A 257,510-nucleotide genomic window follows, 5' to 3' on the forward strand; every position below is an offset into this window, starting at 1 on the left:
TAGTTTGCGAACGCGACTATTGTTGATATTCGAATCACCGTCTGTCGCACGCACTGCTTAATCCTCACAACAAGCCACGTTTCCGTCTGCGCGGTTATTGTCGGTGACTCGTACATATTCAACACCACGCGAGAGATGTCTGAAAGTGCGAATCACGACCACGAGTTCTCATTACGATTCACCGCCGCAGCCTATACCTGAAAGTACGAATCACGACCCCGAGTTTTCAATACGAGTCACCGCCACAGCCTATACCCAAAAGTACGAATCACGACCCCGAGTTTTCAATACGAGTCACCGCCACAGCCTATACCCAAAAGTACGAATCACGACCCCGAGTTTTCAATACGAGTCACCACCACAGCCTATACCCAAAAGTACGAATCACGACCCCGAGTTTTCAATACGAGTCACCGCCACAGCCTATACCCAAAAGTACGAATCACGACCGCATCCATAAGAACCCATTACGAATCGCGGCCCCGCGGGGGGTCTGAAAGTACGAGTCGCCACCCCCGGTTTTCAATACGAATCGCCACCCCGCCATAAGCCACAATGGCCGTTCGCGAGCGATCGACTATACTACTGACAGACCGTTACGGTGACTCATATTTGCAATTTCTGTTCTAATATACGTTTCGCAAAATGTGAAATTGTACGTACGTAACAGCGACCTATATACGACATAATCCGTATATGTGACATCACAGCTAATCTCTTCCACGATATGGTACTGTCCTTGGCACCCGATTCCGACAACTAGAAAATTTTCATCATTTCCAAATTAGATTAGAATTATAGCTGGACAATTTTTGCAACTTTGATTAGAATTGGAATTACTGAATTCGCGAAAATTTGGAAATTGAATCAATTCCAGTTCCTACCAAATCAGTGCTCATTCTCGTGAAGCAAGATAATGGCGAATTTCTGCACAGCAAGCTTGGTTCGTTTCGCACTATATACAGTTCTCCTGTACCATTTTCTGGAAAACCAGAAATTGAATTTCACAAATTAGATTAGAATTCGGTTACCGGCATTTCGCTCTAATTAGTCTATTAGGCAACATGAGTTATGTAATTCTCCAAGTCTGCTCAGTACCGGAATAGATTGGTAGAATTAGGACGGACGGGTACAGCTAATCGCTGTTTCTATATATAATATCCATAAAATATAACTGCATAGAATAGTCGGTCTGCCTACATGTTGATAACTCTCCACGCACAAAACTCATAATTTTAATTATATAATACAGTGATTCAATTGCTAGAAAACATAAAAGGAAAAAAATCGTAAAATGCCATAATCTAATTGGTCATTTTTTCCCCTTTTTCTTCCCCTTGGCAGAGTTTTTGCCCTTCTTGCCTTTACCCTTCTTCTTGGACTTTGAGAGTTCGGCGTACGGACCAAGACCGCGTCGTACCATTGTGCCTTTCCACCAGGCTTGAATCTGCAAGATTACGTGTATCGCGAGTGAATACTTTACCACATAACACGCCTTGATTCGCATACAAGCAATTTCTTCCGAATGAATACTAGTCGGCCCTCAACATTTACCGGACCACGACCTGACATATCGATCTCGCCTTCCGTCATATGCCACCTGATTTTGTCGCTTACACATTTGATATTATCTGCTTTTACTTTCATTCAGTGTGCATGCCTCATATTTACATCGCATACGCCCGCAGGTGGGTGTCTGATCTTAAAGACTATACTCCAATTCGTTTCGGTACCTTCCTATCTTTCATTGCATCGCAGTCTTGTGATTTTTGAAATAATGAAATTTTATGAATAAACTTGAACTTGAATATTTCAATTTATTTTATCTACAAATTTTAGACTGAATCTCGTCAAGAGAGATAGTCAGGAGTTACGTCGATTTAAATTTGAAATGTAAAGGAGAATTTGATATGTTCATTGTTCACTGTACACTGTACAGTGTACAACATACAGTAGACATAAACTGTGGGTCGATCAGCATAATTTAAAACACACTAGGTTGCAGTAAACGCAAATGTTTTTATCATTCACAAGCTCTCTCCTAGTATCGATAAATAAATATGCGATTGGAAGAATAAGCGATGACAGATATGAACCCTATCATTTTCTGTATCGCCTGATAGGTTGGCAAATATCCATCAACGGTAACGTCTTGAAATTACACGAACCTTCGTTGCATAGAACTTGATTTTCTTGTCCGTCTCGATATGTTTCAAAATAGCGTGTAAGCCGGCTTCGCAAACTTGAATTGGTGGTGACTTCCACGGGTTATTGGCGACCTCCAGTTCCGAAAGCTTCGACATTCTGTCGAGGTCGTCCGGTAAGTGGGTCAAGTCGTTATTATCCAAGCACAAAGTTTCCAAATCTGCACATAAGTATAAGTTGACTCGGTTGCTCGTAAGCGCGGCAGGGCAGATGGAGTATATGAGTGGTTCGATTCAGAATCAAGATTTTGTCTTCCAGTCGATTCGAGTATCACGTAGTATGACGTCATAACAGCATGAGTGAATAGGAAAGTTCGAATGTGTACTGTACACAGCGTACATTTTATATGACAAAAAAGCAAATAATGCCGGTTCAAAACAACATCAAGATAATAAATAACCTATTTCATTGCACTTGGTGACAATGGCTTGGGCGACTTCACAGACTTCCCGACACAGACACAGACGACTTTACAGAAATGTCATTTTCCTTGACGTGCATACGTGCTACATGTTTTGGATGCTGTGATATGACCGATTGACGTTTTCAAGCTTACGTTGTGAAAATGCCCGATAATGCTAATATATATACCATAGTTTCAGTACTCGCTAAAATCGCCCCTAACTATACTCGACTCGATTCATTGTTTCCAGCCTATACTCGTAAGGCGACAAATATTAAACTACCGGTATATAGAGCAGAGCAGTGGTTCTCAAACCGGGGGGCGTGAAAGCATCTGAAGGGGGGCTGCGGTCAACTGGAGAGAAAAATTCACGCTCCGCGTGCTTTGTTTCGAATTCATAGTTATTGCTCTGTGTATTGTCCGAATTTCATATTTGGGAATACTCACATCAACTGTCATAACCATCCATGCCATCAAACTATCAGTTGGGATTGCTAGTAATCTGGTGGCATTTCGTGATATGATGATAAGGGGGGCACGATATTGTTCACTGTCTTAAACGGGGCGTGTCTAACAAAGTTTGAAACCAATGATATAGAGCAGTGGTTCTCAACCTTTTTCACCTCGCGGACCGGTAAAAGTTCAAAAAAATGTCTGGCGGACCGGTGAATTTTCAAAATTGAAATGAAGGCAAAATGTAGAGTATGCAACCGTTTTCTGCAATTATATGGTGCTAGAGAGCGACATTTAGAGGGTTTTGATCTTAATTTATTATCTTCATGATGGCATCCAGGTGATTTTATGGTAGTCAGTCTGCTGAGTCAACATAAAATTGCCTTTTCCAGATAAACGTCCTACCGTTGAGAGTCGTTTACAAACGTTCGCGCCGAAGGCCGGGGGTTTAACCGACCACGCCAACTTGAATAATATCCTTCTCTTTGACAATATCGAGAGAATAAGCGTTTCGGAGTCGAACCAAGCACCTTGTCGTTCTATCTTGCTCATTGCCCACTACCACCAGACGCATAGGCTACTCTGGCAACTACGAATACTATGCGTGCCGCACGAAAACACCTTACAGCGACTATACCACCTCCAGGCCCTACACTTGGGTGGATGTTTTCACCTGTACTTGTGAGCACACTCATTCTACTCAGTGTCAGCAGAGAGTTCATGTTGCATCATCGCGCCAATAGCGAAAATTTTCGATCATTCATGACTTGATCGGGTTTCTCGCTGCCGAATTTTGCCACACGAGTCCCATGTTAGCCTTAACTTCATTATGTGTTGGTACGTCGTGGTGCGGTAATGGCTGACGCCGAAATGCCTATTTTTATAAATCATGCGTGTTTCTCGGAGAAGGGCTCCTAGACATTTAGTGACACTAAATCGCGAAAAGCGCAAAAAGAAATTGAAAAATGTTTGGGAAAAAGTTTCAAACAAATACACTATGATTTATGTTCATTTTCAAAATAATTTTGGACTCTTTTGAAGCTCGGCCCCTCTCCAATTGGGTGGTTTGAGGGAACCCGTTACGGTCCTGCACAAAATTAATGAATCAAAAACGAATGATCGCGCAAACTGCGCTGTTTAGCGACGAGTCAGCTCGTATCTGTTATGTACTTGTCGCTCGCATGTCGTCTAATGACACGTCTTGAACTTGAAGTCAAATCAAACATGTTTCCATAGCCCTAATGTTACCTCACGAAGTTCTGAATTATTTTAAAATTTGATGTTTTATTTATTTTATTATTGGACACGCCTTTAACATTGCATCTTGAACTTATGGTATAAAATTGTAATATACCTGGCGGGCCGGCAGGAATGTCGTCGCGGACCGGCGGTTGAGAACCACTGATATAGAGGGTGTTGTGCAACTGTATAGTATAATATTTTACTTTTTAGTGCCGACATTGCTTTTGGTAAGGCCGACAGTCTATTGTTGCTCACAACTAAAGTTGTAAGTTCCGTAAGCTCTTTTATCGCGTCCGGGAGTACATTGAGGTCGTTGTTGTCGAGGTACAGCTTCTTCAATTTCGTCAGGTATTTGATCTGTTAATAGGATTAGAAGTGAGAAGTAAGTCAGCATTGACGATCGGAAATTAATAGTTGACCGACAATCCTTGTTGAGCCGATACCGAGGTCACGATTCAAAATTACGAAATGTCGGCGACACAAAAGAATCGAGATTCGGACAAGTTTACGGGTTAGGCCAACAAATATAGCCCAATCCGTGACGCAACATATGTCACGCATTATTAACATGTATATTACACATTAGGAAGCCCTAAGGTAATGTTGAAATCGATATGAAATTCGACTACCGGTTGATGATTAGTGGGAAGCGAATGATTGTACCTGGTTTGGAATTTTCTTGAATGGCTTGCCACGATCCTGTCCCAAGTAAAGATGCTCCAGTGATTCCAATGTGCAAACACTGATCGGAAACTTGTCAAACTGAGACAAACGAACCGTATTATAACAGAGTTTTCGAAGAACAAAACCATGGAAAGATAATTTTCATACAAAATGAATTCATTGCAATGTATGAGTGTTGTCTGCGTCTTGACATCTACGGAGCCCCTAGTGTTCCGTGGAACACTGATGTAGAGAAAGCGTGGGCCGTTTCGTTGATGCTGGTGTGATCAGACAAGTTGACCGCAAAGGTCAAATCTACTATTCCTGTCCGATACCGAATTGTTTGCGTTCAGTTTTCCGTATCATAATTATTTCTGTTTGTTATGTATTTCGGTCCGATGAAAAATAAATATCTCTATCTGTATATCTATACGAGGTTAGTAATTCTCACTTGATTTCCCGTAACGCTCAGCAAAACTAAATTGCGAAGGTGGCCAATGTACGACGGGATGTCACGGAGACAATTGTCGTCGAGCATCAGCATGCGCAGTTGCGACAACGCGCAGATGTTGTCGGGAAGATGCTGGAGTCTACAAATGACACAAAATTTCATTTTAATCGCGCATATGGTGACGATCAATCAAGTCAAGATATAAACTTCGGGTATCGTATACCATAGCATTGCACAATGCACACAAATGCACCGCGAGTCTGGCCTACGCGGATTTGTGTTCGTAATCATGAGGGTTAAAAGTAGTCAAATGTAGTTATTTATTTACTTGGACATTGTGGCCTGTGGCGTCATACGTGCAATCTACTTCAAAATTGATCCACGATGTCGCATCTATCCTGGCTACGCCTATGGTTAAATGCGATTGCACCTAGTCTCTATATTGTGTACTCTGAACAATTCCGCGTGAGCGTGACTTGTGTCACGTCTCGTCATCACTTGAGAATGTACAGTAGGGGTCTTCAAAAATGACTTTTTTTCTCAAATCGTACTGGCTACTTAATATAATTGTTAGGTTACCTAATTTAAGCCTACACACCAAATCTGGTTCAATTCCAACCAGTAGCCGCATTGCTACAGGGGAAGAAAGTTACTGTTTATTATATAAAAATAAATAACGAAAAATTTGAAAATTTTCTGTTCACCCCATTAAAGTGTTAGGTGCTGGTCTATACAAACGATGCTCACCAAATTTGGTTCAATTCCAGCCAGTGGAAGCGGTGTTATTGCCGTCGGAGAATTTGGATTATGAATAAAATAATATTTAGGCTGACCAATTCTTCAACAGCAAATTTTAGAATTTTTTGTTATTTATTTTCATCTAATAAAGAGAAACTTTCTTCCCCTGTAGCAATGCGGCTACTGGTTGGAATTGAACCAAATTTGGTGCGTGGGTTTAAATTAGGTAACCTAACAATTTTATCAAGTAGCCAGTACGATTTGAGAGAAAAAAATCATTTTTGAAGACTCCTAATGCACAGTAAATTGCTACTACGAGAATCACACTGACCTGTTGCCTCCAGCATCTAATCGAGACAAAAGTTTCATCCTCGATATTCTTTTGGGCAAATTCCTTATTCCGTTGTTACGCATTTTCAACACCTCCAGGCTGACAAGCCTGTGCAGCTTCGTTGGCAGGGTCTGAATTCGGTTATCGTCGATGTTCAGCTCCCTTAAACTCGAGATTTCGTGTATGTTTTCAGGTAGATCCACGAGCTTATTGGCTTTCACTTCCAGCACCTCGAGTTGGCGCAAACTGCAAATGTCGCCGACTAGCGTTGAGAGTTCGTTTCTCGATACGTAAAGGTTTTTCAGGCTTGTCAGAGCGCGAATTTCTTTCGGTAGCATCTCAATGCTGTTGCCTTCGAGATCCAAAATTGTGATACATTGCAATTCGCATAAGCCGGTTGGAAACTCTGTGAGTTTGTTGTCGCGAAGATAAAGCTCGCGTAGACGCTGCATGCATATAACATCTTTCGGAATCTCCGAAATGGAATTGCTGGACAATCCCAGGACCTCCATGAATTTCAACACCCTGCATATTTCCACGGGAAAGGCAGTCAGTCCTGCATCGTACAGGCGCAGATTTTTCAAATATATCAACTTGGAAATGATATCCAGTGGAAATTCGCTGAGCGGGTTTGAGCTCAAATCGAGCGAGGTCAGCTGCTGTAGATCCCCGATTTCGGGACACAGTCCAGTAATTTTGTTTCCGTGAAGGTACAATATTCTGCAGAAAATGAAAATAATGGCTCCTGTTTGGATAAGTGTCCTTACTATCCTTTCAGGAATGGTGCATAAATGCTTCCTAACAGGTAGGTGCAGATATATCGTAAACATTGCATCGCGAATACACATCAATTACAAAATATATAGGCTGACAATGGAGATACTATGAGAAATTATCAAGCAAAACTGAGTCCGTTATGACTGTATAGCCTTACTGAAGAAGGGGTAAGTATAGGGTTACCATATTTTGGGGGGACAAATTCCGGACACTCTTTAGCGCCCACTAGCGGATTTTAAAATGAGGTATAACAAATTGTCTGTCAATGTGACGTCACACTAGCAAAGCTTCGCCTATCGACCAGAGGTGGACACGATCCGCATCAGGAACCGCTAAAATACTACGTCGGTTCATTTATGTGGTTTTGTGTTGTAGCCAGGACCGAAAAATCATTTTTCAGCCCACTCCCATCCAAATAAACACTGTCCTGGAGCCCACCATAAGGTAATCGATGCCACTTGTGGGGGGCTTACTTATATGTATGTGGTTTCTATATGCATCTGGTCGTTAAATTTTGTGAATTAAATCTGCCTATTCTATAATATGGATCCTTCCATATATTACTATAAACTTTTATCCTCTCTCCGCGCACATGAATATAGTTACCGGTAGAGCTGGTGGAGGATTACGACTTCGAAAATGCAGGGAACGTAATTATACATCGTAAAGTCATGTCGTGTCACGCGGATAAGACTATCTATGAGCCTAAATGTCGGGACGCACCAGTAGGTTGCACATCCGGTGGTTTTCAACCTTTTATAGTCGCGACTCCATTTCTAATTTGAATATGTTCTGTGCCCCAGCTCAAAATTTGATAAGCTGATTACTGAAAAACGGTCAACACCATTACCGAGCCTTACTCACGACCTATTTTGGAAGCTGATTACGTTCAACATCTTCGCGAACCCTAGAATAAAGGCAAACGACCCCAAGGTTATAGCCACTATCTTTAACTATAGCATCTAAATGGCCTTCTGACTCTAGGAATATACCGTTCTCCTTTAATTGCGATTACAATGATACCTATTTCGGTAAATGGGGGTTATTTTTATTAATTTTTTATTGCATGTTTTGCGAGGATGGTACACATATTAAAATCAACCAATGTGACCCTAAATCGCGCGCAGCGCGAAGAAAACTCAATGTGGCGTAATTCTGCCCAAAAAATATTATCGTTTATGTTGATTTACGAACAAAAAAAAATAATCCTATTTCAAGCCTTCAAAATTCCGGACATTTTGGCATATTTCAGAATTCCTCCCTGACGCCAGTTTGAACAGTGAAATTCCGGACATGTCCGGGAAATTCCGGACGTATGGCAACCCTAGGTAAGTACAGTAACGATGTTGGTCAGTAACGATGTACTTTTACTTTTTCGGGGTAGGATTTGCCTATACTTGTACCACTGATTCAACTGGTTATGTTTTTAGACTACTTCCACTGCTACTCGGCAGTTTTTAAGGCAAAACTAATAATTTTTTACACTTTGTCTTTTGTAAAGTGGAAAGTACTACTAGAATACGTATGCAGCACTGAATATGTATATTTTCGGAAATTGCGGCTATATTTGCAGTGTCAATAAATAGCATTAGTCGCGAAGATGTATCTTGCAATTCCTAGAACGAATCCAAACTTTTCGAAATGACTCACTGAAGTACCTTCCAGACCTTCATTTTCTACTTACACTTGAAGCAGTTTTGAGATAGCTTTGAAATCGTTACTTCTACTTGAGTAGAAATTTACAGCGCTACTGCTACTTCTACTTGAATACTTGACTACTTTGGCCACATAAATATACTCCGGTACATAGCCTATACAGTACATGCGAGTTTGTCTCAATAAGAAAATATAGGGATAATCGAACCTCAGGTTTTTGAGAGAGCAGAAAGAAGACGGAATGGTATCTATATTGTTGTCCTCCAAATGAAGTTCCTTCACCTCGTCAAAGTCGAAAAGCTCTTCTGGGATATCCGAGATGGTTTTATCTCCGAGATTGATGAATCTGTTTTCATAATAATAAGCTACGATTTTCTTATATTGCACATTTATGGATCCCTCACGGTTTCTTTGCGCGAACTATCTTCTCAGCCGTTATGAGACCCTTTATCACGTTTGGGAGTTCAAGAATCTGCTTTAGCAGCAGGAGTTTGGTTGCATCATCCAAAGTAAAATTGACGGATTGTGAGGAAACTACTTCTTCCGGAACCGGTTCATCTGCTTTAACTTCACAATCCTGTCACGTAGCAAATATATTAGCACCATGTGGAACTAGTTAGGTGAAGGAAAATGCATCATACAATCTGAAACAGCACCGAAACGGCCGACGCCGATATGGTGGCGGCGAATAGTCCAGCACTCAGATACAGGTGTCATTAAAATAGAATATTAAGGTGCAAAGGTATGTGCCAGATTTTACATAGTACGCCAAGTATAGCTTAAATATTCTGAGTTCGACATCAATGACATTCAAACACAGTAATGGCTTCAACTTAATCAAACACGTGAGCAATGTTGCCTCTAATTTTTCACGAGTCTGCGCGCACTCACCAACTCAGTGCGCGGTTCCTTGAACAACAGTGCGAAACGACTAAAAAAGGTCACCACTTCGGCTTTTGTGCGCAGAGACCCTGTCAGCATTGCGCAATTGCGCACGCGCGCAGCTTAAAGGGAACATTGCACGTGACCCAATCGTGAGAAGACAAAACAACTGATATGGATATGTTGCTGTGAAGCAAATTCCTTGCCAGTTTTCTGGACTACGGCAATTTTATGAATATTAAGCTGATACGATGCAATACAAAATATTACATGCGGTAAATCTTTCCTCACCTTTTCCAGTTCAATATTCGCCGTCTGTTCGGGTGTTTCTGGGATTGGTGCCGTGACGCACTCCTGCTTCGCGGATTGCGAATCGTCAGCATGGTTGGTGTGAGAATCAACGGTGGTGCTAAATGGATTAGGCCTTGAGAATAGCATTAGAAAATCAAGCTACGAACGGGTAACGAAAACGATACACGATGCGATTTATGTCAAAATGTAACGCCAGTAAAAATGTAGTGGGATCCAATAATGCGAAGATATTGAGACCGCAAACATACCTAACGGGGCTATGGCGCGCTATGGCACGCTACCTGAGTATGGACTATACGCCGCGTTCCCTCTAGGGTCCGCAACAGAGAGTCTGCGGATATACGTTGGCCAGCACTTTATTGTACAACATAAACTCGAACAGACTAAGGATAAAACATTGGATAAAATAACAGCGTTGGTCGTGCAGCGTCGGTAGATCGTCAGATAAAAAGCCGGCAGTCGTCAGGTAGAAAGGCCGCCTTTAAATAGTCGGAATGCAGACACCGTCGCGCACAATGATCAGCAATGATTGTAATTGTTCATCCGACGTCGAGAGGGTATGTGCGGTACACCTATCCGCCATAAGGGTCCCCCCGCTTGGAAAAGCTTTAGGTACAGGACGAGAGCGATTCAGATCGAGAATAAAAAAATCATTAGAACGGAGTGAAATAGCATAGCAATCAGGCATGTAATACACACATCGAATAAACAATACATGATCAGTACGTACCGAAGGGTGATAACAGTGAGACACCACAAAGCGATAAAAAAAAAATTCAAATCTGCATTTCAAACACTGGTGCGAGTACGAAATTTTGCAAGTGACTGGGTGTTCTGACAACACGACCACTATTCGTAATCGTTGCAGTTTGAGATTCGGGAAGGGTTGCGTTTTGAGCGGTATCATTAGATTGGCAGTTTTCAAAACATTGCAAGGGCAACCGACCCGGAATCAAACGATCAGTTGAGGCGTCATAAGGACCTTTACTAGTCTCGATAGTAAAACACTTCGGAGTGCGCTTCAACACTTTGTGCGGACCAGTATAAACGGGGTCAAGTGATCGGCGTGAGCCGTCGATCCTTAGAAAAACGTGGGTGCAAGTGGTTAAATTATTGGGAACCTGTGACTTTGGGTTACAGTGAAAATTAGTGGAGGTTTGACCAATGGTCGAAAAGAATCGTCTCATATTGCTCACGAAGGTGGGATTGTCGGTGCTATTCCTACACGGAACGGGATCAACTAATTGACCAGGCAAGCGTAATGAAGTACCATAAGTCAATTCGGAAGACGAGTACCCTAAATCCTCTTTTATTGCACAACGCAACCCCAAGAGTACTAAGCCTAAATTATGATACCAATCGGACGGGCTCTCCTTTGTACGCAACGCGTCTTTCAACGTGCGATTAAATCTTTCGACCATTGAATTTTGCTCAGGTTTACGGGCTAGGGTAGTAATATGATGAATTCCAAGCAATTGCATAAGTTGGGACCATTCGCTAGACGTAAATTGGCTACCTCGATCAGTTATAAGTTTCCTGGGTGCGCCGAATCTAGATATATAGCCGAGGTTAAAAGCGTCAATGACTGTCTGGGTGCGCATATCACACATAGGGATACACTCCGGCCAACGAGAAAATCTATCAATGCACATCAATAAATATGAAAAACCGCAACTGTTAGGCAAAGAAAGGATATCAACATTTACGGTATGAAAACGTTCAGAGGGCACTGGAAGGTTGGTTAGTGGCGTTCGAGTATGTCGGGTTATCTTCGAGCGTTGACACGGGAGACACTGTCGAACAAACTCGGTTATGTGCCGCTTCATATGAGGCCATACGTACCGGTCCGTTATCAGCTTCGTAGTCGCTCTAATGCTAGGATGAGAAATGTTGTGAAGTCCGTTGAGCACTGCGTCGCGCAAAGAATGCGATACGAATGGGCGATATTTGCCAGGCAGCGACCTGTCAAAAATAACGGGGCCATGCAACCCTTCAACTGTTACCTCCACAAGATCCAAAGAATGTTCGTTCGAGTTAGACAGTAGATCTCGCAATTCGTCGTCGTCTTTCTGGGCGTCAAACAGCATCTGTGGAGAAATCGGTACGGTATCCGGGAAAACCACATTGACTTCTAATCTTGAAAGAGTGTCGGCGGCAGTGTTCAGCGACCCCTTGATGTGGCGGACGTCGCTCGTAAACTCCGTGATGAACCTTAATTGTCTTGATTGGCGCGCGACCAGTCTTTCAGTAGGATTCTGCAACGCTTTAACAAGACCGTCATTATCGGTGACTAGTTGAAATTTCCTGCCCTTCAATTGTACGTGAAAATGTTTAATAGCAGAATACGCTCCTAAGAGCTCGCGATCGAATGCTGAATACGTTCGTTGGGTACGATTAAGGGTCTTTGAATAAAACCCAAGAGGTGACCATATACCTTTGTGTTGCTGTTGCAGAACTGCACCCATTCCTACTTCACTTGCATCCACGACTAGAGAGAGGTCCGAGTCATGAATAGGATGGACAAGTAATGCATTACCCGATAGATCAGATTTGATGCGGTCGAATGCTGACAATGCGGAGTCCGACCATACAATACGTCTGCGTTTGTTGGATGATTGATTTGCTATATCGTAGAGCGGCTTCAATATAGTTGCGCAGTCTTTCACAAATCGATGATAGTAACACACAAGTCCAAGAAAGGATCGTAGTTGCTTTACGTTATCTGGGCGAGGGTAATTTGTTATCACATCAACCTTTGCAGGCAGGGGACGGATTCCTTCGAGACCAACTAAATGTCCAAGGAATTCTATCACCTTTTCACCAAATTCGCACTTATCAACGTTAATAACCAGACCGAACTCACGTAGCTTCGACAACAGTGTTCTGAGCGTCGTCAAATGTTCCTGTTCAGTGCGGGTGGCGATTAAAATGTCATCTAAAAACACGAAAATATGTTCGATTCCGGATGTAACCTCGGAGATGAAACGGCTGAAAGTGCTGCATGCATTCGTCAAGCCGAACGGCATGGTAGTTGGTTGAAACAGTCCTTCAGGGCAAATAAACGCGGCCTTCTCTTGGTCCTGTGGATGGAGAGGAATCTGACGGTACGCTTTCTGTAAATCAATCTTGCTGAATATGCTGCAACCGTGCAATTCGTTAGTGAAGTCTCGTAAAAAGGGGACTGGCCATCGATCTTTGATTGTTTGATTGTTTAACTTACGGTAATCGACGCAAATCCTAATATCGTCTTCACCTTTAGGAACAACGGTAATAGGTGACGCATACGGCGATTTTGAACGGACAATGTCTCCGGACGCTAAAAGCTCGTCCAATCGATCCCTTACCTTGCGTCTCAAATACGGCTGTAATGGGCGACAACGCGAACGAACAGGACCGCCAGTAGTCAATATCTGATGTACAGTGCCATGCTTGCCACGTAGGGACGCAATCTTCGGTGTGGTCAAATCTTTGAATTCCTTCAAGATATCGGCATATGGTTGCTTATGGTGGGGTGAGACTAAGTTAAGGCCGAAAACAGACGCACGTTTCTTCCGACCCCTCACGAGAGTGTTCGAATTCGGGTCCAACATTACGTTATTCCTAATGTCGACTACAAGAGAGAATTCCTCCAGGAAATCAGCTCCTAATATCGCAATTTTTGTATCAGCTACGTAGAATACAAAATCATACGTGTGCCCGTTTGAGAGTCGGATCTTGCGAGATTTCATTCCACGAGTCGGAATAGCGGTGCCGTTCGTTGCATACAGGTTTGGTCCACGGTCTTTGTTACGACGATCGTGCCATGTGCTGGGCATGAGTGAAACGGATGCGCCTGTATCTACTAAGAAATGAGTTCCAGAAATTTCGTCCTGTACATGTAATAGAGACACATTATGAGAGTTGTGCGAAACAACCAATGGATCTGTACGACGTGGACGAAATCCTACGCCGTACCTCTGTCTAAAAAAGGACGAGCAGATTCGTAGTGTACACAACCAGGGCGACAATTTCGTGCACGATCACCAAACCGTTCGTGATAATAGCAGAGACCGCATTCCCGGCTTCGTGGAGGGACGTCGGTACGCCAGTCATTACGAGAAACGGGATTTCGATGCCAAGAGTCGGTATGCACGTCTTCAAATCGAGGGTGGTGACGTGTCGACGCGCCAGCGGCAGAGGTCGGTCGTGGAGGCACACGGACGGGAAGTGAATTCCGTATAGGCGGTCTGGATTGGAGCTGTCTAACTTCATGGGTCAGGCTTGAAATTTCTCTTCGCATCTGATACAAGTCAACGTCAACGGGCGCTTGGTGATTAGTTTGACGAGACCCACGGGCGTAGATATTGTCAGCTCGTACTGCCAATTCATCCGCGGTATCAGTTACGTGTGACGATAAAATATTGGCCAAGGAATCAGGCAAGTGGTGCAGGAAGGCCTCCCGGAGGTAGCAATCGACACCAGGCCCTCCATGGGACATTCCCGTCGCACTCCTCAGCTTCTTGAGTATCTCGGACGGTTTCAACCCACGACAGCGTCCACTATATAGCTCTTGAACACGATCTCGTAGCGGGACAGTATATTCATCTAGCAGGATTTGACGTAAAATTTCAAAGCAATCGGGGTTTTCGATGCCAGGAAGTCTCATTCGGATAGATTCAAGTTGGTTTCCGTCAAGGCAGCGCAAAACGTAGTTGTACCGGGCAACATCATCGTCGACACCATAAGACTGGAATCCAGCTTCTGCAGACACAAACCAGGACTCCGGTGCATGCGACCAAAATTGCACTACAGGCATAGCTCCCCGCATATGGGCGTTGAAAGGCTGGGCAGCAAGCTCCTGTCGTTCATCTTGCACGGCTCGTCGTCGGCGACTTCTTGTAGACATCACGTCGGGGTCACCAAAAGTATGGCGCGCTATGGCACGCTACCTGAGTATGGACTATACGCCGCGTTCCCTCTAGGGTCCGCAACAGAGAGTCTGCGGATATACGTTGGCCAGCACTTTATTGTACAACATAAACTCGAACAGACTAAGGATAAAACATTGGATAAAATAACAGCGTTGGTCGTGCAGCGTCGGTAGATCGTCAGATAAAAAGCCGGCAGTCGTCAGGTAGAAAGGCCGCCTTTAAATAGTCGGAATGCAGACACCGTCGCGCACAATGATCAGCAATGATTGTAATTGTTCATCCGACGTCGAGAGGGTATGTGCGGTACACCTATCCGCCATAGGGCCTTGCTTCTTTTTCTTGGATTTTTCAGATGGTAATTTTACAGCCTTTTTCTTACGAGACATTATATATAAATAAATGACAGCCTACCTAGAAGATTTCCTAACAAGACACCGAAACGACGCTGCTGACCAGTTTAACCCATTATTCTATGCTACGTTCAGAAAAGAAGTTACCGAAAAACAGCATCGGTGATTTGACAGTTATTACTGCAAGTGTTACGAAACAATGATGTATGTAGAGGACAGGAAATATACCTACATGTACAAAAGGTCGGGTGGTATAAAAACACCATTCCTTTTCAGTTTAGCGAAATGTAAATGAACATCGTTGCTGAATAAGATCGAAATGAATAGTCGAATATATAGTCACCTCAGAAGCCTTGGCAATCCGTCACCGCACTCTCAGCGAAAAGAGTGTGTTTACACACCCAAAGGGACGACAACAGAACCCAACTCAGAATTATATCGCGGTCATAAATCCTACGTGCCTATACGTGCATGCACAATTTGGATTAAAATGCTGTTCTAGAGATATACCGCGGTATAAGTCTGGGTATAGGTTCTGCCTTCGTGTACCATGGGTGTATATTCACACCTGTATGTCGGGGTGGTATACGGGTGGAAATACACACTCATTTCGCTAAAGCGCAAATGACCTGATTAGGCGATAAGCACCAAATTTGTTCTACAAAACAAACGAACACGTTACAACACTATAGTTATATTTCTTTGTTTCCCGAAATGCCAAAAATAACTCGGCCTGCCTGTGTAAAATTAAAGTAACCAACCAACCATAGATGCTACCAACTGACGTACGAGGAAGAGTGAATTATATTGCTATATTGGATAGACCTGCCATTCTTGCAATACCACATAAAACTTACAAAGTGAAGAACCCTACCTACACAAAGGAAACATTGACCTAAACAAACTCTTACCTTAAAGAAACTGTAGTCGCCATATCTTGATCTTCATCGTTTACTGAGCATTTTAGCAATGGAAAAACGTAAGCTAGTACGTCCGATTAAAACATATATCGTATTCCCCTTTTGACCACTCACGTCTCGGGGAGTAGATGCTATTTAAATGGCTTCGTAAACAATACAGGGTCTTGCCTTCGCGCGGCACAATAGATAGCGTGCGTGTAACTTTTCATGAGGCCAATCCCATCGAAAGCGAGCATTCCTTAGTGACTCGGGCCATTATGTGTTTACTTTACTCTCAGCCGCTTGCGCTATTGTTTGTAGTGAGCTACAGACCTGTTCTGTAGTAGCAGTTAGTTTGATAGACCGTACTTGGTCGTTTTGACATCCTCCGAACTGTTCATAACATCGTATTGTGTCTTATGTGTCGCATTCTAAATTTTTTATTTCGGCGGTTGAAAATAATAAAAACCGCATATTAATAAACTATATAGTCGCCAGGATCGAATAACTACGTACGGCAGGGGTGGCCAAACTTTTCGGCCAAGGACCACATGCAATTTACCATTCATTGCGCGAGCCACTTTTAAATATTAATCAACTTTTTTAGTCCTCCGAAAGGAGCGAGCCGGACTTGGTAGCGATGAAAACAAGACTTATTTTAGCGCGCATCAAAATCTTTAAGATTTATGCTATGAAAACCCAGTGCGCACATTTATGAACTAGTCGTGATATACGCGAATAATTTTAAAAGTTAATAGATGAATTCTGTCAATAAGTTACTTGCATATGCATATATCGCGAGTAGCCTTTAAGCCTAAACGGCTATATACCAGAGATGAGCATTGAGCATGGATTAGGATTAGGTTTTGAAAAAACAGGATTTGTGAAATTTTGTCGGATTTGGATTAGACATTTTTTTCAGAACGGATTAGGATTTGGATTGGATTCACCTATTTTCTGGGAGATTGAAATGTCGTGTGGCGAATGGCGACAAACTTTATTCAGATCAGTTATCAATGTATTTATGGTTACCAAGTTATCTTGAATCAAGTGAATCGTTGGTTGTGAAAGAAAATTTTCGAATCCCTCCATTGCATAAATTGGTATTTTTTCTGAATTTCCAGTTGGAATCGGATTAGGATTGGACATGGACTTGAATAAGAAAAAGTTATGGATTAGAGTTTGGATTTGAAGGTTCGGATTTGGATTGGATTAGGACATAGAAATTTCAAATCCGCTCATCTCTGCTATATACCGTTCGACTTAGTTTGCAAGGACCATTCGGCACCTGGACTATTCAGGCATCATGCGTTCATTTCAGTTCTATTAAGATATTTTATCATATCAAAACGCCACAATCAACATGAGTAACTAACGTTGACAATTACCTCGCGGGCCATCCCTGACCGACGGCCAAATATCCGCGTAGCCTACCCTTCTCAAATACGTCAATGTGCCGTCGCCCAGAAACCACAGTTTATTAGCCAGCCGGATCACGTACAAATGGAGTTTCCATCTCCGACCCTCCTGCATTACCTTCGTACGTCCAAGCCTAACCATAACCCTCAAATTCAAGCGCATAAGCCTATCTCACTGCTTATAGGCCTATCCTTTTCCCAGAGGCGACATGTCAATTTTCTGGAAGGTTACTTGGAATATCTAACCTAGATATGTGGGTATCTGTTGACTAAAAATGACATCACTTCCGACCAATCCTAATGGCCACATAATGCCACTTGACAAAGTTGCACCTAACATGTTATCTGTTGACTTAAAACGGTCATCACTTTCGCTTGTGACCTATGGTCAGAGAAAATAAACATAGGTAAGTTTATAATAGGGACAGGTGATGTAGTTTTACGGTTGTAGTTTCAACAGTGCCTTAAATTAGGCCCTTAAAACTATTCCGTGGACGCAAGCGTCTGCCATCTTACGAGAGCATGATCACATATTTATTAGATAAAACGAAATTAACGCATTCCGACATGGTTTCATCGCCAAGTGCAGCCTCATCAATTTGATTCAGCCCGCGCACTGCTCACAGTGAGCAGCAAGACACCGGCGGGACGACCGAGATCACAAACGCCGCCGCGACCGCCTCAAGACTTCTCGTCGGATTTCGGCGCGTGCTCGGCGGCGAAATAAGACTCTTTTTTGGTCAAATGGCCGGCTTCATCGTCTCCCTTCTGCTCGGGAGAAGCGTGCGCGATCCATTCCATTTTCAGCTGGTGCTGTTTCACGGCGTCGTTCACGCGCTCGTCGATCATCTGCTCCGTCAGAGTGCCGTCGCTGGAAGCGTAACCCGTGGCCTAAACGAGATCGGCAGTGTTGTTGAGTTGTGATACTCTCTTTATCAGCATTCACGCGGACGTGGTCACTGGTCATTGGTCAAAGTAGTCTGCGTTGCCACTCGAGTATAGAAGTAACGCCGTACATTTTTACTCCATTAAAAGTAAAAGTAACAATTCCCGAGGGATGTCAATTGAAAGGTCTGTACGGTATTTAATGGAGTGGTTTTAGAAAGAAGATTTGGTTGAGGGTTCGCGTACTTAGCGAGACGTATCTTCGCGACTGACGCTACAAATAGGTAGAATCTTCGAAAATGAACACAGTATCCATTGCATGGGCTATTTCACGCGGTTCTCATACAAATTTCACTCCTAAGAGTGATGAAAAGTCATCCTCAAACTACTATACAACACGAAATTGTAAAAGTGAGTAGTTCTGACTAGAAAATGTTCAAATATGAGTGGAAGACGTTTTCAAGTAGTTTAGTACAAGAACGCGAAACATTCTAGGGCAGTGGTTCTCACTATCTGCCGGTCCGCCAGATCCACTTGAATTTGATGTCTCAATTCCAGAATGCAACAAGCAGGACGCTTGCCATTAAGTAAAGAAATAAAACATCACCTTTCAAACGTATTTAGAAATTTGGAACGTATATATTAGTACGGTGTCGCAAATTAGAGCTCATGGTCTATTTCGTTAAACTTCGGTAAATTCCGACAGTGAAATTATACGACACTTGGCAGTATAATAGAGGCGACAGTGAATAGCAAACTCGCAATTCTTTCAAGCACGCCGAACAATCGCTATCAGCCAGCTTCGCCTTGCAGAAACTTCAAGAGAACCACATACAAATCTTTAACCACACATAAATCTAGTAACAAAAAGACGCCATTAAATGAACTTTCCAACATTACATTCAGTTACAGGTCAATTATCGTAATTAAATCTCGAGACAATTTTGGTTTTTGAAAGCACACCGGTCCGCAACGCTGGTTTTCAAGTTTTAGCGGTCCGCGAGGTAAAAAAGATTGAGAACCACTGTTCTACGGCACTCCGAAAGGTAGTAGTACTTCGTTACTGATCACTGGAGGGTATTCAACTGATACAGCGACGCAATTCCAAAATAAAACCATGACCACAATTGTCATCAACGCGGCAAGCCTACGAGCTACATCGGAACGCTTAAAACAGTTCCTTAACACCGACCTGCCACGCGACAGCCAGCTTCGAAATTTCTCTGCCCGACAGGCCCTTCGTCGTCTCCGCTATCTCCGTGCACTTCGACCCGAAGTCGAAATCGCCGAGTTTCAAACGCCTGCAACACAAACACCGCGCGATTTCAACGTACCGTCAATCCCAGCAACCTGCGGTTCGTCACACTCACTGTTTCTTCTCCATGGCCGGTTCCAAAACGTATTTGTCGAAGTACATTCGCACGAGGCGTTCTCGTTCGTCGCGTCCGGGCAAGTCGAATTCGACTATTTCGTCGACGCGGTCGTTAATGGCCCAGTCGAGCTGTTCGGGTTGATTGCTCGCCAAAACCAGCATGAACCTAACGACAAGATAGGGTTACGGGCGGAGGTAATAAAGTTAGCTGATCCGGGAGAATACTAATAACGTGATTAAAAACTGCTAATCGGGACGCATTTTAGGCGGAGATAATAAGTTAGCTGACCCGGAAGAATGCTAATCGTGTGTTTAAATACTGCTAATCGCGACGCATAAAGTTCGAAAAGGTTACGCGCGATGGTTAGTCGAGGTGTCCCGAGTTTTCAATCAAGTGGCGTTATCTGTTGCATCATAATGCGAAAACGCGTTATAGGTTGTCAGTTGTCGATTTGTTGAATGGAACAGCAGCCTGCTGATGACGATAATGCCACTGTAATAGGTAGAATAATCATCATCGGGAAATGGAAGTCGTGTCCAATTAGTACGTTAGCTCTGCAATGGTGGGTGCATAATTCATTGATTGTTTAATGAAGCCATTACCTAGGAGACAATCGGCACGGTCGTTATTGCAAATATTGCTGCGTAGGAATGGTACGCATTGTACGCAGTTTTTATAAGATAACTAGTTAGTTGTTATAGATAACTAGTTATCTATAGTTTGTTTAATCACGAGATTAACACTAACTTATGCGCTACTTTCAACCGGTTTCCTTAATCCTGGGTTGATAAGTTCTGACGAGCGCGATAATCGACTTTATTGCTAATCCAACTGCATCATCACCGCCCTGCATCTCGCTTCGACAACACCGCAATGGTGGTTAAAGCAGTCGGCGTTGCTACTCAAGTAGAGTTAGTAGTAGATAGGTATATCCAAGATGTGTCAAAACTATTTCGAGCGGAAGCAGAAAATGAAAGTATAGGACAGGACGTTGTATATTTTTGTCCTTGATGTTTTAGCGGCATATACACCGACTAATGATATACATGAGCACAATATGTGCATTTGAATATGCATACCACGGAGTGCATGATGTGGATATGCCGCTACACAAAGAAGGTACAGATATAGCCCTGTAAGGCTTTATAAGTCATGCACCACCCCTCAATTCTATTTCGGTAATGCTGAGCGCCAAGCGGGGAAGTCATGTGTACCAGTGTTACTTATCAAATCAGTACTGTAATCACTAATTAGGTCTTCGCTCTGACCCGGCCGGGGATCGAACCCACGACCAGCCGATCGAGAAGTTTGAACGCTTGTCTCAAAAGTACACAAGCAGTTTCGAAAAAACAGATACGGTCACGGGTGCGCGATACGCATACTTTTGGCAGTTAATAAGCGTCGGCCACTTTCGAAATTGCAACGTTTCGACTGACGCACAATGACAGGCAACGCTACGGATTCAATCTACGAAAAAAACGTAGTTACTGAGGTGGATATTTCATGCGGATCTTACGAAGAATTCTCACATGAAAGCCACGCAAACACATCCGTAAACGAATTTTTACTTTTCAAAACCCAAAGTGAAGCAGTAAGTAGTTTTACCTAAAAAACGGTTCAGGTTGAAGGGAAATAGTCTAAAAACATAAGCGCTTCAGTAAGCATTGCAAACAGGCGAGTACTTCAAAAATGTAGAAATACATCATTACCGGCCACCCCTGCAACACCGTTTACGGAATTGTGTTATAATCCAAGGTAGCGATACGACGGGGTGAAAAAATCGACCTACTTGCTCGATTGGTCGCCGGTTTGGTATAGGAAGGCGTTCAGCGTGGCGCGAAGGTCCTCGCTGATTTTCTCCTAAAAAGTCGAGATACGTGAAAGGCGTCCATCGTCAACGCAAGTTCACTTACCGTGGATCTCTTTCTTAAAAACGCGTCAGCCTCGTCCACAAAGAGCATTAACCTTTAACACATAGTGTATTTCAGCAGATGAAGGCAATCCGAGTTAGCGAGATATCACGAATACCCTGCACAACTATTACCGTTTCAGGTGGACAAACAAGGCGCATATTTTACTCGTCAATCAATAAGTTTGTAATAAATCGGCGCACAAAACGAAGTCACGATAGTCTAATGTTAGGCGCCAAATTATCATCGCCATGTCATTAGGGTCTCGTGGCCTCACAGAATACCGGTACTTCTACCTCCGCATCACAGTATCTGGATACTAGATACCATGCACGACTACGTGATCAGGTAACGGCTTGCAATTCTGCCATCCGACAACGCCCAAAAAGAACCTAAATGTGTCAAATATTGAAGCAGCACGTCAGTTTCCATAGTGATCGTGGTCGCTCTCTTTTTTAAATGTTCTTGATTACAAAGTTGCAACAGCCGATCCTCTGCCGCCAGAAGCAGCATCTCTATACTCTGGGAATATTTCATCAGCATCGTGTTGTTATTCGGCTACCTTCATAGCCTAATTTATGTTTGTTATACCGTAACAGTATAGTGTCCTATATGGTGTCGACACAAGCAAACCTCACGCCTCAGTGAAATTGTATCACGTCACAATTTCCATTTGGCTACAGGCAATTTGACGGTCATTTTTGACCGGCTTGCCGAGCATTAAATTTGGTAAAACTGGTATCAATCGAAAGCTGACTCTGCACTGATTACGAAACTATAAATTTTATTCCGCTCGCGGCCCTGGAACCCCCACAATCAGCCTCGAATTTTTCATTGTTATGGAGATTGGCATTGAGACGCAACAATGCTGTCTGGCGACACGAGAGATTGGCATTGGGACGCAACAATGCTGTCTGTCGTTTCGCCAGACAGCATTATTGCGTCCCGATGCCAATCTCCATAACAATGAAAAATTCGAGGCGGATTGTGGGAGATCCAGGGCCACGAGCGGAATAAAATTTATATTTTCGTAATCAGTGCAGAGTCAGCTTTCGATTGATACCAGTTTTAACAAATTTAATGCTCGGCAAGCTGGTCAAAAATGACCGTCAAATTGCCTGTAGCCGAATGGAAATTGTCACGTGATACAATTTCACTCGAGGCGTGAGATTTGCTTGTGTCGACACCATATAGGACACTATGGTAACAGTGTATGGTCAGTGGTCACATATCGTTCGCGTGTGTGCGTACTCGTCATTATTACGTCACAACTATCAAAGTATCTTATATTTCGAATTAGGTTGAACGCATTTACTGACGTCCGTACTTGATGAGTCAGGCGAAAAGCTCAGAATGGAATAAATTTAGCAATATGAACAAAAATCATGTTGTTTGTTGCGTTATCCCAGATTCATCTCGCTAAGAGGGTTACTAATTACGCTGCGATTGGGATTTGAAATATCGCATTATCCCACAAAATTCGTACAGCACTGCCCATTTTGTTGCGAATTTTCATCAATACCGAGATAAGCCTTTACCCTCGATTACTGCTTTTCGCCCAGTGGAACAACTTATGAACCGCCGTGACCCCGTCTCTGCCCATAGGCGCCACGTCGCCGCCCGTCATTATCGCGAAATCCATTCCGGAATGCATAGCCAGTTTCTGAAATGGAGAGCGAAATCAACGCAGCGTTCGTGATGGCGTGCGCCACGCGTTTACCTTAGAAAACAAAGTCTTTCCGGTACCCGGCGGTCCGTGCAGCAATATATTTCTGTACACGCCCTTGTTTTGTTTCGTGTTGCGCGTGGCGATCGCGATATCGCGTATTCTCTCTTCGAGAGTAGGCTTCAGCACGACTCCGCGCAAGGAATCTTCAGGCTTGCTGAATATCCTTCTAGCCGTCTTGATCGGGTGGCTGACTGCCTCGAACACAGTAAAACGGCTGGTTTCTCGTACCAGCGACGGCTTGCCGATCCTGGCCTCGACGTATCGCGCGGTAGCGCCTATGCCGTATTTAGCGGCGTAGATGCCGCCGGCCGCCAGGGTGATACCCAGAGCCTAATCAGACGAATTTTTTACGAATTAAGTTGGAGCTGCGAGTTAAGTCGCTCGTTACCGACCGCATTAGTGATCTTGTCCCAGTCGGTCAAGAACGCTTTGGCCCCGTCGCCCACGACTGTTCCGATGGCCCTGCGAAATACGATACAGGTAACGCGTGCACAATTTTCATGCGTTACGATTAGGTTGTTTTGTCCATTTGTACCATTCAATGAAGTAGTTAAGATTTTAGACTTCAAGTTTTACGTACTCGGACACCCCGTTAGACATTGCTGCTACAGATATAATAAATTCATAACGTATCTGACGCGCGTCGTCCCAAACTATTTCAGCCGCATATTCACGGTCTTCCCTGACCTCTAAAAAGCGCTACTTCCGTCAATACTCAAGATCAGATAATTAAAAAGATTAAGCTACTATACAAAAACCAACGCGGCCGAGGAAATAAAAACCAACGCAGCCGAGGAAATAAAAACCATCGCTTGCATACGTACTTGATGTTATCTTGCCACGTTTTCCTGCGCTCAGCTGCGTTCAGACGGATCTCCTCAAATCGCAGATCCTGGTTTTCGCGATCGGCCTTGGCTCGGGCCAAAGCCTCCGCCTCTGCTCTTGCTACCTCGTTCTCGCGCCGCAGTTTCATTTCGTGTTCGAGCGTCGCTGAAAATCAATGTGGTCGAACCTTAATTTTTCAATGCTACTGAGAGTGCAACGCGAGGAGCGGCCCTCGTCTCTATGATAAGCGCTGCCACACCTCGTCTCATGGATTCTTGCTTTTCCACGGACTGTTCTTGCTTTCGCAAATTATCTTCGTTCATGAGCGACTGTTGCTTCAATTGGTCGTCGTACCGCCGTCGGGAGAGAAGGTCCTGGTATTCGGCTTGCTGTTGCAAAAAATGGTTGTGTTGTTACGTGGGCAGAGCCGAAAAAAAGCCGAGATCGAACAGTATAGATGGGACTCGGGCTCCTAGAATATCTCTTCAACTCTGCTCGACAAGGTTTGCGGACCATTGCGTATGTTGTGTTGTGTTTACAGAACGATTCTCCAAATAGTGTTGGCGACGCTCAAAACTACGTCAAAATCCTTACATTAGCATTCGGACGAATTTCTTCGAAGTTGATAGACGTAACACCCGGACTAAATCTATCAAGAGCGTGCATTCGGGCATGAATGACGAAATTATGGAAAATCCACGTTTACCGAGCAATCACCATAGCGCCGCATTACATAACGCAACTACATCGTCGCTATATACAAGAAATTCGAAATTGGAACGGCGGCAATACGAATATCAGAAATACGAGCATGGCTTTAGGTCACGGGCGGGCAACTTCTCCAGCAGGCGGGTCTGACATGGGAAAATTAAGTACTTGACGGGTGGGATTCGTGAATCGATACATTAATCGGGTATATGTCTCGTATTTAATGTAAACTCCAAGTTTAAAGCATGGACACCAAAAAAACAGTTATCAATGAATTTATGAACGTAATGTACTTTTAAATTGCTGCTGAAGCAAACGAGACATCTGTGGTCGATCAAAGTTTTCAACAAGTTATTTGAACCCTAACTGCATGTCGGACGTAGAAAGTAGAAACCCTCACGCTGTGTAAAGACTGCACGACACGTGAACAATGAACATCAATCAGATTGAAACACAGCTTTGTCTTTTGATCACGGTCGAAAATGTTTGGTCGCAAATAAATGTAGAGACGCACGACACAGAGTAGTTTCATGGTCACCTTCCTCGAGTTGTCGAACTTGGATTTATCCGGTGACGCACATAGAACTGGAGAATAACCTACAGTCATTATAATCGGACGTGGTAATCTAGTAGTGGAGTGGGAGAGCGCGGCAGACTGTGATGCAATATGCCTTGTAATAGGCTTACCCATACGTCCTCTTGTAGAGGATTTGTCCTCTTTTTTGACTTTTTTGAAAGTGTCCTCGGAGGACGCCCTTTTGTCCTCTTTTTTGAGATTTTGTCCACTTTTTTGAAAATTTAGGTCAGATTTAGAGCAAATTGCGAGTGATATGCTGCAAATTAGCACAGAAGTGACGCTCCGGCGGGTATTTCGGAGTGAAAAACGGTGATTTTAGCTCTGAGCGAAAAGATGACCTTTTTTTTTAGTCATCCACCTGGCAATGTGGAGCACTGGTTTTTGAGAATTCTACTCCGGTTTTGCAAGTTGCAAATTTCTGAAAAAGTGTCCTCTTTTTAGATTTCCAAAATATGGTAAGCCTACTTGTAATGTAATGTTATACGCGTACAAATCATTCGACGAACGCAAGGCGGATGTGACCTGCATTGTCCTTGAGATTGTTGCAGCTAAACCAACTCCAACGATTGCCCTCGCCGGCACTATGACGGAACAATCACGACTCGGAAACGCCAAATACAAATTCCGCCCAATCGCAACAGAGCAGTCACCGCGCGCGGCAATGGCGACAGGCTCCACGATCACCAGCGTAGGCGGCTCCGGCGACTTATGCTCTTCGCGGCACTCCAAGGATGGTACGTCACAGCAGGGTACTAACCATGGCAGCAACAAGCGAGTGTCGTTCGGAACCACGATAAGGAAGGAAGCAGACCCCGAGACGGGATTGCAGAAGATTCCAACCGACCGGTTGAAATTAGTGCACGGGCCGCCGCATCTCGGGCCTGGATGTTACGACAACGACAAGTTCAGCAGCTTCACCTACAACCTACGTCAGTGGAAGTGCAGCACTAGGGGATACACGATCGGCGCGCGTACGGCGCCGCGCTTCCGTAACCACAAGGATATCGTCACGCCAAGCCCAGTTGTGTATCAGCGAAGCTGGGCGTCGCCTAAGCCGGTCGCAACTAGCCGCCGGCCGTTCCACACGTCGGCTGAAAGATTCCAGCAGCTGACACAAGACCCGATGATCACTCCCGGGCCGGGGATTTACGACCACAACGTGCGGCGTAACAGGAAAGTGGAGTGGCCGCAAAAGTTCGGCGCTCCGATACAGCCTATTCAACCGTGCTCGGTGCGTCGGACTTGTAAGATTGAGCTTTTCGGCGACAAGGAATTCAGGAGGTACCGGAATAGAGTTGCTTATTTATCAATGTACTACGATTGATGAAGAAATAAAGCAAATTCTATGATTCTGGCGAGTATATTGGAAAGGGAACTTTTCAAATCTCACCACGGGCCACCTGAATTCAAATCGAGATAAAACGGGCTACAGTCTGACAACCACGCTTTCAACACTTTACTTCAGTACAACGCTGTGCTGTCTAACTTGGACGACGGGCGTAGTTACCACAAAAGAAATAATATTTTATCGAAGAAATACAAATACAACAAAAATATCATGATCGTCACTTTCATTCTATTTCAACTATGAGCTGCGCGCGATACCTGACGACACTGTTCAGCGACTAAAGAATCGATATCGGGGTTAGCTAGACACAGTACTTGCTGGAAAACTATCTCCTCGTAAAGCTTGATCTCGTGGGTAAGCACACGTCGTTTTCTAAGCGTCTCAGTCTTGGCAGTGTTTGGGACATTGCACGTCAAGGTAATACGCCCATTCATAGCAGCTAATTCTTCCTCCATGGAATGCTATTACCATCACCAAACCCATAACAGCTAGAGAGGAATAGTGACGTTGGTCACAGGAGAATATAGTAGAATCCTCAAAAGTCCATGCAAACAGGCGTACTTACCTGAATTTGATCACACCCGAGACAGCTCTCAGAATATAATATATGATATTATGACTTCATTAAAATGTGTGATTATCAGAACTAACATGCAAGTCCTTCATTATAATGTGAATTTTCGTGATATTTTTAACAATATTATCATTGTTCATCTCTCACCTCTTTCTTCAGTTTTGCTTCTTGTTGCAAGGTTTTCTGCCGTTCCTCATTTTGCGCTCGGATTTGTTCAATTTTAAGGTGTTCGACTTGAGTTTCATATTCCTAGATGTATTGAAAATTGAATAGCCACGTCATTGGTAACACACACTCCAAAGCTTCTGAGCTAGACTAGGTACTGTAGTATCATGAGAAATATAAGAATCACACACGGAATACGCCAGGCATTAGTGTAACACTAACATAAATGACATGATTTGAAAAATAAATTTTTGCCAGAATGAATATCCTTTCTTGACACAGGCTACCCAACAATTCAAAAGTTGTTATATCAAACGTATCCTTCCTTTACACTTATCAATTGCAAGGACCACCTACCAATGGTAATTAATATTTTACTGTAATTCCTATATGATGTCAGAAGCCGACCGGATTCAGAATCATAAATTTGGGAGAAACGCATTTTGACATATCCATACGCCACGAGTATCTCCAAATATGAAAAAAATATTTGCAATGGTGATATAATTTCACTAACTTTGAGCTTTGACTGGAACTCGACTTGCTTCGTTTGTTCTTGATGCCGTGCTAACTCTAACGCATCTTTTGCATGAGCTGTAAAAAATATTGACAGAAAATTAACTTGGTAATAAGGGAAGAAATTGCATAACAAATGAATTGGCTGAGATTAATTCAAAACAAACAGTAAACATGTCTTAGGAAAAAAGAGGCATTAAATTCAAAGTATGCCTATACTTCATCTGAAATATCAGCAAAATTCCTGCAACACAAGTCCTGATTGAAATATGTCAGTCAGGGGTATGTTTAGGTGTTGTCTAATGCTCAGGTATTGTGTCTGGAGCGTTTTCACATACCCAAGACACACATGATACCTGCGGGTTACACAGACTTACGGCTGTCCAAATTTCTTTTTCAAATTATACTGCCAAGGCCTACTTGATAAAATTGTTGGGTTGCCTAAAAACACACTGCACACCAATTTTGGCTCAATTCCAGCCTACAGAACCATTTCTATTTTATAAGAGAAAACAGTTATGGATTTATAAATAGCTTCTTGGAGGTAGCCTACAGAACTTCAATATACAATTGAAAGGTATATTCATATTGAAATGAGCCCAGATATTTTCGGCTGACACTCGTCAGAGGTGATCGTCAGCAACTAGTAGAGAAATGGAAAGAACATAGTATATCAATAATCGTATCACAAAGCATGACGACCCCAGCATAAAATTCTTCTTCTTCGAATTTCATCACCCCTGACGAGTGTCAGCCGAAAACAATCGGGTTCATTTCAATATGAATATACTATTCAATTTATTAAATAATTTTTTCAAATTTTGCTGTCCACCCCATGGAATTGTTAGGTTGCCTACAAAAACAATGTAGGTATAATATACAATTTGGCGCAATTCTAACCAGCGGAAGCGAAGTTCTTGCAGTAGAAAATTTTATATTTGAAAAAATAGTATTTATGGTAGGTAGGTAGGTATATAATGGATAATCAAAGAATTTGCCATGATAAATACTTTTATTTTCAAATCCGGAGAGAGCAGTGGGTAAGATTCATGGTTGTACTCGCAATCGGTCGTGAGTCGGGAGTCATTGGACAGTAATTTGGAACCGCTTGTAACTTGTATTGGGAGTAGTAATTCCAAATTACTAGGAATGGTCCCAAGTCGGAGTTGCGATTTGGAATTTGTCCTTATCTTAGAAGAGGCCAGAAGAAAAGTTTCTGCAACTCCCCAGCCCTGGTACTCGGTGATGATTTAGGATGTTGCTTCAGAAATATGAAATTTGTGCACCTACAATTTCCCACAAGACAAATGAATCATTGCCGACATTGAAAATGAGGGTCTAACAGTTGCAATAATTATCTTAATAGTGAAATATAATATCTTGGCAAACTGGTCAACACATGCAGTATAGGCTAACACTGCACACAAGCATGAGTCATGCCATTATACCTGATGCATCAAGCTCCCGGGCAGCTTTTGCAGCTCTTTCAAGGCCAGTTGGATCAAAGTTAGACCATTTATCTCCTGGCTTTGGGGTTTTGTCATTATTTCCTTTGTCTGGGGGTGTTGGCGGAGGTGGTAAACTACTTGAGTCCACCTTTAGATCTGGAATTTCAGTAGATCCCTTGCCTCCGAAAAATCGACTGAGAATAGAATTATCCATTCCTCAATATAATTTCTATAATATTTTATTCTATGAAATTGAGACAGTGCATCAGTATAATCAACATACATTCAGATAACCGCAAAATTGAAATTACTGATTTTTTGTAAAGAATAGGCTATATTATTATTATGGAAACAATGTGTCAATATTGTCATAATTCGAAAATGAATGTTCAACTGAATGGCAGTGTGAATTATGATATATCATATATGGAGGTCTGGGCATGCATCGATCCCGGTCAGACACAGTGGTTATTTTGGCAATGAATTGAGCGTGATGTTACCACTAACTCCACTCTGTGGTCACGGGGACTGAAAGCACATGGACCACCTCTCGACTATCTGTGGTCAGATCGGGTTTGAGGCCACCACCTCGACCTCCAAATAAGCACATAGCTGGTGTCAAACTGATTGCCTAGGTGACAGTACCGAATTCATTCGTAACCTCTCTCCAAAGAACTAGCTTGGCTACTATGAGATTAAATAAGTAATTTTATAACACAATGAGATTGAGTCAGCTATTCAAGTACTAGAGGGCGCTGTGACACCAAGAACAGCATGACTAATGAGCAAAATGTTAAATAATGTATTGGGTTTTGAATATTGATATCATATTGATATGTAGGATTTACTGAATATGGTTGCCTGATACATTGCTGCTGATCTTTGTTGTATCTTGCAGGGGAATCTAAGGTTAAATATTATCGAATATTTGACCATTGACGAAGAAATAGAATACCGGTCTAGCAACAATAAATGCTGAGAACAAGAAAATTAGCGGCGGTTGAGGCCTGAACAGGGGTATTTATCGACAAAAAGTTTCTATTTAGCATCAAAACATCGGTTCTCTCTTTAATTCATATTGCTATTGATCTCGTTCGCGCAATAACATTCGTAACTCGCATACACTTGAGTAAACATGGATTGAGCCGTTACAATCACTCGAAGTATTCTACTGATACTTTTTCATGCCATATAAAGGAAATGTATATTTTTCAACAGAAAATCCAATAACCTTGACAGCTATGATTTCACTTAAATCGTCGATTTAATCAGATAAAACCGCTACAGAATTAACTACTTAAGTACCCTACCATTCTACACTTAGCAACATTGCAGCATCCTTGTGGTACGCATGAGTGCTCAAATGATTGACAAGGTTATACACATATGTGCCCTCTGCTGGCGCATGAATTCTTTGCATGACAAAAATTGAAAATGTTGTATCGCTGATTGCAACAGCAACTACTACAGTTATGGTTTTGAGATTATTAGATAATCATTAATCGTGAACATGCGGTAACCATGACCCCCATGGTTGGTCGTCAGTAGGATCATACAACATGCTTTTTGGAAAGTATTTACACAAATTGAAAAAACGGCCTTTGTTTGAAACAGCGTTTAAAACATGTTTTAAACAAACTGCTTTAAACAACCATTTGTTTTAAATACAAACCTATATATCCCTAGACTTATAGATAACTGACCTACGGATAGATACGCAACATCCGCCGTCACGCTTGCTTGCTTGGACGATTATCATTTTTGCTCTTGGGCGCCGCCATCTTGGCCTATGGTTGGCCAGAGCTGAATCGAGCTTTATAAGCGCAGGTGACTGTTTTGGAGAAAGGTTACGGTATTTAACGCCGGCGTTTTCGCTTTATGGTGGTTCCGCGTTTTGGTGCAAAATAAGTATTGATAAGATAGCCTACTCATCAATACTATACAATATTTTGGAGCGAAAAACCGAGCTGGTTTACAGTCGTTTTACAGAGCTTTCTTTTGCCGGTGTGTGACAACTTTTCACTCACAAAACTCGGGGAACAAGTAAGGCCATGTGGATATGCAGCTGTATCACAGCTGTTTCAGTTGTATCACCTAAGTATCAGCTGTATCACTCGGGTATTGGCTGTATCACAGCCAAGGCGGCAATGATTCTAGTCATGATTCTCTGATGACTCGACTCGACTCGACAGCTGTATATCCACAGGACCAACAAAACAAGTAATACCAGATAGAATTTGAGGCCATAGCATAACCCTATCTGTGAAATAGTTGGTCATAATAACGCATATAAAGTAGTGAATTTATTCGACTAATAATCTTTATGTTTTATCTCTACAGGTTGATTTGCAAAGTACCGTTAAAAAAATCTATTGCCTATTTTATATAGCTTATAGGAAATCGGATATGAATGCAGATAAGGGACCGCGGACTGTGAAAGGAAGATGCCATTTGCACTGTTGCGTTCCAAAATGCAACAATGACTCAAGAATGACGATGGATTTATCTTTTCACATGTTTCCTGTTAAAGAAGAAACAAGGAAAAATGCTCAGCAATCTGAACGCAACGTAATTGCCAGTCCCATGGATGACGACCCGAGCGCTCAAATTTACCAAAGTTGATCTTATTTGAAAGCTACAGTCGCGCTGATTCTGATAATATAGCCTACATCAAACTCTGATCTGGGCAATGTTGGCATTGTTCTGAACAATCGCAACCACGCAAGGACCATTGTCATGGTCATTGTGCTGCGTAGTTGCGATTGTTTAGGTCACTTTGGAACAATGCCGATTTTCAGATTTTGAAGACTATTTCAAGGTGGTTCCATTGCCTTGATGAAAATTAAATGTATATGATCAGAATCAGCGCGACTGTAGCTTTCGAATAAGATCAACTTTATTAAATTTGAGAGCTCGGATCGTCATCTATGGGATTAGCAATTACGTTGCCGTTTCATGCTATGAAGAGACAACAAATCTGCGTATGTAGCATCACTCGACCGTGTATCACGTGATGCGCATCTATCCGTAGGTTAGTTATCTATACTGGACTAGACAACATACACTCTTAGCAAAAAATGTGTGTATTCTTTCATTCCTGTGTACCACCCGTGATATATGAGTGTGAACATAGGCCTACACTAGTGGTACACGAAACCAGAAGCTACCCCAGACTTAAACCACGGTATAAATCAGGGGCGGGCAACGTACGCCCCGCGAAGGAATTTTGAGCGGCCCACAGAGAGTTCCCGGTCTTTTATGACAATGTGGTCCGCGGCCAGAGAAAGGTGTCCATGAAACTACTTGGAGACTTTTGCGAGAAAACATTTTCGACCATGAAAATTAACAATCCAACTCAGGGTTGGGCAGGAAATACGTTGGCGGGCCGAGTCTTAATTTTTAGCTGTATTCTACAGCGTAATAATTCTATTTCTAAATTGAAAGCAGTGAATTGCACTGTTAGTATAATATGCTGCTCAGCAGTGTATATTATGCTGATATTAGGGAATGAGAAAGTGACGGTTAATTACCAGAATATAATATTTGTCGTCATATTTCGAACAATGCGAAACCTGATCGATACATTTTGAATTCTCTTTAAACTCGCCTATCCGATTTTTTTGTATCAAGAAGCAAAGATATATATTTGTGATACTATACAAGCAATAAATCCATTAAATATGTTATTGTGTTAACCTATCTTACAATATTTGTTGAATGTTGAAGCATTGATGTTGCTATTTCATGTCTTCCGGTAAAGATTGTTGCTACCAGGCGAGTAGCCAGGGGGGTTTCGTGGGTCGAAACCCCCTCCTTTAGAAACGCGAAACCCCCTCCTTTAACGCGCAACCTTGCTCTTTTTAAATGACCGCTCTGACGCTAATACTCGTTTGCAATTCAATAAGTCATATCATCATGCAGTATTGCGCGCGGCGAATTAACGAAAGGCGCGGCCAATTAACGAAAGACGTGTTGCTAATTAGCGAGATTCGTCTGTGCGCATTGCACTGCACAGTGTAACGCGACACGATCTCCCGCTGAGAGGATTGGCGAGATCAGGTCATTCATTGTCGCGCGTTCGGCAATCATTACTAGCCTGATTTACCGCGTCTCCAACAAGCCTAATTCCGCTGGCTTGAATAATCACATCTGCAATAGGCCCGCGGCGCACGATATCGTCACTGGCCTTCACAATCACATCTGCATTGGCTTGGTGTTCACGATATCTTCGTAGCCTACACAATCGCATCTGGAATGGGCCTCGTACTAAAGATATCGCTAGCCTACTACCGTGTCTTGGGCCTACCATGCTTTGGCTCCTATTTCTCGATGGCTTGGATAAAATGCCATTAAGTATATGCTGATTAGCGATTGTGATTAAAGAGTTACATCTCGTAACTGAATGACATCGAGTGTCCGCAATCATGTTCGACGTGTGCGTACAAGCCGTACATGCGTAATTAATTTCCACTAGTCTTCAGCTATAGTCCAGTAGGCTTGAGTTATCAGAGGTAAAGATTCTCAAGTGTGCCGCGAACATTTTTGTAATTTATTTAAATCCAGGCACGCAGGCAAGCACATGCGGAAAAGGCACTCTAAAGTCTAACCGCTTCATATCTGATAAACAAGCACATGTGAACTAGAGGTCGACCGATATTGATTTTCACAGGCCGATACCAATACCGATATATCAGCTCACTCACAAGGCCGATACCGATATCATAGGCCGATATTAATATGGAAGGAGCAGAGAACAATTTCACCAAAAATATTATATATTAGGCAAGATGGCACTTGTACATGCCACAGAAAGTTGAACAACAAACGAGAAAACTGAAATTGAAAAGAATTATTGCTTACTTGTGCACAACTGCACATTCTATGAAATTTGGGATAACCCAAAAAGCTAAATTGATACAGAATTGCAGATCAGTCCAGAACAGGTAGGTTGTAAACAGGAAGCATTGTTTCTCTGCATGCTCAGTGCTCGCCCAGCTAAACTTGTCCTGCAAGGCTAAATCTGTCATATATCGCCCTTTGCGTCGTCGATTTCTTGAGATTGAGAACACAGAGCATTGAATTTCACAATTTTTGAATTTTTTTAAAATATAAAATATCGGCCTTAGTAGTATAGGAAATGTGCGGAACTCGCGCATGCACCCTATTTACTTAAACAAACAAGAATTATGAATATAAAAGATAGTGAAAGAATTAGCTCATTCTCAATTCTGCAGCAATACTCGAGGGGATTTCCCTTCTGGCTGTGCGGCAATTAAAAAAGGGGGATTGACTGAGAGAAAACGAACAAAGAATCTCGATTGACCTTTGTACTCAGACTGGAGTCATTCTACTTGTACTTTTCCACTCGCCTCCTGATTATAATACATTGTAATTTTACTGTATTTTTCCACGATCCATAGCTGACCTCGGTCGTAGACGACGGTGATAATAGTTGCCTGCCCTGACCCGTTGTTCCGTGGTCCAATTTCATGACCTGGGAGCAATAGCCCGTCAAACTGGTTGACTTATCGTTCCGCGGTTGATTCAATTTCGTGTATGGGGGGGTCATAGGAATAATTGCCGGTCGTGACGTCAGTATCGTTTTCTTCTGATCCATGAGATCCTGGTGCGTGTTTTAGGTGCCCATACGTTCGGCTGTGTCAGGTGACGCTTGTGGCCTGTCTCATACTGTCGTACTTGAACCAGCTTGCTTTGTTGTCCACCCAGACAGTAACGAGAAATGATATGTTATTATTATAAATATGTGTGTCATTTCGAGTCATACCGAGAATCAGAATGAATGTCCTAGTAGAAATTTGTATTAGGCGACCCGACATAGATTAGCTTAAATAAAGTAACATTATGAATATAATAAGTAATTAAACAAATAGCTGATTCTCAATTTTGCTCACATCAACGTGTTAACCCCCAGTATTACGTACCTAGTATTCGGTGCAAGCAACAAATGTGGCTGTTCCATACCTATACCGCGTTCTAGCGTCTTCATAAGGACAGACAGTCCCAACCAAACAATGTATTTATGATGGGTTCTTTTACTGCTTCACGTCTGGTCAAGCGTAATCGTGACGGTGCTTGTAAATGATATACAATTTACCGCGTCATATTATTTTTGTATGCTGTATAATGTACACGAGGTACAACTTGAATCGATCAGTTGGCGAACTAATGCTTTACCCGTCTGTACGATCGATCGCGAGCTCACCACGCACTTGTCGTTCGAGAGCGACTCATTTCGCTATAGACAATCAGTTGTGTTCGCGTGTACCGTAACATATCCTCAACACTTGTTATGCCAACACCTCCAAGCATATTTACAATATCATGCTAAGGAACTATTGCTTCGGCAGCCACGCACTGTCGTTCGAATTCGACTAATTTCGCTGCAGACAATCAGTTGTACTCGTGTGTGTCGTAACATATCCTCAACACATGTTATGATAACACCGCCGAGCATATTTGCAGCATCATACTACGGATATATTGACTCGACAGAGTGTTACTATAGAAATTAAACATGGAATGGCAACGATCAATTTTGCAGCTTCGCTCCGCTTCGCCGGGGCTGGAATGAAGAATTGTTTTGCGTAAGCGACTGTAGGATTTCTGGCAATCCAAAAGCTATCTTCCCGAGCGCAGAAATTATTGAATCTGGTCTTGATCGAAAGCTACTGTTGCACCGATTCCGAAAATATAAATTAAAATATTGATCGTGTGCTGATCCACCTAGAATATGTCCTCCAAGTCTGAAATATCGGCATTGTTTAGAACAATCGGGTAACCGCAACACAATAGCCATAACAATGACCCGTTGGGATCAGTGGACTGACCTTATTTGGCTGAAACGCGCTCGGTGGGGCAATAATGGCAATGAATTGTGGTAGATCATACGTTATGCGATCTATAGCCTGAGGTGAGGTGTAAAGTAGAGTGGGAGATTTCGAAATCGGAATCCACTGCGACTATAGGATTGCAAAATCAAAGTCCAAAAAATCCGACTGGCACGTAAAGTACTGGTTTCTCCATATATTAGGCTGGGTAAAATGTAACATAAATCCAACTCTCAAAGACACTGCTGTAAGGGGAGTGTCGTTGTACATTAATTTGCGTACAGCGAAACTTTGTATGCGGTGGTGCAATAATGAGGATGAATTGTGCCAGATCACGTGAGGCAATCTAGCCTTCTTTCGGTGAGGTGTAAAGATGAGCGGGGAGATTTCGAAATCTGACTCCACCCCGACTCGGGTTGCTAAATCAAAGTCCAAAAAATCCGGCTGGCTCGTAAAGTCCTGTTATTTCCACATGTTGTGAGGGTAAAATACAGCATAAATCCGACTCTCAAGGCCATTTGGCCGCATCCAGACTGGCTTCGCTGAAAACTGATGAAATCTGCGCCGGGTCCGGAGATGTTTCGTGACCTCCTCCGTCCAGACAAGATTGTTCTGCTGTAATATAGGTGTCGTTGTATAAAAATTTACGTACAAGGAGACTTGGTATCGACCCTTTGGCGGAATTCTGTTTGGTTCGTCTGTACAGGTGTTATTAGTGCGATCAGATTTGGCACCTCAAGGAGTATATTGGTAAAAATCACACAACGATGACAATAACTTTACCGGTCAACATACGGTCAACGGTCAACGATGCGGTGTGATGTACGTAAATCAGCTGTGATCAATCGAGCGTGACACAATCGCTGTCAGTCATCAATTTGCGACTTGACAAAACTCGCGTTTTCGGGTTGACAGCAACACAGTGCGATATATTTGATGTCCCCGTCGACCCTCCTATTTTAATGGGGTTACCATGCGGCCTCATTTAGGGGAGCATATGTCCTCCATTTCCCAGATATGTCACCCAATTCACCTAAATGTACTCTCTTTCTGTCAGTTTGTCCTCCTTGTTAGCTCAACATTTCCAAAAAAAAAACACCACGAGTAACGCAAAATGTGGGCCTAGATTACGAAAAGTCGGGTATTTACGTAGCCAAATCGGAAAAATGACCCTATGATGGTATTGTGCAGGCTATTACGTGGATACGTGGGCGTGTGTAAACATGTGAATAGTAAAAGCGCCCCAAACTACCGTGAAAAAAGATCGAGCGCACTCGACCATGACGGGGCCACCTTAGTACAGCCAAATGATCCCATGTCGTACCGGGAATAGCCGAGGTGGTGGTACATCATTCTCACAAAATGTACTTTGGAACGCGTGTGAAATCGACATCGTCCGCTACTCGACTGACGCAAGTCGCCACTGCAGTCCCTCTCTGTGTATACACAATGTGCTGAGCACTGCAGATCCAGACGAGACTACGCATTCTGGCGAGGTTATCGAGATAGCTGGAGCGATTTACAACACATGCTACATTTACTTCAAACGGAATGACAAAATATGGTTTTGGAGTACTCAAGTAGTTTTAAGGGAATGTCAGTATCGTGATATCGCTTTCTATCCTAATTATAAAAGAGTAGGTCCCCATAAAACTGTCGAGCTCAAGCACGTTGGTAACTGTGATAGTAGACAAAACTGACTCGAGTACCTCAGAAATAGTGACTGTATTTCGTTGCTGACCACGCGTCTGCTTATTCACACCGACTGACTCTCCTATAGTAAGCAACTGCGCCCCCGTCATCTTCTTATTGCTCAAATAATTTTACAATTCACGAAATCCAATCTCATTTGTCGATAGTTTTATCAGCACAAAAGTCACAGTTACACAAGTCTCGTAAAAAGGTGTCGATACACTACAATCGTTTTATCGCCACTATTCAACTCATAGCCCGATCACGCGACTGACGTTTCCGCAGATCAATTTTTGACGTTTGATCAACTCTTGCCTGGTTATGGGGTTTCTAATCACAGGGCGATTGAGATTAGGGTGTGTCTTTTCGATACGTTGCGCAAACTCGATACCTTTCGTTCGGAGTACGTATTCACACTGCGGAAACCATTTTGCATGTTCTGTCCAAACCTCGTCTTCACGGTCCCAACGAAGCCCGCCGTCACAGTAAAAGCATTTGGTTCTGTCCGAATCAACGTAGTAAAACCCCGCTTTTGCTAACTGTTCAACACTAGCTCTAATTTTATTCGGTTCCCAGCCCTTGTCGAACGTTGCGATTCTTTTTGACAACGACGACATGAGAGGGTTCACGGGTTTAAGACAAGGAAATAGTTGCTCAAGACATCGCTTTTCGTCCTCGGAGGGTTCCTCTGGTTCTTGCAGATGTAAAGTGAGACGTCGTATTTTGTCGTCAAGCAACTTATCCAAATTGTCTCGTTCGTACTCGGTTAACGCCACATTCCCCGAATCGTCGCCACGTGCGAAACAACAATCCGAGCGATACGTCAAGTGTATTTCAGATATATCGTCTGTAGGCCTCCAATTGCGTAGAACGCCGGAGCAGTTGAAGCACTGCGTTCTGTCCAGGTCACCGAGGTAGAATAAACCTTGTTTTGCCAACTCGCCGACCGCCCGTGGTATGGGATAGCTGGGCCATTTCTCAAAGGTTTCGCGACGCTCCGACTCCTTTCTCAAGTCGAGATTCCTAACCCGATACTCGTGCTCTCGATCAACGATATTCGCAAAGTTGATGTTGGCGTTTCCAGCGGCTTTAAACTGTCTCAGTAAACTTTTGAAATTCGATTTCACAATAGGTATGTTCAACGCGTCTCGTACACAATTCGCGTCATGACGCCGTGCACTCGACCCGGTCCATCTTTCGAGGTACGCACTGCACCCAAAGCATTTGATTTTGTCTTCAAATCCTAGCCAGTAGTATCCCTCAGACGCTAAATCGGTGCGTGTTGCGTATGATACTTTAGAGAATTTGGCGAACGTGGCGAGTCTGTATAATTCAGTGCGGTGTGAACCGGAAGCGATATACACTCGTTTCTGTCCGGGCGGATCAGAGTATCTCTCCATTGACGTTATGCCAAGCTCTTTCATAAACATGGAGTACTAAGACAGAGCTTTTTGTGTCTAAACGTGCCCCATAGGTCAACCGAGTCGGCTCACACATATATTCCTAGTTTATCCTTGAGAGCTGTATAGATTACCGGTAGCTGTACTTTTATGGCTGATTGACAACCGTTAGCTGTCGCTATTGCACCATTTATATATGTGTTTACCAGGAGCGGGCAACTTCTGCAATCCGCGGGGTGTGTATAGCAGAGTACCTTGGCGGTGCGTATTGCTGAATAGATGCATTTTTCGACCACCGATCAACATATACAAGGAATAAATCGTATTCAATCAATGTATTTTAGCAACAGCAATGTCACTACAAAGTCATATCTCGCCGATAATAACGAGGACAATATGGATTTGAGAACCGTATTTTTATACAGGCACCGCCATGTCTGCTTATCCCTAATCAATTAACACACGGTGCAATACTTAAATAAGATTTCATAGTGGTCTATAAGCCTGATACCCTAAATTGACAGAGATATCAATTCATTACAGTTGTTTTCTAACGACGCTACAGACAAGTATCAGTAAACACAAAACGAATTGTCACACTGTTGCGTCAATTCACCGACGACTCAGTATGAGACACGCTCGACCAACGAATGTGCATGGGACAACCGAAACAGGTGACCTTGCGTGGTGGGTATTTTCGATAACACCGATACGGCAACTTTATTCTCTCTACTGGCAATGTGATGGAGAGCGGCTTAATTCACCAGACAAAGGCTGGAAGCAACAACTAGCAAAGACAAATCTAATGGCCACACCGACATTCACAGGTATTCGATAGACCCGATCATACCGAGGTCATCCCACTTCTGTAATGGCACGGGTACGAAGCATTTTGAACGGTGTTGCTCGGTCGTGGTTTTTGGCCTTCCAAGACCTCTGTTAGCATCAGTCTATCTCACTGTTGGAGTGCCAATGTCAAACGTCGTAATAGTGATCACTCGCTCATGTGTAGAATATAGAAATTGACGCCTGTCCTATTTGCACGACCCCATGTCTTTTGGTAAACCCGCTAAAGCGGAAAGTCACTGCCAAGCTGGACAGTGGACATTGATTGATCGTTCTCTTGTTTGCGTCGATATTCGCTCGTGCGTGCTTTCATGTCTTTGAATGTATGTTATCATCGAGTGGGGTCATAAATAGACAGGGGGACAAATTTGGTGCGTTTCAACACAATATGCGTTTACCACATCTCATTCCGGCCCGTAACCGATCGTTTACCGCACTTTCTATACGATAAACGTCGCTTTTTACACATAGGTAAGCCGATGATCTGTGAAAACACAGGCGCTAACGTGTCATTTCATTATTCCTTCAACGTCACATGACCACCTATGTAGGCTTTTTGGGTGCCCACCAATACAGTGTTGAAACGTGATCCATAGGGCCCCCACTGCGTGCTATACGCCTAAATAAATATGTTTTGTCGAGTTTACACCTGGTGTGGAGCAGTGAAGTGGGGGCAAGAAGTAAATTAGACAACACAAACCAGTTGATTACATCGATTAATATACCGGGGGTTGATAAATTTTGTCAAGTGACTTTTGAATGGATGTTATTTTTGCCACATAAACCCCCACTCTGTATGTAGTTTCAAATAGTAACGTAATTATTGGTGTTTCGTTGGGTTAAAGGCACTTTGAACGCTGCTACTTGGTCGGTGGTATGTAGAGTGTATACTTTGTACAGCGTACATCAAGTTGAAATTTTACACTCGTCGGACAAAACACGGCAAACGTCATCGATTGCGACAGTCGATCACAGCTTCTTCTGGTGGAATTTTCCAACTGTAAATCCAAGGCTAGGTCGACGGGGTCAAATAGCATTTCTCTTACGGTAGCACTCCGCCTAGTCAATACGTCCATAGTATGATATTTGTCGCAACTATGTTTTGTTGGGTGGTGTTGAGGATATTTTGCGGTACACGTTTTTCTCAGGTTGCAAGTTACGAGAGGGGAAGACGTATTTTTATATTTATACCGCTAATTTCATTAGATTGACTAGAAAACAATGTCATTTCTTCTGACTCGACTACCGAAATACCTGTTAATTACTTGTGTTGTGTGAGTTAGCTAAATGAAAGGTCACTCACCGAAATCGACCAGACCTACATTTCGCGTTATTCGTGGTGTTTTTTGTTATTATAGGCTGAAAATAAGGACAAATTTACAAAAAATGAAGACATTTTGGCGAAGGTTGTATATATCTGGGAAAAGGAGGAGGACTTTAGTAACCCTATAAATATAGGGATGTGGACATCAAATGTATCGCATTGCTGTCAGCCCACTCGAATATGCGTGTTTAGTCAAACAGGAGATTGACGACTGACACCGTTTGTGTCACACTCGATTGATCACAGCTTGTTTGTGTACATCACACCGCATCAAAATTACAAGCATTCGAACGATGAGTGATGTCCGTTGGGTTTGCTGACAGGTAAAGTTGTTATCGTTGTGAGATGGATAAGATTTTGTCAATATACTTCTTGTGGTGCTGAACCCTATGGCAATAACAACACATGTACAGACAAACCAAACAGAATTCCGCCAAAGGTTCGATACAAAGTTTCGCTGTTTGCTAATGAATATGCAACGAAACCCCGCATATCGCGTAAAGACAGCAGAAACATTTTGCCTGGACGGGGGTGGTCACGAATCGTTTCCGGACCCCGAATTTCATCGGTTTTGAGCGAAGTCGGACTGGACTGCATGCGGCTACGTGTCTTTGAGAGTCAGATTTATTCTAGATTTTACCCTCACAATATGTCGGAATAACGGGACTTGGCGTACTAGCCGAATTTACAGTACACCCGATAATGCACGTCAGCCCCTCCAAACACATAGTTACGGGTATGACGGGGACCCGGAAACTCGGGTCATAGGTTATTAGTAATTTCACCGGATGAATTATTTTAGCACCGGTTGATTTTAATGCTTGACGTTTGCCGTGTTTTGTCCGACGAGTGTAAAATTTCAACTTGATGTACGCTGTACAAAGTATACACTCTACATACCACCGACCAAGCAGCAGCGTTCAAAGTGCCTTTAACCCAACGAAACACCAATAATTACGTTACTATTTGAAACTACATGCAGAGTGGGGGTTTATGTGGCAAAAATAACATCCATTCAAAAGTCACTTGACAAAATTTATCAGCCCCCCGTATATTAATCGATGTAATCAACTGGTTTGTGTTGTCTAATTTACTTCTTGCCCCCACTTCACTGCTCCACACCAGGTGTAAACTCGACAAAACATATTTATTTAGGCGTATAGCACGCAGTGGGGGCCCTATGGATCACGTTTCAACACTGTATTGGTGGGCACCCAAAAAGCCTACATAGGTGGTCATGTGACGTTGAAGGAATAATGAAATGACACGTTAGCGCCTGTGTTTTCACAGATCATCGGCTTACCTATGTGTAAAAAGCGACGTTTATCGTATAGAAAGTGCGGTAAACGATCGGTTACGGGCCGGAATGAGATGTGGTAAACGCATATTGTGTTGAAACGCACCAAATTTGTCCCCCTGTCTATTTATGACCCCACTCGATGATAACATACATTCAAAGACATGAAAGCACGCACGAGCGAATATCGACGCAAACAAGAGAACGATCAATCAATGTCCACTGTCCAGCTTGGCAGTGACTTTCCGCTTTAGCGGGTTTACCAAAAGACATGGGGTCGTGCAAATAGGACAGGCGTCAATTTCTATATTCTACACATGAGCGAGTGATCACTATTACGACGTTTGACATTGGCACTCCAACAGTGAGATAGACTGATGCTAACAGAGGTCTTGGAAGGCCAAAAACCACGACCGAGCAACACCGTTCAAAATGCTTCGTACCCGTGCCATTACAGAAGTGGGATGACCTCGGTATGATCGGGTCTATCGAATACCTGTGAATGTCGGTGTGGCCATTAGATTTGTCTTTGCTAGTTGTTGCTTCCAGCCTTTGTCTGGTGAATTAAGCCGCTCTCCATCACATTGCCAGTAGAGAGAATAAAGTTGCCGTATCGGTGTTATCGAAAATACCCACCACGCAAGGTCACCTGTTTCGGTTGTCCCATGCACATTCGTTGGTCGAGCGTGTCTCATACTGAGTCGTCGGTGAATTGACGCAACAGTGTGACAATTCGTTTTGTGTTTACTGATACTTGTCTGTAGCGTCGTTAGAAAACAACTGTAATGAATTGATATCTCTGTCAATTTAGGGTATCAGGCTTATAGACCACTATGAAATCTTATTTAAGTATTGCACCGTGTGTTAATTGATTAGGGATAAGCAGACATGGCGGTGCCTGTATAAAAATACGGTTCTCAAATCCATATTGTCCTCGTTATTATCGGCGAGATATGACTTTGTAGTGACATTGCTGTTGCTAAAATACATTGATTGAATACGATTTATTCCTTGTATATGTTGATCGGTGGTCGAAAAATGCATCTATTCAGCAATACGCACCGCCAAGGTACTCTGCTATACACACCCCGCGGATTGCAGAAGTTGCCCGCTCCTGGTAAACACATATATAAATGGTGCAATAGCGACAGCTAACGGTTGTCAATCAGCCATAAAAGTACAGCTACCGGTAATCTATACAGCTCTCAAGGATAAACTAGGAATATATGTGTGAGCCGACTCGGTTGACCTATGGGGCACGTTTAGACACAAAAAGCTCTGTCTTAGTACTCCATGTTTATGAAAGAGCTTGGCATAACGTCAATGGAGAGATACTCTGATCCGCCCGGACAGAAACGAGTGTATATCGCTTCCGGTTCACACCGCACTGAATTATACAGACTCGCCACGTTCGCCAAATTCTCTAAAGTATCATACGCAACACGCACCGATTTAGCGTCTGAGGGATACTACTGGCTAGGATTTGAAGACAAAATCAAATGCTTTGGGTGCAGTGCGTACCTCGAAAGATGGACCGGGTCGAGTGCACGGCGTCATGACGCGAATTGTGTACGAGACGCGTTGAACATACCTATTGTGAAATCGAATTTCAAAAGTTTACTGAGACAGTTTAAAGCCGCTGGAAACGCCAACATCAACTTTGCGAATATCGTTGATCGAGAGCACGAGTATCGGGTTAGGAATCTCGACTTGAGAAAGGAGTCGGAGCGTCGCGAAACCTTTGAGAAATGGCCCAGCTATCCCATACCACGGGCGGTCGGCGAGTTGGCAAAACAAGGTTTATTCTACCTCGGTGACCTGGACAGAACGCAGTGCTTCAACTGCTCCGGCGTTCTACGCAATTGGAGGCCTACAGACGATATATCTGAAATACACTTGACGTATCGCTCGGATTGTTGTTTCGCACGTGGCGACGATTCGGGGAATGTGGCGTTAACCGAGTACGAACGAGACAATTTGGATAAGTTGCTTGACGACAAAATACGACGTCTCACTTTACATCTGCAAGAACCAGAGGAACCCTCCGAGGACGAAAAGCGATGTCTTGAGCAACTATTTCCTTGTCTTAAACCCGTGAACCCTCTCATGTCGTCGTTGTCAAAAAGAATCGCAACGTTCGACAAGGGCTGGGAACCGAATAAAATTAGAGCTAGTGTTGAACAGTTAGCAAAAGCGGGGTTTTACTACGTTGATTCGGACAGAACCAAATGCTTTTACTGTGACGGCGGGCTTCGTTGGGACCGTGAAGACGAGGTTTGGACAGAACATGCAAAATGGTTTCCGCAGTGTGAATACGTACTCCGAACGAAAGGTATCGAGTTTGCGCAACGTATCGAAAAGACACACCCTAATCTCAATCGCCCTGTGATTAGAAACCCCATAACCAGGCAAGAGTTGATCAAACGTCAAAAATTGATCTGCGGAAACGTCAGTCGCGTGATCGGGCTATGAGTTGAATAGTGGCGATAAAACGATTGTAGTGTATCGACACCTTTTTACGAGACTTGTGTAACTGTGACTTTTGTGCTGATAAAACTATCGACAAATGAGATTGGATTTCGTGAATTGTAAAATTATTTGAGCAATAAGAAGATGACGGGGGCGCAGTTGCTTACTATAGGAGAGTCAGTCGGTGTGAATAAGCAGACGCGTGGTCAGCAACGAAATACAGTCACTATTTCTGAGGTACTCGAGTCAGTTTTGTCTACTATCACAGTTACCAACGTGCTTGAGCTCGACAGTTTTATGGGGACCTACTCTTTTATAATTAGGATAGAAAGCGATATCACGATACTGACATTCCCTTAAAACTACTTGAGTACTCCAAAACCATATTTTGTCATTCCGTTTGAAGTAAATGTAGCATGTGTTGTAAATCGCTCCAGCTATCTCGATAACCTCGCCAGAATGCGTAGTCTCGTCTGGATCTGCAGTGCTCAGCACATTGTGTATACACAGAGAGGGACTGCAGTGGCGACTTGCGTCAGTCGAGTAGCGGACGATGTCGATTTCACACGCGTTCCAAAGTACATTTTGTGAGAATGATGTACCACCACCTCGGCTATTCCCGGTACGACATGGGATCATTTGGCTGTACTAAGGTGGCCCCGTCATGGTCGAGTGCGCTCGATCTTTTTTCACGGTAGTTTGGGGCGCTTTTACTATTCACATGTTTACACACGCCCACGTATCCACGTAATAGCCTGCACAATACCATCATAGGGTCATTTTTCCGATTTGGCTACGTAAATACCCGACTTTTCGTAATCTAGGCCCACATTTTGCGTTACTCGTGGTGTTTTTTTTTTGGAAATGTTGAGCTAACAAGGAGGACAAACTGACAGAAAGAGAGTACATTTAGGTGAATTGGGTGACATATCTGGGAAATGGAGGACATATGCTCCCCTAAATGAGGCCGCATGGTAACCCCATTAAAATAGGAGGGTCGACGGGGACATCAAATATATCGCACTGTGTTGCTGTCAACCCGAAAACGCGAGTTTTGTCAAGTCGCAAATTGATGACTGACAGCGATTGTGTCACGCTCGATTGATCACAGCTGATTTACGTACATCACACCGCATCGTTGACCGTTGACCGTATGTTGACCGGTAAAGTTATTGTCATCGTTGTGTGATTTTTACCAATATACTCCTTGAGGTGCCAAATCTGATCGCACTAATAACACCTGTACAGACGAACCAAACAGAATTCCGCCAAAGGGTCGATACCAAGTCTCCTTGTACGTAAATTTTTATACAACGACACCTATATTACAGCAGAACAATCTTGTCTGGACGGAGGAGGTCACGAAACATCTCCGGACCCGGCGCAGATTTCATCAGTTTTCAGCGAAGCCAGTCTGGATGCGGCCAAATGGCCTTGAGAGTCGGATTTATGCTGTATTTTACCCTCACAACATGTGGAAATAACAGGACTTTACGAGCCAGCCGGATTTTTTGGACTTTGATTTAGCAACCCGAGTCGGGGTGGAGTCAGATTTCGAAATCTCCCCGCTCATCTTTACACCTCACCGAAAGAAGGCTAGATTGCCTCACGTGATCTGGCACAATTCATCCTCATTATTGCACCACCGCATACAAAGTTTCGCTGTACGCAAATTAATGTACAACGACACTCCCCTTACAGCAGTGTCTTTGAGAGTTGGATTTATGTTACATTTTACCCAGCCTAATATATGGAGAAACCAGTACTTTACGTGCCAGTCGGATTTTTTGGACTTTGATTTTGCAATCCTATAGTCGCAGTGGATTCCGATTTCGAAATCTCCCACTCTACTTTACACCTCACCTCAGGCTATAGATCACATAACGTATGATCTACCACAATTCATTGCCATTATTGCCCCACCGAGCGCGTTTCAGCCAAATAAGGTCAGTCCACTGATCCCAACGGGTCATTGTTATGGCTATTGTGTTGCGGTTACCCGATTGTTCTAAACAATGCCGATATTTCAGACTTGGAGGACATATTCTAGGTGGATCAGCACACGATCAATATTTTAATTTATATTTTCGGAATCGGTGCAACAGTAGCTTTCGATCAAGACCAGATTCAATAATTTCTGCGCTCGGGAAGATAGCTTTTGGATTGCCAGAAATCCTACAGTCGCTTACGCAAAACAATTCTTCATTCCAGCCCCGGCGAAGCGGAGCGAAGCTGCAAAATTGATCGTTGCCATTCCATGTTTAATTTCTATAGTAACACTCTGTCGAGTCAATATATCCGTAGTATGATGCTGCAAATATGCTCGGCGGTGTTATCATAACATGTGTTGAGGATATGTTACGACACACACGAGTACAACTGATTGTCTGCAGCGAAATTAGTCGAATTCGAACGACAGTGCGTGGCTGCCGAAGCAATAGTTCCTTAGCATGATATTGTAAATATGCTTGGAGGTGTTGGCATAACAAGTGTTGAGGATATGTTACGGTACACGCGAACACAACTGATTGTCTATAGCGAAATGAGTCGCTCTCGAACGACAAGTGCGTGGTGAGCTCGCGATCGATCGTACAGACGGGTAAAGCATTAGTTCGCCAACTGATCGATTCAAGTTGTACCTCGTGTACATTATACAGCATACAAAAATAATATGACGCGGTAAATTGTATATCATTTACAAGCACCGTCACGATTACGCTTGACCAGACGTGAAGCAGTAAAAGAACCCATCATAAATACATTGTTTGGTTGGGACTGTCTGTCCTTATGAAGACGCTAGAACGCGGTATAGGTATGGAACAGCCACATTTGTTGCTTGCACCGAATACTAGGTACGTAATACTGGGGGTTAACACGTTGATGTGAGCAAAATTGAGAATCAGCTATTTGTTTAATTACTTATTATATTCATAATGTTACTTTATTTAAGCTAATCTATGTCGGGTCGCCTAATACAAATTTCTACTAGGACATTCATTCTGATTCTCGGTATGACTCGAAATGACACACATATTTATAATAATAACATATCATTTCTCGTTACTGTCTGGGTGGACAACAAAGCAAGCTGGTTCAAGTACGACAGTATGAGACAGGCCACAAGCGTCACCTGACACAGCCGAACGTATGGGCACCTAAAACACGCACCAGGATCTCATGGATCAGAAGAAAACTATACTGACGTCACGACCGGCAATTATTCCTATGACCCCCCCCCCCCATACACGAAATTGAATCAACCGCGGAACGATAAGTCAACCAGTTTGACGGGCTATTGCTCCCAGGTCATGAAATTGGACCACGGAACAACGGGTCAGGGCAGGCAACTATTATCACCGTCGTCTACGACCGAGGTCAGCTATGGATCGTGGAAAAATACAGTAAAATTACAATGTATTATAATCAGGAGGCGAGTGGAAAAGTACAAGTAGAATGACTCCAGTCTGAGTACAAAGGTCAATCGAGATTCTTTGTTCGTTTTCTCTCAGTCAATCCCCCTTTTTTAATTGCCGCACAGCCAGAAGGGAAATCCCCTCGAGTATTGCTGCAGAATTGAGAATGAGCTAATTCTTTCACTATCTTTTATATTCATAATTCTTGTTTGTTTAAGTAAATAGGGTGCATGCGCGAGTTCCGCACATTTCCTATACTACTGGCCTTCATAGGCCGATATCGATAATCGGGAAAGCTCTAAATATCGGCCTCGATAATCGGCCATGTCGATAAATAATCGGTCGACCTCTAATGTGAACATGTGGGCTGCTATGTGTCGAAGATTCGTTTCACGCTACTTGTGAAGCATCTCCTCGACATAAAATAGGCCGGGCTACCATGTTTTGGTAATCTGAAAAGAGGACACTTTTTCAAAATTTTCAGACTTGCAACACTGGAGGAAAATTCTGAAAATGGTAATTTCTCCCACATCGTAGTCGGTTGACTAAAAAAAGCTCAGCTTTCCGGCCCAGCTTCCGAAATACCCGGCGGAGCATTATATACTACTTCGGTGTCGATTTTAGCATATATTTAACAAAAATTCTCAAAAAGAGGACAAAATCTCAAAAAAGTGGACATTCAGGGGTCCTCCGAGTACACTTTCAAAAATGAGGACAAATCCTCTTAAAAGAGGACGTACGGTAAGTTGGTAACCCTACGTAAAATTACTCCACAAAACCTGAGCACACTGTCTGGACTTCAACTTGCATTGCAATATTTCGTCTCACGATTTGTTTTTCACAAGTTTTGATGGGTAGTAAGCAGGGCTGTGGAGTCGGTAAAATTTACCACCGACTCCGACTCCACATATTTTCAATATACCGACTCCGACTCCGACTCCTGAGTTTTTAAACGTACCGACTCCGACTCCGACTCCGACTCCTGGGTCTTTAAAATAACCACTCCGACTCCAGCATTATTACCAATTTACTTCGAAAATTATATGCCACATTGTCGGTTGAATGACTATCATACAACCATTAAACATATGCAAACATATGATTAACTGTGGCATGCTAAATTGTTTCATTGTGGCACAGCTCGAATTATCCACTATGCAATTAACATGAAATAAAGATTTGCAAAATATCCTTCCTTATTCAAGTTTTTATTACATGGACTCTTTAATATCCTGAAATGTATGAATCATTCAAATATGGCAGATATCCAATCCTGTATAGTAAAAATGTAGATAAAAAATCTAAGTTTAGCTCTTGTGTATGATTCAGCAACTAATACAGAAATTGAACTTACTAATTTTGTGATTTCACACTATCCTGATTACAAGCACAAACACTCTTACTATACTAATAATAGACATTGGTCATAAATGGAATTTAGTTAAGTAGTCAAAGACCATAGCCTATGTCTAGTCTACATGTACTTAATCAAGTATTCAAGGATTGGAACTTGCAGTCTTTCTTGATCATTTATTCGACCCAAACAGCTATAAGCTACACTACAGACATTTTTAATTTTGTCAAGTGGGAAGTATCGTTTGGTCATATTTACATCATTTTTACAATTTTACAAAACCATAGCCGATGCATTTTCTCTGTCACAGTATCATGGTATAATTCCAAAAATTGCATCAATTTGACTGCATCGCGAAAACGCATCTTGCGATTTTATTTCCCTCTGCAACTGAGTTGTAACTTGCAAGTAATGTTTTATTTTATCTAGCCTATATCAGGGGTGGGCAACTTTTTCGGCGAAAGGGACACCTGAGATTTAAGAGCCATTGCGCGGGCAACTGGAATGTTGATAACCTTTTTTTAGTCGTCGATAGGAGCGAGCCGAATTAGGTAACATTGCAAACAAGACTTATATTAATACGCTCTAAAATTGATAACAATATGTCATGCAACTGTGCAGTGCGCAATCAGCCCATGGTCGCGCGAAGCGCGAAATTTTTTTGCAAGATAACGACTGAATTAGGCTATAGCTATATCAATAAATATGTCGCTAACATACATTGGGGGTCGCATCTGTATACCACTGGGCTCATTTGGCAAGGACAGGATTATTCGACGTTTAGACATAGCAAAATCGACGGTATCAGTGAACATGCCTCTATCATTTTGTGCAAATGTTTTGTCGACGATCTCGCTGCAAGTGCACAAGCGAAGCCGTATGTCCTAATTGCGAATATAGTTAGACTCAATTCTGTGAATAAAATGTATTTATAATTTTCAGAAGGGGGCTCAAATACTGAATGCAAGAAATCTAGTGGCAATGAATCATGCGAAGTACCGAGAAAAATTTCAAGTCAAATAAATCTGCTATGAAATATTCTACTTCATGGTCATATACGAAGATCTGGAATAAATGTGGCTGACCCCTGGATACGTCAATGCGTCAGAACTGTTGTTTTAGTCATCATCAAATTTCGCGGTCGTGCTAATCAAATTTTAGTTGGCCTTGCAATTGTACCTGATGTCATAAATAATTTCGAGAATTACCTCGCAGGCCACACCTAACCTTCTCGTGTGCCAAATTTGGCCTGCGTGCCACGGGCTGGCCGCACCTGATCTGTATGGTTAATAATAACAGTGATTGATGGTACATAAAAATTCTATTGAAAATTCTTTGAAAGCAAATGTTTTCATGATAGAGAAGTTGGAGTCGGAGTCGAAGTCATAGTCATTCTCACAAACTCCGACTCCGACTCCAGTCAGTATTTTCCCACCGACTCCGACTCCGACTCCAGCTACTATAGTTTTCACGAGTCCGACTCCATCAATCGAAAATTACCCCGACTCCGACTCCACAGCCCTGGTAGTAAGTCCATTTGGAAGCAATGAGACAAGCGATCACATCAAACAACGTACAGCTCATTGATATAAACGAAACATCCCATTTTTAAAAATGCTGCTTATACAAAAATGGTTGTCTCATTTCAACTCCTGACCTATATCAGGATAAGCACAAAAGCGATCCAAGTTGCATTGACATTTGTATCTTCATGACTATGTGAACATAGCTTCTTTGTTTTGAATGATATTAAAAGCTGCGCTCGTGTGAGACTGCTTGAAATTGATGACGAAATATGGGTATATCGTCAACAAGCCAATATAACTTCGTTCCAGTCGCATATATGTTCGTATAAATGAGCATAGTCATCGTATCACCACTTAAGTTTTTCTCAAATGGCACATTTTTGTAAGTGTGCTGCGAGCGTTATATAATTTTTCTGTGTCACAAAATTTGGGAACCACTTTTGACCTCGGAAAATGGTCTTTTTTTTAGTAAATTCACCATTGATCAGAGTTACGTGAATAAATCTTCCGTTTATGTGTCCTTTTTTACCTCCTTAATTTTTTCGGGGCGGCTTCTCATTAGCCATTATAAAATCGTTAAGAAACTCAAGTTTAATAAACCTGCCAACAGAATACTTTACTTTTTAATAATTTACGTATTTCCAGGAACACCAACAACCACCGCGCGGGACACTCATAAACCTCTCACTAGCATCGGCTTGGTCACTACTGGTCAATCATGATCCAATTTCCTGCACACCATTGACCAATAGCTCAAGCTTCGACTGCTCTGATCAACCCTTCTAACACAGGGTTACCATATTTTTGTGAAGCTAATTCCGGACACTCTTTAGCGTCCACTAGCGGATTTAAAAATGCTGTGTAACACCTTGTCTGTCAACATGACGCCACACTAGCAAAGAATTGCCCATCGATTATATACAGGAATGGAGTGGAACATACCTAATTAATTGGGCCATCTGTAATGTGAGCTCTGGCTAGGGCCCGCAATAGATTTCTTCACGGGCCGGATGAAATCTTCTGGCGGGCCGTGTCTGGCCTGTCGGGATTGTGTTTGATAGCCCCGCGATACTGTTGGATCGGTGCAGCTATCTGGTTGTGTATTTTAATCAGGTCAGAAACAATATTTCGTCTGCCCCCTTCCGCCCAAAAAAGCACTGATCTTGGGCACACCATAGGGTGATCGATGTAACCTCTTTGTCACTTACTCATATGCATATGGTTGCTAAATTTTATGAATGAGTTCTGTCAATAATATTGATTCGTCCATATATTTGGCAAGAACAGGATTATTCGACGTTTAGACATAGCAAAATCGACGGTATCAGTGAACATGCCTCTATCATTTTGGGCAAATGTTTTGTCGACGATCTCGCTGCAAGTGCACAAGCGAAGCCGTATCTCCTAATTGCGAATATAGTTAGACTCAACACTCAATTCTGTGAATAATATGTATTTATGATTTTCAGAAGGGGGCTCAAATACTGAATGCAAGAAATGAATCACAATGACAATGAATCATGCGAAGTACCGAGAAAAATTTCAAGTCAAATAAATCTGCTATGAAATATTCTACTTCATGGCCATATACGAAGATCTGGAATAAATGTGGCTGACCCCTGGATACGTCAATGTGTCAGAACTGTTGTTTTAGTCATCATCAAATTTCGCGGTCGTGCTAATCAAATTTTAGTTGGCCTTGCAATTGTACCTGATGTCATAAATAATTTCGAGAATTACCTCGAAGGCCACACCTAACCTTCTCGAGCGCAATAGATTTCTTCACTGGCCGGATGAAATCTTCTGGCGGGCCGTGTCTGGCCTGTCGGGATTGTGTTTGATAGCCCCGCGAGCTGTTGGATCGGTGCAGCTATCCGGTTGTGTATTTTAATCAGGTCAGAAACAATATTTCGTCTGCCCCCTTCCGCCCAAAAAAGCACTGATCTTGGGCACACCATAGGGTGATCGATGTAACCTCTATTGTCACTTACTTATATGCATATGGTTGCTAAATTTTATGAATGAGTTCTGTCAATAATATTGATTCGTCCATATATTAGTCTACTATAAAAAAAAAATGCACCAGCTGGTTGCACATCCAGTGATTTCAAACCTTTTATGGTAGCGACTTCAGTTCCAACTTGAAAATGTTCCTTGGCCCAACTCAAAACTTGGTAAGCTGATTACTAAAATATTTCAGCGTGCCCAAACTTATACTCACGGCCTAGGAAGCTGACTACGTCCAACCAGTGTTGGGATGACTCGAGTCATGACTTTTCCGTATGACTTGACTTGAGTCACTTTGGAAAAATGACTTGACTTTCTCGGGGCTTCAAAAATGGGAATTGACTCGTGACTCGGAGCAAAATTTACGAGTCAATTTCAAGTCATCAAGTAAACGGTGTCGAATAATCACTGTACCTTGTGTATGTTCGGATTGTTCGAGATACGCCAGTGTCACTTGTGAGAGCAACCAGTCATTCACTAATTGTACGATACACTGATCAACGATTGTTAGATCACAAATAAATTGACCGCAAACTAAACAATCACAGCTTACGTTGTCGTAGTAGTAGTGCAAGATTAATGTAAATAGCAATGTGTCTCTGTTTCTTAGACGGCTCTTCATGCTTACGTTGCGCAGTGCTCACCTAGACCATCCCCCTTGTGTGATTTAAATCGAACAAATATAGTTCCTGTGTTTATGTTCTCACGGTTGTGTAGATGGGTAGTGCAGGCTATTTTGCCATAACAATTTGTTTCAACTTCTCGAATCTTCGTATTAGGTCCTATATTTCGGCTGATGATAACTGACAGCAGCATGTAGCTGCATGTACACTGTACAGTTACGCACGTATTTTATTAGCAATGTCTTTTGCATGTGTAATTAACTAGGTATTCGCTATATTTGATTCAAGATAAATGATCAATTAATCTGTTTTACACACAGCTAGCAAAATCTAATGACTTTAAATCATCACTCATCCTTCCAAAATGACTTGAATTGTGACAGGACTCGAGTCAAAATCTGCAATGACTCGAAGGTAGTGACTTGATCCCAACACTGCGTCCAACATCATCGCTATCCCCACATAAAAGCAAGCGACCCCATGATAAGGACTGAAGCATCCAATCGCCCTTAACCAACTCTAGAAATATACCGTTAGCTTAAACTGCAATTACAATTATACTTTTATCAGTAAATGATGGTTATTCATATTTATTTTTCATTGCTTTTTTTTTGCGAGGGTGGTGCCTGGTGCCCATACTAATACCCATATTACCTCGCGCGCATCACGAAGAAAAATTTCGCATAGCAAAATGCTGCTTGAAAATAATATTGTTTGTTGATTTACGAAAAACTTTTGAGCCTACTTCAAGCCTTCAAAATTCCGGACCTTTAGGCATATCTTAGAATCTCCTCCCTGACGCAGTTTTTTCAGTGAAATTCCGGACGTATAGCAACCCTATTCTAACAGGATACGCAAATATCCTAGTCTCAAAGTCAGCAATATTGCTGGGCAGCAAATAAGCAACAATACTCAATGAGAGTAATTCCTAACACGCTCCGCACAAGGTATCAGCACTCAAACTGGGATATTGAGAAGAACATTTTGAAATTTGAGAGTACATTGTCACGCCATATTTATTTCAGGAACAGAGAAATCATTTTTTCTCAGCGGCCGAGGCAGCAGCAGCGGCAGCTGCGGCTTTCCTTTGAGCTTGGATCGCTCCCTGCATCTCTTCCCGCTTCCTCTTGGCACGAATGTGAGAACCGAGCTGAAAAAAAAGAGTTCTGTAATGATACTCAAGAAATATGATTACATAATATATACACATATTTTCAATGCTTTGGGTACATTCAACCAACTGATAAACAAATTATGACATTACTGGAAAATGTTGAGTCAACGCTTAGATCAACCGACAATCAAATATCAAACAAAACTAAACATGACATAGCATAGCAGGCCGCAGGGGTTAGCTTCTTTTTCTTAGTCTATTATAATGAATGAACACCATTCACACATAATATCAAAGTAGCCTGTAAACCAGTGGTTCCCAACATGGGCGACTTCAAGAAACAAGGGGGCGATAACGTTGGAACGTCCGGTGACATGTATTTAATTTACACGCCCAAAAATGCATGTGAAGACGGCTTGGGACAACTCAACAATGTAGCCACGGAAACTGCTTTTTCAAGCACCAACTCGGAAAAATGACCTTTTTTTTCAGTCAATTTACCAGTTATCGGAGGTAGGTGATAAATTTATCATTTATCTGTCCTCTTTTCTGGATACTTAAATATAAGGGGAGGGGGGAAGAAGATTTGTGTCGAGCTTGATAAGGGGGTGGTGAATCGGAAAAGGTTGGGAACCACTGCCGTAAACCAACATGGGCCAAATAGTCTACAATCATGTACTTATCCACAAAATTTGATGCTGTGTACAATAGGACAAAATATGATCACACGGTCTATAAGGTATCTCAAATCATTTGCAGACAGTGGATACTCACCCTCTTCTTACAGAATCTCAAAGCTCTTTTGTCTTTGCCAATTCTCAGCAATTCAATGCATCTTCTCTCATACGGGGCAAAGCCAGTTACTTCCCGAACAAGATCACGGACGAACTTGGTCTTCTTTGTCAGTTTCTAGGAAAAAAAGACAGTTGTCAGATTACAGCCATGTAAATGTGGGTCCGGTGTGTAGGGTTAGGGTACGAGTTATGCTCACACCAACTATACGGTCACATAAAATATCGCAACAAGTGAATGCAAGAATTAAAATGTATCACAGTCTGACATACAGTACTCCTTATAGCAGAGTAACTGGTATGCCAGAGTGGAATCGCTGGCAACGACACGCGCAACGTCATGCGAGCATTGATATCTGATCACGCCGATTACTGAATTATGCTGACGTCACGAAGCGATACCAGAGTCCACATAGGCCTACTGAATAAGGCGATTGCGCTTTTTTACAATGAACGCAAGCAAGTGTGGCATTTGCGCAACAGCAAATATACGGCGTAACCCTAGTCCAGCGTATACCAGGTTTTTTTTAGCACATTGTGTCGTTTAATAAGTAATTCAGTATCGAATTAGAGTGAGAAGTATTTCCGTTTCGCGGATGAAATTTACCAATCACGCGAGAAATCCGTCTGTCACGCACAACATGTTGTCGAAAACAACCACCGATTCCAGTCTGGCTGGTATGGCAAATTACAAATATCCTCAACGGCATGATGGTCTTCATATTCTTCTACACCACCTCTCGCCTAATATTACGAATCATCAATTTAGGCACAGACTTCGATGCTCATTGTGGTTGTGGGCTTGTGGCTATAGTCAAACTTTTACGATACACTACAACCATAGGCGCTGAACTCAGGTATGCTAGGTATGCCGCGCATACCTAGGAATTTTTTTGGGTATGCGGCATACCCAGAATTCGGTTTGGTCTGTTACTGACTGGCTGGTGAATTGATCGATTTAGAAATAAGCGTTTCGTAGTGCTGCTGAACACGTAAGTAAACCGGCAGCAATACGTTTAGGCGCTTAACAAAACTCCGTCCTTCAGTTACAATTCAGTTGTCCGTATTTTGTCAGTGTTGCGCGCGGCCACGGCCAATTAGCCGGAAGCGCGTTTCCAATTTGCGAGAATCGTTTGTGCACAATGTAACGCAACGAGATCTCTACGCTGAGATGATTGCGGAATTAGGTCATTGATTACCGCGCGCAATCGTCGCAGGCCTGATTTATCGCGTCTCCGTCAGGTCTAGTTCCGCTGGCTTGATGAATCGCATCTGCAATAGGCCAGGTGCGCACTATACCATCACTGGCCTGCGCACGATAACATCGTTGGCCTACACAATTGCGTCTGCGTGGTTCGAAGTATACCATTGCCGGCCTAACTATCGCGTCTCCGGCCTAGCATGCTTTGGCTCCTATCTATCGGTTGTGATTAAAGATTGATATCACGAAACTTACTGACATCGAATGTCCGCAAAAATGTGTGACTTGTGCGTACATGCGTACTTGATTTCCGTTAATACTTAAACATAACCAATAACCATCAGAAGATGCGAGTCAAGGCTTGAGTTTTGAGAAAGGTTTGAACCACCTGAAATCGATGCGGATTCCATTATAGAACATACTCCATAACAACTCGGCTATGCGCCTGAATATTTGATCAAACGCGAGCGGTCAGAAGACGCAACGCGAGGCAACAAGACGGAGAACTCGATACTAAAGATGTCAATTTCTGTATGCGCGAAACGTTGCGATTGTCATCTCCTGCTGTGAAGGAACATGATATCTTATGCGCCGGCCGGAACTATCGCTTCTTCTGTGATTGTGATGTCAGACTGGCTCAGACATTGAACAATGAACATTGAACATGGACGGAATTGATTGAAATACATACTGACCGTGAACAGACAGTGGCGTAATTGATTTTGACTAAAGCTAATACTAAAACAGAACGATCAGAAAATGTCTTGCAGGCTCTTGATATTGAAACTTCTAACTCCTATGAAATCAAAGTCACTAATGAATAGAGTCCAGAACAGACTTTCTATTTGGGAAAATAATTCCTGCAACCTTATTAACCGTCGCCGAAGATGCGTATTCGTTTGTTCTCGAGGCGGATTGATTGAAATCTCCCGATTGTCGGCGCGTGTGTTGGCGAATATGTTGCGGAGATTGCGAGCTCGCTAATTGACTACACAGTCGCACGAGTTGGTAATCTTATGGTAGCGTGATGTGTCGAGTATATTACACAAGGATGCTGGTCCGATCGATGTATTATCGGCATTGGTGCATGTTCTTAACCATAATAAACTGATGCTAGGTTGGTAAATTTGAAATGGATTCAATCAATTCAGCAAGCGGCCGGCTGGCTACGCGACCTGCTTAATCATATCGTAATTTTGTCACCATACAAGTGCCAGGTGATATTGAACGCTTGCGAGTCGGCTAATTTGCCAATTCTGGCGCACTATGACGTCATCCCTTTGTGACGTCATCGATCTCGCATACCTAGGGAAAATTAAAGTTCAGCGCCTATAACTACAACAATCAACGAAATCCTAGGAACTCGTCATGTTCAACAATTATAACCTGCCAAATATTTGTTACAATAAAATAGGAGTGTAGGTAGCCAGATATACCATCACAGATTATGGACAACCAGCATAGAGCATAACAAGATTCATTAAAAATTTTGATCGTCGCAAAAACATCTAGGACAAAAGGATGGTATACTGCGCCCTATTCGTTTCGTCTTTATATGAATTTAAACCAAATGCAGCTCACTCAACTCATAATTGACATCAGTAATCAATGTACTGTACTGCCAGAGTGGAATCGGTGGCAACGGCACGCGCAACGTCACACGAGCATTACTATCAGAGTATCAGATCACGCCGATTAATGAATTATGATGACATCACAAAGTGACACCAGAGTCCAAATACAGAATAAGGCGCTTGCGCTTCACAATGAACGCAAGCAAGCGTGGCATTTGCGCAACAGTGAATATACGGCGTAACCCTAGTCCGGCGTCTATTTCAGCACATTGTGACGTTCAATAAGTAATTCAGTATCGAATCATAACTGAAAATATTTCCGTCACGCGGATGAAATTTTCCAATCACGCGAGAAATCCGTCGGTCACGCACAACATGTTGTCGAAAACAACCACCGATTCCAGTCTGGCTGTACTGTACTGTATGTATAACAGTATATCTCATAAAATTCTGAGGTGATGTCACCTACACTACAAAAAAAAATAAGACATTTTTTATCTTATTATCTTAAAGTGACTTTTTATGAAAAAATGTCTTAAAGACCAATTAGTCTTACCAAGTACTTTATGTCTCAAAAGTAAGCCAGAAATTGATCGAAAATAGTAGCAGTGCCTCGGGGGCATCCTTTTCAGTGTTAGGGGTCTGAGCGGAGGAGGGGAAGGATGAGAGAGACCAGAAATTGCAGTGTTGAGATGATCCTGAACTAAGTTTACAAGGTATTCACTAGATATAGTTATCAAGGTACATGCCACTTACTACTCACATGTACTATTCAGATCAATATATATATGGTTGTCTGAGTCGAAAATAGCATTTATGGTGAGTGGGTGGTAAAATGAGACCAAATCATCCTCATTTCTTAAATTTGAGACCAAATTTGTCTAATTTTGAGACCAATTTGTCTAATTTTTTTTTGTAGTGTATCAAAATATCATAAGCCGTATATTTAAAAAATCCATTTTATAACATACCCCTCGACGTGTTGAGTGCTTGACTCTTTTTTCCAATTTTGTAACTTTGTGGCCTTTGTTGAGGCCAAAGACCATTTCATGTATAACGGCCATGTTGCTTTCCTGAAAATATATAAGGTTAAAATCATGCAACGACCATACAGCACAACCTGTGAACGGCCAAAACCTATACTGTGAAAATATTATGGCCAATTTACGTTGATAAACTAAGATTGATACCTATTTAAAGCAATATTCTACTTGAATATATGCAATTAAAATGAAAAAGCAACCCACCAACGTGACAAGCAAAGCTAAAAGGATCCCACGCTCACGGTCACTAGATGGCAAAACTATACATATGGCTCGCGACATTGTTTTGTAATATTTTTCATGTTTAACTTACCTATTTTTTCGAGATCTCAAAGGGGCTCGAAAATAAATAATGGGTGGAATTGAGAGAATAAGCAATGTCTAAAAATAAATTACCTGGTTCCAGAAACTACCTATAATCAAATGGCACGAATTTCTAGTGTCTACTGCGACTCCTCGTCGTTTTGATTACTTACTATTATTTGCAATCACTCAATATCCCTGATTGTGTGCATTTAACTCGTATTAAGACGTTCAATTGAGTTCTATCTCTAGGCTGTGGTTGACGTTACTAAGTCGTTTCTACTTCAAGTCTTTTCGCAATCTAGTGGTATTTGAACCAATAACGACGATTGACTGCCCGCGACGTGAATATTATAAATTGTTGTACAGTGAAATTGCGTGCCATATTCAGAAAAATTATACATTGAAGAAAACCAGGGGAGAGCGGATGCCCAAAGTATAGGTGCTTACTGCTTATGCTTACACATCACCAATGATATAATATACATTGCACATCACCTATGCTGCACGATTGATAGCCTATTGAAACCAGACCCAAGATTTCATTCCTCCTAGTGAAATGGGATCGACAGCACAATGACAATTGCGATACCCCTATACAGTGGCGAAGGATCATTAGCTGGCGCCTTTCGCTTTCGTTGACGATGTCACCCTAACTAGACTGCAGCAAATTTTGAAATAGTTTCATGTTCAAGAAGTTCTATATTCCTTGAGAAAGAAGCCTCACTTTCTCCGGCGTTAAGGCCAAAAATAAAAGACAAGAAATGGAGAACAAATGTGTTGGGCAAATAATAGAACCGCCTCACCATCTGATCCGCATAGAAATGGGCCGTGCTACAAGTCTGCAGCTACGTAACCAGAATATAGAATATCGTTCTGGTGCAAATGACGATTGCAGTCGAAAAACAGTAAACGGTTGTACAAAAATAACTTTATTTTTTTGATTCCAGTTAATCACTGATTTATTCACTGAGTCAATTTAAATTGTTAATTTATTGAGAAATTGAAAAAATATTAAATTTATATGGCAACCGCATGATAAATTGTTGAGTTGTCTTCAGAAACGATGCAAACAAATTTGACTAAATTCCAACCTGTAGAAGTGAAGTTATTGCAGTTGAATTGCAGGCAAAAATATCATTCACGGTGGGTAATCCCGGAGTTATTAACGAAAAACTCAAATACCACCAACTACAAAAGTCTCATTCTATAAAGAATCGATGGATATATAGCCGATCATCATTCATGGTAGAAGGTAAATACGACTTCGTCATCTTGAGATTCAATGAGAAGCTCCTTTCACGCACGGCTCGCAGTTGAAACTTGAAACACCAATGGTAAGATAAAGTTAACGAAACAAGCATAAATATAGACTAGTGTCGAATCAAGTTCGTGTGATTTAGTCCGATTCCTGTTTGGATCATAAGACTAGCTCGTGATTAGCCATCTCTCCGTGCTGTGTGCAATCCCGACCTTGGCGGAGAGCCAGAACCGTCATGTGACTGCTGCACGCCACTGCTCCTACGTCCTTTGATATTGCATTTTGTGTTCATTCTCTGCAGGCGCCAGCGAGCGTGCAAATCGTCAATTGCTGGTTATATATATGGAATAAAACACCCACGGCTGATAATTACCTACTTTTTAGTAACATGCAACTTAATAGTAATAACTGTCGCCTAGGCCGAATTTCAACAGTGGTACTGACTAGTTTCTGGCTACCAGGGTCAACGACTTTCAGAAATTTCGGTTAACCGTATCCAGCAGCTCAAATCTTACCGATATCACTTCGTTTCCGTAATATAAATGCAAGTTTATACACTGCAGTCAATGACGCCATAACAGTGCCCCACATAAGCGTCAATCATCTACCCGGAGGTGGATTCTCCAGTCAGTAACGGAGTATAACCATGAATCAAAACAAAGTCTCAACATCTGCAAAGCAGCAATCTTTATATATTCAGAAAAAGTGTCAAATTCACACAACGGCACAGTTCAATATTATATGAAATATGAATGCATACACGGAACCTAATAAGTAGACCGGTACATATTGCCCACCAAGCCCGGGTGACACATCTAATCAAAGGTCATAACCTGAGGCGCGTCGTCATCCGCCTGCACATTAGGGCTCGAGGTTTGAAAGTGTTGCGAGTTTTTGAACTCCATATACAGACTAAATAAAAGATGAAGGGATTGAACTCTATTCCCCTGGTACACGGGTATATCAAGTATGCTGCACACTGTGTCGATATATTTCTGTAAATCGCAGTCCATATCCGCAGCGGGAAGATTGATCCTTTTCAGCAGGTCTTCGAACTTTGCGGGCCATTCCTGCATCAGCTGTTCGATATCCGGCATGCTCTTGATGTAATGCACATTTTGAGGAGGTTTCGTTCGTCGCAGGCCTTCTATACTTGAAATCCACGATTCGATCGCTCTCGTGTTTTTCTGCGCGTTCTCCAAACTTCTCACTTGCATCTCCTTCATCCCCGTCATCTTTGATATATTTCTCAGCTGCAAATCCAAGACGGTGGGGTCCGATTGTTTGGCGCAAGGCTCATCCAGCACCGCCAGCCCCAGTAAACTGTTTTCACCGTCTGGCTTGGCTACTTTGATGAACGCATCTATGTCGCCTACTGCCGGAATATACTCCGGAATGAACGGTTTCAATTTGTGTTCCAGCTCTATCGTCTGCGGCGTGTACCTTGTGATGTATTGGAACAATTCTTTGATTTCTTGAGATACATTCAACGCTTCATAATCGGCGGGATCGTACGCTCCTTCCAACGCGGTCCCATTTTCATCGTCGTCATCTGAGGAAGTATCGCCGTCATCTGAAGAATCCCCTTCACTTCCGGTAGAGCCTTCGGATCTCAATTGAGACGGTTGCTGAATTTTCTCTGGTTTAGCCACAGCGGTTTCCTCGTTAGTATCGTCGACAAATTCATTCGACGTCTCCATATCGTCTTCAAACGGGGATTTGTTCATTTTCTTCCGGTCGGAAGTTTGAAGTAGCGGCGTCGGAGTTTTTCTCGGGGTCGAGCTATACAAACTGGCTACTTCCTCTGAGTCGTTAACATCAAGGCTTTCGTCGTAATGTTGATTAACCACAACCTTTGCTTGATCGTCGCTAGCCTCCATGTACCGATTCCGTCACATTGACATTGGGTATCTCGTGCGTGAATTATTTCTGAACAAAAAAGGAAATGTTGGTTATTGATCGTAAAAGAAGCTTTGATGAGCAGAGTTCCAATAAAGAACTAGGCCTGGGCAAAATAGAGTATCATGCTTCTACTCAAGAATTTGAGAATAACTCAGCATGAACATGGAAATGTGCCCAGCCAGCCCGATAAATAACGAAAAGCTATGGCTATGAGAAACATGAATCACAGAAAAATATAGGCATAGACAATGAGCCGATACCTTTGCGCAGTGGAAATAATGTGGTAATTACATTACCAACAAGAAATACAAATATACAAAATTTAATATTATGTAACATTTTCATGGCTCAATGAACTAAAGTTCACGCATCAGTCTGTGTTTCGATATTGAGTAGTTGCACTATATCTTCACAACAGTAAGGAGTTTGTGTGTGAGCAGAGTCGACATTAGCAATGCGAGCGCCATCTGTTTGTGTCTGGCTATCGCTTACGATATAACTCAATATAGGATCGTCAAAATCAGTTTCTGTAGCTTCGCTACAAGATGCCAAATTAGTCTGGGTTGTAACGTGAGATATTGATTCCATGTAACTGGTTTGGGTTTGTATATCGCACAATTGTTCGGGCATCACAGTGCAGTAAGGCAAAGGGCTAGTGGCGGTATCGCTGTGTTGAAACGAAGTAGCTTGATCCATCGCCACAGAATCGTCCTGTAAAAACGCCGAAATCCACTCATCATCCGTTTGCGTTTCGTGCTGGGCAACATTTTTAGAGTGTGGATTTCCCATTGGTTGAGCATGCGTGACATTGTCGGGAGAATTCATGCTATGCAGTGTCTGTGTGCAGATGGTGGCGGTCGAGTTTTCCGACAGACCGTTACATTTGACCGTTTCCGAGTCGAGCCACGAAAGAAGGTCATCGGTTTGACATGAAAAATCTTGGGCAGCCTGTTCCTTGTCTTGACTGCTCCTTTCACCCACGTGTAAACTGTCAATTTCGGTGTATTGAGCAGGTGTACGTGAATTGATACCTGATGTTAGCATTGCAGTAGACAAGGAGTCAACTTTTAGTACTGTGCGCGTTGATTGCGGGGCGCTGGCGTGAGTTTGAACAGTATTTAACGAGTTTTCAGGCGGCCCGTAGACATCAATAACAAACCTGCCTTTATTTCGTAGATTTAGTGGTGCTGGTTTAGGTTTGATGGGGTGTGGATCATTTCTGTGCACAGAGGCAGGTTGTTGATTTGTAGACGATGAATTAGCGATATAGACAATGGGTGTATTTCCTTTCGGCAAAATCGGAATTGGAGTTCTCTTTGACGAATTCGTCTTCAAAGCATTCTTGTTACGCCTGCGTGTGTCAATACTGCGTGTAGGCGACAGTGTTTCTCTCTGCTTTTTCTCGAAGTACTTCTTGGCAGAGTCTGGTAACTTATGATTCGTAAGCTTGATATGAGCGATGATGCCTCTTTTTCCGTAATATTGCACTCCACATGAGCATTGCAGTTTTACTCCACAGTTTAGCTGATGTTGTTTCAGTTTGGAGGGCACCGAATATTTTTGTCCGCACTTTTGACATTCGTATATCTTTCTCGCGTGGGTGTCTATGTAATGCTGTTTTAATGAAGAATAGCTTTTAAACGTTTTGTTTTTTCCGTACTTTGCCAAACATTCCTTTTCCTGGCAGTACAGTTGTTCCGCCTTTTTCGAAGCAGAGGGTTGATTTTGTTGCGCGTCTCTGTCGCTCAGCGTAAATCCATCGCTGTGAAAATACTTTTCATGAAATTGCTGCGATTCAAGTGAGGAAAAGCTGGATCCACAACCTTGGATGGAACATCGTAATTTTCTGGGATTTCGCTGTTGAGTTGACGAACCAAGTGATTCAGAATGCATTGTCCAACGTTGACCCAAGATGAAAGTGAAAGGAAAGCAAGCGGGAGTAGACATGAGAAGGAATTAAGGGGCTAAATATAAATAGATAACGGTATGAATTATTGAAGAACATTCCTTGAGTAGGCTATTTGATTTGATAATATAAAATAACATGCCATCCATATATATGTTTAAACACCGGTATATTTTGGCATTGTAAAGTTTCGTGAAATGAATCAGAATTTGCTAATGGAAAATCTATATAGATTGTAACATCTCCAAACGTGACGCCACATGTAATAAATAAGACTAGTGGGCCAGGCGCTATCAATCGATTAAAATTCCGAACATGAAACGCATTTACGTTGTACAATCTGCATCTACAGGGAGCCAGGGTAGAATCAAGGTACCTTTTCCCCAATTAATTGCGTGTGATGGGGATGTTCCTCATGCGGCAAAACCTATTTTGCGGCATGACGACACGAGCGTATGGAGTCTGTCGCAAGATGTGTGTGATGCTATTTCAATTTACTTCAAAATACAAAGCAATATAAACTAAATGCTAGTGATCATATTATTATAGTGCTTTCTACAAAACGTTTATATATGTATTAAGTACTGGTATTATATGATAAAACAGACTGTCACCTGGATGGAATCTCGGTGCATTTTTTGAAATAAATCCTGCCAAGTGACAACAGATCAGATGCTTATGGTTAGCAACTGGTAAGGTGCACATACTTTACCAACGGATACTATGACCACAGTCAACAGGGCCTGGCCAAAGCATTAGATCAAAACATTATATACAACATACTAACTGCAATATAGCATTTGTGGGGGCTGAGAACATCAACTTCATTTTTTTTTAAATAAACCAACGACCTGTGACCATGTGCAGCTGGCGACCAAGTTGGCGTGATCCTGCGTGCCGTTGACTGACAGGGGCTGTCAAGTGTCAATTAAAAGTCAATTGAGCCTCTTCCATATGATTAGACGACAGACACAACAATGCTGCGTTTATGTCATTACCAGCAATAGAGGAAACGAAATTCGGGGGACCAGTATATATATGTTACAACGACGGCTGGACGAGTTATTGTCATTGCATTGCAGGTCTTGAGGTCTATATAGGTCAGTTATGAAGCACTTCTATACTTTTTTAAAGTAATTAGATGGAACACTCGGTTGTCTATAGGACCTGGTACGCGTGTAGTATAGCAGTGATCGGTTATTCAATAAGCACCGAATACTTATACGGTAAGTCGTAAACAGCTTTGTGATGGCTACGGACCTACGGTGTATCCAGTAAATTCCGGGAAGACTTTTCGTCCGTTTAGATCAGTGGTTCCCAACCTTTTTCCACCCACGTACCATTTTGAGGTTTTATGCAGTGCTCGCGTACCACCTAGAAAGTTACGCGCGTTTCCACCATTTATGACGTCATAATCACGTATTTGACCTATGCGAGGTGTATTAACAAATTCTATTGAACTAGGCCAGGAATGTCAAATATACGGCCCGTGGGCCGGATCCGGCCCGCCAGACGATTTTATCCGGCCCGCATAACAATTCTGAGTACATTGAAAAAAGATTATATTATCCATCATATCCACAGTAATAAACCAAATTACAACGTCCGCGTTGACAGTTAAATATCTTGTATTCGTCGCAACGCATACGCAGGGCTAACGCCAGATTATGACTAAAGCAGCGGTGGCCAACCTTTTTGCCATTCACGGCCGCATTTCGACTACTCGTGTAGCCTACGGCCGCATTCCAGGGCATAGTCGTAATGAACGAGCTGCTGGACGCCAAATAGCCAGGTTAAAGTGTCTATGTCCATTTCTGGTGAACTTCGGATTAATGTATTTAATGATAGACTTACTATGCGTACCAAAATCGCGAGTGGTCACTGGTAATGTTAAGGAAGAAGGTTCTCATAGTCGCGCGAAGCGCGATAAAAATTCAGATTCACCAATGAATTTCGTCATTGATATTAGTAGTTTTACATATTACCCTCAAACATTTATCCTTTCTCATCCCGTGTGATCAGACTCACTGGTATAGAGTTGATGTAGGGGTGTTTTCGAAAATTTAAAGCAAGTTATAAATTATGATGCATCTTCGGGTGGGCCAATTGGTATTAGTCACTTTGTAGCATGCTGTTATTTTTTGACCTCCCATCAGGATTTTTAGTATAGTGAGGAGCAAACGATTCCGAGCTGATATTTCCATGTGAGTCGCATCATTTTCCACTGATGTTCGCATCTGTATTGTGGGGCTCTGATTGCAAAGGGTGCTACTACATTAAAATCGAAAAATGTAATCGCATTGAATCGCGCGCAGCACGAAGAAAATTTCAAGAATAATTAAAATCTTTCAAGAAATCAGGAGTCAATTCGTAACTTCGAATTGCAATTTGACCGCCGCCGACACATACTATTTGAATTGCGTGTCTAGGGCCACGCAAATTTCCTCTTACGGCCGCAGGTTGGCCACGCCTGGACTGAAGCAAAGAGAACACTTAAATATGTATACTTGTATACATTGTTTTAGCGGTTCTTAACTGTATTCAACCGGACAAACATCGTATTTTCGCATTGCTCGCAAATAATGGTGTTGCGACTCGCTAGATTGCTAGAATGAAACCCCTACGTTGCGTGTATTATCTATATATGCTTGATAATAAAGTATTCCAGCGAAAAGCAATGGCACGCGGCAAAATTTTGGATTCCGTTGACTGGTCCGGCCCACAAGCGATTTCATGACTTCGATCCGGCCCGCGATGCAATTTGAGTTTGACACCCCTGAACTAGGCATTATCAGCCAGGGTTGATGGGATGTATGGAATTGTATTTTTTCACCACCAGTCACAGGAAAAACAGCGTAATGAAATAACAATAACACACAACAAAAGTCAATTTATTTAATGCGATGGCTGCATTTGTTTATTTACCACTAGCTTGTCGATGCGTGGCATACGTTTGCTTACAGCGCATCGAAAGTCATGTATGGGCGCAACAAGTCGGTTTCGTTTCTTCGACTTGATAGTCATTAGGGATGAAACTTTTTGCTCGCATTCCCCCGTATAAGGGAAAATTAGCAGCTGGGGAATAGCGTGAGACGACGGCTTCAAAAAACTCAAAATCAACCTCACCTTCACTAATAACTCCCTTCGATCGAAAAAGACAGAATCTACTCGCGTACCACCTGGAAGACTTTCGCGTACCACTAGTGGTACGCGTACCACAGGTTGGGAACCACTGGTTTAGATGTAATCACCCTGCAACTTTTTTCTGATTTAGCACCACATTGATTTATACATTCAAAAGCAGCCATGTCCAGCAAAGCACACTATGCGCTACAGAATTTAAAACGCTAACAACGCCTGGGCCCAACGTACATTTCGACCCAGATCTATCGGATCTATCCAGCCTGTGTTATGTGAGCAAGTCCGAAGCAACGAAGCATAAACGCTCATAAAAGAAGCTGTCGCCAACGGTAACACAAAACACATGGCTCTTGATAACTCAGCGGTTCTATCGTTTACTACAGATGTAAACAATTATGGTTCTATTATGTTCATCCTACCAAGACACAGAACGATTATAAATTTGCCATGTTCCCTTACCCCGACTACTTTGACCAGCCCCGAGTAATTCCTATATCGAGCCCGACTACCTTGACCATCCCCGAGTACAAACGACATCGGTTGATAGCTATAAATTTCAGATAAACATAAATTAGGTTATGTAGGAAGATATGCTCCTGTGACTGAGTGTGGCGGACTCAACGACCGCCAGGTCACTTCCTTGAAGCTCACACATGACATCTTTCCTACTTTCTTGATCCAGATTTTTCTCACCCATTACACTCATAGTGGTTTGTCCAATCCCATATATACGCAATATGCATGTAACTGTAACATACATTTACGAGTCATTGCAGAAAAAAACCCATAGATTTCCTCACGCACACCGTGCCTTCCTACCCTAATATATTTCACTAAGTGATTATGGTATCTCATCTTCTTCTTTCAATGGAAAGTCACCGGTGGTGTATAGAAGGTGAGGAACAGAACGCGCATGTTTTCGGTAAACAGGCTACACGGCGAAATGCCCTGCGACAAGGACACCAGTCTACCTTGAACGACCTACAAAACCACGTATGGCGCAAAAACGGCATGTCGCGCTGTAGAGCACTATAGCGTCTGAAGTCACCAAGCAATAGGCTAATATGATCCCGACTGCATAACCACAACATACTGCCTGCAAGTTGAGATGCGGAGAAATATTTCGGCAATTTCAGTATCTTAATAGTTTTCTCGAACTTAATCAGCATGGTATATGTGAATAGGAATCACAGTCACAGGTAGTACTATATATTATATTATCATTGACATGTTGGGAAAACAAAATATAATACAAACATTTATAACTTAACTATGCATGAAGAGTATAAAAACATTCAATCCAAGTACTATTGTAACAGTCACAAGGAAAAAAGTGAAAGATACATCTTTCATGGCCATTCATGACGACAGGAATAAATAAGGCAAGCGGTGGCTGAACAGCGAAAATGAACTGCTTCAGTCCAACAGCGGAATTCAAGAACTGCTGCCTCTTTCACACCACATTTTGGATTTATATATATTTCAATTCAAATTGAATAGACTCTGCCAATTCAAGATTCTAAAAGTGCTTTTAATTTGGAAGTTAATTCAGCTCACTGAATGTATACTGAATATGTATCGACAGGACAATGTAGAATCAGATAAATTGTCATTTCAGCAGCAGTTAAAGGCACAATTCGTTTTGACAGTACAAATACTGAGAAATGGTTGGCATTGCTTTCCGGAAAGATACATTATCTCTACGACGCGTCATGCTTTTTCTTTTTCTTTCTCGATTTGTTAGTCATGGCTACTGGATCTAATGAGTCCAAACGGTGCGGCCTTCTTGTGAGCATGAAATCATTGTTTGCATTCCCGTTCATAACCATTTGCGGCGGCAGTGCTGTGCTTGAAATATGCCCATGAGTTGGAGAAATTTTATCACCATTAGCTAAACCATTGCCCAGTAAAGGAGAAGCGCCACCATGCTTATTCAGCTTATGCAGTGCTGGAATCAATAAGTTTGTATCAATAATTCAATAACAGCAAACAAGTCAAGCAATCTGAAAAGTCGTAACGTGTAACATAGGTAATGTATCACGTCAATACCATGCAAAACGTGGTCACGGATAAACAAGTCCAGGAAAAGCTTGGAAATAGAAAATAAATTTAGAACAGCAGCGAACAATAACTGAGAACAACTGTTACCTCTGTTCGAGTGGTCAGTATGTGAAGATGACACGATTTGGTGAACTTGACGTTTTGGCAGAAAATAGTTATTGGCAACTTCCTCATTGCTGCTGTTGCTCAGCTTGCTGTAATATTTGTCTTCCTCGCTAGTTTCATTCCGCTAAACATGTAACAATTAACAAGATGAAATGTAACTATCTCCCAAGGACGGGCAGTAGAGTTAACAGAACCAAACATGTATGCACACCAGTAACTACTTACATTTGTATATGCCTCAACTGCGTTGGTTTGCGACAGTCCTCGTCCAACTGTACGTGATCCTATAAAGAGACGGATGTCCAATGTTCATAAAATGATTACGCCCATCACCATATTTTGTGACCTAGACCAGTTCCAGGCCCGAAGAAGTCTGGACTGAAGTCTATAGTCCGAGTAACAAGGATTATTATTCGAGCCAAATCACAAGCATCAAGAACATTCTTATATTAACTACCTCTAAGAATCACTACTTCAAGCATAAAGCTAGAGTGAACACTGTGAACAGTGTGCACGTACAGACATTGCTGTTGAGATTAAGGCCAGTTCGGTGATTCAAAACCTGAATCGTGTGAGAGTCTCATTTTTCAAATTCTAAAGTTTCCGAACCGACTTATATCACATTGCGTGATAAGTCAGCCTCGCAGCGGCGAGGATACACAGTACTAACACCAGATGTGTAAAAGTAGTAAGCGTTTCTACTCAACTTGAGTAGGAGAAGTAACAATGAAAATATCTACTCAATTGCACGCAGAAGTAGCAATTTCAAAGACATATGTCAAAACTATTTCAAGTACAAGTAGAAATGAAAATCTGAAAAGTAACTCGGGAAGTAGTTTTAAAAAGTAGATTTCGTCTAGAGGGCGCAAACTTTTAGCAGCTAATTGGAAGCAGACACGTTCGAAATCGTGTGGTGCATATTACAAGTACAAATAGACAAAATCTACTTGAGCACCTCGAACACTTCATCACTGACCCTCCTCTGACTAACACAGAGCTCAACACCATATCAGTGGCGAGGTAGCGTAGAGGTATAATCCACAGCTGCAACATCAATGGGTTACGTACGGGTTCGAGTCTGAACGCGGTCAACTCCAGAATTCCTACCTAAGTGTTGGAGGTTTATCTAGGCTCCTCCACGCCATCTCAACCGTGTAAGAGGTGTTTTTATAAAAGCCCAGAAGTGGGTCGTGCTACAAGTCGGCAGCTACGGAATAAAACAAAGAAAATTGGCCTGCTGCAAATGACCGTAGTGGTCGACAAACACCATGAATACCTCAAAACAAATAAACCATATCAATTACCTGGAGCAGGCAGTGACGTCTTGATCACGACCAAGTCTGGCAATTCCCACGTCTTCTGGTCGTCGTCATAGCTCGATTCGTTTCGGACGCGGTCGAGATTGTTGTAATTGCAGTCCCGGCGCAAAGTCGGATGGATCTTATTGATCAAGGACTGACAACGGCACGGAAACGGGTCGATAATAATCAAAAGTTGTAACCGACAATTATAAAAACCTGAAGGAAGTTGATTTCTTTCTCCTGCTTCCGTATCATCTCCAGATACTCGGTCCTGTCTCTCTCAAACTCGTAATTAACGTCCACTATCTCCATTTTGGCAGCCTCCAGCTGTTTAAAGGAAACACGCAGAGGCGGTCAGGAACGATTAACTGTTCAAAGTATACTACACTACTTTACTTTTTGAAACTACTTACTTGAGTAGCCTACTCATATCCTCATTTTCTACTTCTATGTGAAGAAAAGAAATATGGTGCTACTTCTAGTTCTACTTCAGTGGCAATGTTGACTACTTTGACCATCTCTGGAAATATGTCACGTGACTGGAAGTGACCGTCCAAGCATTATCTCAAGAGCTCATCAGTAACGGAGTACTTCTACTTGATAGCTTTCCCGGCAAAACTAGGCCTAGAACACTTACGTTTCTCCTTACCCGGTAACAGGATTGTACTGACTCGACTCGAGTCTCGATTTTCTGGTGACTCGACTCATTTTTTCAAATGCGTAAAATGACTCGAACCAAGTCATATGACTGGAGACTAGAATGGCCGACACAGATATTTCATTGTAACTTCGAAGAACGGTAAAGTTACCACATTACTGGTATTTCGTGTGTCAGTCCTGATACTTGGAAAACAGGGCCAGAAACTGTTAAGACAGAGGAAAATTACGATATTATGAATGCGACCCATTTTATACCACTCGAGCAGAGTTGAAAAAGCTGGATTGAACTGAAAAATGAACAGTGAAAATAATGAGTTGCATCCGGACTCGAGTCAAAACACTATGACTTGGACTCGACCCTCTACTAACTGACTCGGACTTGACTGGTGTTAAATTGAAAATGACTCGACTTGACTCAAGTCAAAACTATAAAAGTGAGATTGACTTGTGACTCTGAACCTTGTGCATTGGTTACAACCCAGCATGGAAATCGCCGTTCCTACTTGTACTTGAGCAGGAATTTAAGACTCGAGTACTGTGGCGTTGTATTTATCCATTAGATGTCTACATTGGCTTCATTTCCGTTAGTAATTCTATTTCCAGTCGTCCTTCAGTTAGTGGATCATTCTGGCGTAGGGCATTCTGAGAGTAGCATGGTGTTTTCCTGAAGTACATGTGTTTTAACGTTCGTATTCTTTGTAGCATATAACCCACAAAGCCGTAGGTTTGTTAGTATCACGACCACGCCTAGTACCCTCAATCACTACTTTGACCATCTCCGGTTACCTCGCCCTCCTTTTTCGCGATGACTTTGTCCCTGGCTTTCAACTCGTCTTGAATCGAGTCGTAGACATTCAGCATGATGGCGTCGTCGTCACGTCGGGCAGCCCGCGCCAGCAAGAGTTTTCTTTCGTCGACGTGCTTCTTTCGTTTGCGTCGCTTTTCTTTCGCGTCCTCGTCGTTTGCCTTTTCCCCGCCCACCATGCTTTGCTGCAGCATCTGAAGCCTGAATCGAATCGCCATTGTTACGCGCCTTTAGAAGCTGCCAGGAGGAATAAGACGTTACAAATTTCCGTCCTTGATGTTTTTGCGGCATATACACACCGACTCAAGATATACACACATACGTTCTCTCCTGGTATGCATATGACGGTTGACGAGGAAGGTGCCGAAATAGCATTGCAAGGCTCTCCAAGTCTTGCACCACACCTCCACGCTAACCCGGAAATGCTGAGCACCAAGCGGGAAAGCAAAGGATGGATACCAGTGTTACTAATCAGGTCTTTGGTCTGATCCGTCCAGGGATTGAACTCATCACCTACCGATCAACAAGCCAGACGCTCAACCATTACGCTATCTTGCCGACGACCAGAAGTGCACAAAGATTGCCCCGCTTGCACTATTTTTAGACTAATTCCACTTCACTTGACAGTTTTCAGACAAAACTGGTTACTTTTTATATATTTTGCATTTTGTAAAGGAGAATATAGTTTTGCGATGAGTTTGCAACACTATTATGTGTGAAATTGTCATGACAACTTGGTTAATGAATAAATTAAGAATAACACAATGAACGAACTTGTATTGGAATACTCATTTTCTGCTTGCTTGGAAATCACTGCTTCTACTGATACTTCTACTGTATCTCTTTGACCACTTCTGGTGGTCTATAATCTTTATACGCTTTTGAAAGCTGTCAGTTAAGTGCTTTGACCAGTACTGCCAATGACGATTTTATAGTCATCAAATTTTACTCGAAGGCAAGCTTAAGTGGTACATTCCCATCAGGGCAAACCGCTCGAGTACAAACAAAAATAAGAGTAGCTTGACAAATATGGAAGTAATTGGCTTGATAAACTGCTTATGGTGGCAGCAAAGGTAAGGAAAAATTGGGAACGAAATTGGCAAAATCTGCGTGCCTACAGCATAATCCAGTACCTCTTGAGCGCTTCTTTTTGTTGTTCCACGATCACGTCTTCATCGATCACTTTCTTCTCGGCATTCGGCGCGTTGTTGTCTACAGTTCCTATGTATTTTGCAAGTTGCTCCTTCTCTTGAACGTCATTTTCAGACTCTCGGACATCGGCACCAGCCTGTCGCGTATGAAAGACGAATCAATAAACTATATCCAGCCTTGGAATTCCACGTATTTCTCCAAATTACAGTAAGACTAACATTGACATGCATAGATTTTCTGAAGATAAAGCCTACATTATTCTGTGAGAGAATATAGCAATGTCAATCTTACAACTTTAAAGCTAATCATCTCAATAATTTATGTAGTGACTCAACTCAGTCCACACTACAAAACAGATGGTAGACTTGAATTGAAATTTGCAGCTGCAATGGGAGAAGCTGGAAGTGCTCTTTATTTACAAAATCCTAAATTTATAACCTCGTTAGACTATAGTGAACACTGTTTTTAGTGAAATAGTAAAATCCTTTCATTGTTGGATTTTTTCATGGCTACCCTGGTGGTGTCTTGATGCCAACAAAAACAGGTATGAGGACCTGAATCTAGATAAATCAGCAATCTCGTGAAAGCATGCATCTCATGCAATAATTTGCAATAATAAGACACTCCATAAATGAACCATCTGTACTAACATCGAATGACGATTCATTGAAACCTGTATCAGCCGACGATAGAGTGGGCCTTTGCTGTGCGCCAGCGAGCTAAGAAATATGATAAATCGGAATAAGTGATATTAAACAATTGATAAATGTATTTAGCATGCAGTTATAAATGTGACATGCAAAGATCTCCAGAAGAATACCTCAAGTTATTAAAGTACTACGAATTACTATTCGAATCACGAATATGAATTTGTCAACAGCGTTATACTTATTCACCAATCTCAGTAATCGATTTCAAACAAATGAATATCAAAAGAGAAAGAACAGCAAAGTTACAATGACAACATTCACAATCAATATATATTTACGGCAATTGGGATGGACTGCATAGAGTTCTTTGCAAAATTCTCGACCGAGCGTTTAACGGACAGTTCCAACGCGTGATTGTAGATCATTTCGGATAGTTTCAGCATAAAATTTGCCGACTGACGAAACACCAGTAAATCGGGATCCTGCGTCTCAGGCACCAAAGGCGTGACGGAGGTTGTCTCCGTGGTGTCCGAGTCGGAATATGACTGGACATAGCGAGACACGTCTGATTCAAATTCGGAATACGGCTCCGATTCGGAAGATGCCGATACAAACTCATCCTGCGTCCAGCATAACGAAAACGCAGCGGAAATTCATAAATAACAAAAATTACGTTGCGGGCAGAACTAAAAAGCACACTACAAAAAATAAACATGCTGTGACTAAAGATATCAAATTTGTTAGACACTACTTTTGTCTACGAAGCCAGGTATGTTCACAATACACTGAGTAGTTTCATTACCTGATCTTGATGGCGAGGAGCTGTAAAAGAGAATGTGCAATATATAGATAGCTGTACACAATAACAACATATTTTCATATTGATATTTTCGTATTGCAAGATTCGAGGTTTATGACCGAATTTCATCACATGTTAGTTCACTTGTGATATAATACTGGCAAAAACATACAACGCACACGCAACAGAAGCGTAGGTTGGGCTAATAATAGGGTTACCATACGTCCTCTTCTAAGAGGATCTGTCCTCTTTCTTGACTTTTTTGAAAGTGTCCTCGGAGGACGCTCTTTTGTCCACTTTTTTGAGATTTAGTCCTCATTTTTGAGAATTTTGGTCATATCTATAGCAAATCAGCAAATCAGCACCAGAGTTACGCTCCGGCGGGTATTTCGGGAGCCAAGTGAAAAGTTGAAATTTTTTTTTTAGTCAACCACCCGACAGTGTGAAGGAAAATACTGTATTTTGGGTGCCGAGTGGGAAAGTTGACCTTACCCAATGTGGGAAAAATTTGCTGTTTTTTGAGAATTGTCCTCCGGTTTTGCAAGTTTAGAAATTCTTAAAAAGTGTCCTCTTTTCAGATTTCCAAAATATGGTAACCCTAGCTAATAATCGTGTTGTAACTGTAATTTCAGTACCACTATATATCTTACTTGACATCTTGTTGTATTGGGCCAACTGTTGATCATACTGGCTTTTCAATTTATTCATATCCTCCTGAAGCTTAGCGTTACTCATCTGTTCCGCTTCATACTTTCCCTTCAGCTCGTTGAGTTTTTCTTCAAATTCCTGCGTATAGTAACAGAAATCTCACACTTCAAAAATCCAACAAACATAGATATAAGAGCTATGTGTACCCTTCGTACGCTTCATGCTACAAGTGATATCGAGTCTTAAAACTTGGTCTGAATTATTCAGCGACGCCAACGCAAGATAACTTCTCTCCGTGCGAGCTCACGTCCCGATTTAGAAAGCCGCAGAAGTTTCGTGACTGATAAATTATGCAATGTAAGAGAGAGATCCAATCACCTTCCGGACGTTATCTGCCTCTTCGTTGGAAGCGGAGTCTTGCGCCGGTATGTCAACGTCTTTCGTAATTGATTTGGGACGAGGTGGTGGGGACTGTCCTTCAAGCAATGCTAAAACATTGAATATGGTAATGTTTAATTGATAGCAACGGTGACTCTTAGCGGTTCGTAATGATAACCAGTTGGGTTGGAATAATGGGCAATACTAATTGACAGTACACATCAAGCATCTACACAGCACTGAAAAACATATATTGGAGGTGTACATTATTCAGATTTTGGATGGAAACAAAATATAAAAACCTGTAGTTATCTGATTTGCATCATGACTTTGCTGGAAATGCCATTAAAACATCATTAGGGATCATTATGAACTAATCTTTATATTCAAGTTTGGAAGTATTGAATTGTCATTGCGTATATTTTCTCAAATTTTTCATCAAATTGCTAGTATGCGGAACACCTGCAAGAATGGACCCAACATAGACACGGACACGAAATCTGTACACCTCTAACAACAATGCGATATGATATATCATGTTGCATCTCAACTTTGCATTCACAGGATTTTTCAGAGCAACACTTCTGCCAGAATCGGCAAGCACTTCAATCATAAATAGGATGGAGCAACATGGGCAGGATAATTGTAACGCCAGTCTTTTTAGTTTTTATTCAAATGACCAATGGAATATTTCTGCTTGGCTGATTGCCGTAGTATATTGTTTAACAGTTTCCTTCTACGGATCCTTCACTGTCAATGTATTATTAGGGAAGCGCAACGCAGAAAGCAGTCACACCGGGGTCCAAATGGATAGAGAAGTTACAGCAAGCACCCACTCTCTTATTCAATCTAATAACTTGAAAATATTATTATCACGCTCCTCGGCAAAAGTACCACTCGCTAATTACTAGGGCCATTTTTATATGACCTTAAAAAATCAATTATATGACTTTATTTTTGGGAAAATATGACTTTATATGACTTTATGCGAAAATCGTGTATTTTTGCATGTAACCAGCGTCACTCATGTAACTGACGAGTAAAACATGAACAACATAACAGTAATACACATCCATTTTTATTTTAAACCACTTTTGTAGTACAGTTCCATGTATAGTGAGGAATGTTGGAGTCTTTAAAGTTACTATTTGGACGTAAAAATGACTTTAGTAAGGAAAATGAGCGCTTCACAGACGCAGATGTTTGTTGACACTTCTGCAGTTTTGCATACAGCGCTGGTGAAATGTCTTGTCTTTGTAGCTCCATAATTTGTTTCACATCGTTTTTGTCCAATCACTCCTTAATGTAATTTTTGAGCTCAAGCGAATCTTTTCCGAAATCAAGGCCATTTAGATCAGCATGAGCCTCTTTGATAGTGTACGTACAACTCCATTTTCAGTATCAAGTTTGAAATATTGTTGTAGTGGAGGCATATTTCTGTTAACTGACTCGCCAACTTTGGATCGTTCACTTAATCTTTGACACTCTTTACAATAACTCCTTCAGCTTCCCATGCGTTGACTATTTCTTTCACTTGTGGAAGTATCTGAACTTCAAATTACGTCCCACTTCAGTGCACAGAGGTAAAACAGATTGTGTAGCAACACAATGCAATGTGTGACCTCATAGGTCTGCGACTGTAATGTTATGTAGGCTAACCTTACAGTTTGCCTTTGTTCAATGAGGAATTGACTTACTTTCTTAGTGCGTAATTGCTTCAATTGACACATTTTATTTAAAGTATAAAACAATATGACTTTATAACTCAAATATGACCTAACCAGGAAAATATGACTTTATATGACTTTATAACTTTCTTAATATACCCCATATGGATGCGATTTTTGCGTTAAAATTGGTTTCACGACTTACTGATGCATAGAAAAAAATATGACTTTAATGACTTTAAATGGCCCTACTAATTACGCAACACTCACTGTGCTTTATTTGTGAGGAAATGCGATACAAATTGCGATCTGTTGGCCGAAGGAATTCATTTACAAGCCACAGATTATAGCGATGATGTGATGATTGCATGTTGTATCAATAGTTGAATACGTGATGATACATCTATTGTAGATTAAGAATGCGGTCAAAAGAATTGAACCACACGGACACATTTCGCTTTTACTGTTACAATACACAAAGTAAGCCTGTTGTTGACACATAAAGTCAGATCCAACATCTGATTTTATGTGCCGTACGCATGAAGCTGAAAAATCTCACTCCTTTGCAAAATCAACTGCGCGAGGGGGCCCGGACAATTCTAGCAAACCGTACAAAGCGGGTGCATATAAATTCCTACGCAAATTTATAATCACCAGTAACCAGACAGCATTCTCTCCCTACCTTCGTCGCCAACCAAAGACGTCCCTATAGCTGTATGAAATATAAGCGGGACAGTGTTTTTTATGATTAAACATAGCAACGGAGTAAAGGATAAACAAGTTGATCAACCAAGAGTATAAAATGCCTGTAATGACAAGCTAAATTTCGACAGCATATGTTACCTTTAATGCCTTCAGGTCCCAGTTGTCCGGCTAGAAGCCCCCTCAATTTCTTAATTTCATCCTGATACTCCCTTAGCAGCGCATCCTTTGGATCCTCGTTAATTTTCGGCTTGTTTTTGATATTCTTGGCACGGTTCGCGTATCTACACGGGCCATCTTACAGCGTGATTTATTCGGATAAAACTGCAGAACAGAGATCATTACCTCAATGTGCTCAGGGTCTCCTCAAAATTGTTGTCTGCCGGCGACAGGCAAGCAACCATCAAGGTTTTGGTGTTACCGCCCAACGAATCTTGGAGCAGTCTCGTGAGCTTTGAATCACGGTAAGGAATGTGCTTTGACTTGCCATCCACCAGAGCAGATATTACATTACCTAAAAAATAAGAGGCACCTTGGCATACTGTAGTAAAGTTTATAACATTAATAGTATATAATATATTATAATAAATTATGAAGTGCAAAATACAGCAAGGGAGAGGAGGCCAAGATGAGACACGGGGCAAGATGAGACATGCAATTTTTTCATAGAAAAATTTTCTGATGAACAGATTCCTTCAATTATGTTGTTCCCATAATGTCATTCTATAGTCCTACCAAACAGATTTGCAAACAGATTTGAGGTTGGGCAGAAAAATGACAAAAACTATATTTTCATAGTCTATGTCAGTTATGTGAATTCATGTTGTAAGGGCATACCTATCATAGTACTTCATATTAAAAAACAACATTACTGGAGCTGGTTGAGTGCAATATTAGCAGTGTAATCATGCACTTACCTATGAAAAGTAATAGACAGAATTTTTTTTATTGAAGTTTATACAATAATTGAGGTGTGGGGGTAAGATGAGACAAAACCTTGGGGGTAAGTTGAGACATGGGTATCAGAGGGCTTTTCTATTGAACGCCTCGCAAGATTCAAAATTTACTGTTGAAGGCACACAAAATGTATTATTTATCTAGTAGTTCACCAGAAGTGACATTACAAGACAAAATAATAACGATACTCTTACTGTTGCTGGATCTCATGGATAATTGGTTTTCGATGTCATTTAAATTTGTATATGATGTACAAATTTCTTTTAAAAGTGAATTATTTCATGATTATTATATTTTATTCACGATGTTGCTAGTTGATTCATCATTTGGGATGAATAGGTGGTGTAATGAGCAAGAATTGCTCGGTGTCTCATCTTGAACACAGTGTCTCATCTTACCCTCACCTGGGTGCAAGTTGAGACATTTGAGCAAGGATTTTTGAGGGCCAAGAAATCCACCAGTAAGTTGTTCAATATAACTCAAGTCATAGTCATAAATAGTACAGATCACAGGCTTTCCATTGGTACCAAAATTAATCCTCAGAGGGCATTACTCTTTGAGTGGCGTTGAATTATCAGAAAAGTGTCTCATCTTGGCCTCCTCTCCCCTATATCATCCCTACACTAGGGAGCTGTACACAGTGGCTAGAAAATATAAAAAAGTATAACGATATATATAAAAGACGGCGTGCATAGTTGTCAAGGAAAGAATAAACACTGCAGTAGTTGGAATGCAAATCTAAATAAAGAAAGTTCTCCATTTCAAGACTTTTCACATGAGACTCACCCAGCGCAGAAAGAGACAAGTTTATTTTTGTGGCTTCCCGAAGTCTGTCTCCTGTAGCTCCCGTTTTCGACTGCCGTTCGCTACCGGCGAGATCGACCAAGTTCAACTTTCCGGCTCGGATATGATCTCCGCCGTCGATACCTGAGACCAGAGGCCGTCAGTAACGGAGTTCTAATACTTTTCAACGAGTAGATTTCGCATACTTGCGCTTACTACACGAGTGGATATGCTTCAGACTAGTTGCACTTATACTTGATTTCGGACGACTATTACTTCTACATAATAACCTTCCATTTTGTAAGCAAAACTAGGCTTAAATATTCATTTTACTTACTTGGAAATTGCTACTTCTACTTACACTTGAGTAAAAATGTACGCTGTTACTTCTCCTTCAGTACCAACAATGACTACTTTGACATCCTCTGTATTTTTGTAGCATTAGCGTCCACTATGATCATCCGTTATGCATATGTCAACTGCTGCAGTATTGTTTTGTTGAAATATTCTACTCAGTCTGACATAGAAATATTTTGATACAGAATGAAATTAGTCTCGATTTATGCCAACCATAAGGACTTACCCGTATCGCACGCCTCCAGATAGATAGAGAATATGGAATGGGACCTCGAAGAGTCCGCGTTCATAAGCGTCGCTCCAACGGATCTGTTTTGCCAACCCGACTTCATTATTGTTTCGCATTCCGATACGTTACTCACGGGATGCATGGAAAGTTCCTTTACATATACCCCACGGTCTGGGTGCTCTTTCAACTGCAAGGTCGTACAATTTCCAATTGTGAATATGAATAAGGCCTATGTATAAATGGCTTATCGTTTGGATTAATTTCGGTTACATTCTAGTTGCAGTGCAACATGACGACAGGCAGAATTGTGAATTGGATTCATCGGACGGTAATGTTGATGTTTAGTTGAATATCAATCTGAATTCGGCTTCCCATTTGAAGCAAGAGAGAACAACTTCGACACTACCCTTTTATTCATCACAATATACATTTCATATTCGGAGGAACTTCCCAACTAGCAATCTTTGTAGCACTTCCAATAATGTAGAACGCATGGATGAGCGTGTCCCTAGATTTATTAGAACATGCGCATCACGCTAGGGGGGGAAATCTCACCCCTGACTCATCCGCTCAAGATTGATGCGGAACAGTCAAAGGCCATGAATTCTGCAATTGGCAAACGCTTGTTGGATATTCCCGCCTGTGCGAAAAATTACCGAGACGACATAATTCGCGTCGTCAGAAGGGGTCGTTCACACTTTTATTTGTGTGCCTTGTAGTTGACTTTTATCAAAATACACCAGCCAAGGCCGCGTCAACAAAAAGAGTTCGTGTACCGTCTAAAAATAGTAGGCCTACATTGAACGCTCTTATATCGACATTTCAGCTGGTGACGTCATATTTTGTGATACGATTGTTGATATACGACGTTCTTTTGAATTCTCTACTGGTTACGGACAATTAATCCTGACGAGTGTCAGCCGAAAATATTTGAATATGAATATACTACTGCAGAAAACAATACGTTCATACTGTCATATTTATTCCACTGGAAGCTTTTCGACTGGCTCTCTTCAGCAGTGAACGCCAGTAAATGAGGTTAACCAAGTTCGAAATATAGAAAGAATTCTGTCGCTGTGACGTAATAATGACAAGTACACATGTCGCGAACGTGCCGATGCGACAGTCGGTATGTGGGTCGCACATCTCAACGCTTGCAACAAAGAATTCGTCAACACGTCCCACGTCAAATTAGGAATTCGCAGGGTGATGACATGTCTGCTTCATCATCACAGTCCCTAGTTACCACGCGTGATTATGACCAAGTAACAGCATGTAATTCTGCCATCGGACAGCACCTATTGAAACACCCAGAGTGTGCAAAACATTACAGTAACAATCAGTTTTCCATAGTTGCTCGTGGTCGTTCTCTTTTCCATTTAAAGGTCCTTGAATCAACCATTATAAAGCTGCAAAAGCCTATCCTCTGCCGCCAGAAGGAACATCTCTACACGCTGGGAATCTTCCATTAGTGTTGTTTTGTCATTCGGCTGTTTTACAGCTGATTTTGTGTGTGCTGTACAGTAACTGTGCGCTGTTTACTGCCGTTCGCGACTTGTGTACTTGTCATTATTACGTCACAACGACAGAATTCTTTCCATATTTCGAACTTGGTTAACCTCATTTACTGGCGTTCACTGCTGAAGGGAGCCAGTAGAAAAGCTTCCAGTGGAATAAATATGACAATATGAACGTATTGTTTGCTGCAATATTGAAGTTCTGTACTTCGAAAAGCCTATTTGAATATACTACTCAAGTGAATATTGTATCAGTAATATAGTTCATGTTAATCAACGGTATAACCTGATCAATTGCCCTAGAATACAAATTGTTGATTTTCGACATTGTATTCGACTTGATTTGTGCTGATTGGCTGTCCCGTGATCACCCAAATGTCTTTGCCCCCTTCAAATATTGTTCTCACTCTATGTTACTGTACTACTGCTACTATATCTTCTACGTTTTTACACTTCTGTCAACACAAAATGATAATAACCTTTCTTCAATTTGGCAGATCTTATTCAACTACATCAATAAATCATATCAAAGAGAATGAATAATATACACAAACCTCAAGTTTCTGCTTGATATTGTTGCTCAACAAGTCTCTAATTTCCTCGTTATAAATTTCCAGATATGACGCGTGCACCAAATACTTCGTATTTTCAGCGACTTCAATGCTTTCGAAAATGTGCTGAAAAGCCCGCGGAATGATGCCGCGCTGCGTGATTGGACTTTCGATACCCTGCATGCTGAATGACTTTCCGCATCCAGTTTGGCCGTACGCAAACACAGTTCCATTGTAGCCCTCGACGACTCCCTGGCAATTTATATATTGTCAGAGACGGGCAAATGAGGTTTAAAAAGTAGTTTTTGAACTGAAGGTATACTTCCAAGTTCCTTCAAGACAGGACATGGCTGATATTTTCTAAAATTATCAAATATGATGTGTGAGACTAATACATAGTTTGCGCTATAGCGAGGAATTAGTTATCTGCTATGGAAGTAGCAGAGTCCGAGGAAGGTTATTAGAACTACATGTATGCGGAACGATTTGATGTCCAGCTATAAAATAGTGAAAGAAATGTGTTTGGTAGGAAAGCAATCAAAATAGTATAGTAGAACATGAAAGTGAAACCAAATTTGGGATACGTACATTTGTTGATACGTTGCTATGTTTAACCAATGCCAATAACTACTGTCTGTACAGATAGATTACACATCGAGAAGTAAGGTTTGCACTACTCACGGATAAGCAAACTGGCCTCGAGTTTGAGCAAACAAATTAACAAGTACACAGTATACCTAAAAAGATGACACTAGGATTTGTAATGATGACAGGAAAAGAATTTACAGGCACAATCAAACTACGACATCACTCAAAAACTAAAGGCCGCTACCAAGTTTGATACCCGACTCAGAAGCAACTAAAACAAGCACGTGATGTCTAATCCAATAAATAGTTATGTTTCAGGAGGAGTCCTGGTTGTGTTATAGTCGGTTACAATTTTTACTAGGTGAAAGACTACAAACGAATACAATAGCAGGTATTGATACATAGCCCCTTTGCTACAAGTACGGTAACAATACATGGTCACAAACAATTCAATAGGTTGAGAAATAATACTTGATGATCACATCTCCCACTATGGTCATATCATTTAAAAAATGGGTTCGACAGCAAATTACGTAAATAATCTTGACTACAAAATCACATCAGGTACGATATATTAATTTTACTCTTCCGTTACACTATTTAGATTTGTGATAAACCATGTCTTGTGATAAGTCAGAACATGGAAATGAGAATATTTTGTTTTGACGGTATGAGCAGAGCGAACTCCTTCTCTAGGCACTCGATCGCCATAGCAACACAATAGAATTCATTTTGTATTCCAGAACACGATCTTAAAAGTTTAAATCAATAGGCCATTACATCTTAAGTGCCTTGAACCGATTCTTGCGTAACAATCGGAGCTAGGCAAGCAGTTTGAAAACTTTAAAATGTTCAACGATCACAGATAATTTCACAGTTGAAACTTGCCAATAGGTGAGATGTATATACAGAATCCATCACTTACCTCAACTAGAGGATAGGCAATGTCATTATAAATTTGTTCAGTGGTAGAGTCTGTGAAATAAGCCCCGTCGAATGTAAATTGTTTCGCTGGTTGATCTGGATTGTCCGGTCTGCGAATGCTACATTGTCCTCTCTCTTCGGACATTTCGACAATGCACTTTGAAAAGAATATATAACTGTTCACTCAAGGTAACTAAATATATTCCAGTATTAAACTTAAGTTTACCTATTTCATGATTGAAATATGTTCTGCCAGAATACAAAATTTTCAGGATAACCATACCTATAATGGGAGTTATGGGGATTTTTGGAAATCTGGACTCTGTAACACTTAGACTTTACACTTTCTGAATTTCCAATAAAATTTCCCTGATATCCAGATGGTCGTAAAAAAATGCTAGTCGACAAACATGATGTTACTGATGCTAGTGAAAAATACAATGGCCATAAAATTTGCGTGACTGATACACTATGATGTCACAAACACAGCAGCGTCTCAATATTGTAGTGTCATCTTTGCACCATGACTTGACCAAAAAAATGATGACACAGTGCACGATAAAATTGCCTTTGTGTGGGGGAGGAGGAACTGGAGTACATTCTCTCCTTTGACTACTTAGTGTTGGTAAGTGGCTACACAATGATCTCTTATGCGGACAGAACCATATAAACAAAAGTAGAATACACTAGGACTTTGATGACGGCATAAATTGAAAATATTAATTGGGATGCCATACTGATACAACATCTAATTCATTACTGACTCCATAGGTAAGCCAGACTTAATATCATAACAGCTACTTTGTCTACCACACTGAGTATATTACGTGGCCAATAAGCACACTGCATCGTTACGTTACCTTGCATTTCAGAGACTTTTCCCGTTGGTTTAGAGGTCGGCATCTCACAATGACTTTGACCGACTCCGCCATCTTTCCACTGAAGAATTCTGCCGCTTTCTAAACAGGAAACACACTTGTCATCTCTGATTTGAAACAACGCCATTCTCTGGTGGATATTTTGCGCCTCACCTTGCTCGGATTTATGTTCAGACTCATATTTCTGGATTAAGGGGATAATATTGTCAAAGAAAAACTACAGCCTGAATTAGCACTCTTCCTGGCCGTCCTGACCTCAGTATAATAATCAGTGTTAAATGGTTTGATTTTTATTGAGAGGAGGCTAGGCCTTTTCATTGTTCATCAAACATAAGCACTCTTGTCAAACAATTATGACAAGGTAAGTGGTGGATTTCGACAATAATGGGGTTCTAATATAATTATGATATGACGTTTACTTTGGAGTCACATACCAAACAATCTCAGGCCGAGCCTAACACCTAATAATCCATAAGGAAAATGAGGATGTTTTCGAGCTGAGTGCTGTTAAGAAAGGAGTGGTGCATTAGATATTGCAGAGTTTAAACTAGGATTATTAATAAATGCATGTTATTAAATGTTTTTGCAGATATATAATCTTCAACAGGTGAAACCTACTGTCATAGACTCATTGAAATTTATACTGGCATTATATGGATTGTTCTTTGAGCAGGCATTGAAAGTCGGCATTAATGTGCCACAGATTGAAATAACATTTTGGATTTGCTATAGTAAAACAGCATTAAACACAGGAGGTAGGTTACTGTTGACAACATATGGAGTTTTGACAGGTTGAGTAAACACTTACATACATGGGTGCTACGTATTGCTCATCACAAGAGTGCGTGGAATATGAGATTGGGTCCTATTACCTAAGATAAGCATGCACTGAATTATATCTAAAGAGGTAGTCTACCATTTCAAATACACATGACGAAATTTTGTACTAGCAGCCGGGAGAAATGCAATTTCAAATAGCGTATCATAGATTTAGCAAACATGGAGTCAGCATGGTGTGATGTACAAATTTGAATGTGAACAAAGTGCATGGAGTTAAGAGATCACACAATGGAAATATATGAAAGACACTTGGTGCCTTGACCAGTTGGAAAAGAAAAATCAATGCAATAAGGCATAGTGAATAAACAGCAATAAAATTTATGACCCATTCTCGGAAGTGGTGATATCTTGCAGGGTGGAATTCACCAATCGCGACTATTGACTAAGTTAATATAATATACTGTCCGGTATGCATTTTCTCGTTGAACTTTGAATTTCGATCAATTGCATCAAGCAATACTCCCGCTCCGGTCATCAGAATCATACTAATTCAGATATATTTCAATCTGAAGGTTAGCTACATTTTAGCTACATTTAATTACAACAATAATATCTTAAAACCCACTTATAATTTGCACATAGGCCTAATGATGTCTTTTTTGGCCATAATTTACAGATATATCAATCCTGTGATAGTGAAAGATTATATGTGGTCCAAAGATTAATCCATAGTATTTGAAGCCTATGGCATTCAACACAAGAAGTCAGTTTATGTTTCAGTATATTACATTTTCCAAATTCTTCAGTCCATATATTAATATCAATGATGCTTGAATGATATGAGCCATTGCCATCAAATAATTGCATAACACTCGCTTCATTTTACTTCATAATATTGATGCACAATGCACATAATAACCTTACGCCTGAAACTGAACCCTCTCATTAGCGCTGTAATCTAATTTAGCTGCCTTGTGGGCTACTGCTCTAAATAAAGTGGAACTTACTTTGAAGAAACTTTTGTTGAGGTGTATTATAAACAAAGAACAAAACTATCTTTCAACTTGTACCACATATAGTAATGAAGGTTGAATGAAATAATTTTTTTGAGACTCTCAAAACATTATCAAGCCAAGGATTAGGTATGGTTCTCTTTCAGCTGGTTATTGGATATTTTTACAGATACCTATATCTTGATTAATGTAGTATAGATGCTATAGAAGTTGATAGACATATAATAGTCAATCACTTCACCCGAAACATACAAGTTTTCTTGTAATACACCAACACGGCATTGTCCTACATCAGTGGTTCTCACCGTGCGGATCACACCATTGCTTAGAAATGATCGATGCTTTACAGTCAGGGATAACAGTCAATCAAAATTCCTGGGTTTAAAGACTTAAGCCGGACATAAGAAGTTGCCTATTTGTGAGATACATATGCACTCATATCATAGTTTATTTGAGAATCAAGCAGTCCTAAACTCACTCGAAACTGTAGTTCATTTGGTTCTAGGCCAGACATGTTGGGATTACTGGCAATATATATAGCAAAATTATCTTCATGAAAAATACAGGGACTCTTGGACATTTAACAGGGAAACCATTGGATGCACTGACTTTGTTGTAGCCGCCACGTTGTTCTTATCCCAATCAACGATTCAATATACTTGATTACGATGATGTGGGGTCAACCTGCCGAGACACGATCCGGCCTTGTTCTTGATATATGAACTTTTCAAAGTTGTTGGCAAAGGATTATCATACATTGAAAGATGTTCGCAACACAAATGTCTTCTGCGTACTGTTGTGGTAAGCGGTATGAAATCAAATCGATCAACATGAAGCCATTGGAATGGCAACACTAATTCTGCAAAAAATACTACAACTGACGAATAGAAATTGGGCAATCTCTTAAGCATCGTAAGTTCGATGATCAAGTATTTTCTGATCAACTCAATTTCAGTTAAATTATCATAAGTTTTTTTATTGAGGCCATCACGTAGGTCTGCTTAGCGGCATCCACATTTCTGACAAACGTAGCGTACGTAGCGTACTTTACTTGCTGAATAATCGGAACACATTTGCAGGAATTAGAAATAGGAGTGAATGTTCCCACTGCGCCATGACCTTCGTTGATTGGAGGAGAATAAATGTGACCTTATTATGATTTGGTGCTGGGCACATTATGTGATGGTTATTCCTATGATCCAGACCGAAAACACTGGTTGTTTTCAGCAATAAGTTGTGCGTGACAGGAGGGTTTCTCTTCTTGCATTGAATACTTAGGAATTGAACGAAAAGTTGCGTGTGACGTTGCCACTAATTCAACTCTGGTCTATTATAATATCATACGGCTTCCATCTAGATTGAGGCCATGAATGCGGCTCTGAAAGCAGAAGTTGAAGAATCTCTGTCCTACATCATTGTCATATGATTCAAATATGCTAGTCCACACATCTACAAGAAACATGTATTTGCTATAGCTGGTAAATGTATTCCTAAAAGTTGCAAACAAATATAGGGGAAAGGTGTACAATATATATACCACATGGGACGTTGCAAATATTTCTAAAAGCAAAAATCTTGTAGCTGGTGACAACATCTCAGAATTCTGTAAAAGCTGTCTCTATATGCTGTAAGTGTATGACCCATAATTTACCTTCTTCAAAGAAGTGTGTCCTTAGAGCTCTAGAGAAAGGGATGATTATTCCTTGCCGTCAATCGCGGATTTTGTGTGGTGTTCAAGTACCTGAAAATATATAGACAAGCGATATGGAGGTTGAATTACATCACACAAGCAAATGATAATATGTCAATGATATACCGTATTATTGATACGAAAATTCCGAAGATAACATCAATGTGAGCACACTTGGGTTGAATTTCAGAGTCAACAAATTATATCAATCAAGTGCCTTTTTCGAGACGATTTAAGAAGCGCTAAACGTACACAAAGTCTGAATTACCTTTCGAAGAAGTGTAATTGATTGATTGAAGCTAAGTTAGTTGGTGATTAGCATCAGCGTCACGTCGTGTAGCCAAGCAAGCTATCTGGCATAAATGCAGCGGTTGCTGTCATCATAGCTCTCTGCTGACATCGTTTCTATCGGACTCGGTGTTTCGGAATACATGATACGATTTTTTCGTGAAAATACATCTCAGAGGCTGGAAACGTGAATACTTGAATTTTTAGTTTACTGCACTCAAGATCATACTGGCGTCATCGCTGTACGCTGTAAGATGCCATGGTTATCAATAATCGTCAGATTATATCTTCATCTTCCCAGACACAGAGATGTGGTATGCTTTTTCGCGAGGTCATCTAGTCAGCGTCCTCGTGTTTTTTATTCTCCTCCGTCATTGCTGAGCGCCGAGCAGGATAGCCGATGATACCAGTTTTCGAGTATTTGGTCTGTCCCCGGCCGGGGATCGAGCCCACGACCTACCGATCAAGAAGCCGGACGCATCAGTATTAGACTGTCTCGCTCGGCACATGCGATGTAAACAACAGATGCAGAAAGACCGACCAGTTGGGATCTCAAGTACTGGCATCCACCTCGACCGAGCGAGGTATTGTAATGGTTATGCGTCCGGCTTCGCGATCGGTAGGTGACCTCACGGCCGTATCGCAACTCCGTCGTCAAAGCATCTCGATGGTGCAGGCATCTTTCGTTTATTTGAAATCAAAAAGAGGCGTTTCTTACACGATGTAAGATTTAACATCATCATGAAAACTAAATGATGGAACACATATTTCATCATACTATTGAACGTAAGGAAATATTACATACAGCACAAATTTGAAAGAATGTCTTCATTAAATGCAAGCAGGCCTATTATAATCTCGTCAATGTTGTTTCAATCTTTGGAAAGGCATCTTTCGTATAATTGAAAATAAAGAGACGTTTCTTGAACTTTTTGCGAACTAACATCATCATGAGGCATAGTGTTACAAACGTATTTGATCGCATTATTGACTGTAAATTAAATTTTGATGGTGCAGGCGAAAAAGAATATCATATCTCTCTCTCTAGTGCCCGATGTCACAGTCTTCTTCGATGTTAATCATTCTTCGTCTGTCTTTCTTGCTCCTCGGATCTTTTTTTTGTCGCCGTAAGAACAGCGACGCGGCACCCATATTATCCTCCGACAGCGGTACTTGAACCCCGGCAGCTGACGCTCACCACCACGCTATCTCTTCCGATTGCATTGCGATAGTGTTCATTTGTCATTGGAATCAGACCAAATATCAAAATAGCACTATATATTTCCAATTCAATCCAATTTATTGCTTCAATTTTCATCAGTTCAATACACCACAAGACTGCGATAATATGATAGATAGGAATCCACTGATTGATGACAAGCAAGGCTACTGCAAGTCGTTCCGACACCCTATCAAATAGCACTTGTATCCAATAGATAGTATCCAATAGATAATAATGCTTATCAATGAATGAATTCAAATCCTATGGGTTCTATTATTATGGTCACCGAAATCAATTGCATTTACGCGTTTCCAAAATTACTTCCCCAGTGTATGTCATTATATTTACAGGCATATATAGGTAGGATATTTGAAGATTTCCTCTGGGAAGGTCTTGCAGCCGTCCCTAGCAACTCGTTCATTTCCTATGCACAAATAGATGATCGCTGGATAAGTATGGCGTATATATTTGCAGAACAATAATTCAAAATGTAAAGCCTTGACTAGCATCAACAATCAACATTTCGAAAAAATACATTGTACAGATTGAGAAAATTCACATGCCACATATAACGGAAGTATGAAGTTTGTGTTAGTGATTGACTGACATCCAAGATTTCAAATATAAGGCTTACAGGCCAATATATCCGGTAACAGGATTTGTGAAGCTAGATAGAGGTTATGAATTTATGATAACTGCAAAAAACATTATCAACGCCCCGCTTAAGAAAGCTGGAGTGTGAGTAATGGGAACAGGTGAACCATCGATAAGGTGCAAGCAAAAACAACATTACATACCGCAATCAACTTCAGGCTAATTTGTTAGAAGAAACTACTTTCTAAAATTTCATTAGATTCATCGACATCTCAGTTGTGTAGAGCGGAAATCAGTCGATCACCAGTTTACCAGGATATAGGCAAGAAGGTAACTGGTCACGCAATAGATCAGACTTGTACTTGGGAAGTTCATTCTCAGCATAGGGGTCCCATTATATTGGCGATATATGTATGCTTATAACATCAGGTAGATGGGACTGCAGGTATAAGAACCCAATTATGAAAGTTTTCTGCATGGTCGGAATATATATATATCAGAGATTTCAATGCAAGTGAACTCATTTGCTAGTTGACTGCATACATTCATCGCTTCAACTAAACATTTTGCAACACGAGAATATAGAAACCAACAGTACGGTATTACGAAGGTTTAGCGGAATGAAAAAGAAAACGTAATTAAATTGCAATGAGCCCGATACAACACTTCCTAAAGGAACTGTGAGACAAGAATACTTGATTTCATAAAGTTCTGGTACGTACAGCGTTCACACACACCCTTCAAAGTGACGGGGCTCCCCAGTCCAATACTTGATTAGATTATGGTACTACACATGTACGCAATAAGTAATCATCTCGCTTCACCTGCTATGGCGCATCCATAATTGATATGTACTTGCAAAATTGTAATTAAATCTCACATATGCGTCAGGTATAGTGTGCAAATTACTGAAAGGATAAAACTAATAAAATGAACTGCATTAATCGACCGCTCGTAGAACAAGACGGCCTTCAGGAAGTCCCACATAATCATAACACAATGAAAGTCACAGAATGTAAAGTGCAAAATACATTTGATGATACGCATTGAAGAGTGAGTCTCCTCGGCTATACGAGATATGGCATAACTCACAGTACAATGAAGTTTAGCCGAAATGAAGAAATTGCTACACCGCTGAAGCTGCGAGAATTACAAGTGAATACAACGATACGGCACAAGCGTCCCACACAGTAAAAATTAACGAGGAATATGACCACAGCATAATTTGTTACGAGTCGTAATAGTATACGAGCTTATGAAGAAATATTGAAGTTAAATAAATTCGTAAACGGCACGGAAGCCTTTTGATTCGCAGGGAAGAATTAGTGTTGGATGAATGACAACTGATATGACGTTGATATTTTGCAGGACATTGCTTTTTTCGCTGCATAAAACTACAATAAATCAAATGCTATAGGAAAACTAACACTATAAATGAACAGTAAATGGAAAAAGTCTGGATAAGCAGGACAGAAAGTTAAACATGATCTTGAAGAATATCGTACTTTTACACACTCGCTGGTATTAATTATATTCTATTAGTAGTGATACATAGGGGGTGACTAGCTTCGTAAAATGACACAATAATCTTTAGGTAATTTTATAACTACTGATTAGGTTCAACTTGGATGCTGATTAAACCGGCCACTCCCAAGAAAACATACAATAATGAATGAAAGAGTTTCACTTCACTGAGGGAGTAACCAACATCAAAGTTGTTTCCCGATTTGAGAGTGACAACACATGATGTTAGCTGTAAATAATGCATTTAACAAGTTGACCAGAGATATTAAACCGCCGCTCACAAGCAGAATTGAAGCAGGGATGTGTCAAGGGGAAATAACTTAGAAAGACGTTAGTGTCGGGCAACACTGTTCTCATGTGGTACCTGCATATATTCAAAATTAGGGTTGCATCTAGGCATAGCCTACTATTACTGCAGTAGGTCACTTATTACATACTAACGCTATCAATGGTAATAGTGGAAACTTTGGAGTGTTGTCAATGGCCAATATCAATTTTAGTAAATGGCATGTTTGTTCGCAGAGAAATGTCTATGAATGATGGCAGTTAGATCTGTATACCGGATCACAATGTCAAGGACTATCCCAACAATGTCCCGCTAGTATGCTTTTGTAGAAAGATGAAACAGTTTGATCAAAAATGAAACACTGTTGGACGTGGAACGGATTGTAGCACCTCTGGCAAAGATACGCACACTCAATCTCACAGCATTACACTGCCGCGTTTAGAGTTAGAGCTTGCGAGAATCCTACAAAATACTGCAGCAGGAATACCCCTGCTGATCATCCGCGTTTTCCGACTTTAGATTCTCAACGGTTTCTTCGTCGTCACCAGTGTCGTCGGTATCTGACGAATGAGTTCGTTTTTTCTGTGCCGCCGTCGCCGCGATTACTCCTTCGAACCTTTGCAGCACCAGGCTCGTGACGGAGCCGAACATTTCGGCGACATTTTCGCTCGTGTACGCGCTGACTTCGTGGAAGGGAATACTCAACTCGTCCGCGAGCTGTAGGAAACAAATCGATTGTCGTGACGTAATCAAATTTCACTGGAAGGATACATGGCGAGCGAAATCCGGCCGTGGGATAATGGAAAGCGTCGAGTGAGCGCATGATTGATACGAAATGAAAGTATTGCAGAGACTGTCGTCGCGTGTTATTGCGATGCGTTTGACTTCAAATCGATGTCATTGTGCTGTATAGCACTACAGCACTACTGAATGATTCACGAATATGGCATAATGTCGGTATAATATGATGACATATACAAAATAATGTTATTGATTTTGATATACTAATGCTGGTGATCATCACTCCTGCAGACTTGGACAACTGGAAAACTTTTTACCTTCTCAGAATTACATTAGAATTATAGCTAACGGTATACATGATTTTCCAAATTCAGCTTAGAATTAGAATTATAGATACACAATATTTTTCCAAATTAGATTATAATATGAATTATCCAATTTGAGAAAACTTGGAAATTGAATCAACTTCGGTTCATATCAAACCCGTCTTCATTCTCATAAACATGAAAATGGCGAATGTGTATACTGTCAGAGTGTCTGCAGACCAAGCTTAGCATTTTCAGGAAAACTAGAAATTAGATTACCGACATATCGGTCTAATTAAACTATTATCTAGCTGTCCAAGACTGCTCCCATGCATGTACCTCAAGTTTTTTTAATAATTGATACAGAATATGCTAATAGCCAGTGTATTGGCTCCAATCCGCCTACATCAGAGCAATATGCGGCGTCAGACACGCCAATTTGGTAATTTTGAAAATATCCGAAAATACAGTTTTCATTCAAACACATATACTAAGGTGATAATTGACACTTTCAAGTTTCTTGCAATCACGATTAGGGGAGCACAGAACCGCCAAACGTACTCTGAGCGGCGATTACAAACTTCTCTAAATTATATTGTGGATTTGTGGCATACTCATGAAATGATAGAGAAATCGAGAGGCGACCCAGAGGATCCAACATCACCGCATTTTTAAACAGTAGGATGGGAGAATGAAATAATCATGATAAAGGCGCCGAGTTGGCCTTGGGGTACGGCTTGCTGATCTCGCAAGGCACGAGTAAGTTTCTAAGGCTGGCCGAGGTTTGTTATGACTTTAAATAGTAATACAAAGCATGTAACCTCATTTCCCGATTTGCTTGTGACTTCACGGCCATCCTCCCGGTCATTTTTGTTTGCCACAAGAATAACACTGACATCTTCATCGCCAAACTAAATAAAAACACAATTGTATAATCTCTATTGAAACTTTTCATAGCACAAACAATCACCTCTTTGATGTCAGCGAGCCACGTCCGTACATTAGTGAACGATGTCTCGTCGGTGATGTCATAAGCGAGAATGATGCCCTTGAGAAAAACACAGACAAAATGAGTGTTTGGGATCGAGGCATAAAACATGTAATTGTTCTACCTGGGCCTTTTTGAAATATTGTCTCGTAATGCTTCGGTATCTCTCTTGCCCGGCAGTGTCCCTGAAAATTGAAATATTACTTACGTTGCTGATAAACCTCAGAGAAAAGTAGCAGTAGCCGAAGCGACAGTGGTAATAACAATTAAACTGTATGGCGATTAGTGTCAAAACTTGATATAGTAACACCATGAAAAATGACTGCAAAACGGCCTTGTTTAGGAAAATGCTTACTCTTCAAATCATAGAGAAGCAGCAACAGGTTACTCACCAAATTTGTATACGAACTCTGACACCATTCACTACCATGGTCTTCATCTTGAAATCAATTCCTGTACAACGAAAAAGGTACCAATAAATAAGTGAAATCACAAAAGTATATAACAAGGTTGTATGTGGTACGTGACAGGCTACCATGTCAGTATCTGAATGGTCGAGAGTAAGTAGTAAATATCAGGCCCATATTTACCTATATAAAATTTACGTTTATTGGCCGGTAGAATAATGACATGTTTTCTTCTGTTTGTTATGAACAGGCTTGTGTTTACGATGCTCAAATAGATACCGTCACACAGAAAGGCAGTCATGCCGCTGACATATTTCAACATAAAAATACAATTCAGGAAATGAAGGACAGAAATATAGCATGCAAAAAGGCAGATTGACTCAATCTGTTCCCCATGACATGCATCCGGGAAATCACAGCAGCCCTGTCAATTTTGAGCTAACCCGACAACCAATAATCTCATTTCACCATCAAAAGCAATATGGCATACAATAATCGATACGCAAATATTCATTATTCGTTTGCAGTAATTACACTTGAAGCCATTTAGAAAAGTTCTACAGATTGATATCTATGCCTTGACAGCGACAAATTTTAATTTCACCAATCTTCGCAATGGATATGTAGTGATTTTTAATATGAGTTAGGCCCAGTATAAAACTTTGCGGACCGTTTTCTAACAACGTTCAAGATATTTTAATCCATCTACTTAACACCTGGCGCAGTAGCCTAGCTGTATATATCTGTATGGATATCGGTTTTGGGTGCACTGATCTTCACTGGATCTATAGATTATACCGCACCCTGCCATCCGATAAGTATGACTACATTGACTAAATATCTATCAGTAGAATCGGAAGGTGACACTGCGTTAGCGAAACTACAGAAGCCCACATACTTCATATAATCGATACATACCAATAGTACAGACGTGGCTGTACCGAAATTCATTATCACAGAATCGTTGCAATAAGCACGTCTTCCCAACCCCGGTGTCCCCGAGGATCATAATCCGAAATAGGGCATCATAATCGCGATCCATGGCAATGAACTTTACGACACCAAACTATCTAAGAATATATACATCTGAAGTATAAAGCTGTTGCTGCAAAGCGTAGGGTTAGAAGTTTAGAAGTCGAAATATAAATGCATCCTATCTAGGAATAGTAGACAGCATGAGGACTGTCCTTGGTCATTTGCAGGGTCAATTCTGGGATATTTGCGAAGGAGGGTTGGTGCGACTGATTGGAAGATTAGGACAGTTTGCTCATAAAATACAGATCTGCAGTTCTAATATAATTGCTTTTTCCCACTCCCTTTTCAAAATCCAAATTTTGAATTTTTATTATGATGGAAATAGAAATTTCAGATTTGCTACCCTAGTCATTCCGAAATCTTAATTATATTTTATTTTTTAAGATTCACAGTCAAATTCACGAGCCAATCGTCTTTCACAGGTGGTGAAAGTAGCTATTAATGATACTCAAGTAGAAGCAGAAACCTTAATTTCTAATCAATTACAAGTAGAATTACCAACTTGTAAAATTACTTGGAGTAGAAAATGAATGGTCTTAGAAGTAGCCAGCCAAATAGTTTGAATAAGACCAGGCATCATAGCTATGTTTGTTAGTGTGACGCTAGTAAGAGTATTTCAAATTGCAAGATGGGTCTTTGTGACATGGTATATGCAGAATGACTATAGCTTCAAGTAGACGCAATTTATAATCAGTTATATCGCAATCACAATCAGAAGCTACATTGCCTGGTTTCTATGACAATTTGAGTAATAAACGTGACGCAAACTCTACTTTCTACTTGACAAAATTTCCAATTAGTTTGGCTTTGGAAACTGTTGATGTAGAAGTGGAATAAACTTTCCACGTACAACTACTTTGTACTTTAAGTCAAGGTATTCATTTACTGCTGTCCTTATTCCGCAGATTTCCACTATTATTAGTTGGCATGTGGCGTCAAAACATAGCGATTATCCTTATTGTGTACATGGCTAAAGCTCATATCAAGGAAAAATACCACGATAAGATAAAATGGATTCAGAATTTGTTTTCATTTGGGAATGATGTCGCAACACTTGAAAATTTCAACTCGAAAGATTTGGATTTTGTAAGGGGAGCGTAATTATCGTGGAACCTCTCAAGTAGCGACGTTTGCTCATATTGAAACATCTCAAAATTTGAACATTAATCTATATTCAGATATGGCCCAACGGGATGTAGATCTGAATTTTGACAGTGGGGAGAAAAGTCTAGTCTAGTCTACTTTCTCATCCACAAAGATATCAACGTCACAAATTAGGGTTTCCCATGATCATGTCTATATCTACTTATAATTATTATAGGATTAAGGATTAGTTCGAGTTATTACGAAATTAGGGTCAGATTTGTGTAAAACTATAGGGTTGGGGTTTAGGCTTAGTTAGGGTATTGTAATATTAGGTTGGAGTATCGTACATTTGGATTCTGCAATAATGACGGGACAAAACACTTTAATAAAATTTGTACTGTACACCAGAGAGAGAGAGAGAGAGAGATATGGTATTCTTTTTCGCCTGCACCATTGAGATGCTTTGACGACGGAGATGCGATACGGCCTTTATAGTAAGGTCATCTAGTCTGCACCCCCGGTTTTTTCTCCTCCATGCTATCCTTGATTGCTGAGCGCCTATAGCAGGATAGCCGCGGATACCGGTTTTCGAGTCTTTGGTCTGACCCGGCCGGGGATCGAACCCACGACCTACCGATCGAGAAGCCGGACGCACAACCATTACACTATCTCGCTCGGTGAGCTCGCCAGATGTTCTTAATGTGCGCCTCGCCGCACCAAACCTTGAGGATACTAAATACTTTGGATAATTGGGAGGTGGCGGGCTCGCCTGGTCATAGCTCGAATATAGCAACAACAGGCATGGCTTCAGCTTCGACTGACGCCCCTGGCTAATTGCTATAAGTCAATCCTGCTGGGCTGAATAGAGGGAAATATGAATTTTAAACTAAAGTCGTTCCTGATTCAGGCACTTACAATGGACCTCTTGGAAAGCTATTCGCAACATCCATTGGTCGTTCATGACGGAAAGCACCCAGACCGAACTGCCCAAATCTTAATGTTACATTTTTGTGACTTCACTGAGATTGAGAAGCACTTAACTCACCACTGTTGCCAGTTAATTATTACTAATCTTCGGCGTTGAGTAATCTATACACCAATCTCATCGATATCATATAATTTTCGGATATGCAAATCCGAATGCATCCAGACCCGGTATTTTCATTGTCCAGAACAGATAGACAGTTAGCTCATTTCCTTTTGTGGTTAAAGGTCAACTGCATCTTCATAGACAACTTTGCGGAATCATGTTCAGAATTTTTTTACATACCGAAATTGCCGACTTTCCGTATTTCAAACTAATCGGAAATTGCCGTAATTTGGACCGAAAATCCCAATATTGGTATGTTTACAGAAAAAGCGGAATGTTCATTGTGACGTCATGTAGTTGACATCTCTTCCGGCCGCTGCATATGTATGCTATAGGGTTGGCGGACTTGCAGTAGCAGGGCGCTTATTTTAGTTAGTTATGGCGGAGGTTTCGCTTGTAATGGATTCACCAGGCGAGTCCGAGTATTCAGATGTCGAATGTAAGTATGCTTTTTCCTCTCACTTACGAAGTAATGTTGAAACGAGGACACGTTTCAAGTGTTGATGTGCTCGATCCCATATCAGTGGAACTTCTTGCTGCTCCGAAAACGAGGGGTCGTTTGAGTATGATTATTGATGACTATAACCTAAGGATGTTAGTGATATATAGTATGATCAGCCTAGCTTGTTCAGCTTAAGCCGCTTGTCTAGACCAAATGAAATACACCGGTATGTGTAATGTGGTGGAGAACCTCCTTCAGTTATTAATCTTGGTATTATCAATTACAGTTGAGAGGATGGAGGTTGCCAACTTATGCAAACTATCAGGGGAGAGTTGAAGTGCTGCAAACAGGTCCCTCGAGCAACGAATGAATTATTAGTGCATCACAGCATTATCAGGATTTCAATCAAGAGTATGTATTGGAGATTGTCTCGCTATATTATCAACAGGAATATTGTCATATAATTATAACATCCAGTTTGATGCATGAGCGAATGAGTCTCATTCACATGAAATGTTGAGTCGGGTGCCAAATAATTACCCGTCAGTAACACAACAATTACGCTTTTCAGGAAGCTGAGAAAAACTGTACACGGAAATTTTGTTGGCTGGCCACTGGGATTCTGCAACAAAAGCCAACGAAAAATCCTGTATGCGCATCCGATCAAATCCAGTACTTGTATTTATCTATACCATGTTTATTATCAATGTTCATGGACCGAATAAATTCTCTCTCTCTCTCTCTCAAAGGATTTCAATTTTACAATGCTTCGTGAAGGAATAGTTGTATTGAAAATAATAAATGCAACATAACCAATCCATCAACAGTACTACTGTGTCAGGGAGAGAAATATAGAGTTTTGTGTCCAGCAATAGCTTCTTTCAACTAATTTTGACGATGCCGTTTGTCGAATGAGGATGAATCATCACAATAGACTTGGTCGCTTCGGCCGTTTCTGGTCTTGCTTTAATGAATGCGTCAACTTCATCATTGCATGAATCTAGAGCAGGAGTAAAAATATCACTGAGTTTTATAACAAAGTCGAATCGAAGGCAGTAGACCTATATCAAATGCTGTTCGGAAGTATCATAAAAATGAAGGATTGCCAGCTGCATCCTACCTAACTTTACGACTATTATGATGATAGTGATAAGTTTTCATCTTTTACTGAGCTGTCAATATTGATAGGCTCAGTCACAGATATCTGACACTCCTCATTCAATAACTAAAGTAACTAATATGATTACATGACCGCACATGTACCGTACACAAAAAGAAGTGTATTTTCAAAAGTAATAGCAACTCTTCCATTAATAGGAGGTCAGCGATATATAACCATTATACGTCATGAAGTCAGCAGGTTATGAACTCCCTTTATAGTAACTAATGCATTTATAGATCTTTTTTTCTTAATTGATTTTCAAGTGTTTTTATTTCAGACTATGTACACTTCTACTTACAAGTTTTTCAAGGCATACATATTTCAGTTATTTGCACATGCACGTGAGTGTAAACAATAATAATACTTCGATGACTACCATACCACAATCAATACTACTATAAGCGGTTAGTTACACTCTTACAAAACTATAGCTGACACAGTACATTTTCACTTACCGATTTCGGACACTTTGTATAGCTTTAGAAGTGCGTTCCTCTGACATTACCACAATTTCACTGGTGCGTGGAAATAAAATATGAACGGCACTACTGCAGTACGTCGGCAAGAGTTGCCCGTGTTCAGTAGTCAGTTTTCTTGCGTGTTGCGTATCTCGGATACTTCATTGAAGCAAGATACTTGTTAGTGATTCGCATTTGAAAATGACTCTGCCTTTGGTTGTCTATAAGTCCGCACTTTTGGTCTTAATGGCGTCGGTCGCCTGTCGGTATATGGATGGGTTTTGGCAGCGATTTCAATGCATTGTAGGTACGGCATATTGCGTATTGGACCAACCATACGCGACATAACATCTGACTCTATGAATTATCTCCTTCACAGCTTTCATGATCCCACTCAAAGACCAAAATCCACAGCAAATCTAATCCCACCTAACAGCCAACAGAAATAACAAGGACTTTTGTTGTGTCAACTACTTGACGTCATTTCACGGCTGGGTGATTTCGTTTCCGTTTTCCGGAATTTCGATTTGTAATTCAAATTACTTGAAAACTATCAGGTAATTTCAATTTTCATTATTTTATTCATATTCCTAACCACATAATGTACGAAATAAGGTGAAGTCATTTTGAAGATGCAGTTGACCTTTAAAATCAAACAAACCTTTAATATGCTTTTTTTTTAAGTGGAATAATATATTCTGTTTCAAACAGAATAGCCCTGTTTGGTGATTTATTCTACACATACCGATTTTCGCTGTAGCTAGATCGATTATTTCGACGAGCGTGTATCGCGAACAGCTTTCTTTCCTTTAGCGATTGTTGGAGTTGCGCTTTATACCTCCGTAAAGTGAGTTATCATAGAAATTGTTATTTCACGACAATTGTTAGTTGAAACGTCATAGGTTCTGTTATATACCAGCGTTGATTCTTCGTTATTTTTCGACAGCAAGCATGCAAATCTTCCTCAGAGCCAATCAGCTACATTGTGTGGAGGTTGAGTCTTCCGTCACAGCACTAGCTCTCAAGAATATTGTCGAGCGAAACGAAGGGATCCCCATAAGTGAACAGGTGAGACGGATTGATTTACGATGCGCTGAGATCATATCTTCATTTACGTAATGAGGCATTGAATGCGACCAAGCTTGGTTATTAAATTGTTACCAAGTCTTATCGCATTCATATAGCCTGATAACTCTTTTGAGTTTTGACATCTCTGGCTGGAATGTTGTAATGCAACCAGCAATATACTAAATATATCAATTGAGGTGACAAACCCTTGACAACACCTTCAGTCGATCTCCGAAGTACCCGTATATCGTATATTCATGCTGCAAATAAAATATGTTCATTGAGTCACTGAGTGTACCGTTGCACCCCATAGATCTGTGGTATCTAGGTCAGTCATCAAAACTTTTAAACCTTTTCATATTGTCAATACGATCATGCAGTCGCGTGGAGGTGGAATTTTAAATATGTAGTTGTCACTTGATATTAGGTGGAGGCAATGGGTCCAGAAATGATGCCGTGCAACAGTTTCATGGCATAGATAAGTGGGATGGTAAATTTTGAGAAAGTCTTGGCTCAAGTTTGAACACCGTGACTAAGTGATAATGTTTTTCACCCATACAATCTTGATTTAACCGTTTCGCACCGGCGTGTCTATTTTTCGACATGCCGGTACGAGAGAAGGGTGCCGTAATTAAAACCACGATATATTACATATTAATCGTGCTAGGTCGTTGTTGTTCATTTCTGTGAATAGATATTGTTCGTACAAGTTCATTGATACCTTGTTATTTGATATTTATTATATCGAAGACGTCAAAATCGTATATCAAACACCGTAGATAATATGTTGCAAAATGCACTGTGTCGGCAATTCGCGCGTCATTGACCACTCTCAGATAACGTTCTGTATGTTTCGTTCTAGCCGCCTTCGGGCATAGTTGTTTCATTATGTCAATAGCTAGTGTCCATACAAGTCCACACATATCTTCATATCTGATATTAGTTACATCTAAGCTGATCAAAAGCTATGTGATAGGCCGCGTGACAAAAATATCCGCCGAAGCATCATTTCGCAGACACGCGCGTTCCTCATACCCGCCATATACACTGTCGTTTAGTTGGTTTTATTCGTCATAACCAGCTGTAGTTTGTTGCTATGAATAGCGATTGTCAGTTTCTGTTTATATTGTGCTAAAGCAACTATACTAGTTAGATCTATGCCGCTCAAGGTTTCATTTGAAAACCGGGAAGCGAATTCCGTCAGACTACCGTACCCGCCTCAAGCACATGGCTGAATACCCGTCACATAACGTGAAATATATCGTGTTCTAATAGGCATACATCTTCATAGATTGTGTCTGTGAATTGTTGTTGTCTATATGATTCTAAATAACGGCTAATGGTAAAGTATAATTCGGAATACATACAATATTACTCAGCGATTATACCTACGCAAAAGCGTGCGTCTGTGTATACAAAGAGCTGTCGTACATCGATATATATCTTACGTTGTAGTAATGATAAGCATTTGCAGTAAATCATTATGGTATCATGGTATCATTATGGACTGTAAATATCCGTCTACGAACACTAAAATGACTAATATAGGGTCACAACAGTTAGAGTTATAAGCCTTCGAAGTTACCATACGCGCGCGCGAATCACGCGCCATGACTCACTCTGTCTGCGGTCTGCCGCGAGCTGACTAAAACGGTCGGCATTGTTTTGATTAGAAATTAGCGCCTGCTAGACGTAGACCGTCGACTCAGGGCTCTCTAGAACGATGAATTCTGAGCCTATACAATACACCAGACTGTATGGTCGTCGAATACCTATACTAAGGTTCATAAGGTATGCAATTTAGCATTTCTGTTTCCAACCAACGTTTTCACGGCTTGCTCTTGATATAAGTGGCCAGACACAGAGCTCGAAATGATTTGAGTGGCGCAATCGGATCCGCGTTGAAATTCTGAATCGAACGCTACCTTGTTTACCGGGCTCCAATCCCATTAAGGCACAGTTTTTCGATTTTGAAAATTGAAGTAAAATTTTTCGAAAATTGTAGCCGTTGCCATTCGGTTAAGAACGTATCCATTGCTCTGAAGTAGCATTACATTGACATTCTACTGATTTCTCAACTGCAGGTTTGCAGCTATGGCGGGAAGATCCTCGGTGACGAGCAATCTCTGCACGAACTCAAGCTAGAAGAGCTTTCAACTATCGATGTGACTCTGCGTCTTCTCGGAGGTAATCTGCCTTGAACCTAAAATCTTTACGAACAATATCTTCCATTCCGAATAATTCCTTCCAGGTAAAGTTCACGGATCGCTCGCCCGTGCTGGAAAGGTCAAGGGTCAAACACCGAAGGTTTGTACGACAGTATAAATTCCATCGTTCGACCGTGTGACACAAAGTGTTCATGCGACTTCCGTAGGTGGAAAAACAAGAGAAGAAAAAGCAGAAGACCGGCAGAGCCAAGAGAAGGATGCAATACAACAGACGCTTTGTCAATGTCGTGCAGACGTTCGGCCGTAAGAAGGGACCCAACTCTAACTCTTAAACGTTGAAAAGATGTAGCTTGAATAAATGCCTTCCGGCATGAATCATGGTTGGCAATGGGTTTGATGAGCGCAAGTTAGTTAGTTCAGATTCCGGAAGTGCAGGTGATGTTGTTAGCAAACTGACATAAGCACGAGTTGCACAGCATCCCAAAAGCCCATACATTGACTATATATTATCGATAACTGCAATCAACATAATTTCAGCATCAAAACTGTATGTAGCTAAAATAGATGGAAGGTGCTCAGATTCATAGCCAGACCCGACCCATATTATTGTTAGTTTGTTGCCGCACTCGCAAGTGTCAGTCATCGAGACGGTGGTTCTCAACTGGGGGGAGTGAAAGCAACTGAAGGGGGGCACCAAGAAGCGGTCAACTGAAAATTGTTTTTGCGCGTTTCTCAATATATATATTGAATTTCATATTTTTGAATTCTCATTGTTTGATGGCATGGCGGATGGCCATCAAACAATCTGTTGGGGTTGCTAGCATCCTGGTTGGATTTTGCGACATGACGATAAGGCAGTCGCAAAATTTTTCACAATTTTGAAGCAGGGCGTGTCTACAAAAATGTTGCGACCGCTGCATTGACAGGATTGTTAATTCTTGCGACGTCGCGTCGAAGTAGTAGGTAATAAGGGCACTAATATGTGACTCTAGGCTGGGAATATCTATATATTACTTCAGGTGTACAAATGTACCATTTTTAGTTTATTACATGTTCAATCGTAGCAGACTCCGAAAATCTGTTGAAATGAATGCTTTCAAGTTTTGGAAATGCGCCTTACGCTAGATATCATATATCGGTTTTATTGGTGTCGGCTGAAAACCCAATAATGATCGGGCTCTACTCAGGATGCCGCATCACAGACGTTCGATGTACTGCAAAACATTACTGAAAGTTTGAAACCATACACAAGTTATGGCTGGAGATGAGTGGTAATTCATTAAATGCATTGGAAGACTACATGGCGGGTCGTGTTGAATAAACGTTCAATATTTCAGTCATCTTGGGAAAAAGAGCACCCTTGGATTCTAGCTGCGATTCGGACCAAAGTAACAATTTGATCAATTTAGTAATGCGCGGAACCGATTCCCTGTTTTCGTAGTCCATAATGGCCGCATTCACACGACTCCACACTTTGTGCCTCTGCGCCGGGCACAGCAGATCACAGAACGGTGACTCTTCCGGCTTCTCAAAGGCAAGCAGGGCGAGCGCTCTTTCCATATCGGTGAGGCATTCTGGGCTTTCTTCACTCTGTTCGCATAGGCTGGTCTGAGCAAACTCGAGCGCTTCTTCTGTCTTGTGCAGTCGGATCAATTCGATAAGCTGCTGCAGTTGGAGATAGAACAGTAGTCCTCTGTTATCATCGAGAAGTTCTGGATGAAGTTCGTTGATCAAGGATATCGCTTCTGATATATTACCCTTCAATATCGAATCACGAATGCTGATTCTCTTATCGATCCCTTTCAAGCAATCGGCAGCACTTATTCCGGCCTCTGCTTCAAACTTTTCAGCGGCTTCCTTGTATCCTTCCGTTACAAGGTAGTCCATAATCAGCCTGTTCATTATTGCGGACTCAATGTGCATGTTCTCTATTTGTTCAACCCATTTGTCCCGGTCGCATTGATCAGGCTTGTCGTCATGCATGGTAATGTCCATCTTGACAAACAAACTACGCAGGAAAATCAAATATTAACTGAACATCAATAGCAATATCTGCGCATGAAAGGAAATATCGATATTACTGACATACTGAACATCTCGGTACGAATTCATCGCAGGGTTGTAATAACTCCAGTCATTTTTTTAGATATGGGAAAAGACTCGATTTGTACCGGAATGACTCGAGAAAATTGGGCTACACCTCTCAAAAGCAGAGGTGGCCATACTGGCCAACGTACATTGTTGGTACTCAAGTAAAAGTAGCAATATAAATTGACACTCAAGTACAAGTCAGTAATAAAGTAGAATTCTAGTCCTAGTTTTGCCCGAAACAACTCAAAACTGTGAGATAGAAGCAGTCTAAAATTCAAACTTGAGGAAGTTGTGCTAGAAGTAGAATTACCGTACCGTACTTCTATACTGACCATCTCTGGTTAAGAGTGAGACAAACGAGTATATCATGAACGCGATGATTGGTTTCACCCCAAACAGCGTTGTAAGAAACGACTCAAGACTGAACAGTATGACCTGAACGTGGACTCGAGTTCCAACACTATGGCTCGGAGTTGACCCTTTGCACTCGAACTTGACTCAAGACAAAACTATAGAAGTAACATTGATCGGGTAACCTGGCAGCACACTGGAAAGAGAAGTCTTAAAATTAAACGACGCATGTAGGCCTACACTTCTGCATCTTGATTCTATGTAGAAAAAATCAAAACATTTTTGAACAAAAGAAAAACACATGGAATACAAGTGTCACGAATTCGATTCACAGTTTTTAGCACCATGGTTAAAATAAGATAAAGATTGAATTAATATTTATGTCATGGCCAGTTCATACCAGGATACAATTTCATTTATTCTTTCCTCGACGTTAATCTGGGCCTTCCATTCGAATGCAACTTTCGTCCTGAAAGTTTCATGCGGAATAGTACACGCGTAATTCTCAATTTTGCGCAACAGAGTTTCTCGGTGACACATTACTTGCAGCATTACATCGGCAAGTGACAGTACTGTACTGTGAATGTCAATGGGCGGTGGAGATGTGGATGAACCGATTGAAATAGAAGATGTGTTGGACTCGATAAGCACGCGTTCCATTGACTGACTACATACAACAATTCTGCAGTGGCATATTCGTTGGTTCTCAATGCAGTTCCGAAGAGTAGCTAATGATGGATTCAAGTTTCGATAGAGTTTTAGAATTATCTTCTTTTTTATCCCCGGGGACACGGAATCAAGTTTAGTATTTTCCAAATCCGCCGATACACAGCTATCAAGTAGCTTCAAAGTATTTTGTAGGGTTTCAAAAGCTGGTTTGCTCTCGGTTTCATATTTCTTCCACAACTCCCCATGTTTCTTCACACCTTTAAGATAGTTTTTAATCCCAGTATTTAGATTATCCATCCTTGAAGTCACCACGGTACGGTGGTTAAAATTTAATTAAAATGACGCCATATTAATATTCCTTGAAAAATAATGATTTGAAGTGATGAATAACAGCGGATGAAATCGCATCTTCTCTGGAAGCATGCATATTTTTGTAGCATGGCAAGCTCGTGTTCGTTATTATTACTTGGAAGCTTATATTGCCCAAACTCAATGATTATTGAGACATCAAAGGACATAACGCTATGGCATTATATAATATGAATTGACTCCTACTTTGCTGTCTGCCTGGTTGTGATCAATTCAATGCTAAAGCTTTTGCCGTTAAATGGAACCACTTACAGTTCAATACCAAGAATGAAAGAAACAGTACAGCATGCTACGCTTTGTATCACTACGCAATGCGAGCAGATGTATAAGATACATGCCGATCGGTATCCACATCGACATCGGCCTATATACTGGTATTCATTGTGTACAAATATTTAAATTATGAAGTCAAGCTATGTTTGAATAAACAAGCAACGATATTTAATGCTTCTCACTGGAGTTACATAAATATCGAATCCTTCAGCCCCCTAATCCCAATAGCACCGGAAATTAAACGTCACCCGCCCCAAATGAAATTTATTTTTTGGTGCTGCTTCGTAACTTCACTAACTTGTCAGATGAGAGAAATTGTGTGCGATGTTACTGATACGGAACGTGGGTTAAGCCCATTCGTTAATTGATAATTTTATCAATCCAAATCACCTTCACCACAGACAAGAACGCTTTTCCGTCTTTTAGGGATGCCCGATCGACAACTGCGATTAAGGCACCTTCGTTGGGCCTTGTGGTCATACTCAGGTATCACAGGTGTTACTCGGGTATCATATCTACACTGTGTCTATGGGATATGTTGTGGCATTTACGAGTTTATCGTGTCTGGCGTGTGTATTGGGATCGTACTCCCATGTCACTACAAGTCGATTCGACACCTTCCTATATTTTCAATCTTGTGATGATACTAGCCAGTCTTCAGGATTACCGGACCACGACCTAACATCGACCTCGCCCTCCGCCACATGCCACCCCATTTTGTCGCATGCGTCTTATATTCTCTGCATTTTCATTCAGTGTGCATGCCTCTTATTTACTTCGCCTAGGCTAAGGTGGGTGTCTGATCTTAATGGCTACTCCAAGTTGTTTCGACACCTTCCTATCTTTTCATTGTATCGCAGTCTTGTGATGTTTTGAAACGATGAAAATATTAATAAACCCGATTGATTGGCGATCCTGATCGAACGCTGTTACTGTCACAACGGGCTGGCAAGGCCGGGGCGGATGTTACATCGATAGACGGTACTTCGTCGTTTCGACATCATCTATCTATTCATCACATCGCATTGTCAATCAACAGATCATTTTCTCGTCTGCAGCAGCTACAACGATGCGAAGGAACCGTGTAGTAATCGTGTCAGTACCGCCATTGGTCCACTCTACGTTATCCCATAGAGTTAGGCGTCTATAACAGGGAAGCTGTGGATACCATTGTTAAGATTCAGTCTTTGAATTACCTGGCCCACTTGCTAATGAACTCGAGTTGTACTTCGAAACGCTCAAATGTTCGATAATAGACTGCACTTAGAAAATATGACCTTTTACTATGAAAATCGCAGTTGTTGGATATGATGATGAAATCGTATCAAACTGCAACAAAGCACAATTAGGCACGTTTGATAGTCATTACGAGTATCATTGCGCAAATATACAGTTTGTAAGTCGAGTCAGAATACTACTAAATACGCAATAGAGAATACACAACACAATGAGACATTTCCCATTTCAGTCTAGTTTTACTCCGATCAGGTTTGTGGGCAATGGGCATGCTGGCTTATTCGAGACATGATTCATTGTCGTTTCTCCAGCATCCTGTGAAGTGCATTTTACCATGTATCCACTCTACAATCTCATCGAAGAGGCAGCAACATTTCCACAATCACTTCCGTGTTCATGTAGCTGCTTTTCTATGATATTCCGCAGGTGCTACTTCGTATTCATCGGTGTGAAAAAGTGACGAAGATTTAGCATTGATGTATCTGAATACATGAATTGCATATATTGTCATTGGAATGTAATTTAATTCAAGTAACAACAGATGTAACTTACGCAAGTAATTTATCGAAATGTGCTATCAAAACCTTCATGCTCTGCTCGTTAAGATTAGTGTAAGTTAGCATGGTGCCCATTCGAACTGGAAGAGCAAAAATGGTTACAAACGAGTTGGGCGTCTGTGCAACGCATCACTTACCAAAGAACCGTAAGAAATGCGGTGCGCCATATATCTGTACCATAGGTTTATCGGGATTCTTTTCCATAATCTCCCCGTACTGCGGCCGTTCAAACTTGTATAGTAGCTGCGATCCCAACATAACGTTGAAATATTCTTTGATCCCTTCTACCATCTCCACAATAGTGCTCAAACTAAAATGATGGCAATGCATGATTTAAAACACAGCCTATCAAAATATACACGTAACCTGTACCTCTCATGACCTTCGTCCTCTTCATAATATTTCATGTAATCTACCAAGATTTCTTCCACTGTTTTGCGGGCAGGCAAGTGGTAGAGCTGATAAAAACAGCAATATTAATTAGACCATCAACACATGATAACAGAAAAATATGAGGAAAATATAAATATTGGAGAAATTGTCAATTGTTCCTTGTTCGGGTATTAACAAGAAGCTTTTTGGCAGGCTCCTGTTACACATCAGTAATATACCAAATCAGAATATAATATTTTGTCCAAGTGATACAAGTCCAAGAGCCACTGACATCACGATTTTACAACACGAGTGATAAATAAACGCAAAAAGATGCAGATTAGGCTATCAGACTACCAGGCATGAAAACCAAGAAATATTTACAACCAAATTCCTTGTCAATTTGCCCGTGATAATAATTAGGGCTGGTCAAATTCAGTACGAGTGATTCGTTTCCGAATTATGGCCTCATAGGAGCATGGGTGATTGGAAAGACCAAATATGTACCATTTATGCAGCCATAATTTTGTAATTTTAGAGTCGGAAAAATCTTCTCGAATAATTATAATAAATACTCAATCACGATTTAAATACTCGAATCATTACGCCCAGCTCAAATGCAATGATAAGTGGTAAATGAGTTCAAGGTGCCGTCATTTTAAAGCATAGCCCACCTGTTTTTGTCTTACAATCAAGTCCCAATCATCAACAAGAATTGGTTGCAATGCACGCGGGATATCGATCTTGACTTCAACCTTATTCAAAAACGTCTCCTCCTGAAACATTTTATATGAAACATCTCACATCATCGGTCATCGGGTTTGACCATGTGCGGTTCAAAAACAAGGCACTTACATTTTCAACAGATACCTCCGTTTTCTTTCTTTTTTTCTGTTCGACACTAGGGACGGGAGTTTCGTTTGTAACCTTTCTTTTCTCTGTAGACTCCTTCTCTTTCGGCTTTGAGAGTTTTCCTTTCCTACTTTTGTCTTTACTGCGATCAAAAGTTAAGAGAAGGTATACACGGGCAGCACATGCTTAAAATGGCAATTAGCGTATAAGTAGCAGAAAATGTTCGTGTAAGAGATATTTGGATTTCACTGAAGAGGTAAATGTTACAATACATTATCACAAGGAGCAGATGGGGGTAATTGATCAGCTGTGGAAAAACGAAACATGTTAGGAGACATACCAGTACATGAGTAAATTCACCATCAGACATGGGGTGATTACTTCATGAATGTAATCGATTGCGATTACGATTACTTCTGAATCACGCGATTACGATTACAGCAAAATCAGCGAGTAGTCGATTACGATTACATTGGGAAAGTAATCACGATTACTCACGATTACATTTATTTTGCTTCTTGGAGCTTATCTTTGGGAGACAATATAACGCTTGTGATGAAAAGGCCTCGTGAAAGAGGTGGTTCTTATTAAATGAGACGTCATGATGTCATTTGCTGTCTATGTCACTAAATAGGCTACCCATTGCATGATTTATAGAAATAGGCATTTCGGTGCAGGCCAATACCGCGCCGTGATACACCAAGACATGCTATCAAATAAAGACATTGGCCGAAACTTTGCGAATTTGTCGATTGTCCATAGCCACGCTGGATGGTCGCGACGAATAGTCCTGTCTTCTCAATAGGAGCCCCACAATACAAATGCCACCCGGGGCACCCACTGAATAAAATGTTGCGCCCCGTGCAGAAATGACTATTTCTGGGTGCGTCTCATGAAAGGTTTTCGTTTAGTTTTCTTATAGTCTGCTACTTTTGGGTGACTTTAATATCTTTTGACTACATATCACGAATTAACAACACACAATAAAGTAATTATACCAACGGGATCGCCCGAGGATCTATTAGTTATAAATTACGTGCCCTAAATTTTCGCGCTTGGCGCGACTTGACAGCAAATACACAGCGAATCCACATCGCATCAAAACGTTTCTTACAGTTGTGGCGAAAAGCCCGGTCGTGAAAGGGGGGTCTGGGGGACTTTGGCCGCCATAAGTTTTATTAATCACACTAGGGGGGCCAAGACCACCGTTTTGGGCAGGCGGAATGCTGTTTCGGTCCTGGTTCTAGCTGCAACCCACACTAACATGGTGTATAAGCGGATGGCTATAATAGTGGCAGATCTAAATGCTGGGTGTGGAATTGCGAAATAGCGATTGGTGCCCGATTCCAGTAGGGCCGTATGACAATAAGATAAAATAAACATACATTTCTGCCTACAATTCACTTAATACAGATATTTCGAGCTGCCGTTATACAAGTAACGGCAAATAACGGCTCGGTTATGATTTTTTATCAGCAGCCATTGGTTTTAATGCTTTGATGTAGAAATCTTCGTGTTAAATTTAACGAGTTCAAAATTTCAAATCTTTGTCCGGTGTACGTAAATAGGCCTACATGATCGCCAAGCCGCAACGGTCAAAGTATAACTAAACAACACAATACGTTACTATTTGAAACTAGGCAGAGAGGTGATTATTATCCTGCCAGGCAGAGGCGTCTGGAATCTGGAGTGTATTGATAACCTAGCGGTTGTTCTCACAACCACAGTACCACATGTACAGTACACTGTACATTGTGCAAGTAGGCTACAATTGTACTATGTACATTTAAAGCAGTTTACCACGTGCGGAAAATTTGTTACGCAATAACGACCCAAGGTAATACATGTCACGCAATAATGAGCAGTGGCATTCAAGAATCCGACGTCTCTGCTATCAATAACGTGTCACGAATGTTCAGTCTATGTCCTTGCACAAATGAAAAGTAATCGTTCTTCCGCAAAGAAATCGATTAGATATGTGAAATAGTCGATTACGATTACTTCGGATTTTTTTCGAATGTAATCGATTGCGATTACGATTACTTGAAAATGCTGTAATCGTCGTAATCGATTACGATTACTAATCACGATTACCCCATGTCTGTTCACCATACTGTCCTTCGATTCACGTACGTCTTACGTTGATACATTATATAGAAAGGGCTTCTGGTACAAGGTAACACTGGCTGGTTACATCAAACTAGAGTACGGGTTCTTAACAAGGGGTCTGTGGACCCCTTCGTGGTACAGAGCACCAAATCAGGGAGTAACAGAGGCATTGTGCAATTATCCCTATACACTATCTAACGACCAACATTAGTTCGCAAACTGAGAGGTGGAATATTTTTAGGCAGATTTACTTAACTCAAATATTTCCTTTGCCCTGCGCACGATTTCATGTCACTAGTCTGATTATTTTATTACAGGTGGGCACCATCAGACGTTGCGTTGAAAATAAACAAGGGGTACTAGAATTTTTTTTGAAATTTCAAGGGACACCAGTGCTAATAAGGTTAAAAACACTGAGCTAGAGGGTAATTGAAATATTCAAATGTTGTTAAGTTACTTTAGAAACTGAAGTAGGGTTACGGCAGTGTTGGGATCAAGTCACTACCTTCGAGTCACGAGTCATCTGGAGTCATTGTAGATTTTGACCCGAGTCAAGTCAAGTCAATCGATTTTCAAAGGTGACTCGAGTCAAGTCAAGTCACGAGTCGAGTCACAATTCAAGTCAAATTGTATTTTCTAAGTATGAGGGATGATTCAAAGTCAGTAAATTTCGCGGTTGCCAGTAAATTCGGCCCTCGGTAAATTCGGCCGGTGAATTCGGCCATGACCTCGGTAAATTCGGCCATCCGAGATTATCTTATTAAAATGTATTACCAACCGTTAACATGAATTAATCACATAATTATACTATTATTAAGTGATTTGGATGTCAGGGTATGCGTAGATCGCGTAATTGTGGGAGATAGCGCGGATATTCACCGGGCCGAATTTACTCGGTAAATTCGGCCATCGGAGAAGTTTGTATAAAAATGTATTATCAACTATTAATGTGAATGAATTACATAATTATATTATTATCAAGTGATTTGGAGGTCAGGGTATGCGTATATCACACAGTCACGGGAGATAACGCGGATATTTACGGGGCCGAATTTACCGGTTGAATTCCGTCCTCAGTAAATTCGGCCCTCGCAGAATTTTGTGTAAAATTGTAGTACCAACTATTAATGTGAATAATATTACATAATTATATTATTATCAATTGATTATGAGGTTAGGGAACCCCAACACTAATTCTAACCCTAATTCTAACCTAACCCTAATCCTAACCTAACCTAACCTAACCCTAATCATAACCTAACCCTAATCCTAACCTAACCCTAATCCTAAACCTAATCCTAACCTAACCCTAATCCTAAACCTAACGCTAATCCTAACCCTAAACCTACTAATAACTAATAATGATTATTATATTACATAATTATAATATTATCAAGTGATTTGGAGGTTAGGGGTTAGGTTTAGGGTTAGGATTAGCGTTAGGTTAGGGTTAGGATTAGGGTTAGGATTAGGGTTAGGATTAGGTTAGGGTTATGATTAGGGTTAGGTTAGGATTAGGGTTAGGTTAGGGTTAGGATTAGGTTAGGGTTATGATTAGGGTTAGGATTAGGGTTAGGTTAGGATTAGGTTAGGGTTAGGTTAGGGTTAAGTAATGTTATTGTAACTGTTATTGTTACCCTGGCCCTGGCCGAATTTACCGGGGGCCGAATTTACTGAGGGCCGAATTTACCGAGGGCCGAAGTGACCGAGGGCCGAATTCACCGGCCGAATTTACCGAGGGCCGAATTTACTGGCAACCAATTTCGCTAGCTGTGTGAAAGACAGATAAATTGAACATTTATCTTGAAGCAAATACCGGTTATCTAGTTAAATATACATGCAAAAAGACGTTATATCCCTCACCCACACGTAGAACTGCTAATAAAATGCGTGCGTAACTGTACAGCTGTGCTACAGTCAGTTATTATCAGCCAAAATATAGGACCTAATACGAAGCTTCGAGAAGTTGAATCGAATAGATATGGCAAAATAGCCTACACTACCCATCTACGCATCCGTGAGAATATAAACGCACAAATTATATTTGTTCGAATAAAATCATATAAGAGGGTTGGTAAAGGTGAGCTGAGCACAGCGCAACATAAGCATTGAGAGCCGTCTAAGAAACAGAGACACATTGCTATTTAGATCAATCTTCTACTACTACTACTACTACGATAACGTAAGCTGTGATTGTTTATAGTTTGCAGTCAATCTAGTTGTGATCTAACAATCAAGGATCAGTGTATCGTACAATAAGTGAATGACTGGTTGCTCTTGCAAGTGACACCGGCGTATCTCGAACAATCCGAACATACACAAGATTCACAAGAAGTGATTTATTCGACACTGTTTACTTGATGACTTGAGATTGACTTTTAAATTTTGCTCCGGTCTCGAGTCAATGCACATTTTTGAAGCTCTGAGTCAAGTCAAGTCAAGTCATTTTTCCAAATTGACTCGAGTCAAGTCAAGTCATACGAAAAAGCTAACTCGAGTCCGACTCGAGTAAAGTCATGACTCGAGTCATCCCAACACTGGGTTACGGACTATGTACTATAATTGTGGGAACTGCTGTACAGTGTACAGCGATTATAAATTTACTCTTTGGACTTGCAATATGGAGCAGTTTTATAACAATAAAACACAGTCGATATCAACAAATTACCCGTGCTGCTTTTTTAAGTCCTTCTGTTTTTGCAGATTAGACTCGTTATACTTGAGAACTCGGTCTTCGTCCACCCATTCATCCCAATTTTTATTCCAACCGTTATAATGGATAAAACACTTGGTGGAACCATCCTTGGTCTCTGTCTTGACGCATTTCGCTTCATAGATTAGTGGCCCGTGGAAACAGAGTACACGTTCACCTGTGAGATTGAATTCAACAACTTCACGGAAAAGGCCTACTGATATAGATAAATGGCCTCACCCTCTGCGAACTTTTTCTTTGATGAATCAGACTTGGAAGGCATAATCGGTTACACCGTGCAGACGTACAGGCTACATGCACTAAAGGCAGATAGTAAATTATATAAACAAAATTAATTCTTGACTGTCAATTGCTATAATCATGGGAGCGCCTTGGTGCGGTGCGTGCCCAGCAGAAACAAAGCCTCAAAACACAGAATAAAATATTATCAGACTTGGGTAACGCATTTGCCCGTCGGGTATGCAGACACTATAGAGCGCACCCTGTGCGCGCCAATTCCGCAGCTGCGGTCCACAACACTAAACTATGCTGCCACTAAAAATGTCGGTAGACTCACTAGACTGCCTGTCTACCGATACTCCACTCACATCTCTTGACTTTTGTTGATAATACACATAAACTGATGAATATACACAATTCTTGTGATAAGTACACATTTTATCATCACCATGCACTTACGCTTTACACAGAGATCGACGTCTCGCCGGAAATTATCCCACTGAAGATAAAATGTTTTCGCGCGCCGATAAGTCTTCCTTGAAAGCTGCGATGTCGCGGGTGGATATAAATTGTCGATGTCAGCGATGTCGCCGATATAACCACGTATTTTATTGAGTATCGTTATCGAATGTGATATACAAAAGTGTCAATTTGTTAATAATTTCCGCAAATAGAAACACCAGAATCTTGGCAATGTCCAGTTCAGTTTAATATTAACTTCATCTTTTAAAACGACACAAGATTGTTATTATAAAACCTTATATAAATACTAGTCCATCCTCAAGATTACCGGACCACGACCTGACCTATCGATCTCGCCTTCTATGACATGCACCCCCTTTTTTGTCTCTTGCTTTTTTCTATATACTATCTTCCTTTACTTTTTATTCAGTGTGAATGTGCATGCCTCCTCTTTGCATCGCCTAGGCCAAGGTGGGTGTCTGATTCCATAAACTACTCCAAGTCGCTTCGACACCTTGCTATCCTTTCATTGTATCGCATTTGCATCGTATTGAACTAATAAGAATTGCTACTGCTCTTTTACTTTTCATTCAGTTTGCATGTCTCCTTTTTTTATATCGCCTACGGCAGGTGGGTGTCTGATTTCGAAGACCACTCCAAGTCGTTTCGACACCTTCCTATCTTTCATTGTATCGCAGTCCTGTGGTGTATTGAAATGATAATTTTTTTTGCAATAAATGGAATTGAATGGCCCTTTATAAAGACTATGATAAAACGAAATTACAATTTACTTTGACCATAGTCGTTTACAACAGCGCTGTAAACGATTATGCTTTAGCTATGTCACGATGTAGGCTACTATTATCAGAGTTTGAGCAACAAATGAGTTTAGTTAGGTTACGCCTTTGGATGGGTCATATCGAAGCCACGCGTACTTTGGGTTTGATCAGGGGGTTAACATTTGAGGTTGCGGTATACGAAGTGTTATCACTTGGCCTGCGCTGATCAACCAAGGTTAGTCGTGATAAGAAGAAACGATCTTAAATTGAGAACACTGAATTTGGGAGAAAAATCAACAACAAATTTACACGTTAGTATTACGTCCAGTTCCTTGTGCTTTCATAATGAGAGTACTGCATGGTTTCATGATGGGCTCCGGTTAAATCACCCCGATTCCGCACTTATCGTGATAACTGAACATACCCTGTCAAGTAAAATGCTTAACAGTCAGAAAGTAACCAGACAACTCTGCTCCTCACAACCCAAACAAGTTTAATAAATTGTCGACACAACTACAACTAAGAACTTCACCATGGCAAGGCTCACTTCAGATATAAACTGTCCTCGCCACAACCCTAACAAGATACATTCATCTTCGTTTAAATTAAACAACATAGCCATTGCCACACCCAAATCTTACAAGCAAAATACCAAAACGGAAACGCCATTTTATTGGGTCATTGTAAAATATAGATCTCTTATTCAAATTCGAAAAAAGACAGACTACGACATATAAACATCCACAGTAGTTCATGAATTTATAAATCGACAGACGAGAATAATATGACACAAAATTGCAACGGTGTGCCGAACCTTTCTCCAACCTTGATATGTGTCTCACTGATCAATTAAAGGGAATTGAGTTATCCACATTCATTCCCACAGGATTCTAGTGCTGTTTAGCATTAGCTTGATGTGATTGCATCGATCGATTGTTTGACTCACGTAATCACTGCCTAACCATTGGATTTCACATCTCCCATATTGAAGGACCGAGGGGAAAATTTTAGATTTTTGCCTTTCGTGAACACAACTGGCGAGGGAGCGGAGCCGGTGAGCTGTTCGACTGTCAACTTTTTCTGTTTCTTGAGTCCGGGATCGGAAGCAGCATGGTCGCGAGCGTCCAGAGATGCTAAGCGATACTTGTCCCCACCCGATAATTTTTGACTAGCCAGTGATTTAACGACCTCCTTCATCACTGCCATTTCCTGCCGGTGGCTCAAGAGCCTGTCCAGGTCCATGGTCATCGTCTTCCGCACCTCTAAAAGCTGGAAAGGTAGCAATATTAGCACCGTTGGGATTTTAAAATTTCAAGCTTCAAGTCTAAGTGTGAATCCAAATCATGAATCATAATCGACAGTTCTAACTCGACCAGAGGTGGCCAGAAACGAAGTACTTGTACTTTCTGGGAACAGTCAAGTAGCAAAAACTTGTGAAAAAATTAGGACTGCATAGTGCATACAGCATACTGAAGAAAAACAGCTATGTAGCTAGCACAGTGCACACGGAGATGACGGGGTATTGAGCACAATTCAAGTCATTTTCCCCTTAGTGTAAAGTAGTTCATTTCTATCTTTCTACATCTACACAACCACTTGAAAAGCTTGAGGTGAGGAGTACATATCAACAGTTATTTCATTCTATATCGCGGAGACCGCAAACGGAACAGACAAGGACAGATAGCGATGTAAAAGCCAACGCTCACATGTTTGTTTTCCGCCTCCTTTTCTTCCAACAACTTCTCCAGTTTGGACAGGGATTTCTTGAGTGTGTGGATCTCTTGTTCGCGATTTTGCATGCCCTCAATCAGGTAGCTGTAAGGCTGATTGCAGTGGTCCAGCAGTTCTTTTGTGCTGGCAAGTTGGCCCGAGACCTGGGTCGTCAAAAAAATCGATGACTGATTAATGATGCGGTATACACAAGAGCCAAACATGATATCAACACAGTTTTTCTTCTTCTGAATGAAGATATAAATGAGCAAATATACATAGACTAAAGCATGAATAGACTCAAGCATATACTATAAACGCTATCTCAACAACAGGAAAAATAAATCCAGTGCATAGTAATTTTCATGAACACTTCCGATTTCCCAGTGAGTACTCTTCATATGGCAGCCAAAAACGCTCACAGGTAATATTGAATGCCATGAGATATATAGCCTTTTAAACAAACTTTATAGGCCAGTGGTTCTCAGCCTGGGTTAGCGCGACCTGTAACGGTTCGCAGAGCCAGTTTGAGGGGGTTGCCTGGAGGTCAAGACACCAGGGTTGTAACCAAGTCACAATGCTCCGAGTCACAAGACACCCTCATTTTTATTGTTTTGAGTCAAGTTGAGTCATTTTCAATTCACCACCAAGTCAAGTCCGAGTCCAAGTCAGCGAGCAGAGGGTCGAGTCCAAGTCATTTTGTTGACTGCTCAGTTTCCAGTTGAAGTCTTGTTAGGGGGACTAGCAACTCAAAATCTAACACGCGGATGGCTACCCCAATCACCATGAAAGTTTCACAGTCACTAGATGTCGCTACGCTACATACAAAAAAACAATAAATTTGATTCTACTCTGAATATTGTAACATATTGTGGATTCGAAGGACAGAAAACGCACCGACACGGGAAATGCAAAATCTTGAAATTCTGAAGCCTTTTTTCCCGATCTAATGCCTTCTTTAGGAAGTACTAGGACAGTGCTGTGCTATGCTAAAATTTGAAGGATTATGTGATACCCATCTCGGAGAAGTTTCATTTCAAAATTAAAAATTCAAATTTCTGTCATAAATTTGTACGTTTGCCGTAAGTCTGCTTTGAAGTTCTGTAACTCTTAGCATGGCAGACCTATGTCAACAAACTTTTAGCATGGCACAGGTATGTATGTCAGCTTTCAAAAAAAAACCTTGAGTGAATAATTTAGGACAAATATATTTCATACAAATTTCTGGTTTACCCTGATGCAACGTACCAAAATTTTATAATTGAGAAAAACACTCTGCAAAGTAAAAAGTCAATGAATAAGTGTTACCGATGTAACGATAGGAATGAGTGCCAGAATGCTTGAATGACAACCGACAACAATCTAACAAATTTGTACCCGGAGATAATAGAGATATATATTTTTTTTATTGGTCAAACCATATATTTTCAGAGTTATCGGACGAAACTTGCGATCTTTTGGTTGGAACTTGAAAAAAACACCCCCTCCCATTATCAAAGGAAAAGAAAATTGAATTTTCTCAGTTTTAAGTTATTGTTTTGGTGAAATATGGCCATGAAGTGACAGCAGATACAATATTCATATTTCCAACCGAAAAAAAAAATTGATTTTTTTGCAACTTTTTCAGTTGTTAGTCCCCTTATATCAAATTTTTATAACTCTGTTTGGTAATATCGAATGGTTCGCATTTATTACATACTAATTTTCCTCACTTTTAGCAGTTTCTGGTCGGATTCTCAAGTATGGTACCAATAGACGAAATCCCAATAGTGTGAGCACTTAACCATTCTTCGAAATTACAATGAAATGTCGGTCTTGACCGTCTGAGTCTCGAGTCACATGACTTGGTTTGAGTCATGCCAAAAGACTCGAGTCCAAGTCGAGTCAATACACAGATTGACTCGAGTCGAGTTGAGTCATTTCCATATTTTGAGAAAATGACTCGAGTCAAGTCGAGTCACTAGAAAATCCCGGCTCGAGTCGAGTCATGACTTGAGTCATTACAACCCTGCAAGACACACACCCGACTGATTCGGGGTAACTGTTCATTATAATATTTTTGTTTTGTGCGAAAATAATGTTTTAAATGGTTTTGTTCTTTTAATACTGCTGTGGTAGATACACAGTTCATTGTGTGCATCGGCATTCTATAGTAATGTATTAAATGTGTAATGTGGTAGTTTGTACAAATCTGCTATAGATCACACCATTATTCAAGACGCCAATCATTGCTTTTCGCAAGTTGGCTGTGGCGCTACAACAACTGTCAGTCATAAAATTTTCATTCCGAGACGACGCTAACCTTTTTGAGTTCCTCGTCCTTGCGTTGAATTTCCGCGTGAAGACTCGAGTTCAGTTTCTCCAACTTCAGTATTCTGAAGACAAGTACGCATTGAAGGCACGCTCCCTTTTGACCGACTACAAAAGTTCACCGTCTGGCCAGATGGACGCTCTGCTTCATTCTGAGTTTGGCGTTTGTCGGAATATTTGCCCCGTACCCATAGGAGAACAGGACTTGCTCAGCGGTTTCGTCGTTTTCCGCCACTTCTGCCGCTTGCATCACTACTTCGTCCAGATCCTAAGTCAAATGCAAAATGACAATTGATGAGATGCCTTGTCCCTGAAATGTTACTAAGTCGGCAATACGTTTGTATTTACCTGCACGAAAAAGTGTATATATGAAAAAAGTTTGCCAAGCCATCGTCACTTCACTGGTCAACCAATTAGGTACTACATATACCAATATTTCAACAATACATATTCGATCTTATCGATTTGATTCAGTTTACAATCAGTCCATGTCGTTCGCTGGACCGACAAATAGCAATGCGATATCCGCCTGTAATACCATCCAATGCTGGGGAGAGGGTTTTGAGTTATGAGTCTAATTCCTCTGTTTGACTTTGTTGGACTCACACATTCAAGTCTGCAGACTTCACATTGGATAAATAATGATAATGAAACTGAAGCTCGAATACGTCCTGGAGTCTCCATTTCCTAGGTGATGGTATTTAGAGTAGGCGCCAGCAAGCGCATAGCCAGCTGACAGAAAAGGAGGGAGAGGCAGGGCTGTAATGACTCTAGTCATGACTCGACTCACGATTTTCTAGTGACTTGACTCGACTCGAGTCATTTTCTCGAAATACGGAAATGACTCGACTCGGACTCGAGTCATTGCGCATGACTCGAACCAAGTCATATGACTCGAGACTCAGACGGCCAAGACCGACATTTCATTGTAATTTCGAAGAATCACACTATTGGGGTTTCGTCTATTGGTACTTGTACTGGAAAATGCGACCAGAAACTGAAAAAGTGAGGAAAATCAGTATATTTTAAATGCCAGCCATTCGATATCCACAAACAGAGTTATAAAAAGTAGGTAAAACAAGACTTTCTCTGGAAACTGAGCAGTCAAAACAATGACACGGACTCGGACTCGAGTGACAATACCATGACTCGGACTCGACCCTCTGCCCGCTGACTTGGACTTGACTCTGTGGTAAATTGAAAATGACTCGACTTGACTCGAGTCAAAACTATAAAAGTGAGATTGACTTGTGACTCGACGCCTTGTGGCTTGGTTATAACCCTAGGGAGAGGTAAAACAAAGGGAGAAGAATATGGTTATTTTGAAATCTATGTTCAAAATTCTAATAGTTTAATCGGGTTAAACTATTAACAAATGCATAAACAGATGTAAGTTACTGTATATTAAGATATGGATGGATTTTCTTCAATTCGGTACCAATATGTGAATAATGACTTACTCACAAAGCAGGGCAAGCGAATCACAAACAAATTTCAGTGCTCTATTGATGACTGAATGTGGGAGCATAATGCAGCATGGTTAATCATAAAGATTTAGGTCGCTTATACACTGTACAACAACGGCGTGAAAAAAGAGTATGAACAATATGCGTATGCATTCAGAATGAGCGATAAAGCGGTCTACTCTCTCCGATCCCACCACAGGATACGCCACTGGGCACCAGAGTCGTGATTTGGAATCTATTGGGAGTAGAGCAGCAAAAACATTTCAGGTTTTTCCACTAGGGCTGCATGTCCACTGTCCAGTACCACCGAAATATTTCAAGAAAACCAGTATACGGAACGAATCAAACAAAAAAAAATCACCTTCTCCATTCTCTCGTATGAAATCAATCTCGCCTCCAATTCCCGCACGGTTGATCTTAAATCTGTCTCGGTCATCGACGAACGTTTTTCCAACTCTGTATAATCCAGGGTCGTGACTTCCAGCTTTTTAGCGAGTCTCTCGCAATCCTCCTTCGCCTTGACAAGGTTTTTATGCGTCTCCTCGTACATAATCTGTGAAACACCAAAACGAACGTACTCGGAACGCGAAAACGGCGATTGCATGTTGCCAAGTCCACCTGCAAGCGGTCCAGCTCCATCGATTTGGTGCGGGCGTCATTTCGAAATTCGGATATCCGGCTGTCGATGCCGCTTTCGAGCGTTCGCAGCTCGGCGAGGTAGGTTTCGCATCTTTTCTCGGCGTCTTCCTTGGCTTTTGACATCTGACAGGGAAGAGTTAAGAATAACAGTATTCAGGGCGGCTTCTGTTCGAAATAGCGAGGCATTAAAAAGAGCCAGTAACATGATGAGATGCGATCAGTATGGAAGTGCTTCAGAGGACTCAAGTAGATAGTGCCCACTTGCGCTACTTACCAGTGGTAGTGATTATCGACTACGGCTCATCCTACTCAACGGTTTTCGATCTCTTAGACAGAAAATGCATAACCCAAGAAGCTAACCCTAAATCGTTATTTTGACTGCCTCACTGTAATTAAGAGGTGGTCAGTAACTAAGTACTGCCTATTTGCGCTACTTAGTCAAGTGCTTGCGATTTTAGACTAATGCTTACTTGACAGCTTTCAGTTTTTTAGGCAAAACTAGGCATAGAATAAATACTTTTTTACTTCCTTGGAAATTAATACCCTTATACTCACATCAAAAGTTACGATTTCTACTCAAGTACCAACGCTGACTAGTAAGACCACCTCTGGTCAACACAGAATATCATTCCCTAACATGACCTTACCCCCAATAACATAAGCTAACTCTAACCTGCTATTTTGAATCTCTCACTATTATGACACTGGCTGCATTGACAATAACTATTTTGACAAAGGTGGTGCAGCAGGTTGACGGACTTGCTATGCCTGAATAGGGTGGAGTGAAAAAAAGAAAAATTTGAAATTCAAAAAGGGCCTTTGATATTTGGTCCCAAATCTCAAATGAATTACTTCTATCATAATTTCAGGTTCTTGCGCCCTCTAGTGGCCGTGCAATTTCACCGAACGAGCCAAAAATAGCTAATTTTGCCATATCTGGATAACCGCTTATGCTAGAAAGCTGATATTGGGCTTAAAATCTGCGGAAGCAGCATGTTTCTATCTCACTTCCATAGAACTTTGTCTTGAAAATGTACAGAAAAAAAGTTACAAGCCAATTATTGATTTTTAGACCGCCATTAAAATGATGGTTGATTATACCTAGTTTGCAATGCCAATTTGTATGTTACAATTTGTTACATTGCTGCTTTAACAGCAAAATCTTGTTTGGTGGACCAATGAGTTGATTTTTATACCAACCTAGCATAATTTTGATCAGTTAGAGAGAATGATTAAACTTTCATCATATTACATGATATGATGATTTATGATATGAAGTTGGTGAAAAGGGTATCTTCCTGTTCAACTCTACAACAAACGATAGGCCAAGATTAAAAAAGTGGATCAGTTGCAGTAAATCAGCTATATAATTTATATATTCATGTATGCTTTGTTGAAAATGATGATTTTCATATCACTTGAGACATTGTTAAACTGTTTTATATATTATACATATTGTTCAAGCTGATGTACTCATCTTTGGAGTATTCTGGAACTTTCATAGTCAACCTCAAGTCTCCCAGTAGAAGTGATGATAACTCAGTTTGAAAGTGTTCTGGTTTCTGGTGTATCTTGGAGTTGGTCTTAAGATACTCTGGTATATTGATGTTAAAACTGACTCCTCCATGTGTAGTATCATAGGCCGCTGCCTGTATGAAAAGGTCTCTGTAATATACTTTGCTATGTGTGTGAATTGAACTGATATTGTCTAGTATAAGTACAGATTCAGAATTTCATCATGTTCTACTTATAGCGGATTGTGGTTTATCATATGTACAAGTACTACAAGTAATTGACATATTGTTATCAGGAAAAAGATCCAAGTCTGTTGTTGCTTGCAAGAAGTTGCATTGTGGAGAAACTTTTCAAAGTGTTGATGGTTTTCCTTCTGGAATCTCCCAACTGAAGACAGTTGAAGACAGTTGTTCGATCACAACTAAAGTGATCAAAGTTGAGCATACCCTCATTCACTTGTCCTTTAGTTGGGAGTATTCCAGAAGGAAAACCATCAACACTTCGAAAAGTTTCTCCACAGTGCAACTTCTTGCAAGCAACAGCAGATTTGGATCTTTTTCTTGTTATTACTTGTACATAAACCCCAATCTGCTATAAGTCGAACATGATGAAATTCTGAATCTGTACTTATACTAGACAATATCAGTTCAATTCACACACATAGCAAAGTATATTAAAGAGACCTTTTCATACAGGCAGCGGCCTATGATACTACACATGGAGGAGTCTGTTAAATCAACTCCAAGATACACCAGAAACCAGAACACTTTCAAACTGAGTTATCATCACTTCTACTGGGAGACTTGAGGTTGACTATGAAAGTTCCAGAATACTCCAAAGATGAGTACATCAGCTTGAACAATATGTATAATATATAAAACAGTTTAACAATGTCTTAAGTGATATGAAAATCATCATTTTCAACAAAGCATACATGAATATATAAATTATATAGCTGATTTACTGCAACTGATTCACTTTTTTAATCTTGGCCTATCGTTTGTTGTAGAGTTGAACAGGAAGATACCCTTTTCACCAACTTCATATCATAAATCATCATATCATGTAATATGATGAAAGTTTAATCATTCTCTCTACTGATCAAAATTATGCTAGGTTGGTATAAAAATCAACTCATTGGTCCACCAAACAAGATTTTGCTGTTAAAGCAGCAATGTAACAAATTGTAACATGCAAATTGGCATTGCAAACTAGGTAAAATCAACCAACATTTCAATGGCGGTCTAAAAATCAATAATTGGCTTGTAACATTTTTTCTGTACATTTTCAAGACAAAGTTCTATGGAAGTGAGATAGAAACATGCTGCTTCCGCAGATTTTAAGCCCGATATCAGCTTTCTAGCATAAGCGGTTATCCAGATATGGCAAAATTAGCTATTTTTGGCTCGTTCGGTGAAATTGCACGGCCACTAGAGGGCGCAAGAACCTGAAATTATGATGGAAGTAATTCATTTGAGATTTGGGACCAAATATCAAAGGCACTTTTTCAATTTCAAATTTTTCTTTTTTTCACTCCACCCTAATGCCTGAAGCACAATGGTAGCTAACCAAACATTATGGGTTGCGCTGTACCAGTAACTTGACCTGCGTCCGCTGTTGTCCTGGTAGTGAATTCTCAATCCACAGATACACTCGATACAGTTTATTTAGATACGTCATTGTCGTAGGTAGCGTAAAAGAGTATCATATCTTAAAAGCCTGGAAACCAGTTTATATATACGAGATATGGTGAGTAGTAGGTTTGTCAGGTAGTAAATTGCTACTAAGAAAGTGTTACATTTCCTTCGTATCAGCTACATTGCATTAGGGCAGTGGTTCCGAACCTTTTTCGTCTCGTGGACCCCTTGGCTGATATTTCAGCAAAAATTCTCCCCTATGAATAAGTTGCATGTGACTAAAAAAGGGTGCTTTTTAACGCACAACCATTTGTTGACTGATATATGGCCAAACATATTCAGATGCGTCCGAACTATGTCAAATGCGGACCGCACTACAATTTGGTAAAGTACAGCTAAATTTGACCTGTTTTTTACCGGTCGGGTAGCCGCTGAAGAAAAATAAATCACCAAGTCTGCTTGAGTTGAATCGGTGAATTTGGTATGTTTTTCACATTAGCTCATATGTTGGCTTTAAAAGGTAAAGATTTTAACCAGCGGCACTGTGCTGAATTCGGCTTGCCTTTTTCCTGCCTAGTAGCAATTTGCTCGAGAGGCTGTCACGGGCCCAACTAATCGTTTCGCAAGCCTCACTTTATCAGGTGTAATATTTACGGAAGGCATGTAAACATGCAACAAGCTTATAATTCGCTAAAGAATCATACAATTGCAAAGAAGTAGTTTCATACTTGACAGTTCTACCATGAAATTCTAAAAATCTTGCGAGCCCAGTGTATCTTCCAATACAACCCTAAAGCCAGATTCCCCCCTAAAAATTTCAAAATTCCTCCCTGGTTGAGAACCACTGCGTTAACGGGACCAGGGGTTTGCCACAGTGGTCAGCAATGGAGTACTTCTACTTTTTTCGGAATACTCAAGTAGGTTTTGTCCACTTGCACTGTATGCGTGAAGTCGTCACAAGAAACACATGCAGCAGCCATCACAGTAACTTCCGAAAATATTGGCGAACATTGCACCTATTTGTAGCATGATTCATGTTTTGCGATAGTAGTACTTTCAAAACCATTCATTTTCTACTTCCACTTGAAGTAGTTTTGACACGTATCGGATATCGCCGACAAGATAGCGTAATGGTAATGCGTCCTGCTTCTTCATCGGTAGGTCGTGGGTGCAATCCCCGGACGGGTCCGACGTGAGACCCGATCAGTAAAGCTAGTATCCGTGGCGCTCAGCATTTCCGGGATAGCACGGAGGGGTGGTGCAAAACTTAAAAAGCCTTACAAGGCTATATCTGTACCTTCCTTGTCCAGCGGCATATGCGCAGCACATCATGCACTCATGGTATGCACAATGCACATATTGTGTGTATGTATATCATGAGTCAGTGTGTATGAACGCCGCAAAAACAAGGACAAAAAATAACGTTCTATTTCTATGTTCCTCGCTACTTTTATTACTCATGGCATTATTTCTACTTCTATTCAAGCAGCGGCAACTACTGTAACCGAATCTGTGCATTGTAAGAAATTTGACTTTACCTGGTCTCTCTGTTGCACGGCCAAGTCGCGTGCCTCCCGCAGACCGCGGTTTTCACGTTCGAACGATTCTTTTGTGTCGTTCTGTAGCTTCCCGATTTCGGTATCAGTTTGCATTCTGGCACAACGATCGTGGATAAGAGAGACAACAGGAGTTTCAGACGTCCGGAATACGGCCTACCTGATTCTGTCCAACTCGTATTGCAGCCTTCTTTCGTATTCGAGCCTGTTTTCGTCTCTCGAGTTTGCATACTTCTCGTAGAGCTCTTCCCTCGTCTTTTTCGCGTGCTCCAGCTGATTTTCTGTACGCATCAGCAAATCAGAAGTGGTTTCCAACTTCGACGTGGCGTCGGTCAGCTGCTTTTGCAAATAGTCCTTGTCCTAAAGGCAATATGTCGCGTGTAACGAGTCGCCAATCAAACACAGCGCTGGGATCAAGTAACTTTAAACATTGAGTCCCAGAAACTTTGGTTTCGAGTCAAGTCACATCACATCACTTCAAAATTGTTCAATTCAAGTCATCTCAAATTTCGAAACATAAAACATTTGCAGTTCACATCGATTCATTTTGATTAGCGGATGTATATGCATGATCGCTAACAGGCTAGACCACATCCAACAAGTGTCAGGTGCCGACTCGATGTACTGCCATTTTTAATGCTACTAATGCAATTTGAATCAATACGGTCATTCATGTGAATTGATGAGAATGCTCCCACACGGTGTGACCCTTTTCAAATAGTATGGGAGACGGAGTACAATCCAACGCGAGCGATTCTAATGACTGAAATACTGTGTGAATGTTATAAAGCCGGTGCACAACTCATATTTGTGTAGAGGAAAATAATGTTTGTGATTGCAGGAGAGGTTTGTTACCAAATTTTATTCTTATCCAATTGACTGAATTCGAGTGAAGTGATTAAAGTCAAGTCATTCAGAAAACGTGACTCAGTCACGATCAGAGTCATCCGAACATTGTCGCGCTCCTACTTGCTGCAGGAGTTTCTCGGCTTGTTTCTTATCCTCCAGTCGACCGTCGAGATCTCTCTTTTCTTTTTGCAAATTCAATCTTTCGGCTTTCTCGAGCGAGTGCCGCTTTTGGAGGTCCAGGAGTTCATTTTCCAATCTGCGAATACACGGTACAGCTATGACGCTTGCATATGTGCATATGTGCATATGTGAATTTCTAGTCCTATTCAGAAATGGAAGATAGCAGTGGCCGAGTCATTTGGAATTGACACAAACTGACAGAAATTGGGAAATTTAAACAAAATTTTATACTACCATAAAACTTCCAAAGCATTACACCAAATCCCTGAGATCACAATGAACAAGTCTGTCACAATACAGAATATTGCCCATGCCCAGCTCTATGAGATGGATGGATTAGTCTGTGATGCGAAAGTGGATTTATTTGTAATTTTCATCTTGATACATGCCAATGTGGGCAATTATGATCTTAACGGTTAGGTAACAGTGATACATCGCATGACGTTAGTTACATTACGGATGTTTACCGGTAGTAATGAAGTCAATTGAAAACTAGAACATATCATTGATCAAAAGAAATTGAAAATGTCACACCGGCAAACCCATATCACAACAAAAGAGCATTACGACTGGCAATATTCAATCCAGTCTACATAAAACAAATGCAGCGACACTGATTCCTACATTAAAATGTTATTTGGTTCATTCGATAGCAAAATGCTCACTTGTCTCTTTCCGTTTTAACCGAATCAAACCGCGCTGCCTTCTCAGTGAAGGATTTCAACATTTCTCTAGTCTGTTTCAGATCAGACACCGTCATTTCCAGCTGCGCCTCGGCATGGGTACATTTACGCGATTCCTTCGCAATAAAATTTATCGTCGGTACTCTGGCTACTGCTGTCATGGAGATTTTCTGATTACCTGGAATAAACCCTGTTCCGCACTGTGTAGCTTATGAGAGGTCTGTGCAATTTCGGCAGACAGGCTGTCCCTCTGTTCCCGCAAATTTACGCATTCGATTCGAATCGGACGCATTTCTTCGTAAATACTACACGTGCAAAAAAGTTAGTCTTCAGATTAGCAGACACTCAATAAAAATTCACGGATTGGCGTTACCGGAGTGAAAAAAATTGTTTCCAGGACAGCTTATCGGCGGGAATCGACTTCAGCTCGATGTATTCCTGCTCAGAGATTTGCACGTCCCTCTGAAATTGATATTGAATGTCGGCCGTCTTGGCTTGCAGTCTTTTATTCACTATTTCTAGCTCTTGTTGTCTGTATGTTAAATTAAGAAATAGCATGAAAACCACAATTATTCAAGGAATATGCCTACAAGTGCATCCACAACCAGTTATACTTAAGATTAAAATTTGACAAGCGTCTGACAATATTGGAACGCACAAGTCATATAATCGTTTCAATTTACAGCACCATCAATAATCCATGCAAATCACAGATCAAAGTGTTACTGTTATTAATTACAGTTGCAGGCGTCTTGTTTCATTACTACCTACGTACAGAACAGACAGTGACGATCCAAAGACACTTGATAAACACGGAAACTCCTAATTCACAGTGCGGCCTGATTGACCTAATACCAATTACTGGCATTTGAACTAGGAGTATCTCATTAATCAAAGCGATCAAAGTCGGCACCTCAGTCATGTAAGTATAAATTTTCGTTTTATAACTCAGCTATAACAAGCTATTGCAAAAGTTTGGCCTATACCCATATCTTTCAAGCATACTGGGTCAGACCTTTCTAAAATGATTTTCAGCTCTTTTTGAGTTTGCTGCTGGCGGCTACGGGCGTCGTTCTGCTGTATCGCGAGAGCGCTCTCCAGCCGAGCTTGCAATATCTATGCGTAAACAGAAATTAGGATTATTCACAGAGTATTTAGAAAACTTGTGGCGTAAATCACCTGTCTATTGTGCAGGGCATCATTCAGTCTTTCCTCGAGTTCTTCGACTTTCGAAATATGGTCTGCTTTCATGTTGTCTATTACCAGATTCTTTTGCGAGAGCTCGATTTTGAGTAGTTGAAAGTCATGTAGCAATTGTTTCCTTTCAAATTCGTTCCCAGAGACCCATCCTGTAGAAGTACATCAGGCATGTTCACTACACAATCTTGTTGGAATTACTCAATAAGTGGCAGTTAATTTGATGTGGTCTAAACAAATTTTACCAGAAGAAGACTAGTCAAGAATGTAGAGTCGAAAAGTAGCTCAGACTACGCGCCCTACTAACTGACAAAAGTTTGTCATTCCGTTACTTACTTAATTTATGTATCCATTTCAAAATACAGTTAGACAATTCGACACATCCTGACAATGCAATTTGTAACGGCTTCTTCGAATCAAATGATAAACTGATCGCTATTCAAGTTGATTTCAGTGTTCAAATGTGAGTAAATAATTCAAATCTCACCTCGATTTGTCGACCTGCCATTTTGTGATATATCCCGATAACTCTGATCATCTACGGCACTGATCAGATCATCCGTATCCAACAAGCCGCTCAGAGCGCTTTGCGTAGCTTTCGAGTCTTGGTCTAATATACTGGATTGATGAGAAGTCTCATTGACTGGATTTTCAGCCATCGGAAATACAGATTAACAGGACTATGTCATAACCCGACTAAAATGAGAAAATAATACTAGACATTACACAAGTATCGTGCACATATAGGCTAAATTCAGTACTGCAATACGCTAAGGATAAAAATTCAGCGATTACATACTCTACATTGTGAACTATTGAGCTACTCGCCCCCTTCACTACAGCATAAGGTCAAGGCTCTTTGAGAATATCAAGATTGAAAAGTATTGATCTTAAATTCAAGGAAAGGAAGGTATTGTTCGGGTCACGGCACCGGTAGCACTCCTGCAGGGATCTTCCAATGGCGAAAGCTTCAAAATACTTTTTGTTACTCTTCATCTTCGACAGCTTCTGCAAGATGACACATATTTTCTCCAATATGTCAGGATTGAAGGACGGTTTGTCTATCGACCCCGCGAGCTCTCTGACTGCGGAAGAAAAGGCACGGAACCATTCCTCTTTACTGCACTGCTCGAGGAATGTTGGTAAAAAGACGGATTCCATCGCCATCTGCATGAAAATATCAACAGCATCGCCAAGCAAAGCTTTGTTCGCCTTGTATGTCATGTACGGCATCAGAATGTGAATAGCGTCGTATTCCAGAAATATTTTGCGATTCCCATCGTCTTTTAAATCTTTTTTCAACTGTCCAAAGACGTGCGCCAGTATATCCACTTGGTGTAACGTTTTTAGTATAATAAAGCTCGAAAGCATCCGCACTTCAGGAATCGCGCTGCGGAAGTACAAATTCTGACACGTTTTCGTTGTGATATGTTGAAAACTCTGGGACGCTTCCGCTAACGAGTCGACAATCGAATATGCGGCGGTTGTGGCAAGGATTAGTGACCCTGCTGGTTCCTTTGATTGGGAGTAAACAACGGGTTTATATAGTTCATCGCCGAGGCGTCGTGTTGTTGAAGATAAGATACTATGCTGAGAGTCATCGATACGGCGTAAACAGTGATATATAAAAGAAAGGTACGAGAATTGGTTCTTTTTGAAGGAAGGTTGCGGCGTTGATGCCTTCAATATGTCAACAAACATCGGAAGCACTTTTAGGCATTTATCCATGATAAACTCGTCTGTAAAGCCGATAGTTTTGGAACTGCAATCTGCCTTGAAAGATGAATCTTTAGTTTTAAAAACTGATTCGACTATCCAGTCAAAGAGTACTGGTACCGTTTCCATTACTGTGGAGACTATTTTCGTAGATTTTTCACTCTGTCTTTGGCCCGGATTTGTTTTTTCTACTGCATTTTCCTTGTTCGAAGTTCTGAAGTCTTTTTCCGACTTGGTTGCTTGATAGTCTTGCTTCCTTTGCAAATTCTCCAATCGCTTTTTCAGTTTCACGTTCTGAGACTTGAGTTTCTTGCACTCTTCCGACGACGCGAGCAGTTTACCACGTAGCTCTTCGTTTTGGTCTTTGAGAACCGTGAATGAAGACTTCAAACGCTTCGCTTCCATTGCTTGAGAAGAAAGCATCTCCTCCAGTTTGTCAATCTGAAGTTTATGCTTCCGCTGTATCGATTCAAATTTTTCTTGCACTTCCAATTCAACTCCTTCAAGTTTCGCTTTGATTTCTTTGCAGCTTTCCATGTCCCGCATGGCGTACGATAACACACGCTCTCTCTCCAGCAGTTCTTTCTCTTTCTTGAGAAGGCAAGCCTCCTTCGAGACAAGTTGATTTTCTCGCGCGATAATGTCTGTGCCTAGCTTTTGACCTATCAATTGTTGCTTCAAAATCTTTTTCTTTTCCGATTGAATTTTCTTATAAATTCCAGTCAGTTCTGAGTAGATAGCGCGAACATCCGCGAGTGAGACTGGCTTTGTATTATCAAAGTCCAACAAAATCTTGCTGGAAAGGCCGTTGAATGTGGAAGATTCATCATCCCAATACAATGCAGCGTCCTCCAACGAAGTAGACGTTACAGTGCTTTTACTTTTCAATGTACCAGCAGGAATAGTCGAAGGTAGTGTGGAAGTGCTACCAGTAACGCAAGGGCTCTGCTCCCAATGTGAGAGTTCATGCTGTTTATTGGGTGAGACTTTTGAAGAAGTAATAGGTGGCTCAGCTTGTTGCTCTAATATATTTGATGTGAGGTCTGCAGAAGGAGAGTGTATACTTTTATTCTCATCCGTGTCCGAAGTAACTTTAATGCTATTTTTGAATTGGTCCAAGATCGATTCGTGCTCATCTCTGCTTAGCTTCATTGCCTTTCCTATTTCTCTCATGGCACGATTGTAATGACGCTTTTCGGTAGCTGTGAGTGATGAATTTGCCGGCAAATCCAAATAGGATTCGACATCGGAACTTGCAGTGGTTTTTGGTGATTGTACACTGCCCGTGTCGAGTGTGCTGCTCTTCGTCAAATACTTTCTCTTCAAACGCTCTATATATTCGTCAGAAACGGAGTTTTCCGCACCAGTTGCTGACTCATTGGACATTTTATATACTTCTCGATTATTTCTTCGCCGAAATGCAGCCAGCTACGGTAATCGTTGATGTTGTTATTGCAGATCGAAATTTAAATGGACGTTGGAAATGTCAGTCACGTGATTTCTATACGGTTGAATGGAGATTGATAACGACAGCGGCGGGATCATAAAGGAGGAATCAATGAGCGGATTAAAGGATTTGACATTTTCAACTAAAAGAAAACCTGTTTCTCTATAGATCGAAGCCCAAACCTTGGCTACTCAGGCTACCCCTGACGAGTGTAACCCGAAAATATTCGGGTTCATTTCAATAAGAATACTATGGACCAGTGGTTCTCAACCGCCGGTCCGCGGACCGGTGCCGGTCCGCGACGACCTTCCTGCCGGTCCGCGAGGTATATTACAATTTTATACCTTCATTTCAAGATGCAATGTTGAAGGCGATAAGTACAGAACATATACGAGCTGACTCATCGCTAAACAGCACAGTTTGCGCGATAATTCGTTTTCGATTCATTCATTTCGGGCAGAACCGTAACTGGGCCCCCTAAACCGCCCGGCCGAGCGGCCGAGCTTGAAAAGGGCCCGAGCTTGAAAAGGGCCAAAAATTATTGTGCAAATGAACATAAATCATAGTGTAATTTTTTGAAACATTTTTCAACTTCTTTTCGGGCTTTGCGCGACTTAGTGTCACTAAATGCCATTCTTATAGGTGTCCTTTTCCGAGAAATACGCATGATTTATATAAATAGGCATTTCGGCGTCCGCCATTACCGCGCCGCGACGTACCAACACAAGTTCAGGCTAACATGGGACTCCGAAGGTTGTGCCAAAAATTCGGCAGCGAGAATACCGATTCAGTCATGAATGATCGGAAATTTTTGCTATTGGCGCGATTAAGCTGCATAAACTTTCTGCTTACACTGAGTAGAATGAATGTGCTCTCAAGTACAGGTGAAAACATCCACCCAAATGTAGGGTCTGGGGGCGAAGCCCCCGGAAGTTTGGCTTATCGCCCTGTGTCGGCCCAAGACCAACGTTTTTGGAGTGAGCTGACGAAGTAATTTCTCGGTCGGGTTTGGGCATGGCCAGTACAGCTGTTTTAAGGTGTTGTCTTACGGCACGCATTGTATTCGTATAGTTGTCAGAGTAGCCTGTGTCTGGTGGCAGTGTGCAATGAGCAAGGTAGCACGACAAGGTGCTTGGTTCTACTCCGAAACGCTCCTTCTCTCGATATTGTCAAAGAGAAGTATATTATTCGTGTTGGCGTGGTCGGTTAAACCCACGGCCTTCGGCGCGAAAGACTGTAAACGACTCTCGGCGGTAGCACGTTTATCTGGACAAGGCAATTTTACCTCGACTCAGCAGACTCACTACCGTAAAATCACATGGATGCCATCATGAAGATAATTAATTACGATCAAACCCCTCTAAATGTCGCACTCTAGCACCATATATTGCAAAAAACGGTTGCATACTCTACATTTTGGCTTCATTTCAATTTTGAAGGTTCACCGGTTCGCCAGACATTTTTAGAAATTTTACCGGTCCGTGAGGAGAAAAAGGTTGAGAACCACTGCTATAGAATGTAAACATGGAATGGCAACGACCGATTTTGCAGCTTCGTTCCGCTTCGCTGAGGCTGTGTTCAGAATTGTTTTTGCGTAAGCGACTGTAGGATTTCTGGCAATCCAAAAGTTATCTTTCAGAGCGAAGAATTTACTGAATCTGGTCTTGATCGAAAGCTACTGTTGCACTGATTCCAAAAATATAAATTCATTCCTATTTTTTCATCGTATCGCAGTCTTTTGAGGATTTGAAATGATGAAATTGTTAATAATAAATTGCATTGAGGTGGGCCGCGGAACATAAAACTAAAATAAATGAAGGGCGGCATCCGATAGCAACACCTTCGTCTGTCTGAAAGATTATACAGTATGCATTTACAATACCATACACCTGCAATGTACCGAACGTATTGGATCGATTAGTACCTGTCCAACGCATATTTTGGTGATCGGTAACCACTAACCATGCATTGGTGCCGTCGAGAGCAGGAGTGTAAATTTTGACTCTCGTGGATATACTACCTACATTTCCTTTCTCTAATTTCGCTAAACTCACCTGTATTCAGATATTATCTACTTTTTAAATATGTTATTTATCACTATAATTCTAGGACCAAGGCGCGAGGATTGTGTTGTTCTAGTATATTGTTTTTTCGAGAAACTAATAATAACTTCAACAGATAGAAGCTACATTATTTCAGTAAAGATGAATTGAAAGGCATCCGCAATAATATTCAAAAGCATCGAACAAAAAATCACAATATCACATAGGCCTACTCCGATAAAATTGAGAACACAAATCTCGATAACGTAATTGACGCTAGCTCAGCTCAAAACAAGAAATACATCATTCGAAATACTTGGCAATTAGAGCAAGGACACAAGAAGAAAAAGGCATAACAGACAACACAGATAACAGAAAAGTCGCAGAGTACAAATCACAATTTCCAATGCCATTTTTTCTGTACAAGCGAAGCAATTGGTATAGTAACAAACCAGAAAACGCCAAGTCGCCAACCACATATACACATATGCCGAGTGTCAGAACGTAGCGAAAAAGTAGCAAGCCTCTCGAACCAAAGTTGGTCAAATCGGAGCATTTGTCGTGTCGGTTTTGCTTATGGGCAACTTCTCCAGTCGGCGGGACGGATATAGCAAAATTAAGTACTTGGCGGGCCGGATTGCTGAATCGATACATTATTCGCCCATTTATCCACGTATACAAGGAATAAATAATATTAATGAATGCTGTATTTTAACGACAGCAATGTCACTTCAAAGCCATTTCACGCCGATAATGACGAAGACAATGTGGATTTTAGAATAGCATTGTCACACAGGCGCCGTCATGTCTGCTTCCAGCTGATCAATGAACACACGGTGCAATCCTTAATTAAGATTTCAAGGCGTTCGATAAGCCCAGTACCCCAAATTTACCAAGATATCAATTTATTGGGATTGAGTAGGTGGCGATATAGCGTCGTTGTTCAACTCTGGGGCCTAATTAATCTCGATATTGAATTCATGCGGCCCGCGTCTTCCACGAAATTTGAAAAGTGGCCCGCGACCCGTAAATATACATTAAAATATACATTAAAATCCGATCGTAGCAATGGAACCGCCTCGAAATACACCTCAAAGTCTGAAAATCGGCATTGTTCTGAACAATCGCAGACACGCAAGTTTCATTGTTGTGGTCATTGTGGTGCGTCGATGCGATTGTTTGTAACGATGCCGATTTTCAGACTTTGAACGCTATTTCGGGCTGGTTCTTTTGCCTTGATGAAAGTTTAATGTATATTTTCGGAATCAGTGCGACAGTAGCTTTCAAATAAGATCAAGTTTATTTAATTTGAGCGCTCGGGTCGTCAGCTATGGGATTGGCAATTACGTTGAGTTCAGATTGCTGAGCAGTATTTCCCTCCGAGCAAGCAAGCGTGACGACGGGTGTTGCGTATCTATCCGTAGGTTAGTTATCTATACATTATCTATTGGCGACCCCTGGCATAAGCGGTGTCTTACGAAAGCCTAGAAGTGTGCCGTGCTACAAGTCGGCGGTTACGGATTCGAAAATAAGATATATCAGCCTGGTGTATGATCAATGATCATTGTAGTCGACAAACACCACGATTCCCACAAACGACATTAGGGTTGAGTACATCGTAAATGCCGACAATGCAAGTCTTCTCGCTTCGACGAACTTACGCGTAAGCTCCACTCTCGCACGCTGCGGGATACACGTATATAATAACACAGTCACTAAAATTTGACGTAGTAAGCAAGTAGTGGGGAACCTCGGCAGACTGGGGCTGCGGGTCACATTATCATAAGATGGAAACTGTCCGCGGGCCGGATCCGGCCCGCGGCTCGTATCATAGCCTTTACAAAGGCTATGCTCGTATGTTGCCCGCCCGTGGTGTGAAGGGTGGAGTAGCACTGCGAGACTGAACGGCTCACTGCATTTGGGCTACGTCATACTTTTCATTGACCAAAGTCAAATTTACGGCCATTTTTGATTGGCTTGCCGATCGCTAAATTCGATAAAAAGTGTATTAACAGAAAGCTGCTACTACACTAATTATGAAAATATAAATTTTATTCTGCTCATGGCCCTGGAACTCCTAAAATCAGCCTCAAATTTTGCATTGTGATTGAGTTTGTCGTTGTGACGCAACAAGTCTGGCAGTCTCTATAATGCCACTCTCGTTTTCACAGGCGAGAGAGAATTCGAGGAAAAAAGGTAGTCGACAAAACAAAACTGTCCGCTAGTTTTGCAAATGTGCAGCGAACTGGACAGGATTAGGGGATATTGCGTATGACGGCTAATCGGAACTGTAGTGATGCTCGTTGTAAAATGGGTATTATAGTAAAAGCCATCAGAACACTAAATCGTTACTAATACCATATTCCTTTATATTACATTTGCATAATACCATAAGCAGTTAACAGTCATATTGCTTGATATGATTTGTGAAAAAAGATTCTGCTCGATCTGTTATAGCTTGTTGTTGTTGTTGCAGTTTTTACTTTGATAATAGTTTTCCTATTTAGCTGACTTGAATGTGTTTGAGTGTGAGTTGGTGGGGGAACTGTACTGTCGAATAGACATTAATGTTACCTATAGGGTCCTGTGTTATACATCGTTTGATTACCTACCCATCCTCCAGACTGGAATCAGTGGTTGTTTTCGTCAATAAGTTGCGCGTGACAGAAGGGTTTCTTCAATAGAATAATTAAAGAATTGAATGGAAAGTTGCGCGTGACGTTTACCACCAATTCCACCCAGGCCCATCCTATCCATAACTGTTTTTAGAGGTCGACAAAATCCTCTGCGATCTTATTGAACGCATCACGCATGGTCGACTAATATTTATCTACTTTGTATTTGGTCAGTGTATTCTTGGAATCACTATGGCATCTTCAAAACGTAAAGTTGTATCAAGTGGACAGTCTATTGCTGAAGTTCCACATTTTGAAAATGCCGATGGCCATTACCTTTTCTGCAAATATTGGGAACCCAACACATCACCAGTGGCCCTTGTGCTCTTGGTACATGGATATGGTGCATATTGTGCACGATTTGACCAGTTTGCGAAGCATCTGAATGAAATGGGAGCATATGTATTCAGTCATGATCATATCGGCCACGGAGATAGTGAAGGCGATGGTTGGTATATCGAAGATTATAAAGTGTTGATCCGTGATATCCTGCAACATATTGATATTGTACGCAAGAAGTACCCTGACCTACCTTTGTTCATGTTCGGTCATTCAATGGGTGGTTCATTGGGAGTAATCACTGCAGCACAAAATTCCAGTATATTCCGTGGTGTTATCATTTCTGGGGGCAGTATGGTCTTGGATTCTAACACTGCAACGCCATTCCAATTATTTCTTCTACGAAATGTCACAAAGATTTTGCCACGAATGAAACTCAAGAAATTGACGGCAGATGACCTAACACGGGATAAAGAAGATCTCGAATTTTGTATAAATGATCCCATGCAAGTCCAACATGGTCTCATCTGCCGTACAGCACAATCATTGATCGATTTGAGCTTGGACTCTCAGGGTGTTATGGATAAAGTGTCGTCGCCTCTTCTAATTCTGCACGGAGGGGATGATCGAGTTACTTGCGTTGATGGATCGAAAATGTTGCATGAGAAAGCAAAGACTGAGGATAAAATCCTCAAAATATTTCCCAGTATGTACCACAATCTGCTGTGGGAACTGAAGGAAGATCGGCTGATGGTCATGCAAACAATAAGCGATTGGATTAAAGAACGATGCAGTTGATAATTTTATATGTAGTGAATACCTAGTTTAGTAACATTTGTTTCGTGTACAACTGTTGTTTTAGCATAACATTTTGTTTCCCAGATTACCGTGACTTGGGGTGTTCATTCAGATTCCACCCACGTCATATTCAAGGAGTAAAAATGCGCATAAAGGCTAGTATTGATGTAGAGCTACTTTGAAATATTATGCCATTTTCACTGCTGATGACCTTCACATCGTTTATGAGTATCTGTGCTTTGGTTAACTGTATACCATTTTAACTGGCCATGGTCGTGTGACTTGTTTAATGATGGGCCTAAGTAAATAATGTCAGCCTTTCACACATCGTAAATGTTTGTATTCATGTTGGTGCGGTTGTTGCAAAATTCATTTTCTCTTTGGTATGACTTTGGGCACAGTTGAATAACGAGTTTCATAAATTGTGACGCTAGGCCTACTGCTTGATATCACAAATATATTATAATTCACGCTAGAAATATTTTGTGCGATTTTTAGAACATTCTATTCTTTACACGAAATGTTTTCCTGTCATTGAAATGTATATTTGTTTAAGCATCATGGACATCATCATTTTACCCCCGTATTCCTTGAAGTTCAGAAATCTCAAGCTAATGTTGGTACTAAAAATCCTCGTGGTTGGGCTATCATGCGTGTTGCCAACAACAGCGGTATCTGATAAGCCGAATGTAGTATTCATTTTGGCTGATGATTATGGTTACAACGATATTGGATATCATGCGAGGAAGCACCACTCAGACATGAAGACACCGTTCTTAGACAAACTTGCATCGGAAGGTATAAAACTTGAGAATTATTACGTGCAGCCGATTTGTACTCCAACAAGGAGTCAGCTGATGAGCGGCAGATATCAAATACACACAGGCTTACAGCACAGCTACATTCATCCAGACCAAGCCAGTGCACTGCCTTTGGATAATATTATTCTCCCGCAACAAATGCAGCAGTGCGGCTATGACACCCATATGGTCGGAAAATGGCATCTTGGCGATTTTAAAACCGATTATGCTCCGTGGAAACGGGGATTTGAAACATACTACGGATATTTAACGGGCGGTGAGGATTATTATACAAAGGCCTTCTGCTACGGGAATCTCGGGTGTGGCGTGGATTTTTGGTCAGAACAAGGACCGGACAACTCAACATGGGGTGAATATTCCGCCCACGTTTACGCCAAGCGGGTAAGAGATGTGATTGCTACACGTGACAAATCAAAACCAATGTTTCTGTACACTGCATTTCAATCAGTGCATGCGCCAATGCAAGCCCCCGATTCTTACGTGGAACCATTTTCTTACATCAAGGACAGCCGTAGACGTATATACGGTGGAATGGTTGCGGCATTGGATGAAGCGGTCATGAACATAACCAAGCATCTGGATGATGCCGGCATGCTAAATAACACGATTATCATTTTTTCAACGGATAACGGTGGACAGACCCTCGGCGGTGGCAATAACTGGCCACTTAGAGGCCGGAAACGGACATTGTGGGAAGGAGGAGTCAAAGGTGTAGGATTTGTGTACGGAAAACCCTTGAAAAGACAAGGTGTTGTGCACAATGGTCTGTTGCACGTCTCTGATTGGTTACCGACAATATTATCTGCCACACAATGCCCGGTAGTTGATGGAACGCAGCCACTTGATGGGTTTAATCAATGGCGTGCAATTACACAGGAACAGCCTTCACCCAGAAACGAAATTCTTCACAATATCGATCCGATATTTCGTCGGAGTCAAGGTCTATCGACCTCGCAAGTTTTCAACACCAGTACCCATGCCGCACTCCGAGTCGGTCCGTGGAAGCTTATTACTGGCGATCCCGGCTTCGATGAATGGGTGAAGCCTCCTGAATATGTGCAAAAACATGGGGGAATCGATGCGGAGGGTAACGATCCAACTGACGAAGGTTCGGTCAAACTCTATCATATTGAGACGGATCCATACGAAGAAAATGAAATCTCCAAATTTTTCCCTCACATTGTTGAATCTATGATGGAGCGCTTGGCCGCCTATAACGAAACAGCTGTTCCTGTGAATTTTCCAGACAGTGACCCTAGGTCCAGTCCTACTCATTTAGGTGGATTCTGGGGCCCATGGTTGGATAAATAAAATCCAAATAGCAACCACGTCACTACACATACAGCAAACGAATTGCAATTTCATTTCAATATTTCATTGTAACCCTTTTGCATTGTTCACCAGTCCATTCGCGAACAGACATTTTAATTAAGATAGTGTGCAGTGCAATTTTTGCTAACCCTTTAAAGCTGTGTTTTCATTCAAATAACATGATATATGCAATTGCTGTTTGTTGAAGGAAACAAGTTGAGGATACCTCGAAAAAATTCCTGTATTTGTGAATGTATTTCATATGCTTGATGAGAACTGCTTGTGGAATTCTGTACTGTATCTAACGTGTTTTCTTAAGGTTAACTCCATTTCATTTAAACATCAAGTATAATAGTGGAAGATTTTTTTGCAATATACCGCATTTCGAATGTACTCCTGAAAATTTTATTCTTGAGTACTCAGTTACATTGGAAGAACGTAGGGAGTCTTGTAGTTACTTATGGCTACAACCGATGTAAGTCCAAATATGGAGAATTCAAAATCATATCAAATCCATGGTTATGCTACAATGCAATTCAGTGACCGCTTGTGTCTACGACAGGGTATTTCAAAGAAATTTTTCATTTAGAAATTATGATAATAACGAAGTGTGATTGGATTCAAGCTGTTGTCTGATGAACACTAGGGCTGTTCAAAATGAAAGTTTTCCTTCAGATTTCACTGGCTACTTGATAAAGTTGTTAGGTTGGTTTAAAAAACGCTGCACACCAACTTTGTCTCCATTCCAACCAGTAGAAGCGAGATTCGTACAGTAGAAAGTTTTGAATTTATCATTAAAAAACAAAATAAAATTTTTATTGCAGTAGAAAAATTTCTAATTCCATGTTATAATAAATTATCAAAGAGTTCGTCACCGTAAATACTATTTTATTCAAATCCAAATTTTTCTACTGCAATAATTTCGCTTCTAGTGGTTGGAATTGAGCCAAATTTGGTGAGCATCATCTCTACTGACAGCCTAACAATTTTGTGGGGTCACCAGAAAAATTTTGAAATTTCATTTTTTTGTTTTTTAATGATAAATTCAAAACTTTCTACTGCGCGAATCTCGCTTACTGGTTCGAATGGAGCCAAAGTTGGTGTGCAGCGTTTTTTCAACCAACCTAACAATTTTATCAAGTAGGCCTAGCCAGTGAAATCTGAAGGAAAAGTTTTTTTTGAACAGCCCTAATGAACACACAGTTCCGATATCTGTGGTGTTCATTTTGTAGCAGGCCATCATGCATGCTTATCATGATACCTGAGCTACCAGCATATAGTGCAGCTTGCGAAGCCCACTCTGGTTTTAGGCTTCTGCAAAACATTGCTATTGTGGATTTGACTTGAATACATTTGCACCGGAACGAATATATAAGCAGAACAGAGATACGGTTGGCCGGCCGGTTGTTGCTGACATCTGCATTAACCTGACTGATGTAGAAAAAGTGTGTCAGTGATCACATAGTTAAATCTTATCAAGTCCAGCGAGTTGTTCTGACATGGTCGAAATGCTTGGGCCTAGCTAAAACACAATTTTTACATAAAACCAATTTATTGGTATCACTTTTCCTTGTGGGGAATAGTCCTTCTATTTAAAATGTATTAAATGCATTGAACTGGATTAGCTGTACCGGTGTTGCACATTAGCGTTGTGTGTCACAATAGATATGGCAGACAACGTTGGTTAGTCAGATAGAAAAATAGAAAATGATTATATTGTAATGCCATAAAATTCGGTAGGGAATAATGAATACTCAAACTCAGCTTACGAAGTAATTTTGCACTTGATGTGAGTAAGCATATGATTCAGCAATGAACTATATATTCATTCTTTGCATTCCGCATTCACAGCAAAATTTGGCAGAGTCCACAGGATACCGTGAGCCGCATTCGTGACAGAATCTTGACTTTGCCACTTTCTTGCCTTGCGCATTTGCTGAGAAAACTTTTTTTGTACCATTACGAGCAGCAACATCTGGAATTGTGTGAATACCAATAACAGATGAATTAGAAATAGTAGCCTGTCAAACTAAGCTTCATAATAATCCTAGTCATGGATTTGCCCATGTTATTATAGGATGCTAATGAATTTGACATTCTGGAACAGATTTGAGATTATATCGCGTAGCACAGTTTACCAGAATGGATCCTTTTGTGCAGATGGTTTTGGTAGCTCGCCACATATGACAGAATATTACCAATATCGCATTGAACTCGACCAGTGCATTGTTAACCTCGATTTTCTAGTCGGTCGGCTAGCATATATCTACTGGAGCAAATGTGACAGTCTTTTTAGTCCGAAGAGTAAATTACTAAGTTAAAGGTAGACCACCCGAGCTCGGCCTATATCACGAGAGAATACAATGGTTTTGCGTTACTGGTCAGCCAATACTGGTGAATAGATTTGGGCCTCCACAAACGACCTTCTCAATCCCAACTTCCCTATCAGCAAAGTAATATAAAACGCTGATGATAGCAATACACTCAGTCTATCATTAGTGTATTGCTAGTGATTGATCTAGCGCTGATACAATAATGTTAGTTGCCAGTTGTCAATAAATTCTTAACTGTCAAGACTTATGAGCCAGCCGTCTAGTAAATATTTCCCAGTTAGTCGGTCATTTATAAATATTTGTTTATCCATACAAAATCATCACAAGATATGATAAAATGAAGAGATATGAAGGTCTCTAAATGACTTGGAGTACCGTAATAATTTTCCAAGTATAGTACGTCCCCATGTATAATACGCACCCTTAAAATGGCATGCAAATTCCGGGAAAAAGCCTGTACCCATGTATAGTACGCACCCTGCATTCACAGTACATGAATAGCTGTGTTTTAGTACGCGATGTTGTTCTGTTTTGTTATGTCACTGTCGAACAATCATGACATAACCATCGCTAATCATTAGCCTATGCAATTAACAGCATTGTCTGTAAACGATAGTACAGAGCAGCCAAAGCCTGCGAGGCTGGCGACGCGATAGTTCGGGCCAGCGACACGACGTCTTGCGCACGAGGACTATTACAGATGCGATTGCTAATAATTATACAAGTAACGGTATTGCCTCTATACGATAGTAGATAGCAGCCAAAGCCTGCGAGGCCGGCGACGCGACATCTTGCGCACGAGGCCAGATGCGATTGCTCAGGCCAGCGGTTATGTCGTGCACACCACGCCTGTTGGAGGTGCGACTGATTACGCAAGCGATTATATTTTGCGCACATGGCCTGTCGATGGAATTAGTGGAGACTGCCGCGCGCGCGTTTAGCATTCAATGAATGACCTAATTTCGCTCGCGTGCAAACGGCAAACCAACTCAGCAGGAGATTGCGTGCTGTGCAGACGACTCTCGTTAATTGGCAACACGCTTTTTGCTAATTGGTAGAGCGTTACACTGAAAATACGAATTACTGGGCACGATGGCTGAAAGTGACGCGCGACTGGAAACAAACATGAAGAAACGTGTGATTTCAAGTTTTTATCGAGGGAGATTTTTTTCAAGCGTGTTGTTCCCATGTATAATACGCAGTACGCACCCCCCCCCCCAATTTTAGGGCAAAAAATCGTGAAAATTTTGCGGATTATACATGGAAAATTTCGGTAGTATTCTAATCAGACACCCACATTGCCCTATAACAGGTAAACAAGAGTCATGCACATGAAAGGACAAACAATGAAAATGAATGTGGTGTGTGTTGCTAAGAGAAATCATTTGATTGTGGTTCGGTAATCTCAAGAGCTGACTGCCAATGCCCGAATTGACAAGTTTGAAAATTGCAACAGATTTATTCAGTCCCAACTAACTAACTAGAGGTGCTGCGAAAGCTCACGTAAGTCACGTAATATTTATTACCCGCTGATACTAATCAGGGTATTAATTAGCCTATCAGAAGTAGATTTTATATAATGTATGTGAAAACTATCAAGATCTTGATATTACTATAAATACAAGTGATTTTATTAGACGAACTAATATCCCACTCACCATGGAAATCGTCTCTACGATCCGAGTAATGACTGTCCTCCCTTTCAAAAGTCCTCCGTCCATTTTCAAGCCTGTGGGAATCCCAAGCCGTCAAGATATCGTCAGCATCCCCGTTGTTTCTTCGTGAGCTCTTGCGTTCGTGCAAGTTGGAAGTTTTGCGTGACATGTTCGATCTGTCTGTGTCGTACGTTGAACTCTGATGGGGAGGATTATGGTGGGCCGGTGAAAATTGAGGTACATTACGTCCGTTCCTAAGTCTTGAATTCGTCGACGGCACATAGCCAGACGAAGGATGTAACGGTGCAGTGGTTTTATTACGTCTGTTACTGTACACGTCGGATTCGTCAGATTCCATATCGCTGAAAGTACTTTTCTTAGAGGTCCGCGGTTTTAGTCCGGTTTTTGTCGTGCCAGTGCTATTTGATGTAAATCTCGTGTCAAAAGGTTTATCATCATAATGTCGATCCCGAGCTCCATATGCCAACCTGTCTTGTTTCACTTTCTGTGTATTTTGAGCTGTATGACCGAAAGTTGGTCTTCCAGAATGGGAATCGCTACCCCGCCGTACTCCAGAAGAAGGCAACGGAGGTCGATATGATAGACGTCGATCTTGCTTCTCGGCCGCTTTCACAGCAGCTCCACCTCTGACTTTGTTTTTTGTCTCCAGTCGCTTATGCTGGTCGGCGCAAAACTTTATGTGGCGTTCAGCAGCACCCTCGTTAAACCTTCTCGAACAATGCGGACACTGGACGTAATGTAGATTTTTAGAGGGTGGCGGAGGTGGTGGTAATTCTTTACCCGACCTCAAGGCTTGAGTTACCCCTCTGGCCGCTCTAGAAAAGCATATCCAGAAACTTACTCCATGAAAACGATGGGAATACTTTGTAGACCTAATATACTTGCCGAACTGTCTGTATGAACTCTTCGTGTTTTGCTCTCCAGTCGCTCTTGCGTGCCTGCGGTTGACGTGTAGGTCTTTGCTTTTTTATGCCTGGAACGGTATGTCCTGGGACTCCGGATACTGAGCGCTGAAATTGATTTAAATTATAGTACCATATATATCGTCATCGAGTTCATAACATAACCAGACAGCTCCAATAATTTATATTCACTGCCCTATACTTGCGTTGCTAACCTGCTTACTGGAATCAAATACTTTGCGTTGACTCGAAGTCTTTTTGCACACTTTTTCATGTCTAACAAGCGTTTCGGAAACGAATGTTCTCCCGCAATTCCTACAAGGTATGAGATTTTGGGGTCGTGCAAAATATTCGCTATTTTCGTCCATCGGCTCGTTGTGAAATACTGGGTATTGGCGTGATTTATTGCCTTATATCGATTGTAAATTCTCTGTGTCGAGGTATTTCTCGATATTCCGTAATCGGAACGACGCGCCACTTCACGGAAACGTCCAGTTGTCCGTCGATCTATCGATTCGACTTGTTGTTGTTCGTTATAATCGGTCAAAGGTCAGGCGTTACTATGGCAGTACAAATCATGCATTTCCAGCAAGACCATAATCGTTATTGATGGGGATTTGGTAAACCTCAATCAATCCTAGGTTTATTAATATTTTCATCGTTTCAAAACATCACAAGGCTGCGATACAATGAAAAGATAGGAAGGTGTGGATAGCGATTTACCCGAAAGAAAACGTGATTATGCAGAAGTGACAGAACGGTGTAGCGGGCCGCATGCAGCCCGCGGGCCATAGTTTGCTCACCCCTGTGCTATACCAGTGTATACCAGTGCATGTGCAGTAGCTGCCGCTGTAAATTGCTATGGCTATATTGCTATCGAATGTATATAGTGATGAACTCGAGTATACATTCGATAGCAATATAGCCATAGCAGGGGTGAGCAAACTATGGCCCGCGGGCTGCATGAGGCCCGCTACACCGTTCTGTGCGGCCCGCGAGAATCTAAAGAAAGTTATTTAAAATATTGATAAAATGCGTACTAAAAATCGAATTAATGCAGGAACTTGTTTGAACTTTTTCTTAAATTTCACTATGATAATTCTAAAGCAGTGCTTCTCAAACTTGGGCGCGAGGCTGAGCTCGACTGATAATTTTTTGGATGGATTCATATGTTGAATGCAGCCCGCAAGCTCAAAAGTTTGCCCACTAGGGCTCTTCAAAAATGACTTTTTTTTCAAATCCTACTGGCTACTTGATAAAATTGTTAGATTACCTAATTTAAGCCTACACACAAAATTTGGTTCAATTCCAGCCATTAATGCCTCATAAATTTAAAATACCCCACGACATATAATGGGGTAAAGTGCGGTTGCGTGAATGTGTGATAAACTTTCAAATCTCAGATCATTGAATAGTTAATTGCACGAAGTATGAATAGGTTGAAGTTGAATGCAACTTTATAATATGGTTTTCTTCCAAACTGTTCTATAAATCAGAGTGCTTTCCAACCGGTGGGTCGTAAGTAGGGCTGGGCATAATGATTCGAGTACTCGAATCTGAATCGAGTAATTGTCATGATTCGAGTCGAGTAGTAAAAGACGATTTTATTCGAGTACTGGAATGATACGCTCCTCGTCACTGGAAGTTAATTTATCAACGAGAATTATAGTTTCGACAGTAATTTTCACTGTTGAAGCCTTGAAACCTTGATTGGCCGTATATCGTAGCATACGAAACGTATAGTACAAAGCTACGAAGTTGCCGGAGCTAACAGATTTCCGAAGTCAGGATCGTTCCGCAACATTTGTCACCAAGTGCAATAAAATCGGTATGGTTGAAAAAATACCAAAATCTTTAATGTTATGGATAACAGGCATTATCTTCTTCGTGGTGGCATAAAAGGTACGTATTTCAACTGCCACACATCATGTTTTGTTATGACGTCATAATGAGTAATACTCGATTACTCGACTCGACTCGAAGCATATTACGTGATTCAGAATCGAATCACTCAGGTACTCGATTTTGGCGAGCCCTAGTCGTAAGGCTATTTCAGGTGGGTCGTGAAGAATTTTCAAATGTTTAAGTTTCCTATTATATTTGCCAAATATTTCAAACACCTTATCTTCTCGAAATTTGATGAACAAATACACATTACCCTCTAAATTAAATTGATTAATTAACAAAAAATATATATTGTTTTTGCGTCCATAAGCGCCAAAAGCCACGTTCCCGTTTGCGTGACAGTCATTTTGATTGGAGCGTGAAATATGACAGTGCGCGTTATTGTAATGTATATGCTTGAGAATTTGAATTTGGCATTTCCTCCAAACGCCTTTGCAAACGTTGATCGGGAAATGCAGCAATCCAGTCCAATTTTTCGTTAATCAACAAACAATTACCGTGACGCAAGCTATACTCATAACCAATGTTCCCACTAATTTTTCACGAGTCTGCGCAAACACGTCAATTAACTGCGCAGGTCCTTGGACAACAGTGCGCAACCAGTCCCCCATAGGGTGATAAAACGAACTACTGGGGGCTTCGCCCCCCAGACCTCCCTCAGGCTCTGCGCATTTTCCGGTACTTACCATCTACATTGGGGGCCATTTGTTGTCGTGTCGCCTGAACGCGCGAAGCGCGAAAAAATTATATAATTCATGATTGAATCGGTCAATATGATCGGGAATCGCATATATATTGCTATCAATTTTTATCCTCTCTCTGCTCACATATTCATATTTACCCGTAATAGAGCTGATCGAGTGAGGTGCGTTGGAATAGATAGGCTGTCTAAATAATAATAAAACACCTTCGGGCGAACCCATTGGCATAATGACTTCGTTACATGATGCTATTTCGTGACCTGCTATCTGCTATGCCAAAAATATAGAAATCGCCAAAACGTACTAAACTAAAATACGTAGGCTACACAATTTCAAATTGGTATTTCTTTACCGGCAAATAATGTTCCCTCGATATGACATTTGTCTTGTTGTGGGACTCGTATCGCCAGGACAGGAACATTCGTCGCCAGCCATTTAGGCGCCTATGGACAATTAAACATATCGAAGTTTTCGGTCAGCACAAGGGCAGTCCTTTTCGGCCAAGGTTTGCTCGCTGCTGATCGTTCTGGCACACTTCTCGGAGTCGCATGTTACATAGCCTATAACGTCATGTCTTGGCGCGTCGTAGTGCGGTAATAGCCGACGCCGAAGTGCCCATTTCTATGAATCATGCGTATTTTTTGTTGGGAAAGGGTACCCAATAATCAAGATATCCGACAATATTAAATCGCGCGTTGCGCGAATCTTTTTATTTTCAAATTTAAAAAAATACACCATGATTTATGTTAATTCAATGGTACCTCTGCGACAGCCTATATTTATAGTTTTAAACAATTCTATCATTTTTTTCGTCAAAGAATTTGCCTTGCACAAACGCTCTGTCCGTAGCCGTGCTTTCGTGAAATGCTACCTATATATAAAGGGAGGATTCAATAAGGATTAGGCATCCTTTAGTCGCGTTTATTGTTATACCATATACCTATTAGTAGCTATGTCGATGTTATTCGACTTCGCGTTTAACTAAATAGCACACAAGAAACTGTTTTTGCAGCGTATGACGACTGCATTAAAGTTGCGATAAACTTTAGACGGAATTGTCATTCTAATTCAGCCGAAAATGTAAATTAGTAATTTTACTTGTAAATGAACACATTTGAAGTAATTTAAATTATAAAAACTACTCCAAACTCGCACTGCAGTTCATATTTTGCAGAAAAGTTCAATATTTTACGAAGAAATCATTGAGTAATTATACCTTCCATTCTGCTAAGGGAAACTATAACTCAAACTGGAACTGAGTCATTGTGACACAGCAGCCGGAAAATGCAAGGTTGAGCCTGATGGCATAATACTCATTAATGAAAATATTACAAACGGTTACTATATAGCATATACAATATGCGAATATGTGGATCAAATGTTAGGGATTGAAATTTGCGGATATTCGATAACAGCCTAATTGTGAATATCAGAGAGCAAAGTAAACAGCTATCAAATGAACGTGCTTGTTCTGTAATGGGCAACAAATATCTGGTAAATATTTAACCGAGTGTTACGGTATACGTCAGTTCGCGAGCACCTACATTGACCAGCATCATATATATGTAGTTGAGATCTTAGATAGCGATTTTTCACCTGTATGGAATCGTGAGATGAATTCACCGAACTAGAGGAATAGTTACGCCGAGCGCTATGCCAGAAGATACCAAATAACAAGTGTAGGGTAGGTCGACTATATAGGCTCTAATTTATCGTAGTACTGATGGATATGAGTAAAAAACTAACCTCCACGCAATATTGAACACTTATAAAATATACCTGTTGAGCCGGTCAAGAACAAAAAAGAATCGATCAATATTCAGATATGACAGGGGTTCTTGTATGGACCGATGCTCAAATTTAACAATTTTTAAGCATTTGAATCGACTAATACTGAGAACTACTTTATTGGAAATCGTCAGCTGATGTGTAAAACATGCCTGAGCTGCGGTAATTAAGTCCTTGGTGATAGCCTACATATACATCGTGGTTGTCGAACGAATGCTATACGGATACCTGTCAGCTTCCGCCATTCATGTAGTGGTGATTGTGACCGGCGTCATAGTTGCCTTTGGACGTTATGTAATATATTTATGCCGTAATGACAATGAAATTAGTCGCCCGATTTATTCAAATCTTGACCAATTGCTACAAGTATCAAAAGATTAAGATACCATTCAAGGATGGGAAGGATTTGATACGACTTAATGCAGTCTACAAAGCACTAATCTTGGCGTATGGAAACTGAAAAGAGGCATGCATATTAGGGCTCTACAAAAATGACTTTTTTCTCAAATCGTACTGGCTACTTGATAAAATTGTTAGGTTACCTAATTTAAGCCTACACACAAAATTTGGTTCAATTCCAGCCAGTAACCGCTTTGCTACAGGAGAAGAAAGTTTCTATTTATTATATAAAAATAAATAATAAAAAATTTGAAAATTTTCTGTTCACCCCATGAAAGTGTTAGGCTGTCTATAGAAACGATGCTCACCAAATTTGGTTCAATTCCAACCAATGGAAGCGGAGTTATTGCCGTTGAAAAATTTGGATTTGAATAAAATAGTATTTACGGTGACCGATTCTTTGTTTATTTGTTATAGTTGTGCTCACCGTAAATACTATTTTATTCAAATCCAAATTTTTCGACGGCAATAACTCCGCTTTCACTGGTTGGAATTGCACCAAATTTGGTGAGCATCGTTTGTATGGACAGCCTAGCACTTCCATGGGGTGAACAGAAAATTTTCAAATTTTTCATTATTTATTTTTATATATTAAATAGAAACTTTCTTCTCCTGTAGCAAAGCGGTTACGGGGTGGAATTGAACCAAATTTTGTGTGTAGGCTTAAATTAGGTAACCTAACAATTTTATCAAGTAGCCAGTACGATTTGAGAAAAAAGTCATTTTTGAAGAGCCCTAATGCATATAGGCCTACCTACGTACACTGCAAATGAGAAATACCGAATTCGCACAAACTCGTCAAAATTTATATGTGATCAACATGATCCGGTCATGCTATGCATACACTAGTATTCATTCTCTGTTAGCACCTGCGATGAAAAAGATGGTTTTATTATAATAATTATATTAATTGTTTAAAGAGCTTCTTGGAGGTACAGAACTTCAATATACAATTGAATAGTATATTCATATTGAAATGAACCCGAATATTTTCGGCTGACACTCGTCAGGGTAATCGTCAGCAACTAGTAGAGAATTGGAAAGAACATTGTATATACACAATCGTATTACAAAATATGACGTCACCAGCATGAGATTTCGAATGAGAGAGCGTTCAATGTACTATTTTTGGGTGTGCCTTGGAGTCGACTTTTATCAAAATACACCAACCAAAACTCTGTCAACAAAAGGAGTTCGTGTACCACCTAAAATAGTACATGGAACGCTCTCTCATTCGAAATTTCATGCTGGTGACGTCATATTTTGTGATACGATTGTTGATATACAATGTTCTTTCCAATTCTCTACTAGTTGCTGACGATTACCCCTGACGAGTGTCAGCCGAAAATATTCGGGTTCATTTCAATATGAATATACTATTCAATTGTAATTGTTTAAAATGAAGCAATGCGGTGCATATCACCTCATCGGTCTGGTGCGCCACGGCCAAAGTTTAGTATCACATTCACTGGTCCGCTGACGATAAATTGTCACATTGCTGATGGTGATGGCTAGGACAGGGACAGCAGTGGGACAACAGTTTGGTATATCTACCTATCTATAGCAACTCTTATACTTACTTATAGAATAATTGATTTTCTTATTCTGTGTTTGTATTCCTGATTTCCGTGCCTTTCACGCATCTTTTTTCAAGTTTACAATACTGACCACCGTCAACATGCAGAAGAACAAGGTAGATATTGATCCTGATAGCAATATAGCGTTTGAATTTGAAAGACCAGTGCTTCGAATACGACGATGGAATCGGTGTCTATGGATACTAATAGTAACCCTGGCATGGACTTGTCTCATGCTGGGATTCATGATACCAGGTAAAATATATCGCCGCGCATGGGCGTATAGCCAGCTCTCGAAGCCTTTCTGCCCTTTTTATTTGCGATGTTATGTTGTGGTGTCTAGTGTGATCTTATTTATGACGTCAATCTGGAATCGGGGCGTCATTTCGTTGCTGTCGTAGTGTAATAGGCCTACTTTGTAGCAAGACTAATTGTTCTAGGTACTCGTGCGTTTCCACGTACTTAGGCTTCTCAAACAATGTGATGTATAGCCTACTTTGTCCGTTTTCAGGTGCCGTCGGTATGGCGCAAGGTGAAAACTCGGATGATATTTTGTTGTATGTTGGTTTAATTTCTTTCATTTTCGCCGGCCTCTTCTTTACCTTCTGGTACATATGCCAATATGAAACCAACGACATTACCCACTTCGAAAGGCACGTAACCAAAAGGTGAGAGGTGACAATGAACACGTTTAGTTGCTTAACTTGCAGGGAATACGCCATTGCACCGCAGATAAATATGCTACCGTCAGATACCTATACCCTACATTCATTGCCTTTACCTGTTCTCGATCTTATAATCGATGAGACATCAATCTTACGCTCGGGTAGTGAAGCAAAGCATTTAGGCACGAACTTAGCCAGAATATGTATTTCGAGGGTCAGCAACGCATGCAATGGCGTCTGGAACATTTTTACGTCATAACTCTCTAAATCTGATATTGACGGATGGCATATGGGCAGCTTTTCCTATTATGTAGGGAATTTTGACCCCATTGAATTTAGGTGTGCCAACGAAGGTAAATCATGTGCAATATTTGACAGTTTCTTAATTATACCGCGCCAGGCCGTCCTACGTTTGACCGAAGTGTTGACTTGAATCTTAACCTAATACAGAGTGAAGAGAGTTGACGATGGTCCACGACATTCAAGGCCAAAGTCACTACGATCGCCAGTGACGAGGAGCGACTCTAATAGAAATGACGACGACATGAAGCCTACGTCACAAGGCCCCGAAATTATGTTCTGAGGAGCACAATATTCGTGTTGCACTTTTATTTGCTTTTTATAAAATATTATTATTACTGGTATGCCTCGAGTTCGAACTTGTGATATTATTTATAAGAACTATTGATAGGGTTACCAAATGTCTTCCTTTAGGAGGATTTGTCCTCCTTTTTCGTGTTTTTAAAAATGTCCTCCGAGGACGCCTAATTGTCCTCATTTTTGGCAATTCGTCCTCCTTTACAGCTTTCAGAGCTAAGATAGTGGATAGATTCGAGTGAAAATGGGCATAAATGACGCTAAAGAGGTGACGACCTTTTATTTTTTATTGTTTTTAGTCAACCAACGTAAAGTGTGAAAGAAAAACTGTATTTCTGGAGTTGAGCCGAACAGTCGACCTTTTTCTTAGTCAACCGACCATGAAGTGGGAAAATTTTTTGAAAAAGTGTCCTCCTTTCCCGATTCCCAAATATGGTAACCCTAACTATCGGGGAGACAATGACTTTAATCAGACCGTCTCACACATCGACTACGCTGCAAGCAATCAGACTGATGTCGTGAAATAGAAATTCAGAATTCATTGTCGCGTTAACAATAAGACATCAGAGTTTCCTTTCAACGACACGACAGCTTACAAAACTCGTTCAAACAATCTAACTCTGAACTAGTCTGTTGCGCAGGGCACGACTTTGAGCAACACGTTATTGTCCTTCACTCTCTATTCGCCCAATAAATCGATGAAGTTATGTTACGCAAAGTGTTCGAGGTAATTAGTTTTTATCATGATTATCATTGGTTTATTAGCAATTTTATCAGTTCAATACACCACAAAATGCAATACAATGAAAATATAGGAAGGTGTCGAAGCGACTTGGAGTAGTCTATGGAATCAGACACCCACCTTGGCCTATAGGCGCTGTAAAGAGGAGACATGCACAATAAATGAAAAGTAATGCAGATAATATAAGACGCAAGCGACAAAATGAGGTGGCATTGTCGGAGGGCGAGGTCGATGTTAGGTCGTGGTCCGGTAATCCTGAAGGCTGATGGCTAGTATTCATTTGGAAGAAATTGCTTGTATTTCGACTTGAATATGGACATGGACAATGATCATATCGTGCGTTTGAGCACGGTATGAGCGGGCGATATCAGTTTCATATATTTATAAAGAAGCCTGCTATAAAAGCCTCCGCAACTAAGAGAAGAATATACCCAATATAGGGTCCCCGCACACATCTGACCTAATCAACATTTTCGTCGCGGCCAATGCTTGGTGACTATAAGCTTCAAATCTACTGCCACAACGGAGAGGCTGCTAATTTTAAAAGTATAGCCTGGAAAAGATTGGTTGGTATGCCACATTGAACATTTTACAGCAGACTGGTATTCTTTATCATGATACCTGATGGACCGACTTTTAACAAGGCCCACTTTCGCGGATAGTGATACGTTCAACCGCTGCTACGTCACTGGGTTGCGGGTTCGAGTCCGTCCGATCTGCGTAAGTGCTGGCGTCATACAAAAGCCCAGGACGAAAGTAAGACGTGCTATTAAGTCGACAGGCCAGAAATTATTATAGGCCATGGTGTAAAATGATCAATTGACCATGAACGTCGAAATACCATGAATACTGAACAACAACTTTCGTTCTAGGCTTTTTTAAAACAGCCCCGTGTCAGTTGTCGACTTCCGTCGGACTCAACTCGCAACCCGTTTATTTGCAGCTGTGGAGCGTATACCACACACTATCTCGCCAAGTACATAGCGACACGCATCTCAGCACATCAACCTTCATTCTTTCTGTCTCGCCGAACCTAAACTTGACTATTGAAAAGTCAACAAATGATGTTTGACATCGTGTATCAAGAATTATGTATTGCACATTATGCCACAAAGTAATGAGATATCGATATTAGACGCAAAATTATTGAATATCAGTCGTTAATAAAGCGTAAAAGTACCGCGATATTCGTTATAAATCATCCAAATGATGTCTACAAATTACTAGCAACCGGTCGCTTGAGGAAAGCAGTAGAGCTTTCCATCCAAGTGGACATATCTGGATTCCCGTGATCGCGCACCAACCGCACCAGCATTTCGCTCGGCTGCCAAACCGGCACGCTATCACCAAATCTGTTGTAAATTGCGCGTATACGATCCAGAACCTTTGGCAGACCGATAGTATGAGCGTAAAACATCGGCCCTCCGGCGTGCTTGGGATACGCGTAACCGTGAACCCACACCATATCGATGTCCAACGGCGACGCGGCAATACCGTCGTTGAGAATTCGAAAGCCTTCGTTCACCAGACAAAGCAACATGCGATCCAAAACTTCCTGGGCGTCCACCCGACTACCCGCAGCACCGACGCGTTGCCTATAATCTTCTATGATTTTCATCACTTCAGGCGATGTGTGCGGCGTTCGTCCAGATGGATAATCGTACCAGCCCTTATTAGTTTTCAATCCGTACCTGCCTTTCTCGCACAGGTAATCCCCCAATGGACAGTAACGGAATCCACCGCGGCGGTTTTCGATGGCGCCAGGCGGCTGCTGCTTTGCCGTGATACCCATTGCCATGCGTAGACGATATCCTATGTCGATACCCGAAAGGTCGCCGACTTGAAAGGTTCCCATCGCGAATCCATAATCAATTAGCGCTTTGTCTATCTCAGTAGGTGATGCGCCTTCTTCGAGCAGATACTGCGCTTCGTTGACGTAATTGAAGTACATCCTATTTCCCACGAAGCCGTAGCAATTCCCGACCAGCACCGTGACTTTACGCATGCGTTTTCCTATGTCCATACAAGTGGCGATGGTCTCCGCGGATGTTTTGGTTCCATATACATTTTCCAGCAGCCGCATCAAGTTAGCGGGGGCGAAAAAGTGCATTCCCATGACCTTGTCTGGACGTTGCGTAACTGCCGCTAGGTCGTCAACGTTCTGGGCACTAGTGTTGGTGGCGAGTATAGCGTCTGGCTTGCATGCTTTGTCCAACGCCTTGAAGACCTTGGTTTTCAATCTTATGTCTTCGAAAACGGCTTCGATTACGAGATCTACGTCCTTCAAACGGGAATAGTCCAATGTACCGGAAACCGAACGCTTCATTGTCGCGTTCTGAGATGCTGTAATTTGGCCTCTGCGCTGCATATCGTCAATTATCCCTCGGATGGATTTCAGTCCGGATTCTAAGAATTTTTCGTTCATCTCGGTAACAATTACAGGAATGCCAGCTATTAGGAAATTAATAGCCATGCCTCTGCCCATCGTGCCCAATCCCACAACAGCCCCTAGCTTGATGTTTTTAGCACGGGAATTTTTCCAATCGATGTCGGTGCTCGGGACTTTCCACTTCTTCACAGTTCTTTCAGCAAAGAATGAATAGGTCAGCGCTTTCCGTTGGCCCGAAGCCATAGAGTCCTTCAGTATATGCTGTTCCGTTTTCATGCCAACTTCAAAGCTTCCAAATGCCGCGCTCTTCACAGCCTGAATGCAGTCCACGGGACAGTGCTGGCCGCGGGATTTTTGACGGACTACAGTCAAGTATTTATTCGCTATTTCTTCTGCTCGACTGGCGTCTGGTGGAACTTGATCGCGAGCTCTACGAGTTATTAGAGGCTTGCGCAGAATGGTGTTAACGAATGATTTGGCCTCAGCAAACACATCACTGCCTTCAGGGACAACACGGTCAACAGCACCAAGTTTCGCGGCATCTGATGCCGAGTAATGCTTTCCATAAGTAACCCACTCCATTGCTGCATCTAATCCTACAAGTCGTGGGAATCTCTGAGTCCCACCAGCGCCGGGAATAATACCCAGCTTTACTTCGGGAAATCCCATTACAGCACTTGTACTAGCTACTCTAAAGTGGCATGCAAGGGCCAGTTCGAATCCCCCTCCGAGCGCATACCCATTTATGGCAGCTATGACTGGTATTGTCGTTTTTTCGATGTCATCTAGTAATTCGGCAAGAGGTTCCTCCATGGATTTGTTTCCGAATTCCGTAATGTCAGCTCCTGCTGAAAAGTTGCCGTTGTCGCCACATACCACGATAGCTTGAACTCGATCGGATTTCGCTCTAATGAGACCTTTACGGATGCCAGTTCTAGTAGGCGTACCAAGAACATTCAGAGCACCATAGCTCAGCCGTATTACTCCAATGTCACCGTTCACACTATATTTCGCCATGCTAGCAGCAATTTTCCTTGAAAACTGCGACTACGACATAAACTAAAATGAATTGGCTTTGAATGCGACGAGAAGTTATAGTTCTCACTGCAAACAAGGAGATGTTTACACGATTTGCAGATTGCCGAGCTGGCAAGTGGAAACTCACCGAGCTGTGACAAAAGCGTTCATTTTAAATTTGAACGGCACCGAAGTATATTACGGCAGCAGCGTGACCGACCCATACGGTGCGGACGGAAACAAAGAAAAAACGCAAATGATAGTATTTTGGTGGATCTGTAGAGATTGTACAATCTCTATAGTGGAACACACTTCACAATGTAGAAATCGCAACCACAGTCAATTGCACAATTGAGATAATATACAAATTGAGGAACTGTTGGAGCGGAATGGATTGGTAACCAACAAAATTATGTTAAAGGTCAACTGCATCTTAAAAATGACTTTGCCTTATTTCGTACGTTATGTGGTTAGGAATATGAATAAAATAATAAAAATTGCAATTACATGATAGTTTTCAAGTAATTTGAATTATAAATCGAAAAGCTGAAAAACGGATATGAAATCATTCAGCTATGAAATGACGTCATGTGAGTTACACGACAGAAGTCCTGGTATAGCTCAGTGTGGTAAACAGATAGTTATTCATGTTGGGATTGATTTTGATAGTGGATTTGATTGTGAATATGGAAGGTATGAAGAAGATGAGGCACGGAGGTACATCTTGGGTCGCGTATGGTTGCTCGAATACGCGATATTCGGTACCCAAAGTGTCTTTTCATCGCTGTCCAAACCCTATTGCTGGAGGATTATGAAGACTGTGAAAGTGATATCCAATCCCTGTCAAGTGATGATAGCTTCCACCCAACAGAGTTAGATGGCGAGTCAGAGTGAGTACTTGAACAGTGTAATCATGTTTGTACCAAGTCTTCACCAAGATATTGATTTGCAGGCATTCAGATTCAGAGGACTGTCTGGAGAATAGCAAGACCCAGTTTGTGATTGTGGACAGAAATAAGCTGGTGAGCATTTTTCAACATTGTCCAATGTGTCAATCAGAGTCGGACGTGCAAGAGTCTGGTTTAGGTAGCACACTGAGAATCAAGCAAGACTGCACAAACTGCTCTTACTCGAGATTTTGATTGGCAGGTAGTGTAGATGCCGTTACATCCTTTGAAGATGAAAGCCTACTTGACTGCACCAAAAGGAAACAAACTGCTCCATTCAGCATATATACATGATAGGCTACATATAGATAGGCCTAAATTTAAGTTACAATGGATAGCATCTTTGATTCTGTTGTTTACCATTATGACTAGGGCGTTTTTTTTTTGACATGTCAAAATTTGTCAAAATTGTAGCGTTAAGTCAAAAAAATTTTGACGTCTGCATTTTGTTAGTATCGTAGATTTTGCAATGTCGGTGAATAATAATACCGCTTTTAGCCTACTTTATAGGCCTACCGTTGTAAACGGCTAATCGTCTGCTCATTGTGAATCATAAACGGTCAAATAAAACAAATAATAGGCATAGACATGGTGTTATGGTCAACGTACCGCAATATGAAGAAAGACTTCTTGTGCATTGCATCATTCTTATATTAAGAAGCGCATGATGAAAAATTGTGATGTAGACAACATTGTCAGAATGAAGCAAGACGGTGTGACACCAGCACCAGCAGTGTACGCACAACTTGAGTGATTGTCAGCCAACAACTGCTGCTGTTGGACGTCCTTGGCAAACTTCTTAGTAAGGACGTGAACTTTCCACCCAAGAATGTAGGAAAGTATCTCTCGTTGTACTACAAAATATTTTGATTATTTCTACCATAATACCTATTGTAACCACTGGAATTCTTCATGGTGCCAGTTTTCGTTATATTGTTTTTTTCATGTAAAAAATTGCCTGTTTCTAAGCCAAAAATGTTTTTTCAGGCCAAACTACTTTATTAGGACAGTCAGTTCCAACCAGAAATGAAGATAAGTGGTGCAATTTTAACATCATGTGGGAAAACACCTAATTTGCATACGTTCAGTCAAAATTCAGTTTTTTTAGGTCAAAAAAAGTCAAAATTTTGATTTTTTAGGTCAAAATTTCCTTTTTTTTAGGTAAAAAAAACGCCCTAATTAGGACAATCCATTTTCAGATTCATTGGCATATGAAAGAATTTGCGTTGCTCTCTAATCCACGCGAATGGAAAATGACATGCGCCATCTCTCGCCGAATGGAAACACTGCTGGAAGTGAATCATTCAATGCCCTCCTCAATCATTTCTGCCCAAAGTTATATCACTACAACTATTTTAGTTATATGCGTTTATTATTTGGAATACAACTGTACATTCACAATGTGGCGTTACTGAACTGGAATCTTTTGTAAGTATTTCACGTAAATTTTGTCCGGACAGCAGTAACAACGCATGCAGGCAGGTTTTTCCGCTGGTTTTTGCCAGAGAATCGCCATACCCAGCGAACACAATTTCTGTAGGAGAAATGTTTCAACTTCCTGAAAAGTGAAAACAAGTGTATCAGTGCGAGAGAAGTATTTGGCAACCGAATCAGAGACTCATCCCATTCATGCATCGAACTAGACTCGATGTTATTATTCTGTGGCCATATTCCTGTTGATATCCATAGCAGGACATCTCCAATACGTCAACGTCCATACACACTGAATTGAATCCTGGCAATTCTGTGATGCACTTTAATTCTGTCATTAACTCTCGGAACCTCCTTACATCACAAACTTATCAATATATCAGATATCAAGATACATGAATGAAACGAGCTATTACACTACAGACTATATACAACTGTATTTCATGTAGCCTCGACGAGCGGCTTGCGCTGAGCAAGCTGGGCTGATCATGACCCATCATATCAAGCGGCAAGGAGTTCCACTGACGTGGGATCGAGCGCATCAACACCTGAACCAATCCGGCATTTAAACGGTAGTATTGTAAGTGGTGCAAAAATGATACTTACATTCGACATACGAGTACTCGGACTCAGTCTCAATATCACTTGGAAAATCCGTGACAATGGAAACCTCGGCCATAACTGACCAGAATAAAAACTGCGAGAACACAAACAGCCGCTGTGACCGGTGTTGATAATATGTGTCACTCACTTGACGTCACAATGCACATTTTGCTTTTTCTGTAAACAAAAAGAGAGAGAGAGAGATTTATTTCTTCGTCAACCGGAATAAACAAAATGAGTAAGCATGAAAAATGCTCAAAACAAAACAAAAACACATACACAGTAATAATAGTGTGTAATTGCCTCTATAACGGTATAGACAGGTGCCGGCGATATGATCCTTACGATCTTCATGTCAAGCCGGAACCTAGGAGATTAGAAACAAGTATATAGATACATACACTCATGCTTACTAGATATGGTGGTTTGTAAAAAACGAAAACAGAAAAACAACAACGAACTACACAGTGGATGCCTTGATGCGATAGCAGATGGGGAATACATCCGATGGTGATTAGTACTTACTGAGAAGTAGGTCAAGGAACTCCGCCTTGAATGACGGAAAACTCATACTTTTCAGTCGCGGGGGTAATTTATTCCACACATCAATTCCAGCACGCTTCAAGGGAGGAAAAGCATTGTCGGAATTAGACATAAATAGGTTGGAAGAGCTCTTAGATCGAGTACCGTAGCTGTGTATATGCATGCAGTATTCAAAGTAGTTTACAAGTGAATTTGGAACTTCTTGTTTGTTAAACTTATACATGAACTTTGCTACTTCAAAAATATATATGTCCTCAACTTTAAGAATGCGAAGTTTCTTATAATATGGAGATAAGCGATGATAGATGGACAGTCCAGCAATAGCCCGAATGGCTTTATTCTGCAGTACTTGCAGTGCCTTCAAAATAGTTTGGGTTGCGGATCCCCACATAATAATACCATATTGCAAATGGCAGTGAACGATGGAGAAATAAAGACTTCTGAGCATAGGCCTAGGAACAATTCTATTCAGTCGCCACAGGACACCAGTATTGCGAGAGATCTTCGACGAAACATGACTTGTATGGGTATTCCAACTGAGGTCATTGTCAATAAATATTCCTAGATATTTCATTGATTTGCAAAAGCACATCACTTGACCAGCCATCATTAATTTGTGATTGATATTGGAGAGTTCTGTTCTCCGTTTTTCTTTACCTATGGGTAACACTTGGCTCTTACTAGCATTTATGGACAATTTGTTACATGTGAGCCAGTTGCTGATAAGTTCAAGTTGGCTGTCAGTTGATATCATCAGATTTTGACTATTGGATGAGGATAGCAGTAAGTGTGTGTCATCTGCAAAAAGGGTAGTGGCAAATTGTGAACAGGCAGTTATATCATTAATATACAATAGGAACAAAGTTGGCCCCAAAACTGACCCCTGTGGTATACCGCAGGAGACAGCACGATAGTCAGATTTCTCTTGACCGATGACTGTATATTGTTGTCGGTCAGTAAGATAATTACGAAATATTTCGAGAGCAGTACCGCGTACACCATAACATTCTAGCTTATCAATTAGTAATGAGTGGTCGACAGTATCAAATGCCTTTTTGAGGTCAAGCGAGATAGCCATACCATAACTATTGGTTGATTGTACATCATAGTATCCAGTCATTATTTCAAGAATGGCATGAATAGTAGAATGTTGATCCCGAAAACCATATTGGTGATTGCTGATTATTTTGTATTTTGACAAAAAACTAATGAGCCTACTTTGTAAAAGTTTCTCAAATACAATTGCTAGACTAGGTAGAACTGAAATAGGCCTGTAGTTGTTTGTCGTGGACCTTGAACCTCCTTTGTAGACAGGGGTTATTTTACCTATTTTGAGGGAGTTCGGAAAGCATCCGAGTTCCAGCGATTTGTTGAAGTAATATGATAATGGAACACTCAGTGGACCTGCAATTATCTTAAGGAGGTTATTTGGTACTTGATCATGTCCCGTTGCTTTAGCAGATTTAAGAGTATGTATGGTACGTTTCACTTCATCTGCTGTTGATGGCTCCAGGAACATTGACGACATATTTCTTCTCAAGTAATCTTGCGCTTTTGTTGCGGATGGTGGAACAGCAGAAGCCAACTTTGGACCAATTGATGCGAAGAAGTCGTTGAACTCGTTCGCTACGTTCTTTGGTTCTTTGATGGTACTACCATTTACATCACATTTCAGATATGGGGATGCAGAAGTTTTGCGGTTATTGATTAGCCCTTTTATGATCTTCCAAGTATCTCTTTGATTTCCATTACAGCTTGAGAATAATTTTCGGAAATATGCTTCTTTTGCCTTTCTCTTGATTGAGCACAACTTTTTGGCATACTCTTTGTGACGTAGCATATCTTGCACATTTTTTGTTCTAATAAACTTCTGATACAAAAAATTTCTAGTTTTTATTGCTCGAAGAATGCCAGGTGTGAGCCATGGTTTTGATTTGATTTTTTGCTGTCGTCGAGAAAGTCTTTTGATAGGAGCGTGTGAATCAAACACACTCTTGATTTCCTCAATAAAGTTACTGAATTTCTTGTTCAATTCGTTACATGCCAATATTGGAACTTTCAATCAAAATTGCGGCAATTTCCGATTGAGTTGAAACACGGAAAGTCGGTAATTTCGTTATGAAAAAAATTCTGAACATGATTCCGCAAAGTTGTCATGAAGATGCAGTTGACCTTTAAATTCGTGCAAAACGATGCACACTGCGGTTACTAGGCAGGCGGTCTCCTCAGTTTCCAAGGGCGTCATGCATCAATGGCTCCTCGCCTTTTTGGCCGTATATCGAGCACTTTCATTTCTAAAGGATGTGATTGATCGATATCTTTATCTAATAAAGGTTATTATTGAACGTATGTAGCCTACATTCTGTAACAGTGTGGCTGGGTGTCGTGATGGAGCAGTAAGTAGCTGAACGACTTGCTGTCTTAGGCGTTGGCGACTTCTTAACTCAACAGTTTCACTCGGTACGGATGTATTGCAGTAGAAAGAGACGTACGTCAGGTAGCGTAGTAAAATGAGTCTGAGCGCGTGCGAGAGAGGTCGGCGCATATAGACGAGCGATACGAGAAAAAAGGTATAGACTTGCGCAGTGCGCGGCAAGATAGCGAGACAGGATATTGTGCAATCGTATGTGGGTCACATGGTAATCGCAGTACTACAGCAAAGCATGTAGTTCCCTCGTAACAGATACGTCAAGGACCAGCGGTCCGCTACAATTCGTACATATCTCACTTTTATCACGATTTTCTTTTCATAATTTTCTGTAGGACCAATTATATAAATACAATGATCGGAATGATTGCCACGCCCCTTAACGCTACAAGAAAGGTTTCCGGCGAAATCAGTCTGTCGCGGGATATGCTTGAGCGGAGGTACGGGATTGCGTATTGTCGACTGTGATGGAGTGCTGCAATCGACCTTACTGGCGTAATATTTGACTGATTTTCCCTAGTTAGTTGAGTGTTAGTTGGTTTCGTTAGAATAGTGAGGCAGTGCTGCATACTAGGATGTAATATAACTAGGGCCATTTAAAGTCATTAAAGTCATATTTTTTTCTATGCATCAGTAAGTCGTGAAATCAATTTTAACGCAAAAATCGCATCCATATGGGGTATATTAAGAAAGTTATAAAGTCATATAAAGTCATATTTTCCTGGTTAGATCATATTTGAGTTATAAAGTCATATTGTCGTATACTTTAAATAAAATGTGTCAATTGAGGCAATTACGCACTAAAAAAGTAAGGCAATTTCTGATTGAACAAAGGCAAACTGTAAGGTTAGCCTACATAACAATACAGTCGCAGACCTATGAGGTCACACATTGCATTGTGTTGCTACACAATCTGTTTTACTTCTGTACACTGAAGTGGGACGTAATTTGAAGTTCAGAGACTTCCACAAGTGAAAGAAATAGTCAACGCACGGGGAGCTGAAGGAGTTATTGTAAAGAGCGTCAAAGATTAAGTGAACGATCCAAAGTTGATGAGTCAGTTAACAGAAATATGCCTCCACTACAACAATATTTCAAACTTGATACGGAAAATGGAGTTGTACGTACACTATCAAAGAGGCTCATGCTGATCTAAATGGCCTTGATTTCGGAAAAGATTCGCTTGAGCTAAAAAATTACATTAAGAAGCGATTGGACAAAAACGATTTGAAACAAATTATGGAGCTACAAAGACAAGACATTTCACCAGCGCTGTATGCAAAACTGCAGAAGTGTCAACAAACATCTGCGTCTGTGAAGCGCTCATTTTCCTTACTAAAGTCATTTTTACGTCCAAATAGTACCTTTAAAGACTCCAACATTCCACACTATACATGGAACTGTACTACAAAAGTGGTTTAAAATAAAAATGGATGTGTATTACTGTTATGTTGTTCATGTTTTACTCGTCAGTTACATGAGTGACGTTGGTTACATGTAAAAATACACGATTTTCGCATAAAGTCATATAAAGTCATATTTTCCCAAAAATAAAGTCATATATGTGTGATTATCTCTTACTACTATCTCTCTCTCTAGTAGTTTCCCTAAACGCATGAGCGATCTTGTCTTCTCGTTGTTGTGATTGTGCGACGTGCGTGCATGTATGTATTAGCACCCACGTCTTGTGAGTTATTGGAGCAATAGGGATTAGGCTAGTCGATGCAACTGTTCTTTTGTATTTCAGTTTGATCATTTGCAACTTTGCATTTATTCATAGGTTAAATACCGTAATAAATGATCAAACTGAAATACAAAAGAACAGTTGCATCGACTAGCCTAATCCCTATTGCTCCAATAACTCACAAGACGTGGGTGCTAATACATACATGCACGCACGTCGCACAATCACAACAACGAGAAGACAAGATCGCTCATCTCCAGTGGATGACATGCCATTGGATCACTGCGACAGTATCGTGGCTTCTCATGAGGACACCAATCTGATTGAAATCAGCATCGTGGCCGCCTCCCGAGCATCATTGAATGCCATTGAAGTTGTCTCCTGGGACGATGTAAAGCGCAGTACTGCATACGATCCTGTTCTCAGTGAGTTAAAAAATCACATCATATCAGGATTCCCAGACAAATCGGACAAACTGCCTTTTCAACTACAATCATATTGGCGGTACCGCGACGACCTTTCGATCGTAGACGATGTTGTCATGTATAATGACCGGATTGTCGTTCCCCCGCCGCTGCGAGGGGTTATCTGTGAAATCTTACACTCGGCACACCAAGGGACTGCTGCCATGTCACAGAGGGCGCAGGCCACAGTATTTTGGCCTGGGATGACTGAGTGTATAGCACGTACACGAGCACGTTGTGACAACTGCAGTAAAATGGCACCGAGTCAAGCATACATGCCTCCGGCCGAGCCATTCATACCGACCTACCCTTTCCAAGCTGTTGCCGCTGATTATTGCACCGCTGCAGGCCACCACTATTTAGTCGTTGTTGACCGCTTCAGCAACTGGCCAGAGATATTCCATGTGAAGCACGGTGGGCAAACGTCTGGAGCCCTCGGACTCCAAGATGCATTACGAAGTTACTTCGGCACGTTTGGTGTGGCCGAAGAACTTAGCAGTGACGGGGGACCCGAGTTTGCTGCGCACAGTACTCGGGAATTTTTTCGAAAATGGGGGGTGCGCCACAGGCTGTCGTCAGCCTACCACTCCAGGTCAAATGGCCGCGCGGAGGCTGCGGTGAAATCGATGAAACGACTCCTTCTCGGCAACATTTCGCAGGATGGCAGCATCCGGACCGATGCAATTACTCGGGCATTGCTACAGTTTCGCAATTGCCCCGACCCTGCGAATGGACTCTCCCCTGCAGAAATAGTATTTGGCAGGACTTTGAAAGATGCGTTGCCGATCAAAGCATGGGTTCCAGTTTTCACACAGCGCAACATCAGGCCATTATGGAGGAATCTCTGGCAGAGTCGCGAGCAAACGTTACGTACCAGATTTGCGAAGCAGCTGGAATCTCTGTCGTTGAACACTAAGCCGTTATCACCACTTCTTGAAGGTGATGTCTGTCGCATTCAAAACCAAAACGGTCGTTATCCCCTTCGCTGGGACAGAACCGGCACTGTGGTTCAGTGCCGAGACCATGACCAGTACCTCGTGAAAGTGGACGGTTCCGGCAGATTGACGCTACGTAACAGGAAATTTCTACGCAAGATTGAGCCGTACTTCCTGAACCAAAAGCACACATATTTTCAGCCAACGGTCTCGTCTCCCGGCACAGCTACGTCACCTCAAGTCGTTTCGCCACCCGCTCTAAGTGGACAGTCGAATGAGGTAGACCCTGGCTTGCTGAGATCCACCGAATCGAGTGCAGAAGATCATCTACCAGCTGAAGTACCGATCGACGACACTAGTGTACTCGCACCGTCTAACAATAGACGCCAGCGCTCAAGCAGAAATGTTACCCCGCCAGTATGGCACAAGGACTACGTTATTAGGGCACAAATTTTATGTTGATTCCCGCTTCAATCGCCATTAGAGTATTTGGTTGGACGTTCTCTACACGCTGTATTTTGAACTCCTCACTCAATGCTCGTTGATTTCGTTAGGAGTTGGGGGGGATGTGTGATTATATCTTACTACTATCTCTCTCTCTAGTAGTTTCCCTAAACGCATGAGCGATCTTGTCTTCTCGTTGTTGTGATTGTGCGACGTGCGTGCATGTATGTATTAGCACCCATGTCTTGTGAGTTATTGGAGCAATAGGGATTAGGCTAGTCGATGCAACTGTTCTTTTGTATTTCAGTTTGATCATTTATTACGGTATTTAACCTATGAATAAATGCAAAGTTGCACAATATAATTGAATTTTTAAGGTCATATAAAAATGGCCCTAAATATAACTTAGGCTTACCATATTTTGGAAATCTAACTTTCCGCTCAGAGCTCAAAATACCGTTTTTCTCTCCACATTGATAGGTGGTTGACTAAAAAAAAGGTCAACTTTTCGCTCAGACCTCAAATCACCGTTTTTCACTCCGAAATAACCGCCGGAGCGTCACTACTGTGCTAATTTATGGCATATCACTCGCATTTTGCTCTAATTGTGACCTAAATTTTCAAAAAAGAGGACAAAATCTCAAAAAAGAGGACAAAAGGGCGTCCTCTGGGGACACTTTCAAAAAAGTCAAAAAAGAGGACAAATCCTCTTAAAAGAGGACGTATGGTAACCCTAATATAACTTTTGACGACGCACATTTATCATAGTACCGACTAGCTGCTAAGCATTTTCGCATCGGTGACATACATGCAAGTACGACACAGCCTAAAAAATTGATAGAGACTGTGGGTTAGCGTCAACATAGATGTGCAGAACTTGGAAGGATTGTTGAAAGAGGATTTGAAAATTTTCTGATATCATATACGTCACCTGATATATTAAAAGAGAAGAGTTGATTACGATGATTGTGTGAGCAACTCATTTTATGTAGTATAGTATCAATATAGCGACTGTACCTTCATAATATAAAATCGGAACTACCCGAAAACTATCATTGTACTGCTTGCTAAAATTCTAATATATAAAACTTTTTCTCGGGTCAGGATGTTGTATCCTCAGCCCATCAATGTTGAGAATCGGCATTGTTCCGAACAATATTGCAACGGCAAAACAATGCACTAGAATTACATTGAGGATAATCACTCCATAGCTGGTATAGCATGGAGAGGTGGTGCAAGACTTAGAAAGCCGTAAAAGGCTTTATCTGCACCTTCTTTGTTCGGCGGCATATGCACCTCGTGCACTCAATACCAGAGGTGGTCAAAGTAGTCAAGAACGCTACTCAAGTAGAAGTAGAAGTAGTGACGAAAAAATCTACTCAAGTACGAGTGGAAGTACTTCTTCTATAAGCCACCTTAAACTACTTGAAGTAGAAGTAGAATTGTCTGACTTTAAATCTACTCAAGTAAGTAAGTAGTTTTGAAAACAGTCTGGACTGTCAAAAGCTGCAAATTGAGCTATACGGAAGGTGCAGAGAGCTTGATTCGTATTGATGCATCCCAGGAGGTATCAATTTTCGACAGAATAAGAACTCTTTCGCATCATGGGATGCAAATTATAGTATTGATATGAAAATGCGATACTAACCCTTTGTTTACTAGAATACCCCGTTTTAGAGAATATCATGGTATGGCGCTCTAACCCATATTATAAGGCACCAAGTTTAGGCGAAGAGCAATACGGAGAAGTTGTATCGAATACGGTTTCATCACTTTGCGCGATTAGTATACGTTAATAACAAATATTGTGGATCGTAAAATTTATATTTAGTTTAGCTTTATTTTCGGAAAATAGAGGCATTACTGCACTTGCTTTTATGCTTCAACATGTTTGTTCTGCAGACAAAAGAATTGAAAGTAATTAGAACTTAAAGTATGATACTCAGAGTATCATACTCGGAATTGAAAGTGAAATACAAATACCACTTCTAAAGAGCGAAAAATAAATTCCATGTCTTTTGTCCATAAAGCTTCAAAGGTGATCTGCTAAATCAGGTGTAACGTTAAAAAAGCTGGATTTTCCAGATTAGCAGGACATCACGTCATCGGCTGCTAGATAACGATAGGATAGGTAATTGCTAGATTGCGAAACGGTAGTTTCAAACGTTATGGTGGGCCATATTTACTGTGATGAAATATTTGTTATGGGCGACAATGCGGTGTGAGCGGAACCATAAGCAATCCGGTACGTAAATTATATTCACTGATACTTTCGTGAAAACAGATATGTCATTCCATAACTACTGTGCGCGAAGCGCAACAAAATTTCTGGGCTCTAATTGAATTTTATGAATATTAAATGTTGGTACTCCGTGAAAACAGCCCCGGAATTCCTCAGACTATCTTTCGTATTAGGGGATTAAACTACTTCTACTTGACAAACTGAAAATAGCGAAAAGTAAGTAAGTAGATCACAAAATATTATGAAGTAGAAGTAGAGAAAATCAGATCTACTTGAGTAAGTACTAGAAGTAGAGGAAAACTACTTGAGTACTTCTAAAAAGTAGAAGCACTTCGTTACTGACCACCTCTGCTCAATACTCATGGTATGCATATGCACATTATACAATATACACCAGGGGTCACCAACCTTTTTGCAACCGAGGGCTACTTTTGAGTAATGATTAAAGCGGCGGGCTACTATTTACTCCTGCCGTTTACCCGTACCACACTGAATTTCCGCTTTGATATTCATAGCACTGGGCAGGACTGGACATCATGTTATCTGTTTCTATAGCAGTCAGTGGGATGCCTGGCATTGTACGATATCAGCTAGTGCGCTGTACTCTGATATGTAACTTGACACCGCAATTCTGAGTGAGTGTTCCAGATGTGCATTGATTGAGCGTGTTTTGTGTTTGCTTTTGATGAAGTTCATGTCCGAAAAGGCTGATTCACAACGATAAGTTGAACCATAGACGCTTGCAACCTTCATAGCTGCTGCGCATACACCACTGTACTTTTCCGTATCAATAATATGCATCAAACGTTTGCTGCAGACTGAGGTGGGGGTCATTTTGCAGTGTTACAATTTCAATCTCCAACTGTTCAGCATCCAGAAATGACAAGATTTCATTATACCGGACAGCAGCAACGATTACAGAAAGTTATAAACACGGTATATTAAACTGCGTTGAGTGTAACAGAAACAAGCTGTGCAAAAAGATGCAATACGTAATGGGTATACATATATTGAAAATCTGCTAGTACTTCACTGCTATCTGACTCCGAATAGTAATATTGTTTACTACTTTGGCATTGTCCTTGTCGTCGAGCTATCGTAACGGAACCCCCCAACATTTCAAGAAGACCGTGGACGGCATTCCGTCACGTCGCCTTTATACGCACTGCGCCTTATCTTGAATTTCTGGTGATTCTACCACGTACATCTATATATTACTAATTGTAATTGATATTTTCAAGGGTTTATATGTAAGTTACATGTTAGTGTGTTTTAGACAAGAATACCTGAATCAATCAATCTATATATTTAAAAGCTCACTGGTAATAATCCGACGAACATTGGTAAATGCTGCTATTCCACCTATGTTTAGAATGGGCTCGCGGGCTACTCATCTAGTCCTCGCGGGCTACCTGGTGCCCGCGGGCACCGGGTTGGTGACCCCTGATATACACAGATCGCGCATGTGTGTATATCATGAGTCGGTCTATATGCCGCAAAAAAACGTGAAAGGCACAAATAAAATACGTCCTTTCCAAATACGTGATGTTTTTGCGAAGTCCCCTAGTAGGTTTTGCCTACTGACACAACACAACTTATTGAGAAGACTTGACCTGTGTCAGTTTTAGAACTTGCCTGAATTGACTTTAAAAATTTAGAAATGCCTTCTTGACTTGATTAAAATTTGCAACGACTCGAGGATAGTGACCTATTTCCATCACTTCCCCGTACAATGGAATATCCACCGTTATTTGCTACTGCGAGCAGGGCTTTGGAGCAGCCGTAAATTTGCATTGCTCCAGCTCCGGCGTTTGCTTCTATCATACATTAGCTCCGGCTCCAGCTCCGGAGCCGCAGTATTTCCGCTGCTCCGGCTCTGAAAACTATCGAAGGTGTCTGTCTATATCAGAAATGGGCAACCCGCGGCCTGCGGGCCATATGTGGCCCGCGAAAAGGTTTTGAGTAGACCGCGAGCTAATTTTCCATTATATTATCAAAATTCTGTTATATTATCGAAATTGAATTGCTCAGATTGTGAGCTTGCAAGGCCAACCAACAGTTTAATTAGTATGGCCACGACACTTGGGATGTTGATGACTAAAATATCAGTTCCGACGCATTGGCAGATCCAGGGTCCAGCAGTCACATTTTTAGTAAATCGTCGTACATTACAATAAACTAAAAAAGTAGTAAATTTTTCTTCACGCTTCGCGTGTTTAATTGTCACTCGATTTCTTTCTCTGTATAGCCTACCCCCACCTGAAAATGAAAAAAACGCCTGATTTAGCCGATTGAGTCTAACTGTATTAGCAATTACGAGGGAAAGTATATTCGCGTTTGCGCTCGCAGAAAGATCGTCGACGATGAAATGTTGGCACAAAATGATTGTCGTATTTTCGCGGAAATCTTCGATATCGATATGTCCAGATGCCGAATAGTCCTGTCCTTGCAAACTGAGCCCAGCGGGCGGTATATAGTCGACCCACAATATACCCAAGTAATAATAATATTAGCTTTGAAAATTTTACGCGCCTGGCGCGGCTAGTGCGCAACACACTCGTTCGTCAATTTCATGTGGCCCTTTAGCCGAAAAGGTTGGCCACCTCTGGTCTATATAGATTACTAATTTAACCACTGGTTAGTTATCTATAGTAATCTACAGTCTGTCAGCCGTCAGTAACATCGGATGTAGCAACGAAGACAAAGGTGCCGCCGTGCCGGCTTGTGACGGCATAATGAATACTTGTCAATTGTCGGAGTACCTGGACGGCGTAGCTCGGGAACACGGCGTGCCTTTCTTCATAGATAACATACTGACCCATCCTGCCACGATTTCCTCGGCAATAGAATTTGTTTTGTTGTCCGGAAGAGAGATTTAATGGAATAATGCATATATAACTTATTGACCTGGTGCACAAGGCCATTGCTGCCGAGCACCAAAAATTCCATACCAACAACAACAACTTGTCAATTGTCGATAACATCATAGTTGCACTAGAACGCACTTTACTCCGTGCCATTGCTGTGCACCAGAGTTGGATCAATTGTAATTTGTAATTGAGCTGAATGTAATAAATTACATTTTTCAATGTAATTGTAATGTAATTGTAATTGAAGCATTTTTATTTTGCGTAATTGTAATTGTAATTGTAATTTGACAAAAATTTTGCTCAATTACAATTTCAATTACATTAAATTGCTATTGAGACCTGACAAGCACAACATAAAATAATTGACTTATAATGCATTCTCTTTAAATGTCGACAAGGAATTTGATGGATCCATTCGCGGAAGCCCTTGACTGCGCACTTGCGGGCGAAGTTTTTTTTATTTTTACCGTTATGCTGGCCTCGGCTGCCATTGTATACAATTATTAGATTACTAACCAACGGATGGATTCGCAACACGTGACTCACGATTGAATACGCCGAGAAGCGAACTGCTGAGCCGGCTAAAAGCAGCGGAATTGATAGTCCCATAGCTGGCGATCCAAGCGTCGAAATTTGATATGTATGGTCCTAATCGAAAGCTAGTGTCGCACTGATTCCGCAATAAAAGTATATTTCCAGGCAATGGTACCATCCCAAAATAGTCTTGAAAGTCTGGGAATCGGCATTGTTCTGAACAATCGCTGGGCGTAATTGGTCATTGTTGTGGTCATGCTGCTGCGGCGCTCTCACTTTTCAGAACAGTCGGCCTTAAACGACTATTTTGGAGCAGTTACATTGCCCTGACGAAATTTTAATTTGTATTTTGGAATTAGTGCATCAATAGCTTACGATAAAGACCAGATGCATCAAATTTGGACGCTTGGATCGCCAGCTCTAGGACTACAAAGTTTGCTGCTTTTAGCTGGCTCTGCAGTACGCTTGTCGGTGCATTCATCCGTGACTCACATCTTGCGCATCTATCCGTGGGTTGGCAATCTACAATGCGATTTCAGATCACGATGCTGCATCGTTACTTCGTCTGGCTAAATAACCAGACCACTGGATATTATATAACGTCTTATCTGACAAAGCACGGTTTTGTTTTTACTCCTCATCCTAATCCCTACTCTGCGTCCCTCGATAAAAATAATATTATTTCTATAATTATATACTATATACGCAAATCCAACACGTGTATATATTATAATACTTTTTTCAACGACATACTGCATACTGGAATAGTTCGAAAACGTTTTTTCTTTTTATTAATTAACGGGTATTTGCGCATCATGAATGAAACATGAATACTTGAATTGTTGTTAATTACGACGCTACGGTTTTCAAGGAGCACGGTTGAATTTATGATTATTCAATTACATGTTCAACAGCAGCAATTGTAATTGTAATGTAATTGAAGCATGCAAGGAGTAATTGTAATTGTAATTTGATATTTTTAGCATGGAGTATTTGTAATTGTAATGTAATTGAAACATGCATGAAAGTAATTGTAATTGTAATTGAACTGAAATAATGTAATTGATCCAACTCTGCTGTGCACAGCATTAAAATTCTGATGCAGCGTTTTAACACTGGCACTGTACTCGTTAACATTAAGCCATACAGCTCAATTCAATCTTTAAATGTGCGATTAAGATTCTACTGTAACTGTAGTAAGAGCAATATGGGCGGCTATAACGACGTGATCAATAGAAATTCGATTTGTATCAAATGTTCAATGGTTTGACGTTCGATATCGGTGCACTCGTTACCAGTCCATCCGGTGTCGATCAAATTTATCGGAATATAATATTTTCCCGTTAAAACGAATCGAATTAAACACTGTGCCATGCCCGTAACGAATTAAACTATGCAGTATGCACATTGCACATTTACAAGTTTACGAAACAGATGATTACAAATCGGAAATCGCGTATCAAATCAGTAATTTGTCTTCAACATAAAATACATGGGGTTTTGGGCTACTCTTCTACCATCCCCTATTTACGCTCGAAAATCCTTACTTGAGTGAATGACGATGATGCACAGTAATGAATTCCAATTAGCATGCGTAATTGCATACTCAGTAACACTGTCCAATTTCGCAGCCCAATTAAAGAACTATCACGAAAGAACGAGTAATTGCTCATCCGATTCATAGCAACGAAGATGGAATTTCTCGGCTCATGCTCGTCATATCGACATGCGCAACGAAATCGCGTTTTTATCCTCTCTCCCATTTCGCGTAATACATAGTGATCATTATTTTCGAACAATATACAATGGGACAACAAGGTTGTGCTGATGATAAAATTGCGGGTATGCCGAATACCCACAATATTCACAGGCATATTTCGCATACCGAGGTTCAGCTCTAATGTATGAAAATTAAACATTGAACATACGACTGCTCTGCTGTTAAATCTCCAGGAACATGGTTAGTCGGAAAAGGTAGCGCCAAAGAGGAAAAGATTCTTAATTTCGCGAAGGCCTGCTGCTGAATTATGTGAAGTCTGCAGATATGGTTGTTGCATATATAATAGCATCTTATAAAATACGCCAGAGCCGGAGCTACCCCTCAAATAACAGGCTCCAGCTCCGGCTGAATTTTATGTAGAGCTCCGGTTCCGGCTCCAGCTCCGGTAAAAATGCACGGCTCCGGGGCTCCGGCTCCAAAGCCCTGACTGCGAGACCACCTCCGATCACAATGTACATCACGTAGGCACACTGGTACATCGGTTTTGTCCAAATATTAAGCCATGCTACCGGTAGTGGCTAAAATCTGCACAGTATGCTCTCAGTTCACCTTCATCAGAGGTCATGATTGAAACTTTTCGCTGATTTAACGCTAGCTCCTAAAGAAAGATTGCTGACGAACCTTTTGTTTACATCGTTACTGTAACTCCGGTGAAGCACGACTACTTGACTTGTTGCCAATTTAGCGATTTTCGCGCTAGATCTAGCGATTTTTCATCCGGTTTAGCGCCAAAAAATATGGATCTAGCGCCTAGCGATAAATCTAGCGATTTTTGAAAAAGTATTTAGCGATTATTTAGCGCTTTTTTACCGAAAATAACCAATAAAGATCAGTTCTGGCCGATGACTGCATTGGCTATACCGGTCACCAGAGTGCGGACTCCGATGTTGTATAATTATAGTTTACTAACCTACGGATAGATAGTGGATACGCAACTCCTGGCGGTTACGCATGGGCAAACAGCGTCTCTTCTTGCTGAATAATCTAGAAGTTGCATAATTGGCATTGGCAGTGCTACATCTGGCGACCTGAGCGCTGAAATTTAATATAATTGGCCATGATCGAAAAATAGTGTCGCAGTGATTTCGAAAATACAAAATAAAATCTCATCCGAATAATGGAACCGTGCACCCCCACAACAGCCCTCAAAGTCTGACAACCGGCATTGCTCCAACAATGGCACCGTCGCAACACAATGGACATAACAATGACCAATTTCGTCCAGCGATTGTTCTGATCAATACCGATTTTCAGACTTTGGGGGCTGTTTAGAGGTCGTTCCATTGTCTTCACAGGAATTTAATTCGTATTGTCGGAATCAGTGTGACACTAGCATTCGTTTAAGACCAGATTAATTAAATTTCATACAGGGTTGGTCCTCCGATTTTCTTAAGGTCCTACTTATAGTGGCTGGCAGACCCGGTTCAAGTCGTGATGTGTCGGGTCAAGTCGCATGTCGTGTACACGTGTGTCACTGTCAAGTCGCATGTCGTGTTCAAGTACTCCAACACAGTTTAGAGAAGTCAAGCGCATTTCCACGGTACATCGCATAGAGAAGTCAAGCGCATTTCCACGGTGCATCGCATCACGTATTCACGGAAGCATCGAGCAAGGCACGCTTATATGGTGAGCGGTTATGCCAGCAAAACTGGTCAGTGGTCACATATAGCGATCATTGCGCAAAGCGATCTGCTTTATCGAAATGCACTGCACACGTTTTGTCCCGCTTGGAGATGACTATTACGTATTATGAACTAGAAATATGATAAGTGACTTTGGCCCAAGACGAGTAAAATATAGCTGAGAAGAATGTATCGATATAATTGTTCAATTTAACACCTTTAGCAATTAATTCAGATTTAGCGCTATTTTTTAGCGCTTTTTTCTCAATATTTAGCGACATCTAGCGATTTTTGACACCAGTTTTAGCGATTTTATTCCATCCGGAGTTGGCAAACGCAGAGCTCACCGGAGTTTCCAATCATTGTATATATATCATTGGCTCCACCACATAGAATTGTTGAAAACAACACAGCCAGAGACATCAAATCGCCTTATTAGCGATAAATTTAGCGTATAATTTAGTAGTCTAATGTTAGAATATTCCTTGTTCGCACAATTGCAGAAAAACACTAGATTAGCAAAATTATGCAAAAAAAAAACCACTAGAACACTAGGACGACCGAAAAAACACTAGATCTAGTGTTAAAACTATAGAATGTAAACAGTGTTTACATTCTATAGTTAAAACACTATAGAGGATGTAGTGTACATCCTCTATAGTGGCACCACTGGCAGGAACACAGAATCACTCACAAGCGACAAGGTGCAGCAATAAGGGAAACATTAGTTTAAAATTGAGAGAGAAAAGAGCAACGCAAACATACAGCAATGTAAAGTGAAAGAAAATATAAAATGGCAATATGAAATGCAACATTAGGATCAATCGAAATCAGTTACATAATCATTTAAATATGCAGGTGGGACACGATGACGTTTAGGCATGCTATCAACAGCAGCTTGTGAAGAATCAGCAGGCACAACACGACTGGGAGCGGGCAATTCCTCTTCGTCCTCAACAATATAAAGATGGAGATTATCAACATAGGTTATGCGAAATTTTCCATTAACAATATTTTTAATGCGGTACACAAAGTTCTCCAATTTATCAATGACTTCCCACGGACCATTCCAACCTGACGACAATTTTCGATGCTTAGGTGGATAATAAAACCAACAAAAAGAGCCAACTTCATATTCTCGTGATTCAACATGTCGATTGAAATATGTTTTCTGTTTTACGACAGACCTGCGCAATTTCTCGCGTGCAAATTGAAAGGCATCGACGCTGGCAGCAGAAAACCATTCAACATATTGTGTGTAACATTTGCATGGTATGCATTTGGGAGGTCTACCATAAACAATATCGGACGAAGCTGTGCATTGCTCTTATGAACTTTCGGCAATCCATGCATGCGAGGTCTTTGTGAGTCAGATGGCCTCAACATCTCGTACACTTCTTTCGGCACGCACCTTCTTTCATCAAATCGAGTAATCTTCGATCGTCATCTTTGTCGTTTATGTTCCGGTGATTTACTATAAGAAACACCTTCCGTTCATGAGTAAGTGACTGTTACTTGCTTATGCAACTGACACCTCTGTGATTAATCAGATAAAGCCTACATATCAGGAGTGGGCAAAAATGAACCACTTGCTACAAAATGAGGTCAAATTTGAATATCTTGGCTCCGCTGAATCACATGACAAAACCGGTAAATTGGAGAAAAAGTTACAGAAAAGATTACTCGATTTAAAGAAAGAAGTTGCGTACAGTGCACCCCGGACAGGTGCGGGGGAAATTCCGGACGTATGACAATGACAACCTTAATCTATGCATGTGTCAAATTTCAGAACATTTGAGTGTGGTGGTTTTGTTGTCCAGGTTTGGAATGGCCCTTATGCGCCCCAGATTGAGCCCCACGTATCAAATGAGACCCCCCTTCCCCGAGGAAAATAATGAACATCGTGTCGAAATGCGAGTTTGGAATCGTGTTCGTCTCATGAAAGGAGATATTCTTTTAGTTTCGTCTGATACGTGTAAGCGATTCCAATATATCTGGAACAATGACCTTGGCCGCTTTACTGCGAACTTTTTAGCTTTGCAGACAAATCTATAGTGCCGGACCAACCCTTAAGTGACATCAGGGTTTGTTGTATAATACAGGGATGGGCACATTTTTCATCACCAGGCCATATCATCGTAATAACATTAATGTGTCTGTCACTTATTGGCTACGGTGTACCACCAAATATAGCGGGTACTTGGAATGGGAACGACCAAAGCAACCACAGAATATCGATCACACGCGACTAAAAATAAATGATGCAAATACTACTGTAACGGCCCGGTCTTCGGATTGGTAATGCTTTATTACGGAGCTTCACATGCAAACTGCAACGTATCGACACCATAACACAAGGCGGTCACACGACCGGCCAGCACGACGGCCACACCAGAAAGAGGGAATATCATCATTACAAGAAACCACGTGCACAGTTCATGACCACAGATACCATAATAACAAGGTTAACAGCAGCACTGGGGCTGCTACATCACCTTCCCCTAAATCAGTGAGACGCTACGAAAAGCGCTCTCAAAACATGTCAAATTATAATGAATATACAACATATTAATCCTACACAAGAACAAAGCGCACAGATGAAAGCACGAGATGTCAATGATACCATAAACCCATGGAACCTGGATTCTGCCAGAAATAACCAGATACAACACAGCAATCAGCGAAAAGTTACATAACCCAATCTAGGACTTCTTCCACTACCAACAGCTAACTCAATACACACACTAGGCCGCCAATCCCATCCTTACAGGGATACCCTACCATAAACACAATTCAGTCAATCCCATCCTTACAGGGATAACCGCAAACACACTCAACACATGAAGCGTCGACGAAGGACAAAGCCATCCCAAACGTCAAGAGTCCAACGCTATGATTCTGATCGATCGAGATCGTCCTCACCCGGGAGCGCCCTTTTAATGTCTTCCTTCAACGAATGCCACACATACAAAACGCTGCTGATATCTGTCCCAAGTGTCCTATGTCTTTCACTGGTCACTGCAAGCATCACGTCCACCGACATAGCCCATATCATCTGCATCAGCGTCACAAACTTCATCACGTACGTTCGAAACTTGTCTCCGCACACTACCGGTATTCTTCAAACGATCGCTAATTTCTCTTCCTATCAACTGCAGCTCCATAACGTCCGCAGCATTCCAATCCAAGTCCTGGCGTGCTCGCCACTGTAACGGCCCGGTCTTCGGATTGGTAATGCTTTATTACGGAGCTTCACATGCAAACTGCAACGTATCGACACCATAACACAAGGCGGTCACACGACCGGCCAGCACGACGGCCACACCAGAAAGAGGGAATATCATCATTACAAGAAACCACGTGCACAGTTCATGACCACAGATACCATAATAACAAGGTTAACAGCAGCACTGGGGCTGCTACACTACGTACATTAGGCGTCTAACTCTATTGCTTTGCTTAGGTCTAGTGCGGTAGCGACCAAAATTTATACGCTTCGCGACCAATATACTTCAAGATGCACTGGCGCGACTGATGGGATTCCTTGCTTGAAACGCTCAACATGACAAAACTAAAAATGATTGGCACGCGAGTTGGTAATATTTTGACATTTTTGCACGCTGCATGCGAAAGGTTGCCGAGCCTTGCACTGCAGTAGGATATGGCGGATTGAGTTTGCCCACAAGATCACCGGACCAAAATCTGACATATCGACCTCACCTACCGACACATGCAGCATTCATTTTTGTCGATTACTTTTATGCTATCTTTTGTTTTATCCAGTGTGCATGCCTCTTATTTACATGCTGCAGGTTATCGTTTCATTATATCGCAATCCTGTGGTGTATTCAATGATATATATATCATTGGGTGTATTGATTTGAGAAATATTTTATTAAAATGATGAAAAATGTAAAGGCATGCACATTTAGCAACATTGGGCCATATCTTGAAAATGCCTAGGACGCGAGTGTTCATTACTGTTCAACCTTTTTCCTATTCACATCCGCATTTTTCAAGTACTATCAAAATCGATCAAAAACTCGTGGGCCCGTTCGTAAATTCAAACTGCATGATGACGAGCGCCAGACACATGCAAATTGAATTTGGTGTAGGTAGACGGTCGCATAATTATTCTTCTATGGCCGCATTCTGGCCACCCGTCGGCAGATCAGGATTCATACGACAAGAATATAGGCCCGGTGTAAAATGGCCAAATTAGTCGAAACACCACAGATAGGCTCTCCTCAAACAACAACAGTATGGCTCACTTTCGATGTAGACTTTTAGTGAGACAACTCGTGTGCGGATCTGGCCGGCAACAGCTTGGACAAACCTCCAACAATTAACTCTGAGCACGAATTCTGTAGTCGAACTCGAACTCACACGCTATCTCGTCAAGTAGGCCGACATGCGTCTCAGCACGCCTTCAGTCATTCTTTTTGTCTCGACGAACCAAAGGTTGATCAGTGAAAACTCAACGAATGATGTTTGACATCATGTAATAAGAATTACATATTGCACATTTACATTAAAGAAATGAATTAACGAACTTGGACGCATAATTAGGAAATATCAGTCGTAAATAAAGCTCGAAAGCACTGTTGCATTCAATTAGGCTTATATCATCCAAATGTCTACAAATTACTAGTAACCGGTCGCTTACGGAAAGCAGATGAGCTGTTCATCCAATCGGACATATCCGGATTCCCGTGATCGCGCACTAACCGCACCAGCATTTCGCTCGGTTTCCAACTCGGCACGCTATCACCAAATCTGTTATTTATCGCACGTATACGATCCAGAACTTTTGGCAAGCCGATAGTATGCGCGTAGAACATCGGTCCCCCGGTGTGCTTGGGATAAGCGTATCCGTGAATCCACACCATATCGATATCCACTGGTGACGCGGCAATACCGTCGTCCAGAATTTGGAAGCCTTCGTTCACTAGACAAAGCAACATGCGATCCAAAACTTCCTGGGCGTCTATACGACTGTCCGCAGAGCCGACTCTTTGCCTGTATTCCTCTATCATTTTCATCACTTCTGGCGATATCTGAGGCGTTCGACCAGATGGATAATCGTACCAACCCTTATTAGTTTTCAATCCGTATCTGCCTTTTTCGCACAAGTAATCTGCCAAGGGACAGTAACGAAACCCGCCACGGCGATTTTCAATGGCGCCAGGCGGCTGCTGCTTTGCTGTGACACCCATCGCCATGCGTAGACGATATCCAACGTCGATACCCGCAAGGTCGCTGACTTGAAACGTCCCCATCGCGAATCCGTAGTCAGTTAGCGCTTTGTCTATCTCTGTAGGAGACGCACCTTCTTCTAGCAGATACCGCGCTTCGTTGAGGTAATGGAAGTACATCCTATTTCCTACGAAGCCGTAGCAATTCCCGACCAGCACCGTGACTTTACGCATTCGCTTTCCCATGTCCATACAAGTGGCGATGGTCTCCGCGGATGTCTTAGTACCGTACACATTTTCGAGCAGCCGCATCAAGTTGGCGGGAGCGAAAAAATGCATTCCCATAACCTTGTCGGGACGTTGCGTAACTGCCGCTATGTCGTCGATGTTTTGGGCGCTGGTGTTGGTGGCGAGTATAGCGTCGGGTTTGCATGCTTTGTCCAACGCCTTGAAAATCTTACATTTCAATCCTATGTCTTCGAAAGCGGCTTCGATTACGAGGTCTACGTCCTTCAAGCGGGAGTAGTCCAGTGTACCCGAAACTGATCGCTTCATTGTCGCGTTCTGAGTTTCCGTAATTTGGCCTCGGCGCTGCATATCGTCAATTATCCCGTAGACGGATTTTAATCCGGATTCTAAGAATTTCTCGTTCATCTCGGTAACAATTACAGGAATACCAGCTATTAAGAAATTAATAGCGATGCCTCTGCCCATCGTTCCCAATCCTACAACAGCCCCAAGCTTGATGTTTTTAGCACGAGAATTTTTCCAATCGATGTCGGTTCCTGGGACCTTCCACTTCTTCACGGTTCTTTCAGCAAAGAATGAATAGGTCAGTGCTTTCCGTTGACCTGAAGTGATAGAATCCCTGAGTATCTGCTGTTCCCTTTTCATGCCAACTTCAAAACTTCCAAATGCCGCGCTCTTCACAGCTTGAATGCAATCTACCAGACAGTGCTGGCCGCGGGATTTTTGACGGACCACAGTCAAGTATTTATTCGCTATTTCTTCTGCTCGACTGGCGTCTGGTGGAACTTGATCCCGCGCTCTACGAGTTATTAGAGGCTTGCGCAGAAAGGTTTTAACGAAAGATTTGGCCTCAAGAAACACGTCAGTAGTTATGTAGATCGCTCGTGAGGTGCGTGGGGCTCTTATGGCGGGGTGGCGATTCGCCTGGAAACCCGGGGTGGCGATTCGCCTCTTATCTCTTATGGCGGGGCCGCGATTCGCCATGTGTTCTTATGGGTGCGGTCGTGATTCGCCTTTTCGGGTATAGGCCGCGGTCGTGATTCGCCGTGAAAACTCGTGGTCGTGACTCGCCTTTTTTGCTATAGGCGGTGGCGGCGATTCGCCTGTCGTGTATTCTTACGGGATCTGTGGTGATTCACCATGTGTTCTTATGGGTGCGGTCGTGATTCGCACTTTCAGGCATCTCTCGCGCGGTGTTGAATATGTACGAGTCACCAACAATAACCGCGCAAACGGAAACGTGGTTTGTCGTGAGGATTAAGCAGTGCGTGCGACCTATATTTCGAATGACCTGTGCGCTGAATTATTTCTCGTCCAGCCGCTACTATCGATTATTACACTATTCCATTCAGTGCGAAATAGTTTTATCGTAAATTATGATATATGATGTCGTAGTTTAGTCGTATCAAATGACCGATCGTGTTCTCTCTTTCCTCGCTATTGATTGCTACCTGAATAATACTTTCGGCTTATTCGCTGTTTCGCACCTACAGAATAGTCTGCTGTTCACAGTCACAACTTCATCGCGATAGCACAATTTTCACACCTCGATCAGTAGAACAACACCGCACTAACCCAGTTGTCGAATCACATAGGTCATACATTTTACGCGAAATGAAATATTGTATTGTGGTATACAAATATGCAAACTATTCTTTCAATTCAACAAGTCTAGTTAACGAATCGATTTTCAAGCTGTCGACACAGTTTTTAACACGAGTGAGTTGATATTTCTTCCCGGGTACGAGCGAGGCTTTGTTCCATTGGTCCAACACCACCTCCCCAGTATCATCCTTCAATGTAAAACTGTATAATTTCAACTCCTTTCCGGCACCAGAATTGACCATCTTCTCCTCTCGAGAAACACAAGTAGCGGTGATCGAGACGTATTCATCTTTATTTCCGTATACCGATTCACAGGTCAATAATGGGTATTCTTCAGTCGTATGTCTCGATTTTCCAAGCAGAGTTACTGACGAAGCCCGTCCCAGTAATACAGCAGGTTTTCCAGTAAACTTGTCAATTTGGACCCAACCGGATTTGACCATGAGTTTTTTCGTTTGGAGAATGCTTTCTCAATGACCCCAAACAATTCACGATTGAAACACGTGAAAGATATCTTTTCGTTATTGCCGTCGATGAACATACCTTTGAGATATTGGCTAACGCCACCTCTTTTGGGCGATGAGACGAATTTGACGCCGACGTGAAAATTTGAAGTTGCTCCGACTTGCATAGTGTTGACGCTGTTCGATGTCATATCGTTTGATAAAGTGGGAGTCATCAGTGTAACTCACTACACAAATCAAGTTGAATCGTATTTGAATGTATTGATTCGACCCAACTCAAATCCTATTAACGAGATCTGTTGAATCGAACGTAACCTGAATATTACTGACGCCAACATTCACCCTCATCGGATCATTCACACATTCCACGCCGCTGTTTTAACACTTATAGAATCAATACCAACTATCTCTGACCCGATATTATTCAATCATTTTGGTAATTTACCAACTTTAAATCCATTCGCGGGATGTACTAAAGGTAAATCCAAATAATCCAGAATGAAATATTTGGACTTTGACATTGTGTGAATTGAAATAGGATTGACAAACATGACTACCAACTTCGATCCAACCACATTTCAAACTCAAAAGAATTATTCACAACATTAACAATTGTTAAAAATGTAGTTTCACTTACTTGATTATATCATTACAACTCACAAATTTGAATTAATTCATCCTGGTTGTATTCGTATGCTCTATCTTTTTATTCAATTGTAAAGGTTGTTACTATTCTGAAGACAAAGTATTTACTAATCGGCGCATATACGATTTGACTTGGACATATTATATTTTGAGTATACGAGATTTGAATGTCTGAACAATAACTGAGAATTAATTTATCACAAATAAATCCGTATATTACAGCGTAAAAGATATTGGGGTGTCAGCAACTCTGTACGGTCGTAGTTACAACCACATTAACTAATCTACCCAGGCAACTCGTCATGATCATTCCTGAAATCAACACAAACACAACCACTGACTTGAGTTAACCGCGAAACACCATCAAGTTTTAAATCCGCTTGCAGCTGACGGATTATTCGAATGCATCGACGGGGAATATTATTGAACTCGTCGGTATTGTTACTTCAACAAATTACACCGACTGCGAAAGTTAATATCGAATGGTAAGACTTGATCACATATTTGTTGATCACAGACATGACGAAAAAAAACATCACCGAGATTTTATAAACTAGTCATATTACTCTACACATCTATCAATATCAAAATGCGAGTCATCCAATTTTTCTACTAAAGTAACATTGCACTTTCGGATTCGAATTCGGTATAGTCATACAAATTGTATTAAATCCAACATCAAAACAAAAGGAATTTTTTTTTAGTTTATTGAAATCAAATCATTCGTCTTCGACTTGTGCTTTTCTAGATTACCCGCGACAATTCGTTTCGAGTGAGTTGTAACCAAAGTCAAGATATCTTTGTGTCCACAGATATGGAAGATGAATATAGCTAACACAATCACGAATCGACGTTTCAGAGTATTTCACGGGTGTAATAAACTTGTTAGTGTCACCTATCTAAAAGTACGCACGCGTTCGATTTCCATACCGACTGTTGCGATGTTTAGGATTCACTTACAATAACCACGGGTGAGGATTTAACATCAATGTCGTTACTGTCGGAATTTGCGACAGAGAATTGAAACATATGCACTTTACAGAGTGTGAAAATATCACTTTGAGTATCGAGTACCGTTCGAAGCTAGCGATCAATTCTTAATCATTTCAGTAACTCCCCATTGTGCGTGCTAAATGTAAAATATCGCGAGGTTATACACTCTAAGACTTTGATTATTGTAAAAGTAAATTGTGATATGTTTGTTAGATGCATCCAATTCAACTAGAAGTGTCTAGTATCCAACACTCGTAATATCAAAAAAGTACTTGCTACACTGTTATTTGCTAAACGTGTTTCGCATTGTTGTTCATTTCTAGTATTGATTGTTTTTGAACCCTCAAATAATAATTCCCGACATGAAACTAAGCCGCCGAAAGTCGTTACCATCACAAAGAAACAATTTGCACGATGTTTACTAAATGTATCCTATAGTTAGGTGTACTGGAATTATTTGTAAAACACACACACACACACACACACACACACACGATCAGAGAAATTGGAAATTTTTCCGTTGTCATTCGCTAAAGTAAATGTCATCACAATACTCTGTCACTAAAAGACGTTACTTGGACGTGCTTGAATTCTAGACATAGTTCTGATTTACCCAACACAAGACCCAAGGACAACCCTAGTTTCAGCCGAACACAGATATCCAAAATATCACACACTTCGCTATTCCTAAAGCACAAACACACGATACAAAATAATACTTGTTGTGTTGTTGCGGCATCATCACTCAACAATATCACCCTCAATACAAATGATGTTTATGTGTAACATGCTATTGATTTGAACCACACCCACCTGACGGAAGAGGATTTACTCAATCTTTACAAAATGGATATTGACCAACATCACATCACCGGATTGTATATGTTTCGCTGGATACGAGTTATGTTAGTTTAACAGTAAACAAATTTCACCCTCTTGGATTATGAACTCAATGCGTTAGCAGTCATTCAATATTTTGTTTGTGTCAACTAGTTACTTGGTATGTTACTCCACAACTCTTACAAAAGTACGAAGGATATTAACATCGCACTAAGTAATTAACTTTACTCGATATTCTCGCATTACGAAACTAAAGAATGGTTGGTTAGACTCTACAAACTGTTTCGATATCACAAGACCTTTATTGTCTGAACGGGTGTTCATGTATCTTAATAATCAAATAGTTCAACACAGCACTAGTACGAACAGAAACATCAGAGTTGTTTACACAAAAGTTTGTATGTGTACAGTATGCGAATACCATGTGTAAGTCCAGCGCAATTGTGGTATCCATCCGAGTTTAGTTAACACAAATTTATTACAACGGAGCCACGTAAACTTTCGTGAAAGAAAAGCATACTCACTTCCAGAGGGTTATGTCAATACCATAGCAGTAAATCAGCTACTCCAACAAGAAAGTACATATGTTTCTAGCCACGGTCCTTACATCTTTCACATAGATCAATCTACTTTGCTAACGAAAAGTGCTGAGTCATCACATGATCGCCCTCACAACAAAACAGCTAGTAGATATTATCATTCAAAATATTCCTAACCCTTTACACACCAGTGACAAATCATACAACGAATATGTTTTGTGGGTCGAATTGTTGTTCAGTGTCAAGTCTACCTGTTGAAACGTACATTAAAACAACACAGTCACAATTCAATTAACCCGATCGAAACGGCCGGCCTCGAGTCCAAATTTCAATGCATTTAGAAAAATGTTCATAAAATCCGAACCACGAGACTTGAACCGACACCCAATATATCGCTGTAATCGTGAAACAGCCGCCTAACCAACTGAGCTACTCTCAAAGCGAGAGAGAAACTGGTGATGCCCCTATACCAAGAAGTGTTCTCAACTTTTTGAAAATATTAGAGAATTTGCTTCTTGAATTTGCGACTACGTCATACATAGACGGGCTCGGGATAGAATCATCGCCTGACTGATTTCACAGCAATATCAGGATTCCAAAATGACCTGAGTGAGGTTCTTACGATAATACAATCGACTGTAACGACCGCTGATATACCGATGGCTACAGTTGGCTATAGCGCGATTGATGCCAGGCGTCTCGCATTCAGCGCACATACACGCGCCGCGTGTTATTGTAGTATTGACGACGTTCATTCAATGATTCAATTCACAGTGCCGGACGCCGATGTATGTAATCGCTTCGTACGAGTTACTAAGTACTAGATAGTGCTTTATCGAAACACTTTGCTCTTGTACAACAAGTAGAACTGAATATATATTGGTGGGATTGACAGGTAGTCATATCTGCAATATAAAATGCAGTGTTTCACTGCTATTTTACTGGGCATTTGAAGAAAGATTAGGTCATACGGGGCCTAAGATAACTTATCGTAGGCCCCGCGTCATATTATGCAAGCATTTCATCGACACTGGTGATGTAGACAATCGCTTTGAGACAAGGGCTGTCTATTGAACCAATAGGCATCCTGATAACCCAGCTATCACGACATGCGCATCGCAGCAATCAGTTTCGAAGTGCACAACTCGACCGCCGACTCTACATACCTATTTATTCGCTAATTTGACAATGGACATTGAACATTCAACCATATTTAGGTTTTGTTCTCTACCATGGGCCAGATCTGAAACATTTTCACCAGAAGTGAAGCCATTTACGGACATAAATTTTCTGTCATATCGATTGCGCTTTGGAGATCTTGTAGCTCGCTGAACTGAATACCATCATGTTGGTAATGCTGTATTAGTATGAAAAGCAGCAATCGATATGCGTAATCTGCAACAGCGAATCTTCGCTAATCACAACAGCAAATATATTACCGCGTGTTATTGTTTGGGTGATAACATAGTATCGCGGACGTTGAAATGATTCATTTCACAACGCCGGTATATGTAATCGCTTGTCCATCCTTTGTACGAGTTCGTGCCATGTGTTGAAACTAACATTGCTGTTGTACAACACGCGCATCGCAGCAATCAGTTTCGAAGTGCGTCTCGTGACCGCAGACTCTACATACCTCGATCCGCTAGATTGAAAATCGACATTCAACCATATTTTTGTAAAGTAATTTATTGCGTGGCGCAATATATGCCATTGGCTTTGCTGGTCGTCAAATTTTCATGAATGACCTGCGCGTTGTGGACGGAAATCTCGAGCAGACACGAAAATACCTTTCAATACCAGAATCGCGACCGGAGCTTTGATGTGCCGGTGCATTTCGTTTTATTCGCTAGGCTACTACGTAAAAGACGTGAAACATTTTCACCAGAAGTGCAGCCATTTACGGACATAAATTTCCTGTCATATCAATAGCGGAGATCTTGTAGCTCGCTGAACAACATCATGGCAGTATTGGTGTATTAGTATGAAAAGCAAAAATATTCAATATGCGTAATCTTCAACAGCAACAGAAAATACATTGCTAAAACCCGCGCATGTTATTTCGTAAAATATTTTTACTTCCAGTTCAAAGAATCTTCTGTGCGACTAATTATATTATTGATTATAAGTATTCCAATAGATGGGCAATGGGCATAACCAACGCATGTTAGGAGAAAAGATCTGCAAATGAATTTGATGTCTCGGCGATGCGCTGATTTAGGTCACGGGCGCTGGTTTATCTCACGCGCGCACATTCACGCGAACGTCGTGGCGAGTTGTATTTTGCGCAAAACGTTTTTATGTATTCAATCTGCATTTTGAACAGGTTATTCGATAGTATAATATGTTATTTATGGCTTGACGTATGCGTATTGATAATAGCTATCCATCTGGAATAGTTGTAATTGTCTGCGACCAGAACAACTCAGGAAATTTTGGATTAAGTAAAGCGTGTTCGTGAAAATACGCTCAGTTATCATTAATGATTATGCCGTTTCGATCGGGTTAAAACCACGAATCTATTTTCATTTCGTCACATACAGAAAAATAAATTTATTCCGCCAAAACATACTTGTAACCAATCGCTTTCATTAAACACACAACACCATAAAAGTATTTACTTTCTACAACATAGACATTCCGATGTAGTCAAGAAATATTTTTATTAATCAAAATCATCGACTTCTGTTTACGGCGTTAGTGTGTGCATGTCATACATGTGGGATCCGTATTAAAATGTACACGACACGACTGAATGTAAGGAGATAGAAGTCTATCGCATAGATTTACATGTGCTCTTCGCTACGGTTTCAAAAAACTAATCATCTCTTTTGCATTGATCGAGACCGAGCAAGTTAGTTAATGGTCATGATTGTGTTTGTCATATGCGAATGATAGGGTTACTGTCAAATCTACATACAACAACCTTCTGGCACTCATAATAGCAATTTCATTCTCTCCCTTCGTAATTGTAGACTCACGACAAGTATATTGTACAACTCGACAGCTACTTTTAACAACACCAACGACACTAAACATACGATACCTACCCAAGTAAAATTACCATTTTCACCTGGAGGTCAGTCGTTACCTGAGTAAAAATACCATTATTCTTTGGAGATTTATCGTTTAATCAGAGTAACAAAACATTTTCACTTGGGGGTCTATCGTTTCCAAGAGTAACAAGCCCCCTTTCCTTTGGAAATCTATTTTTCCCTGGGTAACAAACCTTTTTCACTTGCAAATATATTTTTCCCCCCGGGTAACAAACCTTTTTTCGCTTGGAAATATATTTTTTCCTTGAGCAACAGATCATTTTCACTTGGAAATATATTTTTTCCTTGAGCAACAGACCATTTTTACTTGGAAATATATTTTTTCCCTGAGCAACAAACCATTTTCACTTGGAAATATATTTTTTCCCTGAGCAACAGACCATTTTCACTTGGAAATATATTTTTTCCCTGAGCAACAAACCATTTTCACTTGGAAATATATTTTTTCCCTGAGCAACAAACCATTTCACTCGGCGGGTCGTCGTTTACCTGAGTAAAAATATCATTTTCCTTTGGAGATCTGGCGTTTACCCATTGTAACAATACATTTCACTTGGAAATCTGTCGTTTACCTGAGTACCAATACCGTTTTCACTTGGAAATCTATCTTTTCCCTGGGTAACAATACCATTTTCGTTTTGAAAACTGACAACCACACCGGTCAATTTGATATTTTTTGTATATTGTTACAACAGACAGCGACAAAATATACACCAACAACGACTCCGATACATTTGTCTAATCAAATATTCACTTGCTCTGATGCATCCCATCAAAATCATTGGTTACTCACATACAATAACAATGTGCTGTTGTACATCGACATGTATGTTTTCGGAATTGGTGAATAAAGGGGTTTCCGATATGTCCGTGATGTCCGGGTTCGTGCTTTGGATTTTCCAGAGTCAAAATGTCTGAATAAAACACCTCCTCGACTTTGGTAACTGGTTGATACACGGATAATGGTGTTCGGAAAACGGATGAATTTATGTTCCCCATCGCGCTGACAACATCGGGTTACTTGTGAGTTTCCTCGGGTCTGTTTACTATATTGTGTCTTTACTGGTCAATACATGTCGCTCCAGTCAGCTGAAACCGGATCACTAATATGAGAAAGTGTGGGGGCCGGATCCGGATATTCACTCATGACCCAACGACCGATATTCAAGTAAACATGTTACAGACCGTGTTTTGTCTCCATGAAAAATACCTATGCATACACCATCACATCAAGTACGTCACGATTGTTCACAAGTATTTGCGTAAACGAGGTGTATGTACAATGTGTCGATGCACACACATCATGGGACACAAATTCACGTTCTCAAGTCTCATCATGCGCCGACTCTGTACATTCAATGTGGGCATAGATGACTTGGAGACAGGCAAGCGGTCATATTTGGACGCAACATGGTCTTAGTATGAACCGACCTCCACCCAACTTGTGAAAAATCAATCTCACACGAGTACAGCCCTTTCACGGGTTCACACCTTGATTTTGCAAGATTGTTCGGATTCTCAGGTAGACTTGTATCATGATCCAGACTTCGACATAATCGGGTTGCGTAACTCGCTCAATCCCTCCGCGTATTGTTCGTCCTAACCTGCGAACTTTTTTGCTGAGACCGCAGTGTTTCACCTGGCGTAATGTATTTGGCGATCACCATCGTTATCAATCTTTCACGCGATGAATATGTGAGATGTCGCTACTCCCACATAACGACTACAGATAAACATCGCGAGCAGTGACTCCGGATTGAAATCGTAAACAGGGACTCTGTGTGTGTGTGAATCTCGAGTTCGATTACGATTAGATAATGTAATCCAAGGTGTGTCTCTGCGAGTTGAAGGCTTATTTCCAGGGTTGTAACCAAGTCACATGGTTCCGAGTCACGAGTCAATCTGACTTTTGTGGTTTTGACTCGAGTCGAGTCGAGTCATTTTCAATTCATCACCGACTCGAGTCCGAGTCCAAGTCATCGTTTTAAGGGTCAAGTCCGAGTCATAGTGTTATGACTCGAGTCGAGTCCAAGTCACAGTATTGAAGTCATGTTCAACTTGTGTTTTCAATCCTGCTTGGGTGATATCGAATTCCTTGCTTGCCAAACATGCTTATTTTGTCCCTATCATAGTCTTGGCACAAGTTTATTTAGTTAGGCAGATAACAGACAGTTCCTGGCCTCATATACCGATGCTACAGATAGACGAGACAGGCCGCCAATACGATAACGTTACTAATCTTAGAACTTTAAATCAAATATCTGTCTTGTCAGTCTGGTATATCACAAATAAAAGCATTCAGTTTTATTACGAGCACATCGACGACCGCTCACAAATAGCTTATAGAGAATTAACGAATTCACGTCTACATACTATCTGATAGAGGACCTACGAATTCACGTCTAGCTAGATACAAGCTGGTAAAGAATCAACAGATAAACGCTTATGTAGAGGTACAGTTTTGCTTTCACATCATAACCGGTGGTTGACCAGAAAACAGGTCAACTTTCCTGCTCAGCTGCCGAAATAGTCGCCGGAGCGTTACTTTAGTGCTGATTTACTGTTGTCTTAGTCTAATTTGCCCTACATTTACCAAAAAAAATCTCAAAAATGAGGACAGAATCTCAAAAAAGAGGCTACTTCTTAAAATTGTTAGATTATCTGAAATAACTTAAATTTGGCTTAATTCTAACCAGTAGAAAGCAATGCTAAGAGAAAATATTTTGGATTAATTACAAATAGAGACTTTCGAAATATACCGGCTACCTCATGATATTGTTAGATTGTGTAGAAAATTTGGCTCAATTCCAACTAGAAGAAGCGGAGTTATTAGAGTGGAATATTTTGGATATGAAAAAATAGTCGACTTACTGCTAGTATGTAATTATATTATATGAAATCATTTCTCACTAAAAATACTCCATATATTTTCAAATCAAAAATTTTCTCCTCATTTCATTGATTCCACCTTTTCAAATTAGGCCAGATTCAGTGTTCTTTTTATGCAACGTAGCAATTTTATCAAGTAGCAACCCAGTAGAATAAAAAAGAAGGTATTTTTGATCGGCCCTATTGTACAAATATCACACAACATTAGCCATTCATTATTATCACGTGCACAATGCACATACCTAACAAAACGTCAAACGGAGGAGGGTATTGTGACAGACAGCAGATCAAATCAATGAGTTACACTTGAAAAATACTAAAGTGAAAAGGAGATTCTCATATATGTTGAGGCCGCATGGCCTTACATTAATCCACATCCACTGGATACAAGTTCCTCTGGTGCATTAGATGCAGGAATTGAAAAGCAATTTTGAACCACACTAAAGAGCATTAGATACTCATCCATTCTAGTCGGCCAAAAATGCAAAGAATCATCGCCTTCATATCTACACATGAGCTTATCAGTCTCTTCCAAGTAGGCTACTTGACTATTTGAGTCAATTCTTTGGCTCTAATTGGACTTTGCTTCGATTGTTTGCTTGTATAATTGAAATGTCTTAAGTACTTTGATGGCGGAGGATCTATTACCTCTTCATCACTGGATGATTTTGTACAATGTATTGCTCTTTGCTACTATGTACCATCGTCTTTTGTTTTTTCGGCGGCGCATATCTGATATCAGACGAGTGCAACGAAAGCAGTGGTGACAAATAGCGATGTCGACAGAATTCATCACATGCGTTGATCTAACCATTGTGATTCGCAACTTTCTTCACCTTCAAGTCACATAAAATAAGCCGAGTCAATGACTTGAGTCGAGTCATGCGTAATGACTCGAGTACAAGTCGAGTCAATCCAAATATTGACTCGAGTCGAGTCGAGTCATTTTCCCATTTCAAGAAAATGACTCGAGTCAAGTCGAGTCACAAAAAAATCGTGACTCGAGTCTGACTCGAGTCGAGTCATGACTCGAGTCATTACAACCCTGATTATTTCGTGTTAACCACTCCGCAAGAGGGTGCTGTCTCGTAATTCTACATGCCGTTATAAAACGTGGTTGGAAACTTTTGGTCTAGTTGATCCAGTTACGTATTGAAACGGTGCACCCACGCAGACCACTGAGAAAACGTTGTCGTTACCTGACTATATCCACGAGTAATTATGGGATTACGCGTAACGTTCCATAGATTCCTCTGGCCTCACACCGTGGTTTTACGACACAGACAAGATGCAGCAGTGGAAATATTGAAAATGAAAAACGATACCTTGGTGACATTTGATTTGGATTTTACACCTGATGAACCATACAATCGATTGGTACATTGGGATGACAACTCTATCGTCGAGGTCAAGGGAAAAGAAATGTACAGATTTGTTGGTGTTGTGGATATTCAGCGAAAATCAGGGTATATGGTTGTGTATGGGTCGCATATTTGACTGAGAATATATCGGTATGCATCATGCACTATCCGTTGTATCATGTCGTGTGTCATCTATGCCCACATTGAATGTACAGAGTCGGCGCATGATGAGACTTGAGAACGTGAATTTGTGTCCCATGATGTGTGTGCATCGACACATTGTACATGCACCTCGTTTACGCAAATACTTGTGAACAATCGTGACGTACTTGATGTGATGGTGTATGCATAGGTATTTTTCATGGAGACAAAACACGGTCTGTAACATGTTTACTTGAATATCGGTCGTTGGGTCATGAGTGAATATCCGGATCCGGCCCCCACACTTTCTCATATTAGTGATCCGGTTTCAGCTGACTGGAGCGACATGTATTGACCAGTAAAGACACAATATAGTAAACAGACCCGAGGAAACTCACAAGTAACCCGATGTTGTCAGCGCGATGGGGAACATAAATTCATCCGTTTTCCGAACACCATTATCCGTGTATCAACCAGTTACCAAAGTCGAGGAGGTGTTTTATTCAGACATTTTGACTCTGGAAAATCCAAAGCACGAACCCGGACATCACGGACATATCGGAAACCCCTTTATTCACCAATTCCGAAAACATACATGTCGATGTACAACAGCACATTGTTATTGTATGTGAGTAACCAATGATTTTGATGGGATGCATCAGAGCAAGTGAATATTTGATTAGACAAATGTATCGGAGTCGTTGTTGGTGTATATTTTGTCGCTGTCTGTTGTAACAATATACAAAAAATATCAAATTGACCGGTGTGGTTGTCAGTTTTCAAAACGAAAATGGTATTGTTACCCAGGGAAAAGATAGATTTCCAAGTGAAAACGGTATTGGGACTCAGGTAAACGACAGATTTCCAAGTGAAATGTATTGTCACAATGGGTAAACGCCAGATCTCCAAAGGAAAATGATATTTTTACTCAGGTAAACGACGACCCGCCGAGTGAAATGGTTTGTTGCTCAGGGAAAAAATATATTTCCAAGTGAAAATGGTTTGTTGCTCAGGGAAAAAATATATTTCCAAGTGAAAATGGTCTGTTGCTCAGGGAAAAAATATATTTCCAAGTGAAAATGGTTTGTTGCTCAGGGAAAAAATATATTTCCAAGTAAAAATGGTCTGTTGCTCAAGGAAAAAATATATTTCCAAGTGAAAATGATCTGTTGCTCAAGGAAAAAATATATTTCCAAGCGTAAAAAGGTTTGTTACCCGGGGGGAAAAATATATTTGCAAGTGAAAAAGGTTTGTTACCCAGGGAAAAATAGATTTCCAAAGGAAAGGGGGCTTGTTACTCTTGGAAACGATAGACCCCCAAGTGAAAATGTTTTGTTACTCTGATTAAACGATAAATCTCCAAAGAATAATGGTATTTTTACTCAGGTAACGACTGACCTCCAGGTGAAAATGGTAATTTTACTTGGGTAGGTATCGTATGTTTAGTGTCGTTGGTGTTGTTAAAAGTAGCTGTCGAGTTGTACAATATACTTGTCGTGAGTCTACAATTACGAAGGGAGAGAATGAAATTGCTATTATGAGTGCCAGAAGGTTGTTGTATGTAGATTTGACAGTAACCCTATCATTCGCATATGACAAACACAATCATGACCATTAACTAACTTGCTCGGTCTCGATCAATGCAAAAGAGATGATTAGTTTTTTGAAACCGTAGCGAAGAGCACATGTAAATCTATGCGATAGACTTCTATCTCCTTACATTCAGTCGTGTCGTGTACATTTTAATACGGATCCCACATGTATGACATGCACACACTAACGCCGTAAACAGAAGTCGATGATTTTGATTAATAAAAATATTTCTTGACTACATCGGAATGTCTATGTTGTAGAAAGTAAATACTTTTATGGTGTTGTGTGTTTAATGAAAGCGATTGGTTACAAGTATGTTTTGGCGGAATAAATTTATTTTTCTGTATGTGACGAAATGAAAATAGATTCGTGGTTTTAATTGAATTGTGACTGTGTTGTTTTAATGTACGTTTCAACAGGTAGACTTGACACTGAACAACAATTCGACCCACAAAACATATTCGTTGTATGATTTGTCACTGGTGTGTAAAGGGTTAGGAATATTTTGAATGATAATATCTACTAGCTGTTTTGTTGTGAGGGCGATCATGTGATGACTCAGCACTTTTCGTTAGCAAAGTAGATTGATCTATGTGAAAGATGTAAGGACCGTGGCTAGAAACATATGTACTTTCTTGTTGGAGTAGCTGATTTACTGCTATGGTATTGACATAACCCTCTGGAAGTGAGTATGCTTTTCTTTCACGAAAGTTTACGTGGCTCCGTTGTAATAAATTTGTGTTAACTAAACTCGGATGGATACCACAATTGCGCTGGACTTACACATGGTATTCGCATACTGTACACATACAAACTTTTGTGTAAACAACTCTGATGTTTCTGTTCGTACTAGTGCTGTGTTGAACTATTTGATTATTAAGATACATGAACACCCGTTCAGACAATAAAGGTCTTGTGATATCGAAACAGTTTGTAGAGTCTAACCAACCATTCTTTAGTTTCGTAATGCGAGAATATCGAGTAAAGTTAATTACTTAGTGCGATGTTAATATCCTTCGTACTTTTGTAAGAGTTGTGGAGTAACATACCAAGTAACTAGTTGACACAAACAAAATATTGAATGACTGCTAACGCATTGAGTTCATAATCCAAGAGGGTGAAATTTGTTTACTGTTAAACTAACATAACTCGTATCCAGCGAAACATATACAATCCGGTGATGTGATGTTGGTCAATATCCATTTTGTAAAGATTGAGTAAATCCTCTTCCGTCAGGTGGGTGTGGTTCAAATCAATAGCATGTTACACATAAACATCATTTGTATTGAGGGTGATATTGTTGAGTGATGATGCCGCAACAACACAACAAGTATTATTTTGTATCGTGTGTTTGTGCTTTAGGAATAGCGAAGTGTGTGATATTTTGGATATCTGTGTTCGGCTGAAACTAGGGTTGTCCTTGGGTCTTGTGTTGGGTAAATCAGAACTATGTCTAGAATTCAAGCACGTCCAAGTAACGTCTTTTAGTGACAGAGTATTGTGATGACATTTACTTTAGCGAATGACAACGGAAAAATTTCCAATTTCTCTGATCGTGTGTGTGTGTGTGTGTGTGTGTGTGTGTTTTACAAATAATTCCAGTACACCTAACTATAGGATACATTTAGTAAACATCGTGCAAATTGTTTCTTTGTGATGGTAACGACTTTCGGCGGCTTAGTTTCATGTCGGGAATTATTATTTGAGGGTTCAAAAACAATCAATACTAGAAATGAACAACAATGCGAAACACGTTTAGCAAATAACAGTGTAGCAAGTACTTTTTTGATATTACGAGTGTTGGATACTAGACACTTCTAGTTGAATTGGATGCATCTAACAAACATATCACAATTTACTTTTACAATAATCAAAGTCTTAGAGTGTATAACCTCGCGATATTTTACATTTAGCACGCACAATGGGGAGTTACTGAAATGATTAAGAATTGATCGCTAGCTTCGAACGGTACTCGATACTCAAAGTGATATTTTCACACTCTGTAAAGTGCATATGTTTCAATTCTCTGTCGCAAATTCCGACAGTAACGACATTGATGTTAAATCCTCACCCGTGGTTATTGTAAGTGAATCCTAAACATCGCAACAGTCGGTATGGAAATCGAACGCGTGCGTACTTTTAGATAGGTGACACTAACAAGTTTATTACACCCGTGAAATACTCTGAAACGTCGATTCGTGATTGTGTTAGCTATATTCATCTTCCATATCTGTGGACACAAAGATATCTTGACTTTGGTTACAACTCACTCGAAACGAATTGTCGCGGGTAATCTAGAAAAGCACAAGTCGAAGACGAATGATTTGATTTCAATAAACTAAAAAAAAATTCCTTTTGTTTTGATGTTGGATTTAATACAATTTGTATGGCTATACCGAATTCGAATCCGAAAGTGCAATGTTACTTTAGTAGAAAAATTGGATGACTCGCATTTTGATATTGATAGATGTGTAGAGTAATATGACTAGTTTATAAAATCTCGGTGATGTTTTTTTTCGTCATGTCTGTGATCAACAAATATGTGATCAAGTCTTACCATTCGATATTAACTTTCGCAGTCGGTGTAATTTGTTGAAGTAACAATACCGACGAGTTCAATAATATTCCCCGTCGATGCATTCGAATAATCCGTCAGCTGCAAGCGGATTTAAAACTTGATGGTGTTTCGCGGTTAACTCAAGTCAGTGGTTGTGTTTGTGTTGATTTCAGGAATGATCATGACGAGTTGCCTGGGTAGATTAGTTAATGTGGTTGTAACTACGACCGTACAGAGTTGCTGACACCCCAATATCTTTTACGCTGTAATATACGGATTTATTTGTGATAAATTAATTCTCAGTTATTGTTCAGACATTCAAATCTCGTATACTCAAAATATAATATGTCCAAGTCAAATCGTACATGCGCCGATTAGTAAATACTTTGTCTTCAGAATAGTAACAACCTTTACAATTGAATAAAAAGATAGAGCATACGAATACAACCAGGATGAATTAATTCAAATTTGTGAGTTGTAATGATATAATCAAGTAAGTGAAACTACATTTTTAACAATTGTTAATGTTGTGAATAATTCTTTTGAGTTTGAAATGTGGTTGGATCGAAGTTGGTAGTCATGTTTGTCAATCCTATTTCAATTCACACAATGTCAAAGTCCAAATATTTCATTCTGGATTATTTGGATTTACCTTTAGTACATCCCGCGAATGGATTTAAAGTTGGTAAATTACCAAAATGATTGAATAATATCGGGTCAGAGATAGTTGGTATTGATTCTATAAGTGTTAAAACAGCGGCGTGGAATGTGTGAATGATCCGATGAGGGTGAATGTTGGCGTCAGTAATATTCAGGTTACGTTCGATTCAACAGATCGCGTTAATAGGATTTGAGTTGGGTCGAATCAATACATTCAAATACGATTCAACTTGATTTGTGTAGTGAGTTACACTGATGACTCCCACTTTATCAAACGATATGACATCGAACAGCGTCAACACTATGCAAGTCGGAGCAACTTCAAATTTTCACGTCGGCGTCAAATTCGTCTCATCACCCAAAAGAGGTGGCGTTAGCCAATATCTCAAAGGTATATTCATCGACGGCAATAACGAAGAGATATCTTTCACGTGTTTCAATCGTGAATTGTTTGGGGTCATTGAGAAAGCATTCTCCAAACGAAAAAAACTCATGGTCAAATCTGGTTGGGTCCAAATTGACAAGTTTACTGGAAAACCTGCTGTATTACTGGGACGGGCTTCGTCAGTAACTCTGCATGGAAAATCGAGACATACGACTGAAGAATACCCATTATTGACCTGTGAATCGGTATACGGAAATAAAGATGAATACGTCTCGATCACCGCTACTTGTGTTTCTCGAGAGGAGAAGATGGTCAATTCTGGTGCCGGAAAGGAGTTGAAATTATACAGTTTTACATTGAAGGATGATACTGGGGAGGTGGTGTTGGACCAATGGAACAAAGCCTCGCTCGTACCCGGGAAGAAATATCAACTCACTCGTGTTAAAAACTGTGTCGGCAGCTTGAAAATCGATTCGTTAACTAGACTTGTTGAATTGAAAGAATAGTTTGCATATTTGTATACCACAATACAATATTTCATTTCGCGTAAAATGTATGACCTATGTGATTCGACAACTGGGTTAGTGCGGTGTTGTTCTACTGATCGAGGTGTGAAAATTGTGCTATCGCGATGAAGTTGTGGCTGTGAACAGCAGACTATTCTGTAGGTGCGAAACAGCGAATAAGCCGAAAGTATTATTCAGGTAGCAATCAATAGCGAGGAAAGAGAGAACACGATCGGTCAATTGATACGACTAAACTACGACATCATATATCATAATTTACGATCAAACTATTTCGCACTGAATGGAATAGTGTAATAATCGATAGTAGCGGCTGGACGAGAAATAATTCAGCGCACAGGTCATTCGAAATATAGGTCGCACGCACTGCTTAATCCTCACGACAAACCACGTTTCCGTTTGCGCGGTTATTGTTGGTGACTCGTACATATTCAACACCGCGCGAGAGATGCCTGAAAGTGCGAATCACGACCGCACCCATAAGAACACATGGTGAATCACCACAGATCCCGTAAGAATACACGACAGGCGAATCGCCGCCACCGCCTATAGCAAAAAAGGCGAGTCACGACCACGAGTTTTCACGGCGAATCACGACCGCGGCCTATACCCGAAAAGGCGAATCACGACCGCACCCATAAGAACACATGGCGAATCGCGGCCCCGCCATAAGAGATAAGAGGCGAATCGCCACCCCGGGTTTCCAGGCGAATCGCCACCCCGCCATAAGAGCCCCACGCACCTCACGAGCGATCTACATAACTACTCACGTCACTGCCTTCGGGGACAACGCGGTCAACGGCACCGAGTTTCGCGGCATCTGATGCTGGGTAATGCTGTCCATAAGTAATCCACTCCATTGCAGCATCTAATCCTACAAGTCGTGGGAATCTCTGAGTTCCGCCAGCACCGGGAATCATACCCAGCTTTACTTCAGGAAATCCCATTATAGTACTAGTACTAGCTACTCTAAAGTGGCATGCAAGAGCCAATTCGAATCCCCCTCCGAGCGCATAACCATTTATGGCAGCTACGACTGGTATTGTCGTTTTTTCGATATCATCTAGTAATTCGGCGAGAGGTTCCTCCATGGATTTATTTCCAAATTCGGTAATGTCAGCTCCTGCTGAAAAGTTTCCGTTGTCGCCACATACCACGATAGCTTGAACTCGATCGGATTTCGCTCTACTGAGCCCTTTACGGATACCAGTTCTAGTAGGCGTACCAAGAACATTCAGAGCACCATAGCTCAGTTGTATTACTGCAATGTCACCGTCCACACTATACTTAGCCATGGTAGCAACAATTTGCTTTAAAAACTGCGACTACGACGGAAACTAAAATGAGTAGGCTGTGAATGCGACGCGAAATTATAGTTCTCACTGCAGACAACGAGATGTTTACATAGGTTGCCCGACATATGAGCATGCGACACAATGGAAAACGACAGTTCAGCATGGAACACATCAGCATGAGTCACTTCAGCATGTGACTGTATAACCCAAAAACTTACCCTAACCCGAAACATAGCCTAACCTAACCTAACCTAGCCTAACCTAACCTAAACCCTAACCCAACCATAAACCTAACCTAACCTACCCCTAACCCGTAATTTAACCCACATGCTCATGTGTCGCATGCCAAATTGTCGCATGCCGAAGCGTCGCATGCTGTAATGTCGCATGCTCATAATTATGTCCACGGACCGTTTACATAACATTGTAGATTGCCGAGCTAGCAACTCACTGAGCTGTGACGAAAAGCGCTGGTTTTACATTTGGACGGCACCGACGTATATAACGGGAGCAGCGTAACCGACCCATATGGTGGTGACGGAATCAAAGAAAAAAAACAAATAAATATTATTTTGATGGAACACACTTCACAATGTAGATATCGCAACTACACTCAAATAAATGGTTGCCCGACATATGAGCATGCGACACAATGGAAAACGACAGTTCAGCATGGAACACATCAGCATGCGTCACTTCAGCATGTGACTGTATAACCCTAAAACTTACCCTAACCCTAAACATAGCCTAACCTAACCTAACCTAGCCTAACCTAACCTAAACCCTAACCCTAAACCAACCATAAATCCAACCCTAACCTACCCCTAACCCGTAATTTAACCCACATGCTCATGTGTCGCATGCCAAATTGTCGCATGCCGAAGTCTCGCATGCTGTAATGTCGCATGCTCATATGTCCACGGACCCAAATAAATACCTGTGATATTATATTCAAATTGAGGAACCAATGTATATATATCATTGGAGGAACTGTTGGAGCTGAATGGATTGGTAACCAACAAAGTTATGTTAAATGGCGCTTTCATTTCTAAAGGATGTAATTGAACCATGGCCTTATGGTATATAGGCTAATATTGAACGTACTTAGCCCACATTCGTACATATCTCACTTTTAGCACGATTTTCTTTTTATAATATTCGGTAGGACGAAGTGGGTGTTTTATTGGTAGATTTTATAGTCAATCGCTTCCACTTCTTCTTATCAATGATATAAACACCCGGAGATATTCAGTAACGAAGTGCTTCATCTTTTTGAAATAATTCAAGTATATTTTGCCAACTTGCACTACTTCCTAAAGAGGTTATACTTCTACTTGGTAGTTTTCAGTTCTATAGGCAAAACTAGGCCCACTTAGTTTTTTCCTTCATAGAAAAGATATGATATGAGACTCTATATACGTTGAAGCTACTGCATTAACGTTGAATATATATGAAAGGTGTATTTAGCCATTCTAGAATTGCGTGACAGTATTTCTGGTTATTTCAACTAACGTAGCATATTCCCCAGCTGAATGCCAATGAGCTGCACAAATCACTTGTGTTGCGACAAATTATAGACAACTAACCTACGTAGGTTAGTTATCTATAGACAAATATGACCATTGAAGAGCCCCGGCTCTCTCTCTCGTATCGGTAGGCTATATCACGTGATTTATTTATTTCCTGTCGCTTGCTTTTTTCTATACTATCTTCTTTACTTTTCATTCAGTAGTGCGGTGTGCACTGTGCAAAGTGTGCATGTCTCCAAGTGTACCTGTTTGATGCTGGGGTGATCAGCCTAGATGACCTTCACGGTCTTATCGATCATTCCTATCTAATACCGAATACTGTGCATGCATATTTTCTGTACCACCACCACTGCCGTGTGTTATGTATTTTGGTTTGATGAAAATAAGACACCGACTGGAGACGTTGCCCGCCCCTGGTAAATAGGAATGGAGTGGAACACAGGTCATGAATTGGGCCATCTGTAGTGTGAGCTCTGGTGATTGCTACTCCCTAGGGTCTGCAATAGATTTCTTCATGGGCCGGATGAAATCGTCTGGCGGGCCGTGTCTGGCCAGTCGGAATAGTACTTGACAGCCCTGCTACACTATTAGATCGGCGCGCCTATAAGGTTGTGTATTTTAATCAGGTCCGAAACAACATTTTTTCAGCGTCCTTCTGCCCAAAAAAAGCGCTGATATTGGGCCCACCCCCCATAGGGTAACCGATGTAACTTCTTGGGCACTGGTTGTTAAATTATATGACTGTCAATAATTTGGATTCTTCCATATATTATAGGCTACTATAAAATGCACCAGCAGGTTGCACATCCGGTGATATCCAACTTTTTATGGTCACGACCTCATTTCCAACTTGAAAACGTTCCGTGGCCCAGCCTAAAACTTGATAAGCTGATTACTAAAAAAATTCAGCTTGCCCAAACTTACTCACGGCCTAGGAAGCTGACAACGTCCAACATCATCGCGATCCCCAGTAAAGGCAAACCACCCCAATATTTGGAACCACTGTCTGTGACTGACGCGTGCAATGGCCTTAATCAACTATAGGAATATACCGTTAGCTTATAATTGCGATTACAATTAGACTTATTTCAGTAAATGATGGTTAATTATATTTATTTTGATTGCATTTTTGCGAGGGCGATCTTTGGTGCTCTTACGAATATCAGGATACGTTGCATTAACTCGAAGAAAAAATTCGAGTAGCATAAATCTGCTTGACAATAACATTGCTTATATTGATCTACGAAGAACTTTTGAGCCTACTTCAAGCCTTCAAAATTCTGGACATTTGGGCACATTTTCGAATTTCCTCCCGGACCAGAGGTGATCAGTAACGAAGTACTTCTACTTTTTAGAAGTACTCAAGTAGTTTTCCTTTATTTTTGGTACTTACTCAAGTAGATCTGATGTTATCTACTTCTACTTCGAAATATTTTGTGATCTCCTTACTACTTTTCGCTATTTTCAGTTTGTCAAGTAGAAGTAGTTTAATCCCCCAATACGAAAGATAGCCTGAGGAATTTCGGGGCTGTTTTCAAAAAGTACCCACATTTAATACTCAAAAAAGTCAAGTAAAGCCCAGAAATTTTGTTGCGCTTCGCGCACAGTAGGTATGGAGTGACAAATATTTTTTCACGAGAGTATCAGTGAATTTAATTTAGGTACCGGATTGCTTGGTTCCGCTCACACCGCATTGTCGCCCATATCAAATATTTCATCACCCATAACGTTTGAAACTACCGTTTTGCAATCTAGCAATTACCTATCATTTCGTAATCTGGCAGCTCATGACGTTTCCTGCTTATCTGAAAAATCCGGCTTTTTTAAGGTTACACCTGTTTTAGCAGATCACCTTTGAAGCTTTATGGACAAAAGACATGAAATATATTTTCCGCTTTTTAGAAGTGGTATTTGTATTTCACTTTCAATTCCGAATATCATACTTTGAGTTCTAATTACTTTCAGTTCTTTGTCTGCAGAATATACATGTTGAAGCATAAAAACAAACGTAGTAATGCCTCTATTTTCCGAAAATAAAGCTACACTAAACATAACTTTTACGATCCACAATATTTGTTATTAACCCATACTAATCACGCAAAATGTTGAAACCGTATCCGATACAACTTCTCCGTATTGCTCATCGCCTAAACTTGGGGCCTTATAATATGGGGTAGGGCGCCATGTCATGATATTCTCTAAAACTGGTCTTCTTATAAACAAAGGGTTAGTATCGCATTTTCATATCCACACTATAATTTGCATCCCATGATGCAAAATAATGCCTATTCTGTCGAAAATTGATACTTCCTGGGATGCATCAATACGAATCAATCTCTGTGCATGTTCCGCATAGCTCAATTTATCGCTTTTGACAGTCCATGCGAACGAATTAAGACTGTTTTCAAAACTACTTACTTACTTGAGTAGATTTAAAGACAGTCAATTCTACTTCTACTTCAAGTAGTTTTAAGTGGCTTATGGAAGAAGTACTTCTCCTTGTACTTGTGTAGATTTCTCCGTCGCTACTTCTACTTCTACTTGAGTAGATTTCTTAACTACTTTTACCACCTCTGTCCCGGACTCATTTTTTCAGTGAAATTTCGGACGTATGGCACCCGTAGCTTAGACGTCATATCAGCCTGATTTCAAACACTTGACAGCCCACTGTATCACCACACAATAATGAACTTCATTCGATAGCTTACATTTCATTGTGACGTCATAAATTCGTATTTCGTGTGGTGTGGCTTATTTTTAGTATGCGGCTCGCGCATGAATTAGGTCTGCCGGACTCTGTCCACCCCTGTGTTAGATTCACAGGCCGTAATGGCGTACTCACAAATTCAATCGTTTCGGAACACTACTTTCTATTTAAAGAGGGAGCATGCTCGAGGACACTATCATAGTTATAGTTTTCTCATAGGCAGGGTACTCGCGAAAGTACGAGTTTCTTGGGATCCCTTCGTCGCCTTAAGTTTCTTTGGTGCCGTCGCTATCACATTGCTCTAAAACCATAGCTCAAAAAGCTATGACGAAATGTAAATAAATTGCGCGTCTGAGTTAAATGTGAGCAACTACAAACTAGCATTCAATCTGAGGTCAGGTGAGCTGTGAGAAAAACTCCGTTTTGTGGGACTGGATCTACTATTTGTAATACGAGTGGAATTGAACTTTTTTGTATACACAGTAGTATACAATAACCAAACATTATATCATGATACAATTGAAATATATATTCATATTGAAATAAAGACGAATACTTGCTTCTAAACAATTTGGCACAACACTTGCTGCATTGCGCCACTGTACAAGTCGAAAGTCGATCATTAACTTTGAACTCTATATTCCTGTATCAAGTCAGAATGCCTTAAATGACGCTCTGAATTTCGAAATCTGTTTAATTTCTCTTTAATGGATAATTGAAATATACTTTGCGGATCGACTGCAAAGTTATTGCGGACCGGAGGTTGAGAACTACATTGCTCTATAGAATACTGGGGTTGGGGTACAGAACGATCGAGCTGTGCATCAGCATCAGTGTTAAAAAACGAAACCATTAAAACATGAATATTGCGAAAAAAATAAGACTGCGTATATTTACTGCATATCATTGTGACTTCTGTTGTTCCCTTTCAGATACCAGTTAAGAAGTTGGAAGAGAAACTTCGCGTTGGAAAGAGCCTCGAACCAGCGTGATATAAGTTGCTGAATTGCAAATGAGATAATATATACTGGAGATAGAAACGTTATTTTAAAGGGACTGGGTTTCTATTTCGAAACCACAACCACCTATACCCACGCTAATGCCCACGAAGAACCACTACAACAGTCACCATTCGACTATTATAATCGTGCCGAATTTCCTGCAGCCAATGATATGGCCCAGAACGGCGTATCATCGCGAGTCGTATGAGTCGATGTGTTTTCACCTCGGCCGAGGCCCAGCAGAGACTGACATAATAAGTTTGACTAGCATTAATTAACTCATGGCTGCATAAAAGGCATATATTTAAACTAGAGCCCGACCGATTATCGGTTCGCCGATAATATCGAGTCGATATCACACTTTGAAAGAATAATCGGTAGGCCTACCGTCCATTGGAGGTAAAAAAATATTGGCAATTTTCGTGATGTCACAACATGGTGGTAGGAAGTCAAAAGTCTATAATCCTTGACCGCTAGACTGGAAATATTGCTGCATTTCATATAAGCCTAGCTTACACTTTCGAGGTGTCCAGCCAGATGCAGTCTTTTTATTTTATTTCGTGTTCGAGTATGACAATGGCTGTAAAGCTGTTGTAATATATGCTCTGGAGTTTTGAAAATGCACCTTTTTAGGTGGATTCCACCTTATTTGAATATCGGCTGAATATATCGGTGTTATCGGTGAAAGTGTTAGATATCGGTTTTATCGGTATCGGCCCAAAAATCCAATATCGGTAGCGCTCTAAATTTCCAACACTTCCAGTCTCTGTTACTGTTATGAAATCATGGACTCGAATACTCGATCAGACTTTTAGCTTAACACTTTAGCTGCCGAGGCCTATTATGGAAATTGCCAGTAAACGCCAGCGAACAATGAATTTTCGACTAGTTGGATATTTGGCTGGAATCGGGCGTGCTGATAAATGCAAACCTTGCGCAACTTATGAAAAAAAAAAAAAATTTAACATCAAGGAATTATAAAAATAATTCAATTTTTTTGCTGCTCATTTTATGTACAGCCACCTAGTGGTCAAACCAAAAAAAGTTGACCTATTGTATGTAGATGTGATTTTTAAAAAATACTTCCGGTAACGAAAATGGTGGTTTATGACAACAAGCCTATTCAGTAGCCTCGGATACAGCCGTAATCCGGGGATAGAAACAATTCCAGACTTTACTGTACTCATTTCAAAAATATCATAAATATAGGATCGCTGGCACTTTATGGGATTGAGTAAAATCCTATATTTAGGATTGTTGGCAGTCAAAGTGTTAATACTCGATTCAAATCGAATCCCTCGTTTATTCGAGTTTGCAGTGCCCTATAGTCGACATGAAGACTATCTTTTTGAGAAAATGTGACTGTTTGGACAGTTTTAATAATTATACACTGGCGGGCGTAAATTCTAAAAATGAAATTGTAATTCTATAATCCTTGTTCAGAACTCAGAACCTACAAAACAGTATATATGACCGTCCGTCAAAGGCTGCTGGACATTTGAAGCAACCACTCGTCTATCAGACTGTTTTATTTGACGATAACCCGATCCTCGCAAAAACGTGGATTAACATCATTGTTAAATTTGCATTGCCGAACTGGATATAAAGTAGAAAACACGATAAAAATTTACTGGTCTCTTGAACGCAAAACTTCTGCCAGGACCAGACCAGTAATTTGAAATTGAGTGTACTTGATTTGTTCCACATGGCCCGTGTAAAAAAGTTTGGGAAACCCTGGTCTTCACAATCAGGTGATTCCATTTCAATTTCGCAATAAGTTATAAACAGGGCTAGTACTACACAGACTACAGAAATGAATGAATGACGTAGCAATGATACGTTACGGTATGTATAGGCACGTTTATATTAATAATTGCAATAAAAGCACAGATTCACAAGTCAGTGCGCGTATTTATAGCAATTGATACAGCCCAAAAAGTGAAGTTATGACAAGGACGATGACCGAGTTCTTCAAATGAACGCATCCTCCAGTACCAGGAATAAACGGAGCTGTGAGAGTTTGGTTGTTGCACGCATCTGAACAAAAATCAATTCCATTAAAACCTTGAAGCATACCTATACATACTATTCTTTTAGAATTCTGATCATGTTAAATCTTATCACCTTAGTATTATCAGTCTCTACAATTGGGTACTGATATATGATTAGAGCTACATTGCAAACAAGTGGCGTTTTAAAACACTTTGTTTAAAACATGTTTTAAACCGTGTTTTAAACAAAATCCCATCTAAGCAAATTCAAAATTGATATAATTATGTCATAATTGTGCAAATATTTTCGAAAAAGCATGTTGCATGAGCTTTCGGACGACTTGCACTAAATCAGTAGTTCTCAAACTTTTTTAGACACCCCCCCCCCCTTAATGATAGTGAAAAATTTCGCGCCCCCTTATCGTCATATCACAAAATGCAACCGAGATAATTCCCAAATATGAAATTCGTTCACACCATCCCCAGAGTCAACACCCGTCGAAGTTGAAGTCGGAGTGGCGGAAACACAACAGGCTGGAGTCGGGTTTGTAGTTTGTCAAAACGTTCCCGACTCCAACTGTTTTCAAACGCTGCGAAACATCTCAAATGGTAAATATAATAGGATTTGTATGCACCTTATAACAGCGGTTCCCAAACCAGGACCCGCAAGACTTTGAAAGGGGCGTCGCGAAAACATTTGAAAGCAACGCAGCTCTACTCTACATGTCTGACGGATGCAATTTCAAATAGTGGTGCATTGTTTTCCTCTGCGCCTCGCATATGTACTGCTGGATTTAAACTACTGTCTACTTAGATTGCAAGGACTAGACTATTCTGTGCCGACCCATTCGTCGACCACACATCAATATCGAAAGTTTTGGCCAACCAGCGACGGTCAATTGTGGCCAAGGTTTTATCGCCGTCGATCATTTTGGAACCGCACTTTGACCAGCTGTACTTTGGCCAAAACTTCATGTGTTCATGTGTCCCGGCGGGGAAAGGGTTGGCCTTGTGTCTCATAGTCCGTCATACGCTCGTTACTAGACTAAAACATCAAACATTTCGTGATCATGCCATGTTGTGGTAACCAGAACAGTGATCTCGGATATGCACAAATTATCCACATGAAATCGTGGAAGCGCGAAGAAATTTTTGTTGCTGCACGAAATTCAACAAATATGTATATTAAATGATAGCTCTGGTGTCACCGCGACCCAAAATTACATCCTTCGCAAGTCGCAACCCATACCTTAAGAATATAGCCTATACATCTACATTCCTATACTCTGTAATTCGAACTATCGTAACTGAAAAGTTTTGTTGACTTGAATTTTATTTGATAGGACTTATCTCGAATCAAATTTGACTGACTTGAAAAGACTTGCGACTCCATAAGGCAGAGTAACTTGATCCCAACACTACATGACGTCAAATATTTTACGTACCAGTAGAGCATAAACAGTTGATAAACGAGCCATCGGACGCTTCTGAAATTGAGCAATTGCCATCAATATTCGATATATCTTCTTTGTCCAAGCAGCTACGAGCTACAGTTGTTCCTTTCGCTGGAAAAACAGAAAGTTATACAGGCGTTCTGTGACGTTTGATTTGCGGCTATTTCATGCGGATGTCTTTACTCTACTCGTCTAACATGTAATCTCGTATTTCACGACTCCGAATGTCTGTTAATTGCTACAAAGAAAAATATCGGTCATCTCTTTTGAAAGTGCCTTTTAATCTTTTCAGTGATAAGTAGGGCGATTTTTTTACCTAAAAATGGAAGATTTTGACCCATAGAAAATCAGAATTTCGACACTTTTTTTACCTTAAAAAACCGAATTTTGACCAAACTTTGGCCTCATTTATGCAAATTGGGTGTTTTCGCACTTAATGTTAGAATTGTACTATTTATCTTCATTTCTGGTTGGAATAGTCTGTCCGTACAAGTAGTTTGGCCTGAAAAAACTTTTTCACTTAAAAGCTGACAAATTTTCACATGAAAAAACTTTATTTTAACAAAATCTGGTCCTATGAAGAATTCCAGTAGTTATCACGCATTATGGTGGAAATAATAAAAATTTGTTGTAGTTAACGATGATACTATCCTACATTCTCGGTAGCTTGCCAAGAATTGAGAAATAGCGTTCAACAGCAGCAGTTGTTGGCTGGCAACACTGAAGTTGTGCTTACACTGCTGGTGACACACCGTGTTGCTTCATTCTTACAAAGTTGTCTACTTCACAATTTTTCATCATGCGCTTCTTGATATAAGAACAGGCCGTCTTATTTTTTGAATATGCCCAATATACCAATATTAGCTTATTTCTGGTACTTTCAGGATTTATTTTTGGAAGTTTTGGCAACGCCACGAATTCATATTTGCATACTCGAATTAACCATGCCAAACCCTTTAGTTTGGCCTTTCATATCAAACGAAAGTCACAAAACGTGGAGTATCCACTTTACGCCATCAAACAGCGAGAGTAAAAACCAAATTGACAACGGTGTTGAAGAGTCAATTCACCGAATACAAAACCAACTACTTCTGCACTATCATAATCCGAATAGTCGATTCGATAAGCGTACATAATTACCTGCGTACACACAGATCACAATACCACTTCTGATAACAATTCAAAATCGTAGCTGACACTTTTGAATCACAACATTTCACTCGCTACCCAATGGTTAGAAATCCCGAGTGGCTTTAATATTCAATGTAATATGAAAAAATATCCGATGGGCAAACAAAAAATAAACAGTATAGGACTGAATGTTTGCAGGTCTGTGTATGGTACTCAATGATGCGGGTTACTTCTTTGCGACTGAGGCATTTTGCAGTAAGTGTCAAGGTGTTCTGTTCAATTGTTCATTGTTGAAACTATATCCCCATTGTCCAACGCGACACAGACTATCAGTGATTGCACCAGTGACATTTTTATTGACAAGTTGAAAGTAAATGGAATTATATATACCCATTGACCTAAATGCAACATGGGTCACGCGTGTCGGCTACACGAAGGAACGAAATGCACCAGCGGTGATAACAGGAAAATGCCTAGTCATTGAGCTACATCCCTAATTGCTGGATATTATATATTACTCGGGATGATAAATCCACATTATATCGCAAACCCACATTTCAGTACTCGACTTTTTGGCCTCGACCCTAAGATTTGCATTCGCATACATAGATCCCATGGACGGCAGACTGAGGCCTTCCGAAGGGTTCACGGGCCTCACTTTAGGAATTTGTGTTACACACTTGTTTTGTCTCTTCATGCAGACTTATTTCAATCCTTGTTGACATTTCTATCTAAAACTTTCCTAAAAATCTATATTTTGAAAAAGCCTTATTTTTGGCAGTTCTGGCATTTGGGTCGCGCAATGTCAAAGATAACATGGCCTGTATAAGAACCAATGCCCACGAAGTCTTTCCTCGGTTAGGATATTGCGGTACGTTGAGCATAACACCATGTCATCTTATTTGTTTCATTTGACCGTTTATGATTCACAATGCGCAGACAATAGGCCGTCTACAACGGTAGGCCTGTAAAGTGGGCTACAAGCTGTAAAATGACAAATGTTAAGATCACCGACAGTGCAAACATCTACGACACAAACGAAATGCAGGTTGCAAATATTTTTTGACTTTGTATACAATTTTGACAAAATTTTGACTTGCTTTGACATGTCAAAAAATCGCCCTAGTGATAAGTCACTCGAGTAACACATTGAAAATGTTGTTTTAATCGCTGGAGTGGCAGAAATAAGGTTGTTCCGAGCGACATATTGGGTCGTACTGTTTTTGTATCATTCAGTCTAACCCCTAACCCGATCCTAATCCGACCGCAAACCTCAACCTCTATGCCTAACATAATCTAACCTGTAACAATGAATCTAAACTAACATGAATTGTCACTCAAATATTATCATTGGTATTGTTTGTTACTCTAATGAACTGCCACACAGCTGCGGTTTACCCTAATACCTCAACTTGAAAACTATATACCACTCAAATGATCTTCGTGGGCATTTGATATTTGATAATAATCAAATGAACTGTTACTCAAATAAAATTGACCTAGGCTGAACATGGGAAAGACACTCTCTCTCTCTCTCCGGTGGTTCTCAACCTGGGGGCGCGCCCTCTTGGGGGGGGGGGCGTGAAAGCATCTAAAGAGGGCCGCGAAGAAGCGGTTAACAGAACATTTTTTCGCGCTTTGGGCGATTTACCTCTAATTCACGCGTGTTTCTCTATATGTAGACTAAATTTCATATTTTTGAATTCTCTCATGAACAGTCATAACCTTCCATGCCATCAAACCATCTGTTGGGGTTGCTAGCATCCCGGTTAGATTTTGTGATATGACGATAAAATTTTTCACGATCATAAAGGGGACGTGTCTAAAAAAAGGTTGAGAACCACTGCTCTATACTTTGATTAGTTGATGACCTTCGCTATTGCAATGATGTGGAATGGTTTGTTAGGGATAACAAGTCTAATCAACCACAAAGTTATCCGCACTGGGTGTCAGCTTAACATTTAAATTTAGAGCTAGGTTTGATATCTAATACTGAATACAAAAGAATTAGTTTCGTCAAAATTGAACCCCGATCACAAAGTTATCGCATTTCTAGAAGTGGTTATTTTGTGCTCACCCAACAATGAAATTCAATTACTTTGGCATTGTATGCGATCATAACGGCCATAAAGCAGCGTAGCTACGTCACGAATGCCGATCTATAGTGCATAATGATATAATAAGAAGAAATTCTTGAATTGAAAATCTTTACCCCAACCCAATGGGGGACATGGGTCAAAACCAGGTTTCGCACCCATTATTCTTCAAAATCAATCATGCGTAACATTAATTTCGAATACTTCTAGATTTATAATGTCTCCACGAAAATTGTATGTATCATACGGACGCTGGATTCAGCGGTAGCTACCTGACATGCTTTCGTCATTAATATTTTATTCCTAGTTGGTCTAAATAACCTTTGGAACCAAGTATTTTTCATTACAAAGTCAGAAAAAACAAGGGATGTGATAAGTTCGATGATACGAAATAACTAATTCGATTTTCGAACTTGACACGCCATAAACATAAAGTGACACAAAAAGCAACTCCAGCAAAAATGCTGTTACGTAGTGGTGATTGTTGCTCAAATGAACACCATTGTCATTCGTCACTCAAGTGCGTTAGTGAGTGAGTGAGCACTAAGCATCGAGTCTTATCATAGCTGCGGATTGGAGCCGTACTCATAGACCTTCCCAGTAGATCGTTAGCAAAGAATTCAGCATGAACAAGGCGAATTCGAGGGTAAAGTTCACATAAGTGTGGTGATATAGAATATCCCATAATCAATATATTATTGTATAGTTTGCTCCAAGGTCATTTACAGATAGATGTGAGCCCTGCTAATTTAAATGAGAATGAATATAGGCCAACCAACCAACACGATGTAATTAAATAGTTTCCAATGTTGGGATGATAGTTAAGTCACAACTATATTCGATTCACAAGTCATTGAGTCACTGTAAAATTCAAGTCAAATCAAGTCATTCCATAATTTTCAAGGTGACTCGACTCAAGTCAAGATGATCTCCAAATTTCTGATTTCGAGTCAATTTCAAGTCATCAAATATGTTCAGTTTGTGTCGTCTGATTTCAATAAGAGGAATGAGGATGAATTTTCATAACTTGATAATTGAAAATAGGCTAAACCACGCCGAACTATAGTCAACTTGGTTGTATTTCTAAACATTGATCGACTGAAATTAATCATGAAGGCTATTCAGTACCAAGGTAGCGCGACCTAAGATTGGTGTAGAAAAAATATTGATTGAGCTTGTAGCGAGAATTTGCTACCAAAATTGGTTGAAATTGCTAAGAAAATACCAAATTTCGTTGTTATTGATAATATGCTGCCATCAGTAAAGGCCATTGTGGCATTATATGGCGAAGCCGTCTTGTCTGTCACATCGCTATATTGACAGAACTAACCATATCGGAAACGTAAGCGAAAATGGAACCCAGTAAATAATGATCACGTGGCATTGCGAATTAGAATATTTGATATCTCTCAATTGTCTATACAATTTGTCGATAAAATTTGTCTCGGAGTCACTATACTCATTCTATATTTTGATACGTCGATGCAGAGTCAAGTCAAGTCATTTTAAGGCAGTGACACTTGAGTCAAGACCTGAATCGAGTCATCCCGACATTGTTACTTACTAGTATTCATGAAAGAATAACTGCAGACTTGATTTGGTAATTCAGGGCATTCCTTCAGCGTTCCGAAAATTGAAGAGTTGCAATCAGCATTCAATCCATCAGCACAATGGTAGCAGCGGAGAAGAGTTACTGTTCGAAGACATTGCATGTATATCGTCATTGCCTTAATGTTGCTTCAAATCGTGAATTTCAAGTCGAACATCTATCTTTATGGAAAGGGCCACCGGATGTAATGAATCGACTGACGTTATTGCCACTGGCCCTCACGATTATTCTGTCCTCGGTTACAGCCTGCTCTGTTTTTGTGACACCCAAGAGCCAAGGTCTTTTGACATAGTGACCATTTGATGAAGGCAGCAGAGCATTTGGCTGTCCCTGCGGACACTTATTCCTAACGTTGTGCTTTGCCTGGTAGTCACATGGAGAAAATGCATCTCGTCAATTGGGTACAACATATGCGGGCCTGTACTCCCAGTAACATGAGACGCAAATTATAAGGGCATATTAAGGTGAAGATTTAGGGAGGATGGTGCCTGATAATTTCAATAATTATAATAGGTAATGCACACATAAACATCTTGATAAATCGAAGCAAAATGGTGAGTTTCACAATATACAAATGTAATAAACAAATTTACGAGACACGAGCGATTGTGATAAATCTCTAAATCGAAGTCGTACATATAGTACTCAAATAGCATACAATTCTTTATACTATGTTAGTCATTTTTTTTCTGTATATGCCCGCGTCTAGCGGTGCAAAAGCGCCCAGTGAGTCTAATCATGCTAATATAGCCGATCATTTACATATTGGTGCAAACTTGTACCATACCACAACATGCGCAATAGGGCTGTTCAAAAAAATTCCTGAATCTTGCTGGCTAATTGATTAAATCGTTTGGAGTTTTTCTTTGATAATTCTGGGAATATTATTGATCGGTGGATTATCCAAGAATTATCATCGAAAAACTCAATAACTCCGCTTCTACGGGTTGGAATTGAGTCAAATTTGTTTTGCATCGTTTTTGAAGACGGCGCAATAATTTCATGGGGTTGGCAGAAAAATTTGAATTTTTTTTTGCATTTATGGGTATATTCAAAATGTTCAAACTCTACGAAATCCGTGATTACCGGATGGAATGAATTCAAATTTGGTGTGTGTCGTTTTTGAATGCAACCTAACGATTTAATCAATTAGCCAGCTAGATCCAGGAAAAATAATTTTTTTGAACAGCTGTAATGCGCAAGATGAAGGGGTCCGCACTAATAGCTTTTGTTGAAACTAATGTGAACTCGCCGGCGTTTTCTCGATATGTAAAAGGAATCGAATGTTTGATCGTCCTGTTAGTGGTATTACATCTTAATCGTTGGGATCGGCTTTCAGAACGCTGAAACACCATGCGTATTGCTTATACGGTAATTTCTTGACCACTGTGTGTAATATGTGCTTTGAATTTCAGGGCGGATACCGGACATGAGCGTTTGAACGCATATCACAAATCAACCCATGCATAGGCGCCGAGTCACGGGGTGCCGGCCACCCCATACAAAATGCTTAAACTCCCAAATGAATCCGTGTAAACGTAATCCGTGATTCTGATTAGAAATCAGACTATCGAAGTGACCTCGTTTAAGACGTCGATTTCGACACGCGTGCGCTGAGAAATGCCATCTCCTCTCTCGACCATGAGCTACGGTCTCCTTCTCTAAATTAAATTTATGCGACCACAAAGAATATAATGCCTGTTATCCATCACATGAAAGATACTTTGGTATTTTTTCGACCATACCGATTTCATTGCACTTGGTGTTGTGGGATGATCATGACTTAGGAAATATGCTATTTCCAGCAACGTTCGTAGCTTTGACCTATATGTTTCGTATGCGACGATATGGCCAATCAAGGTTTCAAGGCTTCAACAGTGAAAATTAGTATCGAAACTATAATTCTCGTTGATAAATTAACCTTCAAAGTCAAGGAGCGTATAATTTCAGTACTCGACAAAATCGTATTTTACTACTCGACTCGAACCATTAAAATTAATACTCATAATTCAGATTCGAGTACTCGAATCATTTTGCCCAGCCCTACTTGTTAGTGTTTGATTCGTTATCAATACCCCGCATTTTGTGCTGTGCACGGCGTTGAATTACGCTGTCAAATATTGATGCAGCTCCAGATTATCGGTGGCCAAAATTCTGAATTTATTCGGGAACCTATATTCCAATAAACTTCATTGCTGGACGGACTCTATCGAGCGCAGCAATATCGCGGATCGAATTGCAAACATTGATAAGGTCGCGGCATGCGCCATATCACTCTTGCTCCAATCACACCTGGATAACTAAAATCGTATTATTTCAGGATCAAATCCGACTGGCTGATCGGCGCCTACGTAGGCCGAAGGCTAATATTATTCAGTGCGCTGTCGGTAACAAAACCCTAGGTGCGTAGCCGGGTGGTCTCTCATTTAAAACAAGATATCCCGTCTTTTTAAAATGCCAATTAAATAATTCGTAGTATCGGTGCTGCGTACGCCGTACTAACAATTAGCAAAAATCGTTTGTATGCGAAATGGGTCATTGACATCTGATGTGCGCTATCGTCGATGGTTTGATATAGCGCGTCCGCATGCATGCCTGCACGCTATAATCGCTGGCCTGAGCTATCCCGTGCACCATACCAAGCCTGATATCGTCACCAGCCTGAACTGTCGGGTCTGCAGCAGGCCTAGCGCATGCGATAACATCGCTGTCCTAAACTATAGCGCAGGGGTAGCCAACCTTTTCAGCCAAAGGGTAACATGAGATTTACGAACCACCGCGCGGGCCACTTGAATGTTGATGGCCTTTTTTAGTCCGATAGTATAGCGAATCGATTTAGATAACGTTGAAAACAAAACTTATATTACTACGCATTGAAATTGATAACAATTATGTCTTGCTTTGCTGCATATTTTTGCTGTGCACACTGTGTTCACTGTGTATACTGTATTGTATACCAGTACTATGCTTGGATGCTTACTGCTGATTTTCCATGACTTTTGACTTTTGTTATTTTTATGTCCATTGGTTAACTGTCATAATCGTTAGTATTAATAGACTTACATCTTGCCATATTTACTCATTTATAACTCCGCCGGGTGGCGACTGAATCTAAGACCTTCCGGTCCCCCGTCGTCTCCCAATCCATACCAATTTACATGTTGTGTTTGTTGGTGAGATGAATAAAAGCATACTGACTGACATGTAAACTACTTTTTTCAAAGTCAATGAAGTAAATGAATTCGATCGAAAAAAATGTTACTAGTATATATTGCGCGTCGCCTCTGTATACCACTGGGCTCATTTGACAATAAATCGCGCGAAGTGCTAAGAAAATTTCAAGTCAAATAAATGTGCTACGAAATAATTTACATTATGGTCATATACGAACTTCTACGGAAAATGTGGCAGCCCCCTGACTACGTCAATGCGTCGGAACTGATTCCATCAACATCCCAAATTTCGCGGCCAGGCTAATCAAATTTTGGTTGCCCTTACAATTTTACCTTGGTAATTAATTTTTTTGATGTTAAAATTGATTTCGAGCGGGCCACGGGTTTTGCCGCCCCTGATGTAGCGTCTGCTACAGGCCTCGCGTGATTTGCCTGCTATATCTCCTTATGCGATTTTCATGTCGTACTGGCTTAAGACTGACAACGTGAAATTGAATAGCTTCGAATCTGTGCAATTGGCTACGAACAGACTCAAACGGACGTAATCGATTAGCACTAATATTAAAATATCAGAAGATGTGTGTTAAGGCTGAGTAATCAAAAGATGGGATAGGCCTGAATCACCTGAAATCGGTGCCATTACAGAACAGATTCCACAATAGACTTCAGCATATTGATTTGTGAAATAGTCCGCCGGGACAGAGGTTGCGTATTCAATTGTTCGCGCGCGTGTTGGTGAATAGTGAATAGTTGGTATTGAAACGAGATCGAGGAATCGCTAATTGACGGCACCGCCGGAATCGCTGGCAAGCTTACGCATACTGATCGCGTAGGTTCGTCAACACGATGATGCTTTTCTTATCCTTGTACTATCGGCATTTACGCATGTACTTAACCGCAATGAATTGATGCTACCTTGGTAAATTTGAAACAATTTCAAACCCTTCATTTTGTTTCGGTTGGCCACCCCCTGTAAAAATATAAGTAAGGCGCATATGAACCCATTTACAAATCTTGCAATGACTTGAGAACAACACTGAGTTTGAATTGAAGCATCCCTCACGATGTTCTAGAATCTAGATGCTTGTAGAATATGTACCTTTATTCCTCTAGTGCAGTGGGCATGTGTAAATCACATGTTTTTGATTTACTACGGAAATACTATGGCAAGAGGCTATATAATTACATCTAGTAAACAATAAGGCTTACCTGGAGCAAATAACGTACAGACGATGTATAAAATACTTAACATTTTCCAATAGTTTACTGATGAAAATTTCTGTTCATTGATCAAAATTGTTCATGGTTAAAGATATAGAATGTCCTAATGAGAAACTGGGCGACGCATGACCGGACACTGGACAGCGATCATTTTCCTATTCTGAGATATGAGGCGCTGAATGTTTTTGAGTATACAATACATGCAGCATACCCAGAATTCCGTTGGGCGTGTAACTGCCTGACTAGTTGGATGATTGTGATGTCCGATTTAAAAATAAGCCATATATTTCGTAATGCTGCTGCTCACGTGAGCAGAGCAAATCAGCACCAATACTGTACAGTGTACAGCAGTGTTTCCCAGACTTTTTTGAGCTACTGCCCCACTGGACGACGAATAATGTGCCAGCGCGCCCGACCGCCCTCTCCACGTCTAAATCATAAAACGGAAGTTGTTTTGCATTTAGTAGGCTACAGGTAATAATGAGACGGATGACGCTGGTATATATATTGTTATCATAATCCTCGTGATATTGGGTTTGAGTTTTGATAAGAACAATCTTATTCTATAAAGTCTCCAGTCTCCACGTCCCGTACTGCCAAGTCGGTTTCTGCTGTGAGTCAGAAACTTGATCGCAGCACTGAAGACACGTTTTATCAAATATGAACGGGTAAGGGCAACGACGAAAAGGTCAAACCTCACTCCAGTGCGAGTATTTCTATTTGATTTAATTGGGTATACAGAACGATTGATTGGGGATACTGAACTTTGGGCTGAGCTCAAAATTGTTCTACACTACAATATAATCAGCTCCTCAATCATGTCATGCTCGGAAACTTCACACAATGGATTTATTATGGTAAGGGATTTCTAATTGGAATATATCCTGAAATCCAATCAACATATCCTCGTGCAGTTTTCTGAGATTATTGTTTTATGTTTCTCCATCAAATTCGGGTATTCGAGCTGGACCTGTAGTTCATGCAAGCTCTAGAATTGGAACAGCTCACATGTCGAAAAATTACGGTGAAATATCACGGGATTATCACTGAATCCGGACAGTGTCATTTTCACCATTATCGGGTTTCATCATTCCCACGAACGAATATATTCGACTCATAATTTTTGGAAATTATGCTCGTCAAGTAGAAGTGAGATTGCCCTAACTGAATCGATTTTGCATTTTTACTGCGTATTTAGCTGTTATATTTATCAATATTTTGAACACTACGCAGCAGCTGTCTTCTAAACCTACACCTCCCCCGTCTTCTCTCAGCGTCCCCCTATACCGCCCGATTTTATAGCCAGCGCCATCCAATCGCCCATTTCATGGCCAGTGCCCCCTTCACGCTCGCGAACGTCTCCGGAGGGGGGGGGGGGGCTGGCGCCCACTTTGGGAACCACTGCTGACAGTGATCGAACGCGAGTAATCAGAAGACGCGAGTAGACGACAGGACCGAAACCTTGATATTAAAGGTGTCAGTTTCTACAAGAGCGAAATGTAGCGATTGTCATGTGCTTTGTAAAAATATGATATGTGATTCGACTGTCGGAACTATCGCGTATGGCGTAATTTATTTTGATTTGCGCTAATACTGAAACACAGCGATCAGAAGATGTCTTGCACGCTCTTGATATTGAAAGTTTTCACTCCTCTGAAATCAGTGGCACTACTGAACAGAGTCCAGAACAGATTTAATAATTCCTGTAACATTAGTTATTAGCCGTCGCCGAAGATGCTTATTCGTTTGTTTTCGAGACGGATGATTGACATCTTGTGATTATCGGCGCGCATGTTGGCGACTATGTTGCGTGTTGACGGGAGATCGCGAACTCGCTACTTGACTGACGTCGGACTCGCCAGTAACGTTATGTTAGCGTAAAGTGTCGTTATATATATCATTCTTGCGAGTTCTTCATCACGAGGAATGTGATCCGATACATGCATTATCGGAATCGGTGTTTGTAATAACCCTAATAAATTCATGCTATACCTTGGTAAATTTGAAATCAAATTGAAATCAAATCAAATTTATCGATTTAGTCGGCGGCCGACTGCGATGGCTTGTGGCTACGCGCCTGCATGATATAGTATCGTAATGTTGTCCTGATATACAAGCGAGGTAATTGGTGATATTGAACACTTGCGAGTCGGCTCATTTTTCAATTCTGACGCATTATGACGTTACTCCGTTGTGACGTCATGAACGCGGCATACCTTCGAAAAATTAGAGTTCAGCGCCTTTCGTTATTAGACGAGATCTGTCTTCACATCAGGGTGATATAAAGTTCTACAATCTACATACACATTTTTTATATACACTTTCCTCTAGCTTCATATACTATATACGTATACCTATTCATAGTGGGGGAGTGGGCAAAGTTGGTTTATCCACCGTCGTCGGCATAAGAGTCTCGGCATGTGGTAGCACATTTCGAAGTGTCAGAGAATTATCTAGCGTCCACCTCCCCAAGTGACTGTAATGTTACAGATTCTGCTTATGATTTGACCTACTAGAAATTGAATTATAATTCTAATACAAATATAAATCCCTATGGTATAATTATAGGTGAAATCAAGTTCAACTCCAGATTCATTCCAAGGTCGCGTGGGAATTCCGGATTCCCCTCAACCCATAATCAAATCCGACCAAAAATTCAAAACCAAATAGCTTCTTATCCCGGAGTTATAGGCAACATTTTGCGCATCTCTTGTCAGACCAATCAAATGACTATACCCATGCTATAGTATACCTCTATACGCTGCTAAGTAAATGCTGGCCGACTTTGCATAGCTCCTCGACAACTAGCCTACTATTGAGAGCTAAATGCTGGTGACTCCTGCTTTAAATTCGAAACTTGCAGGTATCATTTCTCACCAATTGCTCATCTGAAGCTACGCAATGGTGGTTACTGGTTATTACTCGACAAAAAGCTCTCATTTCCGCGTTCTCACTTGCCAACGGGGGAGAGTCATCACCGTTCGGAAGAGCAAAATGGTGATTGAGAGATTCGTGATGAACATCATTTTCGATTCAGGCTTCTGTATACTGTAAATACTTGCGGGCTCAAGTAGAAGTGGAATAAGAACAGGAAAACCGGAATGATCGAAATTTCCCTCAAACTTGTTGGTTATCATAGCCTCTATGGTGAATCGTGACTCGATAAATTATTTAAAAATTTCCATAGTTTGGTGAGTTTTCTATACAGACTATAACCATTTCAGTATGTTATAAGGCGACAACTGGGTATGGAAATTGGAATCATTGGCGCTAAATCCTTATACTCATTGCACAAAGCGCTTTAGGGGAGCTGGCGACATGATTGACACTATAGGTTTTGAAATAGCGACTGCTAAATGCGTACGGTTATAGGGAGAACAAACCCATACAAATAAGAAACGCAGGTCATGAAGCAGGCCATAAAATATAACAGCGGAACTATATAAACCTTCAAGCTATTGAAAACAAGCCGACTAACTGAACTAGACCATACCCACACAAGGAAGCCGAACTACTTAAATTACCAACACTGAATGCACGAGCGGATTTGATCTCGCAATTACAGCGTGCTGCAGCTATAAGCGGGATAACACAAATTCTTCTTGAATGCATAAATATATTACTTACAATTTCCATATCTGGTGAGTTGCCTGGACAGCAGACTATTAATCGATTCATCTTATTATTGAAGATACTATTCAATTGTATATTGAAGTTCAGTACCTCCAAGAAGCTCTTAATCTTATTATGTAATAATAAGTAAAATAAGCGATTTATATAGCATCTCAAATTCGACTTCGTAGCCACGTGAGACAGCGCTTCTTCCGCCAATTGACTCACGCATATCCATATGCTACAAGTCATTGTATGGCAACTCACGTGGTGAAATTTGAATTGATGAAATTTAGCCAAATTAAGGTAGACAGTTCATTGAAATAGTGATGAAGCTACTTCTACGTCCTGCTACTTTGCTTCGTCTCGTCATTAAAATTGAGTGCGGTTGAGAGACTAGGCCTACCTACAGTTTGGTTACTTCACAATCCCTTCTTATTATAACCACAAATAATCATGCATGATTGGCGTTGGCGTGGTGCATACTAGGGGCGGAGATAATAAAGTTAAATGATTCGGGAGAATGCTGATCATGTGATTAAAAACTGCGAAAACAAGACGAACTACGCATATAAATCCATAATAATTAGGCTGAAAACTCGCGGAGATTTTTTAAAGTCAATGAATTAATTCGGTCAATAGCATTGTTACTTGCATATATTGCGGATCGTATCTGCCTTATTTGGCAAGGGCAGGACTATTCAGCGCGCATGCATCTATATCACTTTGTCTCAAGGTTTCATCGCCAGCGATCTTTCTGCGAGCGCGCGCGAAGTCGCATGTTGGACGACACGTTCTCTCATAATTGCGAATAAAGTTGTTGTCAATTGTGTAAATTGGACGTATTTTTAATTTTCAGCAGGAGTATCAATACCAAGAGTAAGAAATCGGTTGACAGTAAATCGCACGAATTGTGCTATGCAAAATTTCAAGTCAAACAAACCTGCCGCAAAATACCTACCGTACTTTATGGTCAAATTGGTCATATTATATACGAAAAGTTTGGCTGTCTCCTGACCATACCAATGCGTCGGAACTGATATTTTAGTCATCAACATCTCAGATTTCGCGGTCAGGCTGTGATCAAATTTTCGTTTCGCCTTGCAAGTTCACAATAAATTACCTGCGTAATTTATTTTAGATAATTCATCAAATTTCGAAAATTACCTCTCAGTTTCCACTGCAATTCCACTTATGAAAGCGATACAAATCGATCCATACAGGCCCATGCTTTCTACTTGACAATAACAGTAGCGCAAGTATGCAAAATGCACTTTGTCACTATTCTGTCTGCGTGGGAAGTAAGCCTTCCGTCAAGACACCGAAAGCATGCGCCGCTAGTAGATCAATCAATCAATCAGGTTTATAGTAGTATAGTAGTTCCGAGTGTTCATCGACTGTAGCCTTCCACTGTATTCGAGGCTGATCACAACCACAAAATTGGCACCGTACCGTACCAAACTAGAAAAGTCATAACAAGCACATGGGAGGTGCTCAGAATAATCACAACGGAATTCTTGGCATACTAAAGTCTGCTACAGAAGAGTCGCTACAATACGAAATACACACACTCAGGCTTATTGCACAGCGGATTGAATACAAGCACCAGTAACCGATCATAAAAATTACTGCAGTAACGCTATAGAAAAAGAATCGGTAACAGTTTGACATCATTTGGAAAACTTCTTAACCAGGCTTTCTACTTCTTTTGCGAGACCATCTGCATGCTCCTGCGAGAAACATAAAAACAAATCAGTCAAACAATACCTCAATAATAAACAAAACCTATTACTTGGGTGTCCGATTCAGCATACACTCGCACAACATCTTCAGTTCCTGAAGGTCTAACAAATGACCTTCCGTTGTTGTATTTCGACACAACACTGTCAATTTCTTCTTGGAGACCGACTGGGCTGGTGAGTTGTCGCTCCGCATTCACCGTTTTAAATATAGACCTGTCGGCAACCTGTCCAATAAGAAATCCCTGGTTAAGGCCAAGAAAAAAATTATATAAATCACGTCATGCTACCTTCACTTTCAACTGCCGGTTAGGCAGCTCGGTATACATAGTAGCCCAATCCTGAATTGACCATTTTTTCGTACTTAGAATCGCCTCTACGACCAACATGTCGCTCATAGCATCTCCAACACACTGCAACCATATCAACGATAGATTTAACAAACATACAAGAGCACTAACCAAATAGGCACAATTGGATGAATTCGCACATATCAGAATACCAACAAATTGTCATTCTGTTCATATCCCCAATAATGCTCCATTGGGAAAAATGACTAGCTTCAAACAAGCAAGTATGACATCCCTCCAATATTTACTGAAAAATCTACAATTGAAGCGCAGTTTTTTGATCAGAGATTGATGAAAACACAGATAAGGCATCATTCTACGTCACCATTCCTTTGAACTGATTTCCGTCAATGCAGACAAGCAAGCATGACGGTTCCGCCATCACCTTGATTACAATTGATTCTCGGCTGACGCATTTAAAGTTGAAAAGTTGGCCATTGTCTAACAAACTACTAGGCTATGACAAACCTGGTTAATCATGTCGATATATGCAAGTAACGTGCTCACGCAACTTTGTTTCACGCCCTCTACCTTTCCTGCTGATTCACGAATCTTCTCTTCCGCTTCGGGTTTCAAAATAACCTGCAAAGCCCTCACGATAGTGAATCACCAGTAGGGGTCGGTATGACAATATAGTTTGACGCAAATTGAAAATTCAATTATGTCAAACTGAAACATGATACACATATGCTCTTATGTCGTCATTGTTACGGTCCATTTAGTATATACATCATGACGTACATGTCACATTCTGCATTAATAGAATTGCGGACATAGCCTCGTACACAGCAGGACGTTAATTAAATATATTACGAAACACTCAGACATTAAACAAGAGTCTGTAGGTCAGCATGTGCACAAAATTTCTGATAGATCAATCAATGATTAGAGAAACGGAATACGTTAACCTATAACCTAGTATCTTGGCATTTCTACAAGATGGCTAATCAAATCATTCACAGGTGCAAAATAACCACCAACAGTTGAATATCTGAACGAACCCATAATTTCCATAAGTTATCCAAATGTGTGATGGGCGGCCATGCAAAAAATTTGAGAAGAGAGATGAACATGTCCGGAGTATGGTAAGGATTAGTAACCTCACAGTCACAACTCATTTTTAAAAGAAAGAAGTGGGAGATTATCTGTAATACGTTGAGTATTCGCAATAGCACTTCTGTTACAGCTGCCAAAGAAAACATATAAGGTTACCGTTCCATGGCCGTTTGCTTCAAAGTATACGCCGATATCGAAATCTTTGGCACGGTGATGAAGATGTTTCACTCCAGTTTTCGTGCAAGAAACTGGGATAAGAAGTGTGCCTCTGAGGTAGTTGGTAGAGCTTCCATTGGCGTAAGCCGTCTGCACGACTCCGACTTCAAGCTCTATTCCTGCCTGTGAACAAGAAAGAAATTAGGACTTGATCCAAAGAGATCTAGGACTCCCTTAATCATACAAGTAAAACTGTCTCTAAAGATCATATTGTCCCACTATTTCCCTTGTCGTGTTTATTAATCACTCTCACCGACTTCAAGTTGGGTTTAATCAACAGAACTTGACCCTCCCGTGCTAATAACAGCTAATGACACCCAAAAAAAGCTGGATTGAAGCAGTTGGCACACTGGTGTTATGACATAGTCACTACCTCTGAGTCACAATTCATTCCGGGTTCAATGTAAATATTGACTCGAGTCAAGCCAGAGCATGAGTTTAAATTACTGATATATCGAGTCAAAGTCAAGTAACAGTCATTTTAGGGCGTGACTCAAGTTGACCAAACACTGCAGTCGATTGAGTCAACCCGATCGATGTTGTTAGTGAAGCCTTCTGGATGATAAAATTATAAGTGACGGAGTTGAGGGTCTAAATTTATGACACAAAAATGTTTTTATTGATATCAGGTCACAGACCATTTTTTCAACAGTGAATAGCCTACAATAGTATGCGTCACGTTAGCATGTGACAGTTCAGTATCTGGGTTCAAGTTAGGGGTGGTTTTGGGGTTATAAAGCAACACGCTAACCAGGGCTGTGGAGTCGAGGTTTCGTTTATATTTCCCTTAATGGAGTCGGAGTCTAAAAAATTTAGCACTCCTCGGAGTTGTGGAAAAGATACTGACTGGAGTCGGGCTTGGAGTTTGTGAAAATGCTCCCGACTCAGACTTCTTTAATAAGAAAACAGATGCTTTCCGGGGTCTCTTAAAATTATTAATATTTAATCAAATAGGATTTTTATGTACCAACAATCACTGTTGTCAGTAACGATATTGATAAAATTGGATATTATTTGCAAATTGCATGCATAGAGGGAGAACATTCCAAGATGTATATTTGTGACCAACCGCAAATTTCTGATGCAATCACAAATCGGTGCAATTATCGAAATTATACCGTGATAATGTGAAAGAGTAAAAAAATCCACTCGGTTTATAAGTGACAGCATCACTCGTAAAATTGATGCAAATACAACCAAACACTGCTTCCCACTTGATAAAAACAAAAATATTTTTATTAAGTAGCTAAGCCGCTTGAGTCGAATAAATCTTTGAGAAAAAGTGCGAGTATGGTCCTAGTCCATGAATACTTAACTGTGTGCATGTAGGCATATGCTATTTGACTAGTCGTAAATTTCGTTTCTGACCACCGTTTATTGGTAGTGAGAGAGTGTGTGCTTATCATCAGTACAGTGTGTACTGAGAAAATTTGTATATCTCTGTATTAGTTGTTGACTCGTACACAAGAGCTACACTTCTATTGTTTTTATCCACATTTTAATTATACAGGATGGGATTTATTGTTTGAATGATTCATACATATTAGAATATCCGTGATTTAAAACATATGAAAAAAGGAAGGATATTTCGAAATAAATACTTCCCTGATTATTGCACAGTTAGTATTTCGAGCTGAGCCACAATGGAACAATTTTGCATGCCATCGTGAATAATATGTTTGCATATGTGTAATGGTTATTATTGTGACTCACGCTCAAATGTCAGGCAACCAATAGAAACATTGCGTAGCGGAGTGATATTTTTCACTGTCCTCACAAGCGATGATATAGTGAAGGCTACCCATCCCGTTTCCAACACTATATAGAACGATTTAGTTCGATGCATTTATGCACGGTAGCCTGCCACTTTTAAAACACAATAGCGGACCCTCTAGCTTCAGTTCAGCTGCACTTACTTCTTTCAGAAGATCTTTGAAAATAGATGCGATGAGGGCTGCGATTTTATCGCCATCCAACATCACAAATTGTTCTTTCTCGTTCAGTGTAAAGTATATCAGCCTGTCGGCGTCGCCGTCATAAGAAGCACACCTTTTATTGGCACCGAGTTCCATTCCTAAACGTAAAATATTGCAAGTAAAAATAGCGAAATCGGCTGTTTTCAATCTTGATCACCTAACTCAGGGGTGGCCAACCTTTTCAGCCAAAGGGCCACATTCGATTGATGAACTATTGCGCGGGCCACTAGCCGCGTGAAGCGCGAAAAATTTTTGAAGTTCATAGGTCAATAATATTGTCACTTGACTATATTGCTGGCCTGGTGTATATCGCTGGGCTCAGTTTGCGAGGACTGGGCTATTTGGTGCCCATACATCTAAAGCTTCGATCAACATGCGGCAATCAGTTTGTGCCTAGGTTTCATGGTCGATGGTCTTTCTGCGAGCACATACGCAAGGACGCATATGTTGAACGACACTTTATCTCGTAATCACGAATATAGTTAGACTCCATCTGATTCATTAGGCGTTCTTTCATTTTCACAAAGGGGCAACAATATTAAAAGCAAGAAACCGAGTGACAACATGTTGCGCGAAGCTTGTAGAAAATTTATACTTTTGATAAATCTATCGCAAATTGTTCTGCTTTATTGTAGTGTACGAAGATCTACCAATATGTGACTGGCTGATGGCTCTACCAATGCGTCGGAACTGATATTTTAGTCATCACATCTCAATTGTTGCGGCCAGACTAATCAAATTTTTGGTTGGCCTTGCAAGTTCACAATCTGTGCAATTCATTTTTGATAACATTAGAAATACCGGAAATTACCTCGCGAGCCACTCAAAACCTTCTCGCGAGCCACGGGTTAGCCGGCCATGAACCAACTTTTCTGATTTGGTAAAAGTGCCCTCCTTTCCCGGTTCCAAAATATGGTAACCCTAGTCTACCGTAATTGAAGCTCTCTTACCGTTGGGTGCCCGTTGTTGGATTTTCACGAAATCTGCGCCACAGCCCTCGTTGAGTTTGCCCGCGGTGCCGTCGTTCACGACATGAATTTTCAAGTTGGAGGACACAAGCTTTGCAAGTTCCTTCAGCTTTGGCGCGCCGACACCGTTGGCGCAGTCGACGATCAAATCCCCTGTGCAGCCATTCTGTAAAATAAGGGCAATGGCGCCAGTAGGCAGAGGAGGGCACTTGTCAGTAACGAAATGCTACTTTTGTGGAGCACTCAAGTTGGTTTAGCCTACTCCAGTGGTTCCGTTTTTTGACCACCACTTCTACTTAACAGATTTTTAGGCAAATCCGATTACTTTTGGTACCATGAATTTCGTGAAGTAGAACCTATACCAGGGGCGGGCAACTTCTCGAGTCGGCGGGCCGGATAAAGGAAAATTAGGTATTTGGCGGGCCGGATTGCTGAATCGACACAATATTCGCCCATTTATCCACATTCCACATATACAAGGAATAAATCGCATTTCATGGATACATTTTAACGACAGTAATGTCACTTCAAAGCTATTTCTCGCCGATAATGACGAAGACAATGTGGATTTGAGAATAGCATTGTCATACAGGCGCCGCCATGTCTGCTTCTATCTGATCAATCAACACACGGTGCAATCCTCAATTAAGATTTCAAGGAGTTCGATAATCCCGGTACCCCTAATTTACCAACACATATATTCGTTGGGGTTGAGTAGGTGACGAGATAGCATCGTTGTTCAACTGTGTGGCCAGAGAAATCTCGATAATGAATTCATGCGGTCCGCGACCTCTACGAAATTTGAAAAGTGGCCCGCGACCCGTTTTGAGTTGGCGACCCCTGGTATAAGCAGTGTTTTCGTCTTACAAACGCCTAGAAGTGTGCCGTGCTACAAGTCGGCGGTTACAGAATGAAAAATAAGAAATATCAGCCTGGTGTAATTGACTATTGTAGTCGACAAACACCATGATTACCACAAACGAAATTAGGGTTGAGTACATCGCAAATGCCGATAATGCAAGTCTTTTCGCTTCGACGAACTTACGCGTATGCTCCACTCTAGCACGCGTCGCATAAACGTATATAATAACATGCACATGCAGTCACTAAATTTGACGTTGTAAGCAAGTAGTGGAAAATCTCGACCGCGGGCCACATTATCATGTAAAACGGAAAACTGTCCGCGGGCCGGACAAAATCCCTTCGCGGGCCGGATGTTGCCCACCCCTGCCCTATACCAAGGGTGGGAAAACTGCGGCTCATTAATGGGTGCAAAAATGCACATGCGTTTCGCCATTTTGCTAGAGGTTTAACCCGAATATAAATTGACGCATTCTATCGCATATTAACAGTATGCGTATTGTTTTCGTGTTGTTTCTTTCCTGATAGTTTACGCAACGCAAAACTCGTAAAAATTATGGGGAGGTGCCACTACTTTGCGATTGAACTCTCGAATCGAGCTCACATAAACGTTTCATCCACAACAATGGTGCCTGGTCACGGTCATCAATCAATGATAAATCATTGTGTTCAACAATGAACTTGATATAATCGCGCCAGCGTAGGTCACAATCATTTCCGGGCTAGCATTGGTGAATAGCGCTCTTCCATTTGTATTGTAAAGGCTAGCAATAACTGCAGAGTTTGGCCCAGAAAATCGTCGAGCGATGATTGCAAGAAGAGAAAGTATGAAAAGCAAAATAGAACAGTGACTTGAAAGTCACTACGAAACCAATACTTTGCCACAAGTTACCCAACCAAGACATATTGACGGAGTAATAAGATGACCGAGCTGAAATCTTCCGTAAATGCTCATTAGCACTTGAAGGAACTGCTCCGCACCGCTTTGAAGTCATATCGGCCTGATTTCAAACACCTTGCAGCCCAAATGGAGACGTACAGTATCACCACACAATAATAAACTTCATTTGATAGCCTACATTTCATTGTGACATAATAAATTTGCATTTTTGTGTTGTGGCTCTTCTACAGCTAAGTTATTTGACGTGCGGCTCGGTGATGAAACCGCTGAAAGTATGCATCCCCTTGACCAAATCTACTTTAGGAAACTACCTACTTGATTACTTCTCGGATTATTCATTTTCGACTTCCACTTGAAGTAGTTCTGAAGTTGACCCACTCCTACTTGTCATTGAGTAGATATTGATGGCATTAATTCTACTGGAGATGCAGCACTGGCTACTTTGACCTCTGCCTACGAGACATACCAAAAACAACATTAATCTATAAAAGTTGCTGCCACGGATCACATCAAATGGTGTACAGAGGGGATGTGTCCAGGATCGGCACTTGGAACCTGATTCAGCCTAAACTATAGTAAACAGCAAGAAAGCACATCTCAACTACTAGTAGATTATGGTAGAAACTGGTACCTATTGCAAATATTATATTTTGTACTTCTTAACTTTCAATTTGATGGTTTTTATCGCAAAAATTCTACAAGGTGTGTTTTGAAATAGCCCTGTGACGAACCCGCAAATTTCATTGTTGAAAGGTTGCTAAATTGGTAAATGTTTTACCTCGGCCACAATTTTGTTGAAAGCTTCGCTTAGTTTCTTGTAGTATCCCGATTGTGTGGCTTCGCCGTATTTACCATGTGTGTTTTTGCAAACGACCATGTAGTGCAGCTGTGGGGTTGTCAAAAGACCGAAATCGGTGAAATGCGCTTCTAGTGCCATGACTCCGTCTCTAGCGGCGTTGCCGAGTGCTTCGCTACTTGGCCTGTCAAAAATTAAGATTTGACCCAGCCTGGACTCAAAAAATAGATGTGAAAATTCCACTCATGAAAATCTATCTATAGGTACCCTATTTTCTTAGATCTCTACATGCGAAAGCTGCTGAACACATCCCACAATGCGATATAACTCTGGAATCATGAATTTCGGTGTGCAAGTTTCAAGCAGAAGGCCTGCGAGTATGATACAAAACCTTGTGTCTTTGCCAGCGAATACCGAGGCCTGAGCTGTCATATCAATCTTTTGTGAAGACACAATCTCTTGTAGGACATCGACTAATTCATCGTTAGTCGCGTTCGCGAGCTTTGTAGCCAGCGGCTCCCACGATTCTTCCAGCATCTCACCCATAGGGTCTACCAATTTAACCCCATTGTCGCACTAAAATACAGTAATGTCACCATTGTAATCTTCTACCAATACTGAGTATGTTACCTCTGGGTTGTGCGAAGCAGTAGTCATGAGTCCTATGGTTGCTCCTTTCAACTTTGACCTCAAAACAGAGAGCAATCCCATTCGGAAGAAGACATGATCCAGTGTGTCTGCTTTGGCCCGGAAACCAGCCGTGCCATAAGTGATTTTAGACGTACAGGGATTGCCATGCACTTCAGACAGCTTGCGAACCTTATCATACACTTCCATAACCGAATTGGACTTGACACCTCTATGCTTAAAATAACACACAGGTCCCTATATCAGAAATTGTAATAAAAAAATGTCTTAGAAATAGCAAGTGTGCTGCAAATGGGTGTGTCACCCTTATACAAGCGAGATAGCATGGAATATACTGGTCAGCGCTTTAGCCCTCAGTAATAATTCATTGGCGTGGCAGAGAAGCGCTGTTTTACAAAACTTGGATATTGAATCATTACAGCAATGTTTCGCTCTCTGTCCAGATTTCTTTAGTAAAAAGTCACAACGACATGAGTGACACAGAAAAGATGCGGTTTCAAGAAGTCTGATTGTTAGAAGAAAATAGTGCATTTTCGGGATTTGTATTTTGCTAGGCACAACACGCTGCACAGTACCAGAATGGATGTGGCAATGGGAAAAATGGCATTCTTGTCGCCCTCAAGAATTTAGATCATGGCGAAATGGCTTACTAATTGGAAATTTCAGCTCCTCTGATGAGTAGCAAGGAGGAAGAAAATGACGAAAGAAAACAAATTTGCCAGTCGGGTACACATCAGCTACAGAGAATCCATCACTTGTTCTCAATTTTACCGTCGATTGATAAGGTTCGATTTCATCCAACTGCTTTGCGGGGTACATGCATTATCGCGGATATCAACCCCAAGTTGAGAATAATGGTCATACAAAATATTGGAAGTAAAATTCACTGGTAAAACTCAGACTACAACTGATAGATGACAGACTTCGCGCGTCCGGCCAGGCGCCCCGAGTTACACCGCGACATACAGGCAGTCTCCTTACAATAGCCAACATGAACCAGCCATCTCTGTCTTCTAGAATTTCGGACGGTTCGATGATGGAGCACAGCGCGTGAAAATCAGCCTCACTTTCCTATCTTGCCGTGGCCACGTCATTTGCTAACTTGCGTTTCGGATAAAACGTCGGCGAGTTGCGGCCCGATCTGATTGGATTCGCGCAAACGATCTCGTATCAGTTCCGCAATGGCTCGCTGCGTCCTTCTCTCTAACTTATCGAGCTTTCCTTTGATGTCTCTTTTGAGATCCCAGTCCGGTTTTCGCGGCGCCAAATTCAAGAGATCGACTTCGTCTTTTACCGTAAGCGTAGGTTTGGCTTTTTCCAGTTGCTCTCTCACGTGATCCTCAACGTGGACAGGTTTCGGTTTGTCAAGCTTTTCCACTTCTAGTTTTTCGTCTGCCGGTACGTAATTCCGTAACACTATCTCAGGTTTGTCGTCCTTACTCCGTTTCGGATCCTTCTGTCCAGCTTCTCCAGTGGCCGCGCGCTTCCGCATCGCTAGCAATCTCTCTCGTCGTTTCCGCGCCTGTTCCTCCATCGAGCCGACGTTAGACATATTGAGAGTGATGTGAGATTAGCTCAATTAGGTAAACCTACATAAAAAGACGTGTGTTAGGGCAAAATTTAAACACAATCGAACATAATCACGAGATCTGAATTGTGGGCATTATCATCCTAATCCAGTGGTTCTCAACCATTTGTCTTCGCGGAACCCTTTTGGACCATCACCAACCCCCGCGGACCCCCTGACCTTTTAGTCCAAATTTAGTTCAATTATCGTGCAATCGTCATCTGTCTTGTGCAAATATCAACTTTAGGCTAGCGATAAACACAATCAAAATCACTTTTCTTGGTAATAACATCATACTATTTATGTAGGAATTGGGTACACTCTTAATATTTCAAAATGAAACCCGAAACTGCATTTATCCAAATACGTGGTCGCGTCGTGATTTGATATGAACGAGAGCCTTAAATCCATATCCACAAAGATAGGTGGTGGTGAAACACGCAACGCTTCTGAAAATGCGACGACCAACAACAAATATGGCACCAAAATTGAGAAACTTATATTTTAATGAACATTATATCGTCCAGTCTGGTCATTTTTATCTAGCAGCTCATCTTGAATTTATTATGGAATAGTGAATCACGAAAACATCTCTAAACAGCAATATGTTTGTATCAGTAGGCTAATGGAAATTTAACAATTAAAATGAGTTTGCACATTATGATATTGCATCTCAGACGGCCAGTTCGTTGATGTGAGTCCTGGAGTTTTACCAGTATTGAAGCGAAACTGCCTAGTGATTTTTTCAAATTTAAATAAATACAAATTAGGTTATCAACTATTTTGTAAATTCAGAGGTCTCGCGGACCCCCAGAAAATGCATCTCGGACCCCCGGTTGAGAACCACTGTCCTAATCAGTTTAAAATCGTTTGCCAACGGACGAAGTAATAATGGTATGATATCTTTGTCTAAACTTCCAGACTGTGGGGTTTCTGTTCAGAAATAGTTCGGAATTTTACAAAATTTACCCAAGAGAGTTAGATTGCAGCTAGGAAAACATGCATGAGCTAATGAAAAAAATCTGATGCCTCTATTGTGACAATATGGTGGCAGTATTGGCACGGCGACCCGATACCTAAACAAGAGGTGGGATACTGCCAACACAACATCAATTTGGTCTTCAAGAAAGGACTATGGGCTGTCTCGGAATATTTGAAAATGAAGGAATTAATGGCAACGATTTTCCCATGCTGACAGATAAAAATTCATACGGGCGATATCAGAGTACAAGTTAGCTTATATACCAAAATGTTCTGAAATCGGACAGAAATGACAACGAAAATTCCTGATCGCAACATCACTTTCCATTGTCCTTGTTGTTCTCTTGTTGAGACGCACTCGGCCCATCCTTCGAAAACGCATATTCCTTTCCATTAGTTCTCCTCGCCCATATCTGAATGTAAGCCTCCGACAGAGTAATCATTTGCGGCAGAATATCGCTCACGTGAAGGTCCTGCATTTCATACCACTGGTTTGAACCTTTGTGCAAAATATACACGCGATACGTGCCCTTGCCGACGTTGGGGTCTCCGTCGTGGACAATGTTGGCGACAAGATCATAACAAGTGTCTTTCACATTGGCATCGGCCGCTACAAACTCGGCCAAGTCAATGTTTTTGACCGGGAAATTAACAATCGTCGGATTTTTTTCGATAAAAAACAAGTTTTTGGTGAACCGTTTGATGTAAAAAATCAAAAACGGCGGCAATCTGGTCAGTTCGAAACGTTTCATTGTCGAATCTCTCTTTCCTTTGTACTCTTTTTCAGTTAATCCATTAAACTTTGCGAGCAGATTGAATAATGGTACTTGTGGAATGATATTCTGCTCATGCTCGTCCTTGTACAAAGGAGCTGCCAACAGGTCAAGGGTCAAATACAAGAACGGTGACTTCTGGACGGTCTCCTGGTATTCCGGCAGTTCCAACAGCTTCAGTTTTTCTTCCTCGGGAAGTTCAGGGTTTGGCATCTTCCGGGTGTAGATTTTCATCTCCCCTTGAAAAGTTTTTGTGACAATACTGCTGGTTCGCTTTTTAGTGCCGTTTAATGCAATGTGTAGCGAGTTCAAAAACCACGCCATCAGTTCTAGAGGGTCGCCCTGTACGGTAATTTGGAACCTCTTACGAGAGCACAGTACGATACTTTGCAACATCTCGTGCGGGGAAACGTGGGCTTTGAAATTTCTGGGGTTCCACAACTTTCTGATTAGCTCTCCAAAACGTTGAGTCAGCAGTATCATAATATCTCCGGGAGGACGTTTGATGTGAGAGTAGTTTTCCTCCTTCAAAAAGTAATCACGGAGAGGCGGGACATTCGATAACGCCTGCAAAACCACATTGCAGTAATCGTTAGCTTTGATGTTATTCAGTCCGACAATTCCTGGCAGGTACGTGGTGCCGTCTTTGGCCCGACTCAATTTTGCGTTGCAACTGAAATCCAATATTTGCTGATTTTTGAAAGTGGGATTCAACACGTATGTGATGTCTTCCAGAGAGGAATCAATGACTTCATAATTGTCGGGAAGGCAGTAAAACTTTAAGGTGTGCAGATTTAAGAACACATGATGATTGATTTCCACACTATGTGTGTAAGCGTGAGACTTCTTACCTCTGCCCTGGAAATATTTCCCGCACACTAGACACGCGTACACATTCAAGTGTGACAACGAAACGGAGCACAGTTTCTCAAAGTCGAAATCGAGCACGCTGCGATTGATCGTATCCAAATAAGGACAACTTCTGCTTCTATCCACAACAGGGCCATCATCGTACTTGTATTCATCTTCAGAAGAATATTCTTCGACAATAGACGATATTTGCTGGTTTTCTGATGGTGTCTGTGCATCATCTGATGAAAGCTTTAATTTCTTTGCGACAGGATCAGAATCTCTGCTATCAGCAGAAGCTACAGATTGAGTATTATCGTTCAACTCACTCATATTGTTGCTGTTCTATACAAGAAATTCAGGTAAACTTAATGTTGATACATATCTGCTACCATATTGCAGTGCATTCATGTAAATTGAGTTGAGATATGTGCACCAGATTCCAACTGACACAACTATAGAGTCTACCCACAATTTTTAAACAGCAATTTTAAATGGCAATGCTCCGAAATATGAAGTATGCTGTAGATTTCCAGTATTATATCCTACATCACATTTTAGAGATTCCACTTGACATCTCTTTTTCAAATATCTGCCACCTGCCAGCTAGGGCCTGCCAGGTGCCAGCTATAACAAATAGAAAGTTCTGGAATCACTGGTGTCTACGGTAATACCGATTGACGTGATTTAAAGAAATACTGACAGATTTCAGCAAAGCCGAGTATATTAGCATAGGCTATAAGGCTATGCTATGCTAGGCTACATAAGGCCTACGTTATACATAGACTAGTTTAGCAAAAACGCGCTATATTCTTCTGCGGTTCAGACCGTGGGCAATCGGCCCCGTGGATATACTCAGCTATCGCAGCTATCGCAGCTATCACTTGTGGATATACTCAGCTATCACAGCTATCGCAGCTATCACCAAAAATCGCAGACAAAGAGGTCATTTAAAGGTCACGTATCGTCTAGGGCGCAGCTATCAGCGCTGGAGCTTGTCTGGGATGAAATAGTGCGCAGCTATCATATCCGGAGCAACTCTGAGTGGAAATAGTGCGCAGCTATCAGATTCGGAGCACTTCCTGGTTGAAATAGTGCGCAGCTATCAGCTCCGGAGTACGTCCGGGTTGAAATAGTGCGCAGCTATCACTATCACTACTGTGGATATACTCAGCTATCACAGCTATCACATCTATCACCAAAAATCGCAGACATACAGTTCATTTAAAGGTCATGTATCGTTTAGGGCGCAGCTATCAGCGCTGCAGCTTGTCTGGGTTGAAATAGTGCGCAGCTATCAGATCCGGAGCACGTCCAGGTTGAAATAGTGCGCAGCTATCACATCCGGAGCAAGTCTGAGTGGAAATAGTGCGCAGCTATCACTACTGTGGATATACTCAGCTATCACATCTATCACGAAAACCGCAGACATGCAGGTAATTTAAAGGTCACGTATCGTTTAGGGCGCAGCTATCAGCGCTGGAGCTTGTCTGGGTTGAAATAGTGCGCAGCTATCAGCTCCGGAGCAAGTCTGAGTGGAAATAGTGCGCAGCTAACAGCTCCGGAGTACGTCTGGGTTGAAATAGTGCGCAGCTATCACTATCACTACTCTGGATATACTCAGCTATCACAGGTATCACATCTATCACCAAAATCGCAGACATACAGGTCATTTAAAGGTCACGTATCGTTTAGGGCGCAGCTATCAGCGCTGGAGCTTGTCTGGGTTGAAATAGTGCGCAGCTATCATATCGGGAGCCCGTCTGAGCTGAAATAGTGCGCAGCTATCAGATCCGGAGCAAGGCTGAGTTGAAATAGAGCGCAGCTATCAGCTCAAGAGCACGTCCGGGTTGAAATACCGCGCAGCTATCACTACTGTGGATATACTCAGCTATCGCAGCTATCACCAAAAATCGCAGATATACAGGTCATTTAAAGGTCACGTATCGTTTAGGCGCAGCTATCAGATCCGGAGCAAGGCTGAGTTGAAATAGTGCGCAGCTGTCAGATCCGGAGCACGTCCAGGTTGAAATAGTGCGCACCTATCAGATCCGGAGCAATTCTGAGTTGAAATAGTGCGCAGCCACCGAGTCAAGTCCGAGTCCAAGTCATCGAGCAGAGGTTCGAGTCCGAGTCATGGTATTATGACTCGAGTCCAAGTCCAAGTGATTGTGTTGACTGCTCATTTTCCATTTAAATTCGTTTTATACCCACTTTCTAGAACCATGTTTGGTGATATCGAATGGTTCGCATTTAAAATATACTAATTTTTCTCACTTTTAATAGTTTCTGGTCGCATTTTCAAGTATCATGCATATAAATTTGTTTCAACCTCTCTCTGTATTCGGTTCTATATTTATCACGTGTTTTATTGGCAGTTCTACGTGTGCGTAAGCGATACAACGTCTTTTTGCATGTATATTTAACTTCATATTGGTTATTTGATTCAAGATAAATAGCAAATTAATCAGTCTTTCACACAGCTACCAAAATGTACTGACTTTGAATCATCTCTCATACTTCGAAAATTCAATTTGACTTGCTTGTGACTTGACTTGACTCGACTTAACTCGAGTCACCTCCAAAAATGTGTGACTTGACTTGACTCGACTCGAGTCACCTTCGAAAATCGATTTACTTGACTTGACTCGAGTCAAAATGTGCAATGACTCAAAGGTAGTGACTTGATCCCAACACTGGTCTGGACTCAAATTATGCGCAGCTATCAGCTCTGAGCCATGCCTGGAGGTATTTGGTGCGCATCTATCAGCTGCGTCCGGAGGTATACCCTAAATTTCGTCATCAGCACAACACCGATGGGCGAAAGCCAAGTTTGTGGTTCGAAATATTATGAAAAATTTACGACTGCTCCAAAGCCGAAATACCGAAACATGACGACGATAATGAATATTGGCCTTGTGTAAAATGACCAAGGTTGTCGAATGAAACGAAATCAATATCAATACCAACAACGGCGTCAATAAGCTATATAACATTACTCAGGGGTAGTTTCCGAAGATTCTTCAGAAAGGTAGGCCTATATATAAGGCCCTTACGCAGCATTGGTTATTCGATGTGCTTTCATGAAACAGTGCGGAGTGGTTTCGCGATGTGTTTAACACAAGGCGACGAAGTTTTATACCGTACCAAGCTTAGCGAAGGATCTGCCACGGCTCGGATTTCGTGCTAACACGTCGACGTAACATAGAGCTGAAGGGTCGGAGTTTCTCATTTACCTGTTTAAACGGTTTTTGCCATGTTTATTATGTTGACTTCCTGCGTATTCGAAAAATTAAACATTTGCAACGCAGATGATACGGGTGTACGTTCTATTGTTAATCCCATTGTGTTTAATTCAACTCTCATTCAATGTATTAAAAGCATAAAAAAACAAATGAAACGAAACATGAGTGCTACGAACAATGTGCAAAATTAAACAATAACGAATGGACTTAAAAACGAATGCAATTGAGTAATTCAATTGTTATAAAGATTGGCGTTTCACTGAAATATCGTCAGTTTTGTCTTGCGTTTTCGGCCGACATGTCCTGGTTTCTTTCCCGCATTTTTCTCAGGGACTGTTACCAGCAATTTTCCATCGGATGATATCTGGCTTTTGTAATGACGCATGATACGCTCTGATAGGAATCTATCGAAGATCAATCTCCTGTCTTGTTCAGGTTTATCATTCCATTCATGCAGGTCCATTTCATACTTTGAAAATCCCCCCTTAAGGCGATACAATCCAGTTTTATAAAGTAATCGTTGAAGGTCAATGAACATGAACATGCTTGTCACTGAGCTATATTCTATTCATGACATACCAATCAAAGTAATACACCCTTCTTCTGGTGCACCAGTATCGAAATATTGTCTTTGGAGTGTGCATTATATTAATTAGATACGTATAAGGCCCGTGTAGTGAATAATAGGCCTCCATACCTGCAGTCGCACACGTCCGATATCAGATCAGTGAATATCTATGATAGGCAGAGCCGTTAGTAGGGAAAGCCTATACGCTACATCCACGGAATCGCACAGGTGTTAGTCAATATTATAACAAATATGTATTTACAGCTGCATAATTATTCGTAAGCAGAGCTTTTAATACAAAGTAACGATTTTTTTTTTGATCCCGTGTGGATGTCAGAATATCTGTTCACCGCCCGTACACTGAAAATCACGAAGATAGTCCTTGCATGCCGTGTAATGAATGAATCTGAATCCGGAAGTGCTCCGGAGCTGATAGCTGCGCTTTATTTCAATTCAGACGAACTCCGGAGCTGATAGCTGCGCACTATTTCAACTCAGACTTGCTCCAGATCTGATAGCTGCGCACTATTTCAACCAGGACGTGCTCCAGAACTGATAGCTGCGCACTATTTCAACCCGGACGTGCTACGGAGCTGATAGCTGCGCACCATTTCAACTAGGACGTGCTCCAGATCTGATAGCTGCGCACTATTTCAACTCAGACTTGCTCCAGATCTGATAGCTGCGCACTATTTCATCTCAGACTTGCTCCAGATCTGATAGCTGCGCACTATTTCAACTCAGACTTGCTCCAGATCTGATAGCTGCGCACTATTTCAACCCGGACGTGCTACGGAGCTGATAGCTGCGCACCATTTCAACTAGGACGTGCTCCAGATCTGATAGCTGCGCACTATTTCAACTCAGACTTGCTCCAGATCTGATAGCTGCGCACTATTTCATCTCAGACTTGCTCCAGATCTGATAGCTGCGCACTATTTCAACTCAGACTTGCTCCAGATCTGATAGCTGCGCACTATTTCAACCAGGACGTGCTCCAGAACTGATAGCTGCGCACTATTTCAACCCAGACGTGCTCCGGAGCTGATAGCTGCGCACTATTTCAACTCAGACTTGCTCCAGATCTGATAGCTGCGCACTATTTCAACCAGGACGTGCTCCAGAACTGATAGCTGCGCACTATTTCAACCCAGACGTGCTCCGGAGCTGATAGCTGCGCACTATTTCAACCCAGACAAGCTCCAGCGCTGATAGCTGCGCCCTAAACGATACGTGACCTTTAAATTACCTGTATGTCTGCGGTTTTTCGTGATAGATGTGATAGCTGAGTATATCCACAGTAGTGATAGCTGCGCACTATTTCAACTCGGACGTACTCCGGAGCTGATAGCTGCGCACTATTTCCACTCAGACTTGCTCCGGATGTGATAGCTGCGCACTATTTCAACCTGGACGTGCTCCGGATCTGATAGCTGCGCACTATTTCAACCCAGACGAGCTCCAGCGCTGATAGCTGCGCCCTAAACGATACATGACCTTTAAATGACCTGTATGTCTGCGATTTTTGGTGATAGATGTGATAGCTGTGATAGCTGAGTATATCCACAGTAGCGATAGTGATAGCTGCGCACTATTTCAACCCGGACGTACTCCGGGGCTGATAGCTGCGCACTATTTCAACCAGGAAGTGCTCCGAATCTGATAGCTGCGCACTATTTCCACTCAGAGTTGCTTCGGATCTGATAGCTGCGCACTATTTCAACTCAGACGTGCTCCGGATATGATAGCTGCGCACTATTTCATTCCAGACAAGCTCCAGCGCTGATAGCTGCGCCCTAGACGATACGTGACCTTTAAATGACCTCTATGTCTGCGATTTTTGGTGATAGCTGCGATAGCTGTGATAGCTGAGTATATCCACAAGTGATAGCTGCGATAGCTGCGGGAGCTGTGATAGCTGAGTATATCCACGGGGCCGGGCAATCCGCTAATTTTACGTCATATCAATTCGGTATTCCTTATGATCGAACCGGTTAAATTTGAATGATATATATAACGGTATGGCGCACGACCGGGTAAGCCGGTACATTATACGGCGGTGATTATATGCCGTTAACCAAAATCCGTGCCTAACGCTGCCGTATCCGTGGCGGTAGCGCGGACTTCAAGTTGATACACGTGCGTAACTAGGAAATCCAAAATACAATCCATTAGGTCTTCTTGTATACTCTCCAAACCTTAATAGACGAACGTTTTGTTAATAAACTATTTCATATTCATGTAATAACCCAAAGGATCGGTCATGGTTCAATGATGTGACACGCAAGAAATCACATACCACCGGTGCCCGGCGGGAGTCGGGAAACCGGAGAGCCAAACTATGGGGGGAATCCCCGTCGTTTGATTTGCAGATTCTCATTCTCACCACTGTGATTCTGCCAGAAAATGCTTACGTCATACTTCCGAAATTGCTGCGTCATTGTTGTCGCAATGATTCACTTGTGCTAAAATCAAATATTATAACCGGAAAAACAATTTCGCGACAGATTTGGAGTGCAAACGAGCTGAAACACACGAGTTTTATCATTAAATGGCGCAAACGGTATGATCAATACAATATGTAATCGAAACTTGAAGGAGTGCTTCATTTTACAACCGCCAGGTAGTACTTATGGCATCTAAATTTTCAGCCGTTACGTAATATACGCAGGCGGAGCTATCTCGATTCTCGCCTGTAGCCGAAGCATCAGAGGTTAATTTGTGTTCCTTCCCCCATGTGTGACTATTTCTTGCGGCGGCGAGAGGCCCGGAAAAAGACTCCACAAATGATTATACGTGATATCGAGGAGAAAAAAAGTAAAAATAATAATATTTAACGAAGACATCCTATCCAACACTGTCATAGGCTATATCGGCCAATTGGCTCAAGTCGTTTTTGATTAAAATACCATAATACAGGTAAATGCAACATCTTCCTGCCGGTCACCTGCATCGCATTGCACACTATGTGTCTTGAGCACATCAGAAAATAAATGCTTACGATTATTGCGATTCACGTCATGTTCGTGTTTAGTATAAGTCGACAGTAATACAGTATTTTATGAATTATTCAATAAACAGTTAAAACAAAAAAGCAACGGCATTTCTTCTGCTTCGAACATTTTATATATTCGGAAAACTATTTCATCGTGGTTTTACGACGCCTACTTTTTTAAGATCAAAATGCATGATATTGCGTCAAATACGACTTTTCGTCAACTTTGATTTTCGGTCAGTTTCAATCAACAATTAGGACACCCAAAATGTAACGGCGTGCTCTCTGCTTTGGATATGTTATATATTTGGATAAGTGTTACATCATGATATTAACGATAATATCAAAAAGTTGAGAAATTGTGTACTTTTTGAGGATCAAAATGCATGATTTTGCGTCAAATGCGACTTTGCGTCCAATTCGATTTCCGGACAGTTTCAATCGATAATTAGGACACCCAAAATGTAACGGCGTGCCCTCTTCTTCGGATATGTTATATATCTGGATAAGTATTACATCATGATATTAACGATAATATCAAAAAGTTGAGAAATTGCGTACTTTTTGAGGATCGAAATGCATGATTTTACGTCAAATACGACATCTCGTCCAATTCGATTTTCGGTCAGTTTCAATCGACAATTAGGACACCCAAAATATAACGGCGTGCCCTCTTCCTTGGATATGTTATATATATGGATAGGTATTACATCATGATATCAACGATAATATCAAAAAGTTGAGAAATTGTGTACTTTTTGAGGATCAAAATGCATAATTTTGCGTCAAATGCGACTTTGCGTCCAATTCGATTTTCGGACAGTTTCAATCGATAATTAGGACACCCAAAATGTAACGGCGTGCCCGCTGCTTCGGATATGTTATATATCTGGATAGGTATTACATCATGATATTAACGATAATATCAAAAACTTGGGAAATTGTGTACTTTTTGAGGATCAAAATGCATGATTTTGCGTCAAATGCGACTTTGCGTCCAATTCGATTTTCGGACAGTTTCAATCGATAATTAGGACACCCAAAATGTAACGGCGTGCCCGCTGCTTCGGATATGTTATATATCTGGATAGTTATTACATCATGATATTAACGATAATATCAAAAAGTTGAGAAATTGCGTACTTTTTGAGGATCAAAATGCATGATTTTGCGTCAAATACGACATCTCGTTCAGTTCGATTTTCGGTCAGTTTCAATCGACAATTAGGACACTCAAAATATAACGGCGTGCCCTCTTCTTTGGATATGTTATATATCTGGATAGGTATTACATCATGATATTAACGATAATATCAAAAAGTTGAGAAATTGCGTACTTTTTGAGGATCAAAATGCATGATTTTGCGTCAAATATGACTTTTCGTCCAATTGGATTTTTGATCAGTTTCAATCAACAATTACGACACCCAAAATGTAACGGCGTGCTCTCTGCTTTGGATATGTTATAAATTTGGATAAGTATTACATTATGGTATTAACGATAATATCAAAAAGTTGAGAAATTGTGTACTTTTTGAGGATCAAAATGCATGATTTTGCGTCAAATGCGACTTTGCGTCCAATTCGATTTTCGGACAGTTTCAATCGATAATTAGGACACCCAAAATGTAACGGCGTGCCCGCTGCTTCGGATATGTTATATATCTGGATAAGTATTACATCATGATGTTAACGATAATATCAAAAAGTTGAGAAATTGCGTACTTTTTGAGGATCAAAATGCATGATTTTGCGTCAAATATGACTTTTCGTCAAATTCGATTTTTGATCAGTTTCAATCGACAATTAGGACACTCAAAGTATAGCGGCGTGCCCTCTGCTTTGGATATGTTATGTATTCGAACTAAAAGTTAGTCATGATATCAATGATCAGACAATACACACTGCGCCACTCGCATCCCCAATTTCCAAGTATGAAGTTGCCTGTAGACCATAGTTGTGTAAAATATGACTTCACGTAGAATTCGATTCCTGGTCAATTACTGTTTTACCATGCTGTCCTGTCCTGCTTTGTCATCTTCGTCCCTAATTTTTCTCAGCAACTCCCCTCGAATCAATGAGTTTCAGACGAATTAATATGCAGATTGAAAATGTGATTTCGAAACGTGCATTTTGTAAAGAACACTCGATGTAGATATAGGATTCTAGACAGGGACGTTTTGGAGAAAAAACGAATTATTTGAATTCATGCAGCATATCATTCCAATTAATCCAATGAAAACCCAAAGTCTTTTGATATTGAATTGTAGTCCTGATTTTTCAGTGCCATTGCGAAAAATATCATTCCTTCAAAATGCAGCACTTCGTTTACATATTCTGGGAAATTTCGTTTTTTGTCTTTAAAACTATTAAGCAAAGCGTTCCCAAACACCTCAGGATTCGGATAAACGACTAAACTGTCTTTTGAGCTGTATAGGGACAATTTCCCGCTCATGTGCTTGAAATATTTAACGGTTCTAGTTCTAAGGCAAAATTTCGATTTAATGAATTTCAATAAATATTCCAGATGCGTTTCCGTAGTTTCGCTTTCGGCATATTTCAGAGTCGAATTGAATTTTTTCAGGGATTTTAGTTGTCCTTTCACGAACAGAGAAAGTCGATACCATTCTGCTTTCGTATTTCCATTTTTCATTGACGAGGTGGTAAGTTTTTTCAAATTGTTTAACATAGAATTCAACTGCATGATAGATGTTCCTGTCCATGTCATATTGTTGAGATTGTTTCCATACCGTGGAACATACGGCACATCTTTCTTTTTCTCCACAATTGTGCATGTGCCCAAATTAGGCGGCATGCGGCGACGAGGAATTTGCTTTGATCTTGCGTCCTTGATCGTCTCACCAGTTTTTACGTACATCAGGATTGTAGCATTTTGTTGCGTGTCAAATATTAGCCGATCAGTATTTACCACACGTAATGCGTCGTCGTCAAATACTGTGCAGAATCCATCATGATTGCCGGTATATGCGAGATAGTGCACCGATGCACACGACGTACCATGATGGATTACTTTCCCTTATAGTGTATAATGGGATTTCAATCCTTCTACTTCGATATCCATTGAATCGGGTATCTGGACTGAGGTGATGTTTTTACCCTCTGGAGTTCCGCGACTGACATTTATCACCAGCATGTTGGGAAGGGTTCCGAATACGACATGTTCGTCTACATCAGCGTGGCATTGTAGGGATCTGCTGTTAGTATTAACACATTGACGAGGAAAATTTGTGATCAGGTCAGAAATATCACTGTTTTCTTCAAATGTATGTAAAACAACGGATAGCCGATGTTCTATGAATTTCGAGGGAAATTGCAACGCTTGCAATTGACTTTGCGAATCAATCGAAATTTGGAAGTAACCCCCATCTGCTCCATCGCATCGCTCAAGTCCGTATCGAGAATTCTGGTGATGAACTCTCCGGCATCTTGCTGCGTGCCACAATCCCATCCAAACTTTGAACATATATCTGATACCAATTTTTCAATGTCAGATACGATGCACTGTTTGCGGCTATCTAAAGTCAATTGCATAATTAATTGCATGAAATCAGAGGTTATGGATGCGTACCGATATGGCCTTTCAGACATAATGCCAAGCATTGGGTGGTAGCATTGAACCAACAAGAATTCCCAATATTAGGCATACCTTTGGTGCAGGTCTTAGGGCAAAACGTATTGACAGCGATGTGTCTAATATCGCGGTGAACAGAATGTGACTGACTGACGACTTGAAAACATATCCATATCGGTACATGGTCAAAACTTTGCTGACATCGGTACCTTCAGAAGGTTGGTCGAGTCCGAAACAAACCCGATCCGCGACAACGCAAACGCAAACGCCGCAGCTCTCAAGATCTGGCTGCTTAATCGGACATTTTCGTGAAAACGAAACGACCTCGCACTTGGTTAATTTTTGCAGCTCGGGCATTAAATATTCGTTAATAGCCCGGTTAAGACCTTCGTTCACGTGGTCAATGGAGTCGTATAATGTAATAGTATTGTCATATGAATCAAATACAATCAGCTAGAAATGCCTTTCCCAAACTAATGGATAAAGTCGCGTCATGATAGCACATGACTTAACATCTGAAGCAGCATTCACTGTAGATAAGCTGGAGCTACGATTTGGAGATCTGAATCCTTTTCCCTGAAGAATCTCTCTGGTGTTGTCTGGATCAATGCATTCAAAAGCCTTCGACTCATTTTGCTGCGTGGCCAAGGACGCCGATCTTTTAATATAGCAGTATACAACATCCGACGTCAGCCAGCCAAGAGGGTGGGATTTCTCAATTTCGTGAAAACTTACGATCGATTCACACATTGAAAGCGGTATGAGAGATTTCAAATCGACCCACAGCAGAAATGAATCACGTAAATATTGCACAGCAGTGTCAAACATTTGCTCGATTCGATCAAAGTTAGACATATTTTTCCAGATTGCCGTTACCATACCATCACATTTTTGGAAGTCCAAAGTAGACCAAGGGTACGGTACTTTTGTTATTTGTGGCAAATCCAATGTAAATGGTACCAAATTGCGTTCTGAAGAGATCGGAGGGGATGATGGGGCTTGATCCGTCAGATCTATCGTTTCCGAGCAATTCAAGGCAACAGTTTTTGTTGTACGCTGATTGGCGTATTTGATTGTGCTCTTGATGATGTTAATCCGATCGCTCGAATAGCATCCTTTACCGCGTGACTTCTTTCGTTTAAACTTTGATTGTACTGTTTTCGAAGTCTTTGATACGGACTGATCACTTAATTTGTATAAGAATGTTGCCAAATATCCATTTCGATAAAGTGCGTCGAAGAATTTTTTTTCTTGAATCTAAATTGAACGTTTATATTTGACAACGAAACTATCCAAACGGTTTGCTCTTTCTTTCCTCGGTATAACATTTTTTAGGAAATCAAAGCTTTGCTCGACGCATCCCTGAGTTCTATTGTCAATTGTGATATTGCGGTACCTGGACTTGGCTATCCGTCGGTAATTGTTCGAAAATCCGTTGTACATTTCGGTTTGATTAGCCGTTGAGAAATTGTTACAATGCCGGCTCAGATCTCCAATCATTAATTCGGAAGTCGTTGGGATTTTACTTAAAACAAATTTTACAACGATGTCGCAAAAATTGCCATCGTTGTGTACATTCAACTGGCGTGACGATCCAGCAAGTTCTGATGAATGGGCTATGTAGTCCTGCGATTCCCGGAATGCTGCCGTCATAGTCCCATACCTGTGACGAAATGGTGATCGGAGCTCATGATACTCATCTTGCTTTTAAGATTCAATCAAAATAGTCTCGCTAGAGTCTGAGTGTGCGAAGTCTCTCGGGAACGAATCTATTCCATCTACATTGCTTCCATCTTCTTTCATTATATGGTCGAAATGATCATCAACAAAAGTTGACGAATACCTGTAAAATATGAATATATATTCGAAGATACCATCACTGAATGACACATCATTTTACGCACCATATATGTAGGAATATGGGAGCACATATATGTGGAGGCTTGTGTAACTCATCGTTAATATCATGATGTAATACCTATCCAGATATATAACATATCCAAAGAAGAGGGCACGCCGTTATATTTTGGGTGTCCTAATTGTCGATTGAAACTGACCGAAAATCGAATTGGACGAGATGTCGTATTTGACGCAAAATCATGCATTTCGATCCTCAAAAAGTACGCAATTTCTCAACTTTTTGATATTATCGTTGATATCATGATGTAATACTTATCCAAATATATAACATATCCAAAGCAGAGAGCACGCCGTTACATTTTGGGTGTCCTAATTGTTGATTGAAACTGACCGAAAATCGAATTGGACGAAAAGTCATATTTGACGCAAAATCATGCATTTTGATCCTCAAAAAGTACGCAATATCTAAACTTTTTGATATTATCCTTAATATCATGATGTAATAGGTATCCAGATATATAACACATCCAAAGCAGAGGGCACGCCGTTACATTTTGGGTGTCCTAATTGTCGATTGAAACTGACCGAAAATCGAACTGGACGAGATGTCGTATTTAACGCAAAATCATGTATTTCGATCCTCAAAAAGTACGCAATTTCTCAACTTTTTGATATTATCGTTAATATCATGATGTAATACTTATCCAGATATATAACATATCCAAGGAAGAGGGCACGCCGTTACATTTTGGGTGTCCTAATTGTCGATTGAAACTGATCAAAAATCGAATTGGATGAAAAGTCATATTTGACGCAAAATCATGCATTTCGATCCTCAAAAAGTACGCAATTTCTCAACTTTTTGATATTATCGTTGATATCATGATGTAATACTTATCCAAATATATAACATATCCAAAGCAGAGAGCACGCCGTTACATTTTGGGTGTCCTAATTGTTGATTGAAACTGACCGAAAATCGAATTGGACGAAAAGTCATATTTGACGCAAAATCATGCATTTTGATCCTCAAAAAGTACGCAATATCTAAACTTTTTGATATTATCGTTGATATCATGATGTAATACTTATCCAAATATATAACATATCCAAAGCAGAGAGCACGCCGTTACATTTTGGGTGTCCTAATTGTTGATTGAAACTGACCGAAAATCGAATTGGACGAAAAGTCATATTTGACGCAAAATCATGCATTTTGATCCTCAAAAAGTACGCAATATCTAAACTTTTTGATATTATCCTTAATATCATGATGTAATAGGTATCCAGATATATAACACATCCAAAGCAGAGGGCACGCCGTTACATTTTGGGTGTCCTAATTGTCGATTGAAACTGACCGAAAATCGAACTGGACGAGATGTCGTATTTAACGCAAAATCATGTATTTCGATCCTCAAAAAGTACGCAATTTCTCAACTTTTTGATATTATCGTTAATATCATGATGTAATACTTATCCAGATATATAACATATCCGAAGCAGAGGGCACGCCGTTACATTTTGGGTGTCCTAATTGTCGATTGAAACTGATCAAAAATCGAATTGGATGAAAAGTCATATTTCACGCAAAATCATGCATTTCGATCCTCAAAAAGTACGCAATTTCTCAACTTTTTGATATTATCGTTGATATCATGATGTAATACTTATCCAAATATATAACATATCCAAAGCAGAGAGCACGCCGTTACATTTTGGGTGTCCTAATTGTTGATTGAAACTGACCGAAAATCGAATTGGACGAAAAGTCATATTTGACGCAAAATCATGCATTTTGATCCTCAAAAAGTACGCAATATCTAAACTTTTTGATATTATCCTTAATATCATGATGTAATAGGTATCCAGATATATAACACATCCAAAGCAGAGGGCACGCCGTTACATTTTGGGTGTCCTAATTGTCGATTGAAACTGACCGAAAATCGAACTGGACGAGATGTCGTATTTAACGCAAAATCATGTATTTCGATCCTCAAAAAGTACGCAATTTCTCAACTTTTTGATATTATCGTTAATATCATGATGTAATACTTATCCAGATATATAACATATCCAAGGAAGAGGGCACGCCGTTATATTTTGGGTGTCCTAATTGTCGATTGAAACTGACCGAAAATCGAATTGGACGAGATGTCGTATCTGACGCAAAATCATGCATTTCGATCCTCAAAAAGTACGCAATTTCTCAACTTTTTGATATTATCGTTAATATCATGATGTAATACTTATCCAGATATATAACATATCCGAAGCAGAGGGCACGCCGTTACATTTTGGGTGTCCTAATATTCGATTGAAACTGACCGAAAATCGAATTGGACGAAATGTCGTATTTGACGCAAAATCGTGCGTTTTGATCTTAAAAAAAGGACGCAATTTCTCAACTTTTTGATATTATCCCTAATATCATGATGTAATAGGTATCCAGATATATAACATATCCAAAGCAGAGGGCACGCCGTTACATTTTGGGTGTCCTAATTGTCGATTGAAACTGATCAAAAATCGAATTGGACGAAAAGTCATATTTCACGCAAAATCATGCATTTCGATCCTCAAAAAGTACGCAATTTCTCAACTTTTTGATATTATCCCTAATATCATGCTGTAATAGGTATCCAGATATATAACATATCCAAAGAAGAGGGCACGCGGTTACATTTTAGCTGTCCTAATTGTCGATTGAAACTGTCCGAAAATCGAATTGGACGAATAGTCGTATTTGAAGCAAAATCGTGCGTTTTGATCTTAAAAAAGTAGGCGTCGTAAAACCACGATGAAATAGTTTTTCGAATATATAAAAGCAGAAGAAACGCCGTTGCTTTTTTGTTTTAACTGTTTATTGAATAATTCATAAAATACTGTATTACTGTCGACCTATACTAAACACGAACATGACGTGAATTTTTACTTTTTTTCTCCGCGATATCACGTACACTCATTTGTGGAGTCTTTTTCCGAGGGGAAGGAACACAAATTAACCTCTGATGCTTCGGCTACAGGCGAGAATCGATGTAGATCCGCCTGCGTAGATCACGTAACGGCTGAAAATTTAGATGCCATAAGTACTATCTGGCGGTTGTAAAATGAAGCACTCCTTCAAGTTTCGATTACATATTGTATTGATCATACCGTTTGCGCCATTTATTGATAAAACTCGTGTGTTTCAGTTCGTTTGCACTCCAAATCTGTCGCGAAATTGTTTTTCCGGGTATAATATTTGATTTTAGCACAAGTGAATCATTGCGACAATAATGACTCGGCGATATCGGAAATATGACGTAAGCATTTTCTGGCAGAATCACAGTGGTTCATTCTCCGTTACGATCATGCGACGTGCGTGGTTCCCGTTCGCCTATGTTGCGATTCGAGATTAGTTTTGATTTGACTAATATTGTCAACTGATGAGGTAAATTGCTCCAAAGAATTGAGTTGTATATTATATTATGTACTTAAACCAGGATTATTTCGCTCAAGTGAATACCAGGCCTGTTTTTTGTTGCTTCAATTTGTTAATTTTCCTGCCGTTGGTGTGTTGTGGTTATCTGTATATACCGTTGGAGGTTCGAGTTTGATTGATTCGTTACTCCAACTCATTCATGGTATCGCGACCTTGTGGTGCGTGGAAACTGATGAAAATATTGATTATGAAATGAATATAAATGAAAAAATGGTCATATGCCTTAGGCTATTGATAGAATAACTTGAATCAAAATTTAAATTTTATCTTGTTTTATTTGAGCAAAAAGCTACATATAATTTAGAAATATTATGTCAATGGCATAATGGAAGAAACTTTCAATTTTTTAATCACCAATATTTTGATACAATGAAAAGACAGCAAGAACACGTAAATGAGCAGCATGCTCATTGCTCAACAGTGTTGTGGCTTGTGGTCAAGTCACTATTGTCGAGTCACAAAAACTTTAAAATTGGCTGGAGTCGAGTCAAGTGAGTCACTTTTAGGTCTACTCTACGCTGACCGCGACTCTCAGGCCAATTCTGCCTATTTGTGACATTTTGTATATAAGCATTAAACTCCAGCGTGCATATATATCAAGTTTCATGGAGAACACAGTTGATGATCATGGGGAATGCTGTTTAAGTGTTTATTAGCTGTCATTGGGAGTATTGGTATTGGTAATCAATACGCGTCAAGTCAATAGTGTATCAATACTCAATAGTGCATCAAATGTACAGCAGTGCTGCAATGGTCTTACATACTGTAACTCTGTAACAATGTCGATTATCGGCTTTAAGATTGATTACGATATATTATGATTTACATTAAGGCCCGGTTTTATAAAATTTTATGCTCGGGTCACCAGATTTGAAAGATCACATATTATTATCAGAGACGGAGAGATTTATTTTGTCAACCGATAACGCGAAAAAATAGAAGACGTATCGGTGTATAAATATGCAGTATCCAACGTTGGTATTGACTGGTGTACCAGTGATACGATCATGACGATCTTCATGTCAACTGGAACCAGAGTGTACGGTTAGCCTATTCAAAGAAAATAATTTCATAAACTAAAAATGATTCAACGATATATAATCAATTGTTTTATTTTTTAAAATGGTGTAGATATATTATAGTCGAATATCCTAGTGCGAGAATGTTGTTCTACTCTTTTTTTAAATCCCTTGTGGGAAAAGATGTGGTCGTGGAATTGAAGAACGACCTCAGTATATGTGGAACATTGCATTCTGTCGACCAATATCTTAACATAAAATTAACCGATATAAGCGTTACCGATCCGGAGAAATATCCTCACATGTTATCAGTCAAGAACTGCTTTATCCGGGGATCTGTCGTTCGATACGTCCAGCTTCCCGCTGATGAAGTCGACACATCACTTTTGCAAGACGCCGCGAGAAAAGAAGCGACTCAAAGCAAGCAGTAATCAAATTGAAGATGGCTCAAATTACTTGTGGGATCGTTGATCACTGTTGACTATGAAGTAGAGCTACCTATTTATGAGTGTGGTGGAATTTTCGCAAACATATTAAAAATTATGGTATCAATCATATTCATCTGCACAGGTTATTGTGGCAATAAGCGTGCTTGAATAATGCCATTTGCTTCAGATTGTATTCAATTTTGACTGACCCCATACCCGCCATAGCACACTGTCGAGGAAATCGCTGTTAGCTGTTTCTGGACGTTAAATTTCCATGTGACTACCATTTATGCTCGCCACTCTGACTTAAATTTCTAAAATTGGGTGTTGTCTTTTGAATTTGAAGGTTCTACTTGACATCTGTCGGATTCTGAATAATAAAACATTATCACCGATTTCTTGATATTAGAATGATTCAAACTATTCTTTGAATGAATTATTGTATCTTTTACCAAGACGATGTAACAGCAGTACAATTTCTTATTTACAAATTGCGCCATTTCTCTTTTTAATAGGACTTGAGAAACTGTGAAGTGTGATGCGTTGCGTGATCCTCGTTGCGGGCCACGGGGCTAGGCTGGAGGAAGACATAAAACATGATACATCTGGGAAGTACAGCTCGTTGATCGGAATTCCGAAAGCTCTTCTGCCGGGTGTTGATGGAAGGAAAATAATGGATTATTGGTGGAAAATCACGAATGTACGTCAAATCTTCAGTGACGTGTACCTTGTCACTAATGCCGCGAAGTACAAGCACTTTGAACGATGGGCTACTGCGAATGATTTTCCTGTAGCAAATATCATCAACGACGGGTCGACAACAAAAGATACAATGCTTGGTGCGGTGGGAGATTTTGATCTGGCTCTGCGGAATAAAAACGTTGACGATGATGTTGTTGTCGTTGCTGGCGACATGCTGTTTGAAGATCAAAATTTCGATATCTCGCAAGTTGTGCGATATTTTCGGCACAAAGCCGGGGATTTAGCGATCTATTATGAGATGGATAGCAGCGAGCCGTCTACTTCTCGTGGCATTGTGGAGGTCGATTTTGCCACAAACAAAATCACAAAATTCTACGAGAAACCAAATCCAGGAGTCACAGAATCGAGACTTGCTAGCGTAGTGTTCTATTGCTTCCGTCAAAGTACGTTAAAGACCGTCCGTACGTATTTAGAGAGCCCACAATGCGGGCGTGCACCAAATTTTGGAAAATACATGGAGTGGCTTATAAATATCAAAAAAATTGATGTGTACGGTATGAAGTTGCCAACAAGATTCCAGCTCATTGGCGAAGTCACGTTGGCAGATTACCAAATGAGGTTGGATTACTTCGGTAAAATGAAAGAACTGAGTGCCAGGCAAAAACTGATAACCAACCGCGCCTACGCTAGAGTCGGACTCATGGGTAATCCTAGCGATGGATTTTACGGAAAAACCATTTCCCTCTCGATTTCAAACTTCTGGGCCGACGTGACGATAATGGAAAGCGAGAAATTGGTGTTGACGCCGCATCCGCTTAACGACCCGACCACGTTTGGAAGCCTGCACGATCTCCATGGAATAAGCCGTAAAGAAGGATACCTCGGCGGGCTGCGCCTCTTGCAAGCTACTTGCAAGAAGTTCTATGAATTTTGCAACGAAAGAGGAATAGCCCTATACAAGAAAAATTTCACTTTGAGCTACGACACGAATATACCCCGTCAAGTCGGTCTCGCTGGTAGTAGCGCGATTGTGTCGGCTACACTGAAATGCCTGGTGCAGTTTTTCAACCTGAACGAGTCCGACTTGCCAAAGCCGCTCCGTGCCACTTTTATTCTGAACGTCGAAACTGACGAGTTATTCATCAATGCCGGATTGCAGGATCGCGTGATACAAGTATATGAGGGCCTGATGTACATGGATTTCCGAAGAGAGTTACTCGAGGATAAGGGTTACGGGGAATATGAACGCCTCAGCGCCGAAGATCTGCCGCAAATATGGCTCGCATATCTCGCCGATCCGAGTGATTCCGGAAGGATTCACAGCACTGTCCGGCAACGGTTTGATGCCGGAGACGAAGACGTTCGAAAAGCTATGGTGAGATTCGCAAAATATACGGATGACGCGAAAGAGGCGATCGTTGAGAGAAACTGGACGCAGCTAGCGTCGCTCATGAACGATAACTTTAATTTGCGCA

General features: G+C 40.9%; 22 protein-coding genes, 3 long non-coding RNA genes and 2 pseudogenes across 34 annotated transcripts; 7 read left to right on the forward strand and 20 right to left on the reverse strand.

The window, feature by feature from the left end:
• Positions 1-1,219: 1,219 nt before the first annotated feature.
• Positions 1,220-16,448, reverse strand: LOC145445928 (uncharacterized). The gene is made up of 10 exons (XM_080324083.1): positions 16,285-16,448; positions 10,093-10,210; positions 9,324-9,496; positions 9,128-9,265; positions 6,487-7,206; positions 5,418-5,556; positions 4,967-5,065; positions 4,507-4,660; positions 2,169-2,365; positions 1,220-1,447 (listed from the first exon to the last, which is right to left on the reverse strand). The coding sequence occupies exons 1-10, from the start codon at positions 16,305-16,307 to the stop codon at positions 1,313-1,315; spliced, it is 1,896 nt and encodes a 631-aa protein (XP_080180209.1). The 5' UTR covers positions 16,308-16,448; the 3' UTR covers positions 1,220-1,312.
• A 1,754-nt stretch (positions 16,449-18,202) lies between these two features.
• LOC145446487 (ATPase family AAA domain-containing protein 3-like) lies at positions 18,203-30,020 on the reverse strand. The gene is made up of 13 exons (XM_080324792.1): positions 29,749-30,020; positions 28,302-28,378; positions 27,767-27,868; positions 24,672-24,801; positions 24,412-24,577; positions 23,980-24,049; positions 23,579-23,917; positions 23,397-23,521; positions 21,862-21,913; positions 21,738-21,808; positions 19,946-20,113; positions 19,768-19,876; positions 18,203-18,581 (listed from the first exon to the last, which is right to left on the reverse strand). Exons 1-13 carry the CDS (start codon positions 29,960-29,962, stop codon positions 18,372-18,374), a joined length of 1,833 nt encoding a protein of 610 aa, XP_080180918.1. The 5' UTR covers positions 29,963-30,020; the 3' UTR covers positions 18,203-18,371.
• LOC145446488 (ciliary microtubule-associated protein 3-like) lies at positions 26,169-27,046 on the forward strand. The gene has a single exon (XM_080324793.1). The coding sequence runs from the start codon at positions 26,173-26,175 to the stop codon at positions 27,019-27,021; it is 849 nt and encodes a 282-aa protein (XP_080180919.1). The 5' UTR covers positions 26,169-26,172; the 3' UTR covers positions 27,022-27,046.
• A 25,509-nt stretch (positions 30,021-55,529) lies between the features above and the next one.
• Positions 55,530-60,591, reverse strand: LOC145446986 (large ribosomal subunit protein eL36-like). Its single transcript, XM_080325395.1, has 4 exons — positions 60,475-60,591; positions 60,199-60,300; positions 56,436-56,570; positions 55,530-55,697 (listed from the first exon to the last, which is right to left on the reverse strand). The coding sequence occupies exons 1-4, from the start codon at positions 60,550-60,552 to the stop codon at positions 55,584-55,586; spliced, it is 429 nt and encodes a 142-aa protein (XP_080181521.1). The 5' UTR covers positions 60,553-60,591; the 3' UTR covers positions 55,530-55,583.
• Positions 60,592-62,498: 1,907 nt separating this feature from the next.
• LOC145447298 (intraflagellar transport protein 46 homolog) lies at positions 62,499-63,714 on the reverse strand. The gene has a single exon (XM_080325733.1). It carries the CDS (start codon positions 63,712-63,714, stop codon positions 62,650-62,652), a length of 1,065 nt encoding a protein of 354 aa, XP_080181859.1. The 3' UTR covers positions 62,499-62,649.
• Positions 63,715-63,757: 43 nt separating this feature from the next.
• On the reverse strand, positions 63,758-66,944 carry LOC145447297 (uncharacterized). The gene has a single exon (XM_080325731.1). The coding sequence runs from the start codon at positions 65,681-65,683 to the stop codon at positions 64,100-64,102; it is 1,584 nt and encodes a 527-aa protein (XP_080181857.1). The 5' UTR covers positions 65,684-66,944; the 3' UTR covers positions 63,758-64,099.
• Positions 66,945-69,976: 3,032 nt separating this feature from the next.
• On the reverse strand, positions 69,977-90,753 carry LOC145447296 (osmotic avoidance abnormal protein 3-like). 9 transcript variants are annotated; one of them, XM_080325725.1, is made up of 22 exons: positions 90,259-90,753; positions 89,940-90,030; positions 86,478-86,576; positions 85,619-85,774; positions 84,109-84,357; positions 82,035-82,224; positions 81,455-81,595; positions 80,057-80,225; positions 79,853-79,995; positions 79,692-79,721; positions 77,343-77,452; positions 76,967-77,102; positions 76,320-76,339; positions 75,856-76,137; positions 75,518-75,586; positions 74,849-75,003; positions 73,697-73,916; positions 72,467-72,577; positions 72,254-72,404; positions 71,175-71,233; positions 70,932-71,073; positions 69,977-70,731 (listed from the first exon to the last, which is right to left on the reverse strand). In XM_080325725.1, the coding sequence occupies exons 3-22, from the start codon at positions 86,547-86,549 to the stop codon at positions 70,484-70,486; spliced, it is 2,853 nt and encodes a 950-aa protein (XP_080181851.1). In that variant the 5' UTR covers positions 86,550-86,576; positions 89,940-90,030; positions 90,259-90,753; the 3' UTR covers positions 69,977-70,483. The 9 variants fall into 9 exon arrangements, with proteins under 9 accessions (XP_080181851.1, XP_080181850.1, XP_080181852.1 ...); XM_080325724.1 differs by having other exon boundaries at positions 89,940-90,029; positions 90,247-90,753; XM_080325726.1 differs by lacking the exon at positions 90,259-90,753 and adding an exon at positions 90,105-90,197 and having other exon boundaries at positions 89,940-90,029.
• A 1,180-nt stretch (positions 90,754-91,933) lies between these two features.
• Positions 91,934-98,113, reverse strand: LOC145447299 (ras-related protein Rab-15-like). The gene is made up of 6 exons (XM_080325734.1): positions 97,252-98,113; positions 96,319-96,379; positions 96,051-96,111; positions 95,909-95,986; positions 95,760-95,849; positions 91,934-94,609 (listed from the first exon to the last, which is right to left on the reverse strand). The coding sequence occupies exons 1-6, from the start codon at positions 97,373-97,375 to the stop codon at positions 94,355-94,357; spliced, it is 669 nt and encodes a 222-aa protein (XP_080181860.1). The 5' UTR covers positions 97,376-98,113; the 3' UTR covers positions 91,934-94,354.
• Positions 98,114-100,754: 2,641 nt separating this feature from the next.
• LOC145447378 (uncharacterized) lies at positions 100,755-102,260 on the reverse strand. The gene is made up of 2 exons (XR_013917544.1): positions 101,604-102,260; positions 100,755-100,986 (listed from the first exon to the last, which is right to left on the reverse strand). It is a non-coding gene; the product is annotated as an uncharacterized LOC145447378 (long non-coding RNA).
• Positions 102,261-102,406: 146 nt separating this feature from the next.
• Positions 102,407-105,220, forward strand: LOC145447375 (ubiquitin-like FUBI-ribosomal protein eS30 fusion protein). Of its 2 annotated transcripts, none has more exons than XM_080325799.1 (5): positions 102,407-102,453; positions 102,553-102,674; positions 104,759-104,861; positions 104,926-104,981; positions 105,049-105,220. In XM_080325799.1, the coding sequence occupies exons 2-5, from the start codon at positions 102,558-102,560 to the stop codon at positions 105,172-105,174; spliced, it is 402 nt and encodes a 133-aa protein (XP_080181925.1). In that variant the 5' UTR covers positions 102,407-102,453; positions 102,553-102,557; the 3' UTR covers positions 105,175-105,220. The 2 variants fall into 2 exon arrangements, with proteins under 2 accessions (XP_080181925.1, XP_080181926.1); XM_080325800.1 differs by having other exon boundaries at positions 102,440-102,489.
• Positions 105,221-105,864: 644 nt separating this feature from the next.
• On the reverse strand, positions 105,865-108,664 carry LOC145447374 (glucose-induced degradation protein 8 homolog). Its single transcript, XM_080325798.1, has one exon. It carries the CDS (start codon positions 106,835-106,837, stop codon positions 106,139-106,141), a length of 699 nt encoding a protein of 232 aa, XP_080181924.1. The 5' UTR covers positions 106,838-108,664; the 3' UTR covers positions 105,865-106,138.
• Positions 108,665-109,858: 1,194 nt separating this feature from the next.
• Positions 109,859-117,064, reverse strand: LOC145446135 (mortality factor 4-like protein 1). The gene is made up of 8 exons (XM_080324360.1): positions 116,654-117,064; positions 116,390-116,591; positions 111,616-111,754; positions 111,435-111,536; positions 110,761-110,846; positions 110,526-110,698; positions 110,384-110,468; positions 109,859-110,313 (listed from the first exon to the last, which is right to left on the reverse strand). The coding sequence occupies exons 1-8, from the start codon at positions 116,694-116,696 to the stop codon at positions 110,226-110,228; spliced, it is 918 nt and encodes a 305-aa protein (XP_080180486.1). The 5' UTR covers positions 116,697-117,064; the 3' UTR covers positions 109,859-110,225.
• Positions 117,065-118,543: 1,479 nt separating this feature from the next.
• On the reverse strand, positions 118,544-132,295 carry LOC145446133 (progesterone-induced-blocking factor 1-like). Its single transcript, XM_080324358.1, has 15 exons — positions 132,124-132,295; positions 131,619-131,788; positions 131,455-131,555; positions 130,813-130,971; positions 130,618-130,744; positions 130,422-130,555; positions 129,697-129,832; positions 128,888-129,087; positions 128,710-128,824; positions 123,999-124,142; positions 123,742-123,933; positions 122,037-122,182; positions 121,907-121,979; positions 119,601-119,768; positions 118,544-119,163 (listed from the first exon to the last, which is right to left on the reverse strand). The coding sequence occupies exons 1-15, from the start codon at positions 132,293-132,295 to the stop codon at positions 118,852-118,854; spliced, it is 2,349 nt and encodes a 782-aa protein (XP_080180484.1). The 3' UTR covers positions 118,544-118,851.
• Positions 132,296-132,332: 37 nt separating this feature from the next.
• Positions 132,333-134,907, reverse strand: LOC145446134 (coiled-coil domain-containing protein 138-like). Its single transcript, XM_080324359.1, has one exon. The coding sequence runs from the start codon at positions 134,736-134,738 to the stop codon at positions 132,486-132,488; it is 2,253 nt and encodes a 750-aa protein (XP_080180485.1). The 5' UTR covers positions 134,739-134,907; the 3' UTR covers positions 132,333-132,485.
• Positions 134,908-139,590: 4,683 nt separating this feature from the next.
• On the forward strand, positions 139,591-141,197 carry LOC145447334 (monoglyceride lipase pseudogene; annotated as a pseudogene).
• Positions 140,614-143,118, forward strand: LOC145447332 (arylsulfatase J pseudogene; annotated as a pseudogene).
• A 1,140-nt stretch (positions 143,119-144,258) lies between these two features.
• LOC145447333 (uncharacterized) lies at positions 144,259-148,217 on the reverse strand. Its single transcript, XM_080325757.1, has 4 exons — positions 147,852-148,217; positions 147,620-147,744; positions 146,717-147,549; positions 144,259-144,700 (listed from the first exon to the last, which is right to left on the reverse strand). Exons 1-4 carry the CDS (start codon positions 148,002-148,004, stop codon positions 144,543-144,545), a joined length of 1,269 nt encoding a protein of 422 aa, XP_080181883.1. The 5' UTR covers positions 148,005-148,217; the 3' UTR covers positions 144,259-144,542.
• A 13-nt stretch (positions 148,218-148,230) lies between these two features.
• LOC145447338 (uncharacterized) lies at positions 148,231-176,606 on the forward strand. Its single transcript, XR_013917533.1, has 3 exons — positions 148,231-148,385; positions 155,898-155,995; positions 176,173-176,606. It is a non-coding gene; the product is annotated as an uncharacterized LOC145447338 (long non-coding RNA).
• Positions 153,223-155,323, forward strand: LOC145447335 (uncharacterized). The gene is made up of 3 exons (XM_080325759.1): positions 153,223-154,261; positions 154,518-154,674; positions 155,122-155,323. Exons 1-3 carry the CDS (start codon positions 154,108-154,110, stop codon positions 155,252-155,254), a joined length of 444 nt encoding a protein of 147 aa, XP_080181885.1. The 5' UTR covers positions 153,223-154,107; the 3' UTR covers positions 155,255-155,323.
• Positions 157,073-159,527, reverse strand: LOC145447330 (peroxisomal bifunctional enzyme-like). Its single transcript, XM_080325756.1, has one exon. The coding sequence runs from the start codon at positions 159,414-159,416 to the stop codon at positions 157,224-157,226; it is 2,193 nt and encodes a 730-aa protein (XP_080181882.1). The 5' UTR covers positions 159,417-159,527; the 3' UTR covers positions 157,073-157,223.
• LOC145447336 (uncharacterized) lies at positions 159,881-162,211 on the forward strand. The gene is made up of 3 exons (XM_080325760.1): positions 159,881-160,306; positions 160,369-160,438; positions 161,563-162,211. The coding sequence occupies exons 1-3, from the start codon at positions 160,152-160,154 to the stop codon at positions 161,776-161,778; spliced, it is 441 nt and encodes a 146-aa protein (XP_080181886.1). The 5' UTR covers positions 159,881-160,151; the 3' UTR covers positions 161,779-162,211.
• LOC145447337 (uncharacterized) lies at positions 162,106-162,570 on the reverse strand. The gene is made up of 2 exons (XR_013917532.1): positions 162,401-162,570; positions 162,106-162,342 (listed from the first exon to the last, which is right to left on the reverse strand). It is a non-coding gene; the product is annotated as an uncharacterized LOC145447337 (long non-coding RNA).
• A 5,822-nt stretch (positions 176,607-182,428) lies between the features above and the next one.
• Positions 182,429-203,037, reverse strand: LOC145446161 (peroxisomal bifunctional enzyme-like). Its single transcript, XM_080324397.1, has 2 exons — positions 202,398-203,037; positions 182,429-184,236 (listed from the first exon to the last, which is right to left on the reverse strand). Exons 1-2 carry the CDS (start codon positions 202,932-202,934, stop codon positions 182,581-182,583), a joined length of 2,193 nt encoding a protein of 730 aa, XP_080180523.1. The 5' UTR covers positions 202,935-203,037; the 3' UTR covers positions 182,429-182,580.
• Positions 203,038-207,850: 4,813 nt separating this feature from the next.
• LOC145446594 (uncharacterized) lies at positions 207,851-221,020 on the reverse strand. The gene is made up of 4 exons (XM_080324941.1): positions 220,835-221,020; positions 216,408-216,536; positions 211,608-211,727; positions 207,851-210,208 (listed from the first exon to the last, which is right to left on the reverse strand). The coding sequence occupies exons 1-4, from the start codon at positions 220,875-220,877 to the stop codon at positions 210,084-210,086; spliced, it is 417 nt and encodes a 138-aa protein (XP_080181067.1). The 5' UTR covers positions 220,878-221,020; the 3' UTR covers positions 207,851-210,083.
• A 4,831-nt stretch (positions 221,021-225,851) lies between these two features.
• LOC145446308 (phosphoacetylglucosamine mutase-like) lies at positions 225,852-234,245 on the reverse strand. The gene is made up of 10 exons (XM_080324563.1): positions 233,952-234,245; positions 233,713-233,897; positions 233,304-233,505; positions 230,746-230,929; positions 229,736-229,893; positions 227,760-227,942; positions 227,016-227,129; positions 226,488-226,610; positions 226,251-226,424; positions 225,852-226,188 (listed from the first exon to the last, which is right to left on the reverse strand). The coding sequence occupies exons 1-10, from the start codon at positions 234,156-234,158 to the stop codon at positions 226,129-226,131; spliced, it is 1,590 nt and encodes a 529-aa protein (XP_080180689.1). The 5' UTR covers positions 234,159-234,245; the 3' UTR covers positions 225,852-226,128.
• Positions 234,246-234,914: 669 nt separating this feature from the next.
• LOC145446309 (coiled-coil domain-containing protein 12-like) lies at positions 234,915-235,660 on the reverse strand. Its single transcript, XM_080324564.1, has one exon. The coding sequence runs from the start codon at positions 235,519-235,521 to the stop codon at positions 235,060-235,062; it is 462 nt and encodes a 153-aa protein (XP_080180690.1). The 5' UTR covers positions 235,522-235,660; the 3' UTR covers positions 234,915-235,059.
• Positions 235,661-236,697: 1,037 nt separating this feature from the next.
• LOC145446307 (ubiquitin carboxyl-terminal hydrolase 39-like) lies at positions 236,698-238,590 on the reverse strand. Its single transcript, XM_080324562.1, has one exon. It carries the CDS (start codon positions 238,470-238,472, stop codon positions 236,835-236,837), a length of 1,638 nt encoding a protein of 545 aa, XP_080180688.1. The 5' UTR covers positions 238,473-238,590; the 3' UTR covers positions 236,698-236,834.
• Between the last annotated feature and the right edge of the window lie 18,920 nt (positions 238,591-257,510).

Source organism: Botryllus schlosseri, chromosome 9 (genome assembly GCF_051294905.1).
Source record: "Botryllus schlosseri isolate E-star chromosome 9, Bs_hap1, whole genome shotgun sequence".
In the NCBI taxonomy this organism is placed as follows: domain Eukaryota; kingdom Metazoa; phylum Chordata; class Ascidiacea; order Stolidobranchia; family Styelidae; genus Botryllus; species Botryllus schlosseri.

What these genes read in the sequence shown, in the direction of transcription:
- LOC145447297 (XM_080325731.1), bottom strand. Translation starts at nt 65,683, where the DNA reads ATGTCTACTCCCGCTTGCTTTCCTTTCACTTTCATCTTGGGTCAACGT.
- LOC145447375 (XM_080325799.1), top strand. Translation starts at nt 102,558, where the DNA reads ATGCAAATCTTCCTCAGAGCCAATCAGCTACATTGTGTGGAGGTTGAG. An exon ending in GACTCTGCGTCTTCTCGGAG is followed by an intron (nt 104,862 to 104,925) that starts GTAATCTGCCTT and finishes AATTCCTTCCAG; the next exon opens with GTAAAGTTCACGGATCGCTC. An exon ending in TCAAGGGTCAAACACCGAAG is followed by an intron (nt 104,982 to 105,048) that starts GTTTGTACGACA and finishes CGACTTCCGTAG; the next exon opens with GTGGAAAAACAAGAGAAGAA.
- LOC145447335 (XM_080325759.1), top strand. Translation starts at nt 154,108, where the DNA reads ATGCAGAAGAACAAGGTAGATATTGATCCTGATAGCAATATAGCGTTT. An exon ending in GCTGGGATTCATGATACCAG is followed by an intron (nt 154,262 to 154,517) that starts GTAAAATATATC and finishes GTCCGTTTTCAG; the next exon opens with GTGCCGTCGGTATGGCGCAA. An exon ending in GAAAGGCACGTAACCAAAAG is followed by an intron (nt 154,675 to 155,121) that starts GTGAGAGGTGAC and finishes AACCTAATACAG; the next exon opens with AGTGAAGAGAGTTGACGATG.
- LOC145447299 (XM_080325734.1), bottom strand. Translation starts at nt 97,375, where the DNA reads ATGGATCGCGATTATGATGCCCTATTTCGGATTATGATCCTCGGGGAC. An exon ending in CAGCCACGTCTGTACTATTG is followed by an intron (nt 96,380 to 97,251) that starts GTATGTATCGAT and finishes TTCGTTGTACAG; the next exon opens with GAATTGATTTCAAGATGAAG. An exon ending in AATATTTCAAAAAGGCCCAG is followed by an intron (nt 95,987 to 96,050) that starts GTAGAACAATTA and finishes GTTTTTCTCAAG; the next exon opens with GGCATCATTCTCGCTTATGA.
- LOC145446487 (XM_080324792.1), bottom strand. Translation starts at nt 29,962, where the DNA reads ATGGATAATTCTATTCTCAGTCGATTTTTCGGAGGCAAGGGATCTACT. An exon ending in GGGACAAGATCACTAATGCG is followed by an intron (nt 23,918 to 23,979) that starts GTCGGTAACGAG and finishes TCGTCTGATTAG; the next exon opens with GCTCTGGGTATCACCCTGGC. An exon ending in CCGGCCATGGAGAAGAAACA is followed by an intron (nt 19,877 to 19,945) that starts GTGAGTGTGACG and finishes TTTGTGTTGCAG; the next exon opens with GCGTTTGAAACTCGGCGATT.
- LOC145447298 (XM_080325733.1), bottom strand. Translation starts at nt 63,714, where the DNA reads ATGGAGGCTAGCGACGATCAAGCAAAGGTTGTGGTTAATCAACATTAC.
- LOC145446309 (XM_080324564.1), bottom strand. Translation starts at nt 235,521, where the DNA reads ATGTCTAACGTCGGCTCGATGGAGGAACAGGCGCGGAAACGACGAGAG.
- LOC145446488 (XM_080324793.1), top strand. Translation starts at nt 26,173, where the DNA reads ATGTTATACGCGTACAAATCATTCGACGAACGCAAGGCGGATGTGACC.
- LOC145446307 (XM_080324562.1), bottom strand. Translation starts at nt 238,472, where the DNA reads ATGAGTGAGTTGAACGATAATACTCAATCTGTAGCTTCTGCTGATAGC.
- LOC145445928 (XM_080324083.1), bottom strand. Translation starts at nt 16,307, where the DNA reads ATGGCGACTACAGTTTCTTTAAG. An exon ending in TGCTCTCTCAAAAACCTGAG is followed by an intron (nt 7,207 to 9,127) that starts GTTCGATTATCC and finishes CATTTTCTGCAG; the next exon opens with AATATTGTACCTTCACGGAA. An exon ending in TCAAGTTCTATGCAACGAAG is followed by an intron (nt 1,448 to 2,168) that starts GTTCGTGTAATT and finishes GTAATCTTGCAG; the next exon opens with ATTCAAGCCTGGTGGAAAGG.
- LOC145447336 (XM_080325760.1), top strand. Translation starts at nt 160,152, where the DNA reads ATGGTTGCTCGAATACGCGATATTCGGTACCCAAAGTGTCTTTTCATC. An exon ending in GAGTTAGATGGCGAGTCAGA is followed by an intron (nt 160,307 to 160,368) that starts GTGAGTACTTGA and finishes ATTGATTTGCAG; the next exon opens with GCATTCAGATTCAGAGGACT. An exon ending in TTGTGGACAGAAATAAGCTG is followed by an intron (nt 160,439 to 161,562) that starts GTGAGCATTTTT and finishes ATCCATTTTCAG; the next exon opens with ATTCATTGGCATATGAAAGA.
- LOC145446134 (XM_080324359.1), bottom strand. Translation starts at nt 134,738, where the DNA reads ATGTCCAATGAGTCAGCAACTGGTGCGGAAAACTCCGTTTCTGACGAA.
- LOC145447333 (XM_080325757.1), bottom strand. Translation starts at nt 148,004, where the DNA reads ATGGACGAAAATAGCGAATATTTTGCACGACCCCAAAATCTCATACCT. An exon ending in TATTTGATTCCAGTAAGCAG is followed by an intron (nt 147,745 to 147,851) that starts GTTAGCAACGCA and finishes AATCAATTTCAG; the next exon opens with CGCTCAGTATCCGGAGTCCC. An exon ending in TCGTAGAGACGATTTCCATG is followed by an intron (nt 144,701 to 146,716) that starts GTGAGTGGGATA and finishes ACACAATTCCAG; the next exon opens with ATGTTGCTGCTCGTAATGGT.
- LOC145446133 (XM_080324358.1), bottom strand. Translation starts at nt 132,295, where the DNA reads ATGGCTGAAAATCCAGTCAATGAGACTTCTCATCAATCCAGTATATTA. An exon ending in CATACGAGAGAATGGAGAAG is followed by an intron (nt 122,183 to 123,741) that starts GTGATTTTTTTT and finishes CATTTGACTTAG; the next exon opens with GATCTGGACGAAGTAGTGAT. An exon ending in AGGAGGCGGAAAACAAACAT is followed by an intron (nt 119,164 to 119,600) that starts GTGAGCGTTGGC and finishes CTACCTTTCCAG; the next exon opens with CTTTTAGAGGTGCGGAAGAC.
- LOC145446594 (XM_080324941.1), bottom strand. Translation starts at nt 220,877, where the DNA reads ATGTTAAGTATTTTATACATCGTCTGTACGTTATTTGCTCCAG. An exon ending in TTATTCTTTCATGAATACTA is followed by an intron (nt 211,728 to 216,407) that starts GTAAGTAACAAT and finishes CTGTTTTTCCAG; the next exon opens with CGAAAGGAACAACTGTAGCT. An exon ending in CAACTGTTTATGCTCTACTG is followed by an intron (nt 210,209 to 211,607) that starts GTACGTAAAATA and finishes ATTTTTGTTCAG; the next exon opens with ATGCGTGCAACAACCAAACT.
- LOC145446986 (XM_080325395.1), bottom strand. Translation starts at nt 60,552, where the DNA reads ATGTCGCGAGCCATATGTATAGTTTTGCCATCTAGTGACCGTGAGCGT. An exon ending in AGCACTCAACACGTCGAGGG is followed by an intron (nt 56,571 to 60,198) that starts GTATGTTATAAA and finishes TTTTTTTCCTAG; the next exon opens with AAACTGACAAAGAAGACCAA. An exon ending in TGAGATTCTGTAAGAAGAGG is followed by an intron (nt 55,698 to 56,435) that starts GTGAGTATCCAC and finishes CTTTTTTTTCAG; the next exon opens with CTCGGTTCTCACATTCGTGC.
- LOC145447296 (XM_080325721.1), bottom strand. Translation starts at nt 86,675, where the DNA reads ATGAGTCTGAACATAAATCCGAGCAAG. An exon ending in CTTGTCTCTTTCTGCGCTGG is followed by an intron (nt 80,226 to 81,454) that starts GTGAGTCTCATG and finishes CTTATTTTTTAG; the next exon opens with GTAATGTAATATCTGCTCTG. An exon ending in CAGTTGAGGCATATACAAAT is followed by an intron (nt 71,074 to 71,174) that starts GTAAGTAGTTAC and finishes TTACATGTTTAG; the next exon opens with CGGAATGAAACTAGCGAGGA.
- LOC145446161 (XM_080324397.1), bottom strand. Translation starts at nt 202,934, where the DNA reads ATGGCTAAGTATAGTGTGGACGGTGACATTGCAGTAATACAACTGAGC. An exon ending in GCAGTGACGTGAGTAGTTAT is followed by an intron (nt 184,237 to 202,397) that starts GTAGATCGCTCG and finishes GTGTTTCTTGAG; the next exon opens with GCCAAATCTTTCGTTAAAAC.
- LOC145447374 (XM_080325798.1), bottom strand. Translation starts at nt 106,837, where the DNA reads ATGGACATTACCATGCATGACGACAAGCCTGATCAATGCGACCGGGAC.
- LOC145446135 (XM_080324360.1), bottom strand. Translation starts at nt 116,696, where the DNA reads ATGCCTTCCAAGTCTGATTCATCAAAGAAAAAGTTCGCAGAGG. An exon ending in TGATTGTAAGACAAAAACAG is followed by an intron (nt 110,847 to 111,434) that starts GTGGGCTATGCT and finishes TGTTTTTATCAG; the next exon opens with CTCTACCACTTGCCTGCCCG. An exon ending in GCATTTCTTACGGTTCTTTG is followed by an intron (nt 110,469 to 110,525) that starts GTAAGTGATGCG and finishes TTGCTCTTCCAG; the next exon opens with TTCGAATGGGCACCATGCTA.
- LOC145446308 (XM_080324563.1), bottom strand. Translation starts at nt 234,158, where the DNA reads ATGGAAGTGTATGATAAGGTTCGCAAGCTGTCTGAAGTGCATGGCAAT. An exon ending in TTCGCTGGCAAAGACACAAG is followed by an intron (nt 233,506 to 233,712) that starts GTTTTGTATCAT and finishes AATTTTTGACAG; the next exon opens with GCCAAGTAGCGAAGCACTCG. An exon ending in ACCGGCAGTTGAAAGTGAAG is followed by an intron (nt 226,425 to 226,487) that starts GTAGCATGACGT and finishes CTTATTGGACAG; the next exon opens with GTTGCCGACAGGTCTATATT.
- LOC145447330 (XM_080325756.1), bottom strand. Translation starts at nt 159,416, where the DNA reads ATGGCGAAATATAGTGTGAACGGTGACATTGGAGTAATACGGCTGAGC.